Raw genomic sequence first — 288,358 nt, forward strand, 5'->3', positions numbered from 1 at the left:
TTGGGAGGTAATTGGGTTTAGATGGAGTCAGGAGCCTGAAGCTCCCGGATGGGGTCAATGCTCTTTATATGGGGTAAAGGTTGCACAGCTCCTCTCTCTCCACCATGTGAAGATACAGCAAGAAGGCAGCCATCTGCAAACAAGTACTAGGACTATTATGGATGCCAGATCTACTAGCACCTTAATCTTGGATTTCTCAGGATCCGAGTATAAGAAATACATGTTTGTTTTTAAGCTACCCATGTATGACATTTTTGTTAACAGCCTGAGCTGATTAAAATAGAAGTTGGTAAACAGAAGTGGGGGTGCAGCTATCACAAATATCTAAAAATGTGGAAACAGCTTTGGAACTGAACAGTGGGTAGAGGCTTGAAGAGTTCTGAGGTGTGTGTTAGAAAAAGCCAATATTGCTGTGAAAGACCACTAAAGATGATTCTGGTGAGGGGTCAAGAAGGAAAAGAGGAAAACTTCCATCTTCTTAGAGGATACATAAGTAATCCTGAAGAGAATGTCGATAGAAATAAGAATAGTTGAGATCATCCTGGTCTCAGACAGAAATGAGGAACATGTTATTGGAACTGGAAGGAAGGTCATCCTTGTTATAAAGTGGCAAGGAATGGGGCTGGAAGGGAGAATTTGCAGTTGAAGAAAAAGTAGGCCTCTAGCTGAGTAGATTTCTAAGCAAACTATTGAAGAAGTGGCTTGGTTTCTCCTGACTGCTTACAGCAAAATGTGAGAAGAGAGAAATGAATTAACAATGGAACTGTTCAGCAAAAAGCAACTAGAACTTAAAGATTTGGAAAATTCTCAGCATGTTCATATTACCAAAAAATGAAAGCATGTTTGGAAGAGAACATTAAGGGTTTGGTTAACTGACCATTACGGGTCTAGCTAAAAGGAGACAAATGTGGATGTGAACCACAGACAGAATCCGTCACCCTAGCAGGAACATGGCCAGTGTGAACTGAAGGGGACAGAGACAGGATTGAATGAAGGAAGGCTTTTGGATTGCTTGTATTTGACAGAAGTGGGATCATTGAGCTATTGAATTGGAACATAAATTGTTTTAAGACAAGTGATGAATAATCCTAAAGGCAATTCAGAGATCATCAGGGCTGCCACCATGGTTTTAAAAGGGGTGGGGTTATCCTGAGCTGTGAGGGCAGAACTGCTTGGAAACTTGGGTGGTGGCTACTGTCAACTAGAGCCCTGAGTGTATGTCTGGCAAACCTTTCGGGGCAGGATCACCACCCCATGGGGACCAGGAGACTAAAGGCAGAACATAGAGCCAAAGGGAAATATTCTCAAGCCTTATGATTTCATTGAATTTGCCTTGCTAGGTTTGGGGTTTACTTGGTGACTCATTGTCCCTTCTTTCCTTCCCATTTCTTCCTTTCAGAAAGGGAAGGTTTGGTTTCACAGGTTCATGGCTAGACAAATTTTTGCCTTAGGATGAGACTCATCTTTATCTGATGAGATGATTTACATGAGACTTTGGACTTGACAGTTCATGTTGGAATGAGTTAAGGCTTATGGGGCTGTTGGGATGGAATGAATTGCAAATGAGAGGGTCATGAATTTTGGGAGACCAAGGGTAGAACTAAGAGGATGACAACGAAGCAGAGAGAAGTTTCATCAATAACTAAATTTATTGCTACCTTGATCTTAGACTTCCCAGTCTCCATATTGTGAGAAATCTTTGTTGTTTAAGTCCATTTAAGATTGATGATTTTGTCATAGCAATCTAAATTAAGGTAATTAGTGAGAAGAAATCTGGAAGAACTAAGGGATTCAATTCAGGAATTATTTCTCATGCATCTACTCTGTGCTAGTTATAGAGAATTTATTTTTTAAAAAGATTGATTTATTTATGCATACAAGAGACGAGGTACAGGCCAGAGATGCGGGGGTGAGAGGATTCACCAGACACAGTGGGGAACAGAACAGGCAGATGACTGAAATACACTGCTCAGGAGAGAAGCGGGCGAGATAGGAGAGGTCTGCTGCGCCAGGTCTCTCTGGTCAGCCAGAGATTGAACTCGTGCTGCAGAGTCTGCGAATTATTTCATAGTGTGGTGTTTAACCCCTTGCGCCACCAGGGAGGCCCAGTTATAGAGAATTTAAAGAAGAATAATGTAGATGTAGTCTTTAAAAGTTCCCATTAATTAAATTAGGACAAAAGTGACTGAGAACTAGGTTATTGTGTTCTAGATTCTGATCTGCTAACAGATATGACACCTAACATATTTAGATATTAAGTTTCTTCATCTGTTATATCATACTATCAAAGGAAATTCTTCCACTTACAGCAGATCTTGCCTAGGAGGTAGCATATGGAAGACTGTTGTGCTTAAACTCTCCTAACAGGCTATCGCTGTTAAAGGAACCATGACTTTGAATGACCCTGGTTATTAAAGCAAGACCCTTCAGGACTTATCTGAAGGTTGTTGTTTTTTTTTTTTCCCCTCCTGACCAATGAAGTATAGGTTCATTTTAATTAATCACGTATAGAATTATGGATTTATTCCAACCTATTTAGAGTGTTTGTTTTAACCTTTAATTAGCATAACAACCATGAAACCCCTTCCTAACAATTAAAAACAACCTTGCCCCCCCTCAGCCAAGTGGTGTGTTCCTTTTCCAGGAAATAAATAAAATCAGCTTTATTTGTTTTGCTTTTTAACTCTCCTAGTCTTTGTTACTTGACAAAATCTTATATTTGATTAGTACTGCATTTTGCAGTTTACTAAGTCTCTTCCCATCAGAGGAGAATCGGATGCAGTCAAACAGAATGGGTATGGCTCTGTTGCTGACTAACCATATCTCCTCTGATAAATTATTGTTTCAGTAAGGGTCCCAACTAGAAACAGCATTTTCAAATTGGGCAATTTGAGAAGTTTAACAAAGGGACTAAATATAAAGATGTGCGAACATACTGGGAAACCACAGGAAGTAAGGGGAAGCAAGGGCTACTGGACCCAAAACCAGAGAGAGCTCTGTGGTAAGGCTTTGGTTGAAAGGGTCAGTCAGCCCAAGGTGACCTTATAGGCGAGTAGGTAGGGGAACAAACACCCCAACCTCACTTGCTCTCCTCCTGCATTTCTGGAGGGGCAAACTGGAGATAATAAACACATATCTAATCTGAGTCTTATTTTTCTCATTCGTGAGAAGATAATTCTATTTCTCTCTCTGAGTTTCTGTTAAAATTAAATGAGAACTTATATTATCTGGAAGTTGACAAGCTAGTTCACAGTAATTATTTTATTCCTTCACTTGATCTTCAGAACGTCCTTGTGAAATACATGGATAGATTTTACTAATTTTTAATTTATCCCAGAGGTGGAAAATGGGAGTAGAGAAGTTAACTGACTTTCCCAAGAGCTCATAACTAGAAAAATAGTCAAACTGGTATCAAAACTAAGATTTTCAAAATATATTCTAGGTTTCTTTCCTTACACTAGGTTTCTTTCTTGTGCTCTTATGATTCCCCTTTTGCAGAACATTGCCACAGATTTTTTTTTTTTTTCTGTCTAGAGTTGCCATACTTTGAGCCATGGTGACTCTGATCCAGTAATCAGTACCCGAACCAACAAAACCAACCACTGATTAGTTACATATGGAGGTCAAATGCCTATAAACTTTGACCAACATAGGTTTCCTATTTTTGAAACTTGGCAATTCCACTTGGATATCTATTAGGCATCTCCCATATGGTACACTGAAGTCAGAATTCTTGATTGCTTCAAACTATTCTTGATTCCTCCAAACTGTTCCAACCCAAATCTTTTTCTCTCAATAAAAGTACCACTTTCTATTTAGTGGTGCAAACTCACAAGAAACAAGGATATCCTTGAATCTTTCCTTTTCCTCTTGCCTTCTTTCCCTCATCAGCAAGTCCAATTGGCTATGTCCCAATGCAACCTCTTTGCGTGATCTTCTTTGCTAGTTCAAGTCACCATTGCTTATTGACTGACTTTTTGCAGAATCTCCTGTCAGGTCTCCTCAGTTTAATTCTTGCCTTTCTCTAGTCCATTTTCTGACCTTAAAAAAATGTAGTGGTATTCCTTGCTACTCCTTGGCTTGAATCCCTGCACAGCTCTCCTCTTCATATTGCTGTGTCATGACTCCTTACTATTACCATTAGGGTTCTCCTTGTTGTGACTCCACTCTCCCCCTCCATTACCATGTTCCAGTTACACTTTTTATTTTTTTGAACACACCAACCTCTTTCCTGCCTCAGACCCATTGCACTGGCTTATTCTCTCTGCCTAGGTTAGCTCCAATATTAACTTCTTAGAGTAGCTATCCTTTACAATCCAGTCCAAATATTACTCCAGTGTGGTCCTTTCTTAGCACCTAAAATACACAGACTAATCTTATTGATTTATATTAAGTGTATTATAATTTGTCCTACTGGAATGTATGTGTCATGCGAGCAGGGCCCTTGTCTATTTTTCCCTGTCTCCCTAGCATCTAGGACAGGGTCTGGCATATGATAGACTATCAATAAATGCTTTTTTTTTTTTTTTTGCAGGAAAAGATAGTACATGATGACAAACCAAATAAATCAGCTACTCTCTCTGGCAGACATTTAATATGAGAAGCATACTGATAAGGCATTAGAAAGTAAACAGTGATTGCCTTTAGGGGATGACAAGTTAACTGTGTCACAAGAGCTACTGATGCCTGAAAAATGATGATCCATTGTTCTCTTCTCCATGAGGTCATCAATATGTTCCAACCTTTGAAGTGTGGGGGAAGTAAAGGGACTAAAGGGCTACTGAGAGTTTCCAGTCTTTCTCTCTTACTCTTATAATAATATCCTTTATCTAAGGCAATGCCCCAAAGCCAAAAAGGAAGGTAAACCCCTAAGAAATCTGAGCTACTAGCAGACTACTGCAGGTTTTGAAATTCCCTAAATCTTCTATTTCATCCTAACATTTTGTACAAATTTTGAGTTCAGTATAATATTTCTGCCTTTATTTATGTTACCATATGAATGCTTTATGTGATTTCACCACTTGTAGACTCTGTGCTGCAGGGAAGCCATGGTATCTTGGGTCTTTATGTCATCACGGCGCTCATACCTCAGAGATAAATATTAGCAGTCTGAGAAGTTGTAGAATTTTTTCCCTTTGCTACCCATGTTCTCTTTCAGCACAATTCATTCATTCTTCAATAAATGTTTATTGAGTGTCTACTTGTGTTAAACACACTAACAGAACTGAGAACACAACTGTGGACAAGATATAAATGACTCCTATTCTTCATGGGAGCTACAGTTTAGGAAGAGAGAATGAAAAATAAAGAATAGATTAAAATATATTGTGACATTTTCTGAGGAGGGAAACTCAGGGTGACAAGGGAAATGTAGAAAATGGCACCTACGTCCAAAATAAGTGATGAGGAATGATTTCCCAGAATGAGATAATCTAAACAAGAAGTAGGAGTTAGTCAGGTGAAGGGGGGAAGAGAGTATTCTTGGTGTGGATTAGACAAAGCCCTGGAGGCCAGAAAGAGCACAGAATCATAGGAGCTGATTCAGTGTGTTAGTGTAGCACGACTAGAGTGAAGAGTGCAAAGGAGGAGGGAGAGAGAAAGCTGTTGAGGTAATCAAGGTGGAACATGAAGGGCCTTGGCTAAAACTTTAGATGTTATCCAGAGGTATGTAGAAAGTCATGGAAAGGTTTACATCTTAGGGAGAAGTGGCTTATATGTATTTTGAAAAAAGATCTCTTAGGACCCATAACTGAATGTCTGGGAAATAATAAGGACTCTACATATTTAAGGTAAGCGATCTCATAAGCAAATTTGGGGCCCAAAATGAATCGAGTGTCACCATCTTAGTCTTTTTCCCTTTAAAGTATCTCTTTTCTCCCCCAAATAAATAATAATTATCCTCAGGACTATTTGAGGATAGTCTTTGGCTTTCCCTGGCCTTTGACCTTCCCTGGCAATTCCCCAACTAGAGTCACTGGGTTATAGCTGGGTTTCCTCAAGGAACAAATACTCTTCCAATAGGCTGCCCCCCACAAAGCACATGTCATTTTAAAGATTAACCTATTGTGGTCTTTCTACTCCACGTTCGTGATCTGACATACCAATGGAGGCCAAGACTAAGCTTTTCCCTTGTTAAAACAGGAAGTCAGGGAAGGATGTGAGGAGGTTTGGGCAGGGTGATGACTGTGATCGGAAGAGAATGCAATTATTGAGGCGTGTGGACTCACTTGGTCACTCACTGAGAAACTCTTAGCTTGAGTTTTTCCATCCATCAGGTGGAGATGACGACGCTGTCCAGGCTTTCAGAAGCAGCCCCTCTTAGACAACGCCTGCCAGGACGTGGGTAATGGCAGCAGGAGCCAAGGGGAGACATGCACAGCCCTGACCACAGGTCCTCCTCGGGAGCATTCTCCAAAGCTGCAGATAGCGGGGCCAGTTCCTGTGCGGGGAAGCAGCTGGTTAGGGGCCCATGTGACATTCGGCGCACAAGGTCCATCCCTTCCTCAGTTTTCCTCCTGGAAACCTCTCTCTTTCTACACTTTTCTCTCTGGAAACCTCTCTCGCTCTTTCTGCACTTTACTGGGTCTAAATTTCTGTCCCAGTGAAAACTGGGCAGTCTGTAAAGACGACACACGGCTTTCCAAGTCTTGAAGGGTTTTTCTGGTGAGCGGGTGAATGTCATCTCTGGGCAAGCCGCTCGGGTAGCGCAGGAGAGGACTCACAGCCCACGTTCACAGTGCGGGGCCTCCGGGACGCACCTGGGCAGGGGGAGGGGACCCCCAGCCTCTCCCTTCCCGGCCCCGCCGGACCCCGCAAGGTCGGCCCGAGACGTTTCCAGCCAGGCCCACTCGCGAGGGAAAAGCCAGGAGCCAAGGCGCTCCAGTCCCGTCACATTTCAGTCCAGTTCCCTGCAAAGTGGCAGAAGCTGGAGAGAGAGGGCAGCGGCTCCCCAAACTGCGAAGGCGCCCCCTTTTCCAACTCGGTCTTGTCCTTTTCTCTACAATTTCTTCCTTTTCCTAATATTCTTGGCTTCTCCCCTTACCTCAGCCCGTAAGAAAAGTCCTTGGCGCCACTGCCCGCCGAGCTTCACAGGAGAGCCCCTCAGGAGCTCTGTGGGGTGGCGGGCTCGGCGGGCCAGGAAGGAGGGCTCGGCGACCCCAACGCTGAGGTAGAAGCGCGTCGCCGCGCGCGCCTCAGCCGGGCGCTCAGCGCAACCTGGCGCGACCAGGAGCGGACGGCAGAGGCGGGCCGCGGCCCCTTTAAGAGCAGGCCACGCCCCTCCCCCCGCCCGGCGCGGCTGGCTGTCGGTGGCGGCCGCTACGGTGCTGACAAGATGGCGGCTGGCGGGGCTGTCGCTGCGGCGCCCGAGTGCCGGCTTCTGCCCTACGCGCTACACAAGTGGAGCTCCTTCTCCTCCACGTATCTTCCCGAGTAAGTGCCGGGCCGGGGCTGGCGCTGCCCGGCTCCTCGGCGCAGGCGAGGCCGAGCCAGGGGGGCAGTGGAGGGCAGCTAAGCCGGGAGGCCCAGGTGGGGCCTGGTGAGGGGGACGCGCGGCCTCGGAGTCTCGGTCCAGCGGCGGAGCGCTGTGCCCGTCCCCGCCTAGAGGAGGGGTGAGGGTCCGGACGGCGAGGGGCGAGGGACGGGGCGAGGGGGCGGGCAGGTCCAGAGCGCGTAGGACGACGCGGAGCCAGGAGATGCTGCGCTCGGAATTTGGGGGTTGAGGAAGGCTTGGGGGGCGAGTGGATCAGGGAGGTGGGGCAGGAGTCGAGAGCTTTTGGGGTCCGGCCGGCGGGCACACGGGTGATGACGTCTCCGGTGGTCCCAGGTGGAGGTAGACGCGGGGGGCGGTTCTCTGATGGTGGCGGAGACAAAGTGTAAATAAATAAAGCTGAGGGAGGAGACAGTGTTCTTGAGGGGAGGGGTGTCGTGAAAAGTGTTTAGCACCAGCCAAGTGGTAAAGTCAAAGGAGGCTGAAAAGTTGAGGAATTCGTCAGAATGCTTGCGAGTGGGGAGGCGTTGTAGGGTTTGCAGAGGGGCTCTTTTTTCACTGGTAGTTCTGAGAAATGGGGAATGGTCAGGAGGGACATTACAGGGGAGTTCCATTATATTATGGCCGGCTCGAACATGGATGACTGTAGACCAGATCAGTTTCCTACATGGATAGACATATCCGACGTTAATGAAATTGACCTCTAGCACTAACTGGGATCCCCGCTTTAGGTCCATAGCATTGCTACCGTCTGGTGGTTTTCTGTAGCAAATTCCTGTTGAAGTGCTGAAAGTACTTTTATGCAGTATTTACTTACTTTAAAAGCTTACCTTTGAAAGAGGGAGCAGATATCATTCCAGTTAGTAGAGAAACTAGCTCAGTGAAGTTTTAAGATGAGTGCAGATCCTGAAAAAAGTGCTTACTTGTCTGCCTGGACCATCTTCTCACTAGCACAGGAATGATTTTATGAACAAAACAATTTGCAATTAATACTTTTTTATGTTACTGAACAAATAAAGTGAGATCTGTGCAGTATACTCTAAGACATTTTCCATCTAATATTTCAGGAATTCTTTGCATTTTCTTTAAGTTGGTTTTTTAGTCACATCAGTCTCAAGAATCTCAAAATGGACCTGTGACTAGAGAAATCTGACTCTCTTGACTGCTAGCCCATTGTACCCAGGTCAGGGGTTGGCAGTTAGGCCTTCAGTAGTAGCATCTGGTTCAGTGAAAATTACCAAAGTGACTTGTGGTCTGATCTGGCCTGTGTGGTCTTTTGATAACTGCTCTATGACTGTGGCCCTGGCTGATGCTGGAATTCAATTTTTGATTTGCGAGTGAGCCAGGTAAACATTCTAATGCTCAGCAGAGGTTGAAATGTGTCCCTAGGTACTTGACTTCTGATTTTCAGGGCTAACGTGGTCTTGAATCCGAAGATAAGTAGCATGTTCTATACCCAGGTTAGTTGGGAATTGAAGTGGCATTATTTGACTTCCTGATTAGGTTCCTGAGTTAGGTAACATCCGGAATTTCACTTCTTAAGCTTCTGGTGTAGGGCCCTGACTTGGATATCATAAGTCCCATCTGAGTTATGAATAAAAAGAAAAAATGAATTTCAAGCAGGAAATGATTTAGCCGGATGACAGCTTTACTTTGACTTATGTCTGGTTATCCTGGCCCCAGATTTGAAATGAACAGAACATTTGAAATGTTTGAAATTGGGGATATTTATTATAATTTTCTCATACACTCATAAAATTACATTTAATGCATATTTTACTTTGACTTTAATTTTCAATGTTTTGTATAAACCCTATGACATACTGTTGATACATAGAGTGTAGTTCTACTTTAAAGTGGTAAACTATTATAATAGAAGTGTAATACGAACTCTTTTCTTTGATGGAATGTGGTTGAGTATTGTGGAACTTGAGAATCTTGTGTCCTGCCTGAATTGTAAAACTTTTGGTTCTGTCTATTAATAAGTAAGGTTATGATAACTTTGTATCATAGGAAGTTTAAAAATGGGGTTGACTTTTCCTTCAGGGGAAAGGCCCTAAAATTTTATCTTACAGCAATTGCTGTATTTTGTATGCCACCCTAATTTTAAGTAAAACCATTTGTTGAAATTGTCAACAGAGTAGCAAATATTTATTGATTATAAGTCAAGATTTATTGATTACAGAGAGAGGCATTTGGAGGGGATAATAATGAAGCAACAATAACAGTGATATAAACACTTACAATGTACCTTCCATGTGCTGGGTTCTTAAGGAGCATTTTATTAACTCATTTAATCCTCACAACATTTGTGTAAGAAATCTCCATTTTCCAGATAAGAAAAGAGACATGGAAAGGTGAAAATTTGCTAAAGTAACAAACTAGATGGAGCCAGGATTTGAACTCAGGCTTTCAGGCATAATCCATGGTCTTTTCTTGTAGGTTGTTCTGCTTCTGTGCAGCAGAGAGTCTTATATTAAAGACACATTTTAGTTATGTAAAGACATTTGGAGTCATAAGAAAAAATTTAAGTCTCTATTTTTTCCAAAAGGAGAATTTTCCCCAAAGCAGGGGGGGGGGGAACTGCTTTCCCTTCTAACTCTTAGATTTATTTGGACCTTAAAAATGTTAGAGCAAATTTAGTTATAGATAATACATTTCTTTTTCACTTGGAAACTAACAGTATCCTGTTATTTTTCAGTTTATTTAAAATAGTTTGCTTGTATTTTACTTTTACCTGAAATTTATGCCTAATTTGGGAATTAAATGTATAATTTAAGTGATGATTTAGTCTTAGGATTATATACTCTCTTACATGTAAAAATATTTTCTAAGCAGATTATCCTTACACTCAAATGTGTAATGCTGTTGCAATTGGTGGTGCTAACTGTAGTTTACTGAGCACCTTCTGTGTATGGGATGGCTTTTGTGTAGTTGTACATATTCCTTAGTACAAATCTGTATTATATCTGTTCTGCAGATGAGGAAAACATAGGTTAAGGAACTTGTCCAAAGTCAAGAGACTTAACGAATTCTGTTTGTCCCTCTAGTATCAACTGTTGCTTATTGGGTACCTTTCTGTGGTTAGCATTTAGCATGTGTTCTTTATTGTAGTATAAGCAAAAAGTCTGATAAATATTTTGATTCTGTTTTACATCTAGGGAAACTGAGATTCAGAGAGTCTCTAAGTTCTGTTAATCAAAGCTACTTCAGTATTTTACATGAGCATGATGTATAGCCATTTGGGAATACAGATAAGAAGTGCTATAAGGTTAGAACACAGAGAGGCAAAGATAGATATTCTTTATATTGTTGTTTAAGGTTTTAATGTATTGCTATGTAGACTGGGAAGATTGTTGAAAGTTACTTTTTTAATTAAAGTAATATTTGTTTACAACATTGTATAGATTTTAGATGTTTAGTTTTTCACCTTGATGATTTTATATTGGTTTGTCGGAAAAGTCATGATGCATTTTTTCTGTTATACCACGTTCACCAACAAATGTGCCGTCACCATCCACCACCAGCCAGTCAGTCCCCTCTACATATGTCACGCCTTCCTTCTTTTCTGGTAACTGCTATTCTGTTAGAGTCTGAGGGTTTGTTTTTGTTTTGTTGTCGGCTTAATTTTTTTATATTCCTGAAATGAGTGAAATCTAATGATATTTGTCTTTCTCCTTCTGATTGATTTTACTTAATTCCCTCAAGGTTTGTCCAAGGTTGTCACAAATGGCACATGTACATTTTTTAAAATACTGAGTAGTATCCCATTTTGTATCTATACCACATCAGCTGTCATGAGGCACTTAGGTGGTTTCCATATCTTGACTCTTGTGGAAGTACTGCTGTGAACATAAGGGTGGAGTTGCTGGATCATATAAAGTATTTTAAATTTTTTTTAGGAATCTCCATATTGTTTTACATAATGGCTACACCAAATTGCCTTCCCACTAACATTGCATGAGGGTTTCTTTTTCTCTACATTCTTGCCAATGCTTGTTGTTTCTTGACTTTTTGATGTAGTAATTCTAACAGGTGTGAGGTAAAAATCTCACTGTGGTTTTGATTTGCATTTCTTTAATGATATGTGATGAAGAACTGCCTTTCATGAGTCAATTGGTTGAATGTGTTTTTAAAATACATTTAGGTAATTTCACTGACATGAAATGATTCTTATTTACGTATTATTGAAAGACTTAAGTAGATTAAGTAGTAAAAGTTGATACTTTTTAAGTGTTCACCTTTTTTCTGTTAGTCTTCTTTATTACTTAAAATCAGACATTAATTAAAGTTGTATCTTGTGGTTCACAGTTAAGAGTGATACAATTTGACAGCTAGGAGAGGAGGTGAACCTGTTCCAGCTATTTTAAAATTTCACATTCGAAGATGAATATATATTTTTCCTGATTGCAAAAAAAAAAAAATCCTAAGTTTATTGTGGAACATTTGTAAAATATAGACTCACAGAAACAAGATATGTTACCCTTAATTCTACCATGCAAAGGTAACTAGTTACCTTTTGATATATCATTCCAGATACTTTGTTATGTTTATATGTATTTTCTAATTTGATATTGTCCTGTTTGCTGCTCTTTTTCCTCCTTAATATAAAATAAATTATTCCTCATGTTATTATTCTCTATTATCTTTAGTTATGACTACATTATCATTCATGTAATGATTTTGTGGTATATTATTTAATTCGTCCCCTATCATTGGATGTTAGACTTTCCGGGATGTTTTTGTTGTTTGGCCGTTATGATTAATGAGACAATTTGCCATATAGAAACAAATCTTGAACTCATTTATGATGAGTTCCTAGGTATTGAATATTTGGATTAAAGATAGTGTATTTTCATACTATTTGTGTAGGGAACTTTCTGTCTCTAGGTATCCTCAATTTATTTTGATATTATCCTTAGTAATTTGGGATTAAGAATGTGGTTTTGAACAGACAGGTCCTTAGAGATGTCTAGAGAATGCATATATAATTCAGAAGTTACATTACTCCTAATAATTTCTTTTCTTAAATGAATTTTGATTTTATTAATTACACATTTGAAAGATAGAACAAATTCTGAAATTTATTTGTTTGGTGTGTAGACAGTAATTGTGGTGCATATGAATTTTAGGATTCATTACAATAATTCCATAGGCTCCCACAGCCCAGGAGCTCTGAATGATAGTTTGGAGATACCCAACCCCCTGGAAGGCTGGGGACTATTATACTTTTCCTTTCCCTCCCTTTTCCGAAACAGATATTACAATGGATACTGACTTACAGTGATACTGACTGAAAGTTAAAATGTGATTTTATTTTTGTTTCTTGGTGATTTTGGGAAATTTACCAGCCACTATGTTCTGATATATTCTGTCTTGTTGTCTTAGAACTTTAGAAAATAAAGACAACCATGATAGAGTAAGAGTATCATGAGTTGATTGAGGACTGGAAATTGAATTTGCAGACCTGACTCCTAGAGTTGGATCTTTGTGGCTTTTAGCAAGTTATGATATTTCTCTGAGCATCATTAGTTTCCTTTTACGTAGATATATGTTTTATGTTGATCAAATGCCACATGGCTTTATATTAATGTTATTTTTTTCCCCAGATAGGAAAATAGTTCTATTATTTGCATTAACTTTAAGGTAAATATGATAGGTTTTCAATAAATGATTTTGAGGCCTGATACAAGGACTTTGGGATGTTGATAAATACATTTCAGCAGTTTGTGGTGATCTGACTTTGCTGTTTTTCTACTAGTGGACAGAATGAGAAGCACCAGAACCCCGAAACCTGCATACTCTAAATGAGATACCGTCTGCTGCATAAAGGCAGAACATACTCTTAGAATGTAAAACCTTCAGTAGAAAATAACTTTAATACAATTAGTGTATAATAGAGCAGAGAAAGAATATACTTAAAATAATTTCCGATTAAACACCCAAAGTTAACTTATCTCCTTGTGGGTAAATGCCCACCCAATGGAGTTGGTCCAAAGCAGGGTCACTGAGACCCAAAAGCTTGCCACAGGTCTAAGGCACCTTCTGGTGGGGACCCGTGGGAAAGGGACCGAAGGGGCCAGGCAGGTCTGGAAGGATAAGAGCAAAATCAAAATACAAGGCAAGATAAAGGCTGCCATGTCAGCCTCCCCATGGGTCTCTTACCCACGTGTCTGTGTGTTTCGAGTGTCACCTTCCATGTTCCCCCAGTCCCTGGTACAAGTCCCAGACTGGGAGGCAAGCACGTCTTCATATGCCTTCTTCACATGCCTCCCCCATACTTCCCTGTGGTCTCTTTCCTCAGCGCTATTAGTTCTTTCTAGCTTCTCCTTTGGTGGGCAGGGAACCTGGAACTCTGCCTTTCTTTGGAGATTATACTGTTACAATTAAGTCATTTTTTGGAAATATGAAAAATTTCCTAGATTTTAATTTTAGACATGTAGCTATTAGCATCCAAGAATGTTTTTTTGTTTTTGTTTTACTATCGGACTTTTGGTACCTCTTGAATCTCTATGACTCTTGCAATAGTTCTAAATTTTTTGGTTATAATTCACATACTATTTTTGTCCCATTCTTTTTTTATTCTATGTCTGAAAACTCTAATGTCTAGATCACCTATAGGTCATTTTCTATTTATCCTTGTAGTTAATATCTTGCTGTGTCTGGTAATTATTAACACTTTTTTTTTTTTTTTATAGAGGCATGCTTTATTTATTTGTTTGCTGGTTTGTTTGTTTTTTTTGTTTATACAAGCACTGGGTACAGTCAGAAGCGCGGGAGGGTGAGAGAATTCACCAGAGCCAGAGCGGGGAGCAGAGCAGGCAGAAGGACCGAAGTACACTGCTGAGGGGAGCAGCGGGCGGCAGGAGAGGTCTGCACGCCATGTGGGACCCTCCTCTGGTGGCCGGGGAGCAGCCGGGGATCGAACCGGCGCCGCAGAGGCCGCGCGCAGTTTCGCAACCCAGCGCTCAACCGCTGCGCCACCGGGGAGGCCCAATTATTAACACTTTTGATAATTTTTGATCGACTCCTAGACATTATTATATGTAGAATTTTAGATCTAATTACAAATTACAGTTCCTTACCTGACAATATATTTCTCTAGAGAGGATTCACCCATTTTCTGGCAGGCAGATAGAAAAGAAGCACATCACCTCAAGAGTCGAGAGCTGAGATAAATAGAGAAGACGGGGCTTTAGGTTTTGCTAACTTCTAGTTTGCCCAACTCTGGTAACCTTTCAGGGAACCCATCTGAGATTTTGTGTTTCTAGGGCTTCCTCTGCTTTGTCTCTTGCAGCAGAGTCCTAAAAACTCCTTGCTTTTCATTTTCTGTCCTCCTTGCTTTTTGTTTTCAGTTGGCTCTTTAGCCTCTTGCTTTGTGCAGTTTAAGAAGCAACAAATGGCTCAAGAGGAAAACCAGTGCTATACAATGTCAGCTTTGTTCTTCTGGGATCCTCACCCCTCAAGTTCTGGGTATCAGGGCAAGACCTGCTGCTAAGTTTTGTCCCCAGAGCCACATAAAATTGCCAAAAGCTCTGCTGACTTTCCTATCCTTTAGTGGCTGTCCTTTTCTGGGCTCTCAGCCTCTTTTCCTGTGTCACTAAAGAAATAGATGGGCTGCTCTGAGAGAGGAAAGCTGCACAGAATGTGGGGCTCTCTTTGAGGAGTTTGCCCTTTCAAGTTCTGACTGACACAAAATGTCTCTGATACTGTGAGAACTTTTTTTTCCTATTTCATACAGCTTTTCTAGGTCTAAGGGGGAATGTTGGTCTGCTGCAGGCTAGCCTGCCATATCCAGTGATGTGGTTTTTGGGGTCAGTGGGTTTGGAGTGCGGGGTCCTTGAGTTCATTCTGTTGAAAGGTTTCACCAGAGCTCCCCTTTCAGCGGCATGTGGTGGGTTTCTCAGGAGAGTTTCTCCATGAGACAGAGATGTTAGTTATATTTAAAGAACAGGTTTATTAGGAAAAGGGGACAGAAGAATGAAGGACACTTGCATAGACACCAGCGGGCAGAAAGAGCTGCCCCAAAAGGACAGGTTTGCAGGCGGGCGGCCTTGAGGGGAGCTGCCTCTGTTGAGAGTGGCCAGTGAAGAGAAGCCCCCGCATGGTACAGATCACGGGCAGGCAGGAGGGTGCTGCCCTGCAGAGGAAGAGAGTTGGTGAAAAGAGGCACCTGCATAGGCACAGGTGGGCAGAAGGCCTGCCGCCCCATGCCAGTGCAGAGACTGAACTGATACAATCTTCTTTTCTTTGGGAGGGGCTCACTCCTTTGTGGAGTGGCCTGTTTGTTGCTGATTTTGGATAACTATGCAGAATCCAAAAGGAACCAGAGATTCCACAATGGGCCCAATCTCTGTATCTTTACCCTCAGATCAGTGCTCTCCACAACACTCACTACAGCAGTCTGAGACCTGCTTGGGCCTTATGCCTTGTGATAAGGCACTGGCGCCCAAGTATCTTGATTTCTAGGGCTGGGTTACTGCTCATGTTATTTCCCTCTACCCCCACCTCCTTGTGTGGGTCAGGTTTTGGTCTCCTGATGCCTCCTTTTGGTCTTCTGTTCTTTCCTCCATCATCCAGAAGCAGAAATTCTTCTGGCGGTTCTTATGAAATAGGCTGTTGTATCTTATAGGATTATGAATTCCTCAAGGATATGGTAATATAATAATCTAACACTTCAGCTCCAGATATTTTTGTTAAGGATCTTCCTTCATTTTGCCTTTTCATACCTAAACTACTTTCCCTCAATATCTGATGGGAAGAATTATGAAATGTAAATAACATTATTTGTTAGCAATTGTTTTAAATACTAATTGACTGAAAGTTAAAATGTGATTTTATTTTTGTTTTTTGGTGATTTGCAAATCTCTTTTGGGACTTACTTTTCATTGAGATACAGAAATTGAGAAGTCTTATAAGTATACAGTTATTTTTCCCTCACTAAAATATGATTTTTATTATCTACCTTTTATTAGAACTTTCATGGAAATAAATTTATGTGAGGATATTATTTAGAAGAAGGATATTGGAGTCTGATTTACTTTTTTGGTCTGTAAATATTCCTTGTATTTAACACTTTTAAAATATCCTTACATTCCTTTGGCATGGCTGATATTACAGTCATCACCTATGTATGTGTTCAGGCGTGTTGTTTTGTATATATAGAAATGCTAAGTTATTTTAAGCATCTTTGGATATGTCCTCTTTCCCTTTCCTCTCATTGTCCCTTGTCTTCCCTTTTCCCTTTTGGTTTAAGTAATTTAATTGGAAGACTCATAAAACTTAACTCCTACTTAGCCCTCACGTGTCAGCTAAAATGTCACTTTCTCAGGAACTCCCTCTTACCTCCCTTCCCCCATGAGTCTGCCACACTGTCACTTACCCCTGCAAACAATGCTTTTATATAAATGTGTATCTTTCTAGTCTATTACTTTATGCGTCTATATGTATGATTACTTGATTACCCTAATAGGCCTCAAACTCCATAGGAATGATGGAATTTCCCCTCCTCCTTCAGTTGTAGCCCAGTGTAATGTTTACTAAATGAAAACGTTAATGAATTAATTGGGCATTTTGACTATTTTTCTCTTTTTTATTCAGCAGCACATGGCAAATTCATAAAGGAAAAAGATGTTTGCATAGACACAAACAGGCAAAGAGCTGCATTTTGAAAGGGTCAGGTTTATTACGAAATTGAGAGATGCCTGCATAAAGGCGGGTAGAGAGTTTCCTTTTGGAAGAGCAATTTTGGTCTGGGGCTAGAAGGAGTCATGTACTGGCCGTGTTCAAAATATCAAGTAATTAGTTTTAAATCCTTGCTATAAATTTTCATAAATTTAAGAAATTTTTGATTCATCTTAGCTGAATTGTTTATCTGGGTACAGTGGCTATTATATTTGGAAGAAATTAGAAGACTGAAAGCTTTCTTGGATTTAAGAAATTTATCTATTTTTATCTATTTTGATATCTATCTTGGGTTTAAAAATTTTTATTATCACGTTACTTATAATACTTACAGGGAGTATTTTTATTTATTTCAGAGTCTGAGTTATCAAATAGTTTTAGAGTGTATTACCAATAATTTGATTCATTTTTGGTTAGAGAACATTTCTTCCATAGAACGTAAGTACTGTTAGTTCTGACTTCTATGTAACAACTTTTTTTGTTTGGTAATTCACATACCATATTCAACTACTTAAAGTGTGTGAGTCAATGATTTTTAGTATATTCACAGATACAGGTGTCTATCACTGTGGTCAATTTTAAAACTTTTTCATATCTCAAAAAGGAAACTCATTAGCTATCCCATCCCTAAGCAACTACTAATATTTCTGTGTCTATAGATTTGTTTATTCCAGACATTTAATATAAATGAGATACTGTAAGTCTTTTGTGATTGGCTTTTTCCTTAGCAAACTGTTTTCAAGGTTCGTCTGTGTTTTATTATGTATCAGTACTATATCTTTTATATGGCTGATAAAGTGTTGTTATATGTGTATATCACATTTTGTAGATGTACTAGTAGATGAACATTTTAGTGCATTCACATTTTGACTATTTTGAATTTATGAATAATGTTGCTATAAACATTTATGTACAAGTTTTGTGGTGGTTATATAATTTCTCTTGGACAAATGTCTAGGAGTGGAATTTCTGGCTCATATGATAACTCTATGTTTAACTGTTTGAGAAACTGCTAGGTTGTTGTTAGTAGATTTTTTCCCCTGTTACTGAAGTAGTGTCAAAAAACTGGTTAATGCATAAGATTTGAAACTGGTGTAGAAGCTGACTATCTAGACTTAGTAACAGTTTGCTTGATTTCAAATCTATTGCTCTGAGAATTTTCTCTTACACTTGTCTTTTATCTTTCATTGCTTTTGTTCAGAATACATGCATATGGATAGGCTCCATGTCTTCATCTCTAAGATATTTACTTACCTATCAGTATACATACTTATTATAGTGAGACATACATATGATCACACATACTTTGCTAACCAGCCTGTAATGGGGGTGTTGGATGTTGTTATGTTTTTTTCATAAAATATGTATTTTATTTATAGATGAAATATTGAATGGGAGATATTTATAAAACTTAAGTTGTTTATAAATTCTTTCCTTAAACAAACTGAGGCATAGATTTTTTAAAGAACTGACTCTAACTTCTGAAAAGTGCTGAAAATAACTTCCATTTGACAGAATAATTTTTTCAAGAACTTAAAATTTCAGATGACTGGAAAATTCACACATCTAGATCTAAAAGTCTGACATTTCTCATGATAATCATTTCTACAACCTAAAATGCTATAAAGGTAACAGGTTAAAGGAAAACTTTCTTCTATGTATTTTTATTGCTATGTTGTGGTAATCAAGTTGCAATAGGGCTTTTCACATTTTGGACTGCGTTTACCACAAGCAAATTGTTGGGCGGGGGGGGGGGGGCTCCTAATTCCTGGACAATACCAGACCTATTTGAAGGTCATCATAAACAAATTTTGGGATACCTGCTAACTCTGTGATAGCTAAGCCTGTTTAAAAGTATGAGAAAGAATCTCCATTTTCTTGATGACTCTATTGATGAGACTATTCTATATATATATATATATATATATATATATGTAATAGTACAAAAGAATTCAGAGGAGTGATAAAAAGTAGTAAATGCTATAGAAATTAAAAGTGAGATTCAGAGGAGGGAGCTTTTACTGTTGGCTAGGACCTGAAGAGAGATTTTAGAAGAGATAAATGAGCTATGCCTTCCTTTGTGTACAGATCTGATTTATTTTTAACCAGACTTCAAATTTTTTGAATAGAGGAATTTATTCTTACCCTTGTACATATTCAACAACTCCTATTTGGGGAATTAGGATAACATATGGAACTTGTTTGGTTATTACTGCCTTTTAGAACCAGAAAGATGCTTGGAGGCAGTTATCGCAGCCCGTTATTCAGGGCACTTTATACAGACTGGGTTATTTTGGGTAATTCTTCCTTAGACATTACATATGTGAACTGGTATCCCTGCCAGAATATGTTTTCTCCAAATTCACCACATTTTAACATTTTGTTCAGATTTATTTAATAGTTACAGTATTGTGAACGATACTGTTTATTGGAAGCAGGTTGGTATCTGTGTTCCAAAATCAGTTCACAATTAACATTTATTTAAGCATATTTGTCAGTGAACTCCCCTCCCTCTATTTGTAATTCCTTTATGGATTCTGCATATTAGGGGATACAAACATTCACTTAATTACAAGTGTATTTAGGACACTTGCCACTGCAAAAATCTTAAGTATAATGAAAACAAAAGTTAGAATTTTATTTCATTCTTTTCAGAAAATTAAGTAATATTTTGAAGTTTTTAATAATATGCTATTAATCTGCTTTTCCGGGCCATTTAGAGCCCTGCTTGTTTCATGTTTGTCTAAAATAAAATGCATGGATTGCAAAACAATCCTTTAGCAAATATCTCATGATATTAATAGAGATGTGTTGCCCTAATATTTGCTGAATTTAGTAGCACAATTTTTTAGATATCCTTGAATTGTGACAGACTGTTAGGCTGTCATTAACATGTGAGTTTTAGATTATGTTTTAATGCTGTAATGCATATTATGGCATATTAAAAAACACAGAGCAAAACCTCAGATTAAATGGTTTCGATCCAGTTTATCTTTAAAATACACACACACACACACAATTGTATGCTTATGCATATGGAAAAGATTGCAGGGAAATCTACTAAAGTTTTAACATTGATGATCTCTCAGTTGTACTTGGGTGGATTTTTAGTTTTTTCCTTTTTGGGAAAAAACTTTTTTTCCTTTTTTCCTTTTTTTACAGCTTTAAGTTGTACTTTATTTTAACAAATAAATATTACTTTAGACAACAGCAATAAAGAGGTGTGTGTATGTGCATGTGTGTTTGATTTGTTCCACTGATTATAAACATGAATTATAAAAGATCTTACATCCTGTATGAGTGAGTTTGATTTTACTTTTTGAAGAGGAGCCATCAAAGGATTTTAGATAGAAAAATGAAGTGAATACAATCTCTGATTTAGAATTTAGGGTTTTAAATACTTTTAAGACCCAGTGGTTTGAATTTTTAGTAGCTAGTTTTGATCAACAATCTTCAAATTGGGGTATTCTTATCTCCGGGGTACTTGGCAGACTTTCCAGGGGTACCTAGGATATTAACTGAGTATCATTCTTGTGTATTCTCTTTAAAAATTGATCTGAGAACTTGCCTGTGGTTTAGGCCTTGCTGCTCAAAAACTGTGGTCCACTCAGCAGCATCTTAGTCATTATCAATAGATGTTTATTTGAAGTGCAGAATCTCAGACCCACCCCTAGACCTACAGAGTCATGTTTGCATTTTTAACAAGAACCCTTGGTAATCTGCCTGCCCTTTTGAAGGCTTCTGGCCATCCCACTTTCTATTTCATTATTCAAGAGTTGTGCCTCTCCTCTAATCCTATAGAATATAAAACCACCTTTTATTTATTTATTTCATACAGAGTGAAAAATAAAAGACCCTCAGCACATAGAACTTAAAGTTCTATGGTATTTTTGAAATAACAAGTATTTTATAGTGATAGTAATGATAAATGACAACAAATATTGCTTTATTTAGAGTTTGCTGGAAACTGTAGCCATTATAAGATTTTTAAAAATTGCTTTTTTATTGGAAAGGTTGAGGATAACCATAGAATAAAAAATATATTTAAGGAAGTATTTGAGCACCATGAACTGATCACAGCAGATCTCTGTCTTGTTTGCACATTGACATTTTTGGGGAGAGCTTTTAAAACTCTGATTCTCCCATTTCATAAAATCAAACTATTCTTTGGGTGTACTCCTGAAATATTAGGCTTACGATATGTGTCCCCAAAGTGATGATTTTTACATCATTATATACATATATATTTAATTTTTTCTGTAATTGCATGAATATACATAGAAAAAGATCAGGAACCTAGGATGAAAAGAAAAAGATAGGAAAAAATATTAGTGGAAAGTTGAGAAATGGAGGCCAGCCTTAATCCAGAAGGTACACTTTCTCATTTTTGTGATACATGCTTATTTTGCCAGGATGTATTATATGTCTTGGTAAGTGAACTTAGGCTAGATTTCAGCTTTTACTCCCCAATGGAATCTTCCTGTGCAAAGTACAACAACCTGCAAGACCATATATAGCAGACCTGCACCTTCTGCCTAATATTAATTCTAGAAAGAGGTTAGAAAAAATGGAGAAGGAAGAAATTAAAAAAAAAAAAAAGAGGACAATTTCTCTGAGCTGAGGAAAGGTTCAAGTCACTAGTTTGACAAGTCTTAATATTAAGAAAGTAAAAAAGGGGCCTCCTTGGTGGTGCAAGGGTTAAGACGCAACCTATGAAGCTTTCCGCAGCCACTGCAGCACTAGTTGGATTCCTGGCCAGCCAGGGAGCAACCCACATGGCGCAGCAGACCTCTCCTGAGTCACCCGCTGCTCCCCTCAGCAGTGTACTTTGGTCAATCTGCCTTTCTGTTCCCCATTCTGTCTCTGGTGAATCCTCTCACACACACCCCTCCCCCGTACCTCTGTCCTGTACCCCAGCTCTTGTATGCATAAATAAATAAATCTTTTTTTTAAAAAAAAAGAGTAAAAAAAAAAAAAAACAACCTCAATTAGTGTATAGTCTACTCTGTGATCCTGGTGCTAGAGAAACTGTATTCATGCATATACTAGGCATTGGGGAAACCACATGAGCTGCAGGAGCAGGATGCTAGAGAGGGGACTGTACTACTGGAGGTAAGAGCTGGAGGAGCAACTTATGTGGGAGTCCTTTAGCCAAGCACATCTGAACCAGGAAACAAAACTTTTTTTTTTTCCTTGAGAAAGGCAATTTATTTCTTAATTTTTTTAATTTATTTTTTTAAATAATAAATTTTATTTTTATATTCCCCCATACAATTGCAAACCCCCCATTCTGACCCGAATCCCTCCCCTCCCGCCCCCCACCCCCCAAAAAGTGTCTCTGGTTCATAGTTTTATGTTGATTTTGATTTTCACTTTCTTACAGTTATTCATAGGAAACAAAACATTTTGCTTCTGACATGACTCTTTACCCTCTTTACTGACAAAGCTTAACATTGTGCCAGTTGGCAAAGGAAGAATGGTTAAAGGACCCAAATTTATTTTTAAACAGTAGGTAAAGGGTAAATTTAGAGGCGAGGGTCAATAAGTCCTTAATTGGTGAATTTGTGAGTGTGATCTTTTAACCTTTTATTTTTAGTGCTTCATTTATATTTAAACTGTTTAAATCTACTTAACATCTGAAATTTTCTAGCTTAGGATCATTGTTATTATTTTAGTTGAACTAATATTACTACTAGGCTTTTGCATTTTCATTTATTTGCATAATATATTAGGAAAAATAAAATAATTTTAAAATTATGAAAATGGACACTGAACTGTGAAGATGGCAATGTTTTGGAAGCAAATGTTGTCGGCATTTGGCTGGCATGTGGCGTGTTGGCTGGCACAACAGCTTGAACTGTTGATTTATCAACTGATGAACATTCTGAATATGATACAGGAAACACTGAAAGATCTATTTTATAAGATACATGAATATGATTTGTCTGAAAGTTGAATGAGGGAAGTTTATCACCTGTAGATTTGTTTTTAAAGTTAAAACTGTTCAATTTTTATATAATGATTTAAAATAAGAAAAGTACTTCATATTTGTATCTTGTGCTACAGTGTGATATTAAATGATTTGCCATATGACATATCTTATTAATCTGTAGGAGAGCATTAAAACTGAACAGTCTTGAGCCTTGGCCAACTATTAATTGTGTTATAGTCATGAATTTATTTGTAAATTTTACACAAACAGACTTCTGGAGAACTGAGTTTTTAAAAAAAGTGGCATGCAATTATAGACATAGTAATCAGTTACACACTTTGATACAGTTCATATAGACACAGAAATATCAGTAGAAATTTTCCTCCGAAGCTAGCACAGAAACAAGGTAAACACATTTATATGGAGGCTGGTAGCCACTGTGATAATATTTGATGTATACTACTTCTGAATTTTTTTAAAGTTTTAAGAATAAATTTTTAAAAAAATATTTGTAGATCCTCGGGAGTATCTCTGAGGAGCAGAATTTGTAAAATGAAAAATGCTGTGTCATAGGACTTAAGAGCTTGGTCAGAGATCTGTTAAGGGACTAAGGGGAAAATTCTCACAAAATCAGCAAGTTTGGATTTATTATTAGTTTGGCATCTCACCATTAATAGAATTTAAATTGCAGCCTTAAGATGAGGGAAAGAAAGATCCAGTACAAAGAAAACGTGAAAAAATAAAAACAGTGTAGTATAGAGAGAACACTGAGGAAGACAAGAGATTTGGACTCTAATCACAGTTCTGCCCCCAATTAATTGGTAATAATTTTCAATCAGTTCTTTAATTTCTAATTTTTTTTTTCCTTGCTAAATAAGAGAAGTTGATGCTTAAGGGCATTTTGGTACAGGATAGTAAGAAGTTGATATTACAGATTTTTTTTTTTTTTAAGAAATATACCCTCTTGCTATCCTGTGACAAATGTAGTCCACAAATTAAGCTAAACTGTTGCCCTGCAAAAAGATTTTGAAAACTTGATATAATCAGAGGAGGTTATGTCTGTAAAATTATTTACATATAAATTAAACCTTTGTGGGCCTGTGGTGCAGCGGTTGAGCGCTGGGTTGAGAAGCTGCCCGCAGCCTCTGCAGCGCTGGGCCGATTCCCGGCTGCTCCCCGACCACCAGGGGAGGGTCCCACATGGCACGCAGACCTCTCCTGCCGCCCGCTGCTCCCCTCAGCAGTGTACTTCGGTCCTTCTGCCTGCTCTGCTCCCCGCTCTGGCTCTGGTGAATTCTCTCAACCTCCCGTGCTTCTGACTGTACCCAGTGCATGTATAAATAAATAAATAAAATCTTTTTAAAATAAATTAATTAATTAAACCTTTGTGCTTGAAAACAGTTTGATAATGAAAGTCTTTCTATTTTTCTGAGGATGTATTTTGTTCGAGAATGTGTTTATTAAGCAGCAGTAAACATTTTTCAGATCATGTTCAAATTTAGTGGTCTTTAGGAAGACTTTTGGTAAAAAGGAACAATTTTTAATTTTGAAATTATTCTGAAGAGTCAGTTGCTTAATTTCAAAAAAGGATTCAATCCGTATGAAATATTCAGCAAATATAGAGTATTTTCACATGAATGTCTCAGTAGATCTGTTTTTTTGAAGACACCAAACCATATGAAGTAATTTTCCAGTCTTATTTTTGACTACTAATAATTTACTATCTTATTCTTCTATATAAGAATGTTTGTTTCATTTGTTGCCATACCTTTTTCCCACCGGTTGCTTCATTTCAGCTTCAGAAGAGTAAAGGATGTAGGTATGTGTTCCCAAAGTGCTTGAATCCTTAGAGATAATGTTAACAATTTCAAATGCTTGGTAATAATAAGCTGACTTGAGTTTTGCTATGGTTTATAGTAAGCAGATGGCTCAATATTTGCTAAACCATTGATAGATATCCTATAATTCTCATCAATTACTTTTCAAAGTGTAGTGTAGATATTAATTTAGAAATGCAGAAATGGGGGCCAATAAGAATTTAATAGTTTAATTGGGGTCACCTTATGAAAATAAGCATAGAACTGTGTTTAGAATCTATATATTGTATATTTGTCAAATTCTCTACATGACTAGAATATATTAATAGTGTGAAAATTTTAGATTTCATTTAGACATAACAATTTTTTTTGTCAATGAAAGTAATATTGTCATATTTCCAGGTTATACTAAAGCATTATGAAATGTATGTATTCCATTGTCTCCATCTTTTTGTTGGCAAAAGAACTAATCTTTTAGATTAATTCTTTTCACTTATGCTTTGGATCGCATTCCAGTTTTGTTCATTCAGTTGTTTCTTCTCTCCTACATTATCAACTTCTTGGTTCTAACCCTGCCCCACATTTGGTTCCCATCAGACCAAATTCTTCGTAGTCTTTTCAAAACTTTGCCTTTACATCACACTTCCCATTTATCTACATAGCAAAAATCCAAAGAGTATTTGCTATCACCACTTATTCTTTCAAAGAACGTTTTTAATGAACATTTTTCAAGTCTACCCAGCAATTGAGAAAAATTCTGATATTCCCACCTTTAACAAATGTTTACATTTTCCCTATTTTTTTAAAAGATTTTTTTATTTATACAAGAACTGGGGTACAGGCCAGAGGCGTGGGGGGGTGGTGAGAGAATTCACCAGAAGCAGATCAGGGAGCAGAACAGGCAGACGGACCAAAAACACTGCTGAGGGGAGCAGCGGGCAAGACAGGAGAGGTCTGCCGTGCCATGTGGGTATCTCTCTGGGCGGCCGGGAATCGAACCTGTGCTGCAGTGCCTGCAGCTTCACAGTGCTGTGTTCAACCTGCTGCTATTTTTTTCTTTAATCTATTGACGACCACCTATTTGTCTTTCTTCTGGCTTAAGATTAGATGTGTCATTTTATTAGAATTTCAGTAGGCATCAAAAGAGGACATTGTGTTGGTTACCTATTGCTCTATGTTACCACAAAAGGTAGAAACTTAAAATAAAACACATGTATTATCCTTTAGTTTATAAGGGTTGAGATTTGGGGCATAGCTTGTATGGATCTTCTGATTCAGGTTCCTTTGAGGTTACATGTAGTCAAGGTGTTGATGGGGCCAGGGTTTCATCTGAGGGCTTAGTGACTTTCAAATAGGTGCAGCTGCCAGGGGAATCAGTTTCTTGAAAGTTGTTGGTTAGAGGCTATCCTGATTGTTACTGTGTGAGCCTCTCCAACATGGTGTTTTTTCTTCACCTTGCCTGAGCAAGGGAGAGTCTGCTGCAAGGTGTAGCACGGTCTTGAAATGATACTCCATTATCTTTTACCATATTCTGTTGGTTAGAAGCAAGTTACTAGGGATTACACAAGGACAGGAGTATTAAAAGGTAGGGATCAGTTGGGGCCATCTTTGTATTTCCCTGCCACATATATTTTTTCTTATAACCACCATGCCATCATTTTACCTGTTAGATAAAAAGTAATTCTTTAATAGTATGTAATACCTCGTCCATATTCAGTTTTCTCTGTTAAAATATCTTTTTGTAGTTTGAATCAGAAAACAAATACTCATTTATGTTCCTTTAAAATCCTTATCTTCAAGAATAGTCTTAACGTACTCTGGTCATTTTTCCTTTTTCTCCTATAATTTGGATCTGTCTCATTATTTTTTTTAGAGTGGCATTTGACTAATTCCTCTGTCATATTGTGTATAGACTGGGAATTAGATGGAAAGACTTGTTTAAAATTTGGATTAAAATTTTCCCCTAGATACTGCCCTTGCCATTTCAGAAGACACTAATCTGAGGTGACAACTCAATCCTTTTACTGTATAGTTTTCATTCGCATCATTAGTGGTGTTAATACCCAAAGAAAATGTTTGCATAAGCTGTTTCATTAAGGATATCAAAATTGGATTTTTCTGATTCTTTCATTCTTTTCACATTTATTGCCAGCATTATTTATTTAATATTTGGACAGTATGATTTCTCCCCTCAGGTGTTGTCACCATAGTTCTCCCACCACCAAAGCACCCATAATCTGTCACCATATTCCCTTTGCTCTTCCCCTCATCTGCTTTCACCTCTCCCTGCCTCCTCCCTTTCCCTTCATGGATGCTTCATATCTATGGTCAACTTTCAAGGTTTGTCTTTGACCCATGGTGGTTTTTTCTGTATTCCACATATAAATGAAATCATCTGATATTTATCTTTCATCTTCTGTCTTATGTCGCTAAGCTAAGCATCAATCTTTCCAGTTCCATGCATGTTGCTGCATATGGCATGAGTTTATCTTTTTTTTTTGTTGCTATGAAGTATTCCATATCCATTCATCTGTTTTGGGGCATGTAGGTTGTTTCCATATCTTGGCTATTGTAAATAGTGCTGCAATAAACATAGGAGTGCAGGTTTCCTTTCAAATTAGTGTTTTTGTGTTATTTGGACCGATTCCTGGGATTGAAATAGCTGGGTTGTATGGCAGATCCATTTCTAGTATTTTGAGGAACTTTCACACAGCTTTCCGTAGTGGCTGGACTAATTTACATTCCTACTAAGAATGTAAGAGGGTTCCTTTTTCTCCACATCCTCGCCAGCACTTGTTCTTTTTTTTTTTTTTTTTTAAATAATGTGGGCCATTATTACAGGTGTGAGGGGATATCTGATTGTGCTTTTGATTTGCATTTCCCTTATAACAAGTTATGATGAACATTTTTTCATATGCCAGTTGGCCATTTGCATTTCTTCTTTGGAGACTTGTGTATTGAACTCTTATGCTCATTTTTTGATTGGATTGTTTAATTTGTTTTTCTTCAGTTGTGTGAGCTCTTTGTAGATCTTTGATGCATGGTGTGCAAATGTTTTCTCCCATTTAGTGAGTGGGGTGTCTCTTTCTTTTGGTTACTGTCTCTTTTGCTGTTCAGAAGTTTTTAATTTGATTCAGTCCTTTGTCTTCTGGAGTCAGTTATCAAAGTTGCTTCTGAAGTTTATGTTTTGGAGTGTTTTGCTATGTTTTCTTCTATATATTTTATGGTTTCAGGTTTTAATCCAAATCTTTTATCCATTTTGAGTTGATTTTGTGCATACTGTGAGATAGTAGTCTAGTTTCATTCTTTTGCATGTGGTCATCCAGTTTTGCCAGTACCATTTATTGAAGAGACTGTCCTTGTTCCAATGTGTATTTTTTGCCATAGATTAGTTGACCATATATGTGTGATTTTGTTTCTTGGTTCTCAGTTCTATTCCATCGGTCTGTGTGTCTGTTTTTGGTCTAGTACCATGCTGTTTTTATTACTATGATGTAGTATAAGTGAATACCCCCACTTTATTTTAGTCCCAAGAGGTTTGACTATTTGGGGTCTTTTGTGATTTTATATGAATTTCAGCAATATTTTTTCTATTTCTTTGAAGGAAACCATTGAGATTTTTTATTGGAATTGCATTAACTGTGTAAATTGCTTTGGGTAGCATGGTTATTTTGATAATGTTGATTCTTCCAATTTATGAGCAGGCAATATCTGTCCTTTTATTTGTGTTTTCTATTTTAACAATGTTTTATAGTTTTCATTGTATAGGTCCTGCACCTCCCTTGTTAAGTTTTTTCCCAGGTATTTAATTTTTGGGGGGCACAGTTGTAAAAGGTGGTTTTCTCAATTTCTTTCTCTCCAGGCTGATTGTTTGCGTATAGGAAGTCAACTGATTTTTGTATATTGGTTTTGTAACCTACTACTTTACTGAATTAGTTTATTGTGTTTTTTTTTTAAGATTTATTTTTTATTTATACAAGAGATGGAGTACAGGCCAGATGCATGGGAGGGTAAGAGGATCCATCAGACACAGAGTGGGGAACAGAACAGGCATACTGACGAAATACTCTGCTGAGGGGAGCAGCGGGCAAGACAGGAGAGGTCTGCTGCACCATGCGGGGCCCGATTCTCGCCGGCCGGCCAAGATTGAACCTGCGCTGCAGAGGCGCGAACAGCTTCACAGTGCAGCATTCAACCACCTGAGCCACTAGGGAGACCCTAGTTTATTGTTTTAATTAATTTTTTCATGGATTTTAAAGAGTTCTCTTTATATATTATTGTGTGAGCTGCAAATTATAATAGCTTTACTTCTTTGTTCCAAATTTGGATTCTTTTTATATCTTTCTATGCCTCATTGCTCTAGCTAGAGGATCCAGTACTGTGTTGAATAGTAATTGTGAGAGTGGACATCCTTGTCTTAGTGGAAAGGCTTTCAGTTTTTCCTCCATTGAGAATGATGCTAGTTGTATATTTGCTATATATGGATTTTAATATGTTGAGATATGTTCCTTTTATCCCATGTTTTTCAAGGGTTTGCATCATAGAGGATGTTGAACTTTATCAAATGGTTTCTTTGCATATATTGATATGGCCATATGGTTTTTATTTTTCTTTTTGTCTTTTTGTTGATGTGTGAATTACATTGATTGTCTTTCAGATGTTGAACGATCCTTGTGTCCTGGAATATATTCCATTTAGTCATGGTGTATAATCCTTTTGATGTATTGTTCGATTGGTTTGCTAAGATTTTGTTGAGGAGTTTAGCATTCATGTTAATGAGGGAAATTGGCCTCAAATACCTAATTTGAGGAAAGACCTTTTTTTAAGTTTATTTATTTTCATGGAAGAACTGGGGTGTAGGTCAGCGGTCCAGGGGGTAAGAGGATTTACCAGAGACAGAGCAGAGCAGAGCAGGCAGATTTACTGAAATGCACTGCTAAGGGGAGCAGCGGGCAGCAGGAGAGGTCTACGCGCCATGTGGGACCCTCGCCAGCAGCCGGGGATCGAGCCGGCGCTGCACAGGCTGCGGGCAGCTTCGCAAGCCAGCGCTCAACGGCTGTGCCACCGGGGAGGTCCTCTAAAGAGGCACTTTTAAGTGCATTTTGTTGTTGTGCTTTTTGAGGTCTGTATTTCCTGGATCTCTGCCCACTTACAATATGAATATTTCTCTCTCTTGGGGAGTTGTTGTCATTCTTTATGCTTTGCTTTATTTTCTGTTTCCTGCAGTTTCTCTTTAGGGTGGGTGGGTGTCTCTCTTTAAAATTAAGAGATTATCTGTAGAACAGCGCTGAAACCCTCTTAGAGTCTAGGTTCAGCATCTTTTAAATGTTCTTTTAGAGATTTCCTCATCTTGACTCTGTGAAAACATATCCCACTGGATCCACTTAGATTTGCGTTGTCAAGATCTTGAATTTTTTGGTTCCTTTGTGAAAAATTGACTTGCCCTTTATTTTATGCGAGTGACGAGTGACCTCTTATTAGCATACCTAGCATTTTTTAAGTTTTTTGACCACCCCAAATAAACCTATCCCATATTTGTTCCCCATTTATTTCTTTTATAGCACTTATAATAGCCTATAATTATCTTGTTTACAACTCGTTTGGTTTTTGGTGCTTCTTATATGAGCATTAGCATCATAAATGGAGATCCTCTTTTATGTCCTGTGGTCCAAGACCCTAGCTCAGTGTCTGGCACACGGGATTCAGTAAACATTTGTGGAATAAATAATTCCAGTTTATGGTAGGGTTTCCTCCACATCATGCTCCTGTGTGAAATTCAGAGGTATTTAGTATGAATTTGGGAACTGTTTGGAATTAAGTCTATCACTGCAGCATGTAAAGTGATTTTTAGAAAGGTATAATTTTGGTAGTATATAGCTATAGATCTTCAAAATTGATTTGAGTTGATTTCTTTTTTACATCTTTAAATTTTTACTTTTTATTGTTGTTGGGTGTTTTTTTTTTTTTTTTTTTTTTGGTCTCCGAAATTTTATGCTATGAACAGTTGTTACTTTTTAAGAAATAGATTATAATCCCCTTGGCCACTGGTACTCATTCTTTTGTCCGGTTATGGAGCTACCCTAGCAGTTTGTTTGTGCATACGGGAAGCTCTACTGTAATCAGTGTGTTGTGTTGTTAGTGGCTTCTGTGTAGGAGGAGGATTACATGTGATTCCTTGAATGAAGGATGTGAAGGCTTTTCATGGAATTGTAGAATGCTAGCATGGCCTCATGAGTGGTGTTTCCTAGAGTTGTGCTGCTGCCCTGATTAAAGCCAGAAGAAACTTGAGACCAGAGAATTCAACTTTTTCCTTTACTCTGTAGCTAAAAGAATTTACACTTTGTGAGATTATGTGATGTGATTTAGGTTGTCCAGCCAGCTAAATGACCATGCTTCATGAACTTATGATTCCTAGTTGAAGTTGATTTTTTCTAGAGCCATTTTATTATTCAACAAAAGGGCAGAGGTTTGCTTTAATAGTATTTTTTAAAATTTTTTCTTAAGATTTATTTATTTATTTATACAAGCACTGGGTACAGTCAGAAGCGTGGGACAGTGAGAGAATTCGCCAGAGCCAGAGCGGGGAGCAGAGCAGGCAGAAGGACCGAAGTACACTGCTGAGTATTTTTAATCTACAAAAAAGGCAAATATCCTAAGATTGAATCATTGTACACTTTTAAATACTCTGCTTGATTGACTTTTCTTCATATCAAAATTAAAGGTAGTTTTGAATATCCAAAACTCTTAATTTGAAACTGATTGGATTTACTTATTGTGAACAGGCGTTAGCAGAAAAAAGTGTTCTATATTTTCCCCTCAGCACTGCATTTTATATTTATATTAAGTATTCTTTTTAAAAAAAGATTTATTTTTATTTATGCATACAAGAACTGGAGTGTAGGCCAGAGGTGCAGGGGGCAGGGGTTGTGGTAAGAGGAGTCACCAGAGACAGAGTGGGGAGCAGAACAGGTGGATCTACTGAAATACACTGCTGAGGGGAACAGCAGAGTGAGACAGGAGAGGTCTGCTATGGCATGTGGGGTCAGCTCCCTGACTGGGAATTGAACTTTTGCTGCAGTGGCTGGCAATAGCTTGATATCGTTGAGACTTTAACCCCCCTGCCACCAGGGAGGTCCTATATTAAGTATTCTTTAGAGCAGCAATTGAAAAGTATTGCCAAACAGGCTTAGCGTTTTAACATGTTTAATCAAAAAAAAAGGATTTTTATTTGCTGACTTGAATTGAGCACAAAATGACCAATATGTTGTCATTATATACTCATGATAAATTTTAGTGGTTTGTTCATGACATTTAATTGGTAGCTTATACAGATATATACATTTAAAAATATGCAAAATAGAGCCATAGTACTTGGAAAAAATTAATTGTATTCCATATTTCAGTTGCCACTGAAAATTTTTATGATCCCAAAAGAAGAATTTAATTACTCATTTGCTTTTGTAGTCTGTGTCTAGGAAATTTAATGTGGTTAATTTTTATTACCTTCAGTTTTCTTCTTGCATTGATAGGAATGAGAATTGAAAAGACATTTTTAGTCCTCTGTTCATCTCCCATATCTGTTCTTCTCGATTAGTTGTTATTTTTATTTGCATTTTAAATATATTTTAGAATGATAGAGATTTAATTTTAGTAGATTAACCTTTATTAGTTGGATCGTAGTTTCTTATAGTGACTTGTGTCTTATATAACCCTTTCCTTTGCTTGTCATTTGCATTTTTCCAGGCAATAGTAAAAATGCTAAAATTAGTCATGGGGTAGGTACCTAGAAGAGTGTTGTGGTTGAATTCTTTTGGTTGCCAGAAACAGAGCCTCCTGGCAACTGGAACTAAAATACCATCAGTTTCTGTCCTCTATTATTCCCTGGAATCTTTTCTATTTTTGTGCCTGTTAAATTCTTCTCTTAGTAGGGACTGGCTTTTTCTTTCTCTGGTGAATCTATTTTTTTGTATCTTTTCTCTATTTCATTTATCTGTGTATTTCTGTCTTATAATTTTATTTTCTTACTTGGTGTAAAGCTTATCCTAGATCACTAACTAGCCTGAATTAGCTGTCATTGAGATAGTTGTAAGGGAAAGTTATAGGTCCACACACATCACTTGGCCTATTGCTCTCCTTCAGCAGTGGTAATGGAGGAGATACTTCCCTTTCTACAAGCTAGGGGTATTGAACTGGTATGGATTAACATACATAGTATGAGAAGTTAATATTTCTTCTTTAGTCCTGAGAATTAGAAGAATGGAAAGCTCTATTAGTAATGACGTTGGGTTGTATAGGTCTTTGGAAAGAACATGTGTTTACAGAAAGCTACTACTGTGACTCTTAATATTGTTATTGTTAGTGAAGAATTGATGTTAATAGTGCCCTAAACTAGTTTATTATTTGCTGTGCAAGAGAATGGCAATGGATTGAGGAAAGGAATAACTAACTAGAAGGGAGCATTAAAAATAATCTACAGGTGACTTTAAACTTTGGGAGAGAACCTGTTATTTAAAAAATTTATGAGTTAATATATTAGTTGCTTCTCTATTTCCTAGTCTTTAAAAGGTAGAAAAAGTTGAACCTGACTTTAGCCTATGATGATAATGGAGTCACTTTGCCATAAATAGGGAACATTTATTGTTATCATAGTAATTTTATAATTATTAACTAGTAAAATTTGTTATAAAAATCTGAACAAGATGACAAATATAATAATTAAAATCTCTTAATAGTACTTAAGCTTCATTTTAGTTTTGGATTTATGCTTGCGCTGTATAAATTAGATCATACTATAGATGTTTGTTAGTTTGTTACCTATATAAAAATAATGGGTTTTTTGGGGGGCAACATAGAATCATACATCTTTATTTCTTACATTGCATTAATTCCTCCAAATTAGCTAGCATAGATCTAAAGTATTCTATATAATGGCAGTATGTTTCTCATATATATGTTCTATAATTTAATAATTTCTCTGCTATTACAAAAATACTACATTAAACAGACTGATAGGTTGGTGTCTCCATACATAGATATTTATATACTGATGATTTTATTTTTATGAGCTAGATATCTGAAATGAGAATGCTAGTAAAAGTATACATGCACTTACAATTTAAATACATCTGCAAATTGGTGTTCCAAAAGGACTGAGGTAATAGACATGTCACCTTTTTTCTCCCTGATTTCCTGATAAGTTAAGAATTTGATTTAATAAGGTTGATGAATGTAAAAGAATCTTAATATGTTTGTTTTTCTCTGACACAGCATGCAGGATTTAAAGAAATTTGTTATTATTTATTTGCCATTTTAATGACTTCATTGACATGCATTCTGTTCATTTCTTATTTTGTTCATCTTATTCTCAATGTGAATATTTTGCATATTTTAGATGTGAATCCTTTATTAGTCATCTAAGTTGTTAACTTTTTTCCCCCTAGACTATCGCTTGTTTCCTGTCTTTCTTTATGGTATTTTTATAATACAAAATTTAAAAGTTTTATACAATTAGTTAACTGTGGTTTCTTCTTCTTTTTTTGGGCATTGAACTGAGGTGTAGGCTAGAGGTGTAGAGGGTGAGAGGATTCACCAGAGACAGAATGGGAAGCAGAACAGGCAGATTTACTGAAATACACTGCTAAGGGGAGCAAGACAGGAGAGTTCTGCTGCACCCTATGTGGGTTAGCAACCTGGGCAGGGGTTGAGCATAAGGCTGAGACTTAACCCTTAGGCCACCAGGGAGGCCCAATTGGGTGTCTTTTTAATCTTCTGGTATTTTCTTTCCCTTTATAAAAGCTTTTAAACTAAGGTAGTCCTATTTGTTTATTTTTATTTTTGTTTCCCTTGCCATAGGGCTTGCATCATCAAAAATATTTTTTATCATCGATGTCATGGAATGTATTGCCAGTGTTTTCTTCTTACTATATTACTGTTGCAGGTCTTTTATCTAAATCTTTGATTCATTCGGAGTTTATTTTTGTGTATGGAGTTAGAGTGTAATCTAACTTCCTTCTTTTATGTATGACTTTCCAATTTTCCCAGGACTATTTGTTAAAGAGATTGTCCTTCCCCATTGTATAAGCATAGCTGCTTAATCATAGATTAGGTATGTACTTGGATTTACTTCTGGTTTTCAGTCCTATTCCATTGATTCATGTATATGTTTTTGTGCCAATACCACATTGTTGTTAGCACTGTTGCTTTATAGTCAAGTTTGAAATCAGGTAACATGATACCCTTTACTCTCCTTTTTTTCTCAGATTCACTTTTACAGTTTGAGGCCTTTGTGGTTCCATGTAAATTTCATTTCCTTTTTTTGTTTGTTTCATAGCTTTGAAAAATAGGTGTTGGTATTTTGATGGGGCTTGTGGTAAATTTATGTATCATTATAGGCAGAATAGTTGTTTTGATTGTATTGATACCCGCATCCATACACAGGGATATTCTTTTATATCCTCATGTTGCTACCTGAGTCCTTTTAATAGCATCTTCTAGTTTGTTGTTTTTTTTTTTACCTCCACAGTTAGGTTAATTCCTAAGTATTTAGTTCTTTTTGAAGCAATTATAAATAATGTTATTTTCTCAATTTATTTTGCTTTTTGTTTGTTATAAAAAGACTGTAGATTTTTGTATGTTGATTTTGACCTGCCATTTTGCTATATTCATCTGTTGTTCCTAATAGAATCATTAGGATTTTCTATATATGTAATATAATATCTGTGATTAGTGATAGTTTCACTTTTTCCTTTCTGACTCGATTCCCTTTATTTCCCATTTTTGTCTGATAGTTTTGGCCATAACCTCTAATACTAAGTCAAACAAAAGTGACGGTGGGTATCCTTCTCATGTTCCTGGTCTAAAGGGGAAAGTTTCTTTTTTTTTTTTAAAGTTTTTTTTAAAGATTTATTTACTTATACAAGAACTGGGGTACAGGCCAGAGTGGGGGGTGGGGAGAGACAGAATGGGGAGCAGAACAGGCAGATGGACTGAAGACACTGCTGAGGGGAGCAGCAGGAAAGGCAGGAGAGGTCTGCCGTGCCATGTGGGTATCTCCCTGGTGGGCCGGGAATCAAACCCACACCACAGAAGCTGTGGACAGCTTCACAGCACAGTGCTCAACCCTCTGAGCCACCGGGAAGCCCGAAAGTTTCATTTTTTTCCCCACTAAGTATTCTAATTTCTTTTATTATATTGAAGTAATAATTTCCCTCTGTTCCCACCTATTTAGTGTTTTTATCATAAATGGATGCTGAATCTTATTAAATGTTTTCTCTGCATCTACTGATTTCATCATATGACTTTCATGTTTACATCTGTTGATGTGATGTACTACATTGATTAAGTTACATATGTTATCATCCTTGCATCCCTGGGATAAATCCTACTTGATCATGGTGTATAATCCTTGCGATATGCTATTAGTTCGATTTGCTAACGGTATGTTGAATATTTTCGTATAGATATTTATCAGGGATGTTGGTCTATAATTTTCTTGTGCTATCTGTTTGTGGTTTTGGTACTAGGATAATGTTGGTATTGTAAATTGTATTAGGGAGTGTTTCTTTTTATAATGTAAGCAAGATGGGTATTAGTTCTTTAAACATTTGATAAAATTTATTTGTAAAGCTGTGTGGTTCTAGGCTTTTGTTTTTCTGAAGTTTTTTTTATTGCAGTTTCAAATTTCATACTTGTCAATTTGTTCAACTCATCTATTATTTACTGACTTCATCTTGGTACACTACATTGATCTAGAAATTAGTTTCTTTAAGGTTATGCCAAATTTATTGGCATATAATTGTTCATAGTAATCTCTTATGGTCCTTTGAAATCATGTGCTATTTGTAGTGATTTCTTCTTTCATTTGTGATTCTTTTAATTAGTGTATTTTCTCTTCTTTGTTAGCCTAGTTGGAAGTTTGTCTACTTTATCTTCTTGAAGAACCAATTTTTAATTTCATTGATTTTTTTTAGGTTGTTTATTTAGGATATTTCTTGTTTCTTAATACTACCTAGCCATTTGTCTTTAACCTTGACATTTACAGTAAAAGCACCATCATTCAAAGATACTTGTAGCACTTAACTTTTTCCATCTACAGTTCTGCTTTTGATACTGTGTTTAAAAGACCTTCTTGATCCAAAGGTTGTTTATATGTGTATCAACATATGTTATAAAAAGTACAGGTAAAATATACATACTATATATAGTATATAATATGGTATAATTGTAATGTAATACCATATTATATGTTGTATATATGTTATTTATTATTAGGAATTTTATTGCTTAAATTCCTAAATACTTGTTGGTTCATTTTTTTTATGTGGTATGAAGTAGAACTATTTTTTTTGGCTTTGCTCTATTGTTTGAAATGCTACCATTATCATATTTTAAAATCTTATGTATAAAGAGGCTTTCTGGGTTTCTTAATCTGTTTTATTTTCCTTTCTTGCTTAAATTTCAAACATTGTAAAACTGTGATAATAATCAGCATCAGGTAAATTTTTTCTCTTTTTGCACATTTGTGTTTACGTATTCTTTTAATTAAGTGCTGTAATTTCCTCTTTATATATTTCAGGAATATTTTAGTGGATAAACCAAATGACCAGTCTTCGAGGTGGTCTTCAGAGAGCAACTATCCTCCCCAGGTGAGATTATGTGTAACTCCTTTTAGATTATGTGTAGACTTCCATTTAGAAACCAAAATTTAATTAGGCATTTAATTGATATGTTACCTGTAATTCATTAATAGTTTATTCGTTCTTTGAATTTACGAGGTACATTTTTATTTCCTCTTGTTTAAATTTTGGGAAAAAAATATTTCATTGGGAAATGTAATGTGTTGAAACAGACTTTTTACTTTTGGCTACCAGAACATTTAAAGTCTAATTTATATAATTTTTGGATTATACTGATGAAAAACTAAGTTTTTTGATATTCTTTGAGGAAAATGTTATTTAAAAGGAACTGGTTCAGATGCTGTTACTGCTCTCATCAGTTGACCTATCTGAATACTGTCTGAGAAGTGGTTGTGGCATTTACCATTCATAAATGCCAGTCATTCTTTAAATGTTTAAGGAAATGTTAGTAAATTGAACTTCAGTTCAGTGACTCAGTGACTACCTTTTAGGGAAAATGAACTTAATATAGTTTGTTATTTTAATAAAGTAATATATTTAGATGATATCAGAACTGAGCTGATTTTGTTCCTTGGCAGGTAGTGTCTAAAGTCATCCAAGTTTTATCTGGCTTTGACCTTATATAAATATAATATAAATTGAATAACTATAAATTTTCTATGATTTGCTTTTATTTCTTTGTTTGACATCATATTTATTAATATGGTTGAGTATAACTGTTGTTTGTTGATCTTCACTACTATATAGTATTCTGGTGGATTTGTATGCCAAAATGTACTCGTCCCTTTTGCGGTTGATGGGCTTTTGGGTTTTTACAGTTTTTTGCTTATGAGCAGATTGCAATGAACGTTCTTGTATGTTATCTCTTGGTACGCATGCTTTGTTTTGTTTCTGTTTGAAAACACCTTATTTTGCATACATTATTTATTTGTTAACATTGCGCTCATAGCTAATAACCTGAAGAATGCTTATCTAACACATATTTTCTCTGTAAGGCACATCACAATTTCTCCTGTTTAGAAATACTAGTCAGAACTTCAGCACTGTATTTGGGGGCCATTTTAGACTGTGAAATCACCAACAGAAAAGACAAAAACATAAAAAATGTGGTACTAAGTAGACTGTGAAAGGGACACTTGTTTATAGTATGAGAACTAAAACAAGAAGGCAAAGTGTGCCTTGTTTGACTGCAGCTGAGAGAACAGGTGCCAGGAAACTCTTATTATTGCTGCTCTGCACATGTTGATGAGTGTGAAAATGCTCCAAGTACTGATTTTGGCGTTACAAATACATTTTGGTAAGTAGATGAATTTGCAGATACTGAATCCATGAATAATGGGAAAGTGTACCTTAACTGACAGTTCATTTGTCATGTCTTGACCTGGTCTAAGAGTAAGAAGAAAGGAAAAAGAGGACTCTGCAAAATCAAAATCGTTGTGATAAAATTTTAGGTCCTGAGGGCTTTTCCTTCACTCTACTTTGAATATATATTACTTTCTGTGGTTATTTTCTCAGATTTCTGGAAGCAAGTTTATGTAAGGGGCGGCATCACTGTAAAAGAGAGGCACATTAATAGCAAGCTGATAAGTGTCATGAGGGAGAAAACAGAAAAATCTAAGTAACAAATAGAAAAAGAAAAGTATAGTATTTTGGGGATCTTTAGTGAAAGGGTAGCTAATATTGTCTGTTTCATTATAGGTCTAGGATAATGTCTGGTAAACTTTCTGCAGTGATGAAAATATTACATAATTTCAGCTGTATAATATGATAAGAGCTAGCCTTAGGTAGCTGTTGAACACCTGAAAATAGAATTGAGGAAATCAATTTTTATTTAATTGATTTAGATTAACCAGTACTAGGTGGCTAGTGGCTATGGTATCACTCAGATCCAAAGTATCAGTGTTACCAGGATATACCGTTTAATGTTCACAGCGCTTTACTGACAGTAAGAAATTTTGAATGATGTTTAGTATATGCATCTAAGCAAATAAGGACATGAATGTAGAGAAGAATGGAAATCACCCAAACCCTTTCAGCTACTCCTTTCCTTTTTCAGAATTAGGATGGATTATATATGTATGCATGGGTGCTAAGATATTACTTCTGCTTTTCACTAACATTCATTCAATTCAAGATAAACATATTGAGAGGCTTCAGTTTTTCATAGCCCGTTATTGGTGTTTGAAGTACACCAGTGAACAAAACCAGAGGTAATTAGAGCATATAAGATGACAAAAGTTTCTCCCCTTGTGGAGCTTGTTTTCTGAGGAGAGAAAGACAAACAAAATAAATAACACAGTATGGGTGAAAAGTGTTATTTCAGTGATTAAGGACGATATTTTTGTAGTTTTGACTGGATGGCAGTTGTCCAGGTAATAAAAATTAACTCTTAAAGCACTTTGATATAAATTTTAAGCCTTTTGCTAACAAATAACCAAACACAGAAGTTAAATATTGCCTCTCTTTTCTAAATGTTCAAGTTTATTTTATGACAAGGAATTAGAAGTAGGGAAAATTCTTGCTTTTATATTCTCTTCTCACAATGCTTTAGACAACTTCTGTCTCTTACATATTGTAAAGAATCTGTAGTGACTATCTTATTTAGGGGCAGGCAGTTAACCCTCTAGGATTGTATTTCTTCATCCATAAAAATAAGGTTTTAGGACTATAATATAACTATTTTATTTCTAGATTTCTAAATTTTTAATTTTGTATTATTTGGATAGGGGCCACTTTCTGGAAGCAGCAGGTAGATAGAAGTATTTCTCTATTACTAATTAGTGATCCTGGACAATACCAAGGAGTACCCAAGGGATTCCAAACTGTAAAGGGGAAAAAAAACCCTTGTTGTCTATCCTAAGGATTCGTGCCCATGTACATAAAAGGAAAGTAATCAAACTCATGTGTGCTCAAAAATTTTTTATTGGTAAGAGATTCAAAGACAATAGAGAGGGGGAGAGGAGAAGTAATGGGGAGAAGAGTATCAAAATATGGACTCCCAGTGAAACTCCAAAGTCAGCCATCCCCATGTGGGCAACTGTTAAGCTAAACAGGCAAAGTCCCAAAGCAGAGCAGCCAAGGCCCAAGAGCAGAGCTACCAGGAGAGTGAATCCAAGGCAACCTTTGCAGGAAACACAAGCAAGAGATTGTGTCTGACCCACAGGACTGGGAGTAAAGGAAAGAACCAAATTTAAAAATGTACCACCCACGCTGAATCCAATACAACGTCAAGATGGTGGCTGCCATCTTCTCTCAAGAAACGGATAGTGCAGCCTACCAATGCATGGAAGCCAGAAAAAGAGCCACAGGTTGGGGCCAGGAGAAGGAGTGTGCATGGGACCTGAGCAGAAGCAAGAGCGTCTCCTCTCTCCTGCCATCGAGACTGGGTTTTTTAAAGTCTTCACCAAAATTCCTCTCTTCCCTTGGTTCTAGCTGCTCCCATTCTAGAAGTCAACGAGTGGACCAGTGAGACTCATTGCTTACTTACAATTCCCCCAGCTGTCTTCCTTAAGGATGTGTTCCTTCAGGGGTGGGCAGGGCAGCATGAAGAGGCGAGCCTCACAGATCTCTTACATTAACTTTAAATCTTTTATTCTTTTTTAATGGCAGAAGCACTTATTTTGTATCTATCATAGGATCACATGTCTTTTTATTTTGTGTTACAGTTAGTTGTTTGTGTGTAGTTTTTTCATTAGATTGTAATATCCTTGAAAGCTGCCATCATAGTTATCAATTTTTATATTTCCTCTTTTATAATGTCATAGATTTGCAAAGCTGGCATGTTGTATTTGTTGTGATAAAAAACAAGTGTCATATGGGAAAATTAATGTGGTTCAGGAAATGTGAGTGGTAGATTTCAGGCTAATTCAAGTGTTTGAGAAGTTGTGTAGTGTCCAACATGCACATATCATCACATTAGTACGTAATAATATTTATTTAGGAATGAAATACAAATGTTCTTCTTTTAAATTATGTCTCTTGTTTTTTTATAGATGGCTACCAAGTTGTCAGGACCAAAATTATTATTAAGTTGTTGAACCTGAATATATAAGTAAAACTGTTAGTATTTCTGGGCCTCCCCGGTGGCGCAGCGGTTGAGCACTGGGTTGCGAAGCTGCCCGCGGCCTCTGCGGCGCCGGTTCGATCCCCGGCTGCTCCCCGGCCACTGGAGGAGGGTCCCACATGGCGCACAGAGCTCTCCTGCTGCCCACTGCTCCTCTCAGCAGTGTACTTTGGTCCTTCTGCCTGCTCTGCTCCCCGCTCTGGCTCTGGTGAATTCTCTCACCCTCCCGCGCTTCTGACTGTTCCCAGTGCATGTATAAACAAAACAAACAAACAAATAAATAAATAAATAAAACATGCCTCTTTAAAAAAAAAAAAAATGAAAATATCCTTTAAAAAAACAAACAAACAAAAAACAAAAACAAAACAACAAAAAAAAACTGTTAGTATTTCTTTTGACCTTGGATGCTGTATTAGTTATTTATTGCTGTGTGACAAATTATCCCAAAACTTAGCTGTTAAAAACTTAGCTGTTATTTTATGCTAAGTGTCAGGATTTAAGAGTGGCTTGCTGGATGGTTCTGGCTTGGTGTCTTTGTGAGGTTTCAGTTGATCATTGACTAGTACAGTTATCTGAAGGCTAGACTGGGGTTGGCGAATCCACTTTTCTGCTTCTTCAGGTTGCAGAGGGTGTATCCTGGAATTTCTCATCTCTGTAATTGCATGATCCAGTTCCCATAGTAAATCAATCTCTCTCTTTCTCTATTCTCTATTCTTATCTCCTATTAGTTTTGTTTCTTTGGAGAGCTCCCAAATAAACCATTCTCTTCAATTATCATGGTTTTGCAAACATTTTTTCTGGGCAAGAAAGTTGTGGGTCTTTCAGTGTTTATTCCTCCTGATGCTGTGACTGCTATAAGCGTATACTCAGCTCCCATAATACACATTTGGAGGTGGGACATACTTTTTAGCTTCCTGCCTCCTCTTTTCCAAGTAAACATGCATGTCCCACCAGAGTTTGCTTTTGTTCACTTTCTGTTCACTCAGGTATTCTGTACCTTCAGATGTTTGCTTTTTGTATCTTGTCAAGGCTTTATAATAGTTTTCTTTTTTTATCCATACGGTATTCAAAATGTGTCACCTATAGAGACATTTAAAAAAATGATAATACCCATTGTTGCAGAAATTTGGGAAGAAGAGGACCAATACATTTTGATGAAAATCTGAATTGCTATAGTGTCCTTTGAATATAATTTGGCAAGGGGTTGTACATAGTACTACTAGGTGGTTCTTGCCAGTACTCTGCTTCTTAGAAATAAAAGCATAAGTGTATAAGAATGTTAGATACATTTAAATATTTATTTATTTATTTATTGAAGATTTATTTATTTATTTATACAAGCACTGGGTACAGTCAGAAGCGCGGGAGGGTGAGAGAATTCACCCGAGACAGAGCGGGGAGCAGAGCAGGCAGAAGGACCGAAGTACACTGCTGAGGGGAGCAGCGGGCGGCAGGAGAGGTCTGTGCACCATGTGGGACCCTCCTCAGGTGGCCGGGGAGCAGCCGGATATCGAACCGGCGCTGCAGAGGCTGCGGGCAACTTCGCAACCCAGCGCTCAACCACTGCGCCACCGGGCAGGCCCACATTTAAATATTTAATACAGCAATTCTTGAAATTCTGTAAATACAAGGGAGAAAAGACTACCCATCTACAGGGGAATGGTAGAAAACATTTTTTGTGGAACTTTGTCAGCCATTTAAATAGAGTGAATGAGCTTCGTATCAGTTGGAGGGATTTCCCTTGTAGAATGAAAAAAGCAACATGCAGAGAAGCTTTTGCAATAAAATTCTGCTTTTTTTTTTTTTTTTTTTTTGCCAGGGTGGGGACCCTCACCTGTGGGACTTGAGTACCCAAGCTATGAATGCTGGAAATAATTTGTCCATTTTATGCCCCAATTTCGTGATCTGTAAAACAGAGGTAACAAGAGTACCTAGGCCCTAGGGTTGTGGGAGGGCTAAGTGAGACCCTGGCATCCTTGGAGGAAGGACTACATATGCTGATGTCCTGTTCTCACTAATTCAGGTTTCAATTCCTGGGGCATTTCCATTTCTCTTTTAATATAAAGGGACTGTTAAGAGACAGAGAAGGATCAGTCTGACTCATATCCCCAGACCTCAACCTAAAAGCTGGGAGATTGACCCCAAGAAGCCATTACAGATAATCATTGTAAACCAGTTAACATTATGTGGCCCTACTGAATAAATGATTAATTACACTAGTAGAGTGCTGAAACCAGTAAAAATGAGTCTTCATACAATCTGATGTACACCAACTGTCATCCCATATGCAACACCCCCTAAACCCAGCAGAAAGCATGTTTGTGTACATATAATTTTATTAATAATCAAATAGTATTTTTGTTATTAAAAAAGTTACATAAGTAAAACAAAAAATCTCTAATTTTAGGTAAACACTGTCTATGGCCGTACCACTCTGAATGTGCCTGATCTTACTTTGTATGTAGTAAAACACAATGATCAGATAGAAATATCTCATAGGTAAAAATTTTAATGTTTAATCACATTTTGATCTTATTGAATAGTGTTATCCCTTAGCTAAATAAGTTTCCTTTATTTCTTTAATTTGCAGGAATGTCTTTGATATATTTTATGCTCCTGCACACATTGCATTTCATTCATTACAGAATATAATTGTTTTATAGATATGCCACACTATTCATTTATCCATTCTCCTGTTTATGGTCATTTGCATGATTTCTACTTTTACTGACTATGAATAGAGTTTATATATGTGTGTAAGCAAGATTTTAAAAATAATACATAAATTTTAATTATTTTGGTTATATATCTAGATGTAGAATTACTGTATCTAAGATGGGGTATATTACTTTATATGAAATTAGCAGACTGCTAGTTGCTTCACAGCCTCACCAACATTTATAGTAACAGACATTTTAATTTTAGTGATTATTATTAGTGTGAAGTGGTTTTAATGTGGTTTTAATTTATAATTCCCTGATGACTAATGATAGTAAACACTTTTTTCCCATTTGTTTACTCACTCTTTATTTTTCTTTTTTTGTGAATTCTTTTTCCTCATGAAAAAATGGTGTGTGTGTGTTTTTTTTTAACTGAATTATAGGAGTTGCTTATATATATTCTGGTTATAAGTTTTTTTTTTTATATATTACAAATATTTCTTCCCAGGGGGGCCACCTTGGTGTTGCAGGGGTTAAAATCTCAGCGCTATCAAGCTTTAGCCAGCCACTGTGGTATGAGCTAGATATCCAGTCTGATCTCCATCCCTGGCCAGGGAGCTAACCCACATGGTTAGCCTTCTGCTAATCCTGCTGCTCCCCTCAGCAGTGCTCCCCTCGCCTGCTGCTCCCCTCAGCAGTGTATTTCAGTAGATCCACCTGTTCTGCTCCCTACTCTGTCTCTGGTGAATCTTCTTACCCCTTGCACCTCTGCCCTACAGTTCTTGTATGCATAAATAAATAAAATAAATCTTTTTTAAATGTAAAATTTCTTCCCAGTCTGACTTTTATTATTTATTTTCTTAGCACTTTAATTATTTTTTAAACATTTATTAATTCTGACACAATAAGCTTACATTTTTAGTGTACAATTTGATAAGTTTTGACATGTGCATGCTCTTGAAAATACCACTACCCTTAAAATACTAAACGTATCAATTATTCCAAAAGCTTCCCATGTCTCCTTTTAATTCCTCCAACCTTGCCCATATCATCTCTAGGCAACCACTGATCTGTATTCTTTTAGTATAGATTAATTTGTATGTCTAGGATTTTATGTAAATGGAGAAATAGAAATTTTTGACTCAATTTTTAAAACTATTTTGAGCTTAGTCTGTGTTATAATTTGCATCAGTAATTCATTTTTGCTGCTTAATTGAATTCTTTTGTGTGGATGTATCACCTGTTGATGACTTTGGATTGTTGTCTAGTTTCTGGCTGTTACAAATAAAGATGCATTGAAAATTAAATGAACAAATCTTTGTGGTTTTAATTTGCATTTGTACAATAAGTAATTTGACCATCTTTTCATATGCTTGTTTACCTTCCTAAATGTTCCTTTGTGAAGTGTTTGTTCCGAAGTTTGTCTATTTTAAAATTTTGTTGTTTCCTTATTAATAGAAAATTCTGTGAAAGTGTTATTGCAACTTCTGAGCAATAGCTTCTGCTCTGTCTTATAACTTTGAGACCACTATGCTCTGAATAAAACCCATTTAACTTTCTTGAGGATACAAATCTACTTGAAGAGTTGTGGTCAGCTAAGCTAAGTCTAGTTTCCACTCCTCACCCCCAAGTAAGTCCAGTCCTTCAGCCAACCTACCAGCTGATACAGCTACATAAATGAATTTAGGAGATACCAATGGAAAAATTGTCCATTGGACCCACTGAATCATTAGAAAATCACAAAGAAATCACTGTTGTTCAAAACACTGGGTGTTTTTTTACTCAATCTGAGACATACAGAGATATATAATCTCATTTTCATGCTACCTGTTTTTTTTTGTTTGTTTGTTTGTTTGTTTTCTTGCCTGTTCTTCCCGTCAGAGTAAATGCTGTTCTCTCCTATGCAGTTATTCAAGTCAGAAACTAAATCATCATCTTGATACTTCCTTCTTCTCTCCATATATTCAACTTTTACTAAATCCCATCAGTTCTTTTGCTTTTACACTTCGAAGGAGATATTCTGGGTCATAAACTTCTTTCTAAGTTGAACTTAATTACCACCAAACTATTTTCCACACTGTTTGATATATGAGTGTTCAATTTCTACATATTCTTGCCAATACTTGTTCTTGTTTTTATTATTATTACCATCCTATTTGGTTTGAAGTATTTAATTGTGGTTTTGATTTGAATGATGAATGATGTTGATTATCTTCTCACGTACCCATTGGACATTATTTTTCTTCTTTAGAGAAGGGGCTGTTGAGGTCCTGTGACCATTGTAAAATTTGGTTGTTGGCTTGTTGAGTTGTAAGATTTATATATTCTGGATATTAGACCCTTATTGGATATTTTATTTGCAAATATTTTCCCCCATTCTGAAGATTGACTCTTCACTTCCTTGATAGTGTCCCTTGATGCACAAAAATTTTAATTTTGATGAAGTGCAATTGATTTTATATTCTCCTGCTGGTATTTTTGGTATCATAACTAATAATCCATTGTCTGATCCAAAATCATGAAGATTTATCCTGTTTTAAGGGTTTTATAGTATTAACTCTTACATCTGAGTCTCTGATCTTAAGGATTGATTTTGGATCAATTTTTATCCATTTTGAGGTGATTTTTGTGTTTGGTACAAAGTAGGCTTACCAACTTAATTCTTAACACATTTATCACCTGTATTACTCACTATTACCATGAAGCATGAAGCCACTTGAGACAAAATATCTGAATCTTATTTTCTAAATAGTGAATCCCTCCATGTATTCAACCAGCAATAGTTTCTTTCAATTTTTATGATTGAAAACAGTCTCTAGAATGCAAAATGTTTCCTAATTAACTGATCCCATTTTAACCAGTGCATAATTAAAAAAACTTGAGCTCCATTAGATTAATCTACACAGGAGTGGGGTTTTAACTTATAAAATTGGCAGGAATAATTAGTAAATCTCTGTTTCCAGGTTTAACATTTTATCACCGATTTTGAACATCGAATTTACTGTTGAAGTATAGTTAAAAAGAATATGTAATTGTTACTTTTTTGTTCTAATCTGGTTTCATTTGGTTGTTCATAGTCTGTTATATTTTTCATTGAATGCTTTCCTTGATTATCTCACTAGCCCTTTTTCCTCCCTTTATTCACAGTGATGTAGTTTCTGGGGGAAAAGGAGTAGCACTATGGGGGGTGGTATATAAGGCTCTTATGTACTATTCTTAACTAATTAAAAAAATCAAAATCTACTTGTGCAAGGTGGACAGGATGGGCCTTATATTTTCTTCTGTTACCTGTTCAGAGTTTTAACTTGTAAAGTTATCTATTTGTTTTAAACAGAGTAGGATATGATTTGATTGTTTCTTTCATTTTTTTTTTCTTTTTTTAGTACTTGATTCTGAAGCTTGAAAGACCTGCTATAGTCCAAAATATCACATTTGGAAAATATGAAAAAACTCATGTCTGCAATTTGAAGAAATTTAAAGTCTTTGGTGGAATGAATGAAGAAAATATGACAGAGCTGTTGTCTAGGTAAGCCATGATTATGAGGAGTAAAGAGTTGTCTTCTAAACAGGCTGAAGTCTTAGTCTCTGTAGCTAAATCTGCACGGTGAGGGAGATTCCTATTCTTCTTTTCCTAGTGCCTATTTCAATCTTGTGGCATGAGTTAGCTGGCTTTTTTTCTTTTTTAAGCAAAAGAAATTATAAGTTAATTATTCCATAATTATTTATATAATTATTAGTTAATCAATTATTAGTTAATATTATTTAAGAAAAAATAACAAGTTTCAACATACTTTTCAATCTTTTTTTTGAACTTCAGAAATACTTTCAGTTTTAATGAAAATCTTTGCTGTAAAAGTACAAATTCTCTAAAAGCAACAACAAAAAAACCCCAACAAATTCTATCCAAAACATTAAGGTTGACTGCCCTAATCCAGAAGTAATACTCTGGAGGTTTACTACAAATTGGAGATTTAAAAGAGTATGTACTGAGCATCTTTACATAGTGTCTGCCATTTGGAAGGAGCTCAGTAAAATTTGGGTTTTAACAATATAGCCCACCAGGAATGAAAGTGTTCATTTGCCTTCTAGATAATAAAAAAACAAATAGCCAATATAATGAACAAATGAAGCCTTGGAGTTTTAGAATGTATTTGTAATGTGGTATATCCCATTAGCACAATTCTTTATGTAACTTGAGTATTACATCTATATTGCATTTGATTTAAGTCATGAAAGTATTTAGGACTTGAGGCATCATAAAAGTAAGTATAAAAGTAAAAAAAAAAAAAAAAAAAGTAAGTGACTTTTCCCTAAATGCTTGCATCAATCCTAGTTGCTCTAAGTAGAGAGGTGATACAGGTTTATTTTTATTTAGGATGAAGTGGATGCTATTAAAACAACAGAATAAGGTTGTATTGGAAATTTATTGAGGTATGAAAGCAACATTAGCTAATCAGCCAGAATTAAATAATTTAGTTCTTTGACAGATTCTAATGTTTCACTCAAAGTTGTTAGATACGTGTGTGAATTGGTCTGTAATTTTCTTCTTACTGCTTAAATATTTTGTCTTATATTTAATTATATACTTAGGATCCTAGATCCTGTCACATTTGCAGGTACTGTAGCCACATTCTTTAACACTGAACTTTTTTATTAGTTGTCATGTAATTTAGAGAATATAGCTGTAATGCAGTTGATGTGAAATGTACAAGCATTGACCTATATTCTCATATTCAGGTATATCTTTTCATTGCCTAAGTCATGTATTTTGAGCACTGGTTTAATTTAAAAAATTTGAAAATATTAATCTGTGTTTTAATATATTTACTAAATTATGAAGTCAGATTTGACAACTTTCTTTTTTTTCCCTACAGTGGCTTAAAGAATGATTATAACAAAGAAACATTCACTTTGAAGCATAAAATTGATGAACAGATGTTCCCTTGTCGATTCATTAAAATAGGTAAGTTTTTAAGCATCCTGGTATACAAATAAATTCTTTATACATCAGTCAGCAAACTGTAGCCTGTGAACCAATGTCTTCTAGTCCTGTTTTTCAAAATAATTTTTTTTAATTTATTATTATTATTTTAATTTTATATATTTTTACATCATTTTTCCTTTTTGCACAATGTATGCATTTTCATCTTGGTTATAGTCTCCATACAATTCCCACTCCCCTTGCTTTGCCCCTACCCCCCCCCCATAGAGTGTCTCTGGTTTATAGTTGTTTGTTGATTTTGATTTTTACTTTATTATAATTAGTCTTTTTCCTGGTCCCTTATTTAGGTTTTCTAAAGCTCCCATATGATCCTGCAATTCCACTCCTAGGTATTTACCCAAAGGACACAGAAACATTAATTCAGAAGGGCACCTGCACCCCTATGTTTATAGCAGCACTATTTATAATAGCTAAGCTATGGAAACAACCCAAATGCCCAAAAATAGATGACTGGATCAAGAAGATATAGTACATATACACAATGGAATATTACTCAGCAATCAAAAAAGATAAACTCATGCAATTTGCAGCAACATGGATGGAGCTGGAAGGGATCATGCTCAGCGAAATAAGCCAGAAAGATAAAGTAAAATTTTATGGGAACTTTGCCTTGTCAGTTGTTCACATAATGTTGTGTCTGCTTTTGCACTACAAAGGCAGTGTTAAATAGTTAGTTGCGTGAAACTGCATATCACAAAACCCACAACATTTCCTATTTGATTCTTTGCAGTAAAAATGTACTAATTCCTGCTTTATGAATCTGTGGTTACTAAGTTAAAGTTATTTCAAGTGAAATGTTTTCCAAATATTTTTTCACTTGAAAGATTCTTGGAAGATTTTGTAAGATATAGTGATTTGATTGCATTAATTAATAAATGTAAGGTATATCAGTTTTTGTAATGCTTTAACATTCTAAAACCCAGTACTGATGAATTCTTTAAGCCATTTCATTGCAATTATTTTCTATATCATTCTTCTGAATTTCATTTTTTTACTGATATGTTGGTCAGACCCATTAATTTCACGATCTACTAAATTGTTGGAAAGTACTAGCTGAAAAATCCTACTTAAGACTGTTTATTTTTATTTTCAATTAAAAAATGTTAGCAAGTGCTAAAATCATTTTTAATGCCTCCTCAAGATTATTATTTGTAGGATTATTTTGTTTTCCTATAAGATGCACTATTTAGAGGTTAGAAAATTAGGAGACTTACCTATTTTAATTTCCATATATTACATACCTTTGAAAATATGTTAAAATTGCAATTAAAGTGAATTGGACCCCTCAGCAAAAATAGGAGCCAGAATCCCACATTTTGACTTGGGAGAAAAATTCCCCTTGTGGAAGCAGTGCACTTAATGGTAATTGTTTGCCAGTCTGTCAGGTGTTAGCCTATCATTTCATTCAGTCAAATACTTCTGTTGGGCAAAAACAATGTGTGAAGTCTTGATAAAGACCAATTATAAAGGGAAAACAATTTTCAGAAGGTTAAACTGGCCATAGTGTTGCTTTCTTTTGTAACTGTAATTTTTATTAAATAATTGTCAATAAAAAACTGTGTCCCTGTTTTGCAATGAGAATTTATATAAGCACACAAGGTTTTATTTGTTTATTTCCGTTTCCCTGCCCCCTCTATTTTATCAGTTTCAAAGTTTTTGAATAAATTTAATTCTTGGGTAGTTCTTCTTTTTCTCTTTCCTCAGTTTACAGAACACTCGTTCCCTAAAGATCAAATAGACAAGCAGTGAAAATAACTTATATTCTCATATAATATAGACTATACAGTTTTAAAGGACTTACTCAACTTCTATTTTGCTTAGTCATGCAAACTAAAATGTTCTTCCCCCTTTTAACAAATCCTTTTATTGTTGTGCTTTTGAACATTTCTTTCAGTCATTAGTTTTCATATTTGAAGGAAACTGCCACTATTACTTCTATAGGTGTTAATCCTCCAGTATTATTCATTAGTTGAAGTGTAAATAAAAATCTGTTAAGGGAAGTTGCATTGTTTCTTCCCTTAATAATTTATAGGAGAACAGAGATATCTTATGGATCAGTTGGACATTCAGCTGCCTGGAGACAAGAAATTGAACCTCTTTTCAGTCCTTCCTATGGGCCTTTTAATTGTAGAGAATAATGATTTATTCTTTGACCCTGTGTTAATTCTGTAGTATTTAAGTGAAATGTTAGTTGGAGCTCTCTAAATAATTATAGATACTTGCTATTCATTTGATATTTAGGATCTAATATTTAAATAACCTACTATTTCTCACTTTTCTGTAAATGATAATGCTATGCACTGTTTGCTTTCAAAACTTTTCTCAATATTATCTTGATAAGTTTTCCATGAAAATAATGTGAAACTAAAAGCCTGTGTGTTTGGTTCATATTTTTAGGTTTATCCCTGTGTTTTCTTACAAATATTTCTTACAAATATTTTCTAAGGGCTTTTTGAGAAAGCCCTTGAATGACATGGAACTCTTTTTTTTGGTGGTATTTAACTCACATTTGTTTACCTGGTTGGGATAAATTGTTACAATTCTTAAAATTCGTAAAAACTATTTTTTCCCCGTTTCCCCAAAAATGTTTATTTATTTATTTTCTTACATTGTTGGGTTTTTTTTTTTTTTTGACCCTTTGTTTGGTTTCCCTATATTCCTCCTATAAGTGAAACCATATGATATTTTTCTTTTTCCTTCTGACTTATTTCACTAAGCATTATCTCTTCTGTCTCCATCCATGTTGTTGTGAATGGCACAAGTTTATCTTTTGATTGCTGAATAGTATTCATTGTGTATATATGCCACATATTTTTGATCCAGTCATCTGGCTTGGGGCATGTAGGTTGTTTCCATAGCTTGGCTATTGTTTATAGTGCTGCAGTAAACATAGTTGTGCAGGTTTCCTTTCAAATTAATGTTTTTGTGTCTGGTGGGTAGATTCCTAGGAGTAGAATTGTGGGGCCATATGGTAGCTCCCTTTTTAGTAATTTGAGGGTCCTCTATACAGTTTTCTATAGTGGTTGGAATAGTTTACATTCCCACCAGCAGTATAAGAGGGTTCCTTTTTCTCTACATCCTTTCTAGCATTTGTTGGTATCAGTTTTTTTCATAATGAGCCATTCTCACTAATGTGAGGTGGTACCTCATTGTGGTTTTGATTTACATTTCCCTGGTTATAATTGATGTTGAGGGTTTTTTCATACACCTGCTGGCCATTTGCATTTCCTCTTTAGAGAAGTGTCTTTTTAGTTTTGTGCATTTTTTTAACTGGGTTGTTTGCTTTGTTTTTGCTGAGTTGTGTAAGCGGTTTGTGATTTTTGGTATCAGTCCCTTATCAGTTGTATGGAGAGCAAATACTTCCTCACAGTTTGCGAGTTGTCTCTGTTTTCGTTATTGTCTCTTGCTGTACAGAAGCTTTTTGTTTTGGTATAGTCCAAACTGCATTTTCATCATACATTGTGTATCTGTTTTGTTCCAGTACCATGCTGTTTTAATTATTATGGCTTTGTACTGATTACTGTTTCTATTTTGCTACTTGTAATTGGCTTGCTTAGGTTTTCTTTATTCAGCTGTGGATGATTATATATTTCTAAGAATTTGTCTATCTCTTCTGGATTGTTGAACTTGTTTGCATATAAATGTTCAAAGTATTCTCTGAATATCTTCTGGATTTCTGCTGTGTCTGTTGTAACTTCTCCTCTTTCATTTATGATCCCATTTATTTGAGTTTTTCCCCTATTTTTCTTTGTGAGTCTGGCTAGAGGTTTGTCTATTTTATTTCTGAAAGGTGTTTTGATTTAATTTTTTAGTGACTCCAATTATGTGTATGTTGTCTCTCTTCTGTCTGTCTCCTCTATGTATAAGGTAGATATGGGATTACTTTTAATTTATCTAACAGGTTTTTATAAACAAAGAAACCTCTTGATGGTGTGGATTATATGTTTGTTTTTGCTACTGTATGGTGCCTAGCATGGTGCTAAGCATATAGAAAATGTTCAGAAAATTTATTCAATGAATCCTAATAAGCATCAGCAGTGTTTTATGTTGCTAAAGTTTTATTTGAGTTATATTAATTTTTTTTTCTGTTTTCTTTTTTCTATTCTCAAAGTTCCACTTTTATCCTGGGGACCCAGCTTTAACTTTAGCATCTGGTATGTTGAACTTAGTGGCATTGATGATCCTGATATAGTACAACCCTGTCTCAACTGGTATAGCAAGGTAGGACAGTATTTTAAAATCGTGATTATATGTGTAAAATGACTGTAAACTGAGAATTGTATCGATCTTTTGTCTTCATTAGAACAATTAAATACTGAAACTAGTAGTGATGATTAATCAGCTAACACGTATTAAGCATTTACACTCTGTCAGCTTCTAAGCAGTCTTTATAACTTATTTAATCATAACCACTCTATGAGATGGGTACAATTATTATTCGTATATTGCACATGGCAAATGGAGCACAGAGAGATTAAGTACTTTGCCTAAGACCCATATAGTTTTAAAATGCTCAAACCAGGGCCTCCCTAGTGGCGCAAGGGTTAAGACGCAACCTATGAATCTATCTACAGCCACTGCAGCATGAGATTGATTCCCCGCCAGCCAGGAGCAACCCACATGGCGCAGCAGACCTCTTCTGACTTGCCCCACTGTTCCCCTCAATAGTATACTTTGGTCAGTCTGCCTGTTCTGTTCCCCACTCTGTCTTTGGTGAATCCTCTCACCACCACCCCCAGCACACCTCTGGCCTGTACCCCACCTCTTGTATGCATAATAAATAAATCTTTAAAAAAAAATGCTCAAACCAGTTCATATGCTCAGGTAGTTTGGCTCCAGGGCCTCACATTATGTTGTTATACCCATCTGACCCTAAATTTTGTATTTAACCTGTCTTGATAGAACTATTTAAAAATATTGTTCCATGGGAGTAGATTTGGTTCTTAATTACTTTTAAAATGTATTGTTGTATTTGTGTTATGTAAAATAGAAATGTTTATTTTTAAATACCTAGGATTTGAAATAGGTAACTTTCGTAAATATTATGATCTTGTAGGGTTTTGAAAATGATACGTTTATTCATGGGCCATTTTGTATAATAGATGCAGCTTGAGAAATGTAAGTGTAAGTTATAAGGAAATAGGCTTTTCAGGTTTTTAAAAATTTGTGTTTAATATGGTTCATCTTTATTTCTCATATGTAATTATAGACTTGTCTAATTTTGTCAAGGAGGTGATAAAGTTTTAATCTACTTACCACTTTCTGATACAACAATCTACTCATAGGAACTGAGCAACCAATATGCCTTCTTTCTAAGGAATGTCAATGTGGAATTTCATCTCTTTTCTGGTCAGCTTAATTGAAGAACTTTTTATTTTTAGCATTTGATTATATGCAATATAAAATGGATTCTATTAGTATTTTCTATATTTTTCTTATATTTTTAGATATTTCTTTTTCTTTTTTTTAAAAAAAGATTTATTTTATTTATACAAGAACTGGGATATAGGCCCGATGTGTGGGAGGGTGAGAGGATTCACCAGAGACAGCGGGGAACAGAACAGGCAGACTGGCCGAAATACACTGCCGAAGGCAGCAGCGGGCGAGACAGGCGAGGTCTGCTGCGCCATGTGGGTTTCTTCCCGTACAGCTGGGATTGAACCCATACTGCAGAGGCTGCAGACAGCTTCACAGTGCTGCACTCATCTGCCTGTGCCACCAGGGAGGCCCTTCTTAGTTATTTCTATAATATATAATTTCTTACAAGGTAGAAACGAAATATTTAAACTTTAAAAAAATCCCCTTTGGTGTTATGTATATGATGCTTAGTGTATACTTAAAATCTTCAAAATTCTATTGGTTCTTCTAATAAAAAAGAACTAAGCTTTTTTTATACTTGAAATAATTTTCCCTAAGTCCATGGTCTGTGTGTATGTTTATTTAATATGCTTGCTCTAACCTCTTGATGTTGTAGGAAGTTGCTGATTCACCTCTTTTCCATAAAACTGTGGAGAGCTTATTTTTGAGAACTTAAAATTGTTGAGCTTCATTTATTTTTCAAGTTTTCTGTATTTATTGTGATCCTCTAGAATATAATCTTCACCTTCCTTTGTGTTTCAGTCCTTGTTTGAAGCTATTATTTTATAAATCCTCTCCTACTATCTATTTATATACATATAGCCTGATAGAAAATTTAAAATGTGAATGTGATTCAGACTCCTCAGCTTAAAGGTATTACTGTTTAATAGATTCTAGATAGTTATAAGCCTTTGGAGGCCAAGGGTAAGATATTATTAGTGTTAACTTTGTATACAGAATCATTCCTTTGTGATTTGATGAGGAAGAATCTTGGTTAATGACAGTACTTATGAAAAATGTTTTCATAACCTTTTACTAGTAAAAAATTTAGCCAACTACTAAGTGTTTTGTGTTCCAGGTCTTATTAATCTTCCTAAAATGTAGTATTTAATTTTTTGCCTTATTAAAGGATAGTGCTTCAAATAATATTTTTTGTTGGTTATCAAGCTTTGCTTCTATGTCATTAGTTGTATACGTAGGAAATTTGTGGAAATCTCATGACATTCTTAAAGTTACTGTTTTGAAAAATTATACGAGTTTGTGTTTTGGCATTCACCTTATTGAGGGGATAAGTAAATTGAATATTCTTCTTTTGGAATTCTGTTTGAGATTTTTACTTATAGCTGTTTAATAGATAAGGTAACCTGTGTTTAGAAAAATTCTAAAATTTGTGATGATTTTGAGTCACAAGTCTGTTGTGAACATGAAGTACATCAACTTTTGGTAATATCTATCATTCGAGTAATAACTAATTACTGAGAACCAAGAACAAAATGTATAATTTAATTTATCTATATTATTTAATGATCTCTGTGCTTTTAGTAGCAACATTGTAATCTGATTAGTAAAAGATGGAACTTAAAATTTTTACAATCTTAATGAGCTTTGATAGTTTTTCTGCTTTTCTTGAAAATGCAGGCTCTAAGAAATAGACATGATTACATTTTTTATATCCATTATCTTCATGAAATATACCTATGTATATCTTTGTATGTTTCATATCTTTCTGCTGCATACTTTGTGACTTTTGGAAAGTTATACAATTGACTTTCAATTTTGCCATTTAAAATTAGAAATAATAATGATACTGATGAATAGTACAATGCTTAGCACATAATAATTGCTTTCTTTAAGTTAATTAATCATTCCTTACTGTTTCCTACGGTAATAACTAAGCAATTTTTTTTTTCATGCTTTCTCTTGTGTTCCAGTAGTACCGTGAACAGGAAGCCATTCGCCTTTGCCTAAAACACTTCAGACAACACAACTATACAGAGGCCTTTGAATCACTACAAAAGAAAACCAAGATTGCCCTAGAACATCCCATGTTAACAGATCTGCATGATAAACTGGTGTTGAAGGGTGATTTTGATGCTTGTGAAGAATTGATTGAAAAGGCTGTAAATGGTATGTTCTAAACATATAGACCTAAATTAGTTATTAGTGTGATTTCAATAAACTGGAAAAAAATTTCTTTTAAAAGGAATATAGGCTTATGCTAGTTATTAGTTCTCCCTTTTATCTGTCTTTTTACTCTGCAAAATTTGTGAATTCCTGCATTAGGGACTCCTTTTATTTATTTATTTATTCATTTATTTTCTTACATCATTGTTCATTTTTATGGAGTATTTAATTTCTCCCCTCAGGTGTGATTCGCTGTAAGTCTCCCACCACCATATCACATGTGAACCATCACCATAGTTCTTGTGCTCTTCCCTCCCCTGTTTTGACCCCTCTCCCTCCTCCTCTATATAACTCAGCTCCATAATTTGCCTGCAAGTGTTATCTTTTTTTTTCTGACTCCTTATTTGGTTTCCCTATATTCCTCCTGTAAGTGAAACCATCTGATATTTTTCTTTTTTCTTCTGACTTAGTTCACTGAACATCATCCCTGCCAGCGCTATCCATATTGCTGTGACTGGCATGAGTTTATCTTTTGATTGCTGAATAGTATTCATTGTGTATATATACCACATATTCTTTTTTTTTTTTATTAAATTTTATTTTTATTTTCCCCCATACAATTGCAAACGCCCCATTCTGACCCCAATCCTTCCCCTCCCGCCCCCCACCCCCCAAAAAGTGTCTCTGGTTCATAGTTTTTTGTTGATTTTGATTTTCACTTTCTTATATTCATTTTCCTGGTCCCTTATTTAAGTTTTCTAGATTCCTGCTATGAGTGAGACATTCCGGTATTTTTCTTTTTCTTTTTGGCTTATTTCGCTGAGCATGATCCCTTCCAGCGCCATCCATGTTGCTGCAAATTGCATGTGTTTATCTTTTTTGATTGCTGAGTAATATTCCATGGTATATATGTACCACATCTTCTTGATCCAGTCATCTATTTTTGGGCATTTGGGCTGTTTCCAAAGCTTAGCTATTGTAAACAGTGCTGCTATAAACATAGGGGTGCAGGTGCTCTTTGGAATTGATGTTTCTGTGTCCTTTGGGTAAATACCTAGGAGTGGAATTGCTGGATCATATGGAAGCTCTATGTTTAGTAGGTCCAGAAATCTCCACACAGCTCTCCATAGTGGTTGGACCAGTTTGCACTCCCACCAACAGTGCAGAAGAGTTCCTTTTTCTCCACACCCTCGCCAACATTTGTTGTTGCTAGTTTTTTTAATATGTGCCATTCTCACTGGTGTGAGATGGTATCTCATGGTAGTTTTGATTTGCATTTCCCTGATGACAAGTGATGTTGAACATTTTTTCATATGGCTGTTGGCCATTTGCATTTCCTCTTCAGAGAAGTTTCTTTTTAGCTCTTCTGCCCATTTTTTGACTGGATTATTTTCTTTGTTGTTGCTGAGTCTCATCAGCTCTTTGCAGATTTTTGTGATCAGTCCTTTATCATTAGTGTTGGGTGCAAAAATGTTCTCCCAGTTGGTGGGGTTTCTCTTTGTTTTTGTTATTGTCTCTTTTGCTGTGCAGAAGCTCTTTAATTTGATGTAGTCCCAGCTGTTTATCTTTGTCTTCACTATCACTGCTTTGGGTGATGTGTCTGTAAAGATGTCTTTGATGTGCAAATCCCGTAGTGTTTCGCCTATATTTCCTTCTATGTATTTTATGGTTTCAGGTCTTATGTCTAGTTCTTTAATCCATTTTGAGTTGATTTTTGTGTATGGTGTGAGGTAGTGTATACCACATATTCTTGATCCAGTCATCTGGCTTGGGGCATGTAGGTTGTTTCCATAGCTTGGCTATTGTGTATAGTGCTGCAGTAAACATAGTTGTTCAGGTTACCTTTCAAATTATGTTTTTGTGTCCTTTGGGTAGAGTCCTAGGAGTGGAATCACTAGGTCATATAATAGCTCCCTTTTTAGTAATTTGAGGGTCCTCTACACACTTTTCCATCGTGGTTGGACTAGTTTACATTCCCACCAGCAGTGTAAAAGGGTTCCTTTTTCTCCATATCCTCTCCAGCTTTTGTTGTTGCCAGTTTTTTTTGATATAGGTCATTCTCACTGGTGTAGGTTGGTACCTCATTGTGGTCTGGATATGCATTTCCTTGGTTATAAGTGATGTTGAGCATTTTTTTATATACCTTTTGGCTATTTGCATTTCCTCTTTAGGGAAGTGTCTTTTTAGTTCTTCTGCCCATTTTTTTTGGCTGGGTTGTTTACTTTGTTTTTGTTGAGTTGTGTGAGCTCTTCATAGGTCTTTGAAATCAATTTTGGATTTCTTTTTTTAATATAATTTAGATCCATCATATAACGAGACTTGAAAACAGTAAGGAAACATACTTCACATACCAAAATTTAAGTTATCATCCTAGGAAACATGCCACTTAGGAATGCTGACAGTGACAAGCACTGAGCCATGTTTGGAAAGGGCTTTTCTAATGTTACTTTCAGTATCACTGATCTATTCTATTGATAGAATAGATCTATCAATAGATAGATCTGCTCTATCTATTGTAATATTTTTAATACTGTTTTCTGGGGAGGGGGTGTTGGCAAGGTTGCAGGGGAAAAAGGAACTCTCAACCACTCTTGGTGGGATTGCAAGCTGGTATAGCCCCTGTGCAAAAACGATATGGAGATATCTCACGCAAATAAAAATGAAAATTCCATTTGACCAAGCAGTACCACTATTAGGTATCTATCCTAATAACATGAACAGTTTAACAGGAAAAGATCTGTCTACACCTATGTACATAACAGCACTGTTTACAATTTGCCATATCATGGGACTAGCCCAAATGCCCTTCAGCCTTTAAATGAATAGAGAAACCATGGAGCATATGTTCAATTGAATATTATTCAGCTATGAAGAAAGGAAAAGTGGTGGGCTTTCAGCACAAAATAGGATGAACCTTGAGGTGATTATGTTGAGTGAAATCTGCCAAATAGTGAAAGATAGGTTTTGGGTGGTTTGAGTCATTTGAAGAATATAAATACCTACAGAACAGTTACATGCAAACAATAGAAGAAGTAAAAATTTGAACTTAGCAAAAAAGAAGATAATGGTTACCAGAGAAAATAGGGGAAAGGGTGGAGGGGATGGAGCACAGAGGCAGATGGGGTATGGGATTGGGTGGTTTGGTGGAGACAATAAGTAAGTAAATAAGTAAATAAATAATAATATAAAGGAACAATTCAGTTTTAAAAAAAATCCCTGTGGGGGAAATTCCAATTTCTCTCAATGGGAATAAAATACCTATCACACAGAATATTTTTAAATTAAAATAAAATCACAGCCTCCCCTGGTGGCGCAGCGGTTGAGCACTGAACTGCGAAGCTGCCGGCAGCCACTGCAGCGCCGGTTCGATCCCCGGCCGCCGGGCGAGGGTCCCACATGGCGTGGCAGACCTCTCCTGTGGTGCCAGCTGCTCCCCTCAGCAGTGTATTTCGTCAGTCTGCCTGTTCTGTTCCCCACTCTGACTCTGGAGAATTCTCTCACCCTCCCGCACTTCTGACTGTACCCAGTGCTTGTATAAATAAATAAATAAATATTTTTTAATAATAATAAAATAAAATAAAATCACAGAATAAAGAAAATACCAAACACCAAATCTTATCTTTAAGGCATTTAATGTTTTGTTAAGGGAAATAAACAACAAGACCACTAGCAATTTTATATAATTCTTAGGCTAAGGAAAATTGTCTTTTAAAATCATATCTTTAGCAGTATACTCAGTTAAGAGAAGCTGTAACAATCAGGTAACTAATACTAATGAGGCTTAATTAACTTAATCTTCCAGCTCTAGAAAGGAAACACATTTAGGGAAAATTGGTAGTAACTCTGTCCTTGAGACTTAGAGCCAAGTCATATTTTTTTGTACTCTTCAACTGGTTTGGAGCAGTGTTTAGTTGATAAACATTCCTTCCAGGGTTGTTCAGTTTGCTGCTGACTTCACTGATGATGATTTGTTGGACAAATAAGGAAGTAAATACTGCAGGGTTTTTTGGCTTCTGCTCTATTGAAAACATAGCAGAGAAGGGTAAAAAGTTCTTGCTTGCTAAACAGGAAAAGTCTAAGGACTCAAAAGCATCTTCCATCAAATTTTTTGTAATGGAGGAAACAAAAACTACTTTTAGTACATTTTGTTAATATACCCTTCAAGTATAGTATGTATTTTAAGAAAGTGTCTGGCTATAATAGATTTCCTATTTGGCTAGAAACATCCCTACATTTATATTTAATTTCATTAAAAGTGATTCCTGAATAAATAATTGCTGCTTCCTCCCTGGCAGTGCCAGGGGGACCAGTAGAATTCAGTGAGGATGGGTAGAAATAATCACCCAGGAACTGGAAATAGTCAAAGAAAATCCCCTTGCAGTATTAATCTTATTTGCTATTAAAATAAAAGTTTGCTTCTATGAGATAAAGGGGGTGGGAGGGAAGGTTTATGAAAGTGGCCTGAAGTTTCAACTTGTCTTTCCCTCCCTCCCTCCCTCCCTTCCCTTCCCTCCCTTCCTCTCCCTTCCCTTTACTCTCTTTTCCCGCGTTCCTACCCTGTCTTCCCATCTATGTTCTTCTTTCTCTTTCTTCCCTCCACTCCTTTCTTTCCCTGTCACCACCTTGGTTTCTGCAGTTGTTGTTAATTATGTATATATAGAGGCCTATTTTCCTCTTAAACTTTTTTAAAATGAGATCATGTTGGAGTTACCTTTTTGAAAAGGTTGTTAGCTATAAATTTCACATTATTAATAGACGGGGGACTTTTTATATTCTATATTTGCCCTTGAATTAACATTGGTAGTTTGTCTTTTGAGGAGTATACCCATTTCATCAAAATTGGTAAATTTATTGGTATAAAGTTGTTCAGAATATTCTGTTATGATATTTTGATGCCTTTATATCAAGTCTTTTTTTTTTTTTAAGTTACCTTTTTTTTATATAGAGGCATGTTTTTATTTTTTATTTATTTATTTGTTTGGGTTTTTTTGTTTATACATGCACTGGGTACAGTCAGAAGCGCGGGAGGGTGAGAGAATTTACCAGAGCCAGAGCGGGGAGCAGAGCAGGCAGAAGGACGGAAGTACACTGCTGAGGGGAGCAGCGGGCGGCAGGAGAGGTCTGCGCGCCATGTGGGACCCGCCTCCGGTGGCCGGGGAGCAGCCGGGGATCGAACCGGCACTGCAGAGGCTGCGGGCAGCTTCGCAACCCAGCCCTCAACCGCTGCACCACCGGGGAGGCCCAAGTCTTATTTTTGATAATGGTGATTGTTATCGTTTTTCCCTTAAAACCTGTTTAGAGAGCAATCAATTTTAAGAAAACAGCTCTTGGTTTCTTTGTTTTGTCTTTTCTGTCTCTTTTTTCATTCTTTCTATTCAATTCACTTCTGCATTTATTTTTATTATTTCCCCTCTTTTTACAAACTTTGATTTTAATTTGTTCTTTTTCTATCTTGTTAATATGAAATCTGAGGCCATTAATTTCAGATCCTTCCTTATTGCTGTAGGCATTTGGTTTCAGTTTTCTTAGTATTGCTTTAGCTATATATCACAAATTTTGCTATGTTGTGTTTTCATTTTTTAATACATTTATGCATAATGACACATTTTTCTCTCCAGTCCTTTTGCCTTTTTCCCCTTTGTGCTTAATCTTTTTTTTTTTTTTAAGATTTATTTATTTATTTATACAAGCACTGGGTACAGTCAGAAGTGCAGGAGGATGAGAGAATTCATCAGAGCCAGACCGGGGAGCAGAGCAGGCAGATTGACGAAATACACTGCTGAGGGGAGCAGCAGGTCTGTGCACCATGTGGGACCCTCACCGGTGGCCGAGGATCGAACTGGCGCTGCAGAGGCTATGGGCAGCTTCGCAGCCCAGTGCTCAAACTCTTTGCCACCAGGGGAGGCCCTGTGTTTAATCTTTTGATTAAAATATTTAGTGCAAAGTTGAGGTGACATAATAGTGGATTTTCTTGTGTAGTTCAGGGCTTCAAAAGAAATGCTTTTATTATTTCATATTTCACTCACATATTTGGAGATCTTGAATAAGATTCTTAGATTGCTAACAGTTTATGTTATAAATGGATTCAATTTTACCACTTTTTGTTTTACCTTTTGTGATATGACTTTTTCCCTAATTTTATTATATTAATATGTGAATTTAAAATGATTGATTTTCAAATGGTAAACCTCCGATATATTTAATTTTGCATTTCTCAGATGTGCTTAACTTCCTCATATATATTTTGGTGCTCTTTAGATTTAGATTGACTAGTGTTTTGGTCAGGTTCTTCAGTGGTTTGCTGCAGTAAGGTTGTCCCTGTAATTTTTCTTTCTTCTTTAGGTTAAATATCATTATTATGCTAACATCTTATAATGGGTTGAGGAATTAATTTGTTCTTCTGATTTTCTGATTATGTGTAAGATATGAATTACTTCTTTTCTCTTATGTTTGTTATAACTTACCTTTGAGTTATCTGTGCTTGGAGGGAATATTTTTTTGCCTATCAGTGAAATTTCTTTAAACATTAGACACTTTAGGGTTGTTGTTCCTTTAGTGCGACTTTAACAAATTACATGTATGCTTCCTTCATGTTTCATTTTCTCCTTTAGCCTTTTAAACTGCATAATTACATTGATTTTATCAAGTGGCTATGAAGTTTTTAATCCATTTCCGTTGCTATATTATTAGTAAGATTGTCTTTTCTTCTTTTGTCTCATTCTTCATTTCTGTGATTGTTTTTCCTTTAACTGAAAAATCATGCTTTATTTACTTTTGTTCTTTAATCATATCTTTTCCAACGTCTTATATCTCTACTTAACAGTGATTTTATCTCTAATTTCTGTTCATGTTTTATAGAGAATTGCTTACCTTTTTTAAACATATATTTATAGAAAAGTTTTTGGCTGTTTTCATCTATTGTATATCTACAGTTTCTATTTTTTTTTTTTATTTTTTAAAGATTTATTTTTATTTATTTATACAAGCACTGGGTGCAGTCAGAAGCGCGGGAGGGTTAGAGAATTCACCAGAGCCAGAGCGGGGAGCAGAGCAGGCAGAAGGACCCAAGTACACTGCTGAGGGGAGCAGCGGGCGGCAGGAGAGGTCTGAGAGCCATGTGGGACCCTCCTCCGGTGGCCGGGGAGCAGCCAGGGATCGAACCAGCGCTGCAGAGGCTGTGGGCAGCTTCATAACCCAGCCCTCAACCGCTGCACCACTGGGGAGGCCCTACAGTTTCTATTTTATCAGATTCATTTGTCACTTTTTTTTTTTTTAAAGATTTATTTTTATTTATTTTATTTATTTATATAAGCACTGGGTACAGTCAGAAGCACGGGAGGGTGAGAGAATTCACCAGAGCCAGAGCAGGGAGCAGAGCAGGCAGAAGGACCGAAGTACACTGCTGAAGGGGGCAGCGGGCGGCAGGAGAGGTCTGCGCGCCATGTGGGACCCTCCTCCGGTGGCTGGGGAGCAGCCCTGGATCGAACCGGCACTGCAGAGGCTGCGGGCAGCTTTGCAACCCAGTGCTCAACCGCTGCGCCACCGGGGAGGCCCTCATTTGTCACTTTTAAATTTTTCTGCCTTTTCATAAATTTGTATAAATCTTGAGTTGATTAGTTTTGAGTATTATTAACCTTTCAGTGAGATGAGTTTTTTTCTAACTAAGGAGGTCATGAGTAGGACTGTGTTCCAGAATAGCAAGATTTTTCTGTATGATATTGCTTTAGTCTTAAAATATTGCTTTATTCTTCTTAACTCTACCTGAGATGCTAAATCCCTTTTTATTTTCCCACCTCACTGCCATTCTGTTTCCAGAAACATGGCTTCTTTCCATAATGCCTTTTTGTTCATTCATGCCTTTTTGCCTTGTTTATGCTGTATTCCCTTGCCTTATAACTTATCCTTTATATTGATTCATTTCCAGTTGTTTATACACAGACAGATCTTCCTTTTTTTTTTTTTTTAAAGATTTATTTATTTGTGCATACAAGAGCCGGGCTACAGGCCAGAGATGGGGAGAGGGGAGGAGAGGATTCACTAGAGACAGGGTGGGGAACAGAACAGGAGGACTGACTGAAATATACTGCTGAGGGGAGCAGTGGGCGAGACAGGAGAGGTCTGCTGCGCCACATGGGTTTCTCTCTGCAGGGGATCGAACTGGTGCTGTAGAGGATGAGGATTGCTTCATAGTGCTGTGCTTAACCCTTTGCGCCACCAGGGAGTCCCCAAAAGTACTTTATAAATTTAGTTCACAGGGCAGATTCACATGCTTCACTTTTATATTTATTTTTTTCATTTTTTTAATTGAGGTCACACTGGTATACAATATTCAAAAACAGTATAATGGGTGTTGTCATATTGATGTAGATGAGAATGTAACTTTCTATAGAGAGAGGCTAAATATTTTTGCTGATTCATATAAAATATCTAGAAGTAAATATGTAAAAATAAAAGGCTTTAACAAGACCTTTCAAAAATTAGAAATATAAAGAATATGGTGAGATTATATGGAATGCAGGTGTCAAACTTTCATTTGTTTTTAGCTCTTGAAAAGGAATTCTTATACTTAAAGCAAGGGATTACAAGTAGTTTATTTTGAAAAAGTCTTTACCCACCTTTAATGTTAGCAACATTTTTATTGAATCCCTCAAGAGATTTTAAGTTTATGACAGATTTCTCAAAATTAAACTTGTTCTAATAAAAACTAAAATTTCTTTAGCCTGTCTCATGGATTTGAAACAGAATTTATTTACCAAACCCTTAAATACTTGTATTGCTTCTTTTCTTTTTGAAGGCATAAACTAGATTAAGCATGTTACTTAATTGAAAATAGCTCCTAAATGTAACTGGGTCCACATCAAAAATGGACTATTTATTGATAGTCCTGCTTACCTGGGAAGAGGCAATGTCGTTTATTAGAGTAGGTTAAATGAGGGTCATCTTTAATTTGTCATGCACTCTGCAAGGTGCAAGAAGTTGTGTTTATTTTAAGCCCTTATATATTTTTTGTTTGGAGTGATTAGATGATTTGATGTTATAAAATACAAGAATGTCAGAAGTTAATAACAGTTGAATAGTTGTAGTATAGATGGATGTGAGAGAGCTGGAATTTGTGTTTCTGGCTTTTGTATTGTATGTTAAGCCATAATTTCTCCAACAGAAGAGGTGTTTGGTTTGGTTTTGGTAGAATACTTAGCTTCCCAAACTAGCCATTACTTACATGGAACAACTTCTTATGACAGCAATTCTTCTGGTTAGTGAGTGATCTGCAGTAGTGACAAACCAGTGTTTGAGAGAATAAATGAAACATTGAAAATAAACTTTAGTCACGGTAGCTAGATCTTTATTTGAGTTATTTTTTCCTTTAAATTGTAAATGACATAGTTAAACTGGCTTGGCTCTATTCTTCTTTTATTGTATTGAGTTAAATATTATAGTAGTATGACCTGGTATGGTGAGTTGTGTTTCCCAGTCTATTTTCATGTGTTATTGAATAGGTAATTTTGCCATGTCTGTCATTATAGTGTTTTGTTGGTTTTTTTTTTTTTTTTTGACTAGGCATTATTTTTAGTCTTTTTTTTTTTTAAAGATTTATTTATTTATTTATACAAGCACTGGGTATAGTCAGAAGTGTGGGAGGGTGGGAGAATTCACCAGAGCCAGAGCGGGGAACAGAACAGGCAGACTGAAAAAGCACACTGCTGAGGGGAGCAGCGGGCGGCAGGAGTGGTCTGCGCGCCATGTGGGACCCTCGCCTGTGGCCGGGGATCGAACCGGCACTGCAGAGGCTGCGGGCAGCTTCGCAACCCAGCGCTCAAACACTGCGCCACTGGGGAGGCCCCCATTATAGTGTTTTATCATAGATTATAACTTAAGAAACTAGTTAGTCTCTTATATGTGTGTTAGTCTGTTATATGTGTATCTCTAATTATATGTAGTTTATGAGGAACTGGAAAGATTGTGAACTTCGGGACTAGGCTTTATACCTTTTTGATTATAATCCTTTGGCATGTTGGTTAATTTCTCAAAACCTTGATTTTCTCTTCTTTGCAACAATTAATAGTAATCATTGCTTCTTTTTTTTTTTTTTTTGGTATTACAGCAAACCTTTATTTGGGACCTTAGGATTGCAGTTTGGGGGTTATGACTCAAGGAACACTTAAGCTGAATGCCCCTGCATGAGTTTATTTTTCAAAGTGAATGAGTTAATCTTTGTGGTGCTTGTACACAGTGGGTACTCAGAAATAGTTAATTCTTTCTTGTTTGGTAAAATCTTTTTTTTTAAAGCTACTTCCAGATTTAACTTTATATAATTTTCTTCAGATTTTCCAGTAGTTTGCACAGAGGAATTAGAGCTATCAAAGATAATTGTGTAACCTTTAGGCTAGTGAAAACTTAAAAATTTATTAGATGGCAAGTTAAAAAATTCTCAAAATGTTTTTTTTTTAAAAATCTTTCTTTCATCACTCTGAACAAGTGGAGTGACTTGACTGGGCATGATTATGTACTAAGAATATGCTTTATCTGAAGTAGAAGTTGTATGAGCAGTTTCTTTTAACATAAGGTACTCAGTAATATTAAGGTAACTTGCAGGAAATGCCAACCCATTTGCCTAGGAAAGTCCCTCCCACAACTTGCCCTTTTTTTTCTCTTTGTAAGCATTTATTATATACTGAGCATCTCTGATACTCTTTAAAAAAAAAAGATTTATTTATTTATACAAGAGCTAGAGTACAGGCCAGATGCATGGGAGGGTGAGAGGATTCACCAGAGACAGAGCGGGAAACAGAACAGGCAGGCTGTCTGAAATACACTGCTGAGGGGAGCAGTGGGCAAGACAGGAGAGGTCTGCCACACCATGTGGGATTCTTGACTGCCAGCCAGCATTGAACTCACACTGCAGAGGCTGCAGACAGGGCGGCGCTTAACCCCTCATGTGCCACCAGGGAGGCCCTGACACTCTTTTATTAACTATCATTATTTGGGGAAAAAATTAGTTGTGCCTACCTAGAGTAAGATCTCATAATTTCTAATATTTTATTTTTTTTTAAAGATTTATTTATTTACACATACAAGAACTGGGGTACAGGCCAGAGGTGAGGGGAGTGAGAGACAGAGTGGGAAACAGAACAGGTAAATTGACTGAAATACACTCTGATGGGAGCAGCCGAGACAGGAAGGGTCTGCTGCGCCACGTGGGTCACTTCCCTTGCTTGGGGATCAAACTTATTCTCTAGTGGCTGTGGATAGGTTCATAGTGCTGCGATTTTACCCCTTGATCCACAAAGGAGGCCCCTCTGTTATTTTAAATTTGGAGTACTTAGTATTTAAAATTTTACAAGTGATATCCTCTGAAAGTCTGATTGTAAACACTGTGGACATATTTGGCTCTCTGCCCTTGTTAAAACAAATTAATGTCAATGTACAATGCACTGTTCGTAGAAATGTGGATGTGTCTAGTGAACTGTAAGAAGAGAAATTTCAGGGGTAACAAAGGATGTGAAAATGGCTTTTATTGGTAATAACAGTTCTCCTAAACTTTAGAAAACAGTTCCATATATTTAGTTTTTAGTGACTTCTGGTGAGTATAGTGCTAAATGCAAACAAATGGGAAAACAGAAATATACAAAGACAAAACCCCAAATCACAAATCATCTTACCCTGCCAACCAAAGAAGATCTCTTAACTTTTTGATTTGTCAGTATTATATCTTTTGCCCATTTGTATGTCCATGTGTATATGTACAAAATTATCTTATGAAAGTTACGAAATGTTTGAGTTTTCTTTTTCCAAAACTTTCTTTTTCCAAAAACTTTAAAAATTACTGGCAATATTTTTTTAGGGCAGTTGAGCTTGATAGTAGAGAAACAGCTTGAAGATCAGTCAGGTGGGTTGAGTGTAAGTCTTTCAGCTTAGAGTGGGATTAGAAGAGTTGGTTGAAGAAGCAATTGGAGAATTTAATTTTATTTGCAGTGTTAAGAATGGCTTTAAGATCAGGGTTGGGATTCTTCATCTAATTAGAACTGTTGCTGTGATCACTGCCTTCGGAGTTCTTAGAAGAATTTCCCCCAGTGGATTGTGATTTCTCTTTCAAAATAGTTACAGAAAGCTTAAGGAGGAAGAGGTGATGGAGGCTTTTCCAAGATGAACTTAGGGTGGAATCAGCTAAAAACACATAATCCCAGTAAATATATTGACCCTAACAATGATGGGATCCTAGTATGTCAGAATTTTTTTTTAAAAGATTTATTTATGCATATAAGAACTGGGGTACAGACCAGAGATGCGGGGGGTGAGAGGATTCACCAGAGACAGAGTGGGGAACAGAACAGGCAGAGTGACTGAAATACACTGCTGAGGGAAGCAGCAGGCGAGACAGGAGAGGTCTGCTTCGCCACATGGGTTGCTCCCTGGCCGGCTGGGGATCGAACTTGTGCTGCAGAGGCTGTGGTTTGCTTCATAGTGCAGTGCTTAACCCCTTGTGCCACCAGGGAGGCCCAAAAGTCATTGTCTTAAATGAAAAATTTTAACTCTGCTCAAGGTTTTTAGGAAATAAGGATTATTTAACTTTTATGTACCTTTCTCAAAACTGAAGAAAATTTAATTGCTGTGTTTCATTTCTCTGTAATTCTGATAAGTTTACTATTAACATTTTCACTATCATGTATTATTGTTTATAGGAATTACGCAAAATTTATCTCAAAAAAGGTTTGCATTGGTTGAGGTTGGGAGGATGGCACAGGAATTGTCAAAAAAGTCGACAGGAGAGTAGATTATATGACAGAAACACTAAAATAAAATGTAAACCTGCTTGTTTTTCTTTTTCTTTTTTTTTTTTTTGGATTTAATGTTTCAGTTTCTTACAACTTTGTTAATTTTTGGGTAGTATTTGATTGTTCCCTTCTGGTGTGGTCCCTGTGGTTATCTCACCACCACAGCACCCGTGATCCATCACCACAGCCCCCTGTGCTCTTTACTCCCCCATTCTGACCCCTCTTCTTTCCCGTACTGTATGCCTCACATCTATTGTCAGCTTGCAAGTTTTGTCTTATTTTTTTTGCCGACACTGGTTTCTCTATATTCCACATATAAATGAAACTTGTTTTCTTTACTTAAAACATGCAGAATATAAATACTAATTTATGAGTGCTAATTAAAAAGAGAATATTAGAACTTTCTTTTTTGTAAAAATTTTGAAAAATCCCAAAATAAAAGAAAAAGAAACTGAATGAGGACATGGAATGGAAGTTTCCAGTTAAAAGATCTGAAAAGATGAAAACAAAGGGTGTGGTTATAGTTGAGCTTCATAATTACTCACAAAAAAAAAAAAAATGGGGGAGTGTTCTCTAAATTGCACTGTTTTTAGCAAGTATACAAGTCACGAAGAACAATCAGTTTTACTTATTTTTTTTGAAAAGTAGTTTACTTTCAGTGACTAAAAGAAGCTAGAGAAAAAACCTTAATTCAAATTTAAATCAGAGTGAAACTATGGAGTTTATAATAAAGGTGACTTTTAAAATTATCTATTTGTGCTCTTGTGACAGGATACCCCAGCTTAATAAGTATAGAAGTGGTATATAACAAGAAGTCCAGAGGTAAAGTAGATTTCATACCTGGTTGGTTTTTGTCATCCAGTTTCTTTATCTCTTGATGTTCTGTTTGTAGAGGTTATTCTCACACCTCTACAAATTGGCTGTAGTAGTAGTATATATTGTATACAAATATGAACATTTCCTGATTAATGAAAGTAAATTTTTCTTCTCTGTATGTCCATTTAGAAGTAAGGAAACAAACATTTCCTAAGAGTCCCCTCCAAAGATCCTTATCTTTCATTTTCAGAATTGGAATTCCTAGCATTTTCTTCAACTAAACTTTGTTGAGGGTCTTGGGATTAAGGTGGGATAATTATTTGAGGTAGAATAATGTATGGGGGGAGTTCAGTCTCTATGATCATTATAGTAACTAGGGTAACAACTCGGAAGAAGTAGATTAAATATTTATTGGTGAAACATTCAGGAGTAAATAAAACATAGTGAAACATGAGTTACAGCTCCATCAATTTAAGACCTGTGTGATTTTGGTCAAGTTTCTTCATACACATTTGTCTGTCTATAAAGTAGAATTGATAATGCCTTAGGCATATAGTTGTTTATAGATTTAAATAAGTAAGACAACATGTATACTAACATTTAGTAAGTATCAATAAAGATTTAACTTGGGTTATTTTCTTGAAGATACCTTCCAAAGGTCTAGATCACAGTTGTTGAATTTCCCATTTCCTTCTCTAGTTTCTGTGTTTATAAGTGACAAAAATGGGGAAAACCTAGTAGTTTCAATATGAGCTGTTCCTAACCAATTTATTTTCATGGTTGTGTCAACTAATTTATATTTGAGGTAGATGAAAACTACAGTGGCATGTTTTATTGTATTATTGGCATATTAGTAATTTCCCTTATCTCTATATTTTGATGCTTTTTGCTATGATACAAACTCTAAACTGCTGAAAGTTTAATTCTTTCTCATTCTTTGATATTTCAGATGGCTTGTTCAATCAGTATATCAGTCAACAAGAATATAAGCCACGGTGGAGTCAGATAATTCCCAAAAGTACCAAAGGTAAGCCCTACCTTCTAGGTTGTGGGTACTTTTGCTTTAATGTCTCACTTTCATTTTTCAAGTTTCACAGGACATAGACATAGGGGCTTCCTTGGTGGTGCAAGGGGTTAAGTACAGCCCTGTGAAACTATCAGCAGCCTCTGCAGCACGAGTTTGATCTACAGCTGAGTTTGATGCCCGGCCAGGGAGCTACCCACATGGTGCAGCAGACTTCTCCTCTCTCGCCCTATGCTCCCCTCAGCAGTGTATTTCAGTCTGCCTGTTTTGTTCCCCACTCTGTCTCTAATGAATCCTCTCACACCCCGCACCTCTGTCTATACCCCAGCTCCTGTATGCATAAATAAATAAATATTTTTTTTAAAAAAAGACATAGTTTCCTTAACTAGATGGCATAGTTAATTATATTAAAATATTTTAAAAACTTTTTTGTTTTACTGCTATCACAGAAGGTTGGGTGGTTTTTATACAGAATAACACCATAAGCTACCTTTATAGACACACTATAAAATTGTAAGTTGTGCTATAATGTCAAACATATGTTCCTGAAAAACCTTAAATTCTGCAAACTCATTCACTAAAGCTAATAGGACTTATGAGAAAAGTAGAAATGGGCATATCTAAACCTATAGAACTTCATAATCAGGTACTGATAAAAACTAGTGTAGTAATTCTAATAAAAATGAATACTAGTACAGTTAAATCTTTAAACCCTGGGGTTCATATTTCTTCCTTAGCTGTAGACTCTAGTGGGCTTTGCTTCTGATAAGTACGATTTTCATCAAAGCTTAAAAAATTTGTTCCTGGATATAATCTCCATTAAACTATTTTTTTATACAGGAGGAATTTTGTCATTTCTTCATCTGCACTCACTGCTTTGCCAAATGGCTAATATAGTAGAAAGTGTAGTAAGTCTTAGATGCATTAAAGAAAGGCAGTTCTATCATTGTTCAGCTTTTTTTTCCCTATGGTCCTCATACATTACTAGGCCTTCATACATTACTAAGGCCTTCTTCTTAATTGTGAGAGAGCTTTCTCTGATGGTATTGAGCATTAATATACTGGGGGGAATTACTTTTGAATCTCCATAATTTTTTGTTAAATGTACCCCATTCTCCTGTTTTATTAGTCATGTAGAAGGTAATTTTCTTCAGAGACACATATTTTAGCAAATAGACTGTAATTGTGTATTTGAAAGTAAATGGGTTAAATATAAAAATGCAAACATACATTAAATTAATTTTTATTATTTTCTTAATCTTTTCTTGAAAGTAGCAATACTGACTGGGGAGAGGAAAGAAGAAAAGGGCAAGTTCACTGAAGTGATATTGAACTCCAAGCCTAACTATTAGAGCAAAAAAAATTGTAGGGAACTTCTGAATGATTATCCCTTGGACCCAGTTGTAATGAAAAGCTTCAGTTTTACATCTTATTTTTCATATGTAAGATCTGACATTTCATTCTTTTTTGTAGTACCCCTGTGAGATGAGTAAAAAGTTGGATGTCCCCTATTTTACATGGGAGAAAGCTGACATTGAGAAAGTTACTTGTGAAAGTAATATATTTCAGTTAATGGGAGAGTTATAAAGAAAACCTCAGGATTTCTGGATTATGGGACATTAAAATCCATTTATATCAATAAAATTTTAATAACCTTTTGAACTTTTAAAATGAAGTTACATCTTTATATAAGAGGATTGACTGGAAAGTAGTATTAGATATAAGTTGAATAGTAGTTTTCTCCTACAGTAGTTTTCTCATTAAGTTCTGTAATGGAAATAAGAATCAAAGGGAAGAAAATCTTACGTTTTCTCAGTGAGTACTCCAATGAAATAGTTGGTAAATTATTTGGGAACTGATTTCTGAAATATTGGTACAAAATAAAACAAAGGAATTATCAATAGATAAAATTTTATTATCGTCTTAGTTTTCAGTAACTAGTTTTATGACCTTTAAAACCACTCATTATGCTAATATACCTGGCGTATATAAACCTGAGATCTAATTCTGTATTATTTTCCACCTTCCCTTTGTTACTTTAGTAGTTTAGCAGATTTCCTTTTATGTTTTTGTGGAATATTCTCTGTCTTTGCTGATAGAACTTTATTCGTAAACACATCGAAAATATTCCAATTGCATTAATAACCTGAAAGCAACAGGAAAAAAAGAGCAAGATATTATAAACATAGTTTCATATTTCTTTTATGAGTCCTTTTGCTTGATATTGAAAAAATAAGTATATGTTGTTTTTAGTACACATTACGGATTTATGAATGAAATCTGGGTTTGCAGGTCTGTGTAATTCGTTTTAAAAGAAAATATTGTTTCTACTTCAGGTGATGGAGAAGATAACCGACCGGGAATGAGAGGGGGCCATCAGATGGTTATTGATGTTCAAACAGGTGAGGAATACTTGCAATAGCAAATGCAAACATATTCTTTGAAAAAAAAAATTATACATTTAAAAGTACCAGGTAAACATGAATAATACTTCTTTATATTATTACAGTGGTTAAATGGTACTGCCCATAATCAAATAACAACGGTAATAAGCATTAGCTACAGGCATAACCTGAACTAGGCACTGGCATTTAAGAGACGGGAGACTGCTACACAAATTAAATAACCTAAAGGAAATGTAATGTGTAGCCCTTTATAATTGGTGGTAGGGTGTGTTGTGTGTGTGTAGTTTTAATATGTTTGATTTTCATGGTAAACTAGAATGTTTTTATATTATGGAAGACTTTCAATGCATTTCTATTTTAATACAGTGATATGGAAATTGTAATAAAAGAGAAGTAAAATATATATTAAGAGGGAGAGGATATCAAATTAAGTAACTTACGTGTTGGTAGAGCCATTAATTGCCAGACACCGTTCACATGCCTATAAATAATTTTAGTATTTGCTGCCTTTTAAATTTTATTCTGTAACATGGTACTGAAGATTTTCTTTAGATTTCTATGGCCTAGAACAGCTAACTATCATGATATTTATAGGTTGCAAATTACCATCTTGAAAAGCAAACAATGCTAAGGATTTAGTGTAATTTTATTTTATTTTAGAAAGCTTTACTCAAAAAAGCTTTAATATTGTAGTGTCAATTTCCATCCAAATAATATACTTTTTTCCAAGTCTAATAAATACTCATTTCTATTATTGTGTTATGCTGACTCATAGTGCTTCAGGAATAAAAAGATTCTTTTTGTTGACTTACATGATAAAAATAACAAAAATTTTTGCAATGTAAGATAATGATCACCTTGGCATTAATGCATTTTCACAAATATTACTTATAAGTAATAAGGTGAAAAATTCCATTTCATTTAAAATTATCTGCTAAATTTGTATTGTAACTTGTGAGCTGGTTTTAGAGTATGATTAGGCTCTCTTTAGAAATGGTTCATTTCAAGGCAGAGGAATTTCCTTACCTCTGAAGTTCCTTCCCTCCCAGAGAAGTAGACTTGACTCAGCTGTAGAGTCATTGGCATCGTTTTTCCTACATGAGAGTCCAATATATATACATATACTTAATCTCTTACAGGATTAGATTTATGTGCAAATTGTTTTTATTCAGAAAAATTAAATACCTTAGAAAATAGAGATGAAAAAAAATTTTAAGACTTTTTTAATTTATTTATACATACATGAATGGGGATATAGGTCAGAGGTGCAGAGGCGTGAGAGGATTCACCAGAGATGGAGTGGGAAGCAGAATAGACAGATCTACTGAAATGCACTGCTGTGGGGAACAGCAGATAGACAGGAGAGGTCTGCTGCACCAGGTGGTTCAGCTCCCTGGCAAGGATCAAGCTCATGTAGCAGTGGCTGTCATAGCTTGATAGTGCTGAGACTTTAACCTCTTTGCCACCAGGGAGGCCCAAAGATAAAAATTTTGTTTAAATTGTCTTCAGTAACCTTTCTCTTTTAAACAGTATATTTTATAATGCCATTCTCTTTCTTCCTTCGTCATAATAAAAAGTTTGCTAATAATATACTAAAGGGTGTTTATTTGAAAAAATTTTAATTTTTTAAATAAAATACAACTTTCCTTAAATGTGAAAGTAGTGTAGTTTACTTGAGCAGTTAAAGGTCACCTTATCAGGGAGCAGAAGGAATTTTCATAGTATGTACTGTATGCAATAAGTAAAGTCCATATTTGAAGAAAAGAGAAAATAATTTTCCTCTTTTTTTTAATACATGAGATTTGGACATGGAAAATAAAAAGATTCCTATGATAGGCAATGTCTTGACAGAATTTAGTGTGAGCAGTGCCATGGAGGATTAAAAACTAACTGTTCATCTCAGAGATCCTTGAAGTAAAATATTTGTAGATTTCTGTACTATCTTTGTTTCATGTATTAAGGGGGGGATTCCAGCACTTGGTAGCATTGACTTTAAAAAATATTTCAAGGAGAGGAAAAGAGTTGTTTGAATATTTACTTGATTTGTTTTAGAAACAATAATTATAAGAAAGCATAATAAGGATAATTAATAATAATGATTAATAGTAAGTCTCAGCACTATCAAGCTATGCCAGCCACTGCTACATGAGCTCAATCTTGGCCAGGGAGCTGAACCACCTGGTGCAGCAGACCTCTCCTGTCTATCTGCTGTTCAGCAGACCTCTCCTGTTATGGGGTACTACTCTAGATGGAATCTTTAAAGAAGTAATCTCTTTGATAGTTTCTGAGGACTTACTATAGGTTCACAAAGGTTTACAAAGAGAAAAATTGACCTATATCCATACTTTTATTTTTGGCACTAGTTTATAAAAAGTAGAAGTATTTTAGAAATATATCTTTAAGCAAATACTCCTACTATGGATAATTTATCTGTATCATGTATTTATTCTATCAGTAGAGAGGTTTTTTTAATTTAGAGCCACTTGGTATGTTTGACTGCTTTTTGTTTTACTTGAACTTTGAATGCTGGATCAGGCTTGCTTTATTCGGCCCATGGGTGATGATAAAGCTATATTTAGAACCATTTAAAGGAACCACAATCTTAAAGTCTAGTATAACTAAATAAGTATTTATTGAATGAGGTAGTTTTTTGCTGTGTAACTCTCACTGAATTTTGAGAACCTGCAGTACCAGCCTTCCTTTACCCCTACCCCTGAATGGTAGTAGAGCTCCAACAGAAGCCCAATATTGAGCATCTACAAAAGAAGTTGAGAGCGTAAATGTTGCTTGTCACTTGGAAAAACCCTTCTGTGGAAAGCTATACCAATGTTATGAAATTGTTTTCATTTTTGGGCCTCCCTGGTGGCTCAGCGGTTGAGTGCTGGGCTGTGAAGCTGCCCGCAGCCTCTGCAGCACCGGTTTGATCCCCGGCCACGGGCAAGGGTCCCACATGGCGCAGCAGACCTCCCCTGCAGCACCTGCTGCCCCCCTCAGCAGTGTACTTCGTCAGTCTGCCTGTTCTGCTCTCTGCTCTGGCTCTGGTGAATTCTCTCACCCTCCCGCGCTTCTGACTGTACTCAGTGCTTGTATAAATTAAAAAAAAGAAAGAAATTGCTTTTATTTTTTTTTTTTAACAAGCAGTGCAACATATGGCTTTCCCTGATATTCCATAAAGAAACTTTTGAAGAAAGTAGCTCAACATGGGTTTTGATGGTTAACTACAAATCAATTCATATGGCTATATTTCTGTAGCTAAGTATGATATGAATCTTTTTCTCTCATGCAGTTATCAGAAGAGTTCTGAAGTACAGGCAATTAAGAATGCAAAGTATATTGTCATAGGCAGAAAATGCAATTTATCAGAAAACATGACTATATAAATATTGAATTCTCCTGAAGATCTGTCTCTAGATAGTTTTATAATAGTAGCTTTATGTAAGGATATAGCTCTATCTTAAAAGGGAGGCAGATGAATGCAGCTGATAATCTGCTGGGTCATGAGAATTCAAGGGAATGACTAAAGAAGGTAAGGTTAAAGAGCCTGTAAAACCTCTCTCCTCTTCTAATTTATTTCTCTCTTCAAAAGTCCTCATGTCAACTTAAGGTTTGACTAAATGCACTCTCAGAAGGATTAAATTTTTAAACTGAATATCCTGCGAGTGTTCCTTTTTTGTCTTGAATATAACTTTGTATTTCTTAAAAAAAGTTTTTTGATTTCAATTTATTTGTTTTTCTCTGGTTTATTTACAAAGAGTTGAGCTAACATCCTTCACTAGCCGAGTAACCCTTCTCCTTCCTCTTCTTTTGACACAGGGATTTTGCCTAAGTTTGAGCTCACATTTTATCAATTGCGTAGTGTGTACATTCTACATACACTGTTTCAAAGTGGAAAATTTGATTTAATTATGAAAATAGTGTGCCATCTTGTGGAGGATTGGGCAATCAACACAGGGTGGTTTACTCATAAGAGTATAGATACCGTAATTGGGTTCATAAAATAAAAAGTCTGCTTCTTTGTGCAGTGAAGCAGATGCTAATATATCAGCAGATACTGATTTCTGACTTGTTTTTAGTGTATTTGAGTAGGTTGGTGGTTAGAATCTATAGGATTTACTTACTGCTGATACCAGAAATACCTATACCAAAGAATATGGTTGATTTTTGTTTTTGGTGGCCAAAGTAATGAAAGCTTGGTTGATTAATTTAACTCAATGAAGTGGTTTGATATTTTGAACACAGGCTCTTATTGGTCATTTTTCTTCTGTTCCTTCCCTTTCCCTGATTTCCCTTTTTCAGTTAGTCCTATATCCTGCGTGTTCAGACCTGACCTTATGTTACTTCTGCTTGAAGTCTTCTGTAGCTACTCTCTTGGCTGTGGAGTCAAGTTTAAAGCCTTTATACTGTCATTTAACCCCTCTCATTATCTGCCCACTATCTGTCTTTTAAGCTTAATCTTCACCTACTGCTCTTTGTGTTCTTCTTTTTACATTGTACAGTCTATTTAGTTATTGCAGTTTTTAACCACTTTAGAGGTTAAAGAGACCTGAGGTCTCTTTCTCACAATAGCCTTATGAGATAGGTGCTGTGTTACATTTTAGAGGTAAGGAAATCAATGATTTAGGAATTTGCTGATCACGTTCTGTGGTGATAGAGCTGTGATTCTATCTGAGATCTGCCTGACTCTTGGCAAATCTTTTAAAATACTTTTATTTTTTTTTTTCATTTATTTTTTCTGTTTCTTTGTTGTATTTTTTACTCTGCTTTAGAAGTCCTTTTCTCTGTCTCTCATTATGCCAGCAAAGCTACCTTCTGATACATAGGTCAGATAACACTGTCATCATGAAACTTTCCCCAAGTCTCCTCACCAGGTATACTCTTCTCTCTTTTGAACCTCACCAGTGCCTTTTATCTTTCTTATGGCATAGTCTACCCTCCAATAAGGTGATTTATATACTTCTTTTATATTCTTGACTAGATTGTGAGCTCCTTGAAGATAGGGACTATGTCTTCTTTCTCTTTATTCTCTAGAGTGCCTTGCCATTTCAGATTACTCAAAAAAAATAGACTGATCATTTCTCCAAATGCTGGGAGAAATGGATAATGCTATAGCCTGTGCTCCTTTAAGAAAAAAATATAGAGAAAGAACATTGCTTGACGAGGACTATACAGCCCCAGAGATGTACATGAAATGTTACATAACTAATGAGCATGAGAATGGACACCCAGTAGACCAATTTACCACGCTGTTGCAAATGTTAATATTTTCCCTTTTTATTTTCCTACTTCTCTCTGAAAGATTTTATATCATTAATGCATTATATAATACCTTTTTGGGTGTTTCTTTCTAGATAATAATAGATCTGTGAATGACTTAACTTAAATGATTAGATGATTTACTTAAAAAATTTGTTATGCATTTCATTCAGGTATGTCAAAAGGTCCCGTTTCCATCTGATTCATTGAGTTTTACTATTAAATCTCAACTGGGACCACAAAGCATTCACAGACAAGAATGACATCTTGGCTTAATTCCATTGGGATGCTTGTTCTGTGCCAGATTTTATTTTGCTCAGCTATCAATGAGGCTGTTGTGGAAATGTGGGTTTTCTTTGCTGTGAGAATTTATGCGTACAAAGAGACCTGCTTTTCAGAAAGAACACTGAGAACCCAGAACCCGAGAGGAAGGGTTATTAAAGTTAATGAACCAGGGTAACCTTATCCAGAGGGTGCCCAGAAACACTATAAAACAAAAGGTCAATTGCTATTGCTATTTTAGTTATATACCTCCCTCTTTCTCTAGGCTTCAGAACTTATCAGGGTTAATTGTCTTTATAGTGAGCTCTTGGCAAATAAATTTTAAATCAGATGAAATTTCTTTAATTGTTTTTCTCTGTATAATTCTACGTACCATTTGGCAAACAGAAAGTTAACTGATGATAATGGATTCTTTTATAGATCTGAGCTATGACAGCTTTTTAATAGTTCAAAATAATTCCCATTATTTCACATTTATACAGAGTCAAATGTTTTAGGTACTGAGTTAGAGGTGGAATCAGATACACTTACATTGTTCGTACTGCATCTGTAATAGTAAGTGCAATTTTATTTTTTTTTTTTTTGGAGCAAGTTTTCAAGGTAGAAATGATGTTTGTGTTGGACAGGTTTATAAATGAAGAAACAGACCTGTGGACATTAAGAGATCTCTTTGATCATCCAGTTAGCACTGGAAATCAGTCTTGTTTCGGTTTTGGATCTTTCCTTATCCAAAAGCACTATTTTGATTTCCTTAGGTTATTGGGGAGATAATGGAGTTTCACTTAAAAACTTATGAAAATATGACAAAAATCTCAGGTGATAGCCCAACTCTCAATAGCAAAAAGTTTAAAATGCTGTTACGGTGTTTCTAGGTGCACTTTGAATTGTAACCTTTCACTATGGAATATAATTTAGATAACAGTCTCCACATACATAGATATAGGTAGCGTATTGGAGAGTAGATGGCTTTATAGTTTCCCAGTACTTCCTATTGAACTTAAAAAAAAGTAATTGGTAACTTTGTACAATGAGTAAACATGAGGCATTTTATAAAGGGAGAAAATATTTGAGAGAAGGAAAGGCCCAATTATTATATAAAGAAAGATGGATGCTATACAGTCTTTTTTTTTTTCACCTTGTTCTGAATTCTTTTTTATTTATTAAATTTTTTTTACATTGTTGTTCATTTTTAAACAATATTTGCTTCCCCCCACCCCCTCAGGTGTAGTCCCCATAGAGTTTCCTTCACCAATGCATCGGTGCACCATCACCTCAGTCCCCTGTGCTCCTCCTTCCCTCCCTCTGATCCCTCTTCCGCCTCCTTCCCTGCAGTATGTCTCTGATTTATAATTGTCTGTTTTTGCTTTGTTGTGTTTTGTATATGCTGACTTTATATAAAGATTTCCACTATTCACTGAGCAAGAAATCAGGTTTTTTTTCACCAACATAAGGTCTCTGGATAAAATAATTTTTCAGAGTTAGAAGAAACCAAATCTCGTTACCTAAAATGACTTTTAAAGATTGATTTTTTGAGGAGTTAAACATACCACAATATATTCAGAAAAATTTCCCCAAGTTTCCATGGGAATACAAGGCTGTACATGTCTTTATTCCTAAGATACCTAACTTTAACTCACAGCTAGTTTTAACTATTGTTTTTGGTATTGCAATAGATAGAAAACAATTTTAATGTCTTCCCCCCCCCCCAGAAGTAACTAGAGGTCTTTGTTACATTTTACCCTGTATCCCTCTGAGATTCCTGCTTTTATATTTTTATAACCTGAAGCTACCTTGTTAAGCTAGTCAATGTAAGCTTCTCATAGTTTAACATAGATACTCCTAAAGGGGCTACATGTCAGATTTACCTAGGATATTTTCAAAATAGATTCCTTTTACCCACTGAAGACTATAGGATTAGAATCTTAGGGAATGCCATCTGTATTTTTATAAATCTCTCAAAATAGTGGTTCTGTAGCAGCCTTTCTGTCCACTTATGTTTAAGAAATGCTAGTCTGGTATACGTTTTGTAAAAACCTCATTCTAAAGTTTATTTAGATGTACCTTAAGTTTGTTTTTTTATATATATTTTCCTAATTTTTATAGAGACTGTTTATTTGTTTGGTGGATGGGATGGAACACAAGATCTTGCTGACTTCTGGGCGTACAGTGTGAAGGAGAACCAGTGGACATGTCTCTCCAGAGACACTGAGAAAGAGGCAAGTTCTCACTTTTCATGCGTCTGTGTTATGATACCAGGGTGTGGGCATATGCCTCTTTTTTAGGTGATTTGTATTGTGTTGTCTATCAGCAGTGATAGCTTAAGAATTTGTGGTGAACAAGACTGGTTTTAGTATTAATGCATTCTAGCTTCTATGCCTGGTTTTTTACCTACTGGTATATGAGCAAATCTCTTTTATAGAGGTCAATAGACATAATGTTCTCATATCATTCAGTTATTTACTTTAGTCCAGAAACATAATTGTATAACTGTCTTTTTTTCTCATGTCTGTGACACTTCTACTTAGTCTTATTTTGAGCATTAATCTTAATTTGAGATCATCCTAAAAAATTTTCTTTTGATCTCACTTGGTAACTGTTTTGGTCCCTCATTATTTGAATATGTTCACAAATGATTTGTATTTTAATTAAAATTCTATGCATGTATGTATGGGTGTGTCTATGTGTTGATACATATATACATAAAACATTTCCTTACTGAATAAAAATGACCTGGATTTGTGGCTTTGAAATAAATAAATGCATAATTACACACTTGTATAAAGCACATACAGGATTTTTTATTGTACCCTCTATCCACAGTTTCACATTACAAGGTGAAAAATAAACTATAAGAAAGCAGTAGTAGCTATACATCAAAAGGAGAAAGAGATCTAATTCAAAACCCACTAATTTTAATCTAGAAAGGCAATTTGAAAAAAATCTGGTGCTATATCTTTAATCCTAGAAAATTGGTTTCTTGCTTCTCCATTGTATTTCAGTGATTAATCATTTGGGTAATTTTTGTCTTTTTAAAGATACCTTAAAATTATGATTTCTATTATCCCCACAAAAGTAACCTTTTCCAATTAAACTTCCATTTTTTGAAATGACTATTTCTATCTTCAACAAAAATACAGATCTTAAAAAATGCCTAACATTTGTTTTTAACTATTTTAATATAGGTTGATTGCATCTGTAATTATTCTTACACTAAGACAAGGATTCATCCTCAAATCTTGCCTCTTGTTCATTGAGTGCATCTAACTAGTGTCTAGGTTTTAACAGTTCTAGCATTCAGTAATGCCTGTCAGAAATCTTTTTCTTTCCATTTCTTTTGACATTAATTTCAACTTTATGGTTTCTTAGACTTTTTTGCCTCCATTGTTGCTCCTCAAATCTATTCCCTGTACATTAGCACAGTTATTAAAAACATATTTGTCCATATGATATCTCTGCTTAAAACCATTGGTTAGCATTAGTCTCTATTGCAGCTTTATCTATTACAGTTTGTCTGTTATGTTACAAGCATGCACAAAAGTTCAGGCACAGGGCCTCCCCGGTGGCGCAGCGGTTGAGCGCTGGGTTGCTAAGTTGCCCGCAGCCTCTGCAGTGCTGGTTTGATCCCCGGCTGCCGGGCGAGGGTCCCACATGGCACACAGACCTCTCCTGCTGCCTGCTGCTCCCCTCAGCAGTGTACTTCATCACTCTGCCTGCTCTGCTCTCCCCTCTGGCTCTGTTGAATTCTCTCACCCTCCCGCGCTTCTGACTGTACCCAGTGCTTGTATAAATTTTAAAAAAAAAGAAAAGAAAAACCAAGCTTATTAAAAAAACAAAAGTTGAGGAACATTTTGCAATGAGCATTTATTTTGCTCACAAATCTATAGATTGACTGGGCCATTCTTTTGACTTTGGCTGGGCTCATTCATATATGAGAAGTTAGCTGACTATTGACTAGTCTACGATAGCTTCAACTGGGACTTCTTGGCTCTGTTCATCTTCCTGAGGACTAGCTAGGGCTTGTTCTAATGTCAGGGCTAGGGCTGCAAAGGGAATGAAGTGGACATGAGCTTTGGTCCCATTGACCAAAAGAAGTGGTTGCCCAAGTCCAGCATCACTGGATGTATTGTGAGGGGGAGGCACCATCAAAGGGATATACATAAGGAAGTGTGAATAATAATGTTCATAACAAAATAACAATTCATTTATCTTAAATCCTTTTAGATTTCTCATGATTTTGTCCCTACTACTTCTCTAGCCTCATCTCTTGACGATATGTGCTTGCTATACTTATGGTTGCTGAAATTATTCAACTATCTTACCTGTGTCCATTGGCATTAGTGTTTTTCCTGGAATTAATAGACTTTTCTCATGCACCCAATTTTCCTCTAGTATAAACCCAGTTACACTTTAAAATTCACTTTTGTGAAGCCTTTCTTGACCCCTTTCTTGACTTCCCACTTAGAATTAGAAGCTCTTTTGGTGTATAGATATAACCTGTTATATTCCTGAATTACCATAATGATTATTTGCATTCCTGTTTCCCTACCTAGACTCCAGATTCCTTAAAGCATGAATCAAATGCTTGCTCTTTAGTAAGTAAATAGGTGAAATAAGTTAGATGAAAAGTTCATGATGTATAAAAGCAAGAGAATGATAAATATGGAATTTAGGAGAATGGTACTTTGGTGGGAGAGGGGTTTAGGGGTTTCAGGTAATATTAATATTCTCCTTTTGAAGCTGGGTATGGATATTTTTATAGCACTTTACATATGTTAAAAGTTACTTTTAGAATATAATTAGTAATTATTTAAGTCAGTAGAGATAAGTAGTAACCAAGTACTTAAGTTGAGGCTTAAGTAACTTACTACTTTCTTCATAGAGACATCTAAAAATCATTTGGTGATCTATGAATGAATTTAATGGTAGGTAATATATGACTTTAACATAAATCCACATTCTTTCCAAAACTGAATTTGAACATTTCATATAGCTAATTTTATTTTTGTACCAGTGAGTAAAAGTTACTGTTTGATGATATACCACACTATGTGTTTTTAAAAGTATGATATATAATTGAAATTGATTTAAGTCACATTATCTTACTTAAATATATTTCTTGACACACTTAAGATTGAAAGATAATGAATGATCCAGTGCTTAAAGAGAATAATTATTTTGTGTACTCATGTAGCTATACAAGTAGGTTTTTAAAATGCCTTATTGCAAATATATTTTTCTTCAGTTTTGCATTTTTAAAAATCTCTTTAATGTCTCCTTTAATGGAAGATAGCTAGATTCTTATATCTGCTGCTGAATTTAATCTCTTTAGATATGTTTTGTGTGAAATATATGAAGAAAACTGGATCATGCATAGGTTTGTTTTTAGAAAGGAGAGTAGTCTTTTGATAGCCTTTTCAGATATTATATCTGTTCTTTTTTGATCTTGTATCCCAAAATGGCAAGTGGTTGTTTATTAAAGGAAATTGTATTATCAACTCTGAAACCCTATCAACTTACATTTTTTTTTTTTATGTTACATTGAAATCCATTGGTCTCTCTTACTCTTTTAAGTATATCTTTTACCCAGGCATGTTTTTTTTTTTTTAATCCTGGTATCGGTCACTGAAAAATATTGATTCTCTGAGTTATGCACAACTTCCAAATGTTGACATATTTTATTATACAATATTATAAAAACCCACATTTGTAACTGGAAAAGTCCTTTTAAGTATTAGAAAGGTGGCAGTTAGAAGTTTTCTAAAATTCTAATTTTTGCTTAAAATGTGCATTTTATCATTGACAATAAATTTTGTTGTTTTCCTTCAAAATGACATACTTCATTCATTTTTCAGAATATCTCTGCCATGACTGTAATGTTTGCATAAATATGCTTGGATTGTGAGTTTTCTTTCAAGTACATATAGTGATCCCTGGAAAAAGCAGCTAGGTCAGCTTGCAACTGTCGCATGGGTGCTTTTCCTTGAGACAACACATTATACAGCAAGTAGCATTGTTTTATAGTTTTCTAAATCTTTTTAATGTTTGGCCTAATAAAAGGGAAGTGGGCCTCCCTGGTGACATAGGGGTTAAGTCTCAGTGCTGTCACTGCTGCAGCCTGAGTTTGATCACCAGGAAGGGAGCCGACACACATACGGCCCAGCAGACCTCTCTTGTCTCACCCACTGCTCCCCTCAGCAGTGTATTTCAGTGGATCCACCTGTTCTTCCCACTTTGTCTCTGGTGGATCCTCTCACCCCTCACACGTCTGGCCTACACCCTGTTCTACTATGCATAAATAAAAATAAATCTTTTTTTTTTTTTTTGAAAGAGAAGTGGATTCATAATCTGCTTCTGCGTTCAATCTGTTCCTATATCCAAAGTCATATATGTGGCCTTTGGAAAGTTTCGCATATACTCATCAGAAAATAAGAATGAAAAGAATTTTTTACTTTGAGGGAACCCTGAAGTGTCAGTAAAACCCTCAAAATATACTCAGAACTGATGTTTTAACTTAACCCACAGTCTTCATTCAGATGTAGACCATTATACCAATAATGCCACAGTAATGTCCTTTATATATGTCCCTCTGCTACCCCCCCTACCTCCATCCTTGACTCATAACCCAGTTCTCTATCATGCATTGCATTTCAGTCTGTGTTTCCTCAACAAGGAACAATTCCCTCATCTTTCCTTATTTTTACTGACTTTGGCATGTTTGAAGAACATAGGACAGTTTTTCGGTAGAATATTTCAGTTGGTTTTGTCTTATACTTCCTTAGGATTGGATTTTTAGCATGAACACCATGTAGATGACAGTGGGTCTTCCTAAGAGTATCCTATCAGATGGCACATAATGTCGGTTTATCTGATGTTAGTTTTGGTCAACTGGTTAAGGAAATGCCCACCATATTGTCCCTGTCTATAATTAATGATTAATTTGTGGGGAGACATTTTGAGATTATGGGAATATTCTGTTAATTATCATACTTTCACCTTTTAGCATCCATTGATGAAACTTAAAACTTTTCCCAAAGTGTTTGTACCATTATGTATTCCTGCCAGAAATTTATGAGAGTTCTGTATACTCCCTCTCTTCTTTCTCCATTGGATTGCTTTGACCTCTTTGTCAAAAATCATTTGATAATGTGTAAATATATATCTCTCTTGGACACTATATTCTGCTCCACTGTCTTTTGGTTTATTCATATACCAGTAGACTACTCCTTGAGGTCAGGGATTGTAAGACCTGTTTGTTCTTTATAATTTTTTTATTTCACTCTTCTTCATTATTGCTCAGCACTCTTGAAGTTTTCATATTAAAGGTATTGGATGTTTCTGTTAAATTGTCTTCAGTATATTTTGTTTTTCAAACTACTGTAAATGAAACTTAATTTTAATTTTCCATTGCTGCAAATAGGGAGGACATTAGTTTTTTAATATCCTCTATATCATGTGACTTGTGAATTCATTCATTATTTCTAATAATTCTTCGTTGATTTCTTAGGATGTGTCAAATAGTCATGTCATCTGTGAATAGAGACAGTTTTATGTCTTCCTTTCTACTTTTCTTTCCCTGTGATAAATTTTTATTTTATATTTTAATGCCTTATTGCAACAACTTGGACTTTCAGTGTGATGTTAAACAGAGATGGTAAGGATAGACATCCTGATCTGTTTCAGATATTAGGAGGAAAGCATTTCTAGATGTCACCATTCAGTGAAAAAAATTAGATTTAGGATTTCCATATATTCTTTATCAGATTGAGAAAGTTCTTTTCTGTTCCTTTTTTTTTTTATTTTTTTTTATTTTTTTTTTTTTCTTTTCTGTTCCTTTTTGCTGTTTGTCCTCAAGAATATGTATTAGGGCTTCCCTGGTGGCACAAGGGGTTAAGCACAGCACTGTGAAGCTATCTGTAGCCTCTGCAGCACAAGTTCCATCCCCGGCTGGCCAGGGAGCTACCCACATGGCACAGCAGACCTCTCCTGTCTCGCCCACTGCTCTACTCAGCAGTGTATTTCAGTAGATCTGTCTGTTCTGCTCCCCATTCTGTCTCTGGTGAATCCTCTCAACCCCCGCACCTCCGGCCTGTACCCCAGTTCTTGTATGCATAAATAAATCTTTAAAAAAAAAAAGACTATGCATTAAATTTCATCAAATGCTTTCTGTATATAAGTAGGTAAGATTAATATTTATTTCCTTTTATTCTGTTTATTCTATTTATATGAAAATCAACTTTGCACTCTTGAGATAAACCACATTTAGATAAATATCCTTTATATTGCTGCATTCTATTTGTTATTATTTTCTTAAAGACCAGTTTTGTGTCTCTGTTTGTCAGTAATACAAGCTGCTTATGTGTTACTTCTCTTCTTTTTCGTCCTTTATAATACTGTTGTTACTTGTTTTCAGTGTTACGTCATCCTCATGAAATAAGTTAGGAATATGTTAAAATGGAGGTTTTTTCCTGTGCTTTCTGGGAAGTTCTTGCATAACGTTGATACTTATTTCTTCCTTAAGTATTTGATAAAATGTACCAATGCAGTTATCTGGGACTAGTGTTCTCTTTGTGGGAAGTTTTTAATTAGGAATTCAGCTTTTCTATAGAAATAATGAATTCAGATTTTCCCTTTCATCTTGTGTTGCTTTTGTCATTATATTCTTCAAGAATTATGCCCATTTTATCTATATTGTTAAAATTAACAATTTTCACAGTAGTCCCTTAATTTCTCTTTAATTTCTAGTGAACCTCTAGTACTATTCCTGCTTTCATTTCTGATGTTGGCAATTTTTCTCTTCCTTTTAAAAAAATTAGACTTGCTAGTTGTTTATAATTTTACTAATCTTTCAAAGGACGAACTTTGTTAATTTTCTCCATTTTTGCCTGTTTTCTATTCTGTTTCTATTTTATATTTTCTTTTTTCTTCTTAGGGTGTAATTTGCTATAGCACTTTCGCTAATTAAGCTGAAACAAGAAATACTTTCAAATAATTTCAAATTTCACACTCTAGGAAATACAACAAAAATTTATTATCTGTTGTCCCATCTTTGTTTTTTAGATTACAATTATGGAAGAAATCCATTCTCAAATAAAAATTTTCAGCCTTATCTAATGAAGATTTTCCTTGACAAACATCTTTAAAAATAAGTTTTATTTTTTTTTATTTTTTTTTTTAATTTTATAGAGGCATGTTTATTTATTTATTTGTTTGTTTGTTTTGTTTATACATGCACTGGGTACAGTCAGAAGCGCGGGAGGGTGAGAGAATTCACCAGAGCCAGAGCGGGGAGCAGAGCAGGCAGAAGGACCGAAGTACACTGCTGAGGGGAGCAGCGGGCGGCAGGAGAGGTCTGCGCGCCATGTGGGACCCTCCTCCGGTGGCCGGGGAGCAGCTGGGGATCGAACCGGCGCTGCAGAGGCTGCGGGCAGCTTCGCAACCCAGCGCTCAACCGCTGCGCCACCAGGGAGGCCCTAAAAATAAGTTTTAAAATAGGAATTAGTATGAATACTAAATTGTAAATTTGAATCAAATTCATATCTGCATTAATAACATTAATGTCAAACTGTTCTTCCTGCCGAATGTCATTGCTTCTTCATTTAATCTAAATAATAATCCTATATTACTCTTCATATAATACTGCTTTTTAATTTTATATCCTGCTCTAGTTATGTCCAGCCTTTTTTCATTCACCAGGCTTCCCATTTATTCCTTATACTTCAATTCTGTTGTTTCTGCACAGGTGTTCTTGACATAGGTCATAACTACACACATTGTTTCATGCTTATTTTTTGCTTATGTTTTTCTTCCCTTGTAGAAAAAACAACCTGGAGTAGTGGAAGAGCACCGTGTTTGTCCCTTTTTATATTAGAGCTTAGGTTCTCTATCTTAGTTTTGTGATTGTAGAAAAATTACTTAATATCTGTGAAAAGATGATAGTATTTCTCTTTAGAATTATTTTAAGGATAAAATGAAAACCCACACACATAAATAGTAATAGCATAGACAGAATATCAGAGATATTTAATAAATGTTAGTTCTCTTGACTGTTCCCCTTTCAATTAATCTAATTCTTCTCACTTTGTGTTCTTTTTTTAAAATCAACTGTAATTTGTTTCTTCTCTGGTTGTTTAATGAAGCTACGTTATTCATTCTTGAGGTCAGTTATATAATGTAAAAGGTAGATGAAAAAATCAAAGGTTTGAAATCCCATTCTCCTTTTGTCACCAGCTTACTAATTTTTAGGAGGATAGCTTTCTTCTTTGGACTTATGTTTCCTCATTTATAAAAGAGAATGTTACAGTAGTGATTTTATTAAACTATGAAATTCAATGATTCTAAATATCCTTGGAGTCCTTCTTTTGTGGTGAATTCTAATGAGAAATGTAAAAATATTTTAAGAGATCAAATGTATCTTTACATGTTACTGTAATCCATGTACTTAACCTAACTCTTAAGTACATGTATTAGAGAATTAAGCTCCATGCACAAATGACTAAAATGCAATGGAATATATGGTGGAAGCCATATGTGTTATAAACAGAATGACATGGTGCAGAATAGTCATATCATCCTTCTGTTAAACCTAAAACATTTCCTGGGCCTCCCTGGTGGCCCGCACTATGAAGCGATCCATAGCCTCTGCAGTACGAGTTCGATCTCTGGCCAGCCAGGGAGCATCCCACATGGTGCAGCAGACCTCTCCTGTCTCGCCTGCTGGTCCCCTCAGCACTGTATTTCAGTCAGTCTGCCTGTTCTGTTCCCCACTCTGTCTCTGGTGAGTCCTCTCGCCCCCTGCATTTCTGGCCTGTACCCCAGCTCTTGTATGCATAAATAAATAATGTTTTTAAAAAATAACTTAAAACATTTCCTTGGTAAAATTTATGTCTCCTATTACTTCTTTTACTTTACTTTTTTTTTAAAGATTTATTTATTTATGTATATAACAATGGGGGTATGCCAGAGGTGCAGGGGGTGAGAGAATTCACCAGAGACAGAGGGGAACAGAACAGGCAGATTGACTAAAACACACTGCTGAAGGGAGCAGCGGGCAAGTTAGGAGAGGTCTGCTGCGCCATGTGGGTTGCTCCCTACCTGGGATCAAACTCATGCTGCAGTGGCTGTGGTTAGCTTCATAGGTTGTGTCTTAACCCCTTGCGCCACCAGGGAAGCCCGCCCTTCTTTTACTTTTCTTTGGAGATTTAAAGCTAGTGTTGGACTTACATTATTTGACTTCATAGGAATTTCTGAGCAAACTGTTTAATGAAAGTCAACACAAAAGAACATTTTATTTTATTTTCTGTTATTTGACTTTTGAATTTTTTCTTTTTCTTTCTACAGAATGGTCCAAGTGCCAGATCATGTCATAAAATGTGCATTGACATTCAGCGAAGGCAAATCTACACCTTGGGGCGTTATTTGGATTCCTCTGTGAGGAACAGCAAATCTCTGAAAAGTGACTTCTATCGTTATGACATTGACACAAACACATGGATGTTACTCAGTGAGGATACTGCTGCTGATGGAGGACCGAAATTGGTGTTTGATCATCAGGTTTGGTGCACAGATAAATATATGGTGGAATTAATTAGTGCTCAGTAACTCTTGTTAAGAGTTTATATCATGTGTTTGCTGAGTTGGTGATTTCCATTGCAAATATTTTACCTATGACAGATAATAAAAATAACTATTGTTTCAATAAGTTATTAAAAAAAATTTCTTTATTTAGTGCAGCATAAAATGCTAAGATCTAAGAATACAATTATTAATTTATAAAAACTTCAGTGTAGAGAGATGTAAAGAGTACATATTAAGAAAACCACTTTAGCTATATGGTAATTATCCAATAATCATAATAACAATGAGCTCTTTTAAAGCTTTTTATTCTACATTCCCAGAAGAAATTTAAAATTATTTTATGAGTTCAAAAATTTGGAATCTAGAACTTTAATTCAATTGAGGTATATCTGTGTTAGTATATAACCACAAACTCATTATAAAACAGAAATTTGACTTAGATTAAGGTTAAACACAGCACCAATAGAAGTCACCTAATAATGTTGTAGATGAGAATACTACACATGCAATATAGTAAGCCATTTTAATATTAATACGCATGTAGCTCTCATTATGTCCGTCAGTATCATTATTACTGTTATCTTTGAATACTGTTATCAGTGTATCTCAGTACCCAAAATAAAACACTAACTATTTTGAATTTTTTAGTCAATTTGACTCAACTCAACCCATGTCCAAAATTTTTTTGGAATACACAGAGAAAAAGGTATTAAGAAAATCTGTAACGATGTAGTAATGCACATAGCATAGTCTACTACTTGAGAAATGGGAGGTGCAGGAATTATGACAGAATCTAGGTTAGGGGTAAAGTATTACGTAGGGGTTAAAACTGAAGTCTTTATTGTATCTTTACAGGTTATTGTTGGTTCATTGCTTTATCCTACTGCCATATTTCCATAGTATTAAGACAGTGGTAAGGAAAAGAGGAATGGTTTATATGCCTATCAAATAGATAGGGGGTGGGAATGAAAATACATTAGTTTTCAAAGTACTCCCCTGATTGAATTTGAAACTTCTGCTGGCTCTATACTAGTGAACTCTGCATGCAAAGCTGTGCACTACTCCCTGCTGATATCCTCATTGTTGTTCATGTGGAAAATAACTCTAAAAATTTAGGCTGGTTCTGATCTTTTAAAAACAGAACATCAGCAGATAACATTGTTAGGGAAATAATTTATTTTTTTGCTTCTAAGTAGTTACAGATTTCTTTTATAAAAGATATATATGGCTTCATTTTTACAGCTTGAAAAAAGAGGATCTTAGTGGCATCTGAATATAACATTCATGTTGTCTTTATATGTAGCCTGTTTCTCTCAACTTCAGTAAAATCGGATGTTCCTAAAGCTAGATTCTATTAAATAATGCTTGATTTTCAACTAATTAGCAGAACTGATTAGCAGAAGAATGAATTTAAAATTCAAAGACTTTGTATTTCATAAAAACATAGTGGTAACTTAGTTCCAAAGCCCTCCTCATTTTTATTTTCTGTGATTTGTAGGAACAGTGAGAGCCAAACAAAAAGGTAAGGAAAAACAAAATAAAGCAAACCACAAGCCACACAGTCAGCAAAACCAGGAGCCAGGGAAAACTTACAACTCCCAATTCTTTGTATGTTTAGCCAAAAATAACTGAAATGCTCAGAACCTGTACTGAAACCCACAACAATATAGTAGGGGAGAACTTGATATGCAAAGGGAGTCTAGCAGAGGTATATCATAGCAGTAAGTGTCATGAGCAGGGCAGAGATTGACCTGAGGGCAGCCAGTGTGGGAGTTAGTGAAATAACATGTGAAAAGTGTCCAGAAAGGTTCAGAGTAGTAGATGTCAAGAAAGTATCATCTTCTAAAAAGTACAGGAAGCACTATAAGTGGGACCGTGTTTCCTTTTGAAATGGCCTGTGAAGTAACTATGAGAGCTCAGATCTTGAGATAGAAGCCCACTAAACTAGATGAAGTTCATGGAATAAGAAATGGCATGACTTCACATAAGCACCATATTTTGAAGAAGCCATGCAACTCAGTAGCAATAGAGGGAGGAGTCCCTGAACAACAACTTCACCTTTTTCTATGAACCTTTTCTTGTCTGTCTATGGAAATTCAATTAAGTTAAAGAAGAAAAACTTAGGAACAGTAAACACCAATTTTTAGAGGAACTTTAACAAAAACAATAAAAAGAAAAAAACAGCAAAACTTTCTTTATGGAGCAGTGGTTGACAGTTATATCACAGTATTCTAACAGGAATTAAATGGCTTAATGAAACATGAAACTGAAGAAAACTACAAAACATAAATTTAAGAATGAAGATGAGATGGCCGAATAATTGGAGCAGGTGAAACTGGAAAACACAGCAAAGAAATTGAAGAAAAATAGTACCACTTTCAGAAATGAAGACTAATGTACTAGATTAGTAGACTACTAGATTAGTAGATTACTACTAATCTACTACTGACCTAAAGACGAATAGGCAAGGGGCATATAGAATAGAAATATGAAGAATAGGTAAAGAAAATAGAAATAAAGAGATTAAAGGTTTCCTCAGAGAATTCCTTATACTTAGAGAAGACAGAAGAGAGACAACATACACATAATTGGAGTCACTAAAAAATAAAACCAAAATACCTTTGAAAAATAAACAAAATAGACAAACCTCTAGCCAGATTCACAAAGGAAAATAGGGAGGGAGAAAACTCAAATAAATAGGATCATAAATGAAAGAGGAGACATTACAACAGACAGCAGAAATCCAGAGGATAATCAGAGGTTACTGTGAACATTTATATGCAAACAAGTTCAACAATCTAGAAGAGATGGACAAATTCTTAGAAATATATAATTATCCACAGCTGAGTAAAGAAGAGATAGAAAACCTAAACAAACCAATTACAAGTAGCAAAACAGAAACAGTAATCAAAACCCTCCCCATAAACAAAAGCCCAGGTCCAGGTGGTTTCACAAATGAGTTCTACCAAATGTTCAAAAATGAACTGGCACCTATCCTATAAAAACTCTTCAAAAAACTGAGAAAGAAGGAATGCTGCCAAATACAGTTTTCCGAAGCTATTGCACTAATACTGAAACCAAACAAAGATAGCACAAAAAAGAAAACTACAGTCCAGTCTTCCTAATGAACACAGATGCAAAAATCCTGAGTAAGACCCTTGCAAACTGAATCCACATCAACAACAAGAAAAAGAAAATCCGTATGATCATATCACATGATGCCAAGAAAACATTTGATAAAAGTTCAACATCCATTTATGATGAAGACCCTCAAAATTCCTGGGATAGAAGGAATACATTTTAACATAATAAAAGCCATCTATGACGAACCACAGCCATTATCATTCTTAATGGTGAAAAACTGAAAGCCTTTCCTTTAAGATCTGAACAAGACAAGGATGTCCACTCTCACCAGTGGTTTTCATTACAATACCGGAAGTCCTGGCTAGAGCAGTTAGGCAAGAGAAAGACGGACAAGGAATGCACACAAGGAAAGAAGTAAAATTATCACTATTTGCAGATGGTATTATAATATATGTGAAGACCCTCGAAACTCCACAGAAAAACTAATGAAAACAGTAAACCTGTTCAACAAGGTAGCAGGTAACAAAATCAACACAAACAAAATCAACACACACACACAAAAAAAACCACTACAAAACATCGACAAAAAAATAGAAGAAGATGCAAAGAAATGGAAAGACATTCCTTGGTCATGGATCAAAAGAATTAACATTATCAAAATTGCCATCCTGCCAAAAACAATGTGCAGATTCAGTGCAATTCCAATGAAAATCTCAATGGCATTCTTCAAAGAAATAGAGCAAATATTGATGAAATTCATATCGAACCACAAAAGAAACCTTGATTAGTGAAAGCTCTTCTGACTGAAAAAGGAAGAATGGAGCATTACACTCCTAAACTTCAGACTATAGTACAAAACCATAATAATTAAAACAACATGATACTGGAACAAAAACAGAAACACAGACCAATGGAATCTAATTGAAAACCCAGAAATAAAGCCATAGACTGGTCGACTAATCTGTGACAAAAGAGCAAAGAATACTCACTGGAACAAGGACAGTCTCTTCAGTAAATGGTGCTGGCAAAATTGGACTTCTACATGCAAAAGAATGAAACTAGACTACCTCACACCATGTACAAAAACCAACTCAAAATGGATAAAAGACCCGAATATAAGACTTGAAACCATCAAATATATAGAAAAAATATATAGGCACAACACTCCATGACATACGTCTCAGAAACATCTTTGATGACTCATCCCCCAAAGCAAAGAAAATGAAAAGAAAGGTAAACAGCTGGGATTACATCAAACTAGTCAAAAAATGGGCAGAAAATGGGTAAACAGCTGGGATAAACAAACTAGTCAAAAAATAGGCAGAAGAGCTAAAAAATACTTCTCCAAAGAAGAAATGCAAATGGTCAACAGGCATTAAAAAAAATGCTCAACATCACAGGGAGATGCAAATCAAAACCCCAGTGAGATACCACGTCACATCAGTAAAACTGATTTAAAAAAACTGACAACAACAAATACTGGTGAGAAGGAGAAAAAGGAACCCTCTTACATTACTGATGGGAATGCAGACGGGGTCCAACCACTATGGAAAGCTGTGCGGAGGACCCTCAAATTACTAAAAATGGAGCTACCACATGACCGAGTAATTCCACTGCTAGGAATCTCCCCACTGGACACAAAAACGTTAATTTGAAAGGAAACCTGCACTCTATATGTATTACAGCACTATTTATAAAGGTAAGCTATGGAAACAACCTAAATGCCCAAAAACTGATGACTGGATCAAGAATATATGGTATATATACCCAATGGAATACTACTCAGCTATCATAAAGATAAACTCATGCCATTCACAGCAACTTGGATGGAGTTGGAAGAGATTATGCTTAGCGAAATAACTGAGAAGGAAAAAGAAAAATACCAACTGGTTTCACTTATAAGAAAAATATAGGGATGGTCCTTCCCTGGTGGTACAGCAGTTGAGCGCTGGGCTGTGAAGCTGCCCGCAGCCTCTGCAGCACCAGTTCGATCCCCGGCCACCAGTGAGGGTCCCACATGGTGCAATAGACCTCTCCTGCCCCGCCAGCGGCTCCCCTCAGCAGTGTTTTTCGTCATTCTGCCTGTTCTGTCCCCCGCTCTGGCTCTGGTGAATTCTCTCACCCTCCTGCGCTTCTGACTGTACCCAGAGCTTGTATAAATAAATAAATCTTAAAAAAAAAAAAAAGAAAAAGAAAAATATAGGGAAACCAAACAAGGGGTCAAGAAAAAAAGACAAAACTAGCAGGCAAGCTATAAATCCAAGAAATACAGCAGGGAAGGGACAGGGAGAGGAATCAGTTAAGGGGAGGGAAGAGCACAAGAGACTGTGGTGATGGTTCATGAGTGATTTGGTGGTGGAAATTTATCAAACGTTATACAAAAATCAAGCATTATACAAAAAGGAACAATGATGTAAATAAATAAAACCAAAACAATGGAACAGAACAAATATAAGAAGATTTTCCTAAAGAAAGAAGACTACATATCAAAAGTGCATGCTGTAGTCAGAGAAAATTTACTTAGGCGTTAGACTCTAAGACTTATATTAGTAACATTGGATTCAAGACAAAGAGGCCATTTTGTGGACAACTGGACAAAATGACCAAGTCACCTATATAATAAAATGAGACTGGTAGCAGATTTCTCTACAGCTTCATTCAATGCCAGAAGATAATAAAGCAATATCTAGAATATACTCAAGAAAAGTCAAACTGTCCAAGTATACTTTTTGAGAAAATTACTAGAAAACGGAGTAGGAACTGCCAAAAAAATGACAGGAGAAACTTTAATCAAAGAATTGGTAGCCTCAACTCACCTACATTCTTCCTAGGTCATTTTGGATCGTTGACAGACTGAACATATACTGTATGGTCTTCCTGGCCTACATCTTAAGAAATGATGAAAATGGGCCTCCCTGGTGGCGCAGCGGTTGAGCGCTGGGTTGCGAAGCTGCCCGCGGCCTCTGCAGCACCGGTTCGATCCCTGGCTGCTCCCCAGCCACCGGAGGAGGGTCCCACATGACGCACAGACCTCTCCTGCCGCCTGCTGCTCCCCTCAGCAGTGTGCTTCGGACCTTCTGCCAGCTCTGCTCCCCGCTCTGGCTCTGGTGAATTCTCTCACTCTCCCGCGCTTCTGACTGTACCCAGTGCTTTTATAAATAAATAAAATAAAATAAATAAATAAACAAATCTTAAAAAAAAAAAAAGAAATGATGAAAATACAGTAGTGATAGCATTAACAAACAAGAAAGAGTATACTTTGGAACTTGAAAATGGAAGAATTCCTGAAAGATAGAAGGGAAATAGGATCATATCCAACTGGAAAAAAACAAGGCTTATATAATTGCAGCGGCTTGAGTCTTAAAGATTATAGAGTTAGAACAAACATTTATTAATCAGTTGGAGACTGAAGAACAGGACATTCTCCATTTTGACAGGGGAACACTAAACTGAAAAGTGTCCACAGGTCAAATGATGAGTGTGAGCTGGAAGGAAAAGAAATATTCCCTAGGGACAGTAGATTGGTCCTGCAGAGCCCTTCACATCATCATGTCTCATTCTTTCCACCTAGTCCCTTGAAGCAGCCTACTATATATATGCAATAAGCAATGTATAGGACTTCTCCAGTACAAAGACAACTAGAACAAAACCAAAGAAATCCAAATAGTTGAAGATAATTAATATCATGAGACAGGGTACTGAACTCAACAAATTAAGAATTAACAACAACACAAATCCCAGTGGTGTAAATGGAAGAAACCATTAAGATAAGCTTACAGCAATTCAGGAGACTGTAGCATTCATGGGGGGAAATATCTAGACAAATTACAAATTAAAGATTTAATGGTGAAACAAAATTCTTAGTAAATTGATTAAAAAGTGGAATGGACACACTAATCTCTAAATGGTTACTAAATTGATGAGCAGAAACTCTGAGAAAAAATTATCAGAGAAAAAGATCCTGATGTTCTAATATTCACATAATAGGATTCCAGAAAGAGAATGGAAATTGATTGAATGAATGAATGAATGAATGAATGAATGAAATTCCTCAAGGTAAAAGTGAAGAAAACTCCCACTGCTAAAGAAAGCAGTTTGCTGGTCCAACCACTGTGGAAAGCTGTGTGGAGATTTCTGGACCTACTAAACATAGAGCTTCCATATGACCCAGCAATTCCACTCCTAGGTATTTACCCAAAGGACACAGAAACATCAATTCCAAAGAACACCTGCACCCCTATGTTTATAGCAGCACTGTTTACAATAGCTAAGCTTTGGAAACAACCCAAATGCCCAAAAATAGATGACTGGATCAAGAAGATGTGGTACATATATACCATGGAATATTACTCAGCATTCAAAAAAGATAAACACATGCAATTTGCTGCAACATGGATGGCGCTGGAAGGGATCATGCTCAGCGAAATAAGCCAAAAAGAAAAAGAAAAATACCGGATGGTCTCACTCATAGCAGGAATCTAGAAAACTTAAATAAGGGACCAGGAAAATGAATAACTATAAGAAAGTGAAAATCAAAATCAACAAAAAACTATGAACCAGAGACACTTTTAGGGGGGCGGGGGCGGGAGGGGAGGGATTGGGGTCAGAATGGGGGGCTGCAATTGTATGGGGAATATAACAATAAAATTTATAAAAAAAAAAAATAAAAATAAAAAAAATAAAATAAAATTGTTAAAAAAAAAAAAAGAAAGCAGTTTGCAAAATGAAAGGGACATCAGGTGCAGAGTCAATGAATAAAAAAATATCTCTGGGATAGTTAGAGACAGGATATTTGGAAGACTTTCCAGCAATATCTTCAGATTTTGTGAGAATATTATTTTGAACCCAGCCTATCCTTACCTATTTTGTGTTCATGGCATAGAGTAAAATAAAGATAATTTCAGATTAGGAAAATTGGAGGGGGGCAACAAGTGGTTATCCATTACTGATTGGAATTTAGAAAGTAATTCTCTAAACTGATAGTGGATATTTGGTCTTTGAACTTCTGGCATAAGATATTTCTTGAAATCTTTTGAGTAGATATTCATATTATCAGTTTAGTAAGTCATTAACTTTTTAGAAACATTTCTCAGAGATTCACAGTCACAAACCAAACAGAAAATGAAATAGAGATTAAAGATTAAAAGGAAACCATAAACTGATGAACTGTGTATAGTTTCCTAGAGTCATGAACACTTCTTGTTATTTGATAATTGACCATCATTGAAACACTTAACTTTTTTTTTTTAAAGTAACTTGAGATTTATGGCATGTAATTTAGGTCCACAATATACAAGGAGAAAGGAGGGAGAGCAAAACTAGGTGGCAGAACATATACAGTTCAGGTAGCTGTTCTTACAAGTAAATCTCAGGAAAAGCTCCAAATGAATTCATGTGCACACATGTCAGAGGCCCCAGATCTTTCCGTGGCACATCTCAGAATGGGAAGATAATGAGAAGGCCATTCCTGTCATTCCAGTTTCGGTAGTTCCACAGAGGGGTATTTGGTGGGGTAATGCCTGAATGCACAAAAGCACAGTAGGTGTAGTCTGGGGAGGTAATCAGTTTGACTGTCTGACCCACACTCATCTGGGCAACCTACTGCTTGCCTAACATAAACTTAAATGGCTGCCCACAAAGGATCATTGTTTTTTCTATCTTCAAGCATCCTGGTGTAGTGTACCATGAAGGTGTGGCCATGCTTGGGGAAGATGCCCTTGTCTCCCAGGGAGATAGCCTCCACTTACACTCCTGTGGTGAAAGAAGAGACCTATGCAGGCATGCAGTGGACAGTGTGGAGCAAAAACTAAGAAAGTGGTGGTTCCACAACTCTGAAACTGCATATCTAACTGAGGGGAGAAGCAAGCCTAGGGGCAGGGAGCTGAAAAAATATATAGTTGTTTCTTTTTTATATCATGTTTGTTCTAGTATAGAAGAAAGAATGAACTAATACAATATCTTACTCTTTTGTTGCACTGGTATGCTGGAAAGAGCCACTAAGATAAAGTTGTTTATGCCTCACTCCTGTGAGAGAATAGCCACATACAGATTAAATATCTTCAAAAGGAATGACAAAACACCTTTGTAGCCATTGAAGTGGATCCCTAAGGGTTGAATAACAGAGATTGGTCAAAATTAGTATGAATTTGTGAATTTATGAAAATGCAAATAGGCTAAGATAAAGTGAGTCCTTAGGTTTTCAGCATGATCTCCCGGTGTTTGGAGAGATTTGTGCCTTAAGTACTTAGAGCAGGGTAATATGACCCAGCTTCAGTGAAGCCCTAAGTAGTGCTATAGTGGTTGAATGAGGCCATATTGAATTGTCTTCAGCAATGTATGGGCTGTTTTTAATGATATGATCTTTCAAGATTAAAGTGTAAGAACATTTTCTTTGAAATGCCAGGGAGAGAAAAACAATTACACCTCAGTCGTTCAACCATGTTCACCAAGATTTTACCCTTGAGGAATAGATTTTCATCTCAGTTTATGGATATCTGCCAGAAACCTGGAAAATGATGAGTAGATCTTTCTAGTGATAAAGATTAGAAAATACTAGAATCTTTTTAATGTTATTAATAAAAAAGTAATATATACTTATTAAATAGCTTTTATTAAAAACAATACAAAATACTAGAAGTAATTTGATGGGAGGAGCACATTGAATCATAATAGCGTTTATGCTTTAGCAAAAAGAAAAGACGTTTTGTGTACATAGTTTATTCTTTAAATATATAATGCTATTTGTGTTCAACATCTGATTCCCAACTTGGACTTACATATTCTTTTAAATAGAATTTGATTCTTAGTATCTTATGACAGATGGCTGGTTTTTCACAGATATTTTTATGAAAAGTCATAATCTCAAGTTGAAAGAATAGAAAATCAAGGTTGGCTTTTGAACATACACTGTATAACATATGTCGAAGAAAATTAAACTATTAGTGTTTGTTAAAAGGAGCAAGATCGGTTATACCATTGAAGTCAGTCTAGACCCTGCTGCAAGTGCCTGTTTCTTTTACTACTTTGTAAGAACACTATTTGAAGAGTTTTGTAAAATAAATGCAGATTTCTTTAGCTGAATCATTCACTTCTCTGTTCTCTTATTAAATGGTAGCAAGATTAATATTATGCTTGCCTAGAATACAAAGGAGTTTTTGACGGAAAATGAAAAATAGTATAAGATTCCTGTTTACCCATAGAGTATGATCGGTATTCCCTTTATGTGGAAATGAGCACTTTTGTTATTGATTTAGTAAAAATTACAGAGTTTCAAGAAAACATAAAGCCCTTTAATCCAACATATTTTACTCTTACTTGAAAAAATGGAAAACCTGCAAGATCATTTAGAAATCCAGCTTGAATGTCTGCTGGGTGGTGGGCAGTATTGCAAAAGGTGCATGTGATAATCAGGGATGGTATTTAGTGCTATTAACACAAAGTTGAGGTTTTGTTTGGTTTTTTTTTTTTTTTTAGATTCTCAAACTGCACCCATTGGTTTCATTTAGACATATAACAGGACCAATCTAAAGTTGTTTAATCTGTTGCCCTCTGATAGATGTGTATGGACTCAGAAAAACATATGATCTACACCTTTGGTGGTAGAATTTTGACATGTAATGGAAGCGTAGACGACAGCAGAGCCAGTGAACCACAATTTAGTGGGTTGTTTGCTTTCAACTGTCAATGTCAAACCTGGAAACTTCTTCGAGAGGACTCCTGTAATGCTGGTCCTGAGGACATCCAGTCTCGGATAGGACACTGCATGCTGTTCCATTCAGTAAGAAATTCTGTACATTGTATTATGTGATTTTTCTTATGTTTATCTCAATAGGAAAAAGAATTTGTGAAATCAAATTCGTTAACAGAGCAAAAGTTTTCATTAGAAATAAATGATTGCTATAGCAATGATATCAAAAGATAAAAATGAAACTTCCTTTACCAGCAAACTGTTTGCTAATTATGAGTCTTTCCATTGCCACACTTACACTTTTTTATTTACTGTGACTTCACTTAATAACAAAAAGATCAATTTTCTTAAATGGGTCTTATTTTTTCTTCTTATTCTTCATTAAATGTGAAAAATTAAGAACTGCTATATATTTAATTTTAAAAAAATTGAAAAAAGAAAATTAGCCTTATAGAATTAAAACTTACAAATAAAATCAACATATAGGTATTTCTTTAAACTTTTCAAATGTTATACAGAATACTTGGATTTCTATGAACGGAACTTTTAGAAAATATTCTGAGATATTTTAAACATACCAAGATAGGAGAGTAAAATAAACTACTGTGTGCGCATTAGTTTCAACAATTACCATTCTGCTCTTCATTTTTCATGTATCTACCCCACTTTTATTTCATTTCCCTTTTTGGTATTTATTTGATTTTTAAGGTTTTTCTTAAATGTTATTGTGCTAGAACCAGTCCCAGACTTAATTACTAGACATAAAAATACTGTAGTGTATCACTAACAGATAAGAACCTTTAAAAAACATAATTGCAATACCATTATGATACCTAACCAAAGTGAAAGGAATTTTTAAATACCATTTAGTGCATAGTCTGCATTATTTTTTTTTCTAAAATACTAAAACATATTTTTCATATTTGGTTTATTCAAATCAGTATACAAAAAAGGTCTGTGTGTTGCATTTGGTTATGTTTCAGTACCTGCTCTTGTTATTTCGCCCCCCATACCACTTATTTTTTTGTTATAAAAACAGTCATTATTACTCTAGAATTTACCATATTCTGGATTTTATCCTTACAGTTTCATTGAACGTCATCCTTTGTCCTCCATGTTTCCAGTAAGTTGAAAGTTAGATCCAGAGACTTGATTTTAGATTCACTCTCCTTTTGGGATGAGTCCAAAAGGGAGGTACAGGAATACATCATAAATGGTCTGACTGCAGAATTTCAAGGGGCAATTATGTGGTAGTCACACTTTTGGTTATGTTAAAATTGTTCAATGGATTCAGGTGTTATCAGCTTGATTGATCAATCATGAAGTTTCCTGTCAACCTTTTTACCTAATGACTTCAGCAGTCATAGCTTGTCATTGCTTAGATTTCATTAGGATTTGTAAAACGGTGATTTTTTTCCCTAATTATATCATTTCTTCTACATTTATTAACTATAAATTCTACTAAAACATTTACATGTATTAACTAGTTGGCTCTCCTGACATGTCTACCACCCAGGATAGGCAGTATGTTTGATTCTTTTCCGTTGTTGCTTTTGCACTTTTTAAATGAATTGAGCACCAAAGTTAATTAATGAGGTTTTTTTATGTATTTTTATGGACTCTAATTTTTATATATCTGATATGTTTAATCCAATGCTGCCATTTTCTATTTGATACCATAAATTTTTCTATCTTTGGTCAGTAGGAGTGCCTGCTTACTGTATACATATGCATATACATATATATGTACACACACATACGTATTTATACATATTCATATATACATATGTCTTTTTTCACAATAGAAAAATGAAATCATGAGTTCATACTGGTATATCCAATTCAAATGAAAGATTATAGAATTTTAAATTCAATAGCTTTCATTTTGTATTTGTGTATATTTTAAGGTTAAAATCCAACTCTTTAGTAACAATATTATATTACTTACTCTGTCTTTTTATAATACTTAACAAAATAACAAAGCTAGCAACAAAACCTTTGAACACTGTTTAAAATTGCTTTCTGTATCGGATATAGACTACTGGGTAGTTAAAAAACATGAATTAAAAACACTAAAAATAGTATTGTCTGTGTAGACATAACTTTATAAACAGATAAGTTGTTTTGTTTTTTAATTTCAGAGATTTTTTTTCCTTTCGGTTAGTTTTATTTTCTAATACATAAAAATATCTGCAAGGTTTTATACATTATACAAGTCAAGGTACTGTCAGTGAGATCTGGTTTTTATCCCTGTCTTCTTGCTCTGTCCCTCCCCCCATAGGTCACTCTTTTTTTTATTAGTTTCTTTCCTTTGTTTCTTTATACAGAAAGAAACAAACACATAATCCTCTTTCTTCTTTCTTACACAAAGGCAGCACCCTGTATACATTATTCTGTACCTTGCTTTTGAACATTGATAGGATATCCCAGAGCTCACTTCTTAGTAGTAGTATATAGGGAGCTTCCTCACTCTTCTTTATACCAACAGAGCATGGTATAAGATCTCCATTGCATGAGATCTGTCATAAAATTACTTCTGTAGAGTTTAAATTTTGAAAGGATTCTGAATTCTTCATCGAAGTGACTACTTTTCCTTTCTTTGTCCTTTTTTTATTTTCAGAAAAATCGTTGCTTATATGTATTTGGTGGCCAGCGATCGAAGACCTATTTGAATGATTTCTTTAGTTATGATGTGGACTCTGATCATGTAGACATAATATCAGATGGCACCAAGAAAGACTCTGGAATGGGTAAAGGCATTTTGTGATTCTTCTCTCTTAACTACTTTAGGTAGAAGACAATATAGCTCATTTTCTTTTCTTTATAACCATTCCTCACCCTTTCCCCTCTCTTTAATTCTGAGGAAGAGGAAGAGAACTTTGCAGGCTAAATTATTCTGTCCTATCTGTTTAAACATGTGGATTATTATTAGTTTCTTTGTACAAAAAGATAGTACGTGAATTCCCCAAGGAATTATTTATGTGTGTTTGTTGGGGCCTTTGCAAAAATTACTATCTTAAAAACTATTATTCTATTTTTGCTAATCCTTTCCACTTTGTTTTCACTGTAGGTACATATATTAGACTCTAACATAAAGAATGTCTTTGTTCTCAAGGATGACTTCATGTAGTTTGTAATGCTTTATAAGGTTACAAAATCAGCATCCGAGAAGTTATTCTCCTAGTAATAGGGTGACTGGTTTATCTGAGATAATCCAATGCATATTTCCTGGCATAATTATTAATAGTGCCTTATTCACTCTCAAAGTGTCTTATTTTGGATGATAATTTACATTCTTAGTCTACATAGTAGTCACTTTCCTGTGATTAGTATGCACAGAAGAATGGTATTTGTTCAAGGGCCAAAGATACAAAATACCTAGTTTGAGCAATAGGGTAAAGAGTTAGATGAGCTTACTCTTCTTTTTAGCTACTATTTCTGTTAACTATTAAAATAGACCTTTTTATGAAATAGTTGTTCATATTTAGGAGGAAAAAAACTTTAAGATAGCACCACAGTTAAAAAGTATGTGTGAGGTAGTTTGACTCTCAGGACCCTTCTGCCATACTTCCTACTAGGCAAAGGCTAGAGCTTTATTTTCTGTGGGAAAGAAAATGATAGGGATTCTGTTGAGGCAGAGAGAAAAGAGGAACTTCTAGCTTCTAACGCTTTTCCTATTCCCATGATGCCAGACCTGTTTCCTAGCAGAATATTAGAATCATCTTCTTTGGAGGAAAGTATAACTTCAGAGAAAAGATTTCCAGATACTGTTGTCAGGGGATTTCTGCCCTTCACCCCCAAACCCCCAATTAAATGGCTAATCTTGCTGCCTTGGCCACTTTGACCACCAGGTCTCCCTACAGTATTACCACAATGTAATAATATTTTTATTTATCTTTGTATTTCTTTACTCTTAATGAACTGTCAGTTATTCTTTTGTATTAGGGCTTTACCAAATTATGAGAGACAAAACAACAAATCTAAAAGTAGAAATTTGTAGTAATGCACAAACACAGGTAAATGAAAATAATAGTAATCAAGATCAGTTGTCTTAAAAAAAAGGATGCATAGGGCCTCCCCGGTGGCGCAGTGGTTGAGCGCTGGCTTGTGAAGCTGCCCGCAGTCTCTGCAGCACCAGTTTGATTCCCGGCTGCTGGGCGAGGGTCCCACATGGCGCGCAGACCTCTCCTGCCGCCCGCTGCTCCCCTCAGCAGTGTACTTTGTCACTCTGCCTGTTCTACTCTCTGCTCTGGCTCTGGTGAATTCTCCCACCCTCCCGTGCCTCTGACTGTATCCAGCGCTTGTATAAATAAATAAATAAATCTTAAAAAAAAAAAAAAAAGATGCATATGAGAGATCAGAGACTAAGTTGAGCTTTTGGAAAATAAATTTTGTGAGAGTGAAGAAAAATAGAAAGGTTGTAAGAAAAGCTCCAAAAAATACACAAAGAAATAGAGATGGAATTTGGAGAAAATCAAGTTCTTAGAAAACCACCAATTTTGCTATGTGTTAGTTTTTGTTTTATGGTGAATTATACTACAATGCAAAGTTGTTCATTGATTAATATAATTTTTCTTTTTACTACCCACCACCATCTAAGTTTGACCCTCTCCTTCCCTCCCTTCCTCCATACTTTAGCACCTTCTTATATGCCCTGTATGTTTTAGCTACTTGTGATATAGCAGTGGGAGATAAGTAAGATCCCTTCATTCCTAAGGATTCACATTCTAGTGGAAAGAGATCTGTGCTTGTACTCTAAGTACTACAAAGAAGAAAAATTGAATGTTAAGATAATGAGTAACATGGGGGCTCCCATTTATAGAGAATAGGTTGGTAAACTGTCTCTGAAGAGGTAATCTTTAAGATTTAAGATCAGAAGTAGAGAATGAGAAAGAACCATGTTAAGAGAAGAACAAGTACAAAGATCCCAAAGCATTAAAGAACTTAGTGTGGTACAAATTGAGAGTGGGGAAGGTTGGTATAAAATGAGGCTAGAAGGCCTCCCCTGGTGGCGCAGGTGGTTGAGCGCCATGCTGTGAGGCTGTCTACAGCCTCTGCAGCACCGGTTTGATTCCTCCCCGCGGAGGAGGGTCACACATGGTGCAGCAGACCTCTCCTGTCACACCCGCTGCTCCCATCAGCAGTGTATTTCGTCAGTCTGCCTGTTCTGTTCCCTGCTCTGTCTCTGGTGAATCCTCTCACCTTCCCACAGAGCATCTGTCCTGTACCCCCGTTCTTGTATAAATAAATAAATAAATAAATCTTTAAAAATAAATAAATAAAATGAGGCTAGAGAAATAGTCAAGAGTGTGATTATTCAGTGCCTTGTACAAATGCAGAAAGTTTGGATTTCCCCTTTTGAATAGAAAAGGAGGTTATTGAAAGGTTTAATGCCAAGGTCTTGGTTTAAGTTTTTAAAAGTATCACTTTTTTTAGCTAGATACACATTTTCCAAATGGTTAATTTTGAAAATATGCCTAAAAGTTGCATGTCCAAAGCCCTTAGGTACAATGTGTGTTTTAACTGGAGAATTTTTTTTTAGTTATTTTTTTTTATTTTTTTCATTTTAACATTAATCATTTTAAAATTTTTTTTAGACAATGTTTGTTTCCCCCCCCAACCCCCTCAGATTGAGTCCCCATAGAATTTCCTTCCCCAAGGCACCCATGCACCATCTCCACAGTCCCCTGTGCTTCTCTCTCCCTCCCTCTGATCCCTCTCCCACCTCCTCCCCTGCAGTATGTCTCTGATTTATAATTGTCTATTTTTGCTTTGTTGTGTTCTGTACTGTTATTATTATTATTTTTTTACACTGATGTCTTATTTGGTTCCCCTATATTCCTGTTATGTGAAACCATCTGATATTTTTTTTTCCCTTCTGACTTATGTCACTGAGCATAATACCTTTTAGCTCCATCCACATTGCTGCGAATGGCATGAGTTTATCTTTTTTGATTGCTGAATAATACTCCATTGTGTATATATACCACATCTTCTTGATCCAGTCATCTATTTTTGAGCATTTGGGTTGTTTCCAGGTTTTACGTATTGTAAATAGTGCTGCAATAAACATAGGTGTACAGGTGCTCTTTTGAATCGCTGTTTTTGTGTCCTTTGGGTAGATCCCTAGTAGTGGAATTGCTGGATCATATGGTAGCTCCATTTTTACCAGACTTAGGAACCTCCAGACAGCTTTCCACAGTGGTTGGACCTTAACTGGAGAATTTTTGAGGCAGAATTGAACATCTGGTTAGAACTACTTGCAAAATTTTCCCACCTAAAACTGTTACAGGTATAAATTTGGAATTATAGAACTTGAGTGACTTAGTTGGCATATTAGAATAAAATTTAAATTACTGGGCCTCCCCGGTGGCGCTGTGGGTTGAGCGCAGCGCTGTGAAGTTGTCTGCAGTCTGCAGCGCCGGTTCCATTCCCAGCCAGCCAAGGAGATTCCCGCATGGCGTGGCAGACCTCTCCTGTCTCACCTGCTGCTCCCCTCAGCAGTGTGCTTTGGTCCTTCTGCCTGTTCTGCCCCCCACTCTGTCTCTGGTAAATCCTTTTACCCTCCCGTGCCTTTGGCCTGTACCCCAGCTGTTGCATAAATATAAAAAAAAAAAAATCTTTAAAAATAAACTTTTAATTACTTTCTTTTCATTTTTTTCTTTCATCTCCCTTCTCCATCCTTTTTCTCTCATCTACTTCTCTCCCTCCATTTCACTCTCCCTCCCTTCCTTTCTATACTTTCCTTCTTTTCTGACCCACTTCCCACATCCCCCATTCTCTCTTCATCTCTCCCCAACTGTTCATTCCCTCAACTTCCAATACCCCAGGTGTTTCTACTACATGGACAGGACTGAGAACCACTGTTCTAGTTCTCCAGAGTCCACCTCAGTATTTAGTCAAGTAACCTTAGTCAAATAACTTGGGCAAGTTACCTGAATCTTAACCTTGGTTCATGTGTAATTTTTCCTTAAAAATTATATTTTAAGGAAAATAGTGTTCTTGCTCATAACTACTCTATGAGTAGAGATGGATTGGCTCTCTGGTTTGGTTTGGTGATATTGTTGAGTAACACTGTTTTTTTTTTTTTTTTTTTTTTTGCCCCATAAAAAAGCTTTTTTATCATGTTAAAATTTTTCCTCAAATTGAAAGTAGCTCTCCATGCTTTCCAATGATTATAACATCCACAAATGTCTTTGATTTCTGCTGACATAATTTTCCTTCTTAAGACATTTCTGACTCATTTTTTCTTCAACAAGAATATATCAGTACTACCTACAGATTCACTGATCTGTCCAGTAATCAAGTCGTGTCAACATTACCTCTGTCTTCTTTCCGTTCCCATTGCATCTTCACTAGCTTGAGCTGCTGCTGCTGTGCCCTATTTAGCTTGTTTCTGGTCCTCCTCTTCCTTTGTATCCTAATACTTCCCCCAACCCATTCTCCACATTGCAAGCAGAATATAACTGTTGTGTGTTACAATACTAATAAGAAAATATTTTTAAGAAATATAAGCCTGATAGTTTTCTTTATTTCTTAAAAATTTTTAATCATTTCTTTTTGCTCTCAGGATTAAGACCAAACTCAATCTGACTCAGATCCCTTTACATTATGTACTACTTAGTTAGCTCTTCAGTTTCATTCTTGGTACCTCGCATCAGAACTATGGTATTTTACATTGTCCTACCATAGAATTACTTTTACTTAAAAGTAATTTTACTTTAAAAGTCCATTTAAGGGCCTCCCTGGTGGTGCAGTAGGTGGAGTGCAGCTCTGTGAAGCTGTTCGCAGCCTCTGCAGTGCGGGTTCAATTCCCAGCCGGCCAAGGAGATTCCCATATGGTGCAGCAGACCTTTCCTGTCTCCCCCACTGCTCCCCTTAGCAGTGAATTTCCGTCCATCTGCCTGTTCTGTTTGTTCCCCACTCTGTCTCTGGTGAATCCTCTCACCCTTCTGCACCTCTGGCCTATACCCCAGGTCTTGTATAAAAATAAATAAATCCTAAAAAAAAAAAGTCCATTTAAATTTTATCTTATCTTTCTAGATTATAACTTATTAAGCCAGGAAAAATCCTTTTAAGCACAAGGCTGGGTACTATTTAACTTTCCACATTATATTTCCACAAGAATATTTCTAAAATATTCTTAGAAAGTACTTATTTCATTCTATTATATTGATGCTCCATAGCTTAAACTTTCTATTTATTAACTATTTTTCTAATGCTTTTTTTAAACCACAGTTAATTACTATAATTTTAAATGGACTTAGCATATAATTACAGTGTTTATCTGTGATTCAGTAATGTGGATTCTTTGATTAAAACTGCATTTATGATGTGAGTTTCAATTGGATTGTTTGAAATCATAGAAGAAATTTGTTTGAACTATTGAAATCACCAATTAGGAATGATATGTCTAATTGAAAAAATGCTGCTTTTTATTATAATTTCTTATTGTGTCAGCTACTATAAAATCTTAAATGGTTGCTCTTTATAATTATTTAAATTATCTTAGATTTAATATCTTAAGATTTAAAGAAACCTGGGACCAGGAAAAAGAATAACTATAAGAAAGCAAAAAATCAAAATCAACAAACAACTATGAACCAGAGACACACTTTGTGGGGGGCATGGGGAAAGGAGAGATTGGGGTCAAAATCAGGGGGTTGCAATTGTATGGGGAATATAAAAATAAAAAAAAAATTTTAAAGAAACCTCAACTCTGTTTTTTTCATTGGAGCGTAACAATTTCCTCAGAAGGAAATAATGATTTATAATTATAAAAAAAGATTTTTTTTTAAGATTTATTTATTTATGCATACAAGAGCTGGGGTACAGGCCAGAGATGCAGGGGGAGTGAGAGGATTCACCAGAGACAAAGTGGGGAACAGAACAGGCAGACTGACTGAAATACTCTGCTGAGGGGAGCAGCAGGCGAGACAGGAGAGGTCTGCTTCTCTCTGGCTGGCCGGGGATTGAACTCTTGCTGCAGAGGCTGAGGATTGTTTCATAGTGTGGTGTGCCACCTGGGAGACCCCCCAAAAATTATGTTATCAATTGAATAAATAAACTAATAAGATTATAATTTACCATTATAATTTAAATCAGTGACTTTAGCAACTGTTTAGTAAGGGTTTATTAGTATTGTGTCTGACATACATAATTATATCAAAATTCAGCACATCTAAAATTTGGGTTTATTTCTGAGTGACTTTTGGCAACAAGTCTGTGAACACAAGAGGCGTAGCAGACTCCCCATATGTAAGTACTGTATTTAACATAATTGAAAATTACGTTTAGAAGATAGTCTGTCACATCACCAGAACTTTATGGTTTGCTGTAGAAACTCAGTCTTACATCTGTACTATTCAAAGTAACAAACTATATATCGGGTCTTTCTACTTACCAGATGCTAAGTCATTTGCAAGGATTGGTGATGCAGAACTCTTAAAACTTAATCCATGTTCTGTAGTAAGTAATGTGCTTACTTGTTTTGTTCCTTAAATTCTGTCAACTCTGTTTTCCCACATCTGCCACTATTTATTCTAACCATAGTGGCAGATTGGTATATTTGAAAAAATAGTAAATTGAGAATTAGAAGACTTGGTCTCTCTTCATCTGGGTCTGCCACTCATCCCTGTACAACATTAGTCAAATTATTTAACTTCCCTCAACCTGAGTAATCATCTGAGAATGAGAGAGAGAACCAGCTGATCTTAAACCCTTATCTCACTCCAAAATTTTGACAGTTGAATTTCATTCCCTTCTGCTATTGCCAGACTGAAAGGAACATATGAGGGCTGTGTTAGTTATGTCTGCAAGATTTGATTTATCTATAAACATATTTTGATGAAAACCTTAAAAGCATAATCTTAACTGATTTTCATTTCAGGCCTGGGAATGTGATTATTGATACTGGTTTTTTAAAGTAATTTCCTATGTTTTTGATCCTTTTAGACTTTTTTTCCCAAGATGTATTTATTTATGCATACAAGAGCTGGGGTACAGGCCAGAGATGTGAGGGGTGAGAGAATTCACTAGAGACAAACTGGGGAACAAAACAGGCAGACTGACTGAAATACACTGCTGAGGGGAGCAGCAGGCGAGACAGGAGAGGTCTGCTTCACCATTTGGGTTTCTCTCTGGCTGGCTGGGGATCAAACTCTTGCTGCAGAGGCTGTGCATTGCTTCATAGTACGGTGCTTAACCCCTTGTGTCACCAGGGAGGCCCACCTTTTAGACTTCTACCACTTAACTAAATAAGACCAATTTAACAATACAGGGAAGATTCTGAAGCTAACGATTTACTGTTATTAACATTGGTTAGTTGCTGACCTATAAATGGTAATGCTTATTTTCAGTGTAAATAGACTTCATTGCTTTCTATCTTTTATATTTGGTTTGTCATTTTGATAAAATTGGATTATGTATGTTTCTCCCTCAGAACATTATTGGCAATAATAACTTACCATATTTTTCCCCTTCCACTCTCCCAAGGGTGTGTTGCTAACTTACAAATACTTAATCATATTTTTAGTGTAAAATTAAGGTTATTTGTTAGTAAATGTGAATTAAAGATCGCCTTAAAAACAAACATAAGGACACTAAAAACATCTTTGAAAATGTAAAGAATGAGTAGTATTAACATTATCAAGCATTTAAAAGCTAAAATTTGTAAAGATTAATGGAAGATAATAAATAGCATAAAAATATCCCCCAAAACATAAGAGAATTTAGTATATAGTAAGGCAGCATTTCTAATTAGAGACGGAAAATATACAGTAAATGACACTGAGATGTTGCTTAAGAGTTGGTGAAAACAAACCAAAAAGGGTTTGTATCCGAGTCACAGCATCAAAAACAAAAACAGGAAAGGAAAAGGAAAAGGAAAATCTAGGTCTCTAATAGATTTCTTTCACCAAAAAATACTGGGTAGACTCAAGTTTTTTATTTAAGAAACAAAATTTTTAAGTCTAATTGTCATCAATAATTTAGATTGGGAGAAGATCTTTCCCAAACTGGACAAAATACCCAGAAGTCTTAATAAATTATAAACTAGCAACTACAACAAAGGTTAATATCCTGCTGCCATAAGCAAAAGCTCTTACATATCAATAGAAATGGAGTAATCCTCCAGTAGAACAATGGTAAATGACACAAATAGATAGTTCTAAGAAAAATAATTTAAATAGCCAATAATATTGCTTATATAAAGATGTTAAATTGCATTCATAATTTAAAATATATAAACTAAAAGATCATTCACTGAATATTGGCATCTATTTAAATATAAAATGTGTACTCTGACCAAGCATTTTCCCTTCAGGAATTTTTCTACTCACATATTTGCCCATAAAAATAAATAGTACAATGATATTTATTGCAATATTGTTTGCAAGAGTAAAAAGTCTGAAAACTACTTTGTGTAATAGTGGGTAAATAAATTATGGCTAATCTATTCAATAAGATGAATTCCTTATAGCATAATACAACTAAGATAGAGCAATAAATACTATGTTGTCGAATGTCAAAAGGCAGTTGCAGTTTTACAGAAAGTAAATAAGGAGCAGGTAGCAACCCAGGCTCTGGTAAAATAATAGAAGTTTCAAACTGGAGTTATTGCTAGATCTCATCCAACATTTAAAATGTCCTGAATCTAGAAGATTAGAATGTGACAGACACTTCGGTTGCCTACCCAGTAGCCGTTGGCCCTTTTTTCATGTTAGTCAAACCATGACTTTGTTTTAATGGCAAATTGCCCTGCCTTAGAAGACGAGCATAATTAGTCCAAACCAGTTATTGTTGTCCTTTGGCAAATAATTTCATTTTCCCATCTCCCATATAACTCAGTTCTGGCCAATAATACATAAGGAAAGTCTCCTAGAGGACATTTGCAAAAAATATCCCCCCTAAGTAAATAGTAGATGCTGAAAGTTTCCTTTACCTCCCTGCTTTGGATGCTCAGTGAGAAGATGTGATGATACTAGAGCTGGTAGTGACAACTTTAAAAAATGAGAGGAAGGCCAGGTGAACTGTAGGGATATTAACCTAGCACAGCAATTTTTGGTTGAATTGCTGAAACAATCCTAGAACTGTCAGTTCGCAAAATTTTGTTATATGAACTATTTAATCTACTATTAGTCAAGCTTTCTGTTACTTGAAGTTGAAGATATTCTACCAGAGAATTTGTAGAAAGCTGTTTTAATTCAATTTTATATTTCTGTGACAGTTCTGAAAATTATTTTCCTGTCTTAACTGAAGTAATTAATAATGAATATGTGCATTGGATCATGAAGCCAAAATAGAGTTAAGATTACTGAATTAATACAATAATGTATCTTCCTCAGGAATTGAACTGACTTAAAATATTTCTGTAATTTTTTTACCTCACTGTAGAATTTCCTTATGTTACAAATTCGGGTATTTTACTCCATTTGTCTATTAGGTAAACCGAAAAAGGAGAAAAGAAAAAAATGTGATTTGTTAACAGATAAAATATTTTATATCCTCTTTAGCTGTTCTATTACAGGTTTTAAAAATGCTAAAGAAAAAAAGAGGAGAATTAAAGAATTATTGTAATTTCCTGGAAAAATTGTAAAAATAGCAGTTTGCCAGTGATGTTTGTTGTATAATTCTTACTCTTTATTTTCTCAACAAGTGTCCTTTCAAAATGTGTTCATGATTAACATATGATCTTGTTTACTGATCTGTTTGATTAATTTTTGTGTGTGTGTGTGAGTCAGTTTATAAAGACTGGTGGATTCTTGGCATTCAGTTAAGCTTTTTGGCAGTTGAAGCTAAAAGCTCTTAAACATTATATGTTGCAAATGTCCTACCTCTTCCCCCTCCACTATTTCCCATTAGAAACTATTAAGTTGAAAAAAATAGCCTTATTTTTGGGAAAAAGTTAATGCAGAAGATTATAATAATAGTTATGTTAGAATGAAAGCTTCTTTCTCGGCTTTGACCTTTAGATCTTTTTAGTTTTTGATAATGCAGTTTTGTTCAACCAGTTTTTATTTTCATAAAATTACTATAGAAATTCTGTGGTGCACATAATTAATAAAGCAGAATTCAAACATTATGCTATAAAATGATAAGTATTTCTGCCAAAGTAGCAAACTACTAACACAGGCAACTAATTCCCTTTCCCAAAATCAAAATGAGTGCCAGCCCCAACTTTAAATGAGACAGAAGACTCTTTCCTCCAAATTACCTAGAGTTTATTCTTACTCCTTCACTATAAAAAATAGCAACAGTAGCCCATGCCACCAGTGCCACAATCCAAGGGAAAACATTTTGGAGTGCGGAAATCCTGCTGGAGCCACAACTGAAGGAAATACATGTGGACCCACCATTCACTCTCTTAATTTCTTCCTTCCCTCCTACTCCAAATCCAGGGAGACTGCCTTCTTCTTTGCCCAAAGGGTTAAAAGGTATCAACCCCCTTGTACAGAGTAGGTGGTAGTAAATGGAAAGGATAAACTGGTTCTTCATGCCTAAGCCTCACTACCTACCTTATTGCTCTTCCCCTCCATTTTCCTTAAACTCACTAATACTAATACTAGATAAAGCCAGGCCTTTGCTTCCCTGCCTAAGATATCTTAGCAGAAGGAATAACTGATACCCTGAAAAACATTACCTCACAGAGCAATCTGACTATAGCTATAGTTCAAGACTATAACAGCCTCAAAAGAAGTCAATAAACTGACAACATGTGATCTAAAACAGAATTATAATAGCAGATGAGACAAGAATTTAAAACAGGTATGAGCAATATAGTTAACAGTCTAAGGGAGTATTTTAGTATTTGCGATTATACCTATAGTCATAATAAAACCAAATGGGAATATTAAATAGGAAAAAATTGTTTGAAAGACTATAATAAACAGCTTTCAGGAAGAAACGGGGGCGGGGGGAGAGACAAAACTAAAGGATATGGGAATAGTTGTATAAGTGCCAGCATCTTAATGGGAGTTACAGGAGAGAAAATAAAAATTTAAGATGGTGAAATAATTGAAGAAATATTAGAGATAAATTTCCTAGAATTCAGAAATGATAGAAGACCTCAGATGGGCTAAAGGACCTGTAATGTACCTGGCAGAAAAAGAGGGGAAACATATTAAATATTAAGATTATCAAAAACATAGAAAAAATGCTGAAAGGTTTTTGGTTTTTTTTTTTTTTTTTTGGATGCACACACACCTTTTTTTTTTTTTAAATAAAACATGCTTAGCACCCAGCACCTTTTCAATAGGACACCAATTTTTTTCTTCCATCCAGGGAAATTTTCTGGTTTTCTCTTCTGTGTTATTCATTGCTCCTTCTGCTGTTTTTTCTAGACAGTTTTTTTACTTCAGTAACTTTATCCTCTGTCCTTTAACTTTTCCATCATAGTTTCTAATATTGTTACATATTCTGCTAATATATCAATTTTATCTTGAGACCACTGTATTTAATATTTAACTACACCTATTTTGTTTTTATTTTGTCATTTGATTTTTTTGGTCATTATCATTTTAATATTTTTCCATATTCTCTGCTCCTTTTTATGGAAGCTCATGAATCTTTTACACATTTATTTCTCTTCAAGAATAATGCATTTTGAGTTTTTTCCCAAGTTCTGCCCTTTATGTGATTTATCTTTGTTTATTGTTCTGTTTGTTTATCTAGGTCCCTTTCTTTACACTATTGATTTTTTTTTCATGTCTTATGATTCCTGTCTGAACATTAAAATTTAAGAAAAAAGGACTACATCAGTTAATAAAGGGAATTGGTGGTTTCCTGTACGTTGTATACATCTGTTTTCCCAGAGGCTTCTCTATTAAATGAAACACTTGCCAATGATTTTATATAAATGCATAGTACATATTGTACACCACACTTTCTTATAAGAGGGATAAACAGAACACAGGCAGGTTAGGGATGTGGGTTGTTATCAAAGCAAAGTTGCCTGTCCCTTCCCTCATCCCCCAAAAGTCCATTGCAAAGATTTGGGGTTACTTAAAGCCCTGTTAGCATTCTTTTTTAGACTGTTAAGTCATTATTACAATAGTCCTATTTTTTGTTCTTGATGACTTATTTAGATGTTTTCCCATCTTTTATTGCTAGGGATTTGTGCTCTCTTCTTGGCTGTGATATCTCTTTCAATGTAAATCCAACTTGCTTTGAAGATTCTTCAAAATCTCTAATCTCATGATAATATACTTTCTTTTTTTCTAGTTCCATTGTTAATTTTTTCCTACTTGAAATCTCTTTGCCAACTCAGTGGGTAATAGGTAAAGGATAATACAGTTTGTATTTAGTTTGCTCTCTGAACCGAAGGACCCAACATTTAGATTTCACTTGCAGCTTCTTTCTATTAATAGTAAAATTTAAGAGTCTAAAATTTAACCTAAATTAAAATTAGCTCATACTTTTTAATTTACATGTAATTTTTTTGCATTTTAATGTTCTTTAATAAAAATGTAGATTATCTCCATTTGAAATGAGAAATAGGTTTTAATCTTTTGCTTACAAAGGAAGTAATAGAAAGTAAATCTAGAATATCCACATGGACTTTTAATAGTTTCTTAAAGAATCTAGGGCCTCCCGGGTGGTGCAGCGGCGCAGCGCTGGGTTGCGAAGCTGCCCGCAGACTCTGCAAGCGCCAGTTCAATCCCCTGCCACAGGGGAGTGGGGGGGGGGTCCCCACAAGGTGCGCAGACCTCTCCTGCCCCCTGCTGACCCCCTCAGCAGTGTACTTCGGTCCTTCTGCCTGTTCTGCTTCCTGCTCTGGCTCTGGTGAATTCTCTCACCCTCCCGAGCTTCTGACTGTACCCAGTGCTTGTGTAAATAAAATAAATCTTTAAATAAAAAAAATAAAACCTATTAAAAAAAGAAATCTAAACTGCTTTTGAGGGTACATGTGGGAAACTTAATTTTGTTTGGGTCTTTCTTAAAATGTGCTTTTTGTTACTGTACATGGAAAGTGAAAAATTTAAGTACAATTTGTAAAACTTAGGCAAAAAACCATTAACATAGATATATTTAGGTAAGTTTCATTTAACCCCCTGATCTTTTGAGACATCTCAGATGTAACTTTTCATTTTTTATTTTTTTGTGAAACAACCAAAATACTTTAGCCCTTATAAAGTAATACCTAGTTTTAGTTTTGTCATTGTTATGCCAGCAAAATGATTCAAAAACATTGTTTTAATGTCAGTAAAACTATCTTTTGAAGCCTGAATTCCCTTTCCACCTAACAACAATACAACTCAGTGAGGTAAAACTACCATGTTTATACAACCTATGTTACAAGGTAGCATAAAAAAAATTTTATTATAAAGCATATGAAAAATTACACACTTTCCATTTCTTTGATCTTTGATATCCAATATGCTTTTTACTCTGCATAATGTTGATTCTGCTGCCCAGTTATACATTCTAATCTCTTACTGGCTTTATAAATAGCTTTGCTGAGATATAATTCACATACAACTTAAATTCTATAGTTCTTTTCACCACGATAAAACTATCACCACAATCTGATTTTAGTTTATTTTTATTACTCCAAGAAGAAACCCTATACCTGTTAGCAGTCATTTCCCATCTCTGTTTCACTGTAAGGGTAGCTTATAGTGATACAGCTACCCTTATAGTAGCTTATAGTGATACAGTGACCCTTATGGTAGCTTATAGTGATACAGCTACCCTTACACCCCCCAGTATGAAAAAGGAAGCATTTAAAAGTTGGTCTTATTTAATGTGATAAGCCAGTTGCCTCGTAAATATTAAATAAATAAAATAAAATTGGGTCTTAAATTCTTCCACCTTCTTACAAGCCTTTTCTAGCCCCATATCCAGTAATTCCCTCTTTTTGATAAACCTAACATTTTTTATAATTGAAAATTTCTTTCCCTATCTGCTGATTTCCATTCCACTCCAAAGTTTCTGTTTCTTCAGTGTATCCTTATCTAGGTGTTTTAAGGTAAGTGGTTTGTTGCATTAGTTTATACTGTCATACATCTCTGATATTTGCATTTCAAAAGGTTATAGAATAAGGGTTAGAAAACTCTTTCTATAGGCCATACATTAGCTATTTGGAACTATTTAGCTTTGCTAGCTATTGTAGGGTAAAACAGCCTCAGACAATATGTAAATGAATGACTGAGTTCTGATTTTTACCTTGGACAGATCAGATTAAGCCATAGTTTGCCACATAAACAAATTGGCTGAATAGAAACATAAAAAGACACCTGAATTTAAGGTAAATTGGGGGAAAATATAGATTATTTGATTCTGTTGAAATAGGCCAACAAGGCCAACAAGGCTAGCATTTCCTTTCATAGTCTTCTACCAATTACTAATTCTTCTAATATTTTACTTCAATCTAATTTGTTTAGCTTTTTGACCATGGTAATTTTCCATGTATAAAAAGAAAGGTAGTGCTGAAGCATGGCATTGAGATCCATGACAATTATGCTGTAAACTATAGAGTTATGTTTCAACTGATATTTCCAACTAGAAATGTCAAGAAAAATTTCCATTAACCATATCAGTATTTTACAAAAGTAGGGGATATTGCAGGATTACCATTTACTGTTATCTAATGTGGATATTGCTACCTTATTTTCTCCTTTGATTTATAGTTCCAATGACAGGATTCACACAGAGGGCAACCATTGATCCAGAACTGAATGAAATACATGTCTTATCTGGACTCAGCAAAGACAAGGAAAAGAGGGAAGAGAATGTTAGAAATTCATTCTGGATTTATGATATTGTGAGGAATAGTTGGTAAGAAGCTGTTGTCTGTGCCGCAATCCTAATGTAACATTTATTTGACGTTGTTGGTTTATTCAGAAGAAGATAAAATGGAAGATTTATTGGTTATTTGTGATGTTGTAGAGAAAGCTAAGTCAGTATCAGTGCCTGTGCGTATAGTGATATTCAGTGAGTGGGTTTTATCCCTGAATTGTTCAATTAATAGGCTGTTCCTAGTCTGGGAGTCAAAAGAATTGTGTTTTAGTCTAGGTTTTAGTAGCAAGTAACTTGAGAATTTGAGAATATTTTAGATCTTAGTTTTTACAAATGTAGCAGTTTCACTAGAGCAGGGGAGGGGAGGTGTTACTATTTAGCATTTTAAAACCAGAACCCCTTTTCATAGAGTTGTCACAGAACTGGTATTGCATATTTTGCTTTGGAAAACACTGACCTGGGGGATACATTTCTAACATGATTATCCATAAGTGAATATCCTATAGAGCAGTGGGACTTCAGAGAACTTCCTTCGGTAATGGAGGTAATGCTTAGCAACTAGGGAATTTGTTTTCTAAATGGAGCATAGATAGTAAAAATGAACGAAGTTTTTTTTTTTTAATTATTGAGAATAGATAGAAGGGATATGTATCTTTCCTGACTCACCCTTTGGCTTGATCCTCCACATATATATTGTTTGTGTTTGAAACAAGCAAACCTCTTATAGATTGTTCTTAAGTGGGGTTTTTGATGGACATTAAAAGAACTTCAAAACTCATTTCTAACAAATTAGATTATTTTGTGAGTGACCAGAACTATAAGGTTTGATGTGAATAATTTATATTTTTTTGCTTGTAACTAGGCATGTAATTCATTTATTTGCTATAGTTGTATTGCTATTTATTTTGTGTGCTCCTAATTTGTCTAGGATAGAATGTCTTAAAAGCAATGTCTTGTAGGTCTTGCGTCTATAAGAATGATCAAGCTACAAAGGATAATCCAAGTAAAAGTCTTCAGGAAGAAGAACCATGTCCAAGATTTGCCCATCAGCTTGTATATGATGAGTTACACAAGGTATCTTAATACGGTGACCAGTAAATTTTTCATGACAGATAATGTGAAAGAATCCTCAAATATGTTTCTGATTTTTTAAAAGTGGATTTTAATAAAAAATAAAATGCATAACAGACATTTAATAAAATCTGTGACAGACATATTCTCCAAAAATTTCTTAAGAAAGTAAACACTTTTGCAGTTTCTAATTCCTGGCACTTGTCCTCTGGTCAGTGGCTGCTGCTTAGCTGCATAGATCAGAATCATAGCATGGCCTATTGTTTCTACAAGTAAAGTCATTTTCAGCATTTGGGTCCCTTGTCCCATGATATGAAAAGGTATATATAACTCCTAGATTTTTGGTCTTTTCATAGTGTAGGGAATGTTTTTATCTTTATTTTTCATATCTGTAAGTAATATATCTTTTCCATCCGCCTTGTGAAAATACTCTGAAGTTTCAATGTCATTAAGTGTTCAGAGTAGCTTCTTATTTCTCAGTATCTTTTCTGTTTAGGCCATAGATGATTATTTAAATTCTGTATAATTTGAGACCATTAGGTAAAAGATACCATGAGAATGAATAAAAGGCCTTTCTCTTAGTGTCTCCCAAATTAAAAGGAAAATGAATTTCCATCTATTGGATAGAAATATCTGTTGTACAACACCATTGAATATAAATGTTTTAAAAATGTAATACTAAGTACAAAATATCACTAGAACTATAATTATAATAGTGAAATAATTATTGCCTTCTTTTACATTTCTTTTTTGGTATTAACTGAATAATGGAGCAATATTTTATAGTTATTTCACAATTTATATGTGCCATTTAACATTTGACATTCACACTAAAGCAAAATTAAGATGTTAAAATTTTAAGTTTCTAGTTACTATTGACCTGCAGTGATTCTACAAATGTGTTAGATTTTTTTAAAATATCATTTGTTATAATGATCAATTTGATAATCCCCATTATTCATTGCCTTAGGCAAACTATTTCTTGGATTAACTCCTATCATTGCTTTTGTCTCATATGTCCTGTTGTTAGTGTAATTGAATAATACAATGCATTTTATTTTATTTTTTTTTAAAGATTTGTTTTACTTATTTATGCATACAAGAGCTGGGGAATAGGCCAGAGAGGCAGGGGTGGGGTTTACCAGAGACAGGGTGGGGAGCAGAACAGGCAGATTGACTGTAATATACTGCTGAGGGGAGCAGCAGGTGAGACAGGAGAGGTCTGCTGCACCATGTGGGTTAGTTCCCTGGCTGATAATTAAACTCATGCTGCAGTGGCTGTTGATAGCTTGATAGTGCTGAGACTTTAACCCTTTTGCCACCAGAAAGGCCCTAATACAACTCATTCTATAAAGAATAATTTAAGAAACTAGCCACAGTACTTTTAAGTAAAAGGAAACTTAAGAAAAATAACATGAAAGCATTCTTAGAAATATAAGAATGCCTTTATTCTTTTATATAAGTAAAGCTAAGGAAGTTAACCTGTTACTACTACCAAAATGCAGAAATTTTACTATGATTTATATAGTTTTTGAGTATACATGCATTTTTAAAACTCTGATGTGTTTTGTTTATTATAGGTTCATTATTTATTTGGTGGGAATCCAGGAAAATCTTGCTCTCCAAAGATGAGATTAGATGATTTCTGGTCCCTGAAGTTGTGTAGGCCTTCAAAAGATTACTTACTGAGGCATTGCAAGTACCTCATTAGAAAACACAGGTATAAAAACATTTCACTGAAAACTTTCATTTCATGTTATCAACTGTTGTGGCATTACCTAAGCTTTGGAGGTGTGACTTTGTCTTTGGAAATTAGCAATATGACAGTATAAATACTGTGAAGATTGTGACTTTTTTGAATGCCCTATTCTCCTTAGTTTTGTTTTCCTCTTTTAAGAAGATGCAAAGGGAAGAAAGATATTAATGCTAAAATTTTCTAAATTTAGAACAAGGAAATTTTGCACCTGTTAAAAATAATGGAAAAAATTTCTATAAATATGATGAACCTACCTTGAAGTAATTAAAGAAAACCACTACAAATTACATCAGTTCTTGATTGCTGATACATGCCTGTCCTTTTGATAATTATTTTAATAGTGAACATGATGATACAATTGACTACGTTAGTAGCTTTATATTTGATGTTTTGGATATATCTTCAAATATGGTCATGGTTTTATATCATTTGCCTTTTTCATTTAATTGCAAAATCACTTAATCATTTTCATACATATCTTTTAGGTCATGTGTGCTTTTTAGCCTTAGCAGCTACTGATAAATAAGCTACTAATAAATGTAGGAAAGTGTCACTTGTCCTTTAAAGGGAGTAGGCTAGCCATTAATGATAATGGCTACTGTTACTGTTAGCATTTGTATGTAAAATACTGCATATTATTCTTAAAATGAGTCAGTGGAGCAGGCACTACTCATCTATTAAACAAGAAACAGACATTTAAGATGGGTTATATAACACATCTAAAGTCACTCAATCATAAGTGAGAGAGTGAGGATTTGATCCTGAGTATTCTAACTCCAGAGTTCACCACATACACACAAGCACACATACATAGGTATATATACACACAATCATCTAAGGGGCCCTATAAACATCCATAAATCTATTTATTTAAGAAATATTTGCTGTGCACTTAAAATGTGCTAGACATTAATTGTTCTAGGTGCTGTGTATATGTAAAGGAAGAAAACAAATAAAAATTTCTGGTCCCAAGTTTCTGTTCTCAGAAGGGGAGACTAACAATAAACATAATAAGGTATTTATATATTAGTAAGTATTGAGAAAGAAATTACAGATCAATTATTTTTGTACATTTAAGGATGCTGGGGGATGTGATTTTAAATAGGACTATTAAGATAGACCTTATTGCAAAGAAGACATTTGAGTAGAGACCTGTAGAAGATGAGGGCATGAATCATGGAGATTTTTGAGGAGCAAGTGTACCAAAAAGTGTTCCAAAGGTTCTCACTTTAAAATATGCCTGTATTATTTGAGGAATAAATTAAGGAGGCCCATGTTGTGGTAGAATGAGTGAGGTGACTGTGGTAGGACATTAAGATTAAAAAAATAAGAATAGATTGTGAAGGACTTTTTAGTCTTTTTTACTCTGAGTGTTTATTCACATTGTTTTTATTGAGCTAAAATAGTTTACATTGTTGTATCTGCTTTGGGGCTTGTAAGTATAAACCTCTCCAAATGGATACTTTCACACCATGCCCACCACTAGTGTGCAACAGTCCAGCAGTCCTCCTCACATTCCATTGGGCCTTTCCCTCCTGCCCCCTGTAGTGTCCTCGGTTTTGTAGGCAGATGTTAAAGAGTTTATTATTGGTTTGGTTTTGATGCATCCTTTGTTGTGTTTTTCTGTATTCCACATATAAGCAATACCATCCAGTATTTATCTTATTTAAGAGATAAATAGTCCCAAGCAAAATTTTTTTAAGAGTCCTCACTGTTTCCTTTTTGGATTGGGGTAGACTTTGCTTCTGCCACTTACAGGCCTCAGATAAATTTATTCTCTGGGCCTCAATTTCTTTTATCTTTTTTTTTTTTTAATGATAATACAACTTATTGTCTGAGTAGAGTTATGAGGATAAATTAAGTGATATATGTAAAATTCTTGAACAATGTTTAGTATATAATAAATGCTTTGATAAATTGTTGCTGTGATTGTTTTTGTTTTGTTGGTACTTAGTGAGACATGGAGATAGTGTCATTAAAAATAACTAATCAATGTTAATGATGCCTGTTAAAGGAAGCTGTACTCACTTCTATTTCTAAAATGTCTCAACTGTCTCTGGTGAAAAGAATATTACACAATTCTAACAGAGTATTTAATTTCATCTCTACTTCTTAGGAAATATGTTTGACTCTTACAGTTCTATTGTAAAATACTTGACATGTTCACTCTGTTCTGTAGTTGATTTAATCTTAGCTTGTAGTTTTAGGAGGAGGGTAGGAAGTGCTCTTATTCAGACTCTAGCACCGCAACTACCTGTAACCACCTGGCATTAGCATTACATCTGCAGGGACTTCATATATCTACACTGTCAATATATATATTGACAGTATTCTTAATTCTGGATTTCCATACACAGCTTTTTTAGATATGTGTGAAAACTCTTCAGACACAGAGCATTCCATGCTAGGCCTGAAAGACATTTCCTGTGTTTTATGATAACTCTTGACAATTATTATTCTTGTCTACATTTTCTAGATTTGAAGAAAAAGCCCAAATGGATCCCCTTAGTGCTCTGAAATATTTACAAAATGATCTTTATATAACTGTGGATCATTCGGACCCAGAAGAGACAAAAGAGGTAAAGTGGTAATAAATGTGAGAAGTGAAAAAAAAAAGACATTAAGAAAAAATGTCTTTCTAAGTTGTATTTGCTGATTTTTCTCTTGATGTTTAAAGGAAAATGAGGAAATTTGATGACATTAATAATCTTTAAAATGGCACAGAGCAGATGAAATAAAAACTGAATATGCATATTTTCATGTGATAATATAAAATTCAAGCTATACACAAACGCCTCGATCCATTCAGAAAAGGGTTCCCAGGTGTTATAAAGTTTTAGCTTGGACATTAGTTTTGTGTATTGGGAAGGAAATGGAAAGTTCTTTCAAAGTTTCATGCTTCTTTTACTTAAGGAATCCATAAGGGTTCAGTATAACCTTTTCTGAGAACAGCCCAAAGTCTCTTAGAGAGGAAAGAAAACTCCCTTATTTGTATTGAGAAAGTAAAGAGGTTGGTGGGAGTAGAATTCTTGCTGACTTGATATTTAATTAAAGGAGTGATATAGCAGTTTAATGTAACTGTAGGCCACTAGCTTCATTCATCAGTAGTCCCTAAACTTGCGAATTAGTGGTAGGTCATGAATTTTCTGGGGTTTTTTGTTTTTGTTTTTGTTTTTTTGTTATATAACATGGAATAGAAGAAACTATTTCAGAAAGTTTAATATTCTGAAGATTTACCCACAGTTTGTAAATTCACCTGCAACAAGTTTCATGGTCTTAGAGCTTCTCTCCCTACTAATTTCAGAGATTCCTTCTGTTACTTTTTCTGCTTTTTATTCATAGTTCATTTAGTAATATCTGAAATACAGTCCAATTTTACCTTCCAGTCACAGAAATGGTGCAGATATATATAGTTCAGTTTCTTACATCTGTTTTTCTGCTAGCTGTTGATTTGCTTTGACTTGATAATAGAATATCAAGCAATACTTTTCTCTGTTGAGCATTGACACACCTTTCAACTTTAATGTCCAATCACTATCAGGCAACAGGTTCATTGCACTTTTAAGCAGTAGAACCTGCAAGTCCTTGGCACCAAAACAAAGAGATAATCTTTGTCTAATGTGAAAATAAGTCCTATTTCTTTTACTCAATATTGGTAACAACCTTTTATTGGGTGGAGAATGAACAGAACATACTTTGGAAAACCCCTGAATAGAGATAGTTGATTGTCTTTCAAAGTTAATTTATGATACTGTTTAAAATATGGGAAATTATCATAGTTTTTGCTGAGTAGCAGAATATACTTGGCTTCATGTCGTGGCTTATCACTGAAGATAGTTGTGAAGAGTCTCTTAATGTTCATTTTGTTCAACCATGCAATATATTTCCTTGTGCTTTCTCCATAGTCTTATCTAAAATGTCTGTAATCCGGGAACATTCATTTTTCTCTCTTATTTTTTAAAAACAAAACAAAACACTGCAAAGTAAATAATTTCAGCTGTGTGAACTGCAAGTAGGCCAAAGAAAACAGACAGTTTGTCCTTAAAGCTAAGCTAATAGGAAAAACCAGGACAGGGAGGTATCTCAAGTATAAACAGAGCCATTTAAGAAAAATTAAGTGGCAGTTTTCTTTTTCTCCTTTCCTAAATAGGATCAAGTAATGATTTCGTATGCCGTAGGCTTCCATTCCATTTCTTAAAAAGTTTATCAAGAATTGTTTAGCCCTAATAAAAATAAGAAAATGCTATTGTACATGTGTGTGTCAGTATCAGAACTGCCTCAGAAACTTTTTCAAAGCAATGCCCTCATCCTAAGATTCTTCTTTGTCTGCTTTTATTTAACTGAAAACACACTTGACATTGAGAATTACTGGTCTGTAAGATAATTATTTGTTAAAAGTGTGTGAACAATTTTTGTTTCTGGTGACAATTTTTGCATATAAGTGCTTACGGTATTTGTTACTGAGGCATTTTACTTTCCTTACAAGAGACCATTGCACTAAGAAAGGCCTTACCACTATGTATTTTCTGTAATAGCTTATTTTTATTCTATATGTTTGAATATAAAATTTTCGTTCCATTCAATGATTATATCAGCAACTAATAGTGGGTTTTGGATTTTTCTCTTGTGGGGGTTGGGGGTTATTTATCATGATGATGATTACTGTGCCTGTTATTATAGAAATGATGGTTGACTACCAACTTGATACCAAATAATGGTTCTTTGCCATCCTCCATTTTCTAGAATGTGGGTTCTAAATTGATGATGAGCTTTATTTAACCTTGTAAAAAAGGCTTTTTTTCTCAAAAGACCCAAGGAAATGCCTATATCAATTCCCCCTTGGTTAGAGAGAAGGAATGAAAAATTCCTTCTCTATAATAGAGAAGGAATGAAAAAACAAATTTTCAGCCAGTGTTGCACATTTCGTATTAATTATACTTCTGCTGAGCTTTCACAGTACTGGTGTCATTCATTTAACAGATGTGTATTGAGTCCCTCCAATATGCCAGGCATTCTTTTAGACACAGGAGATGTACTGATGAACCAAATAATATCCCTGAGCAGGAAATACTTATGTAGGGCCTCCACTGGTGGCGTAGGTGATTGAGCGCAGCGCTGTAATGCTGTTTGCAGCCTCTGTGGCACCGGTTCAATCCTGGCCAGCCAGTGAGGATCCCACATGGTGTGGCAGACCTCTCCTGTCTTGCCCGCTGCTCCCCTCAGTAGTGTATTTCGTGAGTCTGCCTATTCTGTTCCCCACTCTGTCTCTGGTGAATCCTCTCACCCTCCCACGCATCTGGCCTGTACCCCGGTTCTTGTATAAATAAAATTTTTTTTTAAATCTTAAAAAAAAAATACTTATATACTAGTGGGGGAGATAATAAATGCCATATTAACAAGGAAATTATGTAGTATATTAAAATTTGACAGGTATTATGACAAAATTTTAAAAAGGTTAAGTGTATATATCGATCAGAAATATAAGAGGTGAGAGGGCCTCCCCGGTGGCGCAGCGGTTGAGCGCTGGGTTGCGAAGCTGCCCGCGGCCTCTGCGGCGCCGGTTCGATCCCCAGCTGCTCCCCGGCCACCAAAGGAGGGTCCCACATGGCGCGCAGACCTCTCCTGCCGCCCGCTGCTCCCCTCAGCAGTGTACTTCCGTCCTTCTGCCTGCTCTGCTCCCCGCTCTGGCTCTGGTGAATTCTCTCACCCTCCGGCGCTTCTGACTATACCCAGTGCATGTATAAACAAAACAAACAAACAAATAAATAAATAAATAAAACATGCCTCTATTTAAAAAAAAAAAAAAAAGAAATATAAGAGGTGAGGGCCTCCCCCGTGGCGCAGAAGTTGAGCGCTGGGTTGCGAAGCTGCCCGCAGCCTCTGCAGCGCTGGTTCAATCCCCTGCTGTCAGGTGAAGGTCCCACATGGCGCGCAGACCTCTCCTGCCGCCCACTGCTCCCCTCAGCAGTGTACTTCAGTCCTTCTGCCTGTTCTGTTCCCTGCTCTGGCTCTGGTGAATTCTCTCACCATAACCGCCCCCAACCTCCCCCCCCCCCGTGCTTCTGACTGTACCCAGTGCTTGTATTAATAAATAAATCTTTAAAAAAAAAGAAAGAAATATAAGTGGTGAGAACTGGGGAATTTACACAATAATTAGGGTCATGACAGTAAACCTCATTTAGAAATGAGATTTCTACAAAGATTAAGGATGTGAGGGAAGTGATCTACATTTGTAATTCAAGGAAGATAATTCCTGCAAAGCTGGGCTAGAACAAGACCTTAGGGTGGGAACATTCTGACATTCAAGAAAACATCAAGGGGTTTTGTGGCTGGAGTAGCGGTAAGGAGAGTGAGCATAGTTAGAGATGTGATCAGAAAGGTGAGACACAGCTGGGAGAACAGCTTGTGAGTGATGTCATAAATCACTGTTAGGAATTTGACTTTAACTCTGAATGAGTAAGAGCCAGTTCAGGTTATTATGCAAAGGAATGATATGATCTGCTTTAATTTTTAATTAGATTACTCTCACTATGTTGAGAATAGACTAAAGGGGAACATGGATAGAGGCAGAGACCTGTAAAGGAGGTTGTAGAAATCTAAGAAAGGGATTAGATCAGTGAGGGATCAGGGATGAGATCAGAAAGGGATCTGATCTCAAAATTAGATCAGATAGTCAACATATTTTAAACATAATGCCAATTTTATACTGGATTGCATGTAGGGTTTGGAAGAAATGACTCAAAAACTTTTGTCGTGAAAAACCGTAAAGATGGAGTTAACTATCAACTGATATAGAAAGACTCTGGCTAGAACTGATACCTGGCTACAAATTCTACTCACCGTTTAAGAAGAAATTTAAGGACATCACTGAGATAACAGTAGAATAGTTTCTTGCTTTACTTCCAAGTTGACCAGAGATTCCCGTTACTTGGGATGAGACTGAAGAATCCCTTGTACCTCAGAGACCAGCACAGACTATTTCAGAGGAACATGGAGGAGATTCACAGATCACTGAACAGGAAGTGGGTGGAGAGATATACCTAGAGGCTGAGGTTTGTCTTTGGGAACACAGATACCTAGCCAGGGACCCTAGCGAGGGAAGAGCCAAAATGATTTGTAGGCACACACCCTTCAACCAGGTGAAATCCATAGAGAGGAGCTTGCATGATCTACCCAGACTGCATGCCCAGTAAGGAACAACAGAGAAGGCACTCTGGACTGCACTCCTCTCTTATGCCCCTCAAGACTCATACTGACTTCATGAAGTACGCTGACATTGGCTAGATTGTAGTCTCCTATCTTGGAACCCAGAGAAAAGGCATATTAATGATGCCAAATCATGAATCAAGATACTTTAAACTGTAACTGTGCCCCGTAATCCCCCTCCCCTACCCTGCTGATTTAGCAACTGCTAAAGCAGGTTTCAGTAACTACCAAAGCCAGCAAAGGCCAATAAAACCACAGTGCCACCTTCAGGTAAAGTAAAAGTAGTACAATGGCTACATTTTTTTTTTAATGGGAAAATTTAGCAAAATAGGCAGACAAAAAAAAATGTAACACATGGCAACTCAAGGAGAGAACAACTCTGTAGAATCCAAACACAGAGACATGGAAGATTATATATCCCTATCAAATAGAGTACAAAATTACATTAATAAAGAGATAGACAAAAAGTCATGCGCTGCAAGTAAACTCAGAAAAGCTAGTTAAGGGCCTCCCTGGTGGCGCAGGTTGTTGAGCACCACACTGTGAAGCTATCCGCAGCCTTTGCAGGGCGGGTTAGATCCCAGCCGGCCGGTGAGAATCCCACATGGTGAAGCATACCTCTCCTGTCTCTCCCACTGCTTCCCTCAGCAGTGTATTTCCTCAGTCTGCCTGTTCTGTTCCCTGCTGTCTCCAGTGAATCCTCTCACCCTCCAGTGCATCTGGCCTGTACCCAGGTTCTTGTGTAAAAATAAATAAATCTTAAAAAAAAAAAAAAGAAAAGCTAGTTAAAAACATAAAGACTCAGAAAAACAAATTAATGAGTTCAGAATCAAAATTATAAACAGAAAGTAGAAATTAAAGCTTTAAATAAGAAAATAAAAGACTCAGAATGTAAAGTACTCAGTGAATGACATCAAGAGCTCTAGAGAAAACTATGGAAGCAGAACACACCAAATGGAGGATTGAATCATTGACCTCAAAGATAGCAATGCAGAGAACTCAGGTGGACAAAGAGAAATAAATAAGACATAAAAAAAATGAAGACGCATTATAAGAACTATGTAACTCCATTAGAAAAGGCAGCATAAGAATAATACGTATTCCAGAAGGAGAAGAGAGAAGTAAGGGAACAGAGAGCTCATTCAAAGAAATAATAGCAGAAAACTTCTAAAGCCTGGGAAACGAACTGAATATGTTATGAACTATGAATATGTTATGAACTGAATAAATTCATAAAGTTAACAGAATACCTGGTTATATAAAGCTAAAGAGAGCTATAGTAAGACACATAATAATAAAACTATCAAGAGTTCAAGACAAAACAATAAAGCTTCAAGAAGAAAATATTTATCTTCACAACCTTGGGATAGGCAAAGATTTCTTGGACATGACACAGAAAGCATAATCATGAAAGAAAAACCTTGATAAATAGGACTTTGACTAAATTAAAATTTCTACTCATTAAATTGCATTATTTTTTTTAAATAGGCAAGCACAGACTAATATGTGCAGTGGATACAACTGACAGAGAATGATACCAGGATTTGTAAAGAACTATATCTTTTTAACTCTTAACCTATTTTTTCCTGTTGATTAGTTACTTCTGGAATAGTTATCTAACTTCTGACCTTAAAAAAGACTGTTAATTAAACGGCCAACAAATATGACTGATTGTTATCTGAAATTTTCAATGTTGCAGTCACAGGTGTAAAAGACAGACTGAGCAGTCAGTGTTATCAAGCACTCGTGCCTTGCAAAGTGCCAAGTAATTCTGTTGAGAGTCTACTCATTTGTCTACTCATTCTTTCCCTTAACTTGACTGTTTTCCATCATCCTCATTCAAGATAAAGAAAAATAATTCTCCTAAACATTTTTTAACCAGTTTGCTGATGGTTTTGTCCTATAGGAGTCTAATCAATAATAAAACCTTTGAGTTATTGAAAGGCCTTGATTAAGGTTTTTATAATTATATAACAATATACATGATTGTGGAATGCTATCTAAGTTGTAGTTTAGGACTGGCCTATGCATAATAACCATGCTTTTTTCCCCATCGTTTACACAGCAGAGATATCAGGTATTTTACAGTAGTGTGAGAATGTATATATACTCAAGATTAAGTAACTGTGTCCAAGTACCAATCTACCCATGTGATAAATTCCTAAATAAATTATTCTTTTTTAAAAAAATATTTCAGTTGACTTGTTCCTTAATAAATACATGATTTACGGGACTCGCTGGTGGCTCAGGGGTTAAAGACAGCACTATCAAGTTACTGGCAGCCACTGCAGCACAAGCAGCCAAGGGAGCAACCCATATGGCACAACAGACCTCTCCTGCCTCACCTGCTGCTCCCCTCAGTAGTGTATTTCAGTAGATCTGCCTATTCTGCTCTCCATTCTCTCTGGTGAATCCTCTCACCTCCCACACCTCTGGCCTGTACCCCAGTTCATATGCATAAATAAATCTTATTCAAAAAAGATTAGTATGGATTCAAATAAATAAATATGTACCTGATATAATAATTCTTAAAAATAAAATAATTCCAGGGCTTGGTCCAATATTTTGGAAAACAAAAATAGCATATTCTTAAATCTAATTGTGGTATTTTTCTTACCACTATTTGGTGAATCAACTTATGTAGCACAAGTACAAAGAAACATAAAGTGACTAATAAATCAGCAGAATTGTAGAAGTTTTTTTTTTCCTCCAGTCTGCTTAGCCAGCTAATTTGCTTCTCTTTTTCTTTTACAGTTTCAGCTCCTAGCTTCAGCTCTATTCAAATCTGGTTCAGATTTTACAGCTTTAGGTAAGTACTGCAGTATAGTTTATCCATCCAGATGTTCTAACATTTGAGAGGTTGGATTTTGGTTTATTTTCAGTGAAATATCACATGAGATATTCATCCACACAAATGGAACATTTTAAAGTAGCTTGCAAAGTTTGTTATCACCTGCTACAGGGTGATTTTTCAAGCATCAGTCACCAGCTCATGAATTAGTTAGTAGTTCCTGTTTTACCAATTGCTTTTGTTATATAGAGGTCAATAGAAGCATGATGAAAATAATTCATATTTTGTTTTGGAATGCAGTTTGTGTTACTGATATACTTACTATCAATAATGCTTGTAAGCTGGTTTTTCTCTCAGTTTGTTCTTTGTGGAATTGTCTGGTATTTATGGAATGGTGATGGTATAGGCAATGAAATCAGTGTTTGGAAGCAGAGAATGTGAATTATCTCTTTCTAAAAAATGGTAATTTCTATATGTTGGTATCTTAATTGTTCAAAGTAAGTTCTCTTTGAAACCAAATGTTTCTCAGACATCCCAGATATGGGCATCAGTCTTCATTTAGTATAGTAGTCTTCCTTAGTATTAATGCCTTATTAAATAGTTAAACTGGTGTCTAGTAAGGTGGGGAGTCTGTAAAAGTTTTGGAATCCAGAGTTTCAGGTGAATTTTCAAGGATCTTTTTGTTAGGATAAGTTATTATAGCTTCAGTTTTTCAATATAATAATGGCCACCTTAAATGTGGGTATTTCCAGCTTTACTCTTGTCATAAGAGGTAGTCACACTGGCATCAAGCACATACTGATGCCATTGCTATTGTTATTTGTCTTAAAGTTGAGCAATAGTATTGATATTTTTCAGTATATGTAATAAAAATATTTTTTATCTTTTGAATAAAATAACACTTTGGGATATCAGTTTAATTTTTTTTCATTGTCATTTTATCTCTTGAAGGTGAACAGTACCTCAAAGACAAAAGTAGAGCATATATAATGCTAGTCTTTTTTCACAGGGATAGGAAAGAATAACAATATTCCTTGTGATCTTCCTCTTCCTTTTTACATAGCAAGTAATTGAGGCTTTGTTTGACCGATGCAGCTCTAGTCCTGAGTTTTAATTCCAGAATATGTAGGATTTTACAAGGCAGGTCTGAGTGCAGTGTTATTAAATATGACATCAAAAGGTTCTTTTAAAAATAAGGTTCCCATATACTTAAGGACTTTAAAAAATATTCTTCAGTTTTTTAGAAATCTCCACCCTGTTATAGAGAATCTAGGTATAAAGCATAATTTTATAAAACTCACACCCTTTTGAATTGCATCATTAGATACAGAGATTTAATAATAACGTGAATTGGCAGCCTGGCACATTAGATAATTCAGTTTGAATGAGTATGTGTGTTGTTATATGTATGGTTCTATTTTATTGGTGGGTGGTACTGAAATGTCTCTAGCTGACTTATATTTAGCCTTTACGACAAGATTTCTTGGCAGTCATTTAAATATGTTAAACTAATGTCAGCAAATATTTTTACCTTTAGCTTAATTCCTTTCTACTGTCCCTGCCCTATTCACTGCCAACAGATATATTTTGTCAGCAGCAGTTTGTTTTACTTGGATTCTAAACAAACCTCAGAGTTTGTATTGTATTGTATTGAGTACAGTTTGTATTGAGAACAATACAAACAACAGAAAAAAAAAAAAGTATAAAAAGGGAAATTTCTTGTGGGGTTTTGTTTGCTACCTTGTCTGAAGGGAGGAAGTAATGTTTAGTAGTTAAGAAGTGAAGTATAGTGATTAAATAATAGTCATAATCTAGGTTCATATTCCATCTCTGCTGCTTGCTAATTTTAAAAGTAACCTGCTTCATTGTTGTCACAATAAAATAACATCATACATAAAGTGCCTAGCACATAGTAGAATTTCAGTGTTCCCTCATAAATCATATAATCTTATGAAAATGGTATTACTTCATTGAAGTATTGTCAAAGAATCAGTATCTTCTCTTAAAAATATAATGGATAGTGATATTTTTACAAATTAAGAAAATAAAACGCAGGGAAAACCCTAAAACTGAATATAAACAGAAACAAACAAGCCCATTTATCAAATTGCTAACATTGCCACACAGTGGGAGAAAAAATATTTAACCCAGTTTTTTAGTGCAGTACTTAAACTATGTGCTCTCAGTGAGATATATTCTAAAGACATTAAAGCAAATCTTGAGTTTTTGCTGGCATGGGTATAGTAATTCTGGAACATGTTTTGTATTTTAGTTTGAGCAAATGAATAGGTAGGATGATGTTGCTGGAACTTTCTTTGCTATGGGAGAAAAGAGATTTAAATAAGGAAGCTAGGTGGGAATAAAAAAGGTTCTTAAAAATTTGGAATTTGCGGTAAAAGCATGAACTCATGATTCTGAAGAAGAAAAAAGCTGTGTATATACTGTGTGTGTGTTTTATGTAAGTATGCCTATAAACACCACCACACTAGGTAATTTGCACAACTGTTCTTAGTTTCTAAATAACATTCACTACTAAAAGGAATTAGGGTTCCCTGGGAAGATGACTGACTACAGAACTGTGTAAAGAAGAACTTAGAGTCTATCTTGCTGTGCCAGAAAGTAAGAAAGTACTCAAAAATTACTGGGGACATTTCAAAAAGACACAAAAGCCAGCTTCAAAAGAGCTCTCACTGCTCAAATCTGGTATAATATAAATATTGAAATGACTAATGGCAGTAATGCATATAACATTGAACAAGAAAAAGATCCATGATTACATACTAATACCAATAAATAAAGTGGAGAGAGGAAAAGGAAACACTTTTCTTTACAGTTAATGTCAACTAATAAATACAGAAAATAATTTAGAATTAGAAAATTATCATCTAAATAATAATAATTGTTTTAGCAAGAATCACCAGTAGAATGCCACAATCATTACTCACAGGTCTGTTGGGGAACAGGATAATTTACAAAGTCTCAAACTGTTTTCTTGTTAATATCTTCTTAGTTGCAAAGTCAGAAAAGAATGCTTTTACATTGGTGAAATCTGGCATACACCAAGTTAGCCAGGTAATCAGTGTTAACATTGTCAGCATTGGGACATCATGGTATCAGGTGCTTTCAAGACAGTGCACAGAGGAGGACACCATTCCTTACAGCTTACAAATAGTTTAGTGAGGCCTCCCCGGTGGCGCAGCGGTTGAGCACTGGGTTGCGAAGCTGCCCCGCAGCCTCTGCAGCGCCGGTTCGATCCCCGGCTGCTCCCCGGCCACCGGAGGAGGGTCCCACATGGCGCGCAGACCTCTCCTGCCACCCGCTGCTCCTCTCAGCAGTGTATTTCCTCCTTCTGCCTGTTCTGCTCCCCGCCCTGGCTCTGGTGAATTCTCTCACCCTCCGCGCTTCTGACTGTACCCAGTGCTTGTATAAATAAATAAATAAATCTTAAAAAAAAAAAAACAAATAGTTTAGTGAAAAAAGTATGAATGGGGTACCTATAACACAAACGTAGAATGAGAACATATGTGGCAAAATGGATAACGATTGATGTAGGTGCAAGGATGAGTGTTCATGGTACTTTTCTTGTAAATTTTCTATTGAAGATTTTTCAAAATAAGTTGAAAATAAAAGAATTTAGAAAACTCAGAGTAGTGGAAAATAGAAAAAAAGAATATAGCTTCATCATTCAGAGATAACCTTTGTTAACATTTTGGAGTATTTCCTTCCATTCATTTCTGTGATATGATAGTAGGCTTTGTTCAATCTTGTGCTCTGCTAAAAGGAGTAAATGTTTTCCCTCAAACTTAAAATAATTATAAAAATTTTTTTTAAATAAAAAAGAATGTACCTCTTTTGAGACATTGTTTATTTTCCTTCAGGAAACTGGTATCCTTGGCAATGGTATATTCTATTCATGTTCTTTACGAGATTAAAAAACAGATAGCTCTTAAAACTATTCTAAATTGAATGAAAGTTGGACCAATTTGAAATAGTCTTCACTGACTGTCCTTGCATGTATGACTTTCTTGCTTTGTTTTTTGTTTCTGATGACACTAGGATTCTCAGTGTCTCATTTAGCCATTTGAGGAATGGGGAAAATCGAAAGTCTAGTTTATCGTTTTCATACTTCATATATGCATAAGAAATTTTTAGCAACTGGGAACAATACTCCAGCTGACTGAAGGAAAGAGGCATTTCACTGAATAGCCCTTTGGCTGGAGTGAATTTGGAAAATAAATGTTTTCTAGAATGAAAGGGGGAAAAAATTCCTTTAGTGCAAAGTCCCTAACTTTTACAGATGTCGTTCAATTTCTAACACTCATCTGAGTAAAAGTAGTTCATTGCTCTATTTTTCCCATGTGTGCCTAGAATAGCTCCTAATACATATGTCATAGTATGATATGTAGTATTATCAGTATATGGCACTGACTTTGTGCTAAACACCATTGTATGTATTGTACTTGAATGTCTTCCTTCACCATCTATGTTTTCACTCAGTTCCCTGAAACTATTTCCAGCTGTCAGGGCCTTAGTGATTTTAGACCACTTTAAAGACTGCTATCATTTTTATTTTACTATATATATGTATATTTTTTTTAATCAAAAAGGTTTTCATGCCTAATTATTAAAAGGTCAGGAAAGAGTAGTGAAATTTTCTCAGTGCACTTTGTAGTACACAGAAAAGAAATCAGTATTAGTTATCAAAGTGCCAGCCATTCACTAGTTGCTTTTTACATAATTACATTTAATATGCACAATAAACCTATAAAGTAAACAAGATGATCACAAATTTATAGCTGAGGAAACAGTAGCAGAAAGGCTTATTAACTGACCTGAGATCTCACCACTGCCAAGTGGTAAAACTAGAATCAGCACCCTTATCTATTTGGTTTTAAAGCCTGATTTAGTTTTGAATTTTCCAGTATACATTGCTGCTTTACTCCACTACCTTTTCTGTTACATGTTGACTTTTAAATCAGTGGATGAGTTTCTTTGTATCTCTCCTTCAGGATTTTCGGATGTGGATCACACCTATGCCCAAAGAACTCAGCTCTTTGACACCTTAGTAAATTTCTTTCCTGACAGCATGACTCCTCCTAAAGGCAACCTGGTAGACCTCATCACACTGTAACTGAAGAGTCACGGGACAGAAATGGAGATCAGGCGTGTGCTTTCAGTATTTTGGATTTCAAGTCTGTTGACCGACAATTAGGCTGCAGTGATTGAGGACTGCACCCAAGTTTTGAAGGGATCTTTACTGTCACAATTTTTAACCCTCTTCCTTCATACCTGATCTCAACCCCTTTCTCCTCATCCCATCCCCTAAATTAGGCTAATAAAATGAAGTTGGTATACTTTCCATTTAAATATATATTTTTTTCTTACTTTAACTTTTGAGAATTAATGAGTATAAAAGAAAAATAATGAGGCAGTTTACCCTTTTCTGATTTTTATTTTTTAAAAATTGGGGCAAGTGAACACTATTAACAGACTCAATGCTGCAGGCATTGAGATTTTGTTGTTAAGTTGTTTGGCCACCTTCTCTTCCCTACCCATTTCTCTTTACCTCCCGTCACACAACTGCGTGTAAGTGGTGTCAGTTGTTTACCTCTTTACTTCATTCTTAATGATATATAGTTCTGTACAACTATTGCTATATGTTAAGGTGATGTATCTGTCTCTGTTGACTACAGTCTTGTATTACATTAAACAATAGGAGGAACAGAGGGCTTAAATTTGTGTTCCTTGCCATAAAACTAAAAAATGAAACCCAAGATTGATTGAGGCACTTATCTGAGATTGGTATATAGTATTTCTATGATGATATATTTTATAGTGGATATTACAATAGCTTTGAGTCACAAGAACCTTAAATTGAGGAGAGTATAGTTCAGAACCTTTAAGAGCCATTCTAAAATTTCCAGGAGGAGAGCTCTCTTGGTACTGAATATGGTCATCAGTATCTTTGTAGCAATTTTGGAGGAAAATCCCTCTTCCTTCTGGCTGGACTGTGCAGGACCAGGGCTTCCATTTCTCTCCTGTGCTGTCTCTTTGTAGCATTTTCATTTGAGAAGGTGGGTTTCCAGAGCTACAGTTTCTTTTCATTTCCATATACATTGACTCTCTCCGTCCACTTCTGTGTTCTGATATTTTAAAGAATAATGGTTTGTAGTTGTCCAGTGGAATACAATGGACAGGTAATTCATTAAGCACACAAACAGGCTTTTTCAAATGGAGAGAAAGAAATTGTGCAGATATTTTTTCATTACACTAAAGGAGAGGTATGGCAAATGGGATTTTCCACTGTTTCATTTTTGTGTGTGTGTGGTGGAAATATGTATCTTCCCATGAGATGCTCTGAAATGGGATATCGGCAATCTGTATCGGCCAGTGCTTACATTTGCTCAAAGTGCGCTATCTGTAACTAATACCCACCACTCTCAAAGTAGGCTCAGTATAATAAATGTCCATCAGTCCAGAGGTTCTCAAAAGTGAATGACTTAATGGAATTGCATATGTCCCTGAATAGTAAGATTAGGATCACCAAAGAGAGGAGAAATTGACTGCAACTGCACTTTCAAAAAGCCTCATGTATAGAAATGAGACTTGAGATCCTTCCACTCTGTCTTTATTGCATGGTTCCACTTCTCTTGGGAACAGACAGAAATATATTTTACTAGTTCTAGGCTTGACTCTTGGGCTCCTTGGTTTTCCAAGCATCCCAGAGCAATCAGTAGTGATTTATTGAACAATTAGATCTGTATCTTACCTTGTGCAAGGTATAGTATATAATTCAGTACCAAATTTTGTAGCTGCAGAATAACCGATTGACTTTACAGATGAGCAAATAGAATCTATTTACATACTTGTACAGTGTCATAAAATTATTCCCCTGAGTGACAGTCAACAAAATACTAACGTCACTAATATTATAGCTTACCGAATCTTATTTTATGGAAACAGATACAAATCAGAGAGATAGTAGAGAAGAACTTGATGAGAGTTAGATTTAAAATCCCTAGTTTTGGTTACTATGAATTCTGGCACTTTAAAAACATTATCCAAATGAAAATGTGCTGCCCTCTACCTCTGGTTTTTACAATGCTTTTTTATCTTCTCCCCCACACCATCAGTTCCCTTCAATTACATATCATTTGGAAGAAACTTAGTTTCTACTATTTTTGTTTGTTTTTCCCTGGCTCTACTAATTGTTTCTCTTGAACATATACTTATTTTCATTTCATCTTTCCTCACTTTATTTAGGTGAAACTTTTCCCTTCATTTCTTGAATGTAGTTTTCACCAGCATGTTTTAATGGAGTTGCTTGAATTAGTGTTTCTTAAGTGAGATGGATTGTGTCAAAGAGGTCATTGACTTGCTAAGTCACAGTTTGTATCCTGGAGCTTCAGTGGGGCCATGCTGGTAATAATTGCATAGAATGTAGAGCTTCCATATATTCATGACCAAGATTGATCATTTCACATCGGAAGCCTGGTTTAAAACTCGTTTATATATTTAGAGAGGAGCTACATATATTTTCAAGAACACCAATATATTATAATTTAAATAATTTAATTTGGCATGTAGATACACTGTTTAGGAAGCCAAGTATGTATGGTTTTTTTTGTTTTTGTTTTTTGTTTTTTTTGCTGCTTAAAAATTCTTTCAAAAAATAATTTAAAATGAATCACAATTCCTTCATTCTAGCTTAAGGGGTCCCAGATTGAAACAAATGGCTGATGCTTTGGATGCACTAGTTAGTGTGGTGCAAGGTTTGCTCACTTTTATTATCCCTCCCTTCAATTTATTCTTACATTTCTCTTTTCCCAGTGGAATAAATTATTTTCAACCAGAAATAAACTAGGTCTCTAACAGTACTTTCAGTGCATACTCATAAGAAATTACCTGATTTGCAAAATCCAGTGCATTTGCATTTTATAGAATCACAGAGACCTCATGTGGCCAGCCTGATTAATTCAAAAATATTACCAGGAATTCAGATTTGGATGTCAAACTCTTGTAAAGAATAGATAGACAGTATTAACCTTTAACAACATTGTTTTTTTAGACCTGGTTTTCATTCACCTGTCTGTGTCTAGTAAGTGAAAACATTAGAAAGTTAATTCACTGGTTTATCATAAAAAGGTTTGTTAGGTTTAGAGCTCAGTGATTTGTTAGATTGTAAAACTGCATTATTGGGTAAAATATTTATACTGAATGTAAATGGTATATCTTTCCAGTGGGTCTCTTAAGATTGCCTTAAAATTGCTATTTGAAGATATAGTAACAGAGTTTGATGTAATAAAACAGTCTTAAAACCTAACCTCCCAGCAAAAACTAGTTTGAGGCACTTAATCATTTAGTGAGAGATTGGAAATGATGCTTAATGGATCATAAAGCACTGAGGAAGGATTATGTTCCTAATTTTATTCTCTGAATGATACTGTTTCATAATTACATTACGAAGTTACCCTATAATTATTGTTTACACCATATGAAGTTTATTGGATAATTGTGGTTTATTTATCTTTTGAGTGATTATGTTAACTCCTTAGATGATTGAACATTGCAAAGCAGTAGAGAATTGTGGTTTGAACTGATTTATATGGGAAAGGATCATTACATTGTGCATTCTAAACAAAGTCATCTAGCATTAGGAAAATACACCTTACCTAACACTTCTTGTTTTAAAAAATGTTATGGTCATCAGTTATCTCATCCTCTTGCAGAAATTCTGGTATGAATTTTCACCAAGTTTTAAAGTAGTCCTTGATCTGGGATACGTAGTCTTCCCCAGAAAAAGTTGATAGGTGGTAGAGAATCAGAAAGAATCTGCATATGACTGTACTTAAATTTGGGCGCTCTTTCCCTGAAAGATTTTTGTATTCCTTACTAGTCAAGTAATAGTTCTTTGTGATTTTTACTATGGACCTATGTCTCCCTGTGACTTGTTTAAATGCCAACATGACTTGGCTATCCAAAACTTCTGACCTAGAATTCATTTTAAGGTGGACATTTCCAAGTTTGTTGAAATAATTAATTAGGAGCCACTACATCAGCTGTGTGATGTTATCATTGTTTTGGCAGGAGAATGCATTATTGTAGCTTCACCCAATGCTCTTTTATTTTTCTCAAAAAGTGCCATCTTGAAGATTCTATTTATACTTAATTTATTAGCCTTGATTTCTTCCTACCCACAAAATTGTATTTCCATTCTTTTTCTTACCTAATTTAACTTTATTCTTGACCTTTTTTTAGCCCTTGAATGCCTAGGTTTTCTGTGACATTATTTATAAATGTTTGAAGTAGAGGTCAGAGTCATTCTGATGCAAACATACTCTTTTATCCTTGTTTATGACAACAGGATAGTGAAATTAAAATTTGTACATTATTAAAGAATTAGTAACACTCAGATATGGCTATAAAAATAATTGTCATTTTACTTGGGGGACAATAATATGGCTGTGGCAGCTTTTAATGGTTGGACTTTTTTCCCCTGGCCCTGGGAATTAGAGTCATGAAGCTCCTGGTAAGGTACAGGTTTCATAGCAGAGCTCATGGAATTCAGTATATCACTAGAATATCCATTTGCACATTGGTTTTTTGTTGTATTTTTAGACTCCCTTCCGCCTTCCCAGCCCCTGCCACCTCCTGAAATAACATTTTCTGCTGACATTGAAATTTGTATTAAGAATTGACTTTCAATTTCTGATATAGTTGAGTATTAGGAATAACTCTAATTGTTATGAAATGATATTCATTTCCCCTAAAATAAAAATAATACAACATTATAAATGTTTCTTCCCCTCTAGAATATTAATTTAGCTCAATTTTCAAATGACTAAATCTTATCCCTAGACAGAACCATGGTAAAATGCTCTCACAATAGATTTTGTAGCCCTTAACCTAAGGAGTCTTTAGACATTAGAGTAAATCAGATTTTCTAGTGGTGCAGAAATATGCCTCAGTGTGCTACCATAACACTGTTTATCTTTTTCTGTTAGGTAGAACTGGATCCCAATTCAAAACTTAACACCAAAATCAAAGGGTGGTCCTAGTTTACCTTCCATGTTAGAGTCATTATTAGAAAAAAAGATATGCGGATGATCTCTTTTGTCTTCAAACACCCCCTAATGTGATGGAAAACAGAATGTCATGTGGATGTTATATGAGAGCTAAAAGGTTAACAAAAGAGCAGGGGGTGGGGGTGGTGTTTCATAGGGTAGTAGACCTGTTTTAAGATATCACTTATAATTGTGAAATAATTTCTCTTCCTTTTTATTCGATATTCAAACAATCTCAGTGAACTACTAAATATTAGTGTGCAGTGTCCTCTTTTGCCTGTTTATGGCATTTTCATTTGGAAGTCCTGAACATCAGTAACAGCGAGAGAGAAGGATGAGATGTTAGAGAAGGGAAAATAGGAACTTGTTGCTTATCAATTTGAAGGTCCACAAATCTAAATGAAAAAGAAAACTCTTCTTATCTAACCCTAAATTAATTTCATTAATGCAGCGCTGGGGTAAAGACTGTCAAAATAGTAAGCAGCTTTTCTTGGTTAGTTGTTTTCCTCACCTTTCGAATAATTGTTAGCGATTTTAAGACATCTTAAACCAGGTGAGCAGTCTTCTGTGCATAGTCAACTGATCCTTCATAAGGATCCAGAGGGAGACCAGTAGTAAAACATTATATCATGCAGTTTGGAGCTTCCATGTGCTCTCTTTCATTGAGCTTAATCTCCACTGCAGCACATCTCTGTACCATGTGGGTTACCAGCACTTGCAGCAGGTAGTTTAGGTTATCTGAGCTGTCTGCCACACAAATACCACCTGAGGAAATCATCATTCTTCAGTTTCACTCAATGCCTCATGAATGCCAATTCAGTTGGCAGGAAGGACAAAACTATGTGCTATACCATCCAGGCATGTGTGCATGATCAAGGAGTTGCTCAAGGAACCAGTTTTGAGCTGTATTTCTCTCCTTTGTTAACAAATCTCAAGAAAGCCTTTGTTACAGTTTAGCGAATATTTGATTGGTCTTCATTTTCTGGCCCTTCAGAATAGGAGAAAAATTGTCATTTCATGTTTAACTTACAATTCATATAGAATTGAACTGACGTCAATTTCAGTTTCCATGCTTTAAAATAAAATTAATTATACTAATCCAGGGGTCTCTGTTTATTTGACTTAGCCAAGAAATACATGACTTCTGGGATTGGCATTAAAAATATTTAATAATTTTGATTTAGTCTGTTTCCCCTCTGCATCTGTAAAGTGATTAATTATGTTAGAAAGGTATCTAGAATAAATCCAATTCCACTGCATATAGCAGAGTTTTACAAATTACTTTTGCTACAGAGAAGATAATCTTATACCATCTGGGCCATGCAATTCAAGTGACTGGTCTAGCCTTGTAGCTGCTGTATTTGGAGACAGGACAGAGATGCAGGGCCTGACGTTTTTTATATTACCTGCTTTTGAAGCCCTAGGGTACTACCACCTCTGTGAAGGCTTAGCTTAATTTTACATGTAGACAGTAGCTATACTTGTAAAAATCACTGAATTTAAAGTTAGAAGACATACTTAAGTAATTATCCAATCCCGAATGTTTTAACAGGATAGCAAAGCCCAAAAGTTTAAATATGAGTAGTCTTTTATGGAGAAAATGTTTTATAAAGGTCCCCTTCATTTTTTTTCCCCCAGAAAAGTGATTTTTGTGACTGACCAAGTTGTATGTAAACTATTCTCTTCCTCAATTGTCAACCACCCATTTAGAGAAGTAAAATTGGACTTCCTTTCTCAAGCACTACTTTTAGCCTGGCCAAGAGATGCTGAGATTATATTATTCTTTAAGCCAGCTTACTTTTTTGACTTGTGTGAAATGTCTCTTGAAATGAATAAATTAGTATTAATTTTCATTTACATATAGTCTCCTGCTCAGTTTAGAAATTGCACAATAACATGACATTTTTCTGTGAGCACATTGTGCATGGATGGATATATATTTGTATCTTAAAAGAGTCTTCCATCATCATCACTCTAAAATCTATGTGTAGTTGAGTCTGTAGCCTCAGAAAAAGAGCACAGGAAAACTGAGCTGAGGACCTCTTTCTTTTCTTGGTCTTGGTAACAAACACTGTTCCATCTTTCCAAATTGGCACATTTATATAAGCAGCTTGGGAAAGATGTTACATTTTTTTAAGTCAGTGCTTCTTTTACAAATTAGATGTATTCAGTAGCAGAAATAAAAGATCCCTTCAGGTAGAGAGAGATCTTAAGAACTGAAGTTGAACTGGAAATGTGATTGAAAAGAAAGATACAGCTTCATCCAGAGCCCATGGGGCCTGTCTTCCCAGATCTGCTTGTTAATGCTCTGAATGGCTCCTTCCCCTTGTTAGACCATCTTCTCAGTTGGAAACACAGTGTCACAGCAACCAGCTCATCTAAAGGTTGGAGAGTGTGAAATATCTTTTATGGGACTTTTAGATAATAACATTTATAAATTTTCATGATTATAAAAATAAATGCTTATTATAGTAGGAAATTAGTTAAGTGTAAAGGAAAACCACTATTAACTGATAAGACTTAACTTTCCTGACTTCCCTGTTACTGAGCATAGTAAAAGCTTGGGGGCAGGGGAGAAAGACAGCCATTCCCGCAATCCCTACTCTTATATTCCTTTAAGTGCTATTCTTTTCTAGGTAGTCTGAAAATAATTCCGTTAGTATAGATAGTTGGAGCAAATTCATACTATGAACCATTTTGTTTAAAGGATTTTTTAATGTTACAATTAAACCACACCCAGAAAGGATGAGGTACTTTTCAAAGGCCAGAGGAAAAAACAAGCAAAGCAAAACAAATGAACATAAATGTAAATAAGGAGTCCATGAACAAGAATTCTTTACCATGCTTAAGCAAATGTCGCTCCAAAAAAATGTATTTCCTCTGCTCATCAGCTAAGATTTAGAAGTTTTGTGCCTCAAGAAGTTTTGTATTTCATGTAGGCTCTTTTTTAGTGTGTGAAGGAGAAAACTACAACCTCTTAGGGCTTGTAGGGCTCTACTCTTCTCCTTCACTATCCTCTTCCGTGGCAAAATGGGATTAAGACTGTACCCGAAAGTACCTAAATTGTGAATGGAAATCAGGGAACTCTGGAATAGATGGCAGGAGCCAGTTGGAGCTTATAAACAGAAGTGCTTTTGGGGCGTCAAATTTCTTCTAGCTTTGTTATTATGTATAAGTCGCTGTTGGGCTGTGTTGGGTATCTTCTGTAATCTTGCCCATTCCCCTCACCATCCTCTCTGGTTTATCTTGCTTTTGCCCAATCTGTATGGACTTTTGAGGTTGGGTGTTTTGTTTTGTGCAAGTAATTTTCTGATCCCAGGTTTGGTGAATGTGTTAACACTGCTTTGTGAATAAATCAATGAGTGATCTGCTGAACAGTTGCAATTGTAGAATTATGTTGTATGTAATGTACATATGGAGAAAGAATGTATTTTGTTCATTTTCTTAATAAAAAGTTATATATGGACACTACAAAATGCCTGTTGTGTTTTCTAAATCAATTCTTGAAGTCAGCTTTTAAAATATTTATGTACTTTGCAGTTACTATATCAGACAGGTGAGTTTTCTTCAGGATTCCAAAGATGGAAAAGGATATCTATTATAGAAGTGTCTGTCGACTTTTTCCTTGAAGCAATGCTGAAATACAAAGGTCTGGTGGATCTCACAAAGTTTGTGGGGGAAGTTTCCATTTTTTTAAAGATTTATTTATTTATGCATACAAGAACTGGGGTTTAGGCCAGAGGTGCAGGGGGTGAGAGGATTCACGGAGACAGAGTGGGGAACAGAACAGGTGGATCCACTGAAACACACTGCTGAGGGCAAGACACAGCAGCTGGCAAGACAGGAGAGGTCTGCTTGAGGACAGCTCCCTGGCCAGGAATCGAACTCATGCTGCAGTGGCTGAATGTTTGATAGCACTGCCTTTAACCCCTGCACCACCAGGGAGGCCCCAGAAGTTTCCATTTTTAAAGAACACTAGCATACATTTCAGTTTTGTTAGGGTTTTGTTTGTTTGACCTACTGCTAAAGACGAGTTCTATTTTATGTTTTGTAAAATTTGGGCTTGTGTTCCCAGGTTTTAAGGACATATTTATGAAGACTAGGAACTAGAAGAACTGAACTGAAATAGAAAATTAGTTGTAGGAAAAAAAAATAGTATAGAGAAAGAACCTTAGAGGTGTTGCAAAGGTTGGAAATAATCTGAGTCTGTGTCCCTAATGATGGGAATAGAAACTTTATGGGTTGAACCTGGGGAGAAAAAACGCACAAATAGGCCAAGTGAAAATAGTGTGTTGTTAGGGTTGCATTGTGTGAACTCTCCAGATAGATGTTCGATGACAAGATTTCCTTTCGACCCTTTCCATCTTCTAATGTGCTGTGCGTTTTCTTGACTCTGTGATCCACCAATGCTTAGTTGTCAGTTGATTTTAACAGGGATTGTATTTTCTCAATATACAAGCAATCATCTCACCGTGGAGCTTTCGCTTTCATTTGCAGTGTGTGCTGTGAGCATGGCTCGTAAGTAAAAATTGTTTTCAAATATGCAATGATAAGGTAAGGAATTGGTCTTTCCTTGGTTATTCCTCCAGAGAATTAACCCAAAAGAAATGTGGGACACTGTCTCATCTCCTTTGGTATTATTTGTGTTCTGGTGGGACAATAAAAAGCCTTCTTTACTGAATACAGTTGAGATGCCAGCTGCCGCATGAAGTGAGTGTAGAGCCCTACAGGGATTGAAAGTACTGCCTTAGGAGCTTCCACTTGCCCGAAACGATATTCCAGCATCCAACAGGAAAATGGCCATATGCACTCACACTCAAATACTTATAAGACATAACCTCATAATTCATAGACATTGACAAAAGATATTTTCCCATTAAATGAAGGCAACATTCTTTACCACTAACCCTTCAGATTCTGACGACCAGCCGAAAGACTAACCAATGGCTATTCCGAAGCCTGTGTCGGGCCTGGCATAGGCTTAACCAGTAGGTGGTTATGTTTGCCCTTACTCTGTCACCACATGTTATGCCACCTTTCTCTGTCTATTACCTATCCTGGAAGAAGAGGAAAAGCAGAGTGGATTCTTGATGGTACGGGGCAGGTGGGGCAACAATGCTCGGGACTGTCTTCTTACTCAGCTTCTCTAGTGTCCACTGGGGACCTTCCTCCCCCTGGGCTTTTGATTTTCATTCTTTCCAGAGATATGATAGGGAAGAAAGGCTACAGATAGAGGTGGCCTGTCCACTGCTGTGCTAGAGAGTTTTGATGACAAACCCAGAGAGGGGAGATGAGGACACTTGGCAGTGTCTTAGCACGCACTGTACTGCTAGCTCCCTCTCAGCTGGGGCCGTAGGATGGGTAACCCGGGGCAAGAGTCAGGAATCCTAGGTCTATTTCCAGGTCCACCCAGTGACTTCTGTGTAACACAGGGCACAGTCTCAACTTCTCTGCTTTTTTTTTTTTTCTTTTTGTGAATGTTGGCAGCAGATCTTGTTTGCTATGATCTCCTTGATGTTTTTTTATATCTATAAAATGCCAAGGTCTTTGAAAAATATTAGCTCAGTGTTATCGTTTGTATTAATTATCGTAGACAGTCCTTTTCACTGTTGACCTTTTCCACCATTAGGGCACAGAAGAAATACACAGTTTGGGAGGGAGCTTCTAAGATGGGGGGTGGTTAGTGACAAACAGGCATAACAAATTAAAAATGACAACTGAGAGGGCCTTTTGGTTGGCAGGGCAGGGAGCAGGGTGAATGACCTATTCAGGAAGAGAATGGGTCTAATTTGTGGCCAGCGATAAACTATGAGTCATTCTCTTCTTAGAACAGTGTGCGTCCAGCATGGCCAAGGGCCTGCCCAAGTTCCTGGTACTTGTACTCCTTTCTTGGCGCACTCTTGAAGTTAACCTCAAAATACCCCTGGGCCAACTCTAGTGCACCCTTCAGGGTGTTAATTGCCTTTCAGAACTCCCATGTAAGAGAACATATTGTAAGGGTAATGTATTCTAGAAAGGTGTTTTGTTACTGGAAGGCAAGCATAATTAGGAAAAGAATGTAGGATTGTGGAGAGAAAAGTTGTAGACTTGAGGCCTAGACTACCCCTCCTTAAAGAGAGCTCTTTATCTCTGTTGGTAACTTTCCCTAATGGTAGAGGTGCTACAATTTCTCAGATACGCGTTTTTGCAGTTTCTCAGGTATATAAAAATGTTTTTGTCAACTGTTAGATGCCAGGCCCTTGGCCGGGCTGGAGGCACACTGTTCAACAGAAGAGAGTGTAGCAACTCTGAATGTGGTCGCATTTACCTGACAGTGTCCCTTCTGCAAATTGGGAATGACAGAGCTTTCGCCTGCCAGTAGGTGAAGATAATAGCCGTATAGATCCGTACCACCCTAGGACATGAAGGGAATCAGAATCCTCTTGAGTGATTCCTTTCTTGAACATCTTTCGTCTTCACTAGTCTCTAGATAAGGGAAAGGCGGAGATTTCTTGTGACAAGTAAAAAGGTCCCTTTATGGGCAGAAACGGATGGAATAGAACCTCCTTATTTTTTATATTTTTATTTGTTCCGTCACTGTGTCAGTTTTCATACCTGATCAGGATTTATCGGCCCTTTTGGGATCTTTGGTGGTGGCTGATTCACAATTGCATCTGAGACAGAAGTAGAGGGAAGGAAAAGGTTTAAAACACTGATTAAACAGTACAGTGGAGGAAATGGGGTCCTCTGAGTTATGGTCCCTGGAACAGCCCGAGAGAATCTGGAGAACCTTCAGCACCTCCATCTTCCCTCCTCTTCTGCTCTCTGGACCCACATCATTCAGCAGACATAAGAGCAGAGGGTGCCACCCCCACCGGAGGGTGTCTGCTGTCCTGGGGTGCTTCGTGATGAGCCTCACGCATGTTTAGAGTACAAGCCAACCACAGCGAAATACTAGGGCTTGGACCGGCGTACACAAAAGCACTTTAATTGCCAGTATACAATTTTCCAAAATATATTTTTGTAAGAAAATGGCAATAATTATAGTCTTTATAAGTTTCTCAGTAAATTCCAGTGTACTTCAGACCCCTGTCCACTAAGACACATGCTCCCCCAGTCTCCTGGGCAAACTGTTGAACATTCACTAATTACAAAAGACTCACATATAGTAATCCCCTCCTGTCATTCAGTGCTGAGCTTTCCCCACATCTGAGAGCATCCACTAGTGAGAATGCGAGATGTGCCACAGCTTCCCTCTGGCCCCTGCCCTCTTCCTGTGTCCAATCTGCCTTTGATCCTTAGTTCTGCTAGTAGATCCATATATAAAAGCCCACTCAAAAACTGCTTCTTGGCAGAAAGAATTGCTCATAAAGTCTTAGACCTAAATAACTCATAGGGAGTGGAGAACACCAGTAAGATTCCTATTTTTACCTTCCTCATGCCCTCCCTAACCTTGCTGCAGGGTAAGCCCTTGGAAAGCACTTCTGCCCTTTGTGACATCCTGGTTCCTGTCTGTAGTCAGATTGCTTCTGAGGCACACAGCACCAGACTGTTTCTGTCCCAAACCATTTGATTTTGACTTTGGCTAAGTCAATTTCTAGGCTTCGGGTTTTTTCTGTGAAAGCGTTGAACTGAGTGTCTCTTACCCTCCTCCATGACTGTCACTTTCCAACCAGCACATTATGACTCCAGCCCTCACTGCTAGGCAGCTGGGACTTGGCTAGGGAAGGGCAAAGTTCCTATTTGAAAAAAACAAATGTCCAATCTGCAGAGCAAGTCCACGGACATCTGCCTGTCTTATATTCCATTTTTCACTAAAGAAAAATCAAAACTTTGTGATTTTTAGTAGACATTTACATTCTTATTCAGAGGGGGGAAAAAATCTCCCTTAGCTAACAAGTGTTTTTCCAAAGTATATTCCCTTAAAGTAGTGCGGGTGGATTAACATGTGGCCACTGTATTTACAGTATCAAAAAATATGCATATAGGTATCAGCTTGAATTTGTTTTTCAAAGTTTTTCCAGTATATTATCAAAGATAAAAGCTCAAGAAGTGGTTTAAAGAAATTTTCTCCTAGCTTTCCTTATCAAGAGGGGGTAAAAAAGAATCTCTGTCCAGATTGGATTAAACCCGTACTCTTGTCTGTGATGCAAAAATAATATATATTCTGTACCTCCTTCTTAAGCATTGCTGCTTCTCTTCCCCCTCATTGACTGCAGGCATCCCACTGGATTTTATCCAATCATGAAATTTATGGTTTCTGGCCTTTTGCGCAACTTAGGGAAGCCAGCAGTTTGCCACTGAAACAAAGAGCTTGACACAACTTGTTGCAAGTCACGCTGAGTTCCTGGTGGTCCACTTCTCTCTTCTCAGCCCCGGAATCTGAATTACCAAACAGCATTTAAAGCCCAGTAAAGATGCAGGAAGAAGATGACCCTTATAGACGTATGGGTCATGGTCTCTGACATGGATGTCTAGTGGCAAGAGCAAGCCAAAGCAAGGGATAGAGCCTGGCTCTGTCCTAAGAGGCTGGAGCAACACAATCTGGGTGCACAAAAGGAACCTCTGAACCAGGCTGAAGCTCCTCAAGGTTGTCTTTGGACAGAACCATAGTGGTTCCTCTTCACCAAGCATAAGTTTTAACTCTCTAGGCCTTGCCAGTCAGCCTTTCTCCCCCAAGAAGCTTTGGAGTTGCAGTCTTTGATCCATTTGCAGAGGTGAATTTGCTGTCTCTGTCTGAAGAGCTGGCAAAATGGGGCCAGGAGTAGTAATCCAGTCTGACCTCTCCCACAGAACCATGACTGAAACCCCCTGGGAAGAAACAACCAAACACCAGGCGGGAAGGAAGCAAACAGATCCCTCCTCGGCAGAACAAGATTTCCTCTATTTTTCCCCAAACTGGCAGTTCTCCATCCTGTGCAACTTCAAAAGGCTAGACAATCAGGGCAAATACTTTTGGATCCATGTGAGCCTGGTTGCTCCCTAGCTCTTGGGAAACTCAAAGAGGCCCTAATTAAATCCCCAGCTTCCTTTTCCCCTAGGATATCACAGGGCTAATCAGGCAGCCAGGGCAGGACACAGATCTTCCTGCTAAGTTCCTCCCCCTCAAAAAAAAAAAAAAAAAAAAACCCGATCTATTCCAAACCAAGATAGTCAGCTTCGCTAGCGCTATCTCAGCCCAAGCTGCCTTCAGGACACTGTGATGCTTTTTGCCCGGAATGAGTTTTCATTCTCTCCAGCAGTTCCGCTCGTCATTGTGGTGGCCCAGGAACAAGACACCATGGTTCCAAAGTCCACATGGGATTCCCTCTTTTCAAGATACCACATTAAGCCTTACCATACCCAGTCCTCAGGTGCCTTCTGTGTGGCCACTAACGGCTGAGCTCTCTCAAAGCCCCTCTACTGGGAGGCATAGATGGCATTTTGTTTCCCTGAGATGCTAGCAGAGTCTGCAGAACTGGGCAGCCCCCTAGAATCTAGTAGAGAAGAGGACAAGCTCCATGCCAGAACAGTGAGAGGTCTCTGGGGACAGCCAGGCCCCCCTCCCACCCCCAGGCTGTCCCTTCCAATGCAAGGCATGTTCTAGACCTTCTTGCCCTACAGCACAGGAGAGTCGGAATCAGTGAGATATTGAAAATCTCCCAACAGGTGAAGCTTTGGCTTTTGGCAGTAGAGGGCTGGAGTAAAAAACAAATAGAACAAATTCTCAGCAACTTGAGAAGTCCCTGAGTTTCCCACGAAAGAGTAAAGCCCACCCATCTTGCTTGCTTCAAATCGATTGTCTGTGAAGACTTATCTCTGCTGGCTGGAGCCCCAGGAAAGTCTGTCCTAAAGCTACTGCTCTTTCACACTGGATCTTGGGGGAGTCCCTTGCCTGGCTCTTCACCCCCATTGCCTGAGCAGTGAACAACAAAACAGGAGTTCTTTGCCTTCAGTGGCTGCTGCAGAATTTAGTCCCCGAATCAGAAGCCAAAGTTGCTTCTGGGGAGCCAGCTCAGGATGGGTGATGGGCCAGGGCCTTCCTGGGGTGAGGGGCTTCCCTTTCGCTCCTGACCTGTTGATAGAGCCCACCTTGTTCACACTGATAACCTGTGGGGTGAGTCTCCGTCTCACTGAGCAAATGCAAGGAACCAGGATCCAGGATTCAAGGTCATGAATGGGCTGCATCACTTACTCCCAGGGGCCCTGGGCAGAGTTAGGGATAAAACTGAGCCAGGAATGGAGACGGACAACAGGAACAGGAACATTGGCAGACGAGGATGGGATAGGAGATAGAACTCTTGGGACTTACGCTTTCAAGTAACCAGATCCACTGAGACAGGATCTGCCTTGCCCCTTCCTAACCCTGGATGGGCAGCTCCACCCCTGCCCAGGCAGCACTGGGGGAGGAATGGCTGCTTACAGCCGTGCGTGCGGTGGAAATGAGCACTGGACTGATGGAAGGAGCCTGTTTTCATCTTGACTCTTTCACGAAGTTGCCACATGATCTCAACCTCACCCTATTGAGGCTTCAGTCATTTCATCGGTGAACTGAAGGGATTCTACTAGAAGATCTCTCAAGTCCCAAAATGGCTCCTTCTTGAGCTCTCTTCCTCATCTTCCAGCAGCACTGAGCTCAGGCACTAATGGGATATTTTACAAGAGGAATCTAGACAGAATGTGATTTGTTCAGCTTGAAAAGGGAAAAATTAAGGCCTTCTGGGGTTTGGGAGGAGGGAGCCCTCCAAGTCTCTCCCTCCCAGTGTTCCCCTCAAATGGAAAGGATTTTCCTCCCATGTCCGAATGGCACTTGAGGTGGTTCAGTCTGGAGCTCTGTGGCGCTGTCAGGCCGCCAGCCGACCTGGTTAGAGGTGTGTATCTTCCTCCTCATCAAGGTCATCCTTAATCAGGTTGTCCAGAGGGACGATCCAGCTGTCCCCCAGCTCCCCATTAAGGTTGACCACCTTTTTATCTTGCATCTCTGATGAGGTCTCCATCACTTCCAGCGTGGGATTGTCATGGTAACCATTCTCCACTGTCTGCAGCTCCTCTGTCAGTCGTTGCTAGAGGGGACAAGATGACCCAAGAAGGTGAGTCAGTTTTGTACCCCTACAATCCAGCAGCCCCAATTTGACTATGAGCATTAAGTGCCTCTGGAGGCCATTCTGGCCACTGGCCTGCCTCAGCGTTAGTTGAGACCAGGACTTGTCCAGCATCCTAACATCCCTAGCTCAACTCACTTTTGCCCTGGTGGCAAACCTGTGAGGTCAGTGGAGATGGGCTTTGTTCTCCAGAGTCCTCCAATCTTTCCTCTGTTTCTTCCTCAACCCTAACTCTCCAGTTATCTGCCTTCCCTCATTATAATGAATTGGGAAGGACTATAAGAAAGTGACTTTCAACCCACCTGGTGGCTGAGCAAGATGGCTGAATCTACAGCCGTCTGTGTGGCGGATAAGGGCCATAGATGATGGCGCTCTCTCTCCATCTTTATCAGAGATACAACCTGGTTGCACAGTAGAGTCACATAGAAAGCTTTTAACAAACCCAGTTGACCCTTGGATCACATAGGTGGGTTATGGCCCCCCTCACCCCGCAGTCAAAAACCTGAGTGTAATTTATAGTTGACTCTCCAGATTCAACCAAGTGATACCCAAGGATGATTGATTCTGCGATGCAGAACCCATGGATAGAAAAAAATACGCCTACACAAGTGGTCCTGAGCAGTTCAAGCTCATGTTGTTCAAGGTCAACTGTAGACTGATCCACAGATCCTGTTTCAATTGTTGTGTGAGGAAGCCAGGCACGGATTTCTTTAAAACTGCCCATAATGTGCCTCCAGCTTTGAGAACCATGGGTGTGGCTGGGATGGGAATGATGGGAATTCTAGTAAGGGGGTGAAGAGCATTTGGCCAGACAGGGATGTCCAGGTCCATTCATCTTTAGGGATCCCCAGAACACCTCTGCAGATACTACCCCCACTATGAAGATGAGAAAACTGAAGCGCGAAGATTGATTAACTTGCTCAAGTTCGCACAGGTAATAGGAGGCGGAGCTAGGGCTTAAGCCAAATCCTTCTGACACCAAAACCCTGCGTTCTTCCCTTCTACAGTGCTGCTGCTGTCATTTCCCAGGGAAGCGTCCATCTCCTGTAGGGATGTCCACGGCCCACTCACTTTCCTCTAATGTGGGAATAATGGGGTGACAGTCATTTGGTGAACTGGAGGTACATCCCTGGCTAAGGAAGTGAATCCTCACCTGGTCCTTCCGCTGGGAGAGGCGCTGGTGGCAGCAGCCATAGAGAGCGGCCACCAGGAGCAGGAAGGATGCCATGCACACGATGGTGATGATAAGGGGCATGCTGAACCGGTCCTCCGTCTCTTCTGGTGGCCCCTGGTCCCCAAGCTGCATGTTATTGACTCCCGCCTGCCCAAGATGGAGAAAGTTAGGTGGCAGAAGCAGCTACGCGTCACCCTCTCCCTCAATGCCCTTTCACTGTGAACCCATCTGCTGGGTGTTCGGTGGGGCACATTCCACTACCCACCGTCCTCTCTCTTACCCTCCCGTCTTCTAGATGCTTCCTCTACAGTGAGAGACATGGAGCAAAGCAACTGTGCACATCCCTGCGCCAGGCCCTGACCTGCTCTGTCCCAGCTCCGGGGATGAGCCCACTTACCTCTTTGAGATCATCCCACTTGGGTTTCAGCAACTCATATACATCCTGCGGGAGGAGCTTTGCTGCGGAGAGGGGAGGGAGAGATGCTGCTTCAGTGGTTGAGCTCAGAGTGGATCGTGGGGGATGAGGATTGGGCCCCAAGAGGAGGACACGCTGTAGCCCCGTCTCCTGAGGGTGTCTCTCCTGGGTGGCTCGGTGGGGAGGAGGAAGAGTTGAAACTGCTTAGGAAGCTAAGGGGGTTCCGATAATGAGCCATCCTCATGCTCCTGAATTGTCGCCTCCCCCTCCAACTCGTTCCCACCCCACAAAGGAACTTCAGCCCCTTCTACCCTCAACTTACTCTCGATAGTGATTTCTTTGATTGCCAATCCCTGGTTTTCTAGAATAGGCGCCAGCCGTATGTGGCACTGATCCTGAGCTGGGTTGAAGGTGGCTTTTGCAGCTCGGCATAGAAGTGTGACCAGTTTGTCATCTGGAGGGCTCCCAGCCTGCTGTGGGGAGACCACAGGTGATTCCTCAGGAGACATGATGGCAGCCTCAGCTTGTGGGGCTGCCCTTCGGCGCTACGGTCAGGAGAGTGCTACCCCCTAAACCTGTTCCCCTCCAGCCTGGGTGGGTCTCTGCCTTCTGTGACTCTCCCCACGGCCCCTCGCCCTGTTTATCTCCTCTATGGTTGAGCAAGCCCTCTCACCCCAGTGATCCTTTCTGTCCTCCAGGGATCACGACTTGATGCCCTTATTCTCTCTCCCTAAAAGGGGCAGGAGGAGGCACCATCCAGCACCCCCAAAGACACCACTGCTCTCTGAACCTGCCACCTGCCAACCCCGATGCCCTGTTCAGCAACCCTCAATGCTCAGGTCAAAGGTCTCAGAGGGCAAGACTAGCTCTCAGCTGGAGGTTATGGATCCTGAAGTGGAAGCGTGTGCCCCCTCCCAAGGCTCTGACGTCATGAACAGGCTGACAGGGGAGAGGAGAGGACATCACTTCCCAGGAATGTGGGGACCTCTTGAGGTGAGTCCTCTCTCTCTCTAACTGGGGGCTGGAGGTGAGGAAGCAAAGTGTGAGCAGGCTTTATCCAGTCCCCCCATGTCACCCAGATGCACCCAAGCTGGGGTTTGTCTGACATGATAGTGGATAGAGAAAAGCACTCCTGGTAATGTCACCTCAGGACCCCAAAAACCACCCCTTGGGTTTCCTCTTAGGGTTTCCTGAGGCTGCCTCATTCCCCAGCCTGATAACAGGGCTTTACCTTCCTCTTCCAGCAAAGGAGAAAAAATGCTTCTCACAACCTATCATACAACCTGCTAAGTTTTAGCCAAAAAGAGGGTCTGGGGAGAGGCAGGGCTGGCGTCCATGTGATTGATTCCTGCCACGTGGGGCAAGCCCAACCCCAGGGGAACAGTCTCCCTCCTAAGACTCCAGTCTAAAGGTATATGCTTGCAAAGTTCACCTGGAAAGTTCCAGCAACGTGGGCACCCAAAGAAAACAACTGCAGAAAATACAGGCAGCATTCAAAGTGCTGCAAACTCAGTCTCCATTCTTTAGAAACCGCACGTTTGGTTCCAGTTCCTAGAATACCTGAGGGTGTTTGCTAAGATGGCTACTGACCAGTAGGGGGCAGCAGTGAGCCGTCCAGCGGGCGGGCTGCCTCCCTGCCCAGAAGCCTCCGCCCCAGGGACTGGCACACTCTCCCACGCCCGGGCTGACCCCCCCACCCCCTCCCAGCACACACACAGAGTGGATGAGCAAGTGGCGGGGCGGCCCCTGATACTCAGGACGGACCCCTCGGGAGAGGGAGGCTGTCAGGTAATACCTGGACCAGGAAATACAGAGCCAGACTATTAGGAAAGGTGAGTCAGGCACATTAAACCTCTCATTTTCTTTACTTGTTCTTTTTCCTAAATCAAAATTTCCTGGTGTCCCATTCGTTTACAAAGCGATGTAATTTCAGGAGAGCAGCCTCATACCTCGACTGCATGCACTCCTCGCACCCACCCCCGGCGCCTCTGGAGCTCAGACTTGAGTCATGCCCTGAGCTGAAGAGACCCAGGGCCCTCAGGACAGTGGGAAGAGGTGCCTGGGGAGAGCCCCAGGGAGTGCAGGCCTCAGCGGCCCAGTGGGGGAGCGACAGGGAGGGTTCCTCAGAGGGGTTCCCTCCAGGAGACAGAGAGACAGAGAGAGGGGCAGCTTCTGGCCAGGAAACCACAGCGCCAGCAAACAGACACATCTCTCAGTCTCATTCTAGAAGAAGCACTTCTCCCCTTCTACCCTCCCTTAACTCGTGGCCAAGCACATATTTGGGGGTGCTAATAAGCGTGGAGTTCGGGTGGGGGAGGTACTCACACAGAGTCCGGTATTTGTGAGGTTCAGGACGAGCATCTTCTCGTTCAGCCTTTCAGGGGGCTCACACTGTATCTGGAAGAAGCCACTGGGATTAAGGTTCAGGCCGGGCTTGACAGGGTCTCATTGGTGATACCGCCTTCCCTCCCCGGGTGGGTGGCACAAAGGAAGGCGTTCACAGCAAGCTGGGGGCATGGCTGGGCCATGCGGCCAAGCCGGGGAGAGGCAGCCCCTAGTTGGCTGCTCCTGACTGTCCCCACCAGGGACCTCGGGGTGGAAGCCCCTTCCATACACGTTGGGCTCTGCTTGTCCCACCCCTGCTGGAATTACCCTGTGGTCGCCGACAGTCGAGGTGGGAGAAGGGCTGGAATCTGAGGGGACTGTAGAAGGCAACTGAGCGGTGGAGTCTGTGGGTCCCTTGCCAGGTGTGGCCCCGGGGCCCAGTGAAGGGACCAGGGGCAGCTGACTCCCAGTGGAAGGGCTCCCGGTGATGGCGGGCGAGGTCGCAGGGACGGCTGGCATCTTGCTGGAGGTCTGCGGATTGTCCGACGTGGTACCCGACGGTACTGTCGGAGGGAAGACAAGGGTTATGAGAAAACATGCGCGGTACCTCTGCGAGAAAAGGGCGGTTTTCTCGCGTTCCAAACGCTTTCCCAGGGTCTTTGGTCTTACCCCCCACCCGGACTGCAAAGTAAGCAGGCTCTGAGGAAGAGGAGGCAGAGCGACGTAGCTCCTGTTACAGGACAGGTGGGACTGAAGGAGCCACGGTAAGATCCTGAGACAGGAGGTGACGACAGCAGTGACCTGGCTGGGCAGCCGTGGTGAACACTAGCTGAGCGCTCACTTCGTGCCAGAGACTGTCCACCGAGCCTCAAGGGTACTTTCTTCATCCTCACAACCACCCTATGAGGAGGGAACCCTTATTGTCCCTAGTTTTCTAAAAAAGTAAACTGAGGCTCAGATGGTTTGCCCAAGGTCACATGCTAACAAGGGGCAGAGCAGGGATTTGAATCCAGGTTTCTCCAACCCAGAGCCCTCGGGTAAGCTCTGTTCCTCCAAACACCCCAAGGAATCCTTGACAATGAGATGCTCAGGGTCACACTCAAATTCTGGCGCAGTAAATCTGACGGGAGTCATGATCTTGAGGCTCATGATCCATCAGTGAATTTTGAAATTAACTTAGTAGGCTAAGCCAGTCATGCAGAACAAGAAATGGACTGGATTGGAACAGAGCAGGGTGCACCCCGTGCAGGATGATAAACTCTGGTGAGGGAAGCCTTTGTGTCCAGCCTGTGTTACACGCATGTGTCCAGGCCATGATGTAATCAACCCCTTGAGCAACAAGGCCATGGAGTCCTGACACAGCCACCCGGGCTGTGAAGAAGAGGCTGAACTCTCCAGGGTGACACAGCCCTGCGGGCCCCTGTTCCTCATGGGAACAGGGACAGAGTGGAGGTGAGGGGTTCCTGATGCGTAAGCTTAGCGTGGCTCGACAGCTTCCTGCTGAGCAACTGTACCGAACATAAGGATTTTGAAAGTCGCTTCTTGCTTGACAAGAAAAAAGGCATGACTCACTTGGCATGGTTGCCATCCCCTGGGGGGTGGCGCTGGGAGCCACCACGGTGCCTGAACTGCTGGAAGCTATAGTGGTTTTGCCGGGCTGGTCCGTCAAGCTCCCTGGGGGCTTTGAAGCAGGAGAGCCCGAGGTCGGCAGGGCAGGGCTTGCAGGCATGGACGAGGGCACAGAAGCAGGAACGGAGCTCGCGGGACTTGGAGGTTGAGAGGTGGGCACACTTGGCCCCTTTACAGCCACGGTTGTGGCTGCGCTGTGGTCACTTGGGGTTCCAGATCCAGCTGTTTTACTTCCCTTCAGGCCAGTGGTGGCTTCAGGCTGAGGGGGAACAGCGGTTGGTGGAGGTGTGGTCTTGCCTGAGGCCGGGGGAGCCGTTGGGCTGCCAGGGACTGCAAGGGAGCCACTTGAGTCGGGGCTCTGTGTTGTGCTGCCTGACACCACAGTGGTGCTAGGTGAAGGCAGGACTCCCACCACCTGGGGGTTGCTGGACGCTGCTGGGGGGCTACTGCTGACTGGGTTCAGAGCCGCAGAAGAAGTCTGAACGGTGCTTGGGCTGCCTGTGGATGGCATCACGTTTCCAGTGCTGGAGGCTGGAGATGTGTTTGACTTGCTTGGGTCTGTGGCTTTTACTGTGGTAACGGGCAGCTTAGTGGGCTGGGATTCTGTTGACCAAGACAACAAAGAATTAAGTTAGGGTGATAGTTGGAGGTTTTTCTGACCACGCTGCTCCAGCTCCTCCCTAGTGTCTAGAGGCCTTGCCAGTCGCTGCCAGCTGCCTGGCTGAAGGCCTGGGACCTTGAGAGGGAGACAGACGGCAAGTCAAGGGAAACTGTGGTAGAGGAAGATGTGCCAGCTCAGCCCTCTGTGTGTGGGGGCCTGCAGCAAAGTCCCTGCCTCCCCCCTGCCTCCCCGTCTGGCCCCATGCCTTTGTGTATCCACCAGCAACCACAGAAACAGCCCACCCTAATCCCCTCTGCTTCCTTCCAGGCACCTGACCCCACAAAAGACTCAACAGATCACACTTAGTGTTTAGCACGGTGGCCTAGCCTCGTCAGGGGGTCAGGAACAAAAGTCCTTTTCAGTTATTGGTTTAACAAATTATTAATTAATTTTATCGAGGTAACACTGACTCCATTATTGTTTGTATTTTGGAAGTATAGGATCCTCCCTTTCAGCATTCCCACCACCAAAGCACCCACAGTCCCCCACCACAGCCATGGTGCTCCCTCCTCACTTCGAGCTTGGCTCCCTCTGACTATCTCACTTCTATGCTTTCCTTTCAAGGGCTAGGTTTTGAGTTAACAAATTATTTATTGAGGGAAACAATAGCTTCCATGTCGGGCTCTGGGGAACAAATGTTGACTAAGACATAGGTAATCCTTACCCTCAGAGAATTAACCTTCGCGTGAGTGAGACAGAAATCTAACAAATGGACGGAACAATGAGCCATGAAGGTCTGGTGAGTGTGTGGAGGAAATGATGAAGGAAACACTCAGAGAACAGGCACAAGGGCTGCTTAGCCAGAAAAGGAGGAGAAGACAGCAATTAAGCTGAGATTGATGGATAACAAGGAGAAAGCTGCATGAAGAATGGGAGGAAAAGCTTAGCAGGCATAAGGAACAGAACCTGCAAGAGACTGCCGTGCGAGATGAAGGAGGGTGGATTAGGGACCGTTTTGTAGATGGAATCCATTACTTGCTGATTGGGAAGTGAAGGGAAGAGGAACACCGGATGAGTCCTGGGTTTTGACTGATGGGAAGGGGTCGACCTCTGGACATTTTTTAAAGCGAGTCAGATCTTTGCAGTGAGCCATTTTTCTGTTTGGGAACTTCCCCAACAAAATAAGACTGCCACCAGCAGGACTTGCATTCTATTAGAGACCCTGAACATGCCAGGTCCTTGCCTGCCCAGCCTCCCTGTGACGGGTATAGCGCATATTAAGCCGCCATGAACTCGTTCGTCCAGGCCAGAGGGAGTGAAGAGCCACAGACTATGGAGCTGGGCTGACACTGGTGAAATCAGGACCACCTGTGAGCAGCAGTGGACATGGTGCCAGAGCAAGAGCCCGAGGGTAAAGTTGTAGCACCTTGTGGGTGGCACTGCTGAACAGGGCTGGCCTCTTGGGACCTATTCTATCAGTAGACTTGGGTGATATTAAAAGTAATCTGAAATGCAGTCTCCAGCAATCCAAGCTCCTTCATAAACTAGACAGTTGCCAACATGCACACACACACACACACACACACACACACACACTCTTTAGTATTGAGACAGAAATTTGTATCAGGTATGGTTGTAGGGACCAGAGCCTCAAGGATCAGTTATTCGATCTTATTAAGGCAAAAGGCAGTTGGAATTCTGCAAGTAGGAAAGCCTAGGATGGCAGCCACACCATCACCTAAGTGAAATGCCCCTGAAGTGGCTTTGGCAGGGTTGGTAGCTGCTGCCATAGAAGAGTATGAAAGGCACACATAAAAGTCATGTGCTAAAAAGCAGTGTTGTGTTATGTTTGGACATTGATTGTTTTTCTTCTTGTAGTTCATAAAATAATGGCGCCTCTTATAATTGATCATGTCATAGTGTCTTTTTTGGCAAAAGATACCAGATTGCTAAAAGGAATATTAGCATGTTTAAAAAATTAAGAACTATGGAGCAAGATGCTTACTTCTTAGCACAGTGAACAACTTGAAAGAGGGATTTCTCAACCCTGAACTACTGACATTTTGGACTGGATATTTCTTTATTATGGAAAGCTGTCCTACACATTATAAGGTGTTGAGCAACATCCCTGCTTTATATCCCTAGAAGCAAGTAACATATACACATACATCCCAAACAACCAAAAATGTCTCCAAATACTGACAAATGTCCCCTTGGGGAGGGGAAAAAAAAAAAATCACTGCCAGTGGAAACTAATAGTTTAAAGAAAGAAAATAACAAATACTAATCCCTCGATCTTTCTATCAAAGCACAGACCGAGAACCAGAGATTTTCTAAGACTATACTTTATAAGGCGGTCTCTTTTTGCTTGCTGCTCAAGAGCTGAGATCAAAAGTCAAACTTTAAAGTTTGATCCCACAAGTTCCCAATGACAGAGGTCACTTAATTCATAACCTCTTCAAGTCTCTTATGTGAAATGGAGTGGTGACACAGGGGAGGAAGCAGATGAATCAACACATCTGTAAGTTCACTCTGCAACAGAACTCAGTTGCCAGTGGACTCAGCCACTGTCCTTCTCCCTGATGATGCAGTTCTACTTCTTAGTGGCCTCCCTTGAGCTCCATGACAGAAAGCTATTGTCTCCTGTATCTCCACCACTCTTCATTGTTTCCAAACCTGTAACAACAGCCAGACTCCAGTATGCCCCAGGAAGATAAATACAAGGAGGCTGATCCAGGAGAAGGCTTAGAAATACCGGCCTCCAAAAACTAGCAAATATGTATGTTTATAAGATGCTAGACTTAAGGAAGGATAATCATAATTATATGGCAAGCCAAACTTGTCAACATGGGTATGCATACCAGATATATTTTGGATTCAATATGCTAACTCAAGTAGCCAGCATTAGTTCTAATTGCTTTTTAGTTGGTTGACCGAAACCTGGTTGCAATGGTAATTCACATTAAATAAAGTTAAGTTACCCAAAATTCCCTGGAATAATGTGTAGGAAAAAATCCAAAGTCCTGGAATGTGAGTGGTTTATCACATATGATCTGTTCATCATACTCTTTACTACTGAAAGGAGCACCAAAATACTATAGCCCATGAGTCCTATGATGAACATCTTTTTTTTTTTTTTAAGATTGATTTATTTATTTATACAAGCACTGGGTACAGTCAGAAGCACAGAGGGTGAGAGAATTCACCAGAGCCAGAGCGGGGAGCAGAGCAGGCAGAAGGGCTGAGTACACTGCTGAGGGGAGCAGCGGGTGGCAGGAGAGGTCTGCGCGCCTTGTGGGACCCTCCTCAGGTGGCCGGGGAGCAGCCGGGGATAGAACCTGCGCTGCAGAGGCTGCGGGTAGCTTCAGAACCCAGCACTCAACCGCTGCGCCACCGGGGAGGCCCTGTACATCTTTTTTATGTCTCAGAAATGAGGATATATTATAAATTATTGTGTTTCACAAGTTGATGGGATTTTTTTTCCTTTCTAAGTGGTTAATAATAGTGTGTCATCATTGATGGCATCTCAGATTTGATAAAATTTGAGATATTGTTGAGGGGATTAGTAGCATATTCTATGAGATTGTTGTAGCTCTTCTTCATTGGCTAGATATGCCAGTAGGAGAGGCTGCTGACATTGGTTGGCATGGGGAGCAGTTTCGATGGGTAGTGGACACAAAAGCAGAATTAAATTTCCAGGGAGAAAGTGGGTATGGTACCAGCACTGGTCATGAGAGCAGTCTAACAAATGAAGTAGTCTAACAGTAGGCTAAGAAATCATGTATTCTTTAGGATTAAAATAGGTGGGCAGCCCACTAATGTCTTACCTTTAGGTTCAACAAACTGATCTCTGTTGAATCTCCACAATAAAGAACCCAGCCAACCACTCATCCAGTTCCCCAAACTGAATCTTCTCAGAGACTGAGGGTACGTGAATAAAGTGTGTATTACTTTCTAAGGATGCTGTGACAAATGATGACAAATTGGGTGGCTTAGAACCGCATCAAGGTATGTCACGGTTCTGGAAGCTAGTAGTGTGAAATCAGCAGGGCTATGCTCCCAGGGAAGGAACTAAGGAAGAACTTTCTTTGCTTCTGTCTAACAATCTGTGCTATTCCTTGGCTTGTAGTTCCAAATTCTGGCCCCATCATGACAGACTTTCTTCCCAGTGTCTGTGTCTCCTCTTCTAAGGACACCAGTCAGTGGATCTAAGGGCCACACAAACTCAGTATGATCTCATCTTAACTTGATTATATCAGCAAAGACCAGACTTCCAAATAAGAGCCAGTTAACAGGTACTGGGAATTAGAATTTGAACACATCTTTTAGGGAGGTTCAACCTCCTAGTCTGCTACCCTAACCCCACTTATTCCACTATAAAAAACAAAGTTCTTGGCTTAAAACATTGAAATCAATTCTGCTTCAAACAGAAAGTGAATTTATTAAAAATAAAACCTAATTACTTGGTAATCTGATCATCTGAATGGCTCAAGAATCAAGCTGAAGTCAGAAACAGCACCAGAACTCCTCTGAAGGGTCTGGAGATGATGTCACTTCCACCACTGTTGAGCATAGGTTGCTTCAATTCGTACCACTGGACCCACTAGTACTGGACACTGAATTTCATTTTGAGAGCACCGAGTCTTTAGGACTGGTGTCAGAAAGAGGGCTTTCCATTTACTTTTCTGACTGGACATACAAGTACTAAGAGGTACCACAGGAAATCCCTGGGTTCCATCCACATGCCTCCCTGCTTCACATGTAGAGCATGTAGGAGTCACTGTAAGAGTAAATCTTGTAAGTTTAATATTCTATTTTGCCTTCATGTGAGTTCCTTGGTGAAGGCCTTTGCAGAACATCCTGGTGGTGAAGAAGGCATTCTGTAAATCCATGGGAGTGTTGCTGAGACAACATGGCAGCTGGGAATTACACTCAGATTCACATCCTTACACTCGGGCCCCTTGCTCATGAGCACACAGAGCCATCATTAGGTGGGTGGAGAAAGACACTAACTGATAGGAACACAGTTGGCTTGTCCATGTGATCATTAAGAGTGAGACACAAGTCCTCACACTGTAGAAGTCCCTCCACACATCTCTTCCCCAAACTCCCTTGCACTGATTCTCCAGTTTCTGTTCCTTCTACTTTCCCAACTGTCTATTTAAAAATCATTAGCTACTGCTAGCAATCTGTTCAGAGCCTCACCGCCATGTAGCTTATCTTTAAAAAAAAAAAAAAAAAGGCACTAAATATCCTATTGAAATTCCCACCCATTGAAAAAAACTTTCTTTTGGCATAATCCTTCAGATTCTCCCCTAAAACAAGGCTATTATCCGACAGCAGTCTGCTCCTGGGTGGCTCCAGCATAGTTCCTACCCCAAATCATATATAAACAGGCTTGGAGTTTTTACTCAGACAACTGATCACAGAGAATAATCAGATCTTTAGGAATGACCTGAAAACAAAGAACAGGCAAACTGAGGGTGTCAGCCACACTGAAATTTATAGGTATTATTCTTTAGGGCCTGTTCAAGTCTGATTCTGTAGATACCTTTCTATTTGAAAATGGAAGATTTCCCCCCAGAGAACCCATCAATGAATAATGACAGGACTTAAATAATAAGGGTAAAAACAGAAATCAATACAACAGAAACCAGAGATAAGCAAATGCCAACGAAGTAAAAAACTGATTTTTTAAAAAGGCTAATAAAATGGCAAAGCCTTTGATGAGGTTCATCAAAGGGAACATTAACCAACAAGCCATAAATACAAAATATCAGGTATAAAAATAGTGACATTAATAGGCTAGGCCATTAAGAGTAAATGCTGACAGGGCCTCCCCTGGTGGTTGAGCGCTGGGCCACGAAGCTGCCTGCAGCCTGTGCAGCGCCGGTTCGATCCCCAGCCGCGGGCGAGGGGCCCGCATGGCACGCAGACCTCTCCTGCCGTGCCCGCTGCTCCCCTCAGCAGTGTATTTCTTCATCAGTCTGCCTGTTCTGTTCCCCCTCTGGCTCTGGTGAATTCTCTCACCCTCCCGCGCTTCTGACTGTACCCAGTGCTTGTATAAATAAATAAATAAATTTTGAAAAATTTAAAAAAAAAAGAGTAAATGCTAACAAATTTGAAGCAGATGAGATGAAAAAATTCCTAAGAAAATACAACTTATGGGGAGTAACTCAAAAGAAACAGAAAAAATAATTAGTCCTATATTCATAAAGGCACTGAATTGGCATTTAATGTTTGTCTTAGAAAGAAATCCCAACCCTGAATCCAAGGAGCAAATAATTCTAGCCTTACATGAACTTTTTCTCTAACTTAATCTGTTGTATCTGTTAAAAGAATCAATTCAAATGCAATTGTCAGTCAACAAAACATGAAAAATACCAGCCAAATATAAACATGGTTAAATAGACATGGATAAACTTGGCTTCATCAAAATGAAGAACCCAGATTTAGCAAAAGAAACCACAGGATTTCCATCCTGTTCCAGCTAAGAAGAGAGCTGCAAAGAATACTGCTCCTACCCTCACAGCATAAAAAAGCTGGAGAAAGGAAAGACTTTTCTTGGACTCACTGGGGGGCTGAGGTCATGGGCAAAGACCTATCCTGAACATTAAAAACAGGCAATTTCCGGGAGAAACTGGACCTGAGCATTTGCTTATCTAGGCAGCGTTTGATATAAAGATTAAGGTAAGAATGTTTAAAGAATTGCTAGAGGTTCAGTACATGCTAGTGTGAAAGTGTGAAGCTCTGGAAGCTGCAGGCATTGAAAGGTTCACAGGCTTTTTGTACAGGCTTTCCTAGGCAGAGACCCCAGCAGAGATTCAGAGGAAAGACTGGGGAGACCCTCGAGAAGGTTCTTCTATAGAGCTGGCTGGGGAAGAAGACAAGTAGCCATTACTGAATAGAGTAGCCTATCACCTATGGGAAAAAAGTCTTAATTTTCAGTGGAACTCGTCAAAACCCATAGTCTGGGGTCACAGCTGGAAGCGCATTGCAGCTGGTGAAGAGAATGAACAGCCACCAATGAAATGCCACCCAGGTTCATCTCTCCTGCTTCTGCTAAGAAACAAAAGCATTCAGCTGTAGGAGAAAGGCAACAAATTACAGCCTGAAGGTACTGTGCAAGCTCACTGCAGCTGGGAAAAGAGAACAGGAAAAATAAAAAAGCTGTTTTCCCCTGGGGGAGGAAAGGAGTAAGTTCTAACTCCAGGAAAACGCCTAAAAAAAGAGGCTGGAACACTGATGAAAGTACACCCTCCAGCCGCAGGTTCCAGTGCCCGGAGAGGGCTGAGGTTTAATCAAAATTTGGAGAATGTCCTTCTCCCCTTCCATTAGCTCAGAATACTAGCAAGTATGATGTAAAATTAAGTAGAATGCAGCTGAAGAGAGACAGCCTCTGTGGGGGCAGTGGAAAGGGAAGACCTCCAAGTCAGCAGGGAGACAGGGGTGTCTGCACCCTCTGGAGCAACAACTATTTTTTTAATATTTATTTATTTATGCATACAAAAACAGGGGCACAGGCCAGACATGTGGGAGGTGAGAGGATTCACCAGAGTGGGGAGCAGAACAGGCAGATTGGCCAAAGTACACCGCTGCACCATGTAGGTTGCCCCCTGGCTGGCCAGGAATCGAACTCATACTACAGAGGCTGTGGACAGCTTCATAGGTTGAGTCCCAACCCCTTGCACCACCAGGGAGGCCCAACAACTTTATTTTTTTAAAAGGTTTATTTATTTATGCATACCTCCTGGGGTACAGCAGAGGTGTTGGGTAGGGGGCATGAGGGGATTCACCAGAGAGAGTGGAGAACAAAACAGGCAGACTGCCTAAAATACACTGCTGAGAGGAGCAGTGGGTGAGACAGGAGAGGTCTGCTGTACCTCGTGGGTAGCTCCCTGGCCTGCTGCGGATGTAACTCATGCTGCAGGGGCTGTGGATAACTTCACATTGCTGGCTCAACCCCTTCTGCCACCAGGGAGGCAATGGAGCAACAACTTTAAACCTAACCCAACTTCTAACCCACATTGAATACACGGCAGAGAAAAGCCATACCACTGGGAACCACTAATCTACTTTCTTTTTCTATGGTTGCCTATTCTGGACATTTCACATAAGTGGGATCACAAAGTCAGTGGTCTTCCATGACTGGCTTCTTTTACTTAGTATGTTTTTTAAGATTCACCCATGATGGGCCTCCCTGGTGGTGCAGGGGTTAAAGTCTCAGTGCTATCAAGCTATTGCCAGCCTCTGCAGCACAAATTCGATCCCCAGCCAGGGAGCTGACCCACATGGTGCAGCTGACCTCTTCTGTCTCACCTGCTGCTCCCCGCAGCAGTATATTTCAGTAGTCTGCCTGTTCTGCTCCCCACTCTGTCTCTGGTGAATCCTCTCACACTCCATACCTCTGGCCTACACCCCAGTTCCTGTATGCTTAAATACATTTTTAAAAAAAGATTCATCCATGTTGTACAATGTGTCATGTCACTTATTTGGTCCTTTATATTGCTGATAGTCCATTGTATGGACATACCACATGGTGTCTATCCGTCAGTTGATGGACATTTGATTGCTTCCACTTGTTGGCTACTGTAAATAGTGCTGCTATAAACATTTGTGTACAAGTTTCTGTATGGACATGTATTTTCATTTCTCTTATATATCAAGGAGTGGGAGTCCTGGGTCAGATGGTAATTAATATGTTGCATTTTGAGGAGTGCCAAGCTATTTTCAAAGTGAATATACCATTTTACATGCCCACCAGCTACTTATGAGGGGTCCAATTTTTCTACCAACCATTGTTACCATAGTTTTCATTATAGTCATTTCAGTGGGCATTTTGCTTTTCCCTATCTTCTGATAGAATCCAGCAAAACACAAGAAGTGATCTAGTGAGGTTCATCTTGTGGCTAGTTCAACATTTAAAAATCAATGCAGGGCCTCCCCAGTGGCACAGCGGTTGAGCGCTGGGTTGCGAAGCTGCCCGCAGCCTCTGCAGCGCCGGTTCCATCCCCTGCTGCTCCCCGGCTGCTCCCCGGCTGCTCCCCGGCCACTGGAGGAGGGTCCCACATGGTGCGCAGACCTCTCCTGCCGCCCGCTGCTCCCCTCAGCAGTGTACTTCGGTCCTACTGCCTGCTCTGCTCCCCGCTCTGGCTCTGGTGAATTCTCTCACCCTCCCGTGCTTCTGACTGTACCCAGTGCTTGTATAAATAAATATAAAAATAAAGTCTTTTTAAAAATAAATAAATAAATAAAAATCAATGCAATGACCATATTAACAATGAAATAAGAATAAACCATAGGATCATCTCCATTTATATGGAAATATCATTTGACAAAATTCATGACTCATTCATAATTAAAAAACCAAGAATAGAAGGGAATTTTCCTAGCCTAATAATAGTTCCAAGTAAGTGTACAGCTAAACACTTAATGGGTGGAGATTAAATGATTTGCTTTTACATTTAGGAACATGGCAAGAGTGTCCTCTCTCACCATTCCTATTTAACATTGTACTAGGTGTCCTAACCAGTTCAGTGAGGGGTAGGTGAGGAGGGTAACATCTAAAACTCAACAATAAAAAGGAAACCGGGCCTCCCTCATGGTGCAAGGGGTTAAGCACTGCACTATGAAACAATCCACAGCCTCTGCAGCACAAGTTCGATCCCCGGCTGGCCCACATGGCAGGGCAGACCTCTCTCTCTCGTGTCTTGCCTGCTGCTCCCCTCAGCAGTGTTTTTCAGTCAGTCTGCCTATTCTGTTCCCCAGTCTGTCTCTGGTGAGTCCTTTCACCCCCTGCATTTCTGGCCTGTACCCCAGCTCTTGTATACATAAATAAATAATTTTTTTAAAATAATAATAAAAATAAAATGTAGGAAAAAAAAAAGGAAACCCAATTTTTAAAAATGAGCCAAAGACATACAAGGAAAAATCACCAAAAATGGGTATAGAGATGGCAAATAAGCTTGTATAAAGATGGTGAACATCATGAGTCATTAGCCAAATGCAAATTAAAGCAACAATGCAATACCTACATTATACATCTATATTAATGGCTAAAAACTGGCATGTCGAATCTACACAGGAACTCTCCTCTATTGCTAGTGGGGATGCAAAATGTTACAGCCACTTTGGAAAACAGTTTAGCCTTTTCAAGTTAAGCATACAATTTCCATATGACCCAGCAAACCCATTCTTAGGTATTTAACCAAAAGAACAGAAAACTCACACAAAAACCTATATGTAATGTTTATAGCAACTTCACTTATAATCACCAAAAACTGGATCCAACCAAAATATCCTTTAACAAGTGAGCAATAAGGGCCGTGGCAGATCCATATGGCAACGACTTAGCAATAAAAAGTAATGAATTCTTGATTCATGTAACATAGATGACTCTTAGAGATATTTTAAGTGAAAGAAACCAAGAGGAACATAGTATTTGATTCCACTTATGTGGTAGTATGGCAAAGGCAAAACTACAGGACTAGAAAACAGGTCAGTTGTTACCAGGCGTTGAGGAACAGTGGAACTCATATGATGGATCAAGGTTGCATTTGCTGAAACCCACAGAATTGTACACCTCCTCCCTAATTAATTTTACTATCCAAATTTAGGGGGAAAAATCAAGTGAGATGGCCAGAAAATCTCAAGATATAATGGAAACTATGAAAATCAATTTAGCTATATTATAAATTTATTAACAGAACCTCACTGGACAGAAGGGGGAGAAACAGTTGATCAAAGTAACAGGAAAATAGGTTTTTGGACTGGAAAAGATAAGGTTAAAAACAAAAAGAACTATCAATGGTATACTCTAAGTGGTAAATTTGTTTCATACAAAGGTCTGAGTTATCAGTTTTAAATCTACATGCATGCTAGGGTTGGCAAATAAGTAAAGAAATGATAAGAAATATGAGCCAGGTTTTCGCATTGCTAGAGAAAAAAGTTACATACATAAGCAAGGCGGATGGAGACAAAACTAAATAAATCCTTGAACAGAAACAGAGATGTCAGTATTAACTCTTGTGTATATATGTATTATATGTTATATAACATGTTATATATACACTTAATACATATATTCAATAATATCTACACATAGAGATAAATAACGAAATATATAGAGCTGTGTGCATATGAGTTAGTACACAAACATATTTCTGAGTTCTGTCCATTGACAGGAACTGGAAACAGTGATATGCTAGTAGCAGCAGCATACCTAATCATTCTCCAATAAAATCAACCAGGGCTCTTTGTAGAAATGACTGGATTCTAGTGCTGAGCGAGAGAAAATACCAGATGAGCCTGAAACATCTTATAATGCCAGCAAATAAGGAAATGATAAAAAGAAGAAAAGAGGAATCAGCCTGAAAGAATTCCCAGTGGCCAATCCTAGAACAATTTGAGAAAAGAAAATTAAAAAACACTGACTTGGAATGCAACAATAAAATAGTCATGAGTTCATGCTGATAAGTGGTTGAATAAATCAATAAATGAGAAAGAAGGAACAAGTCATCCTTAAAGAAGAATTCCAAAAATTCTTTAGATAGTCTTCTCACCTCCAGGAAAAAGGTAATCTGAGGCTGGTCTTAGTGACTTTCTTCAGAGTATAGAAAGAGTCAAATAGCAACTTGAAAGTGGAGATCTGGTTGACACATCATCTTCTCCACATGATTTGAGTTAACATCACCAATATAAATAATGACCAATGTAAGTCATCATGTTCCCTGATAAGATGTGATGAGAACGGCCCATTCCTCTGTTGTCTTCTTTCCAAAAATACATTACCCCTGTCTAATCACAAAACACATCAGACACACCCAAACCAAAGGTCATCCTGCAAACTATCTGACCAGTGCTCTAAAAAAATATATAGGTTAGGAACCACCTAACAACAGACTGAAAGACTATCACAGATTGGAAGAGACTTGCCAAACAGGGTGGTTAAAGGTGACGTCATAATCTGAAACAACAGGGCCTCCCTGGTGGAGCAAGGAGTTAAGGCAACTATGAAGCAATTTGCAGCCTCTGCAGCATGAGTTCGATCCCCCACCAGCCAGGGAGCAAACCACATGGTGAGGCAGACCTCTCCTGTCTCGCCTGCTGCTCCCCTCAGCAGTGTATTTTAGTCAGTCTGTTTCCTTACTTGTAAGCATACCACCCCCCAACAGAAGAAAAGACAAAAGAATGAAGCAGGTATTTCAGACAAAGAGGTAGCACAAAAAGCCTATGAGTATCTGAAATGTTAGTAATTAGAGGGCAAACTTAAATAGAATATCATTTCATACCCAGATTGGCAAAATTTTGAAAGTCAGACTATAACAGGTGGGGGTGTGAACTGGCACAAATATATTGTCGCCTAGCATGGTAACACCAAGTAAAAGGAAACACAGAATCCAGTTTACAGCTTCCTTTGTACCATGGGGCATTTACCCTGGAGAGATGCACATGTGTATTCATCGAGATGCATTTGTCAGAATACACAAGAAAACCTTTTATATTGGCCCCGCATAAGTAACAAGCAAATGTTTATGAACAGCAGTATGGGTAAGGTCTGATCTAACCCTATACTGGAATATACAACATTGAAAAATCAGTGACTGTATATTTTATCATAGTATATATTGTTGGTCCTCCATATCATGGTTTCCATGGATTCAACCAACTCTGAATTGAAAATACATGCTATACATTATGTAGTGGTTAGGCCTATGGTGGTTGTGTTTGTGCTGAACATATACAGACTTTTTTCTTGTTATCATTCCCTAAACAATACAACATAATAACTATTTAAATTAGATAACCTAAATATACAGGAGAGGGTGGACAGGATATTTGCAACTACTATGGCAGTTTATATAAGGGACTTAAGCATCCATGAGTTTTGCTATCTTTGAGGGTCTTAGAATCAATCCCCCCTTGGATACCATGGGATAACTAAAAGAGAGAGAGAGATATATACATATAGTGAACATCTTATGTGCTATCATACATGTATTTAAGCATTAATTTAAAAAATACTGAACAGGGTCTCCCTGGTGGTGCAAGAGGTTAAGTCTCAGCACTATGAAGCTATAGGCAGCCACAGCAGCACAAATTCCATCCCCAGGCAGGGAGCTAACCCACATGTGGCGCAGCAGACCTCTCCTGTCTCTCCCACTGTTCCCCTCAGCAGTGTATTTCAATAGATCTGCCTGTTCTGCTCCCCACTCTATCTCTGGTGAACACACACACACACACCCTCTGGCCTACACCCCAGCTCTTGTATGCATAAATAAATAAATCTTTAAAAATACTGAACAAAAATCTAGCGCAAGTTTATATGGTGCATCTGGATTTTCTAGGGTCAAAAATTGACAAAACTAAATTATATTTTGAGATAGAAATTATTACTGAAATTTGACAGAAAATATAACCACTAAGTTTGGTATAATAGCAACTTCTAAGGGGAAATAGGGGGATGAAACAGTGACTTGTAATTTTTTTTCAAGAAGGGAGGGGCCCATTATCCTAAATAGATTGGCTATACGGAGGTTGGAGGTCGCTGACCTGACGACCTCAGCTTGTGGCCGTGGAACAAAGGCACATGGGAGGTGGAAGCCTGACAGACTGGTGTCAGAGGCACATGAGCTTGGATAACCAAGCATGTGTGCAGATAACTTAGGTATGAAGAGGAGCAGAGGAATATGGCAGTTGCTCAAGGGCTGTATAATCAAGATAAGTTTTATTTTCTTGTGAAGCTAGGAAATGCTAGAGTTGATAAGAATGTGACTTCGGTTTTTGCTTCCCCTACTGTCTCATTGAGTCCTTAGGAGGCAGAGAGAGAAGGGGGTTCACATGTATTGATCCAGGGCCTCTGGTGAAGGACCCAGACTTCATTATATGGCGGGACTTTGAAACTAGAAGGAAGAAGGTGGATAGAGTCAAAAGTGCTTTGTAATGTTGGCAGTGGGAAGGTTAAGTTTTCATTTGACAGCCATAGTTTTCTCAAATCTGGATGAAATAAACTATACTCACATAGGTGGAATAAGCAAGAAGTAGTTGTGTGGAAGGAAAAGGTAGGAGATATTCATCACAGCAATATGTAAGTGAAGCTACTAGGGAAGTACTTCTCCAAATTTAGCAAAGTGTCAGAATTATCTGGGGTGCTGGTTAGAACCCACCCTGGTGTTTCTGGAATCTCTAGTCTGGGACAGACCATGGGAATTTGATGCTGCTGGTCAGAGGACTGCACCTGGAGAAACACTGGCTGGTAGAAACAAAGGATGACTTGCTGCAGCTGTGGTATGGAATCATGAATTTAAAACAGGTCCAATTAGCAGAGTGTGTGATTTCTCCCTAGCAGTGTCCATGCTGGGGCAGAGGCAGGGTTCACCCAGGAGCTGGGTTTTTCTAGGTGGGCATGATGCTGGGAGAGACTGCAATGGGCTTGAGGATATTCGTGAAGAGAGGATTATAGTGGTGAATGGTGAAATACAGGATGGATGAAGACAGAAGTCAAGCCTGGTGGGGACTGATAGACAACGAGAAAGTGACAGACCACCAGACTGGTGTCTTGTGTTCAAGCATATCATATGGGTGCACCTGAGCCAATTAGAAGTTAGAATAGTGGGCCTCCCTCGTGGCACAAGGGGTTAAGCACCGCACTATGAAGCAATCCGCAGCCTCTGCAGCACGAGTTCGATCCCCGGCTGGCCAGGGAGCAACCCACATGGCGCAGCAGACCTCTCCTGTCTCGCCCGCTGCTCCCCTCAGCAGTGGATTTCAGTCAGTCTGCCTGTTCTGCTCCCCACTCTGTCTCTGGTGAATCCTCTCACCCCCGCATCTCTGGCCTGTACCCCAGGTCTTGTATGCATAAATAAATAAATCTTGTAAAAAAAAAAAAAAGAAGTTAGAACAGTGATCAAAGAACAGAATGCTTAGATGACAGAGGTGGTGCACTCTGTGGTGCTCAAAGTTCACAGTGTGAAATGGGAATGACGGAATGAGCAGAGATGAGGAAAGGTCAAGAAAGTGGGAGGCCAAGCATACACCTGTTTATCCCTGTGGGTGCTGAAGTCACAGAGCGTGACGACATGAATTGAGATGGAGAGGGAGGAGTAAAAGTGGGCCATGGGGAGTGTGAGAGAGGGGGAGATGAACTGCCTTGAGAGGGTGCTGAGGCTATGTTGACATGAGGGGGCAATGGATGAGAGTGGGGGGAGAAGCCTACTTCAGTCTTCTCCCGTCTAGTAACTGCCCTCCACCTTCAGTGAGGGTCTACTTCCTCCTATTCCTGTTCCTGGTCGTGTACAGACATGGGACTGACTTGACTATTAATAGCAGAAAGGAAACTCGAAAGAATGCCCCAGGAAGAGGGCGTGTGGAAGGAGGGCAGGAAGGCAACGAGATGGAGGCTCTGGGTCTGGACACCAGTGTCCCCCACCTCTCCTTCCTTTGTTACCCTCAGCTCACCACCCCCAAAGTCTGCTTCCTCCAGGGAATAAAACCAAAAGACTCTAAAGGAGCAGGGGGCGGGTGGGGGGGCGGGGGTTAGAATACGGGACAATGAAAGGATAGAAATCAGGCAAGAGAAGCTGATGTCTTCCTGGATTGTCGTGATAAAGGAAAGTGTGCAGAGATTAGGGATCCAGAGATCTGAGTCCCAGCCCTGCCTCTGATCCCAGAACATGTTCTGGGTCCCCTGGAAACTTATTTGTATAATAAACATCGCGATGACTCCTGAGGTCTCCAAGGCTGCAGAGGCACTTTCCCCGCACACCTAGGTTAGTCTGCCGTTGCTATGACAACAGCCATCCTAGTCAGTCACTGCACACCTGGCCTGCATGCCCCAGGTGTCAGCATAGCTGACATCTCTTTACACTGTGTTCAGCCCCCTCACCCTCCTGCCCTAATTTTGAAAGATTTGATGTTGTGTTCCCATCTGCTTCTGGAGCATTAAGTCAGTACCCTTCATTCCCTCTTCACAAGCTCCCTGCCTTAGCAGAGTCTGGCCATCCTGCCCTCTGCTGCTCTCCTCTTGCTCGTAAGAGCCACTCATTGCTTTCAACCAAGAGAACCTTCTGGATTCCCCATGCCATGCCGCAATGTGGGTTTTGTCCTTGGAGGCTGTTTGGTGTTCTGCTCTGAGTATCTATAGTTCTGTACAGACCCCTATAAATGCTTGTTCTCTGTGGCTTTAAATAAGCCAAGCCCCAACCCGGCAAAGGTCCTAACCAGGCATTGGTGAGTGCAGGGAAGGGAAACCTGACCTTGGTGAACAGCATCAGCGTGGGGTTTGTAGGCAGAGACCACCAATGGGAAAGGAGCTCAGAGCTCTGGGTTGGAGTCTTAAGGGGGAAACGGAGACTGACTTCCTCACCTGTGCCCACCACATGGCGAGCTCCCAAGTCTGCACTGGGCTCAGGTAAAGCCCAGATCCCCTCTGTGCCCTGGGTCCTGTGTCAGTTCTGGCTGCCACACAGAATTACCCGATGCACTTATTCTCTTACAGTTCTAGAAACCAGAAGTCTGAAGTCCAGGTGTGGGCAGCACGGCACTCCTGGTGGAGGCCCTAAGGCACCTTCCTATCCTCAATCTGGCTTACAGCAATGTCATTCCAATCTGCCACTGTCACATCCTCTGTCTCTTATCAGGTAACTTGTCCTTGAATTTAGGGCCCACCCAGATCATCCAGAATGATCTCATTTTAAGGTTCTTAGCTTAATCACATCTGCAAAGACCCTCTGTCCAAATAAGGTGATAATCTTAGGTTTCAAGGACTCTCTTTTTTGGAGGGGGGGAGGGGACAGCATTCTTCAGCCTGCATAGTCCCCATCAGGAAACTGGGGAAAATGACCTCTGGGGTTGCACCTTTTTGCCTCTCCAAACAGCCCCCACTTGGATTGAAGACCCCAAAAAAGAGGCATCTGGATCAACTTCACTGGCATAAGGGGTGGTATAGACTGAAAATTTGTGACCTCCCTTCCCCACTGTCCCCATAACCCTAATCCTCAACATGGTGAGAGAGGTGACGCGGGCCAGGTGACAGGGTGAGAGCGGAGCCCCGAGATGGCACAGAAGGAAGGGCCCCAGCGCTTTCTTTCTCTGCCATATGAGAACTTACAAGAAAGCAGTGGTCTGCAAGTCAGGGGTCTCACATAACCCAGCCACACTGCCACTCTGACTGGGAGCTGCCTCCACCACCGTGAGGTATACACGTTGGGTGCTTAGGCCTGCCCATCGGTGGTATTTTGTTGTAACAGCCCGAGCTAATGAAGACAAGGGGTTGGTTGTCTAACCCGTTAGAGGTTCCTAACGGGTAGAGAGACAACCGGACGGGCTGTTTCAGCTGCCTGGGGAAGGGGGTGTCCCCACCTGCTTCTGTCACCCCCACCAGGCCAAGGCATCAGGCAGACAAGTAAGGCCACAGGCTCCAGTCATGTTCACCCGCCCCGTCCCTTCCCAGGGGCCTGGGAGTCCTCGACTCCATGGACTCCAGGATGAGTCTGACCTTTCGGTGCCTCTACGGGACAGGACAGCACCCCAGGGGGTTATCAGGCCTGGCTCCTCAGCCTGGCCTCTCCCAGAGGAGCCCAGAGCAGCTCCCTCAGGAGATAATTCCGGGCATTCTTCAAATCTGGAATTGTTCTGCCCTTATCGGCTAGTTTCAGCTGCCTGCCTGACACTAGCTTCCAGGGTGGGGGCCCTCTCTGGCTGTCTGCCGGGCAGGAGAGCGCTGCCACTGTCCAGTGTGGATGTCTCCCAGTAATGGTGAGGCAGGCTTCACTTCGGGACATAGCCCTGCTGGGAGGGCATGGTGGCCCGAGGCCAGAGGCCCACCTCTCCCTGCTCCAGGCTAGCACTTTGTTCTTTGTTGTCCCCGGAACCTGGGAGTGAGGCACTCCCGGTCTGCACACATCCCTGCCCAGTCCTGGAGCAGGACCCCCAACCCTTCCCTTCACCTTCCAGAAAGCACTATAGGGGGTAGTTAAGAGCATGCGCTTTGGTCGTGTGCCAGATCTGTTCTCCAATCTCCCCATCTGTCAAAAGTGACAAGGAGGGTAATGATAATAATTCATTCCCACCTTTCAGTGCTTAGGGTGCGCACACAGAAGTGTTTCCCGTGCTGTACTCCTGTGGGGCTGTGCTCAAGGCCAGAGCCCCTGGCATTCTTCTCTGGTTTCCCTGTGCAGCCTGGCAGCTCCAGGGAGGGAGGGTGGCAGCACCCACTAGCTCTGGTCAAGCTAAGACCCAACAAGGAGGGTAAGCTGGAATCCTTCTGGGGAAGGAAGAAAAACTGAGGCCTAGATGGGAACGGGCTCCAGGAAGTATCCTCAGAGAAGTCTGGGAGAGTCAATGGGGCAGAAGGGAGGGAAGTGCTTTCACGCTGGCAGCCCCAAATTCTCCCTCTGTGAGAGCTGTTGAAGGCAGAGCTGCAGAGCCACAGCCTGGTGTTCAGGGCCCCAGGGTAGGGGTGGGTGGAGCGGAGGACTCCCTCTCATCCAGGTTTCCTCCCCAAGTTAACAAAGTACATCACAACGGCCTCCTTCCCCATCCCACCCTGAGGGGTGTATAGGAGAAAATGACAGAAGAAGGTGGGGGACTAATAAGAATTAACCCCAGGGGTCATCCCCAGAGGGTAGGCTGTTATGTGGTATCTCACTTCATATTTCTGCATATTGAGCAAGTGAGGTGGGGAAAGGTTAACTGGTCCATTCAAAGCCACAGCAAGTGAGTGGTCAAGGCGTTGGTCTGACAAGAAGCCGGTGCCAGGGTGCCATGTGGCACTGGGGTGAGTGGGGCTGGCCCTGGGCCGGGGCTGCTACTAGGACCGGTCACTCAAGTCACTTGGGTGTTGCCTCCCGCTTGTGGCCGAATGACACTAGGACACAGTGTAACAGGGGTTGGCACACTTTTCTGTGAAGGGCTGGAAAATAAACATTCCAGAACCTGCAGGCCCTATGGTTGGTCTCCTGCAACTACTCAAGTTCTCGGAAGCCAAAGGCAAGGCCAGGCAGCTTGCGAATCAAAAGGCGTGGCTGTGTTCCAATAAACTATCACAATCACAGGTGGCGGAGCTGCACTTGGCCAACCCCTGGGGCACGGGAGCCCCCTGTCTAGGCTTCTATCCAGCTGTGGCCCCATACTGTGACGTCCCTGAAGAGCTCAGCAGGAGCCACATGCACTGGTCTCCTGCATACAGGTGGAATGACCTCTGCGGAAAGGTAATAAAGACACATGGGGCTGGGGGTGGGGGTCTCAGAGGGGCCCTCCCCTCTAAGTATGATGGTTATCCTGTAGCCATGCCACCCATGGCTGCTCAGACACTGAGACTACATGGGAGGGCCCGTGGCTATTGCCCTGGCATCCCTGGCACCCTTTTCCAGAAGACACTTGCTAAGCGTGCTCCTAGGGCTGGGTGCCCTGCTACTGTGCTCCCTCTAACCCTCTGGGAATGGCCAGTGACAGCGGGGCTGGGGCAGGCTGGGGTGGAAGTCTGACCCCACACATGGGTGATCCTAGCTTGGTTTCTAGCCCCTTCTCCTTAGGGGGCCAGTGACCCCTGGCCCTCTCTGTGTCCTCTCTCCCTGGGCAGTCACTGAACTGCCTGCTTGGGCTGGGGGTTCACTGCGGCTCCTGCTGTGCAATGTCAGGAGATGCTCAGATAACAGCACTGTCCCCTTGATTTTAACCGTGTTTCGGAAGATGGCACATACTCAGGGTGCACATGTCGCAGGTGTGGCTGAACATACCCAGACTGCCTGGCAGGGCTCACATCTTGGCCACCCTCCCTGTGTTCCCATCCAGTCTCCCTCCACCCAAGGGTGATACCTCTTCTGATCTAAATGCTGTGGTTTGTTGGGCTCGGGTTTGAATTTGATGTCAGTGGCATCCTCAGCATCGGCTGAGGTCTGGCATCACTGAGGTCTGGCTTCATTCCCTGGGCATCTTATCGGTGCCCTTCATCCCTCTCATGGTGTGCGGCTGCAGACTGGTGATTCTCACTGGGCCCACTATGTCATTGTGCAGATGGGCCACGACACATCATCCATCTCCTGCTGACGGGCATTCGGGGGGCCTCCAGGGCAGGACCACTGTGCACAGGGCCCCCATGAACACTGTAGATAGAATTTTGGGGAATACGTCCCTGTTGAGGCCCAGCTAGGTGAGGAGGGTATGTTGCTGGTGGTCCTGCAGGGTGTGCGGAGGGAGATGAACCAGGAAGGCTGTCTCCAGTGCAGGCTCGGGAGCCCATTACAGCTCTGGCCCCAGCCAGAATCGCAGTCCCCACCTGCATGGGCTACTCCACCAGACCCACTCCCTGGCCAGCCAGTGGTTGCTAAGTGTGTATGTTTTCAGTGCCAGAAGTCGGGAAGATATGGAGAGAGGGGTGCAGAGAGGGGACTGGGGGGCCTCCCTCCCCAGCATGCCAGCCCGGAGGTTCTTAGTTTCCACAGGATTCTCAGGGGGGTAGCTTGAGGATCTCTGAAATCACTCCTGATGACAACCTAGGCCAGAGCGGACTACACACACCCCCACCCCCATCAGCTCTCCAATTGGAGGGTGGAGGGTGGAACCCAATCCCCAAGCTGCAAGAAGACAGAGCTCCTCACCAGGAAGCTTCTAAATACATTCTTTGGATTATTGTTGTTATAATTCTGTTGCTGACGGCAGCAAGGTAAGAGGAGAACTAGGAATTCAATCCAGTGTGCCATCCAAGGCTGGCACCCTACCTCCACCTGTGGCCAAGTGCCCGAGGTCCCCCTCCTGGGGCTCACCTGCCTCTGTGCTACCACCTCTGTTCCACCTGCTGCTGCTGTTCCTAACAGGAGGTGTGCATGTGCTGAGATCCAGAGCAGTGGGGCTGGTGTGGCAGGCTTCTCGTGGGGGTAGGCCAGTCTGCCCAGGCAGGGAAAGGGCTGGTGCTCTTCCTGCACTGAAAAAGATGGACTAGCCTCCTTAAAACAAAACCCTTTCCAGGGCCTCCTAATCCCTCTGCCTGCTGCAGACCATGTGAATCCGGGCAGGGTGCCCAGCGGTGGGCGGGGGTGATGCCCGCCTGACTGCACTCACCTCCCCTGCCAGGAAGGGCTCCCGTACAAAGGTCATGAGGACAGGGTAGCACCCTGGCAAGGAGGCAGAGCGCTCCTCCGCCAGCCTCTCAGATCCTCTCCGGGGTCACATGGGAGATGTACAGGAAGCCGGAGCTGGGGTGGGGGGAGCTCCGGAGACTAGGGTCCTGGGTGAGCCTGGGGCCTGTTTCCTCGCCTGTCAAGGGAGAAAGAAATATCTCTCTTGGGACAAAGGGAACATTTAAAAAAAGCATTTAAGCTTTTTTTCTGAATCTTCAGAGGGCAGGTCTGGGCATATGGGGAAGCCTCACCAACACCCTACTGGGCCCTGAAGACTGAGTCCCTGTGCTGAGAGTTCTGGGCCAGTAGGGCAGGGCCTGGGGAGGTCCTGCTCCCCGGTCAGGGCAGAGGCCAGAGGGCAGGGGGTAGGAAGTAGGAGCCAGGGGACCATGCTGCGCTGCCTCTCTTCACAGAGTGAGATGATTTTCCAATACACCTCTTGCCCTTACACCAGGGACCTGTATTTTCAGGGCAGCTCTGGGGAGCTTAGGCTAAACAATTTGGGGCCTGAGAAAATTAGCTTCAGGGTTGTGTGTGCGTGCCAGCTAACGTGCTGTTTCTGCAAGCGTGATCCTTGGACGGCATGCACAGAATCACCAGGACCAAACGAGCAAATTCCCCATTTTACTGGTGATCTGAGTTAGAACCTGGAGGGAGCGATCTGGGAATCTGTCTGGAAAAAAGCCTCCTCTTCACCCTACTTGGCTTCTTCCACCTGATTCCGACGCTCATTGAAGTTGTGTCATCATTACTCTTAAGCGTTCTACTCGCACTTACAGAGATTTTATCTCACAGGCTAGACACCGGCGGCGTCTCCCACTCTGCGGAGGTGCCTTTATTATGCTCCCAGCGGAGGACACTCAGACTGGGGAGACTGGGGAGTTGGGAAAGGGTGGGGAGCCGACTGGAGCCCCGCTCAACTACGCCTCCACACCCGCACAGGGTTCCCACCAGCCCAATAGACTTTTCCACCCGGGCCTGCGCGCCCGCTCCATGCGCGCAGTCTCTGGTGCACACACGCTTCCACACCCAAAGCCTGCGAGCATTTGGCACTCAATGCTCCTCTCAGCCGTCAGTTCAAAAACAACCCTGGTAAATATTGTTCCGCGGGCGCATGCTGTCATTCCCACGCCCTCCCACCCCTACCCCCAGCCCAGCCAACCCCAGCCGTGAAAATAACCAGATGTGTACGGTTTCTCGGCTGCCCCTGGAAACCTCCGGCAGAGCCAGGTCTCTATTGCGGGCTGAAAACAAACAAGGGCCAGGGCCCGGAGCCAGAGGGAAGTCCCGTATAGACGCGGGCAGAGTGAGCAAGCTCTGTGAAATGGGGCCTGTGAATTTCCCAGGGAATGACGGGTTTCCGCCGGGTGCAAAGCACAGCTTTCCAAATTTCCAAACCGTTTTTTTTTTTTTTTTTTTTCCCTCTGTCCTGGCGAGATCTCCCCTTCCAGGAATAACACCTGCATCCTTTTCACTGCAGAATGATCCACATTCCCCGGCTAAATGCCTGTGCGCGTGCTCAACGGCAGCAGGGGCAGCGCCAAAGCTCGACAGCAGTGCCCTGGAGACCCCCGTTTACTCTGCAAAGCAGGTTAAAAAAAAAAGCCAGGACCTGAGAGGTGGGGCGTGAAATTCTGATTTCTTTGGTGTTTGTAAGACCGGAGAGCTAGGTGGGGGTCCGGTGGGGCTGTTGCTTAAAAAGAACAAACAAATGTCCGAGAGAATATGGCTAAACAATTGCAGGCTGGCTCCCTTGGCCGCCAAAGGCCAAAGCCGGTGGGGAAAGTTGAAAAGCCACCTTCCTTTTAAACAAAGCCAAGTCGTCCCCAGCGCTGGAGACATAGAGTTGGTCAAGGAAGTGCAGTTTCCTATGGGATCCGCCTAGGGAAGTGAATCAAGCGTCCCAACCCCAGCCCTGGCTGGAGCCAGGTGTCCCAAACTCTGAAAACTCATGCCGAACAGTAGTCAAGGAGGCGTAATGACACTGGAGAGGGGGGCCGGAAGGTGTGGACACACACGTGCGCGCGCATTCGCACGTGCACACACGCTCACAGTGACTTCACAGCTCTGTTCAGAAGAAACTGGGAGAAAGATGCATGGTTTCTCTCTGTAGGCAGGGAAGGGGGTGAGGTTTGCTTAGGCCACACAAGACTGATTCTGAAATCAGACTTGGGGCTCCAAAATGGGAGGAGGAGGAGGCACCCACCACCCCCACAGCTCACCTCTGTCATGCTGTCACTCCTGCAAGGGAGCCTGGCAAATGGGGCACAGAAGCCCAGGTGTCCAGGTAAGGTTTATGAGCCTCAGGTGAGGAACCTCCAAAGCGACTCTGGGAAAATCCCCACCATCCTGCTGCCTGGGATTCCATTCAGAGATACTGGATGCGCAAGAGGATGATGCCTTCCTTCCTAGCCTTCCCTTACATCATTTGAAAAGATGCAGGCATTAAGGGGGCTGATGCCCCCGTCAGGCTGGGGAAGGGGAAATAAGAGGGGAAGGGGAAGTCAGAGAGGCAGAAAGCTACTGGGCAGTCAGGGCAGAGTGCTGGCTCCAGACCCAGCTCTCCAGGACCAGTGGCCGTTCTGAGCCTGTGCTCTAGAAAGCCTACAGATACCACCCCCCTCTGCTTTCCTGGGGCACAATGCCAGCGCTAGAGCGACCCCAGACATCATTTGGTTCCACCCTAACAAGAGAAAGATGGGCAAAGTGATGGTCACACTAATTGGGCAATCTTGGTGTCCAGAACCTTAGGTCCAACTCTCCGTGGCTGAAAGCTTCAGTGCTGTCCAGTGCGCCCCCCCCAACACTAAGCTCCCCACTCCACCCCACTCCAGCTCATCCTATTGCATCTGCATGCTTGAATCCAGTCACATTGTGCCACCAGTTCTGGGGCAAATCTCAGGCCTCTTAGGCACCAGGACAACTAAGTAAGAGGTTCCCAGAGCGCTCATGGGCCCGCCCCTCATGCACACCATAAGAACACGGAGGACTCTGAGCCCAGGTGCACACCACAGCTTCCCCTCCCATTTCTCTCTCTCCTCCCTGTTCTTTAGCCAACACCCAACTCCCCTGCAGCAACTCTCCCCACACACGTGCACACACAGCAAATATGCACACATGTGCACATACATGCACACACGTGCACACAAAAATACCCAAAGCTTAGCTGACAAGAGGCCCCGAGGCAGTGACACCTGGTGTGTTGGCACGATGGCAGGAAAGTGACTGGAATTCAGAGATGGGATTGTGTGTGATGAGAACTAGACTTCCAGATTCTCCCTGGGCCCAGGAAGTGTATCTCCACCTAAGAGCAGCCCCTCCCCGTGATGCCGAGGATGGAATGCGAGCCATGTCCTAACTCCCACCTGCACCTTCCCAGGAGCCAGCTGTCCATGGCACAAGCAACGTCAGGCCCGGGCCTGCTGTGGCCAAGGAGAAGCTGGTCCTGAGGATGGGCATGGCAACTCCGCAAAGACTCCAGGGGTCTCCAGACAAAGGGAGCCTGGCCAGCAGGATTGCCATTGCAGAGGGAGCGAGGGAGAAGAGGGAGGATTGGGAAGGGAGCAGCAGGGCTCTTTGCACAAGGCTGAGGCCCAGGGCTGCATCTCCCTGAGCAAAGGGCCAGGGGTTCCCTGACCCACCTGGGAAGGGGCACCTTATGTGCCAGGGTGCAGAGCACCTGCAGTGGTGACTCAGCCAACGAGGTGCACTTTCAGCCACCATTGTGCTCCCCAGCTCTCAAAAAAGATGGGTGCCTGAAGACAGGTCCACATGTCTCAGAGTTGAGGAGCCACAAGCACCACGGCCTTGGATGAGCCACGGGCCGTACAGCTGATGGACATCCCAGAGCCCTTCTCCAGGCCCTCGGGGCAGGATGGCAGGATGACAGGATGCCGGAGTGGCAGGCTGCCAGCTTGGGCTGCATTTGCCACAGACGTGTGATGCTGCAGAGATCCTGGACTCAACGTGGGGGAGCAGAAGCACAGCAGGAAAGAAGAAGCCAGAGGAAAGGCATACCGCGCTCCCCTTCTGAGCGTAAGCTCAAACGACAAAAAGACGCACGTCCACACTTCTCTTCAGAAGGCCTCCAGCTTCCCCCTGAGGACCAGCACCAACCCACACATGCACAGGAACGCCAGCCCCATGGCCATGTTCCTGCAGACGGAGGTTGGAGCAGCCTTCACGATGGCCACAGCCTCCATGCGCTTTCTTACAAGCCTGCGTAGAAGAGGCCTGCTAAGCTAGGCGACATCTCCGAGGTCTTCTTAGCAAGGCCCCTGCCACTTCCCCAGGGTGTTGTTACAGCTGATGCTTTTTCAGGAGGGCCTGCCCTTCCCAGAGGACTATCTTTTGAGTGCTTGCACTGAGGGACGCGAGAGACGCATCCCAGGTTGCCTCCCTGCCTCAGACCAGCAGAGGAGACTCTAGTTTGAAGCTTGGTACTCCACCACAGATGGTTTTTTTGGGTTTTTTTAGATTTATTTATTTTTTTTATATAAGCACTGGGTACAGTCAGAAGCACAGGAGGGTGAGAGAATTCACCAGAGCCACAGCGGGGAGCAGAACAGACAGACAGACGGAAGGACGGAGGTACACTGCTGAGGGGAGCAGCGGGCAGCAGGAGAGGTCTGCGCGCCATATGGGACCCTGGCCGGCAGGCGGGGATCGAACTGGTGCTGCAGAGGCCGAGGGCAGCTTCGCAGCCCAGCGCTCAACTGCTGTGCCACCAGGGGAGGCCCCACAGATGTTTTAACAGAGGTTCTACTACAAAGAGAAAGAAGGGAAGGAAACGGTTCCTTTTCAAGAAGGAGAATAGGGGAGGCAGCCATTCCCAAACTTTTTGGTTCTCGAGTCTTCATTATTCATAAAACAAAGTCTTATTGGGCCTCCCCAGTGGCGCAGTGGTTGAGCGCTGGGTCGCGAAGCTGCCCGCAGCCTCTGCAGCACGGGTTCAATCTCCACCCGCCGGTGAGGGTCCCACATGGCGCGCAGACCCCTCCTGCCGCGCCCGCTGCTCCCCTCAGCAGTGTACCCTCCGTCTGCCTGCTCTGCTCCCCGCTCTGGCTCTGGTGAATTCTCTCACCCTCCCGCGCTTCTGACTGGACCCAGTGCTTGTATAATAAAATAAAATAAAATAAAATAAAATAAAATAAAATAAAATAAAATAAATCTAAAAATAAATAAATAAATAAATAAATAATAATAAAAATGGGGGGAAAAAAACAGAACAGGCAGATTGACCTAAATATACTGCTGAGGGGAGCAGCGGGCGAGACAGGAGAGGTCTGCCCCGCCATGTTGGATTCTCACCAGCAGCCAGGATCGAACCTGCGCTGCAGAGGCTGCGGACAGCCTCACAGTGCAGCGCTCAACTGCCTGCGCCACCAGGGAGGCCCCACTGTGCCCCTTTCACAGATGGAGAAACAGAGGCCAGAAACAAGTCTGAGACCACCAGGTTATTAGGGGCCAAAGCTCAGACTAAAATCCAGGCTTCTAACCTCAAAGCCTGAGGCATCATGTCAAGATTTTTCTTCTCTTTGACAGAACTTCTTGAAGGAATTCTTATGTGGAGACTTACCATGCAGGGCAGATAAAAGCAGAACTGCATGAAGTGGGCAGGATGTAATGTCTCCCCCCAGAAATCAGCCCACTCTTAAGTTTTCTCTTCCAGGTGTGCACCCCAGTCTTTTGGTGGCCCCCAAGGTAGCTTCATGGAGGCTACCACTTGGTTTGAAAGTTGCTGCTCTCCTGAGTTTCCCTGGTCAAACTCCTACGACAGTATCTTTATCCTATACTTGTCCCACTGAGGTGGGAGGGAGAGGCAGGGGTACAAAAATCCTTCTTTCCCATCCAGAGGTAGGCAAGGGAGGGAATAAGTTTCTCTCTACTTACCCTGCCCAAGGCCTGCTCATGGGTGGCTACCCCCAAGGGCACAGGGCTTATGGGTCAGCTCAAGGCTGGGAGAACAAGTGGGAGGCAGCAGGGTTTCCTCATGCATTACAAGGACCTGCTCCATCCCTACCTAAAGACTGGAGCCACACAAGCAGGGGCTAAGCTGTAACTAGCTGAGCTGGAGGTGGGAAAGCCTGAGGCCATCGAGGGGGCCTTTATCTCAGAGATAAAGCTGATCTGAGGGGCCTCCCCGGTGGCGCAGCGGTTGAGCGCTGGGTTGCGAGGCTGCCCGCGGCCTCTGCGGCGCCGGTTCGATCCCCGGCTGCTCCCCGGCCACCGGAGGAGGGTCCCACATGGCGCGCAGACCTCTCCTGCCGCCCGCTGCTCCCCTCAGCAGTGTACTTCGGTCCTTCTGCCTGCTCTGCTCCCCGCTCTGGCTCTGGTGGATTCTCGCCCTCCCGCGCTTCTGACTGTACCCAGTGCATGTATAAACAAAACAAACAAACCAGCAAACAAATAAATAAAGCATGCCTCTAAAAAAAAAAAAAAAAAAAAAAAAAAAAAGCTGATCTGAGAACTGAGGGCAGCTGCAGAGACCCAGGGTGTTCAGGACCAGAGTCCAAGGTAGTCTGACCAGTGGCCTGTTCCAGTACTCATTCTTGGCCTCTTCTTTACCACAAAACCACTGAATTGTGGTTGGGCACATGGGTGGCTGAAACAAAAATGACCCTTCCCCGCCTCCCTTGCAGCTAGATGTGGCCACAGTACTATGTTCCTTTGACAAAAAGTAACTGGAAGTTTTGTGTGTGGTTTCTGGCAGCTACCTTCAAAAGAAGAGCTGCAGCCTTCTTGATCTTCCTGACAGGTGGACCATGAGCAAAGACGCTTGTGGTCACTGGACTAATCCTCTGAACAACCATAGGAGAGATATAACTTCTGTCTCATTTGGCCTGCTATTTTAACCATTATGTGCAGCCAAATCAACTTCTAACAAACAGGATCTGACTCTTCAGCTGAAGAAGATCCTTGGTGGAGGAGACACAGAAGCAGACAGGAGGCCCCTGTACTCGCTCAGCTCTTTTTTCTGGGAGTCCCTGTTCCTTATCCGGCCCATATGTCTGATTCCCCAAGACCCAGGGCCAGTCCCACCTGTCACCTGTCTCTCTTCTGAAACCAGATTAGAAACTTTGTGGTTTGAGGGCTCAGGGTCGGCAGGGAAGACATTGGATTATAAACCTGTTCTGCCACTAAGTCACTCACTCACTCAACTCACTCGGAGTCAACAAATATTTATTGAACATGTATTATACGCCAGGTACCGTTCTAGGTGCTATGTCCACATGTATGAACAACAGGAAATTTAGAGTCAAAACAGGGGCAAGCAAAGAGATAAATGAGTACATGAGTGTATGAGAGCAGGGTGCTTTATACAGGGGACCGGGAAGGCCTTTCTGAGAAGGTGGCATTTACAGCAGAGAAGGGTCAGAAATGGAGTGTGGGTATTTGAGAGAAAAGCTGCTCAAGTGATCTACTGAGAGTCCTTGGTGCCTAGGCCTCAGTTTCCCTCTCTGGAACGTCCTGAGAGATAGAGGCTGTCCAAAGTCCTCCTGGTACTACCCTGGCTGGCGGCTCTGGTCCCCCAGAGAGCACACTGAAAGAAGGGCAGCCCGCAGTCAGACTGGACAGGATGGGGGGCCCTTGTCTTGACACAGAGCTCTGTGAATTGCAGGGAAGAAGGCATGTGAGGCCCACACAGGCTCTCTTCCTGATCCGGCCTGGTCTCACCACTGGCCTTTCTATGCTGACCTGGGTCAGGGCGCTGGAAGTCAGAGGTCAGACAGGCCATGCATCTCCAGGAGCCTGGCTCTGGGAAGGCCCCCTGCACCCCAATTCAGGGCTGCATGGCAAGTTTCGGCCAGCCACTCCTCAGAATTCTCTTCCCCCTGGGCTGAGGCACACAGCCTTCCGGCCACGACAATTGGCGGACGGGGTGCCACCCTGAGCCCTGGCCCTAGGGAAGTTCGAGGTGGCTGACCCGAGGGGGATAAGGCTACAAAGGAAGAGAGGGTGGTGGTGTGTGTCGGGGAAGGGGTGGGGACAGAGGGAGGATGGGTAGCTGGGAAGCGAAGCAAAGCTGGTGGTCTGTGCTTGCTGGGGCTACGGTGGTCCAGGGTAGGGCCAAGGCTCAGAGCTGATACAGGAGCTTGGGGTGAGGGGGGCTTGTGGTGTGGGGTCACTCCCCAATCTGCAGTTGATGGCTGCATTGGGGATCTAAACAGGCATTTCTCACTACCTATTTGTTTAGGTACTGGCTGGATGCTGTGCACATGCAGGGACTCCCAGACAACGGGAGACGGACATACACAGTCACTGTGCGTAGTGGCCAGCGGGGGACCCAGCACCTGGGGAGCCGCAGCGTCGGACTCTTGGGTAACAAAGTGATGCCAAGCCTCGGCTTCCTCTAATGGTGGAGGGGAGGGGAGAAAGTTGGGCACTGCACAGAGATGTCGCCATCCTGAAAGATGAAAGGCTTTCTGGAAAGGGTTCTGGGGAGTCTCTCCAATGCCTGAGAGAATCTGTATGAGTGCACCCACTTCTCCCAACCAGCCCCGCTCCGTTCTCTGTTTCTGTGGTCTGTTGGGGTTCTCCCCCACCGTGCTGCCATGCAGAGTCACTACCAACTTGGGCAAGTGACCCCACTCCCACGTCTGAACCTCCTTATTTGAAAAATGGTGTAAAACATCTCATTTCCAGAAGCTTCCCCAATTCTGGAATTCTGTATTCTATGATGATATCAAACTAAAAAAACTTCTGCACAGTGAAAGAACCATACACCAAAACTGAACGGGGGCCTCCCTGGTGGTGCCAAGGGGTTAAGTATCGCACTATGAAGCTGTCCGCAGCCTCTGCAGCAGGAGTTCTATCCCCTGGCCGGCCAGGGAATAACCCACATGGTGCAGCAGACCTCTCCTGACTCGCCCGCTGCTCCCCTCAGCAGTGTGTTTCAGTCAGTCAGCCTGTTCTGTTCCCCGCTCTCTCTCTCTGGTGGATCCTCTCACCCCCCGCATCTCTGGCCTGTACCCCAGCTCTTGTATGCATAAATAACTAAATCTTTTAAAAAAAATCAAACTGAACGGGAGACAATGCTCCCCCAGCAAGGAGTTAATACCAAAATACACAATGAACTCATAAAGTCCAACAATAAAAAAATCAAACAACCCAATTAAAAAATGGGCAGAGAAGCTGAACAGACACTTCTTCAAGGAAGGCATACAGATGGCCAACAGGCACATGAAAACATGTTCACCAGCTCTTTCTATCAGAGATATGCAAATCAAATCAACAATGTGCTATCACCTCACACCTGTGGGAATTGGCTGTTATCCGAAAGACAAGAAACAAGTGTTGGAGAGGATATGGAGAGAAAGGCACTCTTAGGTACTGTTGGTAAGAAGGTAAATCAGTGTACTCATATGGAAGCCACTGTGGAGATTCCTCCAAAAATTAAAAATGCAAATGCCATGTGATCCAATTATTTCCTACTTCGGCTATTTATCCAATAAATACCAACACACTTAGATAATGCAGTCTATGTTTATGGCAGCACTATGTACAATAGAAAACCAAGGGCTGGAAACAACCTAAGTGCCCATCGGCAAATGACTGGATCAAGAAGACGTGGTATACGGCCTCCCCGGTGGCACAGCAGTTGAGCGCTGGGTTGCGAGGCTGCCCGCGGCCTCTGCGGCGCCGGTTCAATCCCCGGCTGCTCCCCGGCCACCGGAGGAGGGTCCCACATGGCGCGCAGACCTCTCCTGCCGCCCGCTGCTCCCCTCAGCAGTGTGCCTCGGTCCTTCTGCCTGCTCTGCTCCCCGCTCTGGCTCTGGTGGATTCTCTCACCCTCCCGTGCTTCTGACCGTACCCAGTGCATGTATAAACAAAACAAACAAACAAACAAACAAATAAAACATGCCTCTATAAAAAAAAAAAAAAAAGACGTGGTATAGATATATAATGAGTACAGCTATAAAAATGATGAGGGCCTCCCGGGTGGTGCAAGGGGTTAAGACGCAATCTATGAAGCTATCCGCAGCCTCTGCAGCACAAGTTCGAAACCCCCGCCAGCCAGGGAGCTACCCACATGGCGCAGCAGACCTCTCCTGACTCACCCGCTGCTCCCCTCAGCAGTGTATTTCAGTCAGTCTGCCTGTTCTGTTCCCCGCTCTGGCACTGGTGGATCCTCTCAACGCTTGCACCTCTGGCCTGTGCCTCTGTTCTTGTATGCATAAATAAATAAATTTAAAAATAAAAAAAAGATGAAATCCTGCCATCTACAACAACATGGGTGGAGCGCCAGGGTATTCTGCATAGTGAGAAGTCAGAGCAAGACAAACACTGCGTGACTTCACTCACATGTGGTATATGGAGAAAACAAACAAATCTAAAATAAAATAAAAATAAGCTTTGAGATTATAAGACGAAGTAATAGTTACAAGGGAAGGGGGAAAGAGGGCAGATAAATGAAAGAAGATCATTGTGACAAGGTATGGGGGCTAGGAGGGAACGTGTAGTGGTGACTTAACAGTCCGTGCGCATGTTGATGTCCATGATGCACGCCTGAAACATGGAACATCATCATGTGGCGTTGCTTCACTCAAAACAAACGGAGAACCTATGATTTTCTGAGTTATTTAGAAGTGGTGTAGAAAGGACACTTTACCAAATGAAATGAATTCTATTCTGAACAGTGCACTTGAAGAAATCTTATGGTAAATGCTATCATAACCGCGGAGAAGCTCCTAGTGCTGCTCTTTTGTGCAGATTCCCTTGATGGCTTAGCTTGTGCGGCCCGAGGAGTCACAATCCCAGATCTGCCTTCTCATTGCATCCTCTTGGTTGTTTTTTTTTTTGTTTTTTGTTTTTTTTTTGGTAAGAGAAAGCTTTTCCTTTCTTTATTTTTTTAATTAATATTTTATTTTATATAATTCTTACATCACTTTTCAGTTTTGCACAATGTATGCATTATCATTTTGGTTATATTCCCCATATAACTGCACCCCTCCTTATTTTGACCCTAGTCCTTCCTCTCCCCTTCCCTCCCCACCCCCAGTGGGTCTCTGCTTTATAGTTGCTTGTTGATTTTAATGGCCACAGAGTGGACGGCACACCTGACAAGGAGTGACCGAGCAACCTCGTCGGGCTCCTGAGAACGGAAAACCCCACCAGCCCAGCCCCGCCCCGCCTCATACCCAGAGCCGAGAAAAAGTTCCGGGCCTCTCTGTCTGACGAAGTCTCCAGGTGTGCCCAGGCTCAGACTTGGGGGCAGGATGTGGGCAAAGGAAGGTCATTTTCTTTCTCTAGTTATTGGAGAACCTTCCATTTTGGCTTGCGGGTTTGCATTCAGCAGACCTGCAGGGGGCCCTCGGGGACTCTGCCATGAGGGGTGTGAGGAAGCTAACCTTCCACGGGTAGAAGCCATCAAAATCTCAACACACCCCCACCCCAAGAAGTGCACTGTGCTGGGGAGACTTCCCTGGGGAGTGGAGGACCTCCAGCCAAGTGCTAAGCTGTCCTCATAGCAGCCACCATCCAGCCTGGGGTCCCAAGGCCTGAAACCGAGGCCCTCGGCAGTTGCTCCCGCCAGCCTGGGCTAACTGCACAAAGCCTGCTTGCCAGCCTCACTGCCTAGGATGCCAGCTAGCCTGGGGTCCTGACCCCAGATAAAATTTCCAGGGTGACTGCTCAGTGCCCGCTGCTGAACTGGGCCCTGGAAGCAGGGATGAATAAGGTGTTGGCTACCCATGGACTTGTGGGGGTTCATACATGGTGGGGGAAGAGACACTTAAATAGACCACAGAATATAACTAGGTTCTATCTAGAAGCCAGGCAAGGCTTCTCAGCAGAGATGACAAGGCCTATGGGAGTTAACTCTCCAGCTGACCCCACCCAGGGGAATTCAAGGCAGGTGTAGTCCCCTTTCTGTTTCTGAAGGACTGAGGCAGCAACCTCACCCAGCAGAAGCCCTTCTGTGCCCTTCAAACATGGAGTCCTGAGGAAAAGGCAGACTCCCTGCTGCCTGCCTCTCCCTGCTACCTCTGTGCCTGGCCTTCTTTCAGCCCGCGGGGGCCCTGAGGACCCTCTTGGACAGGCCTAGCGCCCAACTCCTGCCCCTTCCTGCATGACCACATCCCACAGCTCTGGCCAAGCAGATACCTGGTGCCTTTGTAACCCCCCCGCCCCGAGTGTCTCATCCCTTCCCAGCCTGACCCTGACCCCTCCTCTGGGGCTTCCTCCCAACCCCACAGCATCAGGCTCACTCCTGCCCCACAGCATGAGCCAGCAGTGCCAAGCTGGGAGCACGGCAGCCCCCTGTCCACCACCACCCACGGAACTTTCTATCAGCGTTCTGAGAGCCTCCCCATAGCCTCCCTGCAGCTCATGGACCCCATCTCAAGAATCCCCGTTAGCACCCCTGGCCTCTACTCTCTCTCCCCTACACCCCATAATTCACTCAACCGGAGTCACCGTAGGAAGTGGTTCCCACACACGCTTATCCTTATTTAAATCCCAAACCCTTTCGACAAAAACCTTTGCCCAGGGCCTCCCTGGTGACACAGGGGTTAAGACCCAATCTATGAAGCTGTCCGCAGCCTCTGCAGCCTCTGCAGCAAGAGTTCGATTCCCCAGCTGGCCAGGGAGCAACCCACATGGCGCAACAGACCTCTCCTGCCTCGCCCGCTGCTCCCCTCAGCAGTGTGTTTCAGTCAGTCTGCCTGTTCTGTTCCCCGCTCTGTCTCTGGTGAATCCTCTCACCCACCCACCCACCCCCGCATCTCTGGCCTGTACCCCAGCTCTTGTATGCATAAATAAACAAATCCTAAAAAACAAACAACACCTTTGCCCAGTACCCCTTCTCAAATTGTATCGCTTTTTTTTTCTTCACACATGCCCAACAATAAAGTCTGAGTTTTTATTGCTACATATCAATGAACACCCACAAGCACTGGAAGGATTCTAATGCTTGGGGTGCCTTCCACCCATCCAGTGCTCAGTACCTGTGCTTTCTGGATCATAGCAGCTAGGAGTTACGGAGTTACTGAGCTCCAACCATGCGCTGGGCCCATGGCCAAGCTCATTACATAAGCGAATCCCTCATCTTCAGAGACCCTGCAAGGTGGAGGTTATCATGTACAGACCAGGCAATAGAAGCTCCAAGCGCATCACTCTCTTGCCTCTAGTCCCTAGTCCGTGGGTCGGTATGCCCCAACCTCTTAATGTTTTCCACCATGGCAAGCTACCTCTCCCCCACCCAGGGTTCACCCCATCCAGGGACTCGATTAGATGGACAGGACAAGTCAGCCACTCCTTTCAGCAGCCGAGGGAACAGAATCTCAGATGTGACTGGGAAACCACATGTCCCTTCTGCTCTTTCATTCTATCTTACAGGTAAGGAAACTGAGGCTCCAAGGTACCACCTGCCAAGTGCTTCAATCAAATGAATGTCAAGCCCAAACACTGAGAAGTAATTTGATGGCTCTTCGGCCCCTTGGTTTAATGTCGTTTATGCTGTGGCTGCAGGATCACTGTAAGGGTGGTAAGTCGCAGGGCCCTGTTGGGGGAAGTTCCTTTGTTAAGGAGCCTCGCGTGTAAACTCGTGTCATTTAAAATGGAATCGTAGCATTCCAGTTTTGGGAGCTACACCCACCCTGATGACTTCCGCCCCGGCAACCACACCTTCAGAAGAGTAGAAATGGAGTGCTCCTTTCTGACTTTTTTTTTTTAAGATTTATTTTATTTATTTATGTATATATGAGCTGGGGTGCAGGCCAGAGGTACAGGGGGTAAGAGGATCCATCAGAGACAGAGTAGGGAGCAGAACCAGCGGGCTGACTGAAACACACTGTTGAGGGGAGCAGCGGGCGAGATAGGAGAGGTCTGCCGTGCCATGTGGCTGCCATGTGGCTCAGTTCCCTGGCGGGGGATTGAACCCATGCAGCAGTGGCTGCCAATAGCTTCACAGTCTGAGACTTAGCCCTTTACACCACCAGGAAGGCCCTCCTTTCTGAGTCTTAGAGGAGGGCGTAAAATCCACTAGAGTCACTAAATCAAGTCTTCAACCCTCAGCCTTTTCAGGCCTCAATGTATGCAAATAATAATGGTAAGAATACCCCCTTGCCACATTATGCTTTTCAAAGACCACCCAGTATCACTGCCTACTGTAAGAATAACGTTCTAGGGATCAGGCACTTAGGACCTGGTGCCCAACTTGTTTATCACTTATTAAGCTCCCACCAGGTGCCAGGTCCTGTGCTAGGCTTGAGAAGGGTTTTCTGGATGAGACGGTGCCAGCCTTGAAGCCAGTGGTGAGCTGGGTTTACAGAGTTCCCCATGGGCGGCAGCAGTTGCCTCTCCAAAGGGCACAACAGCAGGGTAATAATCACCCCTGCAGCCTCCACCCTGCACTCCAAGCTCAGCCTCTTCATGCTCAGAAGCACTGGGCGCTAGCCATCCCTCCTGACACAGCCCATGGTCTCCTTCTGGGTGGTGCAGACATGCTTCTCCCCTCTCCCTCCCCCAAAAACCAAGGTGCATGTCAAGGCTGGCACTGACATCCCAGCCCCTGGCCCTGGGAGAAGGGCTGAGCACAGCGACCACACTCCAGCATTATCCCAGCCCTGCAGGTTGTGTAAATCCCAGGCGGCCGCCATCCTCAGAGCGGTTTCCGCTGACCTTTCCATACTGCGCCTCTCCTCCTGGGGTACAGCCCCTCCATGCATGGGGAGTGCCCTCTCTTTCAGCTCAGGCTGGTGGGACCCAGGGCAGCCCAGCAGAGGATGCCCAAGCTGGCGGCCTCTCCCAGCGCCAGGCCCTTCCACCCCCAAATGTCCCCTGCTACGGAAGCAAGACTGCACTGCCATTCCACACCACACTCCTAAGAGTTTAGTCCCTAATGCCAGCTCTTGCCAGCAGCAGGGTCCCTGACCTGTGTGGCTAGACCCCAAGTCCTCCTGGCCCAAGATGGGAGTACCACCCCCCCACACTTTCTCTCTGCAGACACGTGCTCAGGTGATTGAGAAAGAAGTGCACCTCTCCGGGGCTGAGACTCCAGCTGTTCCTGGGGCTCTGGGACACCTGCTATGATTGGGTTTGCAGCATCCTCCTGTCCCCCTCCAAAGGATAACACTTATCCTTTAGGGGGAATGTGAGGAGTGTTCCTAAGATGTGCCGCATCGGCTTCATGAGAGTGAAGTTCTTGTTTATACAAAGGAGTCAGCCGGGACCTCTCATCCTGCCCAGGCAATGAGATCTGTTCCTCTGGGGACATGGAGCCAGGAACCCACTCAGCCAGGGGACTCTGAGGATGGAAGTCCACTACTCTGCCCACCCCCCCCCCACACACACACCCCTGTCCCACCAAGGACTCAGGTGGCTGAGGCTGCACACACTGGCTGGGAGCCCCTCTCTGCGGGCTGCTACCACCTCACCCGCGTGGGCCGTAACTGGGGGTTTGCCCCTTGCTCCGGGGTCTGCCTCTCGAGCCTCCAGCGGGCTTTGCCTGGAACCCACCACGCCACCCGACCGCCGCGCATCCCCTCCTACACGGAGAAAAGACGCGATCAGACCCTAAGGGTCCCGCGAAAACCTCCCGGTGCGCCGAGTCTTCGGGCACAAATCCACGCAGCGCCGCGAGCCCGGGTCTGCCCCGGGCCATCACCGCCCACTCCCCCCTGCAGGAGACCCGGGCTCGGCGCCGGCGCCCCGCACCTGCGGCGGCCTCGGCTGTGGAAGGGGTGCGGATGGCGCAAGGTCAGGGCCCGGCGCGCGGCGGGCGAGAGGTGTGCGGGGCGCGGGGGGCACTCGGGTCCCGCCACGCGGCGCGGCGGGCTTTCTCGCGGCCCCGCCCGGCCGGGGGCACCGGGTTGCTGGGGTCCGGCGCAGCGCGGGGACCACTCACCATTCTCCTGGGACAGCGACGGCTGCGGCGCCAGCAGCAGCAGCAGCAGCAGCAGCAGCGCCGAGCGCGCCAGCGCGGAGCGCATCGTGCCCGGCCTCCCGGCCCGGAGCAGGTGGCTGCGCGCTGGGGACGGTCCGAGCGCCGGGCGGGGGCGCGCGGGGCGCTCCGGGAGGCCTGGCGGGGACCCGCGGGCCGAGCCGCGCTGCGGGTCCTGCTAGAGGCGGCGGCGGCGCAGCGGGCCGGGGCGCAGCGGGCGGCGGAGGGGCGCGGGCGGCGGCGGCGCGGGCGCGTCTGAGCGGCTGCGGCTACTCCCGTCCCGTCCGCGCCGGCCCCCGCCCCCTCCCCCAGGAGCGCGCCGGCGGCGGGGCCGGGCGGGGCGGCGGGGCGGGCGCTGGGCCGCGAACAATGAGCCGAGGAGGAAACTCCGCCCTGGAGCGGGCGGGGGAGCCAGGGCCCCGCGGCGGGCTCCGGGCGCGCGGCCCCCGGCGGGAGGGGGTGACTGTGTGTGTCGGGGGGTGCGGCTCCAGAGGCTCCCCGCGACTGACTGCTCCCGCCCCGCGGGGCGGCCGGCCCCGGCGCACAGGTGCTGCCTGCACTGCAGCCGAGGGGGCCGAGCAGGACCCCCGCCACAGCCCACACTTGGAGCGAGGCGGCCCCCTGCGCTTGGGGTGTCCACTGGGGACCCGTCGAGGCCTCCGATGGCGGAGCGTTTTGCTGCGACGTCCGAGAAGCACGTCTCCCACCTGCAAGGTGCAGCTCCCTTGTGGGGGTGGGGGGCTCACCCCAAGCGCCTTCTGAGCAGGTTCGTGCTGCAGGATGCGCCCCGGGCCATGTGGATCGATCAGTCGCCTAACTTCTCCAAACCGAGGTCCCTCACCTGTGAATGGGGGTGATGATAAAACTACAAAGACACATTTTGGAGGGATGAGTATGTGCCTGTCTGTGTTCTAAGATTTTACATATGTTAATTCATTTACTCTCTCAACACTCAGTTTTTAAAGCCTCATTTGCAGGCAGGAAATTGAGTCAAAAAGAAGTTAAGGAACGTGCTCTCGAGATCAAATCCTTGATCAGTGGCAGACCTGCCTCTGAGAGTATTTTGGAGAAATACTTTGCACAGAGCCTGGTAAATAGTAATTGCTCAGTAAGTATTAGGTGTCATTCTTATTCTTGCTGTGTAAACAACAGCCATAAAGATCAACTTAGGGGCCTCCCCGGTGGCGCAGCGGTTGAGCGCTGGGCTGCGAAGCTGCCCGCAGCCTCTGCAGCGCTGGTTCCATTCCGGGCCCGCCAGGGAGATCCCCACATGGCAGGGCGGTTCCGTTCGCTCCTGCCTCGCCTGCTGCGCCCCTCAGCAGTGCATTTCAGTCAGTCTGCCTGTTCTGTTCCCCGCTCTGTCGCCGGTGAATCCTCTCACCCCCCGCTACTCTGGCCTGTACCCCATGTATAAATAAATAAAAATTAAAAAAAAAAGAAACAACTAACTCAAGCTCTAAATATATATTAAAAAAATCAAGTTAGTCCCCAAATCCTACCTATTAGCTATACGAGACCGTGGGCAAGGTACTTTCTGAACTTAGTTCTTTGCATCTGTAAAAAAGGGCAGTAACACCTGCTGCGAGCTGCTGGAGTCCTCACTAGCATAATAAGGAAGAACACTTAACCCAAGGCCAGGGCGTACAAAGGCTCCGTGAAAGAAGTGGCAGCGCTGTAAGTGGTGGGGAGAGACGTTCTGCAGACTTGGGATGGGAGTGGGGGGCGTTGAACTCCATAGACCTAGATAACCTGGTGAAAAAACAAAGTCGCACCCTCTCCTCTCTTTTCTTTTCCCTTTTTCTTTTTCTCTTTCCTTTTTCTTTTTTCAAAAGCTGCTTAGGTGGGGGATGCAAATCTTGGAGCTCCCAGCAGAGGAGGCACGTCAGCGGTGGCGGCTGGGGGTGGGGAGGGGTAAGGGTTAGAGAGGAGCTGACCCAAGGGGGGGTTATTAACCCTGGAATGGGGTGGGGTGGGGATCGTGACGGTGTGGATTAAGCTCAGCAATTCCTGGATCTAGAGTCTTTCTGCTAGGCAGGTCTGTGAAGGCAGTGGGGTGTCCCCTCGACCCAGCCCAGCCCAGGCCAGGGAGGTGGGGTCCTTGGGCCTTGGCAGTTGGCTGCCTGCAGGCCCAGTGCATCCTGCCAAGGCATCTCTGGAGCAGTGATGGAGTTGCTGGTCCGTGGCAGCCGGACTCAAGCTTGGGAAAAGCTGATTGGGCTGTTTTCATCAGGAAGTTTCTGCAGAATCGTTCTGGCCTTGTTTTCCAGCCACATATGGGAAAGACAGAGGGTGTTCCCTGTAAATACTGTGGGATATGTGTGCGACTGTCTGTGATGTTTTTGAGTACTGTTCCCCTAATATCCGAGTCAACAAATGGCTTGTTTCTGTCTGAAACCAAGCAATACTCTTTAAAAAAAAGATTTAAGAAATTGTGTATTGTGTGCTCATTCAAACAGCATTTTTTGCACTTAATGATTGGATTTCTCTAAAACTCTGGAAAGGCACTTGTTAACTTAGTAAAGGTAGAGTGGATATGTCAAAGCTTGGGTTAATTTAAATTCACATGATTTACGATTAGTCCCTCTAGCAGATCATGCAAAATTAAAATGAGAACAGACATCCGGGCTTAGGAAATGGGCTGCTCTTTGTAGCGAACTCAGACTACAGCAAAAGACTCAGCAGAATCAATTGCACCGGACCCACCCCAGTGTCCAACAGCCACCCTAACCCCACCCCCACCCTTTAGCACAATGGGCTTTTGGGAATGAGGCCACTTGGTCAGTGAGAAGAGCTGTCCCCAGGTGATAGGCTTGTGACCTTGACCCTATGTAGCACCCTGCTAACCCTGCTCCCAATAGCAAGCTGGCCAGCCCAGAACACCTGAACTTAAAATTAAAACTCAAATCACTTTACAGATGCTTTTCCCCAATTCTCAAATTTATTAAATCAAAGTGTTGGTTCCCTTGGAAGACTTATACTTCTTGACATGGGGTCTTTCTTATTCATTTCCTACTTTCCCAGACCACTCAGAGCAGCACATCACAGAATAGGTCACAATACACATACGAATAGAGATGCAAACTCAAAGGGCAACCAGGATATTATGCCAGCACCTGTGGCACAAGGTTTCAAATAGTTGTTTCTATTGTCCTTGTTGGTCAGTCAAGGTTCGTGATTCTTCACCCCATCTACAACTTGGAGATATGGCTGATCCCATCCTTAAGTGCAGGTTTGATTAAATCCACCCCCCCACACCCCTTATCTTCAGTCTAACCCTCAGTCACAGCATTTACATCCAGGAATGGGATGGAGCCTCCAGCTACCACAACACTCACTAAGAGATAAAGGCACAGATTTATCCATCCCGAGGCCTCAGCTTCTGTTTATAAAGTGCCAAGCATGCTCTTACATTGGCTTCAGAACTCTTACCTCTGAGTTCCTTAGGGCCCAGAGTGGTGTTTCATTCATATTGGAATCCGGCACCCAGTAGGGTGTTGCCTGCCTCCAAGAAGGTAGTCCACACACAAAGTTGAATAGATAGCGGTTGTTGGCTTTTCTCGCCAAGGCGAGGCCTTATTTCTGACTGCTTGTTTGAGTATGAGTATCAGCCGGGGTTCAAGTTGGGCATCGCTCTCCAAGGTGATGCATGCATGCAGGATTAGTCAATGATATCTACCGCAGGCCTACAACACCGGGGTCGAGGGGAAGTTTTCTATGAATTTGTTTGTTTTAAAACTGGAGAAGTATCCAAGATGGTGGCCTGAGAGGAAGAAGCCAGTTGGAAGGGAAAGGTTGTAGGACAGGGGAGGCGAAGCAGAGCTAGAACTAATCTCTGGTGAAAGAAATTTCATGGCTTAAGTTTGGGTTTGAGCCTCTGTCTATTACAGCAGCCAGGGAGGGGTTTTGGAGTGCATCAGCTAGAATTTGAATTCTTGCTTTGAGATTTAGTAGCTGTGTGACCTTGAGCTTCTACTTAACTCATCTGAGTTGCATCGTCTCAGCTGGAGTCTCCCTCTTCTGTAAAACAAATAATAACATGAATCTTGCAGACTCACTGAAAATATGAGGGCCATGATGCCTAGTCATGCTCAGTAAATGAGAGGTAATATTCTGCTCCAATGCCCACATCTTTCCTGGTGCTCTCACTCCCCTGAAGAGCCATGGCAACAGGGAAATTAATTACTTCATGCTCTTTCCTTTTGTTGCTCTTGCAGGCATTCTTCCCTCCGGGAAGCCCTGCATTCTGGGTGGGAGGGTCAGGTCAGGCCCCAGAGCAGCAGGTGGAGAGGTTCTTCCATGGCCACTGCACCCATCATGGGCCATGGCTGTGGGCTGCACACTCAGGTTGTCCCTCCCTCTCAAATGCAAGGGAACTGCTTGTCTGGGGGCCCTTAGGACAAGGGCTGGCATTCAACCGTGGATTCCCACACTCCTCAGATTCAGAGCACTCTGGGGCTCCGTGGAAGCTAGAGGTCACTGGCCCCCAGCTCATACCATGGGGAGAAAGTTGAGTATTGGTAAGTTAAGGGAACTTGTTCTTGCTCCCATGGCTTATAGTCAGCACCGGTTCCTGAAACAGTCTAGAACTCCAGTTACTGGTTTAACATAGCCCATTGCCTCCCTGACAATATAATCCACCTTCATGCATCCATGTTCATCTCCCAACTCAAAAAGCCACAGGTCCCTCGGAAGGAAGTAAAGAAGATTTGCCCTGGATGGATGTGGTGGGAGGGAGAGATGAGTCAATTCCTAATTAAATGGAAATGAAAGAAGCCCAAGGCTTCCACTGACTATGGCTTAGTCTTCATTATTCATATATGCCAAACCCAACTGGCTTTCCGGCCTCCTCTCTCACATGCTCCCTGACCATCCCTCCATTCCTCTGCCTGGTATAATAAAAACAGTGTGCAATTAAATTCTTCCATGCTCAGGTTGACCTGGGCAGAGCACAGCCTGGAGTAGTATTACATGGAGCCTGGGCTATGTTCTGGCCACGTGCTAATACTTTACTTTCCTAAAATGATTTAATCCTCATGCAGTCTGGGAGGTGAATTATTATCACTAGCCCATTTGCAGACGAGGGAATGAAAACCTACTTCCCAGACATCACCTGAAGGGAGAGGAGCTCTCTTACATGGCTGTGCCCAGTTCCCCTGGGGCGCTCCAAGCCCCTTGAAGAAAGGGAGCATGTGGTTCTCCTTTGTACCTTTAGCAGTGCCCTCTCTGCATCTTGTGCTCACTAATCCTCCCCTCTCCTCCTGCCTTCCTTCCACAGCAGAATCAGATGTAATCCTGTCCCTCCGCTGCTCAAACTCTGTGCCTTCCCGTTGCTGAACTCCTGAATGTGGCTCTCAAGCTCTCCAAATTCTGACCCCAACTAAGCTTTCCACCTTCCCCCACAGAGGGCAGAGGTCCTCTAGATTCACCTGGAACATCCACTGTCACCCTCAAGTCTTTGCTTTTGCGTCTCCTTGTGCCTGGAGTTAATCTACTTTCCATTTGTCAGTGTTGTTTTGTTTTGTTTTGTTTTAAAGATTTATTTATTTATGCATACCAGAGCTGGGGTACAGGCCAGAGGTGTGTTTTGGGGGGGTGAGAGGATTCACCAGAGACAGAGCGGGGAACAGAACAGGCAGATTGACTGAAGTACACTGCTGAGGGGAGCAGCGGGCAAGGCAGGAGAGGTCTGCTGCACCACGTGGGTTTCTCCCTGGCCAGTCCGGGATCGAACTTGTCCTGCAGAGGCTGTGGATTGCTTCCTAGTGCAGTGCTTAACCCCTTGCACCACCAGGGAGGCCCCCAGTTAACAGTGTTTTGAAGGCTCAGGTTTCAGCCTCCCTGAGATCATAATAGCTTCCTCCACTGGGTTCCCCTTGCTTCTGCTTAGTGCCTTGATTCTCTGCCTGTTTTTTTGTTAGTTATCTACACAGATCCCGAGCTCTTTCTTTGAGGGCAAGAATCTCACTTTATTTATTCGTGTCCGTTCCCCGTGTAGTGTGGTGCGAGAGTTGGCATTTGATAATAGCTAGGTGAGTGATGTCTGGCCTGTCTTACCGTGGTGCTAGCTCTGAGCTAGATATTTTCATGCATCATGTCAGTCTTTTCAACAATGTCATGCTGCTTTTAATCTCATTGTTGATAAAGAAACTGAGGTGTTGATGGAAATGAAGTAACTGGACTAAGGAGTGGGGTCAGATTCGAACCCTGCTGCCTGACTCAGAAAACACAATATTCAGACAGTGAACAAATGCATGAATGAGCAGTGATAGTCACTGTACTATAATTTTGCCTGCTGTGCTTCATAGTCATGATTAAGATGAAATAGCTGCCGAGAAGCATTTGAGAACCTACAGTGATGATGAAGCTGATTACTAGTGTTTCCTCAATTCAGAAAGAATCTGGTCACCCACCCAGACCCTCCACTACTTAAAACCCATGCTTCTCTGGGCCTCCTGGTGGTGCAGCGGTTAAAGACAGCGCTGTCGGCTACTGCCAGCCCCATTACAGCTCCCTTTAGATTCTGGCCTGCCAGGGAGCAACCCACATGGTGTGGCAGACCTCTCCTGTCTCGCCCGCTGCTCCCCTCAGCAGTGTATTTCAGTACATCTGCCTCTTCTGCTCCCCACCCTCTCTGGTGAATCCTCTCACCCCCCACATCTCTGGCTTACACTGCAGTTCTTGTACGCATAAATAAATAAATCTAAAAAAAACCCTCATGCTTGCCTGTATCCCCGAAGAAGCCACCCAGCTCCAATAAATACTGATTCCGCCTTGCAGATTTCAGTTACTGAAACTTCACTCTCTAATATTACAAGACCTGCAGCCTCTGCCCTGCATTAAATACACACAAGAACTTTCATTTACTTGCAAGAATCTTTCACTGGATGACTTGTTCCATCTACAAAAACTGGAATTGATGTACCTCCCCCTGGGTCACCACTACTGTTCCCCAACTTCCCCTTCATATTCCTAGGGGTCTTCCAAACTGCCTGAGTCGGTTGGTACTTGTTAGTGTTCTTACTCTCCCAGTTGCTTGAGTCACAAACCCCAGGGTGATCCAATCTCATTATGACTTCTGTTCTTGGGGACACCCTCCATTAGGAGGCCTTAGGTCTATGGGAATATGATTTTTTTTTAATAGAGGCATGTTTATTTATTTATTTGTTTGTTTGTTTGTTTATACATGCACTGGGTACAGTCAGAAGCGCGGGAGGGTGAGAGAATTCACCAGAGCCAGAGCGGGGAGCAGAGCAAGCAGAAGGACCGAAGTACACTGCTGAGGGGAGCAGCGGGCTGCAGGAGAGGTCTGCGCGCCATGTGGGACCCTCCTCCGGTGGCCGGGGAGCAGCCGGGGATCGAACAGGCACCGCAGAGGCCGCAGGCAGCTTCGCAACCCAGCGCTCAACCGCTGCGCCACCGGGGAGGCCCTTTGGGAATATGATTTAACCCCGATGTCCTTCTTCCTGGCTGCAGAATGAGTAAAACCACTGCGGTCTTGCTGGAGCCCTGGGGACAGAACAGCAGACCTGCGAAGGTAAGCCAGGTGGCCCAGACATGGACCAAAGACAGCCACAAGCTCTGGACCTAGCACTAGAGGTCCCGTGACTTCATGAACCTCTAAGGCATGGTCCGTCCCCTGCCCTCAGGGCACTGTACTAACACCCACACGCTGTACTAACATGCACCCACTCGGGCAGCACAGTCAGGGCGCAGGATCTGTGGTGGGCGGCAGACACCGCTCAGGGCCCCTGGCTCAGAGAGGGCAGGCCCACAGCCATTAGCGTTTTCCTTTCCACTTGTTGACAAACTTGGAAAAATACAACTCGCTCTGTAGCTATAACAGAAGACATGAAGCCTGAATACAAAAAGCTCCCATTTGGGCTGCTTTGAGCCTCATCTATTTCACTTAATTCAGCCTGCACCTGGGGATGAGCTGGGCAGGGAGAGGGAGATAAGAGAGAATAGAGGTTTTCTATAATTTGTTTCTCTGGAAACTCATCATAAAGTATGTCATTATAAAACAGATCATATTTTCACCATAAAAATAATGCTGCAGTTGGAGATTACTACATTCTGAAGTAAGGATTTGGCATCAAAAACCACAGATACTATTGAGATGCCATAAAAGCAAAGACCTATAAACCTTTATCATCAAAATAATAAAATAATGCTCCAAAAATGTTTTTTAAAATGTGTATAAATATACCAATCATATTGACTATACAAAGGGCCCCAATGAACCATAAAATGTACATCTAGCACATAAAAAATACAACATTGCTGCCTAATAAATTTTTCTCAGAATGATATATTGCTTATGGTAAGCATCCATTAAAAGATCAATTAACAATAATTCTCCCTGCCCTTCATAGAATTTAGAAAGACTTCCTGAGAATAATTTGAGGATACGTTGAGATAATATAGAGACATTTTTCAAATTTAATAGTTTAATAAACTTGCAGATACTTTGTAGGTATCCAGAACTCATTGAAAACTTATCCAAGAAGTCAATCCGCCTGTTCTGCTCCTCACTCTGTCTCTGGTGAATCCTCTAACCCCTCCCCCCATACCTTTGGCCTATACCCCAGGCTCCTGTATGAATAAATAAAATAAATCTTAAAAAAAAAAAAAAAGTATCCAGAAAAGTTTGAACCATTGCCTAATTCTTCTCCCAGTAACCTTATTAAAAAAAGATTTATGGGCCTCCCCGGTGGTGCAGCGGTTGAGCGCTGGGTTGTGAAGCTACCCGCGGCCTCTGCACCGCCGGTTCAATCCCCGGCTGCTCCCCGGCCACCAGAGGAGGGTCCCACATGGCGCGCAGACCTCTCCTGCCGCCCGCTGCTCTCCTCAGCAGTGTGCTTCGGTCCTTCTGCCTGCTCTGCTCCCTGCTCTGGCTCTAGTGAATTCTCTCACCCTCCTGTGCTTCTGACTGTACCCAGTGCATGTATAAACAAAACAAACAAACAAATAAATAAATAAAAACATGCCTCTATAAAAAATAAAAATTAAAAAAAAGTTAAAAAAAAAAAAGATTTATTTTATTCATTTATACATACAAAAGCTGGTGTACAGACCAGAGGTGGGGGGAGAAGAAGATTCGCCAGAGACAGAGTGGGGAACAGAACAGGCAGACTAACAAAATACACTGCTGAGGGGAGCAGCGGGCGAGACAGGAGAGGTCTGCTGCGCCGTGTGGGTAGCTCCCTGGCCTGGGATCGAATTCATGTTGCAGTGACTGGTGATAGCTTCATAGTGCTGAGACTTTAACCTCTTGTGCCAACAGGGAGGCCCTAATTTTTTTTTTTTTTTGATAGAAGCAGAGGTATTCAAAATCACATGGCACAGCAGACCTCCCCTGTCTCCTTGCTGCTCCTCTCAGCAGCGTATTTCAGTGGATACACCTGTGCTGCTCCCCACTCTGTCTCTGGTGAATCCTCTCATTCCTTGTACCTCTGGCCTGCACCCCAGTTCTTGTATACATAAATAAATAAATCTTTAAAAAATAAATAAAATAAATAAATAAAAATAAAATGGGTGGCCCCCTGAGTGCCTGTCACTGACGGGGTACACCAGAGGCACTACAGTTACACCCAGCATGGAAGGTAATTTGAACCCCCTGAGCCTCTGAGTGTGACTCTGTGTGTAGAGTGTCTCCATCAGGACTTGGGGCTGCTGGAGCTTTTACTGTCTGGAGTCCAGAAGCCTTCTGGAAGGGAACTCATCCTAAGGAATCTGAGGATCACGCGCTTTGCTGGGTTTGTAGAACAAGGGGCCAAGTCAGAGAGGAGATTCTGAGGCCAGCAGATGTCTGTCTGCAAGGCTATGCTTAGCCCAGCTCTGGTGCAGAGGGAGCTTGAGTCTCACAGAAAATGAAACCACAAAGAGTAACATCTCTGCTGGGCACCAAGAGGGCACTGGAATCTGGGGCCCAGGCAGCCAGGGCTGGTGATCCAGCAAGGGCAGAGACAAGGGCTACAGGGGGAGGCACCCACAGCGCAACTAACAGCAGAGTTTAGGGGCAGCAGGGAAGGGCCAGCCCCAGCGTGGGCGTGGGCGTGGGCGTGGGCGTGGCCTGCCCAGCTCCTGAAGCCTCTTTCCTAACCTGCACAAAGATGCCAGCTGGGACCCAACAGCGGGAGGCCCGGATGTTGGTGGCTGACTGGACAGCTGTGTGCTTACCTGGCACACTCCCTGCCAACTGGCTGGGGCTCCAGGATACAGAGCCTGGGAACCTCGAGCCAGGAAAATGCCAGTCCGTGGCCTTTGTGGTCTCCGTTTTAGCCCTCGACTGGCAATGTCTGGGCAAACAGAATCATGAAGGGTCCTCAGATCATTAAATGAGCCTTCCTTCTCTTAAGTGTCATAGGCACTTCCTGACACTTCTTGCCACGCTGTCAGAGCACTTCACACTGGAGTAGTGAGCCAGGAAGGAAATGGATAGAACCAGGGCTTTGAGGGATTTCTCACTGACTTGGGAAGTCCACAGGGGACAGCCTGCCCTTCCCTCCCATGCCCACCTGGGAGGACAGCACAGAGAACCCCTCCCTTCCAGGAGTCTGTGGTGTGTGTGGCATTTGGAGAAAGTGCAAAGAACACGCACACACGCACACACACCAGAGACTGAGCCAGTGCATTTATCTGCACTGACAAGCTAAGGGATGCAGCATGACTATGTGCAGGGCACAAAAACGTGAATCGCCGTGTTCAGGGAGAGCTGTAACATTAAAGAGCCTTTCTGGAGAAAGAGATAATGATTACTGAGGGTTTGTTCCTTCGGTGTTAGATGTGGATGCTTCACGTAAGTGAAGTCAATTGATTTCTACAATTACCAAGATAAAGTTACCAGGATAAAGGCATGGGCACCGAAGGATGTGAACCAGGCTGATCCAAGGCTTGCAGAACCCAAGTGGGGGCCAGGGAGGGATTTTTTTTTTTCAGGGATTTTATTTATTATTTTTTAAAGATTTATTTATTTATGCATACAAGAGCTGGAATGTAAGCCATAGGTGTGTGTGTGGGTGTGAGAGGATTCACCAGAGAGGGGAGTAGAATAGGCAGATCAACTGAAATACACTGCTGAGGGGAGCAGTGGGCGAGACAGGAGAGGTCTGCTGCACCATGTGGGTCAGCTCCCTGGCAGGAGATCAAACTTGTGCTGCAGTGGCAGCCAATAGCTTCATAGTGCTGAGACTTAACCCCTTGCACCACCAGGGAGGCCTGGGTACCTGTTATTTCCTTCAGTGAATCTTCAGTGCCCAGAACATAGTAGGCCTTCAGTTAATGGAATGAATGAAAACAACACCAACCTGCCAGAACACTGTAACTTCTGCTGTAAGAGCGTCTCCACATGCTGGGCTTACCTGCTCCTCACATCTATCCTCTAAGGTGGGTGAGAACAGGTCTTGTTGCTGCTGCTGGTGCATGATTGGTACTGTTACTATCATTTCTCCTTTTGCAGATGAGAGACTTGAAAGGGAACTCAGAATGTTTAATTTCCCACAGGGCCAGAAAAGCTCAAGGTCCAGCCCACGTCTTCTGATGTCTAATCCCAAATCCCAGGTTCTTCCCAGCACACCTGATGGCAAGGATATGAGCCAAATCCACAAGAAACACCTTATTCTAAGAAGCAGCTCGGGTCTCACTTCAGACCCTGTGATTGTCCTGCTGCCTACTCCTTTCCCCTCTCTACTCAGGGGTAACTGTCTCTTCCTTGGTAGGTGACCCCAGTGTCAACTTTTTTTTAAACCTAAATTCGTTTTTTTTAAAGATTTATTATTTATGCATACAAGAACTGGGGTACAGGCCAGAGGTGTGGGAGCGGTGAGAGGATTCACCAGAGACAGGGTGACTGACTGAATAGGACTGACTGAAATACACTGCTGAGGGGAGCAGCGGGCGAGTCAGGAGAGGTCTGCTGCGCCATGTGGGTCAGCTCCCTGGCCGGAGATCGAACTCGTGCTGCAGTGGCTACATCTTAACAGGTTGCGTCTTATTCCCTTGTGCCACCAGAGAAGCCCCCAGTGACAACTCTTGCCATCCCTGCTTCCCTGCTGCCCCTTCAGCTGAGGTGGTGGGTTACACTGCGGAAAACCCTGCCCAAATTCATCCTGGAAGAGAATTCAGTGTACCTGGCCTCAGTTAATCTGCCCTGTTTGGGCAGTACTATCTCAGGCTTGGAGAGCTGAGTGAAATAGAGCTTGTGGAGTGCTCTGTCCATTTCAATATCTATGCCAATGAAAATATCTTTTGAGATCCACCTCCCTGGGATGCTTCCTGTGGCTTCTGGAAATATCCGGGGCTTCCAAGTCTCACTCTCAGGAGGGAGCCAAGTCTAATGTGAGTCTCATCCCTGTCCTTCGGGGAGTGATAGGGTGGGGCTCCATGTAAGAGGAAGAAGGAGGCCGTGAGGAAGGGAGGGCCCCTACATTTTATAGAGAGCAGGAGGAGGAGCACCATTTTGTCAAACAAACACGCGGGTCTGGCCAGTTTGCATCCCTCACCTTAGCTCAGAAATAAATTTGGATGAGGTGTATTTTCATCCTAGGTGGATTCTTTTTGTTTTTTTTTTAAGATTTATTTATTTATGCATACAAGAACTGGGGTACAGGCCAGAGCTCTGGGGGGTGAGAGGATTCACCAGAGTGGGGAACAGAACAGGCAGACTGACTGAAATACACTGCTGGGGGGAGCAGTGGGCGAGTCAGGAGAGTCTGCTGCACCAAGTGTGTATCTCCCTGGCCGGGGATCAAACTTGTGCTGCAGTGGCTTCGGATAGCTTCATAGGTTGCATCTTTACCCCTTGTGCCATCAGGGAGGCCCCCTAGGTGAATTTTGTGTAAAAACGGAGGCTAGCACATTCGACAACAGTTCATCAAATTTCTGTCCTCCAAAAGCACCGTAAGTAAGATACATGAACAAGGTCCAGTAGTAGATCACTGCTCCAGGTCCGGCCTTTCTGGAGCAGAGCCAAGAACCAAAGTTATTGTTAGTTAGAAGGCACCACAAGGTTCACATGCATTTGTGTATTGACTCTGGGCCCATCAGCTTTTTATTTGCACGTAGTTTGAGTAGATTAAGCCACCACAAATTTGAAAGATGAGAGTTGCTACTATGGATGGATTCAGAGCCACTGGCCTAACGTTAGCCTTGAAATGAGGGAAAGAGAAGGAAATCTACCAACATTTTTGCGAGTTCAAAGTCAGTGATTTAGTGGGGGGGGGGGGGGGCAAATACCCTGCATACCTCATCAATGCACAACGACCACACGGTGCAAAGCAAATCATGGAACCACAGAGCATGAGGATGAAGCTGAACAACCTCTGAGAATGAGAGTGAAGTAAAGGGACTTGTTCAAGGTTGCGCAGTGAGACAGAGGGAGTGAGGACCGGGGCCCTAGGTTCTCTCTACTGCTCACACAGGGCTCCCAACCTTGACCCTGAGCTCCCCAGCAAAGCTCAAATTCTGTTCTTCATCTTCTATCGGAGGCATCAAGAACAGCTATGAGAGGGGCCTCCCTGGTAGCGCAGGGGTTAAAGTCTCAGCACTATCAGCTATCGCCAGCCATTGTGGCATGAGTTTGAGCCCCAGCCAGGGAGTTACCCACATGATGCCGCAGACCTCTCCTGTCTCGCTCGCTGCTCCCCTCAGCAGTGTATTTCAGTCAGTCTGCCTGTTCTGCTCCCCACTCTGTCTCTGGTGAATCTTCTCACCCCTACATCTCTGACCTGTACCCCAGCTCTTATATGCATAAATAAATAAATCTTTAAAAAATAAAAAAGAAAGAAAGACAGGAAACTCACAGAGGAGCACACGGAGTCTGGAAGCCAAGACTAACCCTGCACGAACTAACCAGAGAGGTCTTCCAAAGGGAGGAGAAAGGGGCTCTTCCTTCTGGAAGCCCCTGCGGACTTTGAAGATCCAGCCAGACCAATCAGTAGTCAAAGAGGTGCCCATGAGGGCATGAGAGCCACAGGATGGAGCCGACAGGCGGCTGATGGATGGGTGAGCACGCCACGTCCCCTGAAACGTGCCAGGGCAGCGTGGGGAACAGCTCAGCAGGTACACAAATACCAGGCAGGCTTATTATTGGATGTATACAGTGCATTATTTTAATTCGGCAATCCTGCCCCCGGTGGTGGGCATCCTGCCAGTCTGCATTCCCACATCCTGCTGCTGGCTCGGGCCCACCCATTTCTATATTGAGGAGCTCCTCTCCATAAATAAAGAACAGGAGTCAGGCACGAAAGAAAGGCCATTGAGAGCCCCGGGAAGGCTGTCACATGGGCCAACAAAGGGCAGGAAGTGCGGGGCGGTGGCCCCGTGTCCGTCCCCAGTCCCAGCTCACCTGGCTGGGCTGTGGGGCCTTTGTGCAAAAAATGTCAGGCCCAAGTCCCGAACTTCCTGCCATTTGTCAGGCTGTGCCGTGACCCCAGGTTCACCGAAATGCTTGCTGCTCCCAACAATACACACATACATCCTTTGGAAAAATTCTCTCTCTCCCGCCCAGCAGCAGTGGCTTTTTATGGAAGTAGCTGAGGGTCCAGGGCTGAGCCCTGCAAAGTTTCGGTTATATTTCTCTCTTGAAGAAGCCCCACTCAGGGTGGAGAGAGGGCAGAGTCCCAGGCATGGGGGACAGAAGGTCTTGGGTGTCCCCCGGCTCTGTTCCTGACTAGCACGGAGTCATGCGGTCACGGAGTGGGGGTGTCCGCACCCATGACCCATTTGCTTTCTGCTCCCGTCCAATGCTCCAGATACCCCCAGCCCACCTGCCTCCTCTGTCCAAGAGTAGGATGCCCGTCTGGGTCAAGAACACCTGCAGGTGAGCTTCCCGGAGGTGTCTGAGATGAAGTCTAAGGGGATGGGCGGTTGGCCTGGGGTCACCGCTGCTGCCAGCCACGTCCTTGGCTCCCAGGCCGGGTCATCTGAGAAGAGACTCAGGGTGACTCTTGCAGCAAACTCTGCACAACCAAAGTGGTCCATTGACTCTCCACTCGCCTGAGCTGTGCTCGCCTCACCAGGGGCTGCAGGCAGTGGCTTCAAGCTTGGGGGTGGATGTCGATGAAGGGGTCACCTGTTCCTTGTGAACTGAAGAAAAAGAAACACGAGGCATTTCCAGCTTGCTAGGTTTATTCCACTGAAAGGACTCTCCTTTTTATTCTGAGATTATATTCTGGGGTATGGACATGGGTGGGTTGCTGGAGGTGCCCTTGGAGACCCTGAAAAATGTGTTTGGATTGAGGTGGCCAAAAATGGGGGCCATGGAAGGTTCTTGAGCAGGGTAGGCCCAGGATGAAGAAGGTTACTGGAGGGCTGCATGTAGGAGGCTTGGGATTCAGACCTGTCATCATACTCAAAGGGGTGGTGCGGGTGAGGGTCAGCACCAGGGCGGAAAGGGTACAGGAAAGTGACCCAGATTTTAACCCAGGAGTCTAGGAAAGTTGACATAACAGGTGGGAGAGGTGGGAGGTGGGAGGCTGGGAATAAGAGAGAGGATGAACTGGCTTGGGGTTTGCCAACTCTAGGAGCTGCATTTGCAGTGGGGTGCTGAGGGGAGAAAACAGGGGAGTTGCCTGACCAGCTCTGCATTCCAGACCACCTTGCTCTCAGGAGCCAGGGCTGCAGTTGGGGGATCTGGTGGGAGGGGAGGGGCTGGCCCTTCCCAGGAAGGTCTCAGCTTGGTCAATAATGTGTGGAATTTGGGTCTGGATTAGAAGAGTTTAAAGCTGCCACTGATGAGTGGTGGGGGCCTGGCCTGTCTGTCTGCTCTAGCAGCTTGGATAACCCCGAGCTATTTCAGGAAGAGCGCCCTAAGAAGATAAACAGGCCAGTGGCTGGCAGATGGACAGATAACCTGCACTCATCCTGAGGAAAGGCAAGAGAAGGTCCTCTGGGGACAGGGTCCTCTGGGGACAGGGTCCTCCGAGACAGGAAGGGGCCAAAACGCATCAGAGGAGAGCAAGACCGGGCGGGGGGCTGTGGCTCCAGCTGGGCAGGCGGCCTCTCGTGGCCCCAGTCTGGTCACTCCCTGGGTAGCAGGTGGAGCCCTTATGATTCTAATGGAAAATGGAGACTGAAGTTCCCTGAGTTACTCCCCTCTCCAGCATCCCCCAAATCTTATTTGGGATCTGAATGTCCAAGAACAGCTGTGGAGCGGGCAGGCCTTTCATGAGTGACTCAGGTTGTCCAGTCATTTGAGGACCTGAATTTAGAGAGGCAGAAACCCAGCATGGTGCAGTGTGTGTGAGGGTGTGGTGGGGGGCTGTGTATGTGTGTGTGTGGGGGCACAGTGTGTGTGAGGGTGTGGTGGGAGGCTGTGTGTGTGTGTGGGGGGCACAGTGTGTGTGAGTGTGTGGTGTGGGGCTGTGTGTGTGTGTGTGGGGGCACAGTGTGTGTGAGGGTGTGGTGTGGGGCTGTGTGTGTGTGGGGGGACACACAGTGTGTGTGAGGGTGTGGTATGGGGGCTGTGTTTTCCCAAGGCGGGATGAAGTGAATAATTAGGTCGAGCTCCTCGGCCGTCCACCCGAGTCCCCCTGAAGACAGAGTCGGGATTGGGCTCCATGTCCTTGCAGCCACCTTGCCCACCTTGCCCTCCCCGGGACCTCCTTGTCTCGCTGGACAGGCCGTGTGTTTTCCTGCCCGCTTGCGCAGTTTCCTGTCTGTGGAACACCCTGCCCGGCCTCTCCACCTCAGAGAGCATCATCGTCCTTGAAGGCTCAGTGCCTGCGGTCACGGCGGCCTTGTCGCTGGTGCTGCTCCCCCCACACCCTGTGCCCTGCCCTCTACCTGCTCGTGCTCATCTGTGCGAGAACTCCTGCTCCTGCCCCTCATTACAGGTGGATGGGGGACTGGTCCAAGAGGCTGCCACTGTCCTGGGGAGTGCTGGCCCAGGCTCTGCTGCCCTCACCCTTGGGGTCCTCTCTGGGCTCTAGAGAACTCTCTCCATCCTGCGCAGGCCTCGCCATGCCTTCTGAGGTGCTGCAGGTGTGAGTTCCTACGGCTGTCCCGCAGGCTCTCATACCCCTGTGGCCACCTGGGCCTGAGCCTCAGTTCTCCATTTTCCTGTGGGTGCTGCCATCTTATTTGCACTCAGTGCCCTGTCCCCACCTGTAAATCCTGTCACTGGTCTCGTTGTTCTGCTCCCTCTTCCCTGTCACAGTCTCTCTTCTCACAGCCCCTCCCCTCTTCAGGTTTTTACTTCCTAGCGATTACATGGCAATAACTACACTTGTTGATGAAGCAATTTTAGACTCAGGATCAGAAGTTGAATCAGGGCCTCCCTGGTGACCTAGGGGTTAAGTCTCGGCACTATCACCACCATGGCCCAGGGGGCTGATCCACATGACGCAGCAGCAGACCTCTCCTGTCTCTCCCGCTGCTCCCCTCAGCAGTGTATCAGTCAATCTGCCTGTTGCAGCCCACTGTCTCTGGTGAATCCTCTCACTCCCCGCACCTCTGGCAAACACCCCAGTTCTTCTATGCAAAAATAAATAAAAATTAAAAAACAAAACAAAACAGTTGAATCAAGCCAATCCCTCCAACTCCTTCATACACAGACACCCCAGAGCTACCGCGGCAGAGAGCAGCAGTGCAGGGTCCCTTGGGACCTGCTGAGGACTTCTTTGGGCTAGATGCCCAGCTGCCAGAGACCAGGTCCTGCCCAGGATGTCATGGTTCTTTCCAGAACAGTGGCTCTGCTCGAGACCCAAACTTTCATGTCTGTTACCAAGCCCTGTGTGCGTCACCTACTCCCTATTTTGGGGGGTTCCCCATGCCTGTTTTTGTTAGGATTGCAGCCCTCTCCTCCTTCTTTTTCCTTTTTTTTCAAGTTTTTTTTTTTTAAGATTATTTATTTATACAAGCACTGGGTACAGTCAGAAGCGTGGAGGGTGAGAGAATTCACTAGAGCCAGAACGGGGAACAGAACAGGCTGACTGATGAAATACACTGCTGAGGGGAGCAGCGGGCGGCAGAAGAGGTCTGCGCGCCATGTGGGACCCCCGCCCCGTGGCCAGGGATCGAACCGGCGCTGTAGAGCTGCGGGCAGCTTCGCAACCCAGTGCTCAACCGCTGCGCCACCGGGGAGGCCCTTCTTTTTCAGAACAGGCAGAGTGAGTGGAATACACTGCTGAGGGGAGCAGCGGGCTAGTCAGGAGAGGTCTGCTGCGCCATGCGGGTCACTTCCTTGCCTGGGGATCAAACTTGTGCTGCAGTAGATGCGGATAGGTTCACAGTGCTGACACTTGATGCCTAGCGCCAACAGGGAGGCCCCGCCTCTCTGATTTCTAGGAGTCATTTTGTATATCCTAAATATTAGAGTTTACTTGGGATTAGGATCAAATCTGTGTTGGTTCTAGACCTGGCAATGGCTTCTCCCATTTGATTATCCGTCTGCTAATTTTGTTCCTTGTGTTCATCAGCAATGAATCCTTCTGTTGATGTACTCAAAACCAAATTTTTACATGTTGGCGTATGCTTTTAAAGTTTTAAGATGTCCTTTCTAGTTTCTTAAGTCACAAAAATATTTTCCTATATTTTCTTATACTAACCTCATACTTACCTTTATTTAGCATTTTTCAACGTGACAGGTACTTTGCCAAGTTCTTTGCAGACAATTTATTAACAGGTGGAGACGTTCAGATGTATTCCACATATTAACTCATTTAATCCTTGGGGCAACCATAGGAAGTGATAGTTATCATCATCGCCTTGTTACATTTGAGGAAACTGAGGCACAGAGAGGTTATGTGACATCTTCAGGGTCACACAGGTATCAAGTTGAAGATTCTGGGGTCCTGGCTCCAGAGATTGTGTCTTCAACCTCTATGCTCAGGTGACCTTCCCAGCAAGCCCCAGCTTACATGAAAGTTCATTTTATATGTCAATTTGCCTGGGCTGAGGGATGCCCAGAGGGATGGTAAAACATTATTTCTGGACACAGCCATAGGATGTCTCTGGAAGAGATTAGTGTTTGAATTTGCAGACCGAGTAGAGAAGGTGGCCCAGTGATGGTGGGCCTCATCTAATCCATCAAGAGATAAAATAGCACCCAAGGAGGAAGGGTGAAATGTTCTCTCTGTTTGAGCTGAGACATTGGTCTTCTGCCCTCGGACATGGGGTATCAGTGCTCCTGTTTCTCAGACCCTAGAACCTGGGCCAGGTCTGTTGCCATCTGCCTCTCATATCACCCCTAATTTGCAGCCTTTGACCTTAGACTGAATTATCCCACTGGCTTTCCTGGTTCTCCAGCTTGTGGAAGGCAGACTGTGGACCTTCTCGGCCTCTGTAACGGCACTGGTCGGGTCCTATAACAAGTCTGCATATTGGTTTTGCTTCTCTAGAGAATCGCTGACTGATACACTTAGAGCAGGTGAACAGGTACCACTCCCAGGGAGAGGGGTGCCTTTCACCCCGGCTCACAAGCCTGTGCCCCAAGCCATTGCCCTCTTGTCTTAGACTCAGCTCCCACCAGGAAAGAAAGGCTGAGATGCAGCTCATTTTGAAAGGCTCTTGGTGGCTCATTTTGGGAATTAGAAGCAGGAGGGGGGAATTAGAGCAAACGAGGGAGGCGGGCATGCCAACCCATGGGTGCCTTTCAGGCTGGCGGCTGCCATGGTGGTTCCTGTTCTGCCGGGAACCGCTGAGGAAAACATGGACTAGAACATTGTTCTCTTTGACACGACAGAGGTGGCGATAGATCTGCAGGAACCTGGGTGAGACAGACAGAGGTCCTGCTCATTGCTTCTCAAACAGCAGCATACATGTGAGGACCGGGGTGCGGTGCAGGAGCTGGTCAAAATGCAGTCCCTGGTCAGTAGGCGTAGACCAGCCTGACATTCCTCACTTCTGTCCAACTACCTGGTGATGTTCTAGATGCTGGTCCACGGACCACACTTGAGTAGCAAGAAGCTGAGGACTTGCCTCCCTGCAGGCCTCTGCCTTGCCCGGGGCCCAAGCACCAGCCAGGCTGGCGGGGCTTCAAGTGCGTCACTTCCCACTTGGGTGGTCCCAGCTGTGATGTCATTCCCTCTGGATCTGCCCCCCACTAGCCTGCTGCCTTTCCTTACTCCCCATTAGTATTCTAGTGGACGGCCTGACCCATAGTGGAACACGCTGGGGGAGCCGAGAGGAAATTTAACTGAAAAGAGGACAGCAAACACATCAGAACACAACACACACACACACTCACACACACACACATTCAACCCAAAGACCCCCGTTCCTGGACCCCATCCAGACTTGTCCCATTATTATTTTTGTTCTCTTTCCTCTTTAACCAGATCTTGCCTGAAAACAGCCTGGGCGTTGCTAAGGTAACGCCTTCGCGCCTCCCCAACACATCATTGTTTCTTTCCAGCGGTGGCAGCCCAGAGGAATTTGCTATTTGTTTAAGAGATGAAAGCCACAAACTTCCACACATTCTTCTCCAGTTTTACTCCCCTTGAACCTTACCTAAGGCCCAGCCAGAGCAGAGCACAGTGGGTGGAGGGGACTCAAGGAACCCAACAAAATACTGGATGCTCACGAACCATCCTGGTAACCCAAGGAATGGAGAGCCAGGGCTTCTCTTGAGCGGGTTCTAGAGGAGTAACTGCCTGTATGAGGGTCTGGGAAGGAGGCAGTGGGAGAGAAAATCTGCTCAGTGATGAGTCCTCCAAACTCAAAGTGTGTAAATGGTGAATCATCCAGACTTCCCTAGGGCCTGTTTCACAGGCTGTGACACCTAACCTGTATGAAAACAATGGAAATAGAAGACAGGGCTCTCGAGGGCCAGCTTCAGGACCCCGGGGAAGCTACCCAGCCATGTGGCTGATCAGAAGTCAGCCAAGAGGCTCTTGTGAATCCCTGCAAGTCCAATTTCTTTCACTTCTCGGACAATCACCTGGATCCCCCTCTGCAGGCTTCCAAACTGTCTAAGGATTTGATTGGCTTAGTCATCATTAGCCTCTGGACCAGGCTACCTCATAGGACACTGGCTGACCAATCAGGTGCTCATACTTGGTCCAGTCCTCTGGGGCCTCAGGACACAGCTCACGGGTGCAAAGCAGAGTCTTTGAAAGGGGCTGCGGACAGGTCATCTGAGGCCTGTCCATCCATTTAGTGTAAACTTCATGATAAAGTGACCCTTCGTGAAGAATCCTGGGGAGGGAGCAAAGATGTGTAATGAGGAAACTTAGCTGAATTCTGTGGTTGGATGTGGTGGCTGGGATGCTCTCTCGTCTGTTATCTGTGGAGGCCAGCAGTGTGTGCTCCGCTCACCAGGTTTCTGGCATTAGTTTTGTGTTCTTGCAGGGAGGTTGGCTGTGCTGTCCCCAAACTTCAAAAGCATGCATTTAGAAGAGAGGCTGCTGGGCCTCCCCGCTGGCGCAAGGGGTTAAGAAGCAACCTATGGAGCAATCTGCAGCCATTGCAGCACGAGTTCAATCCCTGGCCAGGGAGCTACCCACATGGCACAGCAGATCTCTCCTGACTCACCTGCTGTTCCCCTCAGCAGTGCATTTCAGGAGAGCTGCCTGTTCTGCTCCCCACTCTGTCTCTGGTGAATCCTCTCACCCTCACACACTTCTGGCCTGTACCCCAGCTCTTGTATGCATAAATAAATAAATCTTTTAAAAAAATAGAATAGAGGCTGCCTCTAGGGCCTACAACACATTACATACAGAAAAAGACTTGAGAAGTTTGGGGGTGAATTGGAAAAAAAGATAGGACGACTCTATTGGACTAGCAGGCCCATCTGTACATCAACCCAGAGAATACAACACAGATATAGCGGGAGACGGACACACACGTTGGACAGACATAGAGAGCGCCAAGAAACAGCAACACACACCCAGTGAAACAAGCAGAGGGCTGACAGAGTGAGAGGAGTTGGAGGAAGGAATACTGTATGGTCTCTTCATACAGGCCAGCGAGGCTGTCCAGACCAGAAAGAAGAAAAGGACCACCTTTCTGAGCGTCCAGGATTTCATGGTAAAGTGGCTGCTGAGCTCATCTTCAGTAGAGGTGGAGGTGCTTTGACCAGGCCATTCAATGCAACCCCTTTCCTTAGGAAAAGGTGTTCTCCCTAAATTGAAAAACGAAAACTAAACACTGAAAAGCAGGTGTAGATAATAATGTTTTTGAAAGGGTTGCTGGAACCCAGGTGAGTTCTAAATGGCCCCAGCACTAAGAAGGGAGCCCCCTCAAGGAATACCCCTGGCTGTCTGGACAAATGTCCCATATGGTTGGGGAGCCCATGTTGCCCTGTGGTTCTCACCCTGCAGCCATAGCGCGGCTGAGGCCAGCAGAAAGAAATTGGATACCGGAGGCCAATCACAGCCTGTGCCTCGAGGGGAGATGGATGAGTTGTTTCTGTGCTAAGACTCGAAGTTCACGCTTAGGCTGCCAGGGCTGGAAGGGCCTTGAAGGCTCATCCTACACTATCATTTTAAGGAGAAGCCAACTGAAGCTCGGAGGGTAAGTGATTCACCTTTGGTCAGGAGTGACTTGGCCAAGGCAACCTCATTTACCAACAGCTGCTGCCCCTTAACTTGGAATAGTTTTGTTTTTACCTCTGGGAGGGGGTGGGATCTGCAGAGGACTGGGAGAGACCAAGGGGTCTCTGAGCAAGCCCTGGGGCTGAGAAAGCACCAGGAAATTGTCAGGGAATTTTCTGTTTCATTTTATAGGATGGCCCCTCCTTTAGACCAGCTGTCCTGTGACAAACACCTCATTTTGGCCCCAGAAGAGATGGGGTGGCTCAGGTGCCTCAGAACACAGGTGATCTGCAGCCCCAGTGGCAGAAGGAAGTGAGCTGAGAAACTCAGCTGAAGGCTTTCAGAGGCCCCATGACTCCAGGCAGAGAGAGGCTGAAGCTTCCTCCTCCCCAGCTCCTGGAGAATCCCTTGATTTGGATGCAAAGTGGCACCTGAAGGGAGAGGGGAAGCAGTTCCCTACCGGAGGGAGGCGAGAGGGCCTGGATCTCAGATTGGTATGGGAAGGGCCCTCTTCAAAACTGCAGTTAAAGGCTTTCTGAAATAACTGGCCAGAGGGGTTCCTGACAAATACCTTGATGGGGCCACGGGGGCCTGTCTCTTCTGAGTGCCGTTCTTACATTAAACACGCACCTGGCCTTTGGTGCCCTCCCCACTCCCACGATGGAAAGTGGATTGATAGCGACATTTCAGGTTTTCATAGGACGACAAGGCCAATTCTTTTCCACACTGGAAGGTGGTGCGCGGGAGATGTCCATACTCGTGGTGGGGGTTCGCTTGCGGATCCAGCTGTTGGTTTGCAGGATCCAAGTTGGGGTTCGCAGTCACGTCTACATCCACAGAGCCTTTGATGTTCACCTGAGCCCAGAAACTGCGGGCAGCAGCTCTTCCAAGGAGCATCGCATTTAGTTCACTTTGACTTGGGCCTGGGGCTGGGGTGAAGGTGAGAACCCCAAATGCTGTGAAGAAGGCGCACAAGGAAACCATCTTCCCTCCTGTGCACCCCGCACTCCCCAAAGACAACAGGTCATTGAGATGAAAACACAGCCACTGAGTTCTTTCTGCTCTTCCCCAGGATCTTCTTTTTGAATGCAAAGAAGAGGCTGCTCTCCTTGCAGAGTCCACCAAGGGTCCCGGTCTCAAGGCCCAGAGACAAAGGCCAAAAAATGTGAGGAATTTCCAAAGCGCCTCCTTCAAACGGCGGCTCCCCCACCCTCTGGCTCAGCTCCATGGGCACTGCGTACGGGAATGGTGGCTTTCTTCCCCAGGCCTGGCCTGGCTTGCTGCCCACTCCCTCAAAGCTTCATCTGAGGAGAAAGGAAATTAGGAATCTCTCTGCACAGCCTCCTGTGAGAAGATACTTCTGTGAAACTGAATGGTGGGGTGGGCCTGGCCAGTGGGCCCCAGGATGTGGCAGGGATGGTTTGCACCAGGCAGCTCACCTCACCCCGACTCCCCAGCGCCCCTGCCCTGTGAAGGGCCACTGAGATTTGCAGCTGAGGAGATGGATGCACTGACCCGTCCAGGGTGGTAGGACATTTCACTTTTTTTTTTCCTAAGATTTTTTTATTTATGCATACAGGAGCTGGGTACAGGCCAGAGATGTGGGCGGGGTCAGGGGGTTGTGTGTGTGTGAGAAGATTCACCAGAGGGAGAGTGGGGAACAGATCAGGCAGACTGACTGAAATACTCTGCTGAGGGGAGCAGCGGGCCAGACAGGAGAGGTCTGCTGTGCCATGTGGGTAGCTCCCTGGCTGGGGATGGAACTCATGCTACAGTGGCTGTGGACAGCTTCATAGGTTGCATCTTAATCCCTTGTACCACCAGGGAGGCCCTCATTTCAAGACATCTTTGAGGCATGGAGTGACCCATGATGTACTTTGGCAGTCTGACAAACGTCTACCAGCTCTCGATGTGCACGTTTAACACGTAACTCCTCTTCCTTCCTTGCCAGCCTCTGGGATTTTTTTTTTTTTTTTGAGGGGCGGGGAGGGCCCATGTGATCCCTGAGAAGGTGAAAAAAAAAAAAAAAATGACAGCCTGTAGATAATATTTGGCAGTTAGGGGTTGGGATGATAAACACTTGGATAAACAATCCTGCAACCCATGGAGGTCTTTTCCTCTAGGAAGTGTGGACATAGCGTAAAACCATCTTTTTTTTTTTTTAAGATTTATTTATTTATGGATACAAGAGCTGGGGTGTAGACCAGAGGTGGGGGTGTGTATGTGTGAGAGCATTCACCAGAGACAGAGTGGGGAACAAAACAGGCAGCTCCTCTGAAATACACTGCGGAGGGGAGCAGTGGGCGAGACAGGAGAGGTCTGCTGCGCCATGTGGGTAGCTCCCTGGTCAGTAATTGAACTCGTGCTGCAGTGGCTGCGGATAGCTTCATAGGTTGTGTCTTAACCCTTGCACCACCAGGGAGGCCCCATCAAACTTATTTTTAAAGATTTATTTTGTTTATTTATGCATATAAGAACTGGGGTGTAAGCTGGAGGTGCAGGGGGTGAGAGGACTCACCAGAGACAGAATTGAAAGGTTCGGCATGGTAAAGAAAAGAAGAGCCAGGCTACATTTCTCAAAGGGAGGGAAAGTTTATTGCGCCCCGGGCCGACCTCACACACCCAAGGTGGGGGTCAGTGAAGCCACGCACATTGTCAGGGGGAAGTAGGGTTTTATAGGGTAAGGAGGGGTCAGGTGGGAAGTTGGGTTCGTAGGGCGGGAAAAGGTTTGTGGGGCAGGTGGAGGTTCTTTGTCTGAGAAGAGACTTGTAGGGGGTGGGGGGAGGCTCATTGTCTGAGTACTCCAGGCAGGTATCTGCATTCCTGCCCCCCAGGTGGGCTTCCTGGTTGGCTTTTGCATTCAGGCCTCCTGCATGGACCTTTCCAGAATGGGGAGCAGAACAGGCAGATTTCCACTGAAATACACTGCTGAGGGGAACAGCAGGTGAGACAGGAGAGGTCTGCTGTGCCATGTGGGTCAGCTCCCTGACTGGGGATGGAACTCATGCTGCAGTGACTGCTGATAGCTTCATAATGCTGAGACTTAGCCCCTTGTGCCACCAGGGAGGCCCAGAAAATCAATCTTTATAGACAGACCGGCCCTATAGCCTGTGCAGGAATCTGCTGTCAAAAGTAAAGTCTGTCTTTTCGCACCCACTAAGGGACCAAGGGGCACCCTTTGCATCTCTGCAGTGCATTCTTTAGAAAGGGAGAAATCAAATCCTGTACTGCCTCCCTCTAGCATTAATTAGCATATGTTTAGGTCAATTTAGAACTAGAACTACTGGGCCCCGCCCCCCCATCAAGAATAATTAGAATCTGAAAGTCAGTGACTCACTGTTCCTACCTATATAAATTAAATTCTAACTTGAGTTTGTTAGAACAGCTCTCACATAGTAAAATCCGGTGGACTGCTTCCCAGGTTTGAATCCTCACTTTGTCCAACTCTCATGGTGACCTGCTTTCTTGTTAACAGAAGCTCCTCTGACGAGCCCACGTCCTCTCCAGGCGTCAGGCAGGCCTGACCTCAGAACTCTGTTATCTGCCCTTTGTTGCTAGCTTCCTCTTGGAGGGATGAGGGACTTTGGAGTCTCTTTTTTTCTCATCTGTGAAATGGGATGTGATTACCTACCCTGCAGATCTTTGGGATGATAGTGGTGTTATAGGACAGGGAGAGGGGCAGCCCAAACCCCGCAAACCTGCCTATTCTACATGGGTTCTGCCATCCGCCGCATCAACACAAAACATAGGAGACTTTAATGGGAAGGAACTTTAATAAAACTAGGAAACAATACAGGTAAGGCAAAGAGTCTAGTTTCTAAATGAAGCATCCAAAGTTACCCGTCCCCTCGTGGGTAAAACTCCATCCAAATGGGATCGGCCCAGAGCAAGGCCCCAAAGCCTGCCACAAGTCTAAAGCACCTTCCAGTGGGGACCCACAGAAAAGGGTCAGAAACAATCAGACAAGCCCAGAAGGAAAAGAGCAAAATCAACATCAAGATAAAAGCTGCCATTGTCACCTCCCCACGGGTCTCACCAACATCTGTGTCACCCAGTCCACGACCAAAAGACAAGCGCAGTTTCTTCACGTGTCTCTAGGCTCCATGCGCCTCCTCCAGGTCTCCTGGCTCCATCCTGCTTCCTTCCTCAGTCTCTTCTTCAGCTTCTCCTCTTCCTGCTCAGCTCCACCCTCCCTTGGGTGGGGCAGGGAACCTCCCCCTTTCCTGGGGACCACCCTGTTACAGTGGGAGATGTAGAAAGCATCATACTAAACCCTGAATGAACGTTCCTATTTTCTTCTCTGCATCTCCTCACTTCCGACATACTGTCTACATTGCACTCGTGGGAAGTTTTTGCTTTGGCAATGTCTTTGGGAACTCAGGTGTATCTTGGTGGCCTCAAACGATTGGCAATCTCCTTGAGGTCAGGGGAGACTCTATTTCAATGGCCCCCAAAGTGAGGTCCCTTGACCACAGCATTACTGAGGAACTTGGTAGAAATGCAGATTCCTTCCCCCTGCCCCAATTCTGTGAGCTACCAAGCCTGGGGTGGGCCCAGATGGTTCCAAAGCATGTGCAAGTGTGTGAGAAGCAAGGCTTGATTCTATTGCCTGGAGCAGGATGGCTGTTCTGAACAGCTGAGGACTTGCCGAGCTGCATGAGTCTCATGGAGTCCTTCGTCTGGCCCCAGCCTGCGCGGTCCCTGCCCCAGCCCCAGCCTCATTCCTCAGAGCTGACTCTTTCCATTCAGCCTTTACAGGTAGGGGCCTTTCAGAGAGCAACTCTTCTCTCCTCAGGTCATTGGAAGAGGAAAACAGTCTTCCGTATGCTTTGTTGTGCCTTTGCTCTCATTGACATTTCTCGGCAGCCAGGAACTTGGGTAGCAGATGACAGACTCCCCAGCACCCACGCTCTGAGCCGGTGTCAGGCTTTCCCGGAGGCAGGCAGGCTGCAGGGGCACCGCGAGGAGGGAGGAAGATCCAGCCGGCACCTCAGGCGGCGCTTCTCAGGGAGCAGTGCTGAGGAGGAGCAGCCTGCCATGAATGGCGACCTTGTATGGGAGACCTCACTGGGGCCCCAGCCACAACACAGGGGCTTTTCACGAGCGACGCTGACACAGAGGCAGCATTGAGCGGGACGGTGGCTGGAGGGCAGACGTGGGGTCTGGCTGACGCGTGTCATCGGTGGAACAACATTTCTGCTCCTCCTGACCCAGCCTGGGCTGGAGGAGGGGGGAGTGTCTTAGATGTTGCCTCTCAGAGTCACGTTGTCTGTAGATTAAGCTCCCTGACACCCCTCATCCATGTTCCAGGCTTAAGCAGGGGGAGAGAATAAGAGTGAAGGGGTCCCTGTGCGCCGGCAGGGAGCTGGTGTGCTGGGCAGGAAGGAGTTAAAGACAGCTGCTTGGACACTTTGCCAGGCCAACTCCACTGGGGCCATTGCTGCAAGGGAGGATGCCAGATGCACTCTATCTGGTGTGGGGGTGCCCAGGGGTACGGGGTCACTAAGAGGTAAGGAAGAACTGTAGCCTTAATGGGTGTGGTGTGGAGATTACAGGTCAAGGGCAGATGCTGCTGCCCAGGGGCCGTAAAATGGGGGTGAGAGTGGGGCTGTAGGCACTGGTTTTCGTGTGTCCGAAGGAAGAGAGCCTCCCAGTATATAGACACACCCTCTCTCTGTCCACCTGCAGCCCAGCCTCGGCTCCTCACTGTGGCTAATGGATCACTCAGCCAGATCCCTGCTTTCTCCCACTGTCAGCTTTTCTAGGGGGACCCACAGTCCCAGTTTATTCAGGTTCAAAGGATTTCCCAGGAGCGGGATTTTCAGTGCCAAACTGGGTCACTAGGGCACCCTACTCTCTTTGATAACTTTTAACTACATCTGAAACATCTGATACATTTCTCCACCCTCCATCCCCCCATCTGATAGTGAGATGAAAGTGAAAATAAAGCACGTGGGACTCTGTTTTGCTACTTGCAAGCATGGCCAATGGGATACTGGATGTGTAGACTGTGGGCATGTTAAAACTCTTGGTGGAAAATCAAATGGGGAAGCAAGTTATGCTGATGATCTGTTTATTTTTTTAAATCTTTTTTTAAAAATTTATTTATTTATGCATACAAGAGCTGGGGTACAGGCCAGAGGTTTGAGGGGTGAGAGGATTCACCAGAGACAGAGTGGGGAACAGAACAGGCAGATTGACTGAAATACACTGCTGAGGGGAGCAGAGGGCAAAACAGGAGAGGTCTGTTGTGCCATGTGGGTCACCTCCCTGGCTGGGGATGGAACTCGTGCTGCAGTGGCTGCGGACAGCTTCACAGTGCTGAGACTTAACCCCTTGCACCACCAGGGAGGCCCAGCATATGCTATCTTTAGAGGAAAATTGCTTTCTCTTATTTTCTGTATGTCAGTTTCTGTTAATGTTGCCAATTGTGGACGTGGATGTTGGCAGGGCTCACTTGGGGGTGCTTTGGGAGGGAGTTGTGAGATAGAAGGTAGAGTGAAGGCCAGAGCACCTCCCTGCTGGCTGCCCCTCCCCAACCCACCCTGCTCCCCCCACAACCGCCCCAATCTCCAGATCAGTCCTGTGTCTATCTCCTCATTGTGGTGTCTGCACTCCAGTTCCAGCTCCCCATGTGGCTGTCATGCAGTGGTGACTCATGCTCCCTGGGGTCCCATTTTTACCCTGAACTCATTGACAGGCAGGCCCAGGAGAGCTGGGAGCAGACCTGGAGGCTCGTGGGCACAGCCTCTCAAAATGACAGCTGCCTCAGGGGGCCACACGATTTTCAAGAAAATGCTATTGTGTTTTCACTCTTCCAGCACAAACAAATTATCCTAACCAGGTCCTCTTGGGGCATCTGGTAGCTTCATGTTCAGCTGTCACTTCCGGGCGTCCATCTCGCTCCTTCAGAAGCCTCCCTGGATCCCTGCCCGGGCCTCTGCGGCCTCTGACTGACTCACACACTCACCAGCTCAGGTTGGGAGCCTCCTGAAGAAAGCCTGGGCACAGAAGGGACAAATTCCAGCTGAGCACCGGGAATGGCAGGGCTCTGGACCTCTAGCACTTAGCAGGACTCAGCTAACCAAGGCAAACCCCACTCGTGAGCCACATCCTCTCTTCCTTTTTCTTTCTCCCCTCCCCGGTGCCCCTTCCACACCTCACCTGTGTCCTCCCCAGCTGGCAGTTCCTGCATCAAAGACTAGGAGAGGACGACATGGGTGGACAGGTGTCCCATAACTACCCTAGCTACGCAGCTGCTCTTTGTTTTGCTTTGTGGTAATTCTTTTATTTATTTATTTATTTATTTTGAAGAGGCATGTATTTATTTATTTATTTGTTTGTTTGTTTGTACATGCACTGGGTACAGTCAGAAGCGTGGGAGGGTGAGAGAATTCACCAGAGCCAGAGCGGGGAGCAGAGCAGGTAGAAGGACCGAAGTACACTGCTGAGGGGAGCAGCGGGCGGCAGGAGAGGTCTGCGCGCCATGTGGGACCCTCCTCCGGTGGCCGGGGAGCAGCCGGGGATCGAACAGGCGCCGCAGAGGCCGCGGGCAGCTTCGCAACCCAGCGCTCAACCGCTGTGCCACCGGGGAGGCCCTTTGTGGTAATTCTTTTACAACCTGACCCCCTAGGAAGAAGGACAGGACTCCCCAAGATGTGTCACTTGGCATGTGGATTATTTCAACCTAAGATCAACGGAGGCCCTGTCGCTCAAGAGAAATTATTACCATTTCCTTAATTACCTAGAAGAATAATTTTTCTTATCCAGAATTAGAGGTATTGCCAGAAATAACTTTTCTGACGGGGCAGCCAGTCTCCATGGCAGGGCACACGTGACCACAGGTCACCGGCTCCTTTCATCACCCCTGTCCCCCCTCGTTGAAGCCCTAGGGCCCTTCTGAATTTCTCAGCTCAGAATAAACATCCTTCTGTTGACTCCATTTACTTTAGAATTTGCATCCACAGAGATTTTCCATATGCATGTAATTAAATTTTTTCTTTTCTCCTACTGATCTGTCTGAGGTTAATTTGATTGTTCTATCAGCCCAAGAAGAACCCAGAGGTTTCCTCTGTGCCCCTGCACCTCTCTTGCCTCCTTGACGTAATAAATAAATGAGGGCAGAGACTAATTTATTCACCTCACTGTGCCCTAGCACTTAGGACAGTACCTGGTACCTCACAATCATCAGTGAATGAATGAAAGAGGCCAAGCACCTGGCTGTGTAGCCCAGGCTCTGGTGATTTAGTGCTGGGCAGAGCCAAGGCTCTTTTTTTTTTTTTCAAATGAGTGTTTAGTTTATTATCTACTGAGGCCAGGAATTCTCCATGTGATAAGTGACACATTCTTTTTTTTTTTTTAATTAATTTATTTATTTACACAAACACTGGGTACAGTCAGAAGCGTGGGAGGGTGAGAGGATTCACCAGAGATAGAGTAGGGAGTGGAACGGGTGGATATACTGGAATATATTGCTGGGGGAACCAGCAGGTGAGACAGGAGAGGTCTGCTGTGCCATGTGGGTAGCTCCCTGGCTGGGGATCGAACTCATGCTGCAGTGGCTGCTTATAGTTTCATCATGCTGAGACTTAATCCCCTGCGCCACCAGGGAGGCCCCGTCTAAGAATGTTTTTGGTGAAGCTCTAAGAAGTGTTAATTTTATAAAATTGTAACTTGTGATTCTTTTTATTTTTCCACGTGATGAAATAGAAGTATGCATAGGACAAAGTATTCTAGCACACACTGAAGTATGATGTCTGTCTTCTGGAAAAAAGCATGTGTGGTTTCTTTGAGTTATGGGCTAAACTAGCTGTTTCTTTGTGGAAACTTATTTTTGGTGGAAAACTTAAAAATGATTGACAAACTGTATTTATTGCACTTGGATATTCTGCAGATGTTTTCTTAAAAAATAAACAGAGTGAGATTGTCACTTCAATAGCAGATAGTATTTTTTACAGATTATACAATTTCAGCTTTAAAGCCCAAATCAGAGTTTTGGAAGACATATGTTTTGCCATTGTAAGCTTGATGAAAACTACCTAATCCTTAAAGACTTTTCTGATGAGATTGAAGTTGTTATTAGTGAATATGGCTTTTGACATTCTAAGAAAAGGGCCTAATCTTGGAAGAATGTCACAATTCAATGAACCAAGGGCCTCCCTGGTGGTGCAAGCCCCTGCTGCACCAGTTCCATCCCCGGCTGGCTAGGGAGCAAACCACATGGTGCAACAGACCTCTCCTGTCTCCCCCTGGCTGCCTTCAGCAGTGTATTTCAGTGGATCTGCCTGTTCTGCTCCCCACTCTGTCTCTGGTAATCCTCTCATGCCCCACAACTCTGGCTTACGCCCCAGTTCTTATATGCATAAATAAATAAATCTTTAAAAAAAAGAAAAGACTGGACACAGTGTTGACCACGGTGTGGAGAAAGAGGAACACTTACTTACTGCTGGTGGAATGTAAACTGGTGCATTCTGTATGGAAAACACTATTAAAATGGCCATTTTACGAAAAGCAATCTATGGATTCAAAGCCATCCCTATCAAAAGATGGAAATCCGCTTTTAAGTCTCCTCCCCAAAAAACCTTAATAATTTATACATAGGACCTCCCCGGTGGCGCAGCGGTTGAGCGCTGGGCTGTGAAGCTGCTTGCAGTCTCTGTGGTGCCGATTGGATCCCCAGCCTCCGGGTGAGGGTCCCACATGGTGCAGCAGACCTCTCCTGCTGCCTGCTGCTCCCCTCAGCAGTGTATTTCGTCAGTCTGCCTGTTCTGCTCCCCACTCAGGCTCTGGTGAATTCTCTCACCCTCCCACGTTTCTGACTGTACCCAGTGCTTGTATGAATAAATAAATCTTAAAAAATAAAAAAAATATATATTTAAAAAAAATTTTAAAAAAGCTAAACATGGAAGTACCACATGGCCCAGCAGTTCCTCTCCTGGCGATATAGGAATATAGAACATAAAAATACTAGTATGAAAAGAATTATGGACTCCTATGTTTACAGAAGCATTATTCACAATAGCCAAAATATAGAATCAACTTAAATGCCTATTTATGGATGATTGGATAAAGAAATTGTGGTATATATTCAAAAGCATATTACGCGGCTGTTGAAAAACAAGAAATTGTGTCCTGTGGAACATTATGGATGGATCTTCGGGTGATTATGCTAATGAAATAAGTCAGAAAGATAATTACCAGATGGTTCTCTCCTAAATGGAATATAAACAACCAAAAAAAAAAAAACAAAACTGTTACAGGGCAGGGAGAGGGGTACCCTGGACCCCACAAAACCTGCCTATTCTAAATGGGTTCTGCCATCCGCTGCATCAACACAAAACATATGAGACTTTAATGGGAAGGAACTTTAATAAAACTAGGAAACAATACAGGAAAGGCAAAGAGTCTAGTTTCTAAATGAAGCACCCAAAGTTACCCGTCCCCTCGTGGGTAAAACTCTATCCAAATGGGATTGGCCCAGAGCAAGTCCCCAAAGCCTGCTACAAGTCTAAAGCATCTTCCAGTGGGGACCCACAGAAAAGGGTCAGAAACAACCAGACAAGCCTGGAAGGAAAAGAGCAAAATCAAAATCAAGATAAAAGGTGCCATGGTCACCTCCCCACGGGTCTCCCCCACATCTGTGTCACCCCGTCCACGACCAAAAGACAAGCACAGTTTCTTCATGTGTCTCTAGGCTCCATGTGCCTCCTTTAGGTCTCCTTCTGGCTCCATCCTGCTTCCTTCCTTAGTCTCCTCTGCAGCTTCTTCTCTCCCTGCTCAGCTCCACCCTCCATTTGGGTGGGGCAGGGAACCTGGAACCTCCCCCTTTTCTGGGGACCACCCTGTTACAAAACCACAAACAGAAACTGGCAAAACAACAAAAATAACTCTTAGACTTTGAAAACTATGGTTGTCACAAGGGGTGGAGGTATGGGGGAAGTGGCTGGGGATAGAGGGGGAACTAGGTGATTGATACTGCAGCTTTGGTGGAGGGTGGATTATGTGCACAAGTTGAGGTATGAAGATGTACTCCTGAAATTATATGCTTTGTAAACAAATGGTAAATAAATAAAATTTGATGCAAAAAATCAGCATGATTAATTAAATCTTCGGTCTTTAGTGATTGAACTCAATCTCCAGTTCTGTTCTCTTCCTTGGGGTGCAAAGGGGTAGAACTGAAAGTTCTACTCTAATCACATGGTTGACTCCACTGGCAACCAGCCCCATCTTAGGTACTTTCCAAAAGTCACCTCACTCACAAAACAAAAGATACCTTTATCACTCTCATCACAGGAAATTCCAAGGCTTTTGAGTGCTCTGGGCCAGAAACCAGAAGGAAGACCAACTATAGCATTCTTTTCATAGATCACAGTATCACCAACAATATTTAAGAACATAAAAGAGTCCGAAAACCAGAAAGTGTGAGAAGCATTGCAATAGAGGGAGCAGAATGCAGCAGCTAGTTACAAGTTTGCTGGATGAGCAGGAAGACCAAACCGAGGGAGCCGTGGAGGCTGTCCAGAGACCAGAGGAACTAGGAGGGGTGGTATTCCCTGATCAGTAGCTGCCTCTTGGGACCTGGCATCAAAAGAGAGGACCCTCTGGCAGGCCCAGAGCGCAGAGTGAGGGATGCTGAGTGGGAAAGGAAATTCTGGGAAGCACTATATGTTGGGGACTAAAATGCAAAAGGGGAGCAGCCTCTCAGAATTAGAGGCAAAGGCAGAGAGAACCCTTGTGTTCTATCTTCCTCCTGCGTTCACTGGGCACCCCTGTCCTGTCTAGAAGCTAGTTCTCAACAGACCCTGGGGGACACAGCAATCAGTTCTCTCTAGCACAGAGCAGAGAAGAGCAGGAAGGGGCTGTGATTGGATCGGAGAGCAGCAGGCACGTGTTTGGCTCAGAAAAGGAAGGAGGAAACAGGATGATGATGGAGAGAGCCACGGGGGTGAGAAAAGGGTGCTCCTCATAGGAGGGAGGAACTTGCACTGGTAGGAGTGTGAGGGGGAAAGGATGTCCTGAATTAATCCCATACAGGCTTTGTGGACCCCACCCCCACTCCAGACCAAAGCCATCAAGACATTGGGAAAGACAAATCCCATCACCACCAAAGGGAGGGTGGCTGAGACCTGAGGGTGGAGTTGGGCAGCCAGGTTGGATATAAAAACCAAACATGTGGGCCTTGGGGGCTCTCTGGCTCGCGATCGCTCGCCTCCTGGCTTCACCGCTCCTGGCTGGCGGCCAACTCTGAGAGCGCCATTTTGGGATTCCTGATCGGCGGATCGGGTAGGACTCATTTAAAACTTTGTCTCCCACGTTTCTCCCAGAGCTGTACATTTCCTCATTTCCCCTTCCCTTGTAAATAAACCTTTTATGAACCTTTCCCGTGTGCCTGCAGTAGAGCATTGATAAGTCCTTTTAAGTGCGCGGGTGAGGACCCACAGTCAGGCACCCCGTTTTGTATCAGGGTTGCTCTACAACAATTGCTCCTTGAGGGAAGACCCAGCGTGTGTGTGTGAGTGTGTGTGTGTGGCAGGGAGTAATGGAGAAAGCAGACCTCCTGTTTGCCAGGGTGATAGGGCCTCTGGGTCTACAATTTCCATATGAAAAGGGCTCAGTAGGGCCACCTGGTTGGAACTGGAACTGGGGAACTTGTTTAGAATTGGCATCCTATTCTTACTGAGGATGTTTCTTTGCCTGTTGGACATGACAGGCTACCCTCATCTAGCCTTAGGTCAAATATTTTTCATCTCTATGTGCAGCTTAGACCCTCCTCGTATCCAGCTGCTGAAGAACCTCAAATGAATCGGGAGGCATCTATACAGCCCCCTATGGGCCTCCCTGGTGGGCCTAAGGGTTAAGTCTCAGTGTTAGCACCTCAAGGGCCTGAGTTTGATCCCCAGCCAGGGAGCTGACCCACATGACACAGCAGACCTCTCCTGTTTTAACCACTGCTCCCCTCAGCAGTATATTTCAGTCAATCCGCCTGTTCTGCTCCCCACTCTGTCTCTGGTGAATCCTTTCACACCTGCACCTCTAGCCTGCACCCCAGTTCCCAGTTCTTCTGAATAAAATATATATATATATATAATATACACTATTTCTTATGGTTTGGGTAACTTATTCACCCTTCAGGTCTCTCCTGAAATGGATTTCTTCCAAGACTCCTTCCCCAGAGCCTGCACAAAACTATTGCTCAGTCTTTATATCCATTAGCGGCCTAACTTCTACCTCTTCTAGCAGGAATGTTGCTGCCTTTCTACCTCCAGCTCCCAGCACGGTGCTGGCACAAGGTGGATGCTTTAATATTTGAATAGTGAACACATGGTTGATTGTTGTAGGGAGATGTGGAATGTCGGGGTGCAGCAGAGAAGATCCATGAGATGTACCTTGCTGTCAGATAGGGCTAGGGAGTCTTGTTCAAGCCACATAACTATTCTCCATCACCATCTTCTCATGGATAACATAGACACAGTAATTTCTCTCAAGTTCGTGAAAATGAGAGTGGATGTAACAGATTAGGAACACAAAGCACAGCCCCAATCCAGAGGAGCCTTTGAACAGCCCTCCTCCCTTACGCCCTGGGTGGCCATACTGATGTCACCAGCTGGTTGTTTGTCTCCTCCCAAGAGGAAATGTTGGCTGGAAGTACTTCAAGGGAGTCAGCCCTTTGACTGGAGCTGCCCACATCTCCCCAGGCTCCTGCAAGCGCCTTGGAGGCTGTCTCCAGCAGGTGTGGGCTGCAGCTGAGGGGCTCAGCCCACCCTCCATCAGCCCCATGGTGGGGTTTGCACCTCAGGCAGCTGATGCAGAGAGTAGGCCTGGGAATTCCGAGTCCCAGATAAGCTCTGGTCGGAAAAATGGAAGAGACAGGTCCTGAGCAGAGGGATGCCTTCCAGAGTGTTGTCGTTTCTTTCCTGCAAAGACCTATTCCAAGCTCTGGGGCACAGAGACTAAAGGCCTTGCTCTGCCATCAAAGAGCTTATGATTGAACAGGGAGTAGGATGGATTCCCCCATGGGAGTGAGGACTCTGCTTCCTTGGGGTGCATTGCAGGGTGAGTCTTGTTGGGGATGAGTGCAGGGGTGGGTGGCCTGTTCACTGCTGCTGGCTGGCGCTTTCTCTCCTGGAGCTGCAGGAGCCGGCAGCAAGGAGAGCACTTCCTGGCTTCAGGCCCTGGGGTTGATTCACAGGCATTTGAGGTGGATGCCATGGGAAAGGGCTTGTCTCAAAGGAAAGCCTGAGGTTCCTGGGGAGAAACAATCTGACTTCCTCATTTCTTCAGCTGAAATGCTACCTGACCTCCCTTGGAGAGTTATTCTCATCCCCAGCCTGGTACACAGAAGCCTGAGAGGCTCCTGCAGGCAGGGACTGGAGGTGAGGTGGTCCTCAGGAATGCAGTACCTCCCACGCCCTAATCCCCAGGGCCTGGTACTGGCTAGGACTGTGGTTTCATCACCAAAGCCAGGAGGCCAAAGAGTATGAATTATGGGCCTAGCTGGGTGGGGTGAGGGGGCTGAGCCCAGAGCCCTGGGCCTCCTGCTCCTTTAGGGTCGATAAGGACAGATCAAAGGGAGCTGCGGTGGGCCCACCCTTCAGCCTACAGTTTCTAGCATCCAACACCCAGGGGCTGGTGTGACTGGACAGATAACACATATACAAGTGGGGAGCTCTGCGGTTCCGTTGGAGCCCGTGTACTATCACCTTGTGTGCGCACTGGCCCGTGTGCTCTGCTGCACAGTTCCCATCCCACTGCAGCTGGGTCTCCCACCCCCAGGCCCCTGCAGGCTGCTCGGCCTCCTCAGCTGGTCTTGCCCTTAGAGTCAAGACTGGCTTGAAATGAACACAAGAGCGGCATCTGAGCCTCAGATAGCCTCGGGGGGCCTCTAGGCTGCCCCTGTCAAGTGTGGGGTTAGTTTACACTTTGTTTCAGCTGCTAATCCACCTCCTAAGCCCTGGGAGGAGAGGGAATTCTTCTGGAGGTTTAGTGGAGGTCAGGAGGAGGGGCCATGTCACTCCCATCACCACTGCCAGGGCATCTGCCTTCCCTGCCCAGGGGGCATCCATGGAGCACCAGGCTGCTGGCTTCCCTCTTCCCTTTCTGCTCCTTATTCGGATTCTAAAAACCCCTTTGCTCTCGAAGGCCACGGGTCTTTCCCAGATACTCTGCTCAGCCTCACTGGGGTTTCCCTTCCATCTGCAGACTCTTTCATGAGCAAAGGGCCAGTGAGTGCTCAGCCAATAGTGAAAAGCTGTGCTGAGAGACTGCCCAGGGCACACCTGCTCTGCCCAGCCTGCCTCTTCTAGAGAATACACAAGGGTTTATATGATTTTTTTTTAAAGATTCATTTATTTATACAAGAACTGGGGTACAGACCAGAGGCGCGGGAGGGTGAGAGGATTCACCAGAGACAGAGCGGGGAACAGAACAGGCAGACAGACTGAAAACACTGCTGAGGGGAGCAGTGGGCATGAAAGGAGAGATCTGCCGTGCCATGTGGGTTTCTCCCTGGCCAGCAGGGAAGTGAACCGGTGCTGCAGAGGCTGCGGACAGCTTCCCAGTGCTGTGTTCAACCCGCTGCACCAACAGGGAGGCCCAAGAACAGAAGGGTTTAAAGGAGAGCAGTCTGACTGGGGGCTGCAAGGCCCATAGGACTTGCAGCCTGCCCAAGTTCCTATATGCCCTGGGGTATTTCCACAGCTTGGGCTAGGGGGACTTCTCTACTCTCAGGATCCAGGAACCCCTCCCTGCCAACCCCAAGCCCCAAATCTTCCTTCCCTCCAAATGGAGATATGTTGGATCTTTTTTAAGCTCTTGGAACATACATGCCAAATGTTATTTGGATAATTAAAATAAGATCATCAGCAAGCATGTTGAGAGCATTGCGACGTTCCAGATACTTTGTTTAAACTCAGTAGTTGGGCTCAAAATGGATTAAAGAACTAGACATAAGACCTGAAACCATAAAATACATAGAAGGAAATATAGGCGAAACACTACGGGATTTGCACATCAAAGACATCTTTACAGACACATCACCCAAAGCAGTGATAGTGAAGGCAAAGATCAACAGCTGGGACTACATCAAATTAAAGAGCTTCTGCACAGCAAAAGAGACAATAACCAAAACAAAGAGAAACCCCACTGACTGGGAGAACATTTTTGCACCCAACACTAATGATAAAGGACTGATCACAAAAATCTGCAAAGAGCTGATGAGACTCAACAACAACAAAGAAAATTATCCTGTCAAAAAATGGGCAGAAGAGCTAAAAAGAAACTTCTCTGAAGAGGAAATGCAAATGGCCAACAGGCATATGAAAAAATGTTCAACATCACTTGTAATCAGGGAAATGCAAATCAAAACTACCATGAGGTACCATCTTACACCAGTGAGAATGGCACATATCAAAAAAAAAACTAGCAACAACAAATGTTGGCGAGGGTGTGGAGAAAAAGGAACTCTCCTGCACTGTTGGTGGGAGTGCAAACGGGTCCAACCACTATGGAGAGCTGTGTGGAGATTTCTGGACCTACTAAACATAGAGCTTCCATAGGATCCAGCAATTCCACTCCTAGGTATTCACCCAAAGGACACAGAAACATCAATTCCAAAGAGCACCTGCACCCCTATGTTTATAGCAGCACTATTTACAATAGCTAAGCTTTGGAAACAACCCAAATGCCCAAAAATAGATGACTGGATTAAGAAGATGTGGTACATATACACCATGGAATATTACTCAGCATTCAAAAAAGATAAACACATGCAATTTGCAGCAACATGGATGGCGCTGGAAGGGATCATGCTCAGCGAAATAAGCCAGAAAGAAAAAGAAAAATACCGGATGGTCTCACTCATAGCAGGAATCTAGAAAACTTAAATAAGGGACCAGGAAAATGAATAAGAAAGTGAAAATCAAAATCAACAAACAACTATGAACCAGAGACACTCTATGGGGGGTGGGGGGTGGGGAGGGGAGGGATTGGGGTCAAAATAAGGGGGTTGCAATTGTATGGGGAATATAAAAATAAAATTTATTTAAAAAAATAATAAAAATAAAACACTTAAGATTCCCAAAAAAAAATAAAATAAATTCAGTAGTTGGGGTTTGGGAGTTTGTCTGATTTCTTTAACTACTAAGTCCTCGATGGTAGAGACTGGGGTGCCATGTCTTCATATCCCCCAAATTTCTTGCATTGCAGAAATGTTCGCTGATTGACTCAACCTGCCCTTGGGAGGGTCCATGCCATCTGGCTGAATCACTTGCCCTTCCTCTTCAAATGGGGCTAAACTTCCCCGCCTTTTCCTACTCCCTCCAGGTGATGGAAAGGGATGGAAATGACCCCATGAGGCTTTGGGGGTATCACTTTGGCTGCAAGTAGTCACACTGTTCACTAAGAGAGGTGCTGGTCTGAGCCCAGCAGAGGAAGCCATGAGTGGGCTTTCTGAGCAAGAGGCGAGTCACCTCTGTGTGAGTGTGTGAGTGTGCATGAGCGTGTGTGTGGTGGATTGTGGATGATTGGGTTTTCTATGCTTTCCTACTTGGATCAAGAAATACTTTTTCGTTTTTGAGAGGGGAGTGACAGGGCCTCCCTGGTGGCACAGGCGGTTGAGTGTAGCGCTTTGAAGCTGTCCGCAGCATCTGCAGCGCGGGTTCGATTCCCAGTCAGCCAGGGAGCTACCCACATGATGCGGCAGACCTCCCCTGTCCTGCCTGCTTCTCCCCTCAGCAGTGTACTTCGGTCCATCTGTTTGTTCTGCTCCCCACTTTGTCTCTGGTGAATCCTCTCACCCTCCTACACATCTGGCCTGTACCCCAGTTCTTGTATAAATAAATAAATCTTCAAAAAAAAAAGAGGGTGTAAGTGCAGGAATACCACAGTGCAGGTTTTCTGATCCCATGCAGACCGGGTAAAGAAGGAGTCAGAGTTCTCGGTGGTTTTTTGCAGGTCTTTTATTGGGGTTCACCAGGCATATGGCAGGCAGGGGTGCTGGGGGGCCGGGAGGCTGGCAGTCCTCCCAGCCCCCAGCAAATCCGCACTCTCTCTGGGCACTCTGGCGTTCTCTGCTTCTCTCGGCTTCTCCTCGGCTTCTGCTGCTTCTCGGCTTCTCTTCGGCTTCTTAGCTTCTCTTTCAGCTTCTCCTGGCGTCCCCGTGACGCCACCCTAAAAGCCCAGTCTCAGCCCAGGTGAATCCCATCAACCTATGCCCACACCCCACTCCAGGTGCCCGCCATCAGGCATGCATTCAGGACCGCAAGGATCCATCATCTATCCTGATGGCGGGAGGGCAGAAAAGCCTGACATTTTCTTTACCCTACAGAGGGGAGTTACAAATGAAAAAAAACCCACATGTTTATAGCATTTGCTGAGTAGTGATGGTTAAGGTAACTTCTAAAGGCTGAGTAACAGAGGTCCCGGGGCTGGCGTTCAGCAGGCATCCACCCCTGTTTTTTTTAATTAATATTTTATTTTCTATAATTCTTACATCATTTATCATTTTTGCACAATGTATGCATTTTTGTTTTGGTTCTATTCCCCATACAATTGTAATCCCCCCCTTATTTTGACCCTAGTCCTTTCTCTCCCCTTCCCTCCCTGCCCCCCCGCAGTGTGTCTCTGGTTTATAGTTGCTTGTTGATTTTTATTTTTACTTTATTATAATTAGTCTTTTCCTGGTCCCTTATTTAGGTTTTCTAAATTCCTGCTATAGTGAGATCATCCGGTATTTTTCTTTTTCTTTCTGGCTTATTTCGCTGAGCATGATCCCTTCTAGCTCCTTCCATGTTGCTGCAAATTGCATGTGTTTATCTTTTTTGAATGCTGAGTAATATTCCATGGTGTATATGTACCACATCTTCTTGATCCAGTCATCTATTTTTGGACATTTAGTTGTTTCCTTAGCTTAGCTATTGTAAACAGTGCTGCTATAAACATAGGGGTGCTGGTGCCCTTTGGAATTAAAGTTTCTGTGTCCTTTGGGTAAATACCTAGGAGTGGAATTGCTGGATCATATGGAAGCTCTATGTTTAGTAGGTCCAGAAATCTCCACACAGCTCTCCACAGTGGTTGGACCAGTTTGCACTCCCACCAACAGTGCAGAAGAGTTCCTTTTTCTCCACAACCTCACCAACATTTGTTGTTGCTAGTTTTTTTGATATGTGCCATTCTCACTGGTGTAAGATGGTACCTCATGGTAGTTTTGATTTGCATTTCCCTGATTACAAGTGATGTTGAACATTTTTTCGTATGCCCAGCAGGCATCCACCTTGATGGTCAGTGACAGTCTAGAATGATCTGTGTCCATGCCACACCCACTGATGTTTTATTTAATATCTCCCCTGCTCAGAAGTCACAAATCTCTATTTTTTCTCATTTAAAAAATTAAAAAAAAATTTTTTTATCCATTCACTCATTCATATTGCAGTGACATTGCATCATAACATTATAGAGGTTTCAGGTGCTCATTATGAGGTCAGCATGTGCGTACGCTACATTTAGTAGTTGACTCACCCCATATCTCACTACGGAAGTCCAACTCTATACTTCACCATTCCCTAATTTACCCAGTTACCTTTTCCTTCCTCCTCTGATAATCACTAACTGGTCTTATAGTCCAAAAGTTTGTTTTTGCTTTATTCAGTTGATCTGTTTGTTTTCTTTATCTTACTGAGATGGTCTTTATCTGTCTGTTCATAACCTCTTCTTTGGAAGGAGGAATGTTCTAATCTGGGCCTGTCCCCTTCTCTGAGTCATTGCCCCATCCAATGATGGTCTGTCTAGCTTCTCTAAAGATGTCAGCAGGAGGGATTCCATCAGCTCCCTCCTACGTGGTGGTTTCAGCCTCCTTGGAGCAATCTCTGGCTTCAAGTTGGTGCCCACACTCCAGGGCAGAGACCCTTAGCTTTGGTTGCATGTCTAAATAAGGTGTAGGGTAAAGAAAATATCAGGCTTTTCTGCCCTCCCGCCATCAGGATAGATGATGGATCCTTGTCCTGAATGCATGCCTGATGGCGGGCACCTGGAATAGGGTGTGGGCATAGGTAGATGGGATTCAGCTGAGCTAAGACTGTGCTTTTAAGGGCGGCGTCACGGGGACACCAGGAGCAGCAGTAGAAGCCAAGGCAGAAGCTGAAAGAGAAGCCGAGAAGCAGCAGAACGACCGCTAGAGAGCCCAGATAGAGTGAAGACTTGCTGGGGGCTGGGAGGCTGGCAGGCCTCCCAGCCCTGCAGCCAGCACCCCTGCCTGCCATATGCCTGGTGAACCCCAATAAAAAACCTGCAAAACTACTGAGGACTCTGACTCCTCCTTTACCTGGTCTGCATGGGATCAGAGAACCTGCATTGTGCCCAGTCCTGCCTTTACATAAGGCCTGAGTCGTATTCCATCAGAACCTCTGGGGAGCCTGTGCCAGGGGTAATTTCTCAGACTCCCCGATGCCTCAGATAGCCATGGGGGGTGAGAGCCCTCAGGCATCAGGCAGCTGCAGAAAGGCTCCCTCCTTGACAAGAGACACTCCCAGGTGGACACAAAGATGTCTGGGTACACTGGGCCTGCCCTTCGGGCCACAGTCCAGCAGAAAGCTGCCAGCTGTGCCCTAAGAGGCGGATCACCCAGACCCATGCCCGGCCTGTGCTGGAGCAGACACAGGTGTTCAAAATGCTGACGAAGGAGATCATTCAGGTAGAAAATCGAGCTGATCTTTCTGGAAGTTCTGCATGCAGTTTTGGGCAAAGTGTTCCTCACACTAGTGAGGGGACTCTACTGGTTTTTTCTAAGGATTTTGTCTGGGGCTCCTTATCTGCTGAGCCAGCCTCTTCGTCACTCTGGCTCCAGCGGGTGTGGCTGGCCACTCTTCAGTCACTGCCTTGGCTCTCCAGGACACCCCGGCAGGACTAGGCGCGGACAGATAAGAACCCTGCTTGTTAGCACAGCTGTTCCCTGCAACACCCAGTGTTGTTTTCAAATCCACGGAAACTTGGGTGCGGAAGTGTGGCTACATCCACCCAACTTCAGAGTCGGGCTGGTTTCCAAATAAAAGGAAATTTAGTCAGTTTTCCCAGACACAGGGACAAAAATAGAGCTGACAGGAACCTCAAAGGGTCTGCTGGGGTACTAGGGTTACACCTAGAAAAATCAATTGGTTCTTTGGCCTGGATGCTGTCAGATACCCTGTTCAAACTTGAACTTTCAGCATTAACAACTACCTTTGGAATAGGGCTCTCAAGGCAATGCTGTCTTATAAGAAGGTCATTTTGTTCCTAGTGTTGTTAGCAGATCTGGAACTTTCTGTGTTTATGAGATTCTTTAGCTAATAAAGGGAGCAGAGCTTAGGACATGATTCGGGGGTACATGGGATTCCAATAAACTGTCTGCAAGGTGAAGAAAATGAACTGGGTGGCGGGGCTCAAGCTTGGACAAATTGGGCCTGGCTCCCCTTGTTATGTCCTGCCTTAAAGTTGGAGCCTATCTTGGGGGTCTGGCGGCTGTGTTAGCTCCTGCTGCAGAATGGGGCCTCTCGGGGGGAGATTGTTTTGCCTCAGTGTCCCAGCAGGACTATGGTGGATCAGTGTGGCCTCACACATGGCCTTCCCTGCCCACGGCAGAGAGTTCTCTTTTTTACCGGCCCTTGAGAACTCTGCACAGGTGCTGGTGGGGGGATGTCTCTGGGTCATGTGGGCCTTCCCAGGACCCCTTAGTGAGGAGAGAGCTCATGTTCCTCAGGAGTAGCAGAACAGAGCCTGAAATCCAAATGTCCTGACCCCCAGCCCGTCCTCTCGCCGTGGGGAGCAAGGTTGATGTGATGGCTGAGCCCTGGGACAGGACACTCAGATGCAGACTGTAAGGCAGGAAGTACACACTCAGGGTGGGGTGGGGCCGCTGGTTCCTGCATCCCCATGCATTTGTCAGGGCGCCTGGGCTGTATGTGGCCCTGCGGGCAACAGAACCACCCTCATTCCCCATGGGAGGGTTCTGAAGAGTCGTGGGTCCTGGGTTGTGTTGAGGGTAAAGAGAAGGATGTAAGAGGGCAAATGAATTGAATTCCTTTCCCTTGAATAGTACAACTGTGGCTTCAAAGTGACTGGGGTGTGTTGCTTGGGCCCTGTGAGCTTTGGTTTCCTCATGGCCAAAATGGGAATAATCTCCTTCAGAGTGGTATGAAGCTTAAGTCAGGTGTGGTGCAGCCTCTATAAAAAGTGGTTGGGGCCTCCTTGGTGGCGCAAGGGATTAAGAAGCAACCTTTGAAGCTGTCTGCAGCCTCTGCAGCACGAGTTCAATCCCTGCCAGGGAGGTACCCACATGGCGCAGCAGACCTCTCCTGTCTCACCTGCTGCTCCCCTCAGCAGTGTATTTCGTCAGTCTGCCTGTTCTGTTCCCCACTCTGTCTCTGGTGAATCCTCTTACTCTCCACACCTCTGGCCTGTACCCCAGTTCTTGTATGCGTAAATAAATGAATCTTTAAAAAAAAAAGTGGTTGAAAGCCCTTAAACATCCAAAAATTGAAATGGCATATGACAGGGAGTACCTCTCCCCGGTAAAATATCTGAAGAACATGAAAACACTCGTTCTAAAAGATTTGCGCACTCCTGTGTCATGGAGCACTATTCACAGTAAGCAAGAATAGGAAGCAACCTAGTTGCCCACCCAAGGGTGAGTGGACCAAGAAGTTGTGGGGTATATACCCAGTGGAATACTATTCAGCTGGTAAAAAGGAGGCAAATAGTGCCTCTGGGGACAAAGTGGATGGATCCTAAGATGATAATGTTAAGTGAGATAAATCAGAAAGTAAAAAACAATTACCTGATGTTTTCACTTGTATGTAGAATATGAATAACCAAAGCAAACAAACTAACAAGTCACAACCCAAATAACTTGGACTTTGTGAAAAGACAGAGACCGGGTGAGGGGTGGGGGGCTGGGTAGAGGGCGGGAAGGCACTAGAGCTTCGTGGTGGTTGTGGGTGGTGTTTATACTTGGAGAGGTAAAGATGGATCCCCAGAATGTATACAGTTGGCAAATCAATAATATTTATTAAATAATTTTCTTAAAGTGCCCTTAATAAAACTGAAGAGCCCTGATTTTCCTAGAGGGCTCCTTGTGTTTGGAGCCAGCCTTCTTTCTCGCTTTCCAACACCCAGCTGTAGGGTGCATTGAGGGTAGGGTGCGTTGAGGGTGCCTCTGTCCCTTTGAGACAGAGGTGCCCCTGGGGAAGTGACTTGTCCCTGAGATAAGGGTTGAGTCAACTGCTTGGGGGGTTCTGGAGCTCAGGGCTCCCCAGGGTGGGCCTCCCTGAGTTTCTGCCTTCCGCTGGCGGCTTGGGGCACTGCCTCTCTCCTATCTACAGTCCCCTGCCGGAAACCCCACCTCATTGTCCTCAGAGGCCTCGGGAATCCAGCTGCGCTCACTCACTGACGGTTTCCTTCTCTGGCTGAGATAACTTCTCGAGATGCCTATCGGGTTCAGGGAAAGGGTGGAGGGTCTAAGCAAGCCCCTCGCTGCCCTGAGATATCTGGCAAACAATACCTAGAGAGGAGCCCACTGAATGTCACAGCCTGCCCTGCCTCTCCCTCCTCATCCTCTGGGCTCCTTATCTCCCGCAGAGGCTGTGATGAGCTGTTGGGAGGGTGTGGGGCTGCACGGAGGCCCGGGAACTCCTGCAGCACCGTCAGCTCAGCGTGGGTAGGGAAGGTGGCTCAGTGTCCTGTCTTGGCCAGACTGGAGCCCCTGATGCAGAGCCAGGGAGGGGAATTTTAATAAGGAAGTTTCAGTCACTCTAGTTTGTCCCAGGAAAAGGCCCTGTGGCTGAATTTGGAGTCAAACAGATCTGCGTTAGAGTCCAGACTCTGTCATGGATTAACTTAGTGATTTTGGGGTGCTTCAACTTCCTTTACTGAACCCTTTTGGCTCATCTGTTGATGAGGATAAAAGCTCCAAATGCATACAATTAGCACAGGAATAAATGCCTAGTGCACGGAGAGGACCTGGCACACAGAAACCAGCATGATGATGGTCTCCAGCCATGGGGGGGGACCTCTCCCCACCTCACTTTTACTGGAAAAAGCAGCTCAAATTCTGATGCTAAGTCAGATGGGCCACCTTGTCATTCATTCTGTAATACCTAGATATGGAAAGTGTAATACCTAGATATGGAAAGCTGACTGTGCAGTCGGCACCCTCCAGCAGCTTGGGAGACAGCAGTGAGTGAGCACTCATGGTGCAGTCCTCCTTGTCCAGTCCTCCCTGCTCTTGGGGAGGCTGTGCAGGGGAGGGGATGGGGTTGAGCAGGGACAGATGACAAGCGGGCCAAACGTAGGAACACAATAGAACTCTACTTAGGGATGAGTGCTTTGAAGAAAATGAAAATAGAATCAAGGGCTAGAAGGTGACAGCTTTCCTGGTGCTATTTTATTACTTTTTTTTTTTTTAAGGATTTATTTATCTATGCATACAAGAGCTGGAGTACAGGCCAGAGATGTGGAAGGTGAGAGGATTCACCAGAGACAGAGTGGGGAACAGAACAGGCAGACTGAATAAAACACTGCTGAGGGGAGCAGCGGGCAGGACAGGAGAGGTCTGTGTCATGTAGCTCCCTGGCCGGCTGGGGATCGAACTCATGCTGCAGAGGTTTAGGATTGCTTCATAGTGCGGTGCTTAACCCCTTGCGCCCCCAGGGAAGCCCCTACTTTTTTTTTTTTAATGATGTGGTGTTGCATTGTACATTATATAAGTTTGAGGTGTGCATTATTATAAATCTACATCTGGATATACTATGTTACATTTACCACCAAAAAACTCTTACCCTTCACAGTACAATGGACCCCTTTCACCTAATTTACCTACCTGGCCATTTTAGACAGGGCATGATGGAGGCCTTTCTAAGGACGTGACCTTTGAGCAATATTTGAGTGGAGTGGAGGGCTAAGTTGGGTTGTGTGGCAGGAGAGTTTTCTAGCTACAGGCAGAGGAGAGTTTTCTAGCTATGGGCAAAGCACGGTTGGAAGCCCTGAAGTAGAGACCCAGGTTGGCATGTTCTAGATAAAGCATGAAGACCGGCACAGGTAGGGTGCAGGGAGGCAGGAGACACAGAAGTTATGGCCACACTTGGGGCTGAGGAGCCCATCTCCCCTGGTCTGTGACCTGTCACCTAAGTATGAGTGTGAGAGTGTGTGTGTGTAGAGGGCACCAGGGAGCAGCAGAAAGCTGACCAGGGAGGACTGTGTATTTTTTTAAATTAAAGTGATGGCAGGCAGCTGTCGCTGGTTCCTTTTTATTTATTTATTTGGGCCCTGGTTTCTGATGAAAATTTCTGGTGCTATTTGCTGACGCCCGAGGCAATCTTGAGTTCTTTAAACACAGCAGGGCCCAGCTGCTCCCTTTAAGAACAGTTCACCGATGCTGGGTAAACAGCAGGCAGCCGGGGGGCATGGCCTCATGTGATACTTCTCCAAGACCTGGGTGCCAGCCTCAGGGACCATACTTTGGGGAGAAGAAAGTCTCCTCAGTCCCCAAGCCAACCCCATTGCTTAAGTAAACCTACTGATATTTCTCTTCACTTAATTGATGCTTTCTCAAATCACTTCAATGCAACAAATATTTCCTGGGACCGGCACCGTTGTAGGACGTAAATGCAGCCGGTGGCCGTGGGTCTGGTGTGCTGGCTGACAGCTTTTTTAATGGGTGTTTCCATGGCTTCATTACCACATGCTAGAAACAAGAACAAATACAAAGTGTCCTCTGCCCATCAGGAGTGAAGCTGCCTACCGTTCTCAGGTGGAGTGGGCATTTAATCACCGGATACCCCAAGCACCAAGGTAGAAAGTGCATCAAAAAATCAACTTTTCCCAAAATTAGTCTCCTGAGCTAATACCACTCATTGATGACTCATCGATGACTTCCTCTGCCCCTAACTCACCCAGGCAATCTCTCTCCAGGCAATCTCAGACTAACTGGCCTTTGGGCTGCTTTGCTAACTTTGCTCTCCAGGGACCCCTTCTTGCATATTATCTCAAAGCCTCTTGGGGGTTTTCATTCCTCAGATCCCCCATTCATACTGCTCCCCTGCGCCCCATAGAACTCTGTGTTCCATTTTGGTGATGAGCAAAATGTGGTAGACACAGATGCTGATTTATAATGCTGAGCATCTGAAACCTGTAGAATGTTACAAACCCATGTTACTTCAGTACAAAATTTACAGACGAGAGCTCTGTGCTACTTGGCTCCCTGTACCTCTTTGTGGAACTCCCACTTACTCCCCTCTCCCCCGAATGACCTCTCTCTGCCGGTCCCCACTCTATTTCTGCTTCAGGGGCTCCTCTCCAGCCCCTTGGCCTTTGGGGATGGTCAGGTCTGCTGTGTTTGAGGTGAAACTTCTGTGGGCTTCTAGTGACTGACCACCCAGCATCACCCTCCCCTGACTGGCTGCTCAGCTTCCCGTTTTTAGCTCTGATGGAGCAAGGTGATTTTGCACCCTTCCAGCTAGCTGGGGCAATGAAAGAACAAAGGGGGTACAGTGGACCATGCTGGGAGGTGGGGACTGGGAAAGTCTCCCCGCAGCAGCAGCAGGTGAGAAATGCCAGGCCAGGCGGGCAAAGATGGCCGCTGGGGAGCAGACCCAGCACTTCTGTGCAGGGCCTGAGGTGGGAGGGGCAGGGCGGGCAGTGACCAAAAATGGAGGCTGACCTCATCCCGGGCATCCACGGAAGGGAGGAGGTATGGAGCAGGGTGGAACTGAATTTCCCTGATCTCATCTCGCGCCTGTTTTCCTTTGCCTCCCCTGCTGCGGGGTCACTCCAGCTGCGCTTCACTTTATCAGAGCTGATGAGGTCCCAGGGGACGGGCTGTGGACGGCCCCTTTCCCTGCCCATTTTCTCAGCCTGGGCAGGAGGGGCAGCCCCTAAGAGTAGGGGCTCCTCAGAAAGCCCAGGGGAAGCATGTACCGGGGGGTGGCCCCCAAACTTCCCCTTCAGGCTTTCTCCTAGAACTGGACAGTGATTCACCCAGAGCAGTTATGTGACCCCTGAGCAGGCGTGGGCCAGGCTTCTGGGTCCTGGGTGTGGGGTGCCCGGGCACCGTTGGGAAAGACGCTCAGAGGGTTCTCTCTGATGACAGACCCGCCATGCGCTGCACAGCAGAGTCTGGAGACACAGGTGCTGGGAGGCCGCAACCGCGGGGTGGGGGTGAGCAAAATGAAGAGCTGCTGAAGGACCGCAGAGGCCTATTTGCATGGTGGTGCCAACGTTTCTGCTTGCTGGAGGGGGGTCGGCGGGGCCCACGGGCACACCGTCCACACGCTCAGGGCACCAGCCAGGGGGCGTCCACCCACCCAGCCGGGTGAGGGGCTGGGCTCCTGCCACCCAGCCAGAGAGCTGGGCACCGGCTCCCGGGGTCAGAGCTCCTCCGCCTCCTCTCAGACGGCGCCTGGGGTGTGTGTGGAAGCGGAACTGGAAGCACCCAGGTCACCAAGGGAGATGGCAATCAGGAGCCGCTGACCGTGGAGGGCGTGACCTCATCTCTCTGCTCTTCTAGGCCCCCCTGCCTCGTCTTTGCTCCCCTCTCGGGCTCTCTCCCCAGGGCTCTCTGCTTGCTCCTCATCAGCTTGGCGTGGTGCTCTGAGCCCGCCTCTTCCCCCCTGAGCCAGCTGGGCTCCCCAACAGTGCTGTCTGCTGGTCTCCGAGCACAGGTGGAGGGAGCACCTGAAGAGCAGACAGGCCAGAAGCCAGAGCTTCAAGTCTCCTGCCCTGGAAGTCTCGGCACCCACAAATATGCATAGAACAGCAGCAGAAGCTGGGGTCTGGGCTAAGCACTCAGTTAGAAATACAAGGGCGACATGGCCCTGCCCTCAGTGTGCTATTCAGTGTGTGTTGGGGGGTGGGGGTAACCAACAAATACACAAAGAATTCAATGAGCCGGGTGAGGCTTCCAGAGGGACATAGGTTGCCATGGAGATGGCGGCAATTGATTCAGCTCCCCTTCCTACTTCCCTCCTCCCTTCCTTCTTTCCCTCTGCTGTTCCCCTTCCTTTCATTCATTCTCTCCAGTCTGGAAGTGTCTGTTGAGCCCTGAACATTAACTGCCAACCGCTTGCTAGATGTTTCCACCTGCATGTCCCACAGGCATCCTCTGTCAATTTGTCTCACACTGAAGATGATTTCCCCCCCCCCCATATCAGTTTCTTTTCTGGATCCCCCCCTTGCAGTGAAAGCATCGCTGAGTGGCCCTCAGCCACACGTCCAGGATGAGGCCCCACACCCCCAACACTCTTTGTCCTGGCCCATCACTTCTTTTTTTTTTTAAAGGTTTTTTATTTTTATTTATTTATACAAGCACTGGGCACAGTCAGAAGCTCGGGAGGGTGAGAGAATTCACCAGAGCCAGAGCGGGGAGCAGAACAGGCAGAAGGACCGAAGTACACTGCTGAGGGGAGCAGCGGGCGGCAGGAGAGGTCTGCGCGCCATGTGGGACCCTCCTCCAGTGGCCGGGGAGCAGCCGGGGATCGAACCGGCGCTGCAGAGGCTGCGGGCAGCTTCACAACCCAGCGCTCAACCACTGCGCCAACAGGGAGGCCAGCCCATCACTTCTGTTGGTGACTAACATGGGTTCTTCCAGACCACCGCAGGGGTCTCCTCCCTTGGGTCCCCAGTATCCTTGTATGCACAGCCCCCCGCCAGGGACATTTCTAAAACACAAATCAGACTATTTGTCTGACAGCATAGGCATAGGACTCCTGTGTGCCATGCACCAGAGTAAGTGTGTTGTAAATATTAACCCACTTAATCCTCCTAACAATCTGATGAGATGCGTATGATGATAGATGATGATAACCATATCTCCTTGATTTAAGATGCCATCTGCTATAAAATGCACCTTAGTTTTGTAGCAGGAAGCAAGAAAACTTATAACGCAATGTTTTCTTGTCACTTTGAGTTTTTATTTTATATTTCATGAAAGAGCTTTCAGACTTGTTTAGACTTGAATTTTCAATATAATTTATCTTGTGCATGCTTAAGAAGGTTGTACATGAGGAAAATGAGTCTTGGTATTCTTAAGATGTCTTTGTCTTTAAAGTTCCCCTTTCTGAATGGTTTTTAAACTCAGAACCATCAGTGTATGTTTTTTCCCACATAATATTTTCTGTGCGATCCATCAAAAATTCTGCATTTTTTTTAAAAGCACAGATTTCCTTCCAAATGGTTGACATGGATTCCGTCACTGATGATACACACATATAGCCGATGGCAACTGTGTCACTGCTACTTGCCAGTGATTTTAGAGGTGCCACCATGAGCGTATCTTACCATTTTTAAAGATTTATTTTTATTTATTTATGGATACAAGAGCTGGGGTGTAGGCCAGAGGTATAGGGGGTTGGCAGTGAGAAGATTCACCAGAGACAGAGTGGGGAACAGAATAGGCAGATCTACTGAAATACACTGCTGAAGGAATGAGCAGGTGAGATAGGAGAGGTCTGATGTGCCATGTGGGTTAGTTCCGTAGCTAGGGATGGAACTCATGCCACAGTGGCTGGAGATTGCTTGATGGTGCTGAGACTTTAACCCCTGCACTACCAGGGTGGCCTGCATCTTATCATTGATGTGATATGTTATCCCATGTCACAGGTCAGAAAACAGGTTCAGGGAGTCACTCACCCTCCCCAAGCCCACAGGGCTAACAAGTGGCAGAACTTGCACAGCCTTTGGTGGCTGCGCTTTATTAGAAAACCTTTGCTGGAAACCCATTTCCAAGAAATAGAATTGGTGCCATCTAAGCTCTCACCATGACATTCAAGTCCCCTGTGGTCTGGCTCTGCTTTCTGGTCTAGCTTCCTCCGTTCTCAAGAAGCATGTGCAGGGCCCACCCTGGTGGAACAAGGGGTTAAGTCTCAGCGCTATGAAGCTATCAGCAGCCACAGCATTATGAATTCGATACGCGGCCAGGGAGCTGACCCACATGGCGCAGCAGACCTCTCCTGTCTCACCCGCTGCTCCCCTCAGCAGTGTATTTCAGTAGACCCTCCTGTTCTGCTCCCCACTCTGTCTCTGGTGAATCCTCTCACACACATCCCCTCACCCCGCACCTCTGACTGCACCCCAGCTCTTGTATGCATAACTAAATAAATCTTTAAAAAGAAGTATGTGCAGCAGCTCTCCTGACTGCCTGTGACTGCAGGTGTTTCTTTTCACTGACCTTCTCCCTTTGCAAAGCAGCAGAGGCAGCTCGCCTGCTCACCTGTGTCTATGCAAACATCCTTTACTTTCCTTCTCTCTCTCTCTCTCACACACACACAAACATAATATAACATATATGTGTTTTTTTTATATATATATATACTGGATGCACCGCCATGTCCCTCCATAGAAGACAGTTCAGACATCACTCAGGAATACCCTGAGTCTTGAGGTTGTCCTCACAGGGTTTAGCCCATGAGGCCCTGTTGGCAGTCTGTGTTTGGTGATAACATCCCTGAAAGTCTGGGTAGCGCCTCGGAGTGGCCAACTTGCTTCCACCTGACATCCCCTCCCAGCATAGCGTTCCATCCCTGAACTTGACTAGACCAAACTCCCTTCTTTGCACCTGAACTGGCAGGGAACCAGATGGCTGGAGAAGCATTTGGGAGATCTGGAATGTTCTACAGTTGCCACTTGAACATTGACCAGCTAGGGAGTCACTGTTCATATAAGTAGTCTCCTGTCTATGGGGGTGTATTCCTGTCACCCTGAGTGATAGGAAAATATCTGATTTGGCATGTTCCAACCTAAGAACACCTCCCTCGAAACCCCTCCAGCCTAACAACTCCCGGGACACAAGGACTCAGGCATTGCTAGCTGGACAATTTCTGGGAGGGCAAGTGTGTGCGTGTGTGCAAGCAGAACAGGGAAGTCACAAGGGTGGGGAGACAAGCCTCCTTTTCTGCTACGAACCTCATTTCCTGTGGCCAGCAGAGCTCTCTTCCCACTTCCTGTCTCCAGCAGGCCCAGCAGGGGATACTCACGCTGGCCAGCTCCAGATTCTAGCTGTCCTCCCCCATGTGGGGATGCCAAGAGCCCATGTAAGGAGAATAGGAGGAGGAATGTTCCAGGCCTGCTCAGTTATTAAAGACATCTCAAGATAATGAGGCCCAGGCAAGAACAAAGAGACACAAGGGCAGGAAAAATTAAAAAATACCACCCGCTGCACACTGACCGTTAGCCGAGGCAGGGCGTTTGGCAGCTATTCAGGCTGTTTGGAAGAGGGGGTTTCTGGCTGCATCAGGCTGGAGGGCTCCTGGGTGTCCAGGAGGGTTTGGGGCTGTGGTCCACTGAGTGAAGTTGCATCCTGGGTCTGGGGTGATCATTCTCTTCTATGTCACCCTTAAGATCAGGGATGTAGCCTCCAAATTCCATTGTGCTCTTACTACCCCACTATAATTTTATTTAAAACTTTTGGTACCAATATATAGAGCTGCTTGGACTATTGCTTTAGAACACTGATTACTCTCAAGTCATGTTTTCTTTTTTCTTTTTTTTCAGATTTATTTATTTATGCATACAAGAACTGGGGTATAGGCCAGAGGTATGGGGGGTAAGAGGATTCACCAGAGACAGAGTGGGGAGCAGAACAGGCAGATATACTGAAATACACTGCTGAGCGGAGCAGTGGGCAAGATAGGAGAGGTCTGCTGCACCATGTGGGTTGCTCCCTGTCTGGCCGGGATCGAATTCTTGCTGCAGAGGCTGAGAATAGCTTCGCAGTGCTGTACTTAACCCCTTGCGCCACCAGGGAGTACCATGTTTTTTTTTCTTTTTTCTAAAACTATCTCTTTAGTTTTCTACTGGTGCCCTAATTTGGAGAAGCAACTTGGCATATCATCGATCATAGTTACCTTGTTTACACAGATTTAATAAATAAAAGCAAACAAACAAGCAGATAAATAAATATATATACATGTATGTGTGTATATGTATTTATCTTTTTTAAAAAAGATTTTATTTTATTTATTTATGCATACAAGAGCTGGGGTGTAGGAAAGAGGTGGGGAGGTTGGGAAGCTTCACTGGAACAGAGTGAGGAACAGAACAGGCAGATCTACTGAAGTACATTGCTGAGGGTGAGACAGGAGAGGTCTGTTGCGCCATGTGGGTAGCTCCCTGGCTGGGGATCGAACTCGTGCTGCAGTGGCTGTGGAGAGCTTCACAGCGCTAAGACAAAACTCCTTGCATCACCAGGGAGGCCCTATGTATTTATCTTTTGAGAGGCATTGCATCTGTGTTTTGAATGCAGATATTTTACACTTGGCGTCAGATTGCTTCCCTTCACTTAGTTTTAAGAGTCTCTATAATGCATGAGAAATTTCTTTTTAGGTTTCCTGGGGAGAGGGCTTGACCTCGGATGGAGTTGCAGAAGTAATTCTTTAGGTGTCAAGACCTTTAGAAGAGCTAAATTTTGCTGAGTTATGAATCCCTGGCAACCAGGAAATGACAATGATTTTGTGTCATGGTTATCAGCAGGGGATCCCCTGTGTGCTCAGTGGGTCACCACCTGGTTTGATGCAGTAGGAGGGGGCATCCTCATTTTTCACTGCCACCATCTACCCAGGGTCCAGTCATCTGACGTTTCCCCCAGACCTTGACCTTGAGAGAGGAACTCACTTGCTCATGCTTCTCTCCCCTGGATGACCTCTGACCAGCACCTGCAACCATCACCTCCACACTTGATAAAAGCACAGGAAAGCAACCCAGGAGATGACAAGACCAAGGAAGTCTTTAGGTGAAGACCCCTCTGCCCTGTGATTACCTTGCCGAAGTGGTTATAGATGCAAGAGGACACAGGCCCAGCTGGGCTTGAGAAACAGTTAGTCCTGTTTTTAGGTGTGTTTAGGGCTGTCCTGAGGTTTGAGATTGATGGCACTCGCCTCTAGAAGAGGTTGCTTTGAGGATGTTCTTCTACCTTACACTGGATCATTTGGGGAATCTTGGGGAGATCTTTCTCTGCTGTAAGTCAGGAACTGCTATGGCTGTGGGATAGGATGGCACTTTCTGCTAAGGCAGGCAATCCTGTCATAGTTATTGACCAGAACGAGAAAATAACTCCCTTTGTATTTTGGCATTAACTTCTGTCCTGTCTAAGGTGACCTTGAACTACCTGAAGGACGATGGTGATTGCCAATGTCACGGGGAAAAGCATGATTGGTGGTCTCACAACCCCAGGGAGTGGAGGTTGAGCAACCCCATGGGAGTGGAGGAGGGTCGAGGGAGGACCTGAGGGGCAGGCTCAGGAGCAGGCTGCTGGAGGGAAGGCAAGAAAGCAGAGCCGAGGGAGGAGCAGCTGTGGCTCATAGGCCACTCTGGGTGAGCACAGAGGTGGCTCCTGCAAAGGTCATGTCCCATCTCAAGTTGAAGGACATCTAGATCGTGGTGGCAGAAGACGTTGTTTCTTGATGAGCTCAGGAATCTGGAAGAATGTTCAATGTGGGGAAGATTAGCAGGGCTCAGAAGGAGGCAAGGAATCCCAAAGCAGGGCCGGAGGGAGGGGACCCAGACTGAAGGAAGGAGTTGGCAGAGAAGCTGTTGAATACCTGAAACTGGAGCTGCACAGGTGAGCTGCTGTAGCCATGGGCCTGGCAGCTGGTTCTCTTCCTTTTGGGGGAGAATCAGGCCCATGAACAGCTGATCATTTCCAAGCTGGGAAAAAACCTGGAGTCCATTCATTTGCCTCCTCTTTTTAGAGTTTGGAAACTGAGGCTCAAAGAGAAGAAGTGCCCTTCTCTACTTCACGCAGCCTACAACCCTCAACTGCTGATTCTCAGGCTACTGCTCTTTCCATGGTACCATTTGCTTTTGAAGGGGGCAGTCTGCAGTAGCATCTCGCACTAAGGGGGCACAACCCTCTTTGGGCCAAGACTTGGGTAGCCCAGGCAAGGTGAAGGTCACTGTGTCTGAAAAACTGCCGTTGGCATGAACATGTAGCCACCGGAAGGGAAGCGGTGGAAGGCAAGGGGTTTCCTACTGTTACAGAGAACTCCTGAAGATTCAGTGTTTACGTTAAAGGAATGAATGTCTAAGGGTAGAATTTCAGGTACTGCCCTGTGGGCGAAGGTCTTTCTCTGGTGTCTTATTTATTTATTTTTTTAAAGATTTATTTATTTATGCATATAAGAACTGGGGTACAGGCAGTGAGAGGATACACCAGAGACAGAGTGGGGAGCAGAACAGGTGGAATGACTGAAATACACTGCTGAGGGGAGCAGTGCAAGAGACAGGAGAGGTCTGCTGCACCATGTGGGTAGCTCCCTGGCAGGCTGGGGATCGAAATCATTCTGTAGAGGCTGCAGATAGCTTCACAGTGCTGTACTTAACCCCTTGCGCTGCTAGAGAAGCCCTTTTCTCTGGTATCTTTGAGCATCTTTCCAATCCTGGGCTTCTGTGCTGATGCTGGCACAGGCCCCTGTGCTGGTGAAGGGTGGCCTGTCTATTCAATCCTCTTGGCCTGACATTGCCACATCTACATGGGATGGAGATCAGCTTGGCTCAGCAACATCTTAGATGGCCAAGAACAAGACACAGAGCAGAGGAGGGGACATGCCACAGAGATCAGGGGTTCCTGCTAGTGGGTCTCGCCCCAAGGACAGCCTGGGGCTTGTGAGGGAGAGCAGAGGGTTTGAGGAGAGCCTTCGACAAACCTGCTGACCACTGTTTCCCTAGTGTGAACCCCGCAGGGGCTCTGTGTGAGCACCCACAGGAGACCAGACAGACCCTCACTCCCCCAGAGCCGCCCTTATCACCCAGAGCACCAGCAGAGCCGCTCAGGGTGGGTACCTGGAACCGAGGCCCCGGGTCACATTCTTTTCATAAGTGGAATAACACAATGGCCCTTTTAACTTTCTTATTAATTGACTGTGTGGCAGAGAAAGCAGTTCATCACCCCTCCGCCTCCGCCCTCCACTCCTTAGGCCCCGTGCATAGTGCTGATGAAGTGGGCTCCTGGCTGGGCTGACATGATGATGAAGGGCAAGCCCCCACCCATTGCGAGCTGCCTGTGGGGGCTGCGGCCAGAGCTGCCTCGGATCCCGGACTCTGCTGTTTAGAGAAACTTCAAGCAGACGTATGGGCTCCCCGTTCCTGGTACAAGTCAGGGAGTGAAGTCAAATGGTGTTGGTCAGGAGCCCGGGAATCCCAGTGGCCCCTTTCCACGGCCTCCCTCTGGATGCTTGTAAACCTGGTGATGAGCTCCCTGGGATGGAGAAACATCGGTGACCCTAGAAAGTATTCCACTGCTGAGCAGTGGGGCAGTCTGGGGTAGGGAAAGCCTGGAGCACTGAAGGGAGTTAAGGGATAAGTTCAAATACACTTGTAAGACCAACTCTGGGGCTTGGCACCGGGTGGATGGGCCCTTCCAGGTTCAGGAAGCTTCTCTCAGGTCCTGAAGGTGCAGGGCATTGGATGACGGAGGATTTGGGGATGGTAAGATGAGGGGTTGACGGTGGGAACAGAGTCTGGGTGCAAGCTAGGAAAGCCAGCTATGCCTTACCGGGGATCCCATGAGACCTGGGGACTCCATGAGACTCCTCCGTGGGGTTCCAAAGGGGCTATTATTAGAAATAACAAACCCCAACGTGTATGAGCGCTGTCATATGCCTGGCATGCTTCGAAAAGTACCACGTCAATTATCTCTTTGTCCTCATACAATCGTCTGAGTTTTCTACTTTTTTACCAGTGAAGGAATGGTAGCACAGAGAAGTTGCATATTTGCTGAAAGTCACACAGCAGTATAGCGCTCAGCAGGATTTACTCTGACCCTGCGCTTCTAGCACAGGCTGTCTCTCTCCAGAGTCCCAGGCTCTCAGCACCTGTCTGTAAATCTTTGCTTTGAGTGACTCTAGCCTGAGGAAGGTTTTAGCAAACCTGAGAAAGAACATCGTCACTTTTAGTTAATTTAGTGAGGAAATGATCTTCAACAGTGTATTATGGGCCAGGCAGAGTGCCAGGGGACACATCCCCATCCTTGTGAGCTTCCTGATGTTTGGCGAACGTGCTGGATTATGTTTGCCCCAGAAGAGAGGCATCACCCTGCCCTCCAGAGAGCCGTGTCGAAGCCTCCCATTCCCTCTGGTTTCTAGCTGGGTTTGATCAGAGGGGAGCTCTGGCAGATCAGAGGGTGAAGATACATTGGATTTGTCCTCCAGTCCCTTTCCTGTGGAGCCCCTTGATATAAAGTCCCAGATGCTGTCAAGCTAGTCCTATTGGACCCTCTCCTCCCAGGATATGGTGACTCTGCTTCCCTCACGCCTTCAGTCCTAGGCGTGTGACAGATGTCCTGTGACCAGCCCTGGGGTTAGCCTTGCTCCGGTTCCTTTCCAACCTGCCCTCACCTTTTAAATAGACCCTTAATTTTGAAAACGCTCCTACAATTATCCTTGCGAGCGTGTGTTATTTGTCTCTTGCTGGGATGTTGACATATAGATGGGAAATTGCCAGTGGAGCAGAACATCTATGTGGCACAGGAGTGAATGCTGTAGTTCGGGGGAGTGGGTGTTCATGTGGCTTGGGGCAGGCAGTGAAGACTCTGCAAAGGTCATGGGATCTGGAACCTTAAAGGGTGGTGGGAGCTGAGATGACTTCTTGCTTGGTGCCCAAAGAATTGAACAAAGGGGCCTCCCTGGTGGTGCATGGGGTTAAACACAGCACTATGAAGCTATCTGCAGCCTCTGCATCATGGGTTCCATCCCCAACTGGCCACAGAGCTACCCACATGGTGCAGCAGACCTCTCCTGCCTTGCCCTCTGCTCCCTCAGCAGTGTATTTCAGTCAGTCTGCCTGTTCTGTGGCCCACTCTGTCTCTGGTGGACCCTCTCACCCCCCTGTACCTCTGGCCTGTAGCCCAGTTCTTGTATGCATAAATAAATACATCTTTAAAAAAAGAATTGAGGGCCTCCCCTGGTGGCGCAGTGGTTGAACGCTGGGCTATGAAGCTTCCTGCAGCCTTTGCAGCACCAGTTTGATCCCCAGCCACCAGCGAGGGTCCCACATGGCCCAACAGACCTCTCCTGCCACACCCGCTGCTCCCCTCAGCAGTGCACTTCATCAGTCTGCCTGTTCTGCTCCCCGCTCTGGCTCTGGTGAAATCTCCCACCCTCCCGTGCTTCTGACTGTACCCAGTGCTTGTCTAAATAAATAAATAAATAAATCTTTTAAAAAATAAAATATAAATAAAAAATAAAAAAAGAATTGAACAGAGCTGCACTGGCATGCTTGCTGGTGCTTGGCATTCAGCAACAGTTGCCAATCCCTCTCCAGGAGCCACTCAAGATTGTTAGGGTGAGGGCAGCAACCGTGCTGGGGCTTTTCCTTCCAGGGAACCCCTGTGCTCTTTGCAACATCCACATGGCCCTTCTTCCATTTGTCAGATAGCAGTGGTAGGAATGCACACGTCTTAGCTGCCAAGAAGATTCCAGGTCAAGCATCCTTGCATGTCCCTTCTGTGTTGCCTCAAACTATGCTCTGCACCGAGCAAGATCTAAGTAAATATTTGTTGGCTGAGCACGTGTACCTAACGAGTTATGGATTCATAAACTAATTCACTTATAGTGAATGAATGACTCAAAGTCTGGCTTGCCCAGCACTGTGAGTGGTGTTGGGGGTGCAGAGGCAGGACCTGCCCTTGTGAGGGGCCCAGGCTCCGGAGCAGGGCACAACAAGGGGTCATAAGCACATCTGCGAAAAGCAGAGACAGGTGGTGAGAGTTCAGAGGAAAGAGGCCTGGGAATGGGGCCTAGCAGCTCAGAGGAGCAGGAATTTGAATTGAGTCTTGATTTTTGCCTAATGGAAGAGGGATGGAAGAACATTCTAGGCAGAGGTACGGTGCGGTAACCCTCCCGACGGCCACTAAGGGAAGCTAACCGCTCCTTAGTGTTTAGCATGGTCACGTCGCCAACACGCGGGTCAGACCCCGTGTACCCCAATAAGAAAAGAAGTAATGAAGTAATCAGCAACCAGCACTCACTGCCTAAACGATGCTGAGACAGCTACATGTAATCTTTAACTTCAGTTCCAATTATCTTGTTATGTGCTTCACTGCCCAGCCGCATACCTTAAACAGGTTTAGCTACTCTTTGGAAATACTTGAAAATGTAATAAAGAAAAACAATTGCTATGATTCTATAGTAGTGACTAATAATTATAAAAGTAATCAATAGTTAGTAGTAAAAGTAATCAAATATCAATATCGTAAAATCTAAAATAAAAAATAATAAAAATAAATTCTATAGCTATAGCTTAGTTCATGTTTAGACTGAGGTCCAGGGAAAAAGCCAGAATGATGGCGCCCAATAATTAGGCAAAGACCTCTTGAAAAAAATCACAAAATGTACTTGACCGATTGATCATTGTGCTTGATTGGAATTTTGGAAAATATTATCTAAAAACAGAATGTGCTGTTTTTGCTGTTTCACTACATGTAAAAATCTAATGTATGATTAACCACAAACTGTAAAAATAATCTTATGTAATGACCAAAAAATATATATATAAAAAAATTAATTCCAACAAAATACACTCAGATTTTCACTCTCCTAGAGTGTGTCTGTGTGTCATTTTTTTTCTTTCGCACAAATCCTTCAACCACCTCGTACTTGCTCTCGCTCAATCCCTGAGATTGTCTTGATCACCCGCCGCCCCTGGGCTGGTCCGCGGCAGTACGGCAGGAGAATGACGGAAAGGCACCTTGTGTGACGTGTTTAGGGAAAGCATGGCCTTGCTGAGGAGTGGGCGCCTGTAAAGGGCAGGACAGGACACAGTGCAGGTTTTCTAGGATCCCATGCAGATCGGGTAAAGGAGGAGTCAGAGTCCTCAGTAGTTTTGCAGGTTTTTTATTGGGGTTCAGCGGGTACGTGGCAGGCAGGGGTGCTGGGGGGCCGGGAGGCTGGCAGGCCTCCTAGCCCCCAGCAAGTCTTCACTCTATCTGGGCTCTCTAGCGTTCGTTCTGCTGCTTCTCGGCTTCTCTTTTGGCTTCGGCTTCGGCTTCTACTGCTGCTGCTGGCGTCCCCGTGACGCCGCCCTTAAAAGGCCAGTCTCTCAGCCCATCTACCCATAGGTAGATGGTGAATCCCATCTACCTATGCCCACACCCTATTCCAGGTGCCCGCCATCAGGCATGCATTCAGGACAAGGATCCATCATCTATCCTGATGGCGGAAGGGCAGAAAAGCCTGACATTTTCTTTACCCTACAGCGCCTTTGAAGAGCGGTGAGCGCAGACACAGAAAGATGGTTGAGGTCTGTTTAGGAAGAGCTTGAGAGCCATGGGACTCGTGAAGGATTCTGGAATCAGAGACTAACAGGATCAGATCTGTGTTTTGGAAAATTAGCTCTGGTAGTGGGTGGGGGCGGTGAGTGGGTGGCTTGATAGTCGGGGAGCCACTTGAGATGCAATGTAGTCATCCAGGGGACTGATAACTAGACTAAAACTCGGGTGCGGGCCATAGTGCTGGCGACCGTGAGAGGCACATGGGAGGTGGTAGAGGTGAGAGGCACATGGGAAGTGGAGCTGATAGCATCTCATGACCTCTTGTGGGAGGCGAGCAAGGGTGAAGTCGAAGAAGATGGATGCCTGGCTGCGAGTGGGTGTGGCTATTGAAGGACACAGGGAACCAGGGGAAGGAGCCAGATGGGGGAAGGAAATAATTACTTAATGTCAGTCAAGCTGTGTTTGAGGCATCTTGAGGAAATCCCCTGCCCCAGGAGCTAAGTGCTGACCAGCTGTGTGATTCGGGGCCCCATGGCCAGAGGGGTGAGGGTTCCAACACAGGAGAGTGCATGGCGAGAGGGCCAGAGGACTGATGATGGAGCCTGGAGGACCCTGATTTTTAAGGGGTGACTGTTGTAGGAACCAGAGAATGGGGTGGCAGGTGGGCTGAGAGTGAGGGGAGCCAGGCTGGGGTTCGGGAGCCGAGAAGAGTGATGATAAGTGAGCACACCTGGAGCCTGATCAATGTCTAACTGGATCATTTTTCTGTGGAAACAGCCATGGTGGCATGGCTGAAGAAAGTATAATGAGTATAATGATAATGAGGTCAGAAGGTCCAGGATGGCCCAGAATGACAGCAGGTAGCACATCAGGAGTCTGGCACATCCTTCGGGGGGGAGGCCTGACCTGGGCTGACACAAGAGGGGAGCGGAACCCAGGTTGTCTCTGTGGTTCTGCCGGTGATGAGGGACCTCAGAACCTTCACTTCAGCCATCTCACGTGCAAGCAGCTTCTGCCTCTCAGAAACATGTGTAAGCAGAAGCTCACAGTGCTGCAAATACTCCCATTTCAGCAGGGCAGCGTCTCGTGGCTTTGCGGAGTCAGTGCCTGTGCCCGTCTTTAAAGCACAGTTGGTCCACGATGGGCTGTCTGGAGATCTCATCCGTAGGGAGCGCATGCTATGGACGGAGGAAGCGGAGGTTCGAGACAGGCAGAAACAGGAGTCCCGCTCTGCCATGCTGGCTCAGGGTGTTTCTCATGACGCTGGGCTGCGGCGCTGCTGCCAAGCCCCTCATCTTTCTTAGAATGGCCCTGCGGCAGGTCCGTTTGTCCCCTGAGGGTAGAAGTGCAGATGGGGAGTGTGTGCCTCTCTCCCCAGATCACCCCAAACCCTGAGCTCCACGAATGAGAACAGAGTTTTCATGATTCCCCACATGAATAGACCCCACACCTGGGAGTTGTTTCTAAAGCAGGAATCAGACCACTTCACCTCTCTCTGCAGCCTTCCAATTGCTTCCTAATGCCTATAAAATCCAAGCTGTGCAGTCAGCTCTGCGAGGCCCCGGGGGGCCCAGGGCCTGCCCTTTCCACCCCCATCTCTTGCCTTGCTCATCTTTTGTGCCAGCTCCTCAGACATCGGTTTCTCAATTTTGAGAGAGTTCCTGGTTCACTATGAGCTGTGTCTCTGGTTAGATATGCTCCCCTGGCTCTCGTGTGGGGTCCAGCCATGACACCCCTCCTCTCAGAGTCCTTCCCTGACAGGTCTGGCCAGCGCCAGCTGCTTTATTCTAACCTTAATTCTGGGTTTGTTTCCTTGATGGTTCTCATCATGATGCAGTCTTCTTGGATATTCATTTATGCGCCTATTATTTGGGCCCTATCACTGGAATGTATGTGCCCTAAGGAGGTTGACTTATTTGTCAGTATCTCCTCATGCCCGTGAGCACAGAGTACAGATGTGAACAGATTAATGGGTGTACGTGCCTTAAGGGGGGGGGTAGGTCATGGAGGCCAGGGCACTCGTGGTCACCAAGGGCAGGGCCAGAGTGTGGCTGACTCTACAGGAACCTTGGGCTGTAGGGAGATGGGGTTTATAGGCACAAGGGATGGCCCCAGGGAGGTGTGAACTCAAATCTTCCCATTGGGGGAGTTTCTTAATATTAGATACTTCACTTTCATCATATAAAATATTTAATCGATTCAGTCAGTCTGCCTGTTCTGTTCCCCACTCTGTCTCTGGTGAGTCCTCTGACCCACTGCACCTCTGGCCTGTACCCCAGTTCTTGTATGCATAAATAAATACATCTTTAATAAAATAAAATAAAATATTTAATCGAGGTAAAAGACACTTCACATTAAATTTACCATTTGAGCTGTTTTGAAGCATGCAGTTCAGCAGGGTTAAGTACATTCACGTTGCTGGGCACTCAAGCTCCAGAAATCTTTTCATCTTGCAAAACTGAAGCTCTATACTCATTACCTCTTCCCCCAGCCCCTGGCAACTGCCCTCTACTTTCTCTTCCTGTGAATTTGACTCCTCTGGGTTCTTCATATAAGTGGAATCATAGAGTACATATCTCTTGGGAACTGGCTTAGTTCACTTACTATCATGTCTTCAAATTTGATCCACATTTTGGCATATGTCAGAATGTCCTCCCTTTTTATGCCTGAATAATATTCTATTGCATGTACATACCACATTTTGCTCATCCATTCACTAGTGGATGGACGTCTGGGTTGCTTCTACCTTTTGGATATTGTGAATTACGTTGCTGTGAACTTGGATGTACAAATATCTCTTCAAGACCCTGCTTTCATTCTTTTGGGTATGTACCCAGACGTGGGATTGCCGGGTCCTGGCCATTTTTTAAGAAGTCGCCATATTGTCTGTTTTTGCTGGCACCTGTGCCTTTACGTATCCCTGCCAACAGTCTGCAGGGGTCCGTTTCTCACTGACACTGGTTATTTTCTGTGTATTTGGATAGTAGGCATCCTGATGGTTGTGAGGTGGAATCTCCTTGTGTGTTTTTTTTTTTTAAGATTTATTTTCATTTATGCATAGAAGAACTGGGGTGTAGGCAGAGACAGAGTGGGGAGCAGAAAGGCAGATCTACTGAAATACACTACTGAGGGGAGTATTGAGCCGGGGAGATAGGAGAGGTCTGCTGTGTCATGTGGGTAGCTTCCTGCCTGGGGATCGAACTCAAATTGCAGCAGCAGGCGATAGCTTGACCTTGAGCCACTTTGCTCATTTTTAAGTGGGAGTAACCCTACCTCACAGGGCATTGGGGCTTAAAGGAGAAATGTGTGTGCAACACCCTCTCATGCTCAGTAAAACACCGATAACTATTGTTCCTAATTTAGCCTACAGCATCAGCCCAAAGTGCAGGTCCTGAGCCTTGTGCCTGCATCTGGGGGGCTGTGAGAGCCTCTAAATGAAGCAAGAAACTTCGTGGTGGAGGTAGAGGGGAGCAGAGAGATAGGGCAGGGTGGCTGGAGACTTCCTCATGGCTCAACTTGGAGGACCACTTGTCTTCTGCCTCAGTTTCTCCCTTTGTCAGAGAAGAGGCCACCTGGGAAGAGACAAGATTAACAGTTCTGCAATATGTCCTGACAGCAGATGGGAACTGCGTGGCTGGCAGGTCACTGGCTCTGCTCCTTCTCACAGGTTTACTGCTGCCCGGAGGACAGACTTTGATGGCCACAGCCCATAGCCGCCCTAAAAGCTCCTTTGAAGTGAAGCAACCACTTTTAAGTGTAATCAGCTTGAGATAACCTGAGACTCCTTGACCCCAAACCAGGAATGTCTCCTCCTCCCCCTCCTGCCCACCCCGGGAGGGTCTGGGAGTCATCTGTTCTGTTGGTGATGGCTGTGCTGTTTTGGTCTGTGTTTTCCTTCACTGAGAACGAGATTGAGGAGAATGAACATGTTCCTGGCAGGAAAACTCTGAGGAGGGTTATGAAACTGTTCTATAGGTTGTTCAGGAAGTAGCTGAGAGGATAAGAAGAAAGACTGCAGAAAACTCAGAGCTCCAGCAGAAGAAATAGGCCCACAAGCAAGAAGGACGCATGGGGTTAATTTTTTCCAAATCCTGGGGATGGGCTCTGGGGTTAGAAAGGAGGAAGAAAGGGTGTGACCTTGGAGGACCTTTGGGAATGGTGGGGAGTTGGGAGCATGCATTTCCCCATGACCAGGAGAGAGGTCGGAGAGCCACCCTCAAGTGAGGCTGGAAGTCAGAAGGCCCCTAGCTGGGCTCCTGAGAGCGGCAGAGCCCTGGGGTCTGCCCTGTGTCTGAGTTACCTGCTGTCCCCATTCTACACCTGCCACCCGGCCCAGGGGTTCATTCAGTCCCTATATCTGCTCAGCATCCCCAGGAGAAGCCTCCTCAAGGTGCTGTGGATGGAGATGAGCAACTCCTGTCCACACAGGACCGTGGCACATGCCTCAAGTCTCCAAGAGGAGGCACGCAGCCTTCTGCTGCACTTAAAATAACTGGAAGCCAGAAATCACAGGTGGCGGCCTCAATCCCACAGAACCCTCTCTGCAGCTGCCTCTCTGCTGAGGCCAGCCTCTCGGGGAAACGATATTCTCCGGGGCCTCACCTGAGTCATAACACAGGGCTATCTTTCAACAGAAATGCTATTCGTGAGTCCTCCCGGGTGGTGCAAGGGTTTAAGTCGCCACAATATGAAGCTATCCTCAGCTACTGCAGCATGAGTTTGACACCCAGCCGGCCAGGGAGGTGACACACACGGTGCAGCAGACCTCTCCTGTCTCACCCACTGCTCCCCTCAGCAGTGTATTTCAGCAGATCTGCCGGTTCTGCTCCCCACTCTCTCTGGTGAGTCCTCTCACCGCCCCCCTCCCCCACCCACCCCCACACTTCTGGCCTGTACCCCAGCTCTTGTGTACATAAATAAATAAATCTTTTTTTTTTTGAAAAAAGAAATGTCATTCGTGAAGTCTCAGGTGACTTTGTCAGACTTCCCCACTTTTACCCATGGCAGCTCCAGAGAACTTCGCTCTGCTCTTTCAGAGGATGGAGACTTCTGGAGAAGCAGGCTTGGCCTTTCTTTGCCTCTCTCGTCAAGGAGAGGAACCTGGGGGACAGAGAGCTTTGGTCTCCTCACCCTTCCCTCCCATCACATTTGGGGGGGAGGATAGTGTTCTGTAGGTCAGGAGAGGGGGATAGTGAGTGAGAATGTGGGGTGGTGGTGATGGTGACGAGGGGCAGTGCTGAGGTATTTGGGGGGTCACAGAGGCAAAGGCACACCCCAGAGTCTGTAGAGTAGGCCTCTAGTCCTGTCCACACTGAACGGACAAGGAACACAGCCTCCCCAGACTCTTTCTTCATTTATAAAATGACAATGATAATATTTGCCGTGTGGGGTTGTGGAGACAATCGACTGAGAAAGCACTTGACAAAGCAGAAAATGTTCTGCTGGTGGGAGGTGTTATTACTTCTGAGGAATGGATGGTGGAGGAATGAAAATGTTGATGTTGGGGGAGAGGACGGTGGGAGAGCATGTCACGGGATAAGGGTATTTGGGAAAGATGATGAGGAAAATTTTGGAATTTGTAGCTACTGAGGAGAAAGGGGGAGGAGAAGAAGCAGACAAGCTAGAAAGAACTGCTAGCACCTACCAAAATGGTGAGGAATGGTATGTGGTGGTGTGGCATGTGAGGTGTGTGTGTGGGATGTGTGGGAGGTGTAGTATTGTTGTGTGTGGGGTGTGTGTGGGGGGGTGTATGGTGTTGTGGTGTATAGTGTATTTGTGGGTGGTGTATTGTGGTGTGTGTGTGGTGTGTGGTGTTGTGGTGTGTCTGTGGTGTGTTTGTAGGATGTGTGTGGGGGGTGTGTGTGTGCGATGTAGGTCGTCTACCCCTTTACCACCCTTTTTCACATCGTCTCTGCCTCAGACTGCCCTTTGAACGCTTATTTCTGGTGACTCTGGTTAGTTAGTTCAGCTGGCGTGGGCCTGCCCCCTGGTGGCTGAGAGCAGCCGATGATGGGGCTCACCAGGCCTGTGGCTTGGGCAAATCCTCTCTCAGCATTAGCTGGTCCCCCTGCTACCCTTTCTTCTAGTCTCTGTTCTCCTGAGTCTCTTTACTACACCCCCTTCCCTCCCTCTTCACCTCTGTTCCAAAGGGTGGGGGGAGGGTTCACCAAACTTATTTTTAAAGATTTATTTTATTTATTTATGCATATAAGAACTGGGGTGTAAGCCGGAGGTGCAGGGGGTGAGAGAACTTACTAGAGACAGAGTGAGGAGCAGATCAGGAGGATCTACTGAAATACACTGCTGAGGGGAGCAGTGGGTGAGACAGGAGAGGTCTGCTGCGCCATGTGGGTCAGCTCCCTGGCTGGGGATTGAATTCCTGCCACAGTGGCTGGTGATAGCCTGATAGTGCTGAGACTTAACCCCTTGTGCCACCAGGGAGGCCCTCCCCAAATTTCTTAAACATAGATGGGAGTGATAACTCCCAACCACCTGCCCTCCAGGGTGACTGTGAGGATTAAATGGATTGTGTGTGTGTGTGAAAGGACTATGTAGGTCCAGGGGATTGGGGTGACACCAATGTGCAACTCATCCTTAGTCAGGTGGCCCTTGGTGGAAAAGTCCCTCCAGGGTCCCAGGAGAATTTCTCTCCCTGCCAGGACTTCGGTGGGTGACAGTGGTGTCAGCTCCGTTCAGGTATTTCTCCTCCACGCAATACCTAACTGCTTTGTTTTTCCTAATGAGGACTTTTGCAAACAAAGGGATTAATTCAAAACTAATACAATTACATTGTATAGATTTGCTAAATAATTAAAGCAAATGCAGTGACAGATGGCAGTTGGGGTGTCTCTCTGGGTTGAACTACTGATCTCTCCTCCCTACAGAGCCGGCCCTGGCCCTTCAGACATGGTCTGAACTAAGACATAGTTGCATTTAGTTACTGATGCAATAAGTATTTGCAAAGTACTCACACACCTCTGACACAGTGCCAGATTCAAGGACAAAAAGATGACTGCAACACACAGCTGCCCTGGAGGGACTTGAGCAGCAAGCTCAAAGACCACTTCGGTTTAAGTGCTTTAGTGAGGCTGTGGCAAGGGGGTGCACCTGCTGTGGTTCCTGTGGGGTCTGGCCTGGGGGCATTCAGGATTTGGTAGTTCAGTGTTGCACAAATAAGCGTCTCACCAGTCTCACCTGTAATGTTGGGGCCTAGGGGAAAGTTCTGCCACCCTTCTAGGTTCTTCTGAAGCTGCATAAATGAACAAGTTAACATCAGAAAGAGCTTGGTACACTCTTAAGGCAATGGGAACATACCACGGTAAAGTTTGTTAGATAAAGAACAAAGCAGTTTAGCCCAATTTAGCCTGCTGGGTGGTCTCCACCCAGTGGGAGCCAGCCAGGAGGGTAGCGGCAGTGACCCCTGCTGGTCACTAGACTCCCCCCAGGACAGCAGGGTCCTTGACCTGAGGGATGGGATTCTTCATCTTCCAGGCCACCCATAGATAGCAGAGCTGGGACAGACACCCAGTTGGGTGGGGCAGGCCAAGGCAGGAAACATCCCGGGAATCTAAACTTAGTATGGGAGGGAACAGGAAATAGAAACTTTGGGCCAACATGGAAATGCTCCCTGAGTTATCAGGAAATCAGAACTAAAGCTGTGGGGGCAGCCACCATCTGCAGCGCCATGGTTGTTCCTTGCCATCCTCTCCAAGGAAGGAACTGGACAGAGGAAGCCAGAGTTGGGGTGTGGTGGGAAGAGGTGTCCTCATTGGGAAAGAATTAAGCTCTATTCTTTGCTTCTTTCCTAACACACATCCTTGTGCCCGTTGGTCCTGAATGGCACAGAGATGCCATTTACTCAGTGTTCCTGGGACTGAGGGCGTTTCTGGGACGTGGGACTTTGAGTTTTAAAAGTGGGGTAGTCCTAGGCAAACTGACAAGTTGGTAACATGATTTTTTTGGTAAAGATTTATTTTATTTATTTATGTATGAAAGAGCTGTGGTGTAGGCTAGAGGTGCGGGGGGTGAGACGATTTACCAGAGACAGAGTGGGGAGCAGAACAGGCAGATCGACTGAAATACACTGCTGAGGGGAGCAGCAGGGAGACAGGAGAGGTCTGCTGTGCCATGTGGGTAGCTCCCTGGCTGGGGATCTGACTCCTGCTGCTGTGGCTGTCGATAACCTCACAGTGCTGAGACTTAACCCTTTGCACCACCAGGGAGGCCCTGGTTACCTGATTGTTAACACAGGTTGCTCAAGACTTCAAAAACCTTAGAGCAATGGGTGCAATCCCACTGCAGAGAGTCACCAGGGGCGGGGTGGGGGGAGTTACTGACCAACCCTCCATCCCCCGGGTCCCAGCTGCATTCAGACCAGTGGGTTAAGACTCTCAGAATGGACCCTGGGGCTCTGCATATTTTCAAGCTCTTCAGGTGGGTGATTCCTGAGCGCAGCACAAACTGAGAAGGGAGGCTTTCCCATGGTGTCAGTGCCACCTGCTGCTTGTTTTCTGGGCTTTACCCTAGAGGTTCTCAGTGTGGTGGAGGCTACTGACCCTGGACTGACAACTCAAGCAGGACTGAGGCTCATGCAACGGTACCTCTGGACTCCACCCCAACCCGGACAGGTAGACCACACCATCTGTGAATTTTAATTTCGTGTCCAGGAGGATCAAAGTAACAACATGGGTGTTTCAAAGGGTCTGGAAAAAGGCACAGATTCAGGTGGTCCCTGTGCAATTTTGCAAATTGCTCAGTGGAGGGGAAGATTGTGTGTGACGCGTTGCTGTGGCTGGGGAAGCATCGTGGTTTTAGGTAAGTAGCTTTGAGGTGGGTAGTGAGGATTATTTATATGTCATATGTCTGCTTTATAGTTTAGGGGCCTCTGGAGTAATCAGTGTGCTCATCTATCTGTTTTATATGACTAGAGAGCAATGTTTTACAATTTAAAACAACTGTGGAGGCTTAGAGCTCTGGAATATTTGCATTTGGAGAACTTTTTACGTGTGGATGATTTGTTTGACGCTGAGCCCTTGGTTAGGAGACAAGGGAAGGGCCAGTGAGCTGGCATCAGTCTTGGCTTGGTTCCTATCAGCTGTGCCACCCTAAGCAAATTTCTTCTCTGCATCTCAATTTCACCTGGGCCACATCGGGGACATATAGCTGCCTGCAAGGAGGGAGTGCAAATCTGTGTGTGAAATTCCTTTCTGAGCTGCTGAGTTCTGTGTAAATGAAGGGTATTATTCTTAAGCTTACTATTCAAGCTAGCATTGTTTCCATGGGAAAGTGCAATTTGCTTTTGTGATAACTGAATTTATAATGTAGTTTCCAGGAATGCATTTGTCTTCAAGCAGTCTTCGGCCAAAGGCAACATAACCTGACACAAGCAAAAATGCAATGCTGGAACTGCCCAGGCAGGTTTTAAAAGAAAAGAGAAAGAAAATTTTGCCCTCAGCTACGAAACTCATCTACTGTACCTTGTCCCTCTGCAGAGAAGTCCTTGTTTTCCTCTGGATTCTCCAGATAAATAGAAAAAGCAGTCTCTGTGTGTGTGTGTGCACGTGTGCACGTCGCATATGCACAAGTTAATTTCAGGCACAGTGGAGGTTTGTCAAGTCTAAAATATGCAGGGTGGGCTGGTAGTCTCGGGGTCCATGGAACTGCTGATTTTGCAGTTTGTGTCCAAAGTTTGCTTGCAGAATTTCCTTTTCTTTGGGGGAGGGAAGTCAGTCTTTTCCTATTAACACTTTCAACTGATTAAATGAGGTCCACCCACATTATGGAGAGGAACCTGTTTTCCTGAAGTCTATTTTTTTTTTAAAGATTTATTTATACAAGCACTGGGTACAGTCAGAAGTGCGGGAGGGTGAGAGAATTCACCAGAGCCTGATCGGGGAGCAGAGCAGGCAGAAGGACTGAAGTACACTGCTGAGGGGAGCAGCAGGCGGCAGGAGAGGTCTGCGCGCCATGTGGGACCCTCACCCCGTGGCCGGGGATTGAACCTGCGCTGCAGAGGCTGCGGGCAGCTTCGCAACCCAGTGTGCAACCGCAGCGCCCTAGGGGGGGCCCTCCTGAAGTCTATTGATTGAAATGCTAATATTACCTAAAAAATTCCTTCACAGAAGCATCTAGAAGAATGCTTGACAAAATATGTGGATATTGTGGCCTAGCCAGTTGGCACATAAAATTCACCCTTATAGTCCCCTTCTGTCCCTTTCATATGCCCTTCTTCTCCTCCCCTTCCCCTAGGGGGATAGCAACCATTCTGAGGTTGGTGTATTTCTTCCTTGCCCATTTTTTTCTACCATTATTACATAGACACACTTGTGCAGCAACATGGCAGGTGGAGTGGAATTTTCGATTGAGGCACCCAAACAAAAGAGGAGGTAGTGAGGCCATGTTGAAGAGTTTTCAAAGGAAACAAGCTGCAGAATCCCTCACCCTCATGCACCATGACATCGTGAGCCAGGGATTAGAGATTAGAGGAGGATTTACGGAGTCAGCTGTTGTTTGTGAGCTCTGAGAAAGGGGGTGGGAGGTGCTGCCTCTTCCCTCAAGCCTTGGTGTGCCCTCTGAACTTTGGGGTGCTGTAGGGTAAGGAAAAATGTCAGGCTTTTCTGCCCTCCCGCCATCAGGATAGATGATGGATCCTTGCAGTCCTGAACGTATGCCCGATGGCAGGCACCTGGAGTAGGGTGTGGGCATAGGTAGATGGGATTCACCTGGGCTGAGACTGGGCTTTTAAGGGCGGTGTCACGGGGACGCCAGTAGAAGCCAACAACGAATGGAAGCCGAGAGAAAAGAAGCAGAGAGAGCGCCAGAGAGCCCAATAGAGCAAAGACCTGCTGGGGGCTGGGAGGCCTGCCAACCTCCCTGCCCCCCAGCACCCCTGCCTGCCATATGCCTGGTGAACCCCAATAAAAGAACTGCAAAACCCTTGAGGGCTCCAGAACTCCTTTACCCAGTCTGCATGGGATCCTAAAAGACCTGCAAAAAGCCACTAAGGATTCTGACTCCTCCTTTACTCGGTCTGCTGGGTCAGGAAACCTGCACTGTGTCATTCCTGCCTTTACAGGTGCCCATAGACTGGTGACAGATTTGTACCCAAGAAAGCTAAAATCTAAAATCTAGTAATTGACCCACCAGTTGCTTTCACAGTGGAACAAAAGAGAAGTGACCTCATTGGGGGCAACTTGCAATCCTGTACTTTGTTGGAGTCAAGAACACAAGATACCAGTTGGGGGCTCAAGGGTAAGAACTGCAGGGAACCTTCTCAGAGCCTGCTGAAGGGATGGCTGGGGGCAAGAAGAGGGTAAAGAATCTTCTGCAGATTGATTCTGGGGACATTTACAGATGCCCTGGTCTAAGGAAGGAGTTAGTGACACCTAGAGAAGACATGAGTAGTTGTCACCAGAAGTTCTAGAATTCTCCATCACTAAAGATTCTGGAGAGCCCCGGGAGGAGTGTTCATGAGAGTCCCTTGAAACATAGCTGAGAGGCCACGAAGTCAGTGCTAGTCTAAGCACCAAAGTACCTTTCATTTAATCTAGACTGGCATGGTATCAAGGAAGTAAAGTAGCATATAGGAAATTTGGTTATAAAGGAACTTTGAGTGTGTCCATTAGCACTTGACCTCAGCATGAGGTCTCGAGAGAGTGACATTGTCAAAAGAACCACTGACCCGACTTAGATTTTGAATTTTAAAACAACTGGGTCCTCCAGGAAGTATGCCGAGAAAGACGCTCTGCCCACATGCAGAGAATATTCTCTGGTCCATGTCAGCTTTGGCCAAGGAAGATGAGGGGAAAGGAAAATCTCTGGGTGGGTAGGTTCCGAGCCTACAGAGAACATTCCAGGAGGTAGACTCAGGGCCTGATCAGAGAATATACTCCACTCATGCGGGAGAATGTGCTATTTTGGAGTTGCTGTGGACCAGTGTCTGCTGTGTCCCATTATTCTCTTTTCTGAGTGGCAGTGGTTATTGCTTTTCCTGTCCCATGATTCAACACACATCTGAGTATGTTGGAGAGGACATCTTGTCCTAAGTCTCCTGATGATCAGGCCCCACATCTGGATGCAGAGACAGCTGCCCATTACTGTGCAAAACTGGGCTTCTGGAGAACAAAAAGATCAGGGACCCAGCACACAGGCTGGGGTAGGAGGAAGCAAGGATTTTGGGAAAAGACAGGTGTACCCAGCGTGGGTGGAGCACGTGCTCTCAGCCACCTTCTGGGTCAGGAGCTTCTTCCATGGTTGCTATCTTTCTTGGCACACACGTTGAGGTCTTTACAGAAAGACAGACACCCCCACCAAGCAGGATAGAGGTTTGAGGACAAGGTGGATTTCCATGACTCTTTATTACTTTAATGAGCTGGGCTAAGATTGGTTTAGTCTGGCTCTAGGTAGATTCACTGTTAATTTCTTTGCTGCCAACATTTCTACAACAAGTTGGCTACATGGCAATTTTGCCATAAAAATATAAAATCATAAAAAATAAAAGAATTGATGATTAAGGATTCAGGATTTATTGTCAGATGTAAGTTCTTTATGATTTTTAAAAAAGATTTATTTATTTATGTATACAAGAACTGGGGTACAGGCCAGAAGTGCGAGGGGGGTGGTGAGAGGATTCACCAGAGACAGAGTGGGGAGCAGAACAGGCAGATCTACTGAAATACAGCAGGTGAGTCAGGAGAGATCTGCTGTGCCATGTGGCTCACCTCCCTGCCCGGGGATCGAACTCCTGCTGCAGTGGCTGCAGATTGCTTCATAGTGCTGACACTTAACCCCTTGTGCCACCAGGGAGTTCTTTATGATTTAAAAAAAATCTGCTGTATCTTTTGCTTTCCCCGGAAGTAAAACAGGAGAGGGAGGCTGCTGTCTCTTATCACAATATGTAACATATATATATAGTTGACAATACATGTTTGGACTGTATTTTAAGGCTTAATCACATTCCTAGTCCTTGCATGTAACCAAATCATCTAAGCCAGATTCTGTGCCAAATACCAACAGTCTGTCTATCTCAGGTTCTCCTATCAAACAGCAAAATGAGCACCATTCACCAGAAACCTCATTAAGAATCACATGACAGGGGCCTCCCCGGTGGCGCAGCAGTTGAGCGCTGGGTTGCGAAGCTGCCCGCAGCCTCTGCAGCGCCAGTTCGATCCCCGGCTGGCCAGGGAGAATCCCACATGGCGCAGCAGACCTCTCCTGTCTCGCCCGCTGCTCACCTCAACAGTGTATTTTAGTCAATCAGCCTGTTCTGTTTCCCACTCTGTCTCTGGTGAATCCTTTCACCCCCCGCATCTCTGGCCTGCACCCCAGCTCTTGTATGCATAAATAAATAAATCTTTAAAAAAAAAAGAATCACATGACAATTTCTTTTTGGGGGTAGGAGTCTGATTTTTCTTTTGCTTCCAACTTTTAAGATTGTGCCATAAATTTGTAATGATTGTGTTGGAAAACTGTGGGTCTGCTAATCCTAAGCGGCCTGTTCGTCCACCATTTTTTTACCTGCAGTTCTACATTCTTATACAAGGTCAGAGCTGCAGGGTTAATCAATCATAGGAGCCAAACCTTACAAGGTGCCTATCAAATCATCCAAGAACTTATAGTTTGATCACACTGGGAAGGCTATGCATCATGAGATATGACCCAACGCCTGGGGGGCTGAGGACCCAGTGCACGACAAGGGACCCCAGAAGCTGAGCAGTGGAAAGCCCTGGTGATAAGATTGAAACCATGGCTGGGGATCTAGAGCTTGATCTCAATGACAATACCAAGTCATCAAGCAGATGAGAAGTGCCTGGAGGGCAGACTCACAACCCCTGAAACTATAGATGACAGCACATTTTCTAGTTTCACCCCCTCCCTTTTCTCTTTGTCCTCCTTCCCCTCACAGGGGATGCTGTATTATTCTATCAATAAAAAGGGCAGGATCTTGGGCCTCCCCCGTGGCGCAGTGGTTGAGCGCTGGGTTGCGAGGCTGCCTGCAAGCCTCTGCAGCACCGGTTCGATCCCCGGCCACCGGGCGAGGGTCCCACATGGCGCGCAGACCTCTCCTGCCACCCGCTGCTCCCCTCAGCAGTGTACTTCGTCACTCTGCCTGTTCTGTTCCCCTCTCCGGCTCTGGGGAATTCTCTCACCCTCCCGCGCTTCTGACTGTACCCAGTGCTTGTATAAATGTATAAATAAATAAATAAATCTTTAAAAAAAACTTTATTAAAAAAAAAAAGGGCAGGATCTTGTTCTTCAGCAGCAGCCTGCATTATGTAGCCTGCTCCATGACTCCCGTTTTCCTACCCGTATGGTGTTGGGTGATGCAACAGAGAGCAAGTTGTTTCTAAATTAACTGATGAGATGATAATGAATGCTCTTGAAGACTGGTGTGAGTTACTAACCTCCTCTTATGTTTGCCATGGCTGGGTAAACTTTTGGTTTTGACAGGAGGGAGGATGTCTGTGCTCAGGGAAGGATTTTCAAGAGGATGTTATTTTTTTCATAGAGTAGGCGATCCACCTTTACATGCTCTTATTTCGCATTCCCAGTAAGTTCTTTTTTTATAATTTTTTCTTAACTTCTTTCATTTCTTTTTTCTAAAGTTTTTTCTTTCATCCAGTAAGTTTGATCATATATTTTCTATTAGGTCATAGGTATTTATCATCTACTTTTTTTTTTAAGATTGATTGATTGATTGATTGATTTATACATACATACGTACAAGCACTGGATACAGTCAGAAGCGCAGGAGGGTGAGAGAATTCACCAGAGCCAGAGCCAGAGCGGGGATGAGAGCAGGCAGAAGGACCGAAGTACACTGCTGAGGGGAGAAGTGGGCGGCAGGAGAGGTCTGCGCGCCATGCGGGACCCTCCTCTGGTGGCCGGGGAGCAGCCGGGGATAGAACAGGCGCTGCAGAGGCCGCGCGCAGCTTTGCAGCCCAGCGCTCAACTGCTGCACCACTGGGGAGGCCCTACTTTTTTAAATTAGCCAATGTTTTTAGATTTTCCAGTTAGTACTGACAGCTTTTATTTATAAGATTTATTTATTTATGCATACAAGAACTGGGGTACAGGCCAGAGGTGCAGGGGATGAGAAGATTCACCAGAGAGTGGGAAACGGAACAGGCTGACTGAAACACACTGCTGAGGGGAGCAGCAGGCAAGACATCAGAGGTCTGCTGCTCTATGTGGGTAGCTCCCTGGCTGGGGATCGAATTCCTGCTGCAGTAGCTGCGGACAGCTTCACAGTGTTGTGCTTAACCCCTTGCACCACCAGGGAGGCCCAATCATCATCTATCATCACTGTAGAGCCATCATGAGGGCTACGATTTATTCAATATAGAAGTGGGATTGCTGTGTCAATTGAAATCAAACTTAAACCAAACTGTGAACCAATTATTTTATCTTTCATGGCAAAATTGCCTTATGACCAATTTGTTATACAGCAAAATGTTTGTGGCAAAGAACTGAGGGCAAATCTGCAAGACAGTGATTCAGTCTAGCTGCTGCTCTTTCTTAATTTTATTATTATTATTTTATAATCTTTGACAACAAGTATAATCTAAAAGATAAACAAATGACTTACAGGCTTTCACCCTGTGTGTGAATACCCTCAGGGTCTGATAATAATTTGCAGAGATGCCTATTACTGTTTCACTTTGCATGCAAGAGATGATCTTTTAACATTACTTTAGGGGGAACCAAATAAGACATCAGGGGGGAAATAACAACAATACAAAACACAACACAACAAAACAAAAACAAAGGGACAATTATAAATCAGAGACATCCTGCAGGGCAGGGGGAGTGAGAGGGATCAGAGGGAGGAGCACAGGGGACTACACCTGAAGTGGCGGGGAAGCAAACATTGTTTGACAATGAACAATGATATAAAAATATATAAAAAATTAAAATAAAATGTCTAAAGCACACTTTCCCCCTTTTTTCGCACCCCACCTCCACTCCTTTAACTGTGCCTCCTTTTTTGACAGTTCAGACTGTCCTCATTTGAGGCTTCAGAACTTCTCTGCACATCACTTTTTCCTGCAGCCATTATACTTTCGTTTTCAAATCTTACTTTAGTTCCTACTGGCCCACGGGCAGAAGGAAAGTGCTGGAAAGTACCAGTTGGTCAAGCACCTTTTATTAAAAGCCTCTGCAGGTGCACCGAATTGTTAATCCTCTCAGGACCCCTAGGGGTCCCTGTTGTTATCTGGGTTTACAGTCGAGGAACCTGGGGCTGGGAGAGGTGGTGGCTGAGCTCAAGTGCTCTGAACAGAGCCAGACCACAGAGCCTGTGCTCCCAACGCTGGCACCGCGTTTGCGCTTGTTAGAGGTACAACTGTCCTTTAGTGCTGCGTCATTGACCTTCAGGTCTGATTTCAGGCCAATGGACTGTCGCGGTTCTGTAAAGTCCCCTCTGGAACCCCTAAGTCATTGGCGTAGGCTGGGACCTGCCTCTGGGCTAGCTCACCGTCTGTTTAAGCTGGGAAGGGCCCATCTTCATGGCACCAGAGTCTCCAGGGATCAGCCTTACCCTCACGTCCCCCTACTGCCTGCTTAGAAGTCTGCATAGTGGGCCTGAGGGAGGAGGAGCTGCTCCTTCACTTGGGAGCCAGCGGGTCCTGTCTGCAGGCAGATGGGTTTTGAGGGCCCTGGGGGTGTAAATGATAGGCAAGGCAGGAGAGGAGGAGGGGGCAGAGCAGGATAACAGCTGCTCCTGGTGGCTACAAGTCACGTTTGGAGCCTAAATTAGCCTTGTTCTTTTCCAGATCTTCTGTGGGTTTACTGCAGGCTGCTTAGCTGGCTCATCCCCTCCTAGACATTGTTTTTTTTTCCTTTTCCTCTTTTCTAATCCTCCCTCTTAGGTTCTTTTGCTAGAGCTAGCTTACTGAGAGGCTGGATGGGGTGGCCTACTTGGGGGCTCAGGGCTTGAGGGAGTGCTCAAATCTCTCCCTTGCTGTTTCCCATTCCCTGGAAGTTTTACCATTAGAGGTTAATTTTTACTAAAATCCAATTCAAGCAGTCTTACTTGAGTTGCACGCTAGTAAAAGAATTAATACAAAATGTATCTGAGTCTTCCCTGAAGACAGTATATTTGAAAAACAGTCACAACTAAAACTCTTACATAATTCTACTAATATAGGGTAATTATGTCAACTAATAAGGGAAATCCCTCTTGCCTCCAGCCCATCTCACCCTCTGCCCTCTTGGATGGCTGCACTGATGGAGGAAGAGCGCACCATGGTTCTGGGTGGAGAGAGGTGACGGAGGGGTTCCCGAGCGGGAGAGCAGGAAGGGCAGACTGGGCCACATAAATCTGCCAGGGGCCAGCTCTACTGTGGCCTTGGCTGCTGTAGGGTAAGGAAAAAAATGTCAGGCTTTTCTGCCCTCCCACCATCAGGATAGATGATGGATCCTTGCGGTCTTGAATGCATGCCTGATGGCGGGCACCTGGAGTAGGGTGTGGGCATAGGTAGATAGGATTCACCTGGCTAAGCTGTGCTTTTAAGGGTGGCGTCATGAGGACGCCAGATGAAGCCAAAAGAGAAGCCGAGAGAGAAGCAAGAGAAGCAGAAGCTGAGAGAAGGCCGGAGAGCCCAGAGTGAAGACCTACTGGGGGCTGGGAGGCCTGCCAGCCTACTGGCTCCCCAGCGCCCCTGTCTGCTGTGTAAATTGGTAAATTTACCAATTTTATTGGTAAATCCCAATAAAAGACCTGCAATAACCACTGAGGACGCTCTCTTCTGCTTTACCCGGTCTGCATGGGATCCTACAAAACCTGCTCCGTGGCCAGTCCTGCCCCTACAGCTGCAAAACCAAGTCTGAGTTTCGTCTCTTCCACAAGCTTGGAGCAGAGCCTGGAGAAAATTCCTTCTTTCTGGGCTTTTATTTTGGCTCATGGAACACAATGATTGAAGAAGAGGATCCCCAAGACCCCTTCCTCTCTGGCCACACGGTGAGTCTTGTGTTTTTCCCTGCAGATTCTGCACTGCAGGATGTTTTGGGGAGTCTTGGGGTATTGCCGGCTCAGCACTGAAAGCAAATCTGTGTCTCCCTCCCCAGTTCCCATTGATATTCAAAAATAGGCAAACAGAAAATCAGTTGATTGTTGTTTAACTCTGCCAGTTATGTAGGTGCCTGGGGAGCTGAGCTAGTTGCAGGTGAAGGTGCTGGAGGAAACCCTTTGAGGCAGGAACAGACTTGCAGGAATTTGAACTTCCTGGCCTTCTAGACATTCTCTAGATGCTTTGGGGGCTTGATGGGACTATACAATGACAGTCACCAGGGAGTAGGTGTTGCATCATTCAGGCCTGAGTTTTCTTTGGAATCTTTCCCAAAATAGCTGATTCTTTTATGGTGTAGTTGCCTTTGTCCTTTGAACGACTTCTTCAGTGTCTCATCATGATAAATATTTTCATTTTATGGCCTCAGTCAATTTCCCATTACAAGACATTTTTGGGTTTGCATGTTCTCCTGTTTGTTTTGTCTTCTGTTGGCTCTTGCTCATGGTGGCCATTTCTTTCTGATCTGGAATTTGGGACTGTGAACTGTCATCTTCAGAAGTACTTGCTCTGGGGATTAAGTGTGAGCGCCTTCAGAGAAGCTTTGCAGTTACTTTGTTACAGGGTAGGGAGAGATGCTCCCCAGCCCCCCCAAAACCTGCCTGCTCTAAATGGGTTCTGCCATCCGCCGCATCAACACAAAACATATGAGACTTTAATGGAAAGGAACTTTAATACCATTAGGAAACAATACAGGAAAGGCAAAGAATATAGTTTCTAAATGAAGCACCCAAAGTTACCCGTCCCCTCGTGGGTAAAACTCCATCCAAATGGGATTGGCCCAGAGCAAGGCCCCAAAGCCTGGCACAAGTCCAAAGCATCTTCCAGTGGGGACCCACAGAAAAGGGTCAGAAACAACCAGACAAGCCCGGAAGGAAAAGAGCAAAATCAAAATCAAGATAAAAGCTGCCATTGTCACCTCCCCACGGGTCTCACCCACATCTGTGACACCCAGTCCACGACCAAAAGGCAAGCGCAGTTTCTTCACGCGTCTCTAGGCTCCATGCGCCTCCTCCAGGTCTCCTTCTGGCTCCATCCTGCTTCCTTCCTTCCTCAGTCTCCTCTGCAGCCTCTTTTCTCCCTGCTCAGCTCCACCCTCCATTTGGGTGGGGCAGGGAACCTGAAACTTCCCCCTCTCCTGGGGACCACCCTGTTACAACTTCTTCCCAACTTCTTGGGTTATCTCTTGCCATGGAACCAATGTCGTGTTAATTTCTCTGCTTAGGGGTTCTCAGATCTACAGGTAGTGCAATTTCAAAGCCCAGCTTTTGTGAGTTGTGATGCCTAGAATTCTCAGGAGAGACTTTGCTACCAAACCAGGTGGGAGCAGCTAAGTTTCCTTGCAGTCACTAATGAATGGATTTTTCTAATTCAGCTGATTATTGCATCTCTGAGACTTCTGGCTTCACATAGGGCTCTTAGTTCCAAATCCCCCCTTGCACCACAGTCTTACTTTCTGTGTTTTTTTTTTTTTTTTTTTTTTTTTTATGTATGGGCCTCCTGGCTACTGTGATGACCAGTCCAGATTGGAGCAGATTAGCTTCCCCACATTAACCAGGGATGTGGTAGCATCAGCTCAAACTCTTCCTGGTTACTTTTTCTATCGAGCCCAGCTGTATTTACAATATTTTCTTGTTATATTTTCCCAGCATCTCTAGGAAGTTTCAGATTATTTTAGTTCCCTTTTTGCTGAAATCTGAGTTGCCCAGCCCTCCTTTTTATTGACTAGTAATGATGTTTGTTGCATATAGAGAAGGGAAGAGAGGGCCTCCCCGGTGGCGCAGCGGTTGAGCTCTGGGTTGCGAAGCTGCCCGCGGCCTCTGCGGCGCTCGTTCGATCCCCGGCTGCTCCCCGGCCACCGGCTGAGGGTCCCACGTGGCGCGCGGACCTCTCCTGCCGCCCGCTGCTCCCCTCAGCAGTGTACTTCGGTCCCTCTGCCTGCTCTGCTCCCCGCTCTGGCTCTGGTGGATTCTCTCACCCTCCCGCGCTTCTGACTGTACCCAGTGCATGCATAAACAAAATAAATAAATAAATAAAACATGCCTCTAAAAAAAAAAAAAAATAGGGTCTAGAGAAGGGAAGAGAGTCAGAATCATCTGCACTGTGAGTAGCCTCTTAGTACAGGTGGGCATCATCTATCTTAATGGCCTTTTACTTAAAAGAAATCTGAAAAGTGGTGTGTCTGGTAGCACATTTTTAAGGTCACTTATGAATATTTCCAAAATAAATTGAGATCATTGCAAAAGGTTTAAGTTCCAACATATCTGAAATACTGTCACTTTAAAATAAAATTGTTATATGACTTCTCCCCACCCCCATCAATTTTATTGAGAAATAAGTGACATACATCACTATAGAAGTTTAAAGCACATGGCATGATGGTTTGATTTATATGTAATGTGAATGGTTTTTAAAATATTGGTGATCTGATTCCATCATTCATTAATAAAAATGCAGATGCGGGGCCCCCCGGTGGCCTAGGGGTTAAGTCTCAGCACTATCACTGCAAGGATTCCTGGCCAGGGAGCTGACCCACATGGCACAGCAGACCTCTCCTGTTTCACCCGCTGCTCCCCTCTGCAGTGTATTTCAGTCAGTCTGCCTGTTCTGTTCCCCACTCTGTCTCTGGTGAATCCTCTCACCCCCAGCACCTCTGGCCTGTACCCCAGTTCTTCTATACATAAATAAAAAACTATGTTTGGCCAATCGGAGCATCTTCAACACCATTCATTTCAACAATGAAAATATTTTCTAACATCCATTATACAAATCAACAAAAGTGGTGTGTTGATGAGAAATTAAGCTGGTTGTAACACTGGTCAGTAGCTGCCTCTTGGGGATGAGCTTTCTCTGAGAGTATCTGAAACGCCAGCTGTTTCTCCCTGGAGCGCGGAATCCCTATTACAGACTTCAGATGTTAAACTTCTTTAGCTTATCTTCATGGATAACTGTCATCTTGTCAACTTAAATGGGCCACGAGGACCCACGTATTTGTTTAAACATAATTCTGGATGAAAGTAGCATTTGGATTGGTAAACTGAGGAAAGCAGTCTAGCCTAAGGTGGGAGGCTTACAATAGGCTGAGGACCTGAGTGGAACAAGAAGCTGACTGGGAGACTGTCTGTCAGTCTACCACACTGGGGTGTAGGTCTTTTCTGTCTTGAGACTGAAAAATTGAGTTTTCTTGGGTCCTGAGACTGTGGGCTTTGGAACAGGACTTAACCCATCAGTGCTCCTGCTTCTCAGGACCTGGGACTTAGACTCAAACTTATACTGTTGGATTTTCTAGGTCTCCAGCTTGCTGACAGCAGATCCCGCTACTTCTCAGCTTCCATAATGGGGTGGACCAATTTGTTGTCTTTCATTTCTTTACATCTACATCTATATATGCGCCTAAATCTATATCCTCATCTATACCTATACCTACAACTACATGTACACTGACATCAGTATCCACATCCTCACCTACTTCTGCACCTATACCTACAACTGTAACTACATCTGTATCTAGTTCTATAACCACGCTTACACCCACACCCCTGTTTCTCCCTCTACCGCTCTCTCTATGTGTATATATCGCCTATTGGTTCTGTTTTTCTCGAAAACCCTAGCTTGTCTGTGATGTAGTGTTGCCATCTCTGCCCAAGTGGGTGAAGTGCAATCTAACAATATAGCAGGTTGAGGTGGGGGCTGTGTGTTCTTCCCATCCGTTGCTCTGCCTGATGCCAGGTGGTCCTGGAAGGCTCACCACAGTCACACAGGGAGGTCCCATTGCAGAGCCCACCTGCTATGCCACAGGATCTGGCACCCATTCCACAATGTCCCCGCTGAAGACAAAGACTTCTCTTGGGTCTCAGGGGTGGATGAAGGGAACTTACAGGGCAGGATCAGCAGAAAGAAAATATACAGACCTCCCCTTCTCTGTTAGCCCCCTCGAGAGGCAACCCAGGGTGGGGCGCTCAGCGGGTGTGCACTGTGGCTTCCTATCCCAGTGGAGCACCTCACCACTGGGGGACTGCCTCCTTGTGGGGCACATAGAGTACCTCCACTCCAGGGAAGGGGAGGCTCACTCCCTGGCGCAGGGCATCTGGGTGTGAGGGTCAGCTGTTATTGAACTGGGGTCCCTGGATGGCAGCTTTTCTGCAAAGGGCAGGGGAGGTAGAGAGGAAACCACTGGTCCCATGAGCTAGGCTTGGGGGAGGCACTTTGCACTGGGAGAGAGTAGGGTGGGGCTCTTCCCAGCTAGCTCAGTGCCCAGGAAATGCAGTGTGGGCTTGTGAGTCACTTTTGGACAGACCTGCCTCTTGCACCAGAGTTTGTGACTGTGAAGACTGTGTCCCTTCTCGGGCCTCAGCCTTCTTGTTGTTAGTGACAAGAAATGGGGTTTTGGTCTTTCTCAGTCTCTGCATTCCAGCAGGAGCAAAAGCCTACTTTCTCCACATTAAACAAATACAGGTCCATAGGCCTCAACATGGTATATGTCAAACGTATAAAACTTGAGATGCAAAACATTGAAATTTTCCTACAGGCTTTCATACACAATCAACTAAAATCATGTAAATTTTACTATTTGGCTAATAACGAATCTCGGTGATTTGGATGTGGAAAGGACTTTTAAGATACTCTCAGGAACGACCGATAAAGTCTCCCATCCTCAAGTGGCTGGGAGCATTTGTCGACAGTGACAGTTCACTCGTCTTCCTGAACTCATTTAAAAAAGGAACATGGAGGGCCTCCCCTGGTGGTGCAGGGGGTTGAGCGCAGCGCTGTGAAGCTTCCCGCAGCCTCTGCAGCGCCGGTTCGATCCCAGCTGGCTGGCAAGGGTCCCACATGGCGCGCAGACCTCTCCTGCCGCACCCACTGCTCCCCTCAGCAGTGTATTTCGTCAGTCTGCCTGGCTTGTTCTCCGCTCTGTCTCTGGTGAATCCTCTCACCCTCCTGCGCATCTGGCCTGTACCCTGGTTCTTGTATAAAATAAATAAATCTTTAAAAAAAAAAAAAGGAACTTGGAGATTTTGTGTTTATAGAGTTCTGTCTTTTTCCTCCCTGAAGCCATTGCATTTGTTTTAGTCCTGTGTGTGACTAATTTTCAAGCTAGGAGCTCGTTTTGAAAATGCGCACCTTGACTTACAAATATTTATAGATTCAGTCTCCACATTTTCATGACCAAATGGAGAACCAGATCACAGAAACATGTTGCCAGGGGCATTGCTGGGGAGTCAGGAGAGCAGGGCTGGTGGGGAAAGGTGGTCCAGGCTGGCCCTTGCTGCTGAAGGTCCAGACCCCCTGCATCTACTTTGCTGCCATGCAGTTGAATAATTATGAAGGCATCATTCCCCTGCATTTGGCAACAATCGCACAGGGAGCAATCTGCCAGTGCACATGGGTTTGGGCTATATTTCTTTGTAAAAGCCACTGCATTTGTCTGTTTTTCACATGTGACTCATTTCAGAGATAGATAACCTGTGTTCCCTTTCTAAAAATCTTTGGGGAATTTTAAGCCTTCCTTTCCTGCACCAAGCAAAGTGTCTTGCCTATAAGGGGCCGTCAGTAATGTCAGTTGTGGCTGATGATGATGGGGGTGAAATTGAGGATGCCTTTCACATGTGTGTGATGGTGATGCTCCCTGATAAATGGATGTGAGGGGTCCCAAAAGCATCTGATGATTACTGCCACTGCCCCATCTCCCTGCAGCGACTTGGGGGGCCTCTGCTGGAACAACAATAAGGGTATCATTTTGTTGCATTAGTAGGAGAAGGTATATGGAAATTTGACATTTGTGGTGTTTCATAACTTTCTCTTGGTAAAACAGCGACATTATCTTCTTTCATCCTGGCCTGAGTCATTTCTGAAATAAAGATCTAAATTTTCAGGTATGGAACATTTCAAGTTTAGTATCCTGGAGAAAGATTGCTTTATGTTTTTCTGCCCATGGGGAGTAAAATGATAGAAACCTGTCCCCTTTGGAAAATGGCAGTTCTGAGGCAGAGTGTGTGTGGGTGGGGAAGTGGGGGATGGAGGTGGGGCCCCACATTACTGGCTTGCTTTGCTTTGATCGAAATGTTGCAACTCAGATAGTGGCACCTGCTGAGGACTAATGGTCATGGGGAGAAGGTGGTTAGGGAGCAAGTTTAAAGAGAGTTCTGCATGATGACATTTCTTGGACATTCCACCACTGTCCTAGGTGGTAGTGATCCAAAGATAAATTACGGCTTTGTGTCCAAGGAGCTTGTCGGGAAGTGAGGGACGTGGCCCAGGAAACAAATCTTACTGTACAGAGAGGTTGATGCTGAGACAGAAGGAGGTGCTGGGCACAGCCAAAGTGCAGAGGACAAGACCTCATGCAGCCAGGGGCCTCAGGGAAGCTTCTGGGAGAGGCTTTTACATATGGTCTAGAAAGATGCTATAAGTTACCTGGTGCTCAGTTACCTGAGCCAGGTAAAAGTGGTGCTGCAGCAAAGAGAAGCGACCATGATGGAGAGAGGCAGAATAGTCTTGGCCAAGTGATTTTGGATCCATGGAAAGAAGAGGTCCTGTGAAGGGGAGATGAGCAAGGAGAAAGTTAGATCTAGTGGTGAAATGGCCAAGAATTAGTGAAGGACCTCCTATCTCAAATATTCCCATTCTACTCTCAACTTCATGCCATCCTGGGCATCTGTCCTCAGGCTCCCCTTCATCAGGGACCAAGTTTGGTTGGACTTATCCCTCAGTGTCTCCAGGACCCACAGCCCCCTTCATCTCTAAGACAGGCTGCCTCTGAGTGCAGGGGCCTTCATCCGTAGGAGGAGGTACCGAGATTAGGTGTGAGGAAGCAGAGATCAAGGCCTCTTCCGCCATCAGCTCTGCCTGATGTAGGACCCCATCCAGCATCCTGTGAAAGAGCCAGGATTCCAGCAGCAGGGAGATTTCTGCAGGGATGTGGTGGCACTGCCGCAGTGTGTCCACCAGAGGGCAGAAGAGACCCATGCATGAGACTGACCGCAGGGGCGGCCTGGCGGGGGTGGTCAGGAGTGGGCGGAGAGGATGGTGGCAGGAAAGCAAGGCCCTAATCATCTTATTCCCTCTAGACTCTCTGGACAGACATTTCCCAGCCCCTGCATTATACAGAGCACAGCAGAATTTATGGGGTAGCCCTAGCAGAGGGCGACATTTGGAAGGTGGCCCAGGAGGCACCAAGGCGGCAGTCTGGAGGTCAGGTGTGTCTGAGAAGCCCTGGTAGGCGGAGGTCCCACCCCTGCAGCTCCCACCGCAGCCCTGAGGACCCGGCCCACCCTGCCTCTGTCTCCGGCATCACCCCAGGGCTCCCCAGGCCTGGGAAGGGCGGAAGGTCTGGTCTTGCCTCATGTGGCCGCGACCTTCACAGCCCTCTCCGAGACTCAGTTTCCTCCTCCGTGGGGTGGAGATGTGCAAAGCAGCTCTTCCCAGGGCTGTTAGAGGTCTGAAATGTCCAGAGCATCAACTCTCTTCTGCACGTTAAGCGATACAGAAATGTGACTTTTCCTCATTGATCATCCCTCCGGGAGTGAAGGGTCTGTGAGAACAAGGAGGGGGCTTAGGCCAAGGACTGTTCTGGTGCCCGGGGGTTGGGGAGTGGGCAGCCCCGAGTGAAGCTGCGCAGGCCTGACCTTCCTCGGAGTGCAGGGGCTAAAAGTCCCGGAGCCCCCCCAGAGATGGCACCTCCTGCAGGCAGTTTCGGGGTGGGCGATGGGCCCCTTTGGCCCAGGGCGGCCAGGAGGTGGCAGGGGTGATGGAGCTTATTGAGGAGGTGGTGGACGTGGTCTGGGACCTGCGGTGCCCCGCCCAGGAGAAGGGAGTGCTGGAGGGGGGCTTCACTTTCCCACCGGTAGCTCCTCTTTCCAGCTGGTGAAACTGACTGGAGCCCCCGCCTGGGTGCACACTTTGCTTCCAGAGAGACTGCCTCGCAGCCCACCAGGGGCTTGGATTCCTTAGCTTGTCTGTCTTCTTCCTTGCGAGCAGACATGTGTGGGGGCGTTCATTGGCTCCGACAAGTCCCATTTCCTTACTAATAAATATCCCTCCTCTCCTCTCTAAGCATTAAAAGAAATCCGGAGGAAGAGCACGCTGCCCATTTGTCACCTGCTCCGCCGTCCAGAGCAGGGGACGCATCCTGCGAGTGCCTGGCTGGCCTGGAGACACGTGAGGGATGTGTTGACTCTTCCTGATCAGTTTAATCCTGCCCTGGACGGGCGCGTGGCCAGAGCCTGGGGAGGAGCCAGCAGAGGGGTAGAGCAGGCAGGGGCCAGGGCAGGGGCAGAGGAGACCAGACAGACACAGGGAGCCTGGGGGACAAGGTGACAGGGTGGGGACACGCGAGCTGCCCCCAGGGAGAGGAGCAGGCAGGCTCTCCAGCCCCCTTCCTATGCGGCACGTGGGGTGCCCAGAACCTCTCCTGGACCACACCCGCCGCTGCCAGGTCACAGTCGGGTCTTGTCTCGGTGGTGGCGCTGGCTGCAGGGATGTGCTTTTCTCCCCCACAAAATGTCATGATGGTAGGTGTTCCGGGAGCCGTCCCAGGGGCCCAGAACTCTTGCTAACATTTTCTCTCAGAGCGCTGGATGAGGACGGCCGGTCCAGAGAGGCAGTGGTCTAGGGGGGGCATCCACCTTTCTCATGCCTCTGTTCGGTGTAAGTGGGTGCACCCAGCAGCCTGTGAAGGCAGGAGTGATGGAAGGGTTGGTGGTTAACGGTTATTCTCCAGGGGGTGCTTGGCGCACTCCTGCTTTCTGCTCCACGTGCCTCCTCTCATCTTCCATGCTGCCCATTCCCTCCAGTTACCCTGACTGTTCTGGATGCAGCCGGTACCAGGCGGGCAGAGCTGCCACCCAAGTGGCCGGGTTGTAAGGACGAGCAGAGGAACGAGCCTGCCCTCCCAGGCTGTTGTGTGTAGAAGCTGCCAGCAGGGGGCAGTAGCACCTCATCCTCCTCCCTCCCTTGTGTTTCCTCCCGGTGGCCAGCAGGCCCCCTCAGCGAGCAGGTGTGGGTGCAGCAAGCAGGTGGGGAATGTCTTACTGACCTGTGCATGGGGCGGGTGGTGGAGGAGTGAAGGGTTTGATGTGGCAGGACCACCGTGAGAGCCAGGCCTGCCACCAGTGCTGATTTCTTTCAGGGAGCGGGGACTGAGGGTGTGGTGTCCTGATGCTGACTCAGGTGAGGCACCTGATGCTGCCAGGAGTTGCCTGTGACCATTCAGCCCTGGATGTGGCTCAGATGTGCATGGAGGCTGTGGATGGGCCGCAGGCAGGTGGGGCTCACCTGTCCAGGTGCTCCAGGGCACTGCTGAGCCCAGGCTATGATACCGCAAGGATGCACCCTGGCCAGTAGGTTTGAGGGTGGCCCCCTGGTCAGGACTAGGCCCTCCCCGATGCTGTACCCAGACTCTGCTACTTCTGACGTGAACCTGGGCCCCTTCCTGGTCCAGCTTCTGGAAGCCCGCTTTTGGCCCCTCTCCCCCTTCTCTGGATTCCAGAACACCCCAGGCAAGACCATAAGAGCCCCTGAATTGAGACTAAAGACAGGCACCTGGTTCTCTGCACAGTCTGACATCGGGGAGGGAGTGCTGCCAAATCACGCTTCTCCACACCAGGGATGTGGTCCAGGGTCCCTAGGGACTTGCAACACACCCCACCCTCCACAGGAAGGCAGAACACAGATCTTGTGTTTTTCTTTTTCTTTCTTCCTTTTTTTTTTTTTTTTAAAAAAGATTATTTATTTATACAAACACTGGGTACAGTCAAACACGGGAGGGTGAGAGAAGTGAGCGGGATGGAGCTGAGGACAGAGTGACAGCCCCGAGGACAGGTGGGGAGCCAGAGTGGGGAAGAGAACAGGCAGACTGACGAGAAATACACTGCAAGGGGAGCAGCGGGTGCAGCAGGAGAGGTCTGTGCACCATGTGGGACCCTCGCTGGCGGCCAGGGATCGAACCGGCACTGCCGAGGCTGTGGGCAGCTTCGCAGCCTAGTGCTCAACCGCTGCACCACCAGGGGAGGCCCCTTGTGTTTTACTTATGTTTTGCCCAAAGGGAGATTTTGAGGGTGCGGGGACTTTCAGGCAGGCAGGGCCCCTCTGTGTGATGTCCTTTCCCCTTCTGAAATGACAGCCAGACACTCCTGAGCCTTGGCAGCCACTCAGCTCCACCCCCCCCCCACAAGTGATGGTGGGATCTCTCTCTAGGATCCTGCTCCCCAGAAAACAGGAGTCACACACAGTGTGTACACACACCTGAGAAACACTCTCTGCTGCAGAATCTTCTGGGACGAGGATGCCAGGGTGTCTGCTTCTTGCTACCCTTCAGCTTTTTAGTGTCACCGCTGTTAAATTATCCATCAGTGGCCTTCGTTCATTCACTCATTGGTTATTGGTATTTATGAAGCACCTACTACGTACTGTGTACTAGGTGTTGTCCCATGAATAGCCTCGCCCCCATGAGAACCAGCAGTGGCTGGTTCTCTCAGGGGGTAGAGGAAGTGAGCGGGATGGAGCTGAGGACAGAGTGACAGCCCCGAGGACAGGTGGGGAACTGTGGCAAGGCAGAACTGACAAGGAGAGGGGATGTGACGGATCTGGGGAAGCAGGAGGCAGGTGCAGAGAGGAGGCAGGACAGGTTGGGGAAGAGACAAGATGGATGCGGCAGGCCAGGTCTGGGGAGGGAGAGAGGCAAGAGCAGGGAGGTGGGTGGGGCCTAGGGCTCATCTTGGGGAAGGGAAAGTGAGGGACTCTGGGCAGGTGGGGCAGGGTGGTGAGAGAATGGATGGTCTCTGGAGACGCCTGCAGGTCAGAAGTGATGGCAGAGACCCCAGAGGTCACAGTGCCAGGCCTATAAGCACACACATGCCCGTGTGTGTGTGTGTGTGTGTGTGTGTGTGTGTGTGTGTCTAGGTCTAGCAGTGGCCTGTTGCTACAGCCAATCCCTCCCTCTTTCAGTGGCGCCGGCCCCTCTCCTGCTGACCTCAGCTAAGCTGCGCCTTTCTCTTGTCTGAGCTCAGAACACACTTGCTCTGTGTGCCTGGCCTGAGCATTCCACTGGTTGACAGGAGCTTATTTAATGAGTTACACAGTGTTAAAGACTGCTAATGACTCCCAGGATGCTGCCTTCCAGGTAGCGTTTATCCTCTGGAACCAGAACGAGCTTAACACACATAATAACTGAAATAAGACTGTGGGGCGTCCAGGCGGGGTCAGTGGAGAAGATAACGTGGGCAATCGGGACTCCTGGTGCGTCAAGTCCCACCACGTGGACGGCAGAGCTTTCCGCTTAAAAGACCAGCTCCCCCTCATCCATGCATGGGTAGCCTGTTTTTTTTAGGGGCTCCTAGAAAATCTCCAGGGAAATGGGTTCAACTCTCCTCTCAGTGTTTTTTTTTTTTTTGTGGGCCCCTCCCCGGTGGCTGGGGATCGAACTGGCGCTGCAGAGGTTGCGGGCAGCCTCGCAACCCAGCGTTCAACCACTGCGCCACCAGGGGAGGCCCTCCCCTTAGTGTTTTTGAGGTTCCTAAGCCTCACAGATGCCCCGATGCCCGGTCAGGCCCCCCTCAGTTGAGGTGAGTGTGGTGCCTACATTCCTACCCCTTCTTGGCCTGGTGGAAATGGGTGACAGCCGAGCCCTTTTCGTTTCGTGAAGTTTCCTTCTAAGTCTTTCTTGCAGTTCTTTCCTCCTCAAGTACAAATAAAATCCTTTCCCTTTAACATTTTCCTCAAGCAACTTGCTCTTTAATCCCTGATCATTTTTGCAATTTCTAGCCTCTAAAACTTTTCCAGTTCTTGCTTTTTAAGTGAAACCTTAAATTGCCTACATGAGGAGTTTGGGGACTTTATTTTATATATATATATATATATATATATATATATATATATAAAAAAATAATCTTTTTTTAATCTCTTACAATATTTGCCCCCCCCACCCCCTCAGGTGTAGTCCCCATAGAGTTTCCTTCCCCAAGGCACCTGTGCACCATCACCTCAGTCCCCTGGGCTCCTCCCTCCCTCCCTCTGCTCCCTCTCCCACCTCCTCCCCTGCAGGATGTCTCTGATTTATAACTGTCTGTTTTTGCTTTGTTGTGTTTTGTACTGATGTCTTATTTGGTTCCCCTATATT

At 42.8% G+C, this 288,358-nt stretch overlaps 1 protein-coding gene across 1 annotated transcript; it reads left to right on the forward strand.

Moving 5' to 3' along the window:
- Window positions 1–7,333: 7,333 nt before the first annotated feature.
- Window positions 7,334–137,353, forward strand: MKLN1 (muskelin 1; the record flags this gene model as incomplete). The annotated part of the gene is made up of 18 exons (XM_084230956.1): window positions 7,334–7,431; window positions 37,497–37,566; window positions 47,664–47,806; window positions 49,155–49,243; window positions 53,394–53,503; window positions 56,575–56,767; window positions 71,303–71,380; window positions 73,714–73,779; window positions 81,421–81,533; window positions 90,655–90,867; window positions 101,531–101,752; window positions 104,283–104,412; window positions 119,290–119,437; window positions 120,358–120,472; window positions 122,050–122,189; window positions 124,702–124,804; window positions 132,186–132,240; window positions 137,232–137,353. The coding sequence occupies 18 exons, from the start codon at window positions 7,334–7,336 to the stop codon at window positions 137,351–137,353; spliced, it is 2,208 nt and encodes a 735-aa protein (XP_084087082.1).
- Between the last annotated feature and the right edge of the window lie 151,005 nt (window positions 137,354–288,358).

Source organism: Talpa europaea, assembly GCF_964194135.1.
Source record: "Talpa europaea genome assembly, chromosome: 3".
In the NCBI taxonomy this organism is placed as follows: domain Eukaryota; kingdom Metazoa; phylum Chordata; class Mammalia; order Eulipotyphla; family Talpidae; genus Talpa; species Talpa europaea.